Below are 277,803 nucleotides of genomic sequence, written 5' to 3'. Positions count from 1 at the left end.
TTTAGGAAGTCTGTAACCAGCAATATTTTTATGAAAATAGAGAAATCAGGGTACACCTCACCTGCTTTGTAGAACTCCATTAGCAACCCCTGAAATCCAACTCTGTACCGCACCCCACAGCTGAACATGGTTAGCAAAAATCAGGTACCAACCCCCACCAGTCTTAATGTAATTCATTTTCATGGCCTCAGCCGCATCCTCATGTCGCCTGGCCATCATACTTCATTACCCCATCCACTTGCCCCGCCACCCTCCTAGAGATGACTGTCCTCTCTCCTCCACCTCCAGCACCTCCTCTCCCATCCCTCCTCTCAGCTGCTAACCTTGCCTCCTACCTCACTGAGAAAACCAAAGTTCGCAGAAAAGAACTGCCACAGTCGCCCACCTCCACTCCTACCCCCTCGCCAGCATCTGCTCCCATAAACTCTGCCTTCCCCACTTTCCTATGGCTGGACTGTTTTTGCCCCTACAGAAGACCAGCCTCCCCACTTGCATCTTGGATCCCACCCAGGACATGGCTCCAACAGCCCTCTCTTCACTCTCCTATGCTATCAAAAGTTTCCTTCTCTACTGGATTATTTCCACTGGCATGTTATTTCTTTCCTCGTAAAAAATAGATAAATAAAATTTTTTTATTTAAAAAATAAAATGAAAAACCTTCCTCACTCTACTCTCTCTCCAATCAACAAAACTCCTTCTAAGAGTTGTCAGTACAAATCCTCTCTTTCTCTTGCACACTCCTTCCAATCAAATGATGGCCCCGTCACACCACCAAAACTGCCCTTGTCAAAGTCACCAGTGACATCCCAGCGGCTGAATCTGAGCGTCAGTGCTTAGGGCTCGTCCTGGACATCACTGGACTTTGCTCACTTGGTTTTCAGGCCATCACCTTCTTGCAGTCTTCCTCCCACCTCATGGCCATTCCTTCTCATTTTTCTTCATGTCATCCTCTTGATCTCCCCAACCGTCTTGCACTGGAGAGCCGGGGTTCAGCATTTGAGTCACTTTTTTCCTCCACGTACCCCCCTCCCCTGGTGATCTCATTTTGTCCCAGTGGATCTCAGTCGCTCACTGATGATTCCCAGATTTTTATATCTCTAGCTAGAACCTCTCTCTGAACTCTAGACTCATGGATCCAAATGCCTACTCATTCTCCCCGTTAGGATGTCTAACAGACATAACCCACACTGATATCCTGATACTTTCTCACCCCCAAATGTGTTCTTCCGTAAAGTCTGTCCCGCCCAGTGGCTGGGAAATTCAGCCCTTCCAGTTGTTCAGAACAAAAACCTCAAAGGCGTCCTCTCCTCCCTCCCTTTCATGCTGACTCTACCTCCAAAATATACCCAGCATCCAACAGCTTCTCCCCATTGCATCAAGACCCCCATCCTCCAAACCACATCACTTGTTATCTTGATTACTTACTTTACCTTGCTCCCTTACTAGTTACCCCCAGCGTAGCAGAGTGAATCTATTAAAACAGACGTCAGATCACGTCACTCCTCTGCTTAAAACCCCCCAGTGGCTCCCAGCCCACTCACTCCTACATGAGGAAACCACCTTAACAGGATTCTTCAGTCGTGCCTCCTCCTGCACGACGGCTACAGAGATGTCACTTCTTTGAGGCATACTGAATAGAAGTCATTGATATGGACAATCTGTTTATTAGGAACTGTTACAACCAGCTAATCATTTCATTCACAAACAACCAACTAACCCTCCATCCTGGAATCCTTTTGACTAATTCAAATCAGGTGTGATCCCATGCCCTCCAGGGGAGCAGTGGGGTATCCAGTTTGCCAGCCCCGGAGCCATCCATCCCTCTGGCTTTAAACTCCTGATGTTCCAGGATATTCCGTCCCCTGACAAGCCTCCAGTCACCCAACTGCATGCAGGTGCACAGATCTGACTCTGTAGCTGCAGCAGCTCCTGCTGGTATCGGCGCAGCTGTTTCTTTTCATGAGCCTCTTTTGTGCAGTGACATCTCTGGAAAAAAAAAATAGGAGGAGCATATTGAATTTCAGGAGATGAACCAGCTGGCTTAACCCAGAGGAGGAAGAAAAAGATGACATGGTCCATGGGACACTTTTCATGAGAACGTGGTTCCAGAAATCCAGGTCCGACAGGGTGTTGCACAGTGTTAATCTTGCCCCTGAGATATGGATTAAGGAGATTCTGCCTGTACAGATGCATGCTTTGCAAAAATCCCTCCAACTCTGGAATGCAGACAAAGCTCAGGCACTCAAAATCTGAACACTGTCACTATGGTGCACTCTGGTTTCAAATTCTCTTTGCTTTCTTTCTGGCTGTATTTTTTTTCCAGGTGCAGAGACTGGTTAAGTGACCACAGCATACTCTTACTTACCAACACCAGTGCTGACTGCTTGAGGACCCAGCTAGCCAGACTGGCACGGGGGCCAACATGCGACTTTCTGACCTTGTAATTGCCAATATGGAGCTGTTTGTTTTTTCAGAAGTGTCTAAAACATGTGCGACAGGTATAAAGTTTCCACATAAGCCAACCTCTGTGGTTCATTCTGATCTAAACACACTGCTTCCCACAGCTGGGCTGAGAATATTCCTTCCAGTCCTATCTTTTTGAGGAGTCCCCTGCTTGGAGATTTTCAAGATGGAATTTGGCCATGTCTCCTATGTGACAAAATCTTAAACCGACACTTCTTGCTGCCAGAAAAATAGCAACCTAGCCCAGGAAGAAATCAAGGCTGCATTTCCGTTAAACAAGATTATGAACATGGTAGAAAGGAGATCATTTTGTTAATGATCAAATATACAGGCTTCAGCCAATTACAGCGTTGAAGCAAATATCCATAGGTAGAATCCTTCACTGGAGCTAATCATTACAGCAAATGACATTTGAAACTTTTTTCCCCTAACTGCAGGAATTGAAAGTTAAAACAACTTGCCAGCAGAGCATTTGCTCTTCTGAGCTCAAAGCACACTTGCTCCAAATTGCAGAGCCTTGAACTCAAATGGGACAATACCTCCATCTGCCCGAATGAGCTAAACAGAACTTGCAGTGAAATTCTCTAATGTCGGTAGCAACAAAAGCTGAGTCCCGGCCAAGCTACAGAGAAGGGAGTCAGGTGCCAGAATCAAGTAAGCCCCAAGCAACCCACCTCGGTTCTTGTCCTGGTGTCCCCTGTCATTCCTTAGTCCAGGCGGCCCGGATGGTTAACCAGAACTAACCAAGAGAACCAGGCCTCTGAGGGCCAACTAGTTCTGCTCCAGTTTTCAGTCCAAGACTGCACCTCTCACTTGGTCATCCATCTTAAAATGCAAGCCTCTTCTCTCCTCAGAGCAACTGGCCCTTCCAAGTGGAGGGGAAAATCCTCCACCTTTGCTAAAACGGCTCAAATCAAAGTTTACACTGCTGATTGGAGCCCAGCAGCATCAAAGAGTGGAAGAAAAGGCTGCTCCTATGGATTCTAGATTGGTCAATAAAATATGGAGTGACTATCCCATTCAAAAGAGGCCTCCTTTTTCACATTCTAATGCAATAAATATGCACTTCGTGCCTAGCAATTATTCACGTTTAATGTCATAATAATAAGCCCTTGCGTTTTTGTAGGGCTTTACAGTTTATAACACACTTTCCAACATGTTAATATTTTTTAGTCTCATTAGATAACAAGGCAGGCATTATTATTATCCCCCCACCACCACACAGATTAAAAAAGAAGAAGAAATGGAAGCTCAAAGAGATCGAGTAATTTGCCCAAAGTCATGCTATGAAGCCATCAGAGAAACCCCAGCTCCCATCCCAGGTGCTCACCCCTACCCACTATTTCCTAGATGAGTGGATTTTGACACTTGCCCCTGGAGAAATACCAAAAAGCTCAAAGTTGCAACTCTGATCAATCTCATATGTGCAGATAACATGGAAGGAGAAGAAATAGTGATTTTTTCCCCCTCATGCCCCCATCCCCACCCCTACCCAGAACAACTGGGTCCACATGACTATGACCAAAACAATGACAATCCACCGCACTGGTCCTTCTCACCAGCCACTGAGGGATCATGGGCCCAAGGACTAAAGACGTCTCACTGCTCCTCCTCCCTCAGCCCACTGCCACCTAGCATCCTTAGAGTAGAAGCCCCGGAGGGCAGGGACTGGGTCATACTTGCCTTGGGATGGTCTCCCTCGTAGAGTTCATTTCACTTACCAACGATTTACTAAATATCCAGTCCTTATCAATCTGGAAAAGTCAGAGTTTATCCTGGGGTAGAGCAAGGAGCCTGGCGTGGACCACCTTGCTTCCTCACTCATCACCGTCCACCAGACTCCCAGGCTGCTGACTCTCCCCTGAGAGAACATAAGAGACAGGCTCCATGGCCACAAGGACAGGCAGTGGTCTGTATCCAAACACAGCCTCTGAGTTTTGAAACCATCTATTATTTTCTATCTAAAGGATTGTCTACATGCAATATCCTTTGATACTGAACATAATGATGTGTAAAGAGAATATATTTTAGACTACACCCCCTGGGGTGAAACTGAAGGAATTTGCTCATCTCTAAGGCAGTTCTATGGCCTGGACCAGCAGCGCAGCACCTCTGCAGGACACTGGAACAGTAAGAGTGGACAGGGCACATAGGTCCAAGCTGCCGACCAGGATTAGATGGAATAAGGAATATTAAGAGAGTCCACAAGTCAAAGGAAGAACGGAACATATGTGGCACCAGGTGGTCTCTGACCCATCCACAGCAAACACATCAACTGACACAGCACCCTTCAACTCAGCCAGGGAGTCTGACCCTTGTGGGTACCACACTTCAAGTGGCTACCTCCATTCGGTTGGGGTCAGCAAGCAAAATGTCACCTGTTTGCCATCCTTGTGTTCACAAGCATTTCCTCTTGCTAGAGACCACATTTCACATCTGAGGACTAAACCATGGTGCTTCCTCATACTTTCCCTGATGCCAAGATTCCTGATGTCAGAGCAGCAATCCAGCTCTGATCTCCTAGATTCTTGACCTCACCTCTTTGCACCTTCCCCATCACCAGTCCCCAACATCCACCCTCAGACCCTGACCTCTGACCAGGGATTGCCGGTGACCTGCTCCCACTCTTGATTCCTGTTCTGCCTGACAGCCTTCCTGTCATTCCTCCTCTTGACCCAGACTTACCCATCCACTCACAGGGGCTCAGCACAAAGTACCTTGACTAGGTCAAGATTGCCTTCCATGACTGCATAAGCACAGCACAAGTTCCCTGGAGAGCTGAAACGAGACATGGCAGGGCGGGAAAATTCCAGGGTAATAAAGGAGAAAGGGACAAGCTAGCCGATGGTTCCCAGAAACTCCCTCGGGCTATGGGGTTTATCTGAAGGTTGGGCCCCATCTTTATCCCTTCTGGGAAAGTGAAAGATTCCAGTCCTGGCCTTGTCTGCTTGATGGTAAACTTTCTGCCTTCGAGGTAAGGAGCAGATGTTTCCTAAGCTCCTAGGGATTTATCGGCCTTGTTCACACCTTCAGCAGACAGTTCATTGCAGGTTTAATTTATACGGTTCGATTTCACTGGTGGGACAATAACTCTGGCTCCATCTGAAGTCACAAAATGGCGGCATAAGAGCAAGCCGGGCCGAGCTTGTCAGGCCCAGCCTGCGTCTCAGCCTGCCCTCCCCTCTGCGTGCTTCCACTACGGCTCACATATTCTCTGAATCCAGACAATAAAGTCCATCTCAGCTTTGCTGCCAAGGGAGGCTCTGCAGCACAGCGGGGAGAAGTTCCACGGAGAAGCTGCTGGGCTGGGTTCAAAGCCCCGTCCTGCCAGCAACCCCCTTCCCCTCTCTGGGCCTCAGTTTCTTTCTCTGTGACCTGAGGGGGTTGAGCTTAAAGATCTATCAGGTCCCTTCCCGCGCTGGCATTCTGTTGAGCGGCAGGGTTTTGGTGAAGGGAGGCTCCGGACCTCCACTCCCGGGCACCCTCCCAGCTTCCCGCAACGCCCCTCGGCCGAAGCGGCTGCGGGAGAATCACGGCTGCGGGCCGCCCCATCCCGCTGCGTGTGGGGAGCTTTGCTGCGCCTGTTTCACAGCGGGTCACGTCAAGTCAACATGTATTTCCTAAGTGCCTCTGACGAGCCCCGAAAGAGGGTGGAGCCCTGTGGGGCCTCAGCGACTTCATCTGTGAAGTGAAAGGCTTACACTCCCTGGGCTTCTAAGGTGCCTCCCAGCGCTGAAGTCCTGAGGTTCTGGATTCCACGGCGGAGGGGAGGGAGGGGAGGGAGGACCTGCCCTGGGGTGGCCAACTGGCAGCCCCACCCCTGACGTGGCCCAGGTCCTGCTCCCTTCAAGCCTGTGCACCTGGGGCCACACGTGGGCAGAGTAACCCCTAATCCAGCTATAACCCACTGGGAGACTAGGGAGTGTGTGTGGGGGGGGGGCGGTGACAAACACAGTCGTACCTCTAACACTTCTCCAAGGCTGCGTCTCAGCCCTGCCCCATCCCCACCACTCCTCCCCACCCCACCCCCACTCCCTAGTGCGTGGGGGAGGGGCAGGTGCTTGTCTAGATGTTGGCTCCAAAGAAAGTCCCCACACACCCCACAAAGTCTCTCTCACAGACCTGCCTGAAATCCTCATCACAGGCACTCAGTTTCTTTGCATTCTAGCATCTTGCTTCCAGAAGTTTCCTGTTAAAAGCAAACGTGCCCAGAAGGGTAGCGTACACTCAAGGCTTTGAATTTCTCTTCCCAGTGCCAGGAGCATTTGCCTGCTCCCATCACCACTCCCCGGCCCCCAAAACAACCGACAAACGCAAAAAGAACCTCCCCCGCCAAGGGAGAGGCATGAAACCCAAATTTGTGGAGGAAAAACTAAATAGGAATGAGGAGGAAACAGTTAGGCACTGCTATCCAACTCCTACCCTGATTTATTGTATACCCTCGACAACCAGCGAAAGAAACAGGATTGAAGAAGGAGTTAGTTGGAGGAGAAGAGAGGGGTAAGGGGTCATGTAGTCATGATTTTCAAACCCACTGTGTTATTAAGGTTTTTAAGGAATAAAAATTCTCACTTAGAAGAGTCGTGAAGCCCCATCACTGTTTGTTTGACTTGGCTCCGTGTACGTCTCCTTAGATTACTTCACATGTTTATTATTTAAATGTGAATGAAAAAAATTCACTTTGAGTGGATAGATTTTGAGGGATACTTAAGTGTAGAGACACAGATGGAAACCACAGATACAAAGAATTAGGATTCCCTCTCTCCCCTCCCCAGGGATGTCAGAGAAAAAAACGGCCTTGCCCTGCATCTAGCAGGGTTTAGGCCTGTGGAAGACTTTCCTGAAGAGAGAGTTGTTAAATCTGAAAGAGGAAATTGTGGGGGACACTTCTTTTTTCTGTAAATATTCGTAAAGCAGAATCAGTCCCTGTTTGTTATGGACTGAATTGTGTCCCCCTCCAAATTCATATGAGGAAGCCCTAATTCCCAGCGTGACTATATTTGGAGACAGGAGATAACTAAGATTAAATGAGGTTATCAGGGTAGGACCATGGCCTTACAGTGTCCTCATAAGAAGCAGCACCCGAGATTTCTCTTTCTGTGCGTGCAGAGAAGAGGCCACATGCGGACACAGTGTCCATCTACACATCAAGAGGAGCGGTCTCACCAGAAACCAAATTTTCCGGAAGATCTTAGACTTCTAGCCTCCCAGAACTATAAGAAAATATGTGTCAGTTGTTTAAGCCACTTGGTCTGTGGTCCCTCATTAAGGCAGCCTGGCTGATGAATGTGTTTCTGCCTGAGAAAGGCAAAGAATCCAGATCAGTTAACAAATGGGGATCAACTCCTCTTCCAGGCACTGGGTTTGTGGCAGTAAATATGCCAGTGTCCCCAGCAGGGGTGGGGCAGCCTCTTGACAACACCTCCAGTCCCTGGGTTCTAGAATCAGCATCCTTTTCCCTAAAATGCAGGCTGCGGACCAATGTCACGGTACCTTCCTCAGAGCAGGTAGAGGGGTGGGCCCTGTCTGAGTGTGGAAGGCAGGGAGGCAATGGCTGTCCTCTCCCCGACAAATGTTGCCTCAGCAGGTGCAACGCTATCAAGTCCAGATCTGACCTCTCAGGAAACACAAGGCTGATGGCTGTGGAGAAATGAGAAACAGCCACCGTCCCTCACAAACCCGAGGAGCCCAGGCAGCCCAGACGGGCCTGGAGACCTGGAATGGCTTCTTGAGCAAACAAGAACCAGTGAAGAGCCGGGCAGGGATGGTGTTAGCATGGTTACCCTCAGGAAGCCACAGAAGGCAGAAAGAGGAAAATGGGGGATTTTAAAAGGAAATTTGGGCTAGTGTGGGCTTAAAGAAAGGAATCAGGCTGTGCCTGTGCCTGAAAGCTGGGACGATTTGCCTATGTTTTGAACAAGCTGGTTAAAATTAAGAACAGAAATCTGTATTTGATTTAAAAAAAAAAACCACTTTTGTTTCAAAGCTTTTGAAGGAGAAGGAGAAGGCAGTCAGGCTATTTGTCTCTTTTTGTCCAGTAAATATTTGCATCAAAAAATTCCTTAGTGTGTCACTGTCAGAATAAGGTGATGACTGCTTCCCCCGGTACTGAGAGGGGCCTGTCAGCTGTGCAGTACTGGCGAGCTGGCAGACAGTGGGGCTTGGTTTCTATTGTTTGCCAATTTCTATGTTGTAAAGATTTCCCATAAGGCTGATTTCAAGCTACCAATGGTCTAAAAATCAGCTTGCGAAATTCCTGCCTATTTATCCACAGTCTCTGGCAAGTGATGGGAGCAATTCCGACTCCATCACTCACCTACGCCTGACCTTCTGTAGATGATACTTAAGGTTTGCCCCATATTCTGGGCACTCTATTATGAATAATCCACTTAGAATTTCATTCTATAGTCCAGTGTTATCAAACACACGCTTTTGTTTCTAAAACAAAACCAAAAGCAGAAGCCAGGATCGGGGTTTATTCCTCTCCAGTTTACCTTCCAGTCCCTGGCACTGGGCTCCATGCTTGATCAATGTTCAATATATCCTCATCCTGTTTAATTCTTCTTCTTTCCCCAGAAGGAACTCACCAGGGGATTCTCTCTGAGAGTTAATGGCAGTCACCTCCAGGAGGTTATGACAACCTGCTCTTTGGTCCATGAGTCAGAGAACTGGGCAGAATTGGAGTCAGTAAGCATTGAGTAATACTTAACGAAGTGGATTAACAAGAATAGGATTATAAACATAACCTAAAGTTCTTATTGTATGTATGCAAATTATCCATTTAAGAGTACAGGTGGATAATATACCTAAACAGTGCATATGTAAGAAGATACAGCCGGTATGAAAGATGCGTCTGTTTCCACCAGCCCTCTGGCTGTGCTTCCAGCAGAAAACGCCTGCATTTCCTTGGACTAAAGAATCCCAGCAAAGCCATTTCTTGGGAAAGATAAAGGAGAAAGGGTGACCTCTGCTGGTGAAATGAGGTTTTTCATCTGGTTCTTTTCCCCAATTCAACAAAGAAAAAAGTGAGCAGAGTTGGGAGGCGGTAAGAGGGTAACAATGTCCTCCCTGAACAAATGATCTTTTCCCCAACTCTAGTCATTCTTACAATCACTTCAGCAAAAGATCATTGTTTAGTTCACGAACTCTTCAGTGATGCTTAAAAGTAGATTCAACTAGGTTTTCCTTGTGTTTAGTTATTATCCTCTAGAAAAAAATAAACACTTCTATTTGGAAATCCATAATTTGTTTTCTCTTCTTTATTTTTCTTTTTTTTTAATATTTGCTTAATGAAGTGAAGAATTTGCAATCAATTTTGAAAGGTAGGTAGGATAGACGAAAGTGCAATCTCCAAATGTCTCCTTAAGATTTACATTTATTTGTCAGATAAATACACATTTTTAGGAATGAAAAATGAAACATTTTCAAATAGTATCTACCTTTTGCAGTTCAATGTTTCATGAATAGCTTGCGATAAGTTACTTTGCTTCACAGCTCAGCAATGCTCGAAACCAAATCATTTCCATAGTTGGTTCTCTCGTTAGGCTGCTTGATTTTGCCGGTCTGCGTATCTTTCATCATCTTTGACGAGTAAGTCTGTGTTGTGCTCCCGGCTTTCGAATAGTCTTCAAGTCAGACTTTCCCTGATCAGAGACGCCACTTTAGTTTTCAGCTTTGCCAAGTTTAAAGCAAAATACTTCATTTCAAGTTTTCCAGAGAAAAGCTGGGCAGGAGCCTTTAAAACTCCTAATTTTTAAAATTGCCTAATGCTGCTGCACATATCATTCCTATATATGTGTAAGGAGGCTTGTTGGAGGTGGAGAATGAAACGGGGACACACAGGAAAGCAGACTCGGAACCCCGATTCAGAATTGTATCAGCTGGATTATATTTGGGGGGATCATACAGCTTTGGGGAGCCATAACCATAAAAGACATCAGTATCCAATATCATGGAACACATGCGCTATCTTCACCAATAATATTTAATAACCAAATTAAATAAAGTGTTTATTTACATGCACGTTTATATGCCTTATGTGATCAAGACTGGGGCTTTGGTGAGACGCCTTTCTTAAGCCAGCGCGCATTCCCGCCCGCTTCTCGGCCTGATGAGAGGCCAGACTATTTCACCATCAGCACCTGTTTGGAAATCTGGCAGAGAGGACGGAGGAGAAAGAGTAAACTTAATATAGTGGGTTGGGCTGCTGTCCTGGGCCCAAACTGGAGTACAGGAGAGAATAGTCATAGAAACTGTTCTGAGAGGCTTCATTCTCAGCACACGCCATGACCCTGGCACCCTCTTGCTTTTCTAAATCAGGTAATAAATGGATTTGTTCTTTGCTAAGAATAACAAAGAAATCTGAAATTCCTTGAATGCAACGTTTTTGCTTCATTTTATGAAAAAAAAAGTAGATACTGAATTAAGAAATTAGCAGATACTAAATATTAGCATTTCTTCAAATGCCAGTATGCATTCAAGTTTTAAAAAATGACTAAAAAAACCAAATAATTGGATTTAATATTAATGACAAGAAATCATAATAATGGAAGAAATATATTCCCCAAACTATAATTTTTTTCTTAACAAAAGAACCCAAGTGTAATCACTAATGTGGGCAATCAATACAATTAAGGCAACCATCAATTAAGTAGATCTCTACAGGTGTTTGAGTCATCTCTCTCATTTGATACTTATTAAGCACCTGCAGTACGTCACACACTATGCTGGGCATTAGGGAGACAATGGCTAATAAAGTCAGACCTCTTCCTAGCTTTTCTGGAGCTTTACAGTATTATGCAGGAGCCAGAAATCAGTCAGCTACTCACGCCTTTAAATATAAAATCACAACAGTGCTGAGTGCTACAACCTAGAGGTCCATGGTGCTACTAGAGCATTGTTTTTCTTAAATTAAAGAATTCTGTTTAATTGTACAATGGAATAGTACTCAGTGATTAAAAAAGAGAATAAAATAATGCCATTTGCAGCAACATGGATGGACGTGGAGCCTGTCATTCTAAGTGAAGTAAGCCAGAAAGAGAAAGAAAAATACCATATGATATCACTTACATATGGAATCTAAAAAAAAAAGAAAGAAAAAGAAAAAAAGGACACTAATGAACTCATCTACAAAACAGAAAAACACACAGACATAGTAAACAACCCTAACGGTTACTGAGGGAAAGGGGCTGGGAAGGCATAAATTCGGAAGTTTGAGATTTGCAAATGTTAACCCTATATGTAAAAATAGATTAAAAAACAGATTTCTTCTGTATAGCACAGAGAACTATATTCAATATCTTGTAATATCCTTTAATGAAAAAGAATATGAAAATTAATATATATATATGCATGACTGGGACATTATGCTGTACACCAGCTATTGACACATTGTAACTGACTATATTTCAATTTAAAAAAAAGGAATTCTGTTTAAAAATCCATCTGCATAATAGCCAAATCCAACATTGTTGAATTCTGGCCTAGGGCAGAGAAAGCTCAAATCAGAGAACCCAAATCAACATTTTATAGACACAACATGACCAAGCAAACGCTGAAGTACTTGGTCAAAAAGGTGCCTGATTCCATTCAAGTATATTTATTCAGCATCTATGCAGTGTAAAGCAGTGCTTCTCAAACTTTAATATGCACGGGAATTACTGGAGGGAACAGTTCAAACACAGACTCTGAATCCACAGGCTCAGGGTAGGGCCTAAGAGTCTGCATTTCTAACAAGCCAGGTGATGCTGATACTTCCAGTCCATTGAACATACCCTGAATAGCTCCAGTTCCAGCCAAGATGCTGAACTAGCATGATTGCTGGATCCTCACCTGACTGCCCCATCCCCACCAACCCCACAAGAACAGAAAGGTAAAGAAGAGAACATTGTAAAAAGCTTTGAGTTTACCTGGGCTGTTTTAAACTGGTGTCTCTTCCTGGGCCAGGACACAGCCCAGGAAGGTTGTGGGAAGATAATATAGAACTGGTAGAACTCTGCTCCTGCTTCCCCCAACCCTCCCCTCATCGCCTTGGGGCAGACCGGGCCTGCACTCCACCTGCGAAGACACAGAAATCTGGTGCAGAGGTCCTCAGAAGAAATAGAATAACCAGGGATACCAAATGACCCTCAAAAGTTATTTCCATATCCCTTCTCCTTCCAACACCCAGTGCTGGAGAATTACAGTCTAGTCTCAGTGACAGGGCTCAACCTTGGCTGCACATTGAAATCACCTGGGGAGCTTTAAAAGCACTGCTGCTTGGATTCTACCTCCAAGGATCCAGTGAAATCCATCTGGAGCATGACCTGGGCAGCAGAACTTTTAAAAACTTCGCAGGTGATTTCAGTGTACAGCCCAGATTCACGAAATTCTGAGTTTCCTGTGAATGTGCTTCTCCCTGAGGAACAAAGGATGACAACCTAACCAGAGGGTTATTTTGTGGGATAAGGAGCCATTGAATGTAATTTTCTTATGTCAGAGCTCTAGACCCTGAAGCTCAGCTACCCCTAATCCCCTGATTCAATGGGGTTCTGCCTTCCCCCCATATGCACTGCCTGACAGAGGAAAGAGAAGCAGTAGCAATGTAGCAGAGTAGGAAAAAGGTGAGCCCACAAAACAGAGGAACAAGATATTTGAGGAGCACAGCCATTTCAAAACAAAAATAACCTCCTGATTCCAACTGAAGCAGGAATATTAAGATGCAGGAGTTAAGTATTTTTAATCAGTCTGATAAATAATATATCCTATATCCTGTGTCCTAGAAAAGAGACAAGAAATAATTATTAATAATAATAAGCAAGAAAACACAAAAAGAATCAAACAGAAATATTAGTCATAAAAACATAACAGAAAGAAAGAGAGAGCAGATCTGATACTGCCTAAAATTAAATCAGTGAATTGGGAGACCAGAGTGAAGAAATATCCCAAAAGGAAGAAGAAAAAGACAAAGAAATAGATAATAAAAAAGCAAAGCTGAAAGATAAGGAAGATAGACTAACATTTAGATAATAGGAGCTCCACTAAAGGGAGGAAAAACAATGGAGAGGAAGACATATTTGAGGACATAATGGGAACGAATTTCTCTGCATTAAGAAAACTTTTATGTATACATACCTATAACACATACCTATATATAACAAGATTTAAGAATTCTTTTAAAGTTATAAAAGCTTATCATAGAAAGAGCAGATCACACACAAAAGAACAAGAATCAGATTGACATTAGTAATATCAAATGCAAAAAAAGAGTAATGTTTTCATAGAATTGAAAGAAATAGAATATAGAATCTAGTATTTTATATTCAACCAACCCTAATACTTATATTCAAGAATTAGAGCCAAATAAAAATATTCTTAAGCATGCAAGATATGCTGCAGAAAGATGTGCATTATAAATAGTTTGGGTTGAAGTACATGGGAGAGAAAAACCTACGCGATTCTACAACAGATTTGTAGGACAAGGATGGTCAAATGCCTTGATAAACTTTCTTATTGTTTAAAAAAGAAAAAAGCTAAGTCCAGAGGAAAAGAGAAATTACATCTATAACAATCTAGAATTAAAGTTTAGGCTTTATCAACATGATGGGGGAAGATGGAGGAGAGAGCAGGGAATTCTAAATTTTCACCTAAGGCAAAATTAGGGAGATACAGACATATCACGAGAAATAAAAGTAAGGAAGATAAGAAGAAAGTGTTGTAAAAGTGCACAAGCTGAAAAATTAAGATGATAAGAATAGGTCCCAGTGTGTCCTTATGTCATTTATTATAACAAAGGTAGATGGACTGAGCTCACCAGTTAAAGAGAAGGGCTGACAGATTGGAGTTATTTTTTAAATTCTGGTATGTGCTATTTATAAGAGACACACTTCAAACATGAGGATGTGCAAAGATTGAAAGTAAAATTACGGGAAAAGATACACTAGACAAATATTAACCAAAAGAAAGCTGACTTAGCTATATTAATTCCAGAAAAGAGATTCTTTGAGAGCAATATTAGCAATAGAAGGAGTTCCCTAGGATGCAGCAACTCCACTTCTAGGTATGAACCCAAGGGAAAATTGTACACATGTGTAAAGAGTGAGGCAGACAGACTCTAAAGTTGCCCCCACTATCCCGGCTTCTGGTACTTATACTCCCAGGCAATCTCCTCCCCTTGAGTGTGGGCAGGTCCCACACTTGCTTTGATGGGTCCTATATCAGCTAACACTCTAACTGGTGAATGGGAAACAAACCGCAGTACATGCACATGCACAGCAACAACAGATACATGCAACAACATGGGTGAATCTCCAATGTACTACACTCAGTGAAAGAAGCCAGATTCAAGAGATGACTGTACGATTGATTCCATGTACATGATTTTCTGGAAGAGGCAGAACTATGGAGATAAGAAAATGACCAGTAGTTGCCAACGACTGAAGGTTGAAAGAAGAAATTGACAATAAAGAGGCACAAGGGAAACTTTCAGAGTGAAGGAGGTGTTATCCGTGTTGTTTGGGTGGTAGTTATAGAACAGTATTCATTTGTCAAAACTCATAAAATTATACACCATAATGGGTGAATTTTACTCTACGTAAGTTATTTCTCAATTTTGTATGTATGTTGGTGTATAGATGTATCAGTTAAGTGCCCCTTTCGATAATCCCCTGAACCAGATCCTTCACCCTGCTATGTCCTCCAGCCCTTCCTACATCCTATAAGAAGAACAAAATGAGAAGTTGTGTCACAGGAAATATTACGGTTAAAATTATTGTAGAGAATGACCTTGAAAGGGGACTGAGGGAAGAGAAGGGAGAGTCTCAACAAAGTGATGTATATAAAAAGGAGGCAGGACTCCAGAAAAAAGGACGCAGAAGAATGAAGGAGTGAACATTATTTTCTTTGCCTTGTTGATGGGGAGTGTTTCTGATGCTTTTTTTTTTTTTAACAACAGTAAACCTTGTTTTGTCCAAGGCAGAGAGTTACTGTGTCTTGATTCAACCGCCAGCAATATAGGGACTCCTCTCCAAACTGGCAGCTCTGTTTGGTCCAGAGTCTCTTTGCCTTGGAATGCCCAGATAAATGGCCCATTAGCAGCCCACAAAGAGATTAAGAAACAATTCCATTTCAGAGAATGCATAGTTTATGCAAAGAACGATCCTTGAATCAGAACGTTCTGCTTCTACTATCTTTTACGAAGCAGAGGAGCAGGGGTTTTGAGGTCACAGTCAGCCTGACCATATTTTGTTCTTATCTCCCTATTTTCTACTCCATAATGAAACTTAAATAGCTCGCTATCGCTAAGTAAATAACTGGCGCCATAACAGCCTTCTGGAAGCTTTTAATTGTGTCAAACCAGCTCTTCAATTCTAAACATTCCTTATGACCAAATGGTACTTAGAGCTTTGGGTGTCTTCTTAGCAGATGGAGATAGGAACACAAAATGGGATAAGAAAGCCGAAACTCCCCATTAATCGTGGTTGTGCTCCTTTATTCAAAGATCATAAAATGCCTGAAGTAATGTCTTTAATTTGGTGGGGGAGGAGGAAGGGTCTGACCGAGAAGCAGAAAGCCTGGATTTTAGTCCCTTCTGGGCTTCTGCCCAGCTGCGTGATTTGGGATAGTCACTCAATAACTTCTTTGTACCTCATCTCCCTCTTGTGTACACCTGACTCTGTAGTCAGGGTGTTTCCTCCCTACTGTCCCAAGTCAGGTGCTCTAGTGGGCAACAGGTTTACCCCAAAGTTCCAGAATAGGAACTCCCCTTTCACCTCTACAGCTCATTGTCCGGAGATTCCCTTTGGTCTTACCAGTGTTTTAGGAACATTGTAGAGAAGTGCCCCACAACGTGCCCAAATTATGTGGCATTCAAAAAGAACTCCAGGCTACTGCTGCCAGCCCACTGTAACTCAAGATAAAGGATTACCCTAGACAAAGGTTTTCAATGGGCAGGAACAATTGGAAACGCCAGGTGAGACAAATCAAACAGATTTCTTCACTGCAGGACTTCCCAGAGCCTTTGTTTGCGCACGTGCTTTGAGACTTTCCTAGAAGGGGGTGCAGAAGTATTTTGAACAAGGCATCACTTTTTTCAAAGATCGACACTCTGCACGGAAATGCCCAGGTCCAAATTTAGGGTGCTATCTGTTTATATTTTATGGGTACCTCTTATCAGGAGGTACTCAACCCCGGCTGCAGAACAGCATCAGGGTGTCTCATTCCTAGAAATTGGGCTTTAATTGGTCTGAGGGGTGGGGCCTGGGCACAGATGGATGTTGATTTCAGCTCCCTAGTGATTCTAACCAGGGAGCAAGAGAAGTGCCTCCTTTTCATGCCGGTTATCGAGCATTAAAGGGAGAGCACACCCAACTCCTAGATCAATATTGGGGAGCAAACCCAAACAAGGGTTTGTCTCTACCCAGACTCTAACCCACAGGATCCAGAGCCTCTGCCTGCTGGGACATTCTCCTTGGAAAATTACGAATGAGTGATGCAGCACCTCCTAGCAGTTACTTACTCAATTGAGACTCTAGCCCTAATCATCTCTTTAAAAACCCTGTGGATTTTTCCTTTCAAGATGGAAATCATTTCACTGATTTTCTGGTTGTAAATATAATGCCTGCTCATTGTGAGGGTAAAAAACACATAAAAGTGTGAAGCAAAAAATAAACAATTGTTCTTAAACCTCCCCATCCCCCCACTGTGAGCACCATGTGTTTACTTCTAGACTTTTATATGTTTTTAATATTGTTGCATAATCTGGTTTTTTACTTATCAGTATAACTTAATATATCTTTCTATCCCAATATGTGGATTGAATATGTATTTATTTGCTATCTCTTGAAGGTCTTTTTATCCCAATATAAATAAAACTGCACCATCATTTTTAATGGTCCTATCATATTCTGGGCATACCATAAATTACGTATCTGACCGGTTCCTGAGAATAAATTCTTAGAAGCAGAATTGCTCTGTCCAAATCCCCATTCAGCTGAACCTGCTCAGCCAGGCCTCCAATTTCTTTTCCCTGTCCAAGGGAGCTCCCCTCCCCCTCATTTCCCCATCTCTACGCCTTCCAGCCTTCTCCACGCTCTGGCCTTGTTCATAAAATATTTTCTGGCTGCTATCGGTCCAAGTCCCTCTACCTTTTATCAAACGTTTTTCGAGCTTTATCTCTTAAAGCCGATATTTTACTATAGAAAGCCTTGCTTCTGTGCAAATCTCCTCTCCTTGGACCAACTGGTTTAATTCAGGCTGGAGGTCTCATCCCCCAGCAGAGGTCACCAAATCCTCTTTCAAGGAAGTAGCTAGGAGGCAGCAAGCTGAGGTTGACGGTACTGGAAAGCCTCCCCACCACACACACCCGACACCCCACACCCCCACCCCCGCACAGCCCCTCCACCTGCCCAGGAGAACACTTGGACTTCCCTCGGGGGCCTCACTTGTCACTCTGTGTTATAATTGTTTACACGTCAGCTTCCCCTCCAAACAATAAATCTCTGTCCCCTTCTTCCCTGTCCCTCCTGACTCCAGCAGCACACCTGACTGAGAAGGCACCTTCACGGCTCACTGAATGTCTGCTGTTAAAAGGACATGTTTTTCCAGGAAAAACCCTGAGCTGTGTTGCTAATATGAAAAATAGTAACTATGACCCACTTCCCACCTTTTGCCAGAAAAGACACAGCCTCAAGCCTGCGCCGGGCTGACTCACACAACCTCACCGCTGAAATATGGAGAGAGTCCCGAAATCAAAAGCATTCCAATCAAAAGCTCAGTTTTTCTTCTTGTGACTCCACCCCAGCACCCCAGCCCAGCCTCGCTGGCTGTGGGGGCGCAGGACGAAACCCCTCTCCATGCCAGCCTGGCTCCTGGCAGTGGTGGCCCCTTGTGACTTGTTCCTGCCAGCTCCACTTAGGAACCCCGCACGATTTGAAGATCATTTATTCAACAAGTCTTTGCAGCTGGCAACGCTGGTGATGCAGACAGAGAAGTCCAGTCTTCAAAGTGGTTACATTTCAAGGACACCCAAAACCGGTAAACTAACCCATAAAATAATTATACATTTTGATGGATACTTTGAAGGAAATAAACAGGAGGCAAAAATGAAGAATAAGATGTATATTATGATCAGCTTCAGCCAGGGCGACCAGGGAAGGCCTGGCAGAGGAGGTGAGATTTTAGCTGGAGGCACTGGCCCGGTGCCTGCACTGGCGTTGGAGGGGAACATCCTTCCTGGACAGAGAACAGCATCCTTGGGCAACCCTCAGGTGGCAAAGGGCAAAGGGCACAGCATATTTAGGGCCTGGAGCCTGGTGAATGATGGGGAGAGAGACAGAGGTGAGTCGAGGGCACAGACAGGTATGTCACAGTATAGTTAGGTGCCTGCAGTCTAAATTATCTGTGAGAATTCAGAGTCCTGTTGGTTACCATAGTTAAGTCATCTGGATTCAGAATTATTAAATACCTCAGGTTTTTTGGTTGTTTTTTTTTTTTACATCTCTCATAAACAAAATTATTTTCTTTGACTTTTCAAAGTATCTTAAACCGTGGTCAGATCAAGTCCACCACGGTAGAATAAAAGTAGAACAAAACTTTGGAAAATTACATGAAAATTCTCTGAAATGCAAATTTTAATGTGTTTTCAATTTCTTTTAATTAAAGAAATAAAGCATAACTACCCATGCCATTTCAGGATTTTTTTTTCTTTCTAGTTTCAACTTTTTAATTAAAAGTTCTGCACAGATTCCTCAGTCATGGGGGAAGGATACAGAAGGGAGTGAGGCAGGAAAAAGCCATTTTATACAATTTGTGAAATAGGAACGTGGATCCTCCTTTTTGCCCCCAAAATAGTGTTGCTTAAACCTCCCACTGTCAGCTCCCCGCACCTATTTCTGCTCCGATGGGGTTGGGGGGACCCACTTCCGTCGACTTCCACGACTTCTTTCAATGGAGGTATTTTTGCCTCTGTGCTCCAGTTTACTCGTCTGGCCCCAAAGTTAGAACCCAGGCAAGGGTCGAGGCAAACAGGGTCTGATGTGAAAGGAATGCATGAATGGGGAGCTGTTTTCTGCTGGAGGGAAGGGAGGGGTCGCACGGCTAATTCCAGCATGTGTTATTGGGAAGTATGACGTCTTACCACACAAAGTCTTCCTTATTCGTGACTGCTTGTGAATAAAACACACATTGAATCGTTCTGAGTGCTGCTTTTAAAACCCTGCGTCCTGGTCAGAACACCTCCAACCACTGGGCTCCAGGAAGCTGTCTTTGCCGATTCCCAAAAGTAACTCAAATCCAAACACCTGGAGGAGGGGGACAGGCGCCGCGCTGGACAAGGCGCAGTTAGTTCTATCACGACCTGCTGGGATTAGCATCACTCAGCTAGCCTTTTTCATTCTTACCCTGACAAATAATTCCCCGAGTCTTTTTGAAGCAATTCACTTTGCGAACACGCGGTCTTAGAAGGTTTGCAGCATTGCCAGGAACCGTGAGAAAACAAGCAAAGCAAGACATAGTAATTAGCCTTCAAAAAAGTTTACTGATTAAAGGTTTATTAAAAGGTTCTTATCAACAAATGGAGGGGGTGCTGAGGGGGATTTCAGTGGAAGGTTGTCGAGCAGCACTATGCAGCTCACCTGGGAGAGGGTACAAAATGCCATGGGATTAAAGGAGGAAGACATACCCCCTGTCTGTGGAGACCAAGCATATGGCTTCAGAAGGAGTCGTCTCTAAAGTTCTGTTCTGTTTCTTATGCCTCAGTACTGAGGAAGGTTCTGGGAGAGGCTGTGCTTTGCCAGGGTCAACTTTTCTTGCCACTTAAATTACAAGGAAACATCACTGAGTCTGCACAGTACAAGAAATGTCAGAGTTCTGACATCTTAAAAAGAAAAGCTGGCATTCTGAAATCCCCAGATGAGCATGCCAACCAGTTGAACCCAAATAAAAGTCTAGGAGATTTTTAACACTGCCTTTTGCCATACCCTCCACCTAAGGACTCTTTTATGGCATGGGATGCCATCAGTCTGCAGGAGAGACACCTTAAAGCCTCCGTGAGTTTTCTCCAGTTCCTTCCATATCTAATCTGGGGCTCCATAGTCAGGTTTCCTTGTTTAGCAATGTCAGTTGGAAAAAAAAAGAAAAAGCACATAAGAGCTGTGATTTGAGTCTCATTCAGTGTCTTACTGAGAACTATAGCCAGGGAAACAGCCTCTCAGATGGGACTGACAAACTGTTCTGAAGAGGTAGGGGAGGAGCAAGTATACATAAGAATTTTGGGGGCTGAGGAATACATGGTATTTGGTAAAAGATTACTGCTTGGTAAAAGATTACTTGGTAATCACAAGTAAAAGATTGTGCTAATCACAATCTTTTGGTCAAAGATCTTGGTAAAAGATTACTGCTCATCACAAAAAAAAAAAGTTATCTCAAGGTAATGACATTAGTTCTTATCTATGTATGGGAAGATGCAAGAATCTGGGATCACCGAAATTCTTCCTTAGATGTGCATCTTAACTATAGAGGGGCCCACAGATCTAAACCATGAAATGCCTCATCCTGAATTCCTTTCCGGGTGTACTGTAGGTCAGGAACTGCAGAGGCTAATGACTTGATCCTTGTAGGACTGAGATGGCAGGCAATATTTTTTTGTTTATAGAAAGAAAGCACAGCAAATAGACCAGCACTTATGGCCAATGGGGAAATGTGTTCTTTCCAACGAAACGGGGCCCCTGAGAGTTACTTTTAGGCCAGGATCATCACACATGTTGCTTACACCTGGATAACTTCCCCACATGAATACTGTGAAAATGTGATAACTTCATCACAAATGAATCATGATGCTCATTCCTACCAAGTCCAAATGATGCCCCAGATCCCTCTTAACATAGGAGTCCAGGAACTCATTACCAATCAACAGGAATTGTCACAATAGATTAAATCTAAGGGACAGCTCTATGTGGCAGTTCACTTCCTATGAAAAGAACAATGGGACCAGTAACAATCAGAGTCTTGGGCCCTGCAAAAAGCCTTATAGGGACTTGAGACAAATCACTAAGATGGCTACATCTAAAACAAAATGAATTTGTTAGATTCAGTCTTCCAAGGCTTGCTGAATAAATAACAGCCTTAAATTTTTGTTGACTCAGGTTTGAGTTTTAAAGTAGATACAAATACAGTTGACCCCTGAACAATGTGGGCATTAGGGGCGCCGAGTCTGCACAGTTGAAAATTTGAGTATCACTTATGGTCAGTCCTCCCTATAAACAATTCCTCCATATCTGAGTTTCCACATCCAAGGACTTAACTCACAGTGGAGCGTGGGGTACTGTTGTTTTTCCTATTGAAAAAAAGTCCATGTAGAAGTGGACCCACACAGCTCAAACTCATTGTTGTTCAATGGCCAACCATACACCAAGACTCCAACTTTCAGAGCAGTTAACTTGGAGGGTAAGTCACTTTACAAAAAGGTTTGCCAAAGTTGTCTTTAAATGCCAAGTTTCTCTCCACGAAATGTGTTAAAGACTCAATGACCTGAAAGAAAAGGAAAGGAAGAAGATGGTTGGATAAACATAAGCCACATCAGTGAGACACGACAGCCATTTGAAAATGAATCCCGAGCAACCACAAAGCAGCTATGAGAAAATGTGATTCTGCTTATACAAGTCTCATCCATACATGTATCTTCAGAAACAACTTGATCCTTTGAAACAATCTCACACTGGGCTTGACGTACAGCACCTTGTTGCTGAATACCAGTCAAGTGTGAACCACAGGCCAAGGATGGAGTAACCTCAGGGAGAGACAGGAAAGGAGCTGGTCATTTATCCCTGAAGGTGTGCATTAGGACATGTCCAAAAAGAGCACGCCAACTGCTGTGGAGTAGTCTTGAGGTTTTCATCCAATCTCAGAACAGTCAATCTCATTCAGTGGTTATGAAGGTCAGTCAGACCATGCCCGTTTAATTTAGAGCAGCAGTTGTCAAACTCCATACCCTGGAGGTGCCTTGGGGCTGCCCACCAGGGAGTGGGAGGTGAAGCAGACAGGTAGACAGGACTGTAATACTCCCCCAACAAACTCACCCACGCTGCAGTCAGAGCGGCCCCTCTTTCATCTTTTCTTCAGCTTGATGTTCCACATAAGATTTCATTTGCAAAGACACAGCTTCACTACCAAAAAAAAAAAATGGAGGTGGGGAGTGTTTCTTAGTTACTATTCTAACATGTGGTCAGACATCAACATGGTCCCCAGAACCAAAAGTAACAAACAGGATAGTAGGGAGAGAAATGTTCCTGCACCAAAGCAGGATATGCAAGATTCAATTTTTAAACTTTTATTTGGAAATAACTTTAAATTTAGAGAAAAGTTATAAGAATAAACTTGATAAAAGATTGCTTGATTTTCTTTTCCCTAGATTCACCTAGTGCTGACAGCTTACTCATGTGCTTTATTATTTGCTTACTTTATTTCTTCTCTCTCTCCCTTTCATATATATTTTTCTCTTGATTTTTAAGGGAAATTACATATATCTTGGCCACTTACCCCTAAATACATGAATTGTATTCCTTATGAATAGAAACACTCGCTTCCATAATTATAGTATGGTTATCATCTTCAGTAAATTTAACTTCAGAACAATACTTTTATCTAATCTACTGTTCATATCCCATTTTTGTCAATTGATCTAATAATGTTGTTACAGCATTTTCTCTCCAGTAAAGAATCCAGCCTAGGGTCAAGGATTGCATTTAGCTGTCACATCTCTTTATCCTTTTAATCTGAAACACTTCCAGAGTCTCTCTCGGTCATCCACAATGACATTTTTTTTAAAGCAAAGAGCTCCCCTCTCCCCATTTTTAATCAAATGTTTCTCATTTGGAGTTTATCTAATGTTTCTTCATGATTCGGTTTACACAGTCTTGGCCAAAATACTACATAATTGCTGTTGTATCTTTCTCAGTGTATCACATCTAGAGGTACGTGATGGCCATCAGCTCTCACGGTTGATGCAAATTTTGATCAGTCAAGCTGTAGAATTTCTCAACTGTATAATAGCTATTTTTTCCCCCTTGGACCTAGTCATCAGTCTGTGGGAGATCCTTTAAGACCATGCAAATATCCTGCTCCTCATCTAACTTTCCCCCTAAATTTAGTATGTATTGATGATTCTTGCTTGATCTAAACTTTACCATAATGGTTGCAAAATGCTAACTTTCCAACTCTAGTACCTTCTCCCAATTTACCAGTTAGCATTCAGCATTGTATTGTAAGGAACAGCCGTCCCCATATGTTTATTATTAATATATCCATTTGTTATTGGTATGGACTCATGAATTCTTATTTTTAATGGTTTATGATTCATTATTTTATTTAATTATTTTGGCAGATTTAACCAGTAGAAATCCTTTCAAGCTGGCTCCTATGTCCTTATGACCTGCTTTCATCTTTATTTTATCATTTTCTTAATTTCTAGCATAACAAAATTTTCTGGGCTCATCTCATACCTACCCTGCCCCAGCCCTGGAATCAGCTGTTTTTCCCAGGAGCCCTAGTTCCTTTTAGCGGGGAATGGTATTAGAGACCAAGATCTGGGCACTAGGTGTGCTGAGTGTAACTTAGGTGTTATTGCTTCTTGGCCCTTTTTAGCAGGCAAAACTAGGTAATATTTGTGTGCATATATACTCATATATACAAATATATATATATATATATATGCATGTATATACATTTATAAACATATACTATATGTGTTTTAGAAACATGGTAACCACTGATGCCTCCAATTTCAATCCATCCCAAGAGAGTTCTTTTTGCCTTCCTTTACTCCATATTATGTCCTTTCTTCCCCAGCAAGAACCCTGGCTCCCAAGAACAATAATATATTTACAGTTGACCCTTGAACAATACAGGGATCAGAGTGCCAACCCACACACCCCACAGTTGAAAATCCTCATATAATTTTATAGTCGGCCCTCTGTATCCATTGGTCCACATCCATGAATTCAACCAACCTCACAATGTGTAGTATTTCTTAGATAAAAAAAAATCTCTGTATAAGTGGATCCACGCAGTTCAAACACGTGTTGTTCAAGGGTCACCTGTACTTAAAATTGTTCAGTCTTATAATACATACACCATTGGTTCAGAACTGCTTTCCCCTACTCATACAAAACACAAGCCTACTCAAAAGAGCTCAGGATTTGTATGCAATTCCCTCTACCCCATGCTCCCACTTGACAGGCATTCAAAAGTGATTTGAATTAGTCATTTCTTTTTTTTCTCTCCCTCTTCAGTGTTATGTTATTCATTTGAAGTATGACTGGGTGATTTGTTTCAGTTTGCTTTCAGCTTTAGGGATTTTTTCCCCTTCCCATCCTCATTAACTTTATTTTTGACTATATGGAACATTAACATGGCTTCTGAAGGTCAAAACTGTGCAAAAAGACACACTCTGAGAAGCACTGCTCCCTCCATCTCTCTTCTGCCCTACTCCCCCCACCTCTTATAACCAACTTGAATGTTCCCTGATTTATCCATCCTGTGTTTCTCTTGTAAAGATAAGCAAATACATATGTTTTCTGATTTTCCTTCTTTCTTGCACAAAATGTAGCATATTATATATGTTCCTTTGCACTTTGCTTTTTTTTCTCACTTAACAATATCTCCTAGAAATCACTCCATGTCAGTTCATAGAGCTCTTCCTTTTTTTTGTTTATGGCCACATAGCACTCCATTGTGTGTGAGTACCATAGTTTTTTCCATCAGTTTCCTACGTTTGGACATTAAGGTAATGTCCAATGTTTTTGTGATTACAAATAACACTCCCTTGTGATATTTGTATTTTGTATAATATTTGTCATATTTAAATATAAGATTTTGAATGCAATAATCTTGTGTATTTGCATTTTCACATTGATGGAATTTTATCAGGATAAATTCCTAGATGTCGGATTGCTGGGTCAAAGGATAAATACATATACAGTTCTGTTAAATATTAAATTTCCTTCCACAGGAATTGTACCATTTTTTATTCCCATCAACAATGTATAAGACCTGTTTCCCCATAGCCTTGCCAATAAGTATGTTGTCAAGCTTTCATATTTTTGCAAATCTGATGAGGTGAGTTTGGATTTTAAAAAAAGGAACACAGTTATGCACATTAAAAATTTAAAATGGAAAAGTAAAACAACACATAGAAAGGTCACGAGAGAATGGGGGAGGCAGGGACGACCTCATGCACTTTGTATTATAAATACATAGATGGGATTAAGAAGTACTGAGATGAAAGAAGGAAGAGACTGACTAGTAAAAACCCTGAAATTAAAAGGATTGTTAAATTAACATGACACCCAGGCAAGGAGAGTCACTTTTACCGAGTGGTGATTGAATTCTGGAGTTGCATACTTAGACGGGGATAATACCAAGATGCATTTTCCTCCTGTTAACACGCCAAGATGCATTTGTTGAAATGCCACCTCTGTGCCCTGTATATATTTATTTAATGGTATTTGTCTCACCGTATTACAATTATTTATTTTCAAGTTTGCCTTCTCTCCCAGACGGTGAGCTTATTAAGGACGGAACCATGTCTTATTCCTGTCTGCATCTTTAGAACAGGATAATTACAGATGAGTTTGGTCTCTTGCAATTAAATCTTGGTGGAAGGGAAGGAAGGAGGCATGGAATGGGAGATGGACATATTCAGGAACAACCTAGAATGGAGGCTGTATATATCAAAACATCAAAGTTCGTTCCAGTGTGAGATTTTTGTTCAAGAAAAGCGCTTTTCCCACAGTCAACATACTGCAGCTTTTCCACACTATGTTTTTTCAACATACATTTAAATACAAATTCCCATCAGAATAAGAGGAAGGTGTCACATCCTGGGGATGATGGCTAATGCCCAGTGAACAGAAAAAAAACAGAAACTTCATGAATTTTGTCAAGATTAATCTTTTGGTGCCTAAGTAAATCTCCAAGCTTTGATTACAAGAGTCAGCACCTTGGTGAGAAATGGAAGTCAGTGGATTCAACGAAGCATGAAATTTCAGCACAGAATCATCTACTAGCAGGCATTAATGACTAATAAGCCATCGTTACCACTGATGTAATAAATAACTAAACTTGAGGGCTTGCCAACACTTTCACATGTTAATGCTTTGGATCCTCACAGTCTCAGGAAATAAGTTTTTTTGTGATAATCATTTTACAGAAGGGGAAAACAGGTCTTACTTACTTTACCCAAGATGGATGGGCCCTGATTTTCTGAACTCTGTGGCTGCACACTGCAGGCCAAAGGTGCTGAGTTAAAACCTAACAAGTGATTAGAATTGACTGGAGAAATAGGAACCCGACTCTAATTAAGGAATTTGCTAATTGCCCTTCTCTCTGCAGACATTACTCCATTCTTGGTCTTTAGCTCTGGCACAGACTTGACCTTAATCATGCTTTCTGCAAAACAGCAAGGGTCAGAGAATACTGTTTCTGAGTTACATCTGGCCACAAAATGAATCTCTTCTGTACTTTCCAAAGCCACATCACCAAGCCCTTGGAGCACAGAGCTGCCCACTGTCCCTGGAAACCATACAAAGAGCTCCCTGTTTTGAATCTGTCCAGAGCCCACCTTCCTGACTCCCCATCCAGGCTTTCCAAGCCTACGTGCAAACATTAGATGAATGGGTTTTCCTCACCGTCTCCCACTGAGCACTACAGAAGTGAACTCTACTCAAGGGAAAGGGACAATAGTCTGGAGGAAAGAGCAGAGGAACCTGGATACTCCTGCGTCTCCTCTCTCTACTCTTTGCCACCACAAGCGTAGTGGTTAAGGGCACAGGTTCTGGAAGGAGCTGCCTCGGTTCAAACTCTGGTTCTGCCACTAGAAGTATCACTTTGGGCCAAAAACTTACCCTCCCCAGACCCCATTTTATTCATCTGAAAAATACAGATAATCGTGCTAGGACCTATCTCACAGAGTTGTTGCGAGGGATCGATATAAAATCCATGCAAAAGCACTTAGAATAGTGCCTGGCACATAAGAAAAGTGGTTTCCACCACATCACTTTACCCAGGCTCCAAGTCTGTCTGGTTTTCGTGCCATTTCTAAACAGTTGTCAAGCCTGGTCATTGTGTCACTGAATATCTCCCATCTTCTCGCCTTCCTCTCCTTTCTCTTTGCCACTACTTGAATGCAGACCCAGAGGCAGAGTCTACCAAGTCCCCTACACTCCTTCTCCCCTTTCTCCTTAAAAAACTACCCTCAGTTTTAGCCAGACATACGGCCGCCCAGCTAAAAGACTCCATTTCCCAGACTTCCCTTCAGTTAGATGTGGCCACGTGACAAGTTCCAGCCAATGAGAAGTCAGCAAAAGTGCCCTGTGGAGCTTTTGGGAAGTCCCCCTTCAAAGAACACATGGTTTTCTGCACCTTTCCTCTATTTGCTGTGGATCAATATTGATAACAATGGCAGCTCCCTAGGGACGGCAAAGCCAAGAGCCATGCTTGAAGACTAAATACCTGCTAACTCTGGAGCTTACACATCAGTTCCTAACTGCTCACCCCCACTTCAGAAAGCTGAAAGCTGCCAATACAGGCAGAGCAAATTAACCCTGCGTGATACACACCCTATCCTACGTAACACCAAGGGCTTCTGACCCTTCTCCGCATCCAACCTCTCTCTCCACCTTGCTGCCAAACTAATCTCCCTAAAGCATGGCTCTACATCCTCACAGAGACTTCAGTGATCCTGCCCCATTGCCCAGTCTCCTTAGCTGCCATGGTCTGGCCCGTACCCACCTTTCTACACCTACCTCCATTCCTTCTCTTCTGGCCAACCAAACCCAATGACTTCCTGTTTCATACACATATTCTCTTCCTTTAAATTTTATATCCCTGGATCTGGATTGCCCTTCAGGGCTCCAGTGACATTCAGTCTCCTCCATGAAGCCAACCTGCCCTGATCCCCCAAGCCAAGAGTAATTCTCGGTCCTCAGAACCTCCCTGACACTCACTCCTGCTCGTATCAAGGACCCCAGAAGCCTCCCTATGCCGAGACCGGGTCACTTTCCTGCCCACCTGGCCCCAGGACTTGCTTTCTCATCTTCTCTCTCAGTCTTCTTCCAACCCAGCAGACCCCCACTCTTCTCCCTTGCCTGGCCCAGTCTCCTCATGCCCTGCCTTCCTCCCTGCCCCTCGAGACAGGGGCACTGGGTCCACCCACTTAAAGGCTTTACCCTCAATCCTTAAATCCCTCAGAGGTAACGTTAGGGAGGGGGAGGTAACAGACATAATAAACATGAGACAAGTCACTGGCTTAAGGGAGTTCACAAGCCTCTTCGGGCTATGGTCCCTGCTGGCTGGTTCTTACATCTTCTTGAGCTGGAAGCCATACACAGCAAAGGATGCCTGCCCTTCACCTTCATCCCCACAGGTAGGGCTCACCAAACACCCCACCCCATTTTAAATTTGCTGTCAGCATCTTCTGTGAAGGCCCTCTTCCAGCAACTAGGAAACAAATAGAAATAAAAATCCAAAGTAGATTTCTCCTGGCTCAAGTGAACATTGTGTATCTCAAAGAACCTTCAAAATAGAGAGAAGCTTTTCAGAGGTCCTCTGCTTCAAACGGGATGGAGTCCCTCGGGGCATTTCCTCACATATTCTTTCATTGCATTACATCACTTTCTACCTTAATACACCGTACAGTAACTACTTGCTTATTTTTATCCCTCCCCATCCCCAGCTACACTTGACTTCTCTCCAGTTCTAGTGTAAACTCTTCAGGGAAAGATCTAAATCTGGTGCATCTTTGCAGTCCCACAGAGCATACCTAGACAAATACCTTATATGAGTAGCTACTCATTCCAATGTTAGATTAAAATGGATAACGTTAATTAATTAATATTTAATTAATTAAATCAAAGAAGACCAGACCTGGTAGAAAGACTCTCTGGAGAAGATATGGACCTAAACCATCACACGAAGACTGAGTAGGATTTAGACTTTCTAAGGAGAGAGAGAAATGGTGTGAGCAGGGGGTTCCTGGAACCCTAGATCAAAGTTCTAAAATAAGTCTCCCTTGGCCTCTCTCACAAGCACGTATTGTTCCCCTAGACCTCATTTAGAGGGGCCTTCAGCTCTCAGCAGCCTTCTTAGGAACTCAAAAATTTCCAAAGTAAGGCATCTTAGGATGCTTCCATCCCCAGTACATTTGGAATACCTGGCCTTCTGGAAAACCAAAGACAGTTTCAAAGGAAACCTCAGGCTCAGGCCCTGTAGGTTTCCCAGTTTTCCCACCCCCAACAACCTTCATCCAGTTTGGGAATTTAAAAATTATAAAAATAATAATAAAGGCTATGAGGGGCAGGGAGGCTGACAAAACTTGTTGGAAAAATGTGGTATTCCATGTCCTCCGATCTGCAGAAAAATAGGAAGAGCAGTAGAATGAGGTCAGATTCATCTTTGATGGAGCCTTTTAAGTGAAATTGTCTGGACTTGCAACCAAGGCAAGAAATTCTACCTCTGGAAGCAAAACATTTACTTTAAAGACAGGCTATTGATCCCAAAATAATTACTGATGGTGAAGAAAGGAGTCAAACCAATTAGGTTTTCTCTTCAAGTTGATCCCATCCCATTTCTCAGTGCCCCCTGTGAAATCTTTATGTAATCCTGGGTGAGTCCCTCGCAACTGCAGGAGGTCACAGATGAGAGGGACGGTCTGACCCAGGCTTCATGCGGGGCAGATGTCCCCTGCTTCATGCCAGTTGAGAGGCAGGAACTGTGCTCCTAGGCTCCGGTCTCTGATTATCTGTTTATGTGAAGTTATATGTAACTGGAACCTCTTTGAAAGCTGAGCCGTATGGAAGCCATTTAAAATTATTTCACTTCCAATGTTAAACCAGCTAGAGCTGTTTTCATGCAAGAGGAGGACCACTTCAGAGACTGTCAAGGTTCAGAATACGCCACAGGTGACAGGTGTCTGAGTATTTGAAGAACTTCCTGCGTCCAAGATAACCTTGACTGGAGGAGTGGGCAGGGGAATTTTAAAGGAAATATGAACTTTGCCTACAAAGCTGGAGCCCATGAAACATTTACCCAGACCTCATTTTAGAAAACGCATTGACCAGGTGGAACCACTGAGTTTCCTTGGGAGGCCTCACAGTGGCGAGGATGGACTGTGGGCTTTGGTGCTGGACAGAGCTGGGCTAAGTAAACCTGGGAAAGTTACTAAATCTCCCAGAGCCTCGGGTTATTTATCCGTTAGAGGCGGGAAATAATTCCTACTTACAGGGTTGTTATTCTAAAAATTAAGTGAAATAATGTACATGAAACTACTAGCACTTTGGTTTGGCACGAGGCCATCACTCCACTATATGACAGCTATTATCCTACTTATTATTTTAAGTCATAATTATATGTTTGGAGTAGTAGGTCAGGACAAGTCTACAACATACAACTGACTTTGCTTAGACAAGAAGAGTTTGCAAGGGCCTGGGAAAATTGGAACAAGAGAAATGCAATCTCCAATTTCACAGCTATTACATAAATCCCCAAACTTTTTATCTTTTTCCATCTTCTTCCCAATTCTCAGCCCTTCTAAGCAGAGTGATGCATCCCAGAACTTTAGCACAGGGTACAACATTCAGAGCCAAGGACTCCAGGGAAACCAGGAAATCAACTTTCATCCTCTTGAAACCGAGCAGTACCCTCCAGGACTCTCTCTGGTGTAGGAGCCCCATCCCCACCCCCATATCCTCCACCTCTTGAAGTAAAAGCCTTAGCTTCAGGCCTCCCCTGAGTCTTGAAAGGCTGGATCCAGAGTTAATGATTAAGAAAATGTAAACGTGTAGTAACAAAAAATAGCTGTTGGGTCAGGAAACCGGTAAGAGTTTAAGCAATAGATCAGTCTTATAGCAAGTCACAGGACCTTTAGCTCATCCCTGAAGGATATAGATATCAGTGCCTGATGCACATTCCTTAGTTGTTTTTACAGAGGCCAGACTCCCACCAGATGGAAACTGCTGACCACAAGCATGTAGACCCTGGACCGATTGGGACCAGAAGGTTGATGATGTTGACTCCCAACACATCATCCTGTTGTATCTCCACCAACCAATCAGAATAATGTCCATGAGCTGACCAGGCACCCAGTAACACACACCTCTAATGTTGCCTTTAAAAATCTTTCCCTGAAAGCCATCAGGGAGTTTGGGTCTTCAACTTGCTTGGTGCCCTGCAATAAACACTGTACTTTCCTTCACCACAACCCAGTGTCAGTAGATTGGCTTTGCCGTGCATTGGGTGAGTGGACCCAAACCCAGGTTTGATAACACTGTTACATAATGAAAGCACGTATCTACATGAAAGACACAGTAAGCTGACCCATCACAGAGTCATGGAAGCTAGGATATATTTGGATCAGATGAGCATATGCACGACACTGGCCTATGGTCAGAGGTATGACCAACCCTGGTTTGGAAGTCCTCCCATTGGAAGTTTAATTTATAAATTAAACAATCATTTCAATAGTACGCAGTTGCCTCAGCAGACAGAAGAAGCCTGGAGGTAGCTCCTTGAAAACCCATTACACTTCATCAGTTGCCCTTAAATTTCAGATGTGTCAGTTGGCACTTACAGCTGTAATCCAACCAACATGTGAAAAAAGGTAGAGATAAGTGAGAGACAATATTCAACCTTTTTTGACAGCAGGTGTGACATGGATATGAACCAATCAGACATGAGCCCTAGTCAGAAAGGAAACAAACACTTTGTGGTCCTTTTCCACAAACACTGGCCCCAACAGGACAATTGCATGTTGACTGACAAGCTTGAATGGAATTAATTTTTCTTCACACTGGTGGGCAGAATGCACATTACCCAGCTAGCACCAGCTTTACACAAAAAAAACTGAATGCCAAGTTTAATCCTGTGTGATTGAAAAAAGCTGAGCTCCACAACCCCCAAAGTGGGTTTAAATGCAGAACTCAACAGGCTTGTAATTACATGCAATACCACAAGTGAGCATGACTATAATACCATTTTACTACACAAAGGAGAACTATTGAGTTCTATTCACAAGAGAAAGTGCTACAAAATTCCTCTCTCAGTAGGATAAAAAAAGATACATCACAGCATATATTTTCCAGTAATTTATTCTTATGAAACCAAACATAAAGGATAATGCACCTGATTTCCTTATTTTTAATGCACCCTGGAGAATTCAAGCAAACCAGGAGAAGCAAGAACAATGATGGGACCCATCCCAATTTCAGCAGATGAGGAGGCAGATCATCCTACTGTGAGAAGTGAACTTGTTTTGGCCCTTGACTGCCCTTCCTCCTCCATATATCCTCATGCCCCATTCCCCACCAGGCAAGACCACACAAAATCCACCCCAAACAGACAAGATGTTCCTCTGTCAAAGGACCCTGGGAAAGTCCACTTCGCCTTCATCTCAGTGACTAATTCCCCTCATTGTCAGAAAACCCTACCTCACATTGAAGCCTTATGTAAGGGAGATGGCCAGCCTTTCAGACTCACCCATATTTCCCCTGAGGGCGTTCATGCTGCATCCTCCTCCACAGTATGGGCACTTGAGCCACCTGCCTTACTGAGTTAGTGGGTATTCTCACCTGCAGGGACCCCTGGGAGAGCCTTGGGAACACAGCCCAAGCAGGCAGGAGGGACGAGCCAAGAACATGGTGCCAGGTGGCAGGATGCCCGTCATCACAGCACTTCCTCTGCTCCCATCCTCACCCACTTCCTTGACTGAAAGCCAGCCCCAGAACTCAGGAACCAGATGGGCTCAGCTTTCACCACCTCATGGACAAGAGCCCCAGGCACCTTCACTTCACCAAGTCTTCTCCCAGATGCTAGTCCCAAAATGCCTATAGTCACACCCCGTTTTCTGAAAGATGGAACCATCACCGTTCTTAAGTATGTCTGCAGGGGTCCCAGATTTCTTCACGGGAATGGTGTAGGCAGTACTTTCAGAGATTCGAGTATTTATTCTTCTTAAGATAAACAAGGTATCTTTCTCACCCTCTTCAGCTAGAACAGAGGGAAAATACAGATTTAATCTCCAGTAGAGCACACTGTTGTGTATATGGTGTACGTTTTAAAAAAATTCTCTGTATAGTGGATGTAGAGTATAATTGGTGAATCTTCCCCATGCAATCCTTGAATATTATTGTAGAAAACCTCCCCGTTAATCTTTTTTCTCAGAATTACTTCCTCCTTCCCCAAGCAGCAGCCATGGGAAGGCACCTCACAGACCTCCAACTCCAAGATGCACAATTAACCAAGGGCCCCAGGGGCTGCATTCCAGAACTCTAGTGCCACCTTCACACCAAGGCCACACTTTCCACCAGCTGCTCCTGGCCAATGGCTGAGCCCAGCAGGTCCACAACGAGGCTGGCGGCTGGCTTAGCTCTAAGATTCCCCAGTGAGCGTGCTAAACCTTCATTGCCCGCATGGCAGTCTAGGTCATTGCCAGCCAACCTCCCCTCCTCCTTCACGCCACTCAGACTTGGCATCACAGTCCAACAGCTCTCCCCTAGCTTCTCTTGGAGAGGCGTATTCCTAATAAAATCCTTGCATGTTTAATCCTGTCTCCATATCTACTTCCCCCAGGACCCAGAAAAACACAGGTCTCAAGAAAAGAGAGACAACAGTTGTTTATTTGGAATCTGGGACCCTCCAGCCCTCATTTCTTCACCCCTCAAGCATCCACGGAGCGTTTACTGTGCACTTGGCGCTGTTGATGTGGGGGGCACGAGCACAGTGCTCCCAGGAGGGGACAGGTGGGGAAAGGAGATAAGTCAGGTCAGAATCTGCCAGTCTAACCTGGACTCTGGGCACTGCCGAGCACTCAGCACGACTCCCTCCAGTCTCTAACGAGAGGGAAGACACAAACCCATTTCTGATACCACCCCCTCTGCAGAACGTTCTACACCTTTAGTAGAACGGCATATATGTAATGAACATCTAGCCTGTTTGATGGGCGGGACACAAGTACAGGGAAGGCAGACGAGGAGGCTGAAGGGTTAGAAACCACATAGGAAATAGATCCCAGCATGAAGCCAAATGTAAAATGAAACTGAACTTACTTTTAACAGGCCTTTAACATGAAAACCCATAAAGTCATGGTCCATCAGGTGCTCTTGCTGAAAAAAACTTTCTTAAACCAATTTAGAGTCTTAATGAAAATGAACCTGGTGGGATGAGAAAACATTGTTAACCATCAAAACTGTCGCCTAATCATGGCTAACGAGGGCTCTCATGCCTATACTTGACTGAGGATTAAGATGCTGACGGCAAGTTTATTAAATGAACTCATTGTAATAACACACCCAGCTAACCCTGCACAGCTTTGCTCCGTGGTTCACGGTGGGTACCATTTAACTAAGAGCATGGAGCTGATGGGCCTTGATGATCAGGCTAATCCGCCTTTTCATTAGGACCTGGGGGGTGTGACAAAAAGGAATTTCATCATGATCTGAAGACAGGTTGGATCAGATGAGTGACAGCAGATGAGTCTTTCTCCCCCCAAGAAAATCAAGGGGCCTAAAACTTGTTAAATCTCCACATCTGTCACTAGGTGCTTAAACACCCTCAAAGAGCTTTTACCAAGACAGACCAGAAAGAGCAAACAGAGAAAAATGTGGGGCTTAGGCCAACTGCATCAAGCCAACTTTGCGTTGCAGTGCAGTTTGCTTAACCAGACGTTGGAAGTCAAAGGCATTCTGGAAGGTCTTCCTCAAACTGGGGGATGATGGCTAACAGAGCCAGCTCCAGGCAAACTCTGAATAAGCCTGCTTTCCGCCGCTCCCTCCCTCCCTTCCCTTTTCCCATCCTGAAATGCCCTCCCCCATCTCTGTCTCCTGTTTGAATTCCAGGACCCAATTCAGGGAGGGAAGGGAAGGGGAGGAAAGGGTAGTTGTTAAAGGTTCCATTTAGTCATCTTCCTCCTCCCCCCAGCATCACATACTCACCACATGGGGGATCTGCCGATATATTTCTAAGAATAGGGATGTCTGAATTGGAACTTGTCCCCTTCCTGCACCATAATCACCCTCAAAAATCTCCAAACACTTATCGACAATCTACTCCACCTGGGCTTCATCTCTGGTGCCCTGGGATGATGAAGGAAGAGGACTGGTTTCCAGCAGAGGGGACAGCTGGTAAGTAAGACATGGTGGCAGTCCCAGGGGAAGACAAAGGGAACGCCACAGGTCAATGTAAGCACAGGCGAAAAAAACTACATTAGAGGAAGGTGACCTAGGTGTCTAGTATATACAAAGGCAGACACTAGGGTCACATGTGTACACTAGTTTGTATGTGTTGGTTTTTTAATTTAATGCTGTGGCATACATAATCAAAACAAAGGATGCTTTGTGATAATGTAGGCTTATCTGAAGGATGGTATTTACATTTCCTTACAAAAATATCTGACCTTCCAGGAGGTTCCCGATATAGTTTCTAAATAATCTTTGCTAAAAACCCAAAGCATAAAAATTAAGACGACCTGGTGTGAGAGTGAGCCTTCAAAGGATCTTAATCCTAAAAGTGGACAGTTTTACCATGGGGCGGGGGGAGGGGAGTGTAAAGGGCTGAAAGCAAACACAGCCTCAAACAAGTAACCAAGGCTCAGAGAGGTTAAGAGTCTTGTCAAAGGTCACACAGTGCAGAAGTTCCAGGAGCCAGGTCCCCACCCATCAAGTGCTGGATTCTTTCCACTCTAATCTGACCTGAGCATGTGTCCTTGCCTGTTCTCTGAAAAAGAAAAAAACCAAAATGACTCACTTTTCAAGTTCTGAATATTTTGACACTAGAACTTCTGTAAAATAGTAAAGCCTTGTTTCATGTTTTTTTTTTTAACAGAGATGTTTTCCCCCAGGAGTCAGCTCGGGTCCTCTCCTTCGCCCCTCCCACCTCCATACTTAGTTCAAGGCTCTGGATTTATTTCGTCGTGGTTGGAGTAAAGAAAGAAGGGAGGAGATGGTGTCAGGGCGCCTCTAATAAGCATAAACTGGCTGGCTGCTAAATCCTTTTCAAGAATTGAAGCTTTTGCTGTCTCACTGCTTTTCAGTCAAATTACAGGGCATGATGTTTTGGATGATTAGGTCTGTGATGAAACTGGTGACAGAAGCTATTTCAGAACCCACAGTGGTTCTTTTAAATCAGAACACGAAGACCTGCCAAAGATACTCTAACTAAAACGATTTCAGCCCGTTGCAGTCTTCTGCACATGTCAATATTCTCTCCTTTGCAAAGGTAATCAATAACTAAAGAGCAAAAAGCAAATCTTGGTGAAAAAATAGATTTGGCATCCTTAGCTGTATAAACAGCATGTCAGTTCTGCCTTTCAGTTGTACTTTTTGGCCCTCATTAGTTGGGCTTTTTTCTCTGATAAGCTGTCCTCCGAACAATTTTTGTTCTCTAACTGTGTTTACTTTTGAAATTGAATTTTTTTTTCCATTCCCAAGTGTGCCAAGTATGCTCGTGTAGACAATCCAAGCTCACACAGCACACAGTGGAGTTAAGATCTGATAACAATCTGATTTAGTTTGATCATCAAGGAGCATCAAATCAATTCTTTTAGTCCCAAATGCCCATTTTCAGGTCTGAGAGATTCTGAGTAGCTCTGAAGCTCAATCATGTTAACTGAGTAACAGCCAAACTTCCAACACCCTGGGTGCTGCAGGCAGAGATCTCATCTAACTGTTGTTAACAAGCATGAACTATTGCAAATGAGTCGCCACTGGCTTTTGGATTAATTCACAGCTTACTCTATGCAGAATTTTCCAGAGCAAACCTCCCAGGCTATGTTGTTGGTCACAACCACAAAGAACATGGTTGAGTTGGATGGTGTTTTCCTCCATCTTGATGAGCGCTGAAACAGGTACAGTATTTAGAAAATGGTCAGGAACTCCCTCCCTGAGGCAGCTGCTTGTCCCCCTCCCCCTCCTCGGGTGTTCCCAATACCCTTCTCTGCCTGATCGATACCCCCAAGAGAGAAACAGATTCAAAGACAACTACATCATACTTCCTTTTGGCAAGGGGGATCATGCTTTCCTCTAGAACCCCTTAAGGGTGTTTGTTTCCTGCCCTGAATTCACTGCAGATTTGGTATACTACAGAGCGTAGGAAATAGCAAGTAAACGCCTTGCCTTTAATCCCACATCGTGGGGAGGAGCGAGCTGGCTGCAGTCTAACGCCCTGAGCGATATCCCCCTCTCCAGCTGCACTTGAGTTGCTAGAAACAGAGAACTCCATGACGTGGTGAATATCTGTTTCATCAAACTGCGTGTGATATTGTAACAGGGAACATTATAAGTAAATATATGAGTTACTAGAATTTTTCAAAAACAGAAACAAATTTTGAGAAGTATGAAATAAGCTAATAAATGTGGACGTGCTGTGTAAATGATAAAGCAGATAACTGCTTGCTTTGATACATGTAAATACAAAAATTCTAAAGTGCACCTTTGTGACAAATAAGACATTTCGCTTACAAGAGACCCAAGAACTGCTAACTCTGTCTTCTGCCTGCTTCTGTTATGGTTCCTCCCGGGAAAGTCCTCAGATGGTAGGGAAGTCGTTGTCCTTTGGACTTCCTCAGCAGGCTGAACTTAATGGTTCGCAGGGCTCTCTGTGACTGAGTGAGCCGAGGATAAGAAGAAGGGTGGTGTTCTCAAGTGTACAGACTGAAGAGGAAGAGGAAGATCCCCCGACTTCTTACAGGTGACCAGTAAGAGTGACGGGAATATGCCAATAGGGTGATGGGTAATGTTTAACAATTTCTCCCTGGGGGAAAACAAATGTGCATATAAGGCCATACTATGTACATAATTTTTTACTATGTACTTTTACTAATATAAAGGACATATAATGCTCAATTATCAATAATAACAAATTATACAATACCTTTTATTATAAATCCCATGTAACCAATGGAACCACACAACTTTTTTTTTGCCGAATTCCTGTATCCATAGTCCACCTATGGTTACAAATGGCAAACGAATCTTGTTACAGCATGAATGTTGGTGACAGTTTTCTTTACATTTTTTACATCTTTACAAGACAAAAGAAAGTGAAATAATGAAGATGTATGTCTGAATTTCACTTGCTCATCAGCAACGGGAGTCACGTCCTTGCTGAATCAGATCAGATCATAGTTCCAAATGCCAGGAGAATTTCCTCCATTTTTTGGATGATTCTGAACGTAACAGGTACAGACATAACACACTTTTTAAGTTTCACATGCATTATTCACATTTTCTCCATTACTTTCTTAAGTCTAGGCAATCAACAAAGCAATAATTCAAGCCCTAATTTGTAGTATCTGCAGAGAGATTTCTAGGGTGTAGATACCCCCATCATGGCTGATTCCAAGCTACCAACATGATGCCACGGATCGCTGGTATGGGAGAAAGGCTAGAGACTGAGTTAATGATCAATCATTCCTGTATGATGGAGCCTCTATAAACATCCCAATAGCATGGGGTTTGGAGAGCTTTCAGGTAGGTGAACACATCACATGTCACGAGGGTGGCACCCCTTAGCCCCACAAGGACAGAAGCTCCTGCACTTGGGACCCTTCCAGATCTCATCCTATGTACCTCTTCATCTGACTGTTCATCTGTATCAGTCATTATAGAATAAACTGGTAAACATAAGTGTTCTCCTAAGTTCTGTGAGCTTTTCTAGCAAACGATCAAATCTAAGGAGGAAAGTCGTCGGAACCTCTAATTTGTAACCAGGTGGAACAGAAGTTGTGGGTAACCAGGAGACCTATTACTTGTGATTGGCATCTGAAGCAGGGGGCATTCTTATGGGATGGAGCCCTTAAGCTGCAGGGTCCACAATAACTCCAGTTGGTGTTAGTATCAAAGTGAACTGCAGGACACCCAGCTGGTACTACAGAATTGCTCGAGGTGTGGAAAACCCACATGTGTTGGAAGTGTCTTAAGTGTGGTAGTACTGTGAGAGTAAAGTAGAAACACAAGAAGAGTGTGGTTTTTCCTTTATACCTAGTTTTTGCCCAATTCCTTGAAATGGTGGTTAAGGTGTGGACAAACCCCTCTGAGCTCCTAGCCAAGCTTCTGGACATCTTTGAAGGTTCCTCCTAAGTGCCTGTGGAAATCCTCACATATGATCCTTCTAGTCCAACAATTGTATCTAAGCTATTGTTTTGCTTTGTTCTGCACCCCACCCCTTTGAGGGGTGGGATTACTGAGCCTGGCTCTGCCTTCTCCAATGCACACCTTGAGCCCATGTTTCCATCAGCTTGGCTCCCAGGAAGCTACAGTCAGCTGATCAACCACAGGAAGACAGTAGGCAGGGGAAGGCACGAGGATACCTGAATAATTCCATGATAGCGTTTGGGAGATACTCCATCCAGGAAGAGGAGGCAAGAAAATAAAATTCCTGGACCACATTGGCGTGCTTAGGTTGGAGTGACTGTAACACTCCACCTGCCTGAGAAGGGGGTACTGGGTGAGTAGTCACACACAGTGTGCCCAGACCCTTAATTAGGGTTTAACAGAATCCAGCTACTACCCTTTTGCCTCCGTGGTGTAGGAGAAAGGCAGATATCAGAATTACTCGAAGTTGGAAGGAGGCCTATTTGGTGGACTTGGAAGACAGCATGGCTCTTCCGTAAAGCCGAAGTCACCCTTGGGTAAAGAAGGGGTAAGACTCCCACACACAGCTTAGGAAATCCCCCTGATGATGTTTCCTACAACTTCAAAACTTGTGAATTTCTGAATATCCAACAAGAGGGAAACAGTAACCATTATGAAAATTCTGCTAAAAGTAAGACTCTAGAATCAAGGAGATCAGGGCTACAATCTCCTTTTGTACTTACTAGCTGTGTTACCTTGGGTGAGTTGCTTGACATCTCTAAGCCTCCGTTTCTTCATTAGTAACCTAGAGATGATACTTTCACCCACGTTTAAGGTTGTCTGAGGATTCAATGTTTTATGTGTCTAAGGCAATTAGCACATAATAAATATTCAATATATTAGTTTTTTTAAGATGTAACAAAAGGAAACATCTACAGTTAAGGAAAAAAGCATAAAATATAATTTTACTTACATTTCTGTAGCATATTGAAAAATGGCCACAGTATTTGTAGCTCCCCTTATCAAAAGGTAGAATCCATTTCTCCACCTCTCAAATATGGGCTCGGCATGTAACTGACCTTGGTCAAGGGACTATTAGCATATGTGACACAAGCAAAAGCTTGATAGTATTTACACAGAAGTGCCTGATAATCACTTCCCTTCTTGTTGTTGGGAACTCTTCTGCCATCATGGGAACTGCCTACTGGATAATGAGAGACAGGTGGCCATCATCCCAGGGTCATCAGCAAACACCAGACACATGAGTGTCCTAGACTATCCAATCCCAGCTAAGAACAGAAGAACAACCTATCTGACCCTCAGAATCATGAGCAAATAAAATGGTCGTTGTTTTAAGCCACTAAATGTTGGGGTTATTTGTTATGCAGCAAAAGCTAACTGATAGAGTTCTGATTACAACTATGTAAAAATATTTATGCATTTATACAAGATCTAGGGGATACTAAGGTAAAAACACTTGTCCTCAAGGGCTCATAATTTTTTAAGTGAGAGCGACAAGTCACAGAAATAGATATTCTACTTCAGCGTAATAGTTGCCAACATGTCAGGGTGGTGTTAATTATGAGTGATGTTTTTCAATGTTTCCTTGATGCTGTGATGAGTTTATTTGTACAATTTTTAAATTAAATTTAAAAGAAGTGACTTAACACTATTGAGCTGATATCTGCCCAGAAGAGAGGTTCCAAGAGACAGGAAGATGTAAAGTCTTTCAACACATACCCTCCTGAATCTGAAGGAGATGGCCAGCCTAGCCAAATTATTTCCATTACCTTGAACAAACCCATGTTAAAATCAGGATTCGTAGACCTACCCAAAGTTATCTACATTATCACTTCAATTAAACATACGGCTGAGGAATCTACTGAAGAAGGCTTGAGTGATAGCCATGAAATCAATAAGTCTTTCTGGACTTATCGATTTAGCATTCTACATGCAGTAGAATTGATTTATGTCCTCAGATTTATTTTGATAACTCAATGATAACTCCACTATTTCTAAATTAATGTCATCTTTTCTTCAGGCCAAAAATTTTTCCTGGTAAGGAAAAAAAATCTTACTTTAAGCCAAACTGACTTTGCTAAGTAATTCCATGGCTAACAGGATACCGTAAATCAAAGAGAAGCATGTATTACTATAACTGTAAATCATCCTTGGCATGGAAAAGTACCACGGCATTTATTTGTCAGAATTGTGATTGTATCATGCAGGGTCTCTTCCTTGTCAAAATTATTAGTATCTTCCAATATAAACCTTATTGTCTAACTTGCAATTTCTTAAGTGCAATAGATTGTTTTAAAACTACATTAATTTCTATCTCCCATATCTCAAGTTTCTAGAATGTATGAGATGGGTAGCTCCCAATTCCTAATTAGCACAATTTTATTGAACAAGATAAAGCTTCATCCCTGTGTGAAGAATATTCATTCATCTCAGGCATACACAGACAAGGCAATTAGTCAATGCCACGTAGATGGGTATGTCTGCAAATGCTTTTTGAAAAGAACAATATTTTCCAACCAGATATATAAACCTAAGGGAAAAACAGAGAAATTTTTCAATAAAGGGATGTCAGAATGGGATTGTCCAGTCAATCGTCCCGCCAAGTCCACCTCCTCCATATCTCTGATACCCACCGAGTTCTCTCTGTCGGCACAGCCTCCATGTGGTCCAGGAAAGCATCACTGCTCACCTGACTGCTGCAACAGCCTCCTAGCTTCTCTCCCCATCACCATGTGTGCTTTCCCCAATTTTCTACATTGCAGCTAGAGGGGTTATTTTTTTCAAAAATGCAAAGCTAATCATAGCATCACTGCCTACTGCCTTCCCTTGGCTCTCAGAAGAAAGAAAAATAAGTTAGATCAATTATCCAAGTGGTCTGTCTACCTCTCCCACCTTCTCTGCCCCTGCCCATGGTCTCTGCGCCAGCCAGGCTTGGCTTCTCTCCACACCTCCAACATGCCCCTCAAGTCCACATACACATGCTGGTCACTCTGCCACCCTCTCTTTGCCAAGCTAATCCCCACCATCCTAAAGCTCTGGGCTCAAATACCACTTCCTAGGAAGGCTTTCTTGAGCCCCTAGATGGGTTAGACCCCATGACATGCTTCCCTCAGCAACCAGCACTTCTCTTTTCCAGGCCTCTGTGATTGTCTGTTTAGTTCCTGTCTTCCCTGTTGGACTGTAGTTCCTTGAGGATGGGGACAACATCTCCACTCCCCTGTCCCTGCCAGCACTTGGCACATACTGGTGCTCAGCCCAGGTTGACGATCCTTGACTGAGATGGGGCAGCGGGGACAGGGAGCGGAGAGGCAGGATCCTGCACTGGGCAGGGTGGAGGATTCAGTCCAAGAGCACACCAAGGAGCACCATGGGGAAGGCGGGGCCAGGCCAGCCCTCTATAAATGCCTCAGGAGCTGTCATGCCATTGACACATCATCCTAATTAATTAAACCATTCACTTGCAAAAAACTTCAGACCAAATAGAAGTTGCAAAAAGATAACAAATGAACTGCCACATACTCTTCAGGATTTACCCTTCATCACCCTTGGCTCACCTAATTCATCATGAACATTTTGCCATATCTGCTTTATATTCCTACATATATGTGTGTGCTTGTGTAGGCACTATTAGACACATTATGTGTGTATATATAAATGTATTTGTGAACCATTTGAAATGATGTGTCAACATCATGACCTTTTACCCCTAAATCCCTCAGCATGCATCTTCCAAGTACAAGGACGTTCTCTTCTGTAATCACAGTGGCGGTTATCCAATCCAGGAAAATTCAGCATTGATACAACATCACTATCTAATTACAATCCATATTCCAATTTTACCAACTAAATTCGTGAATTTAAACATCTTCAACGATCACTAACTGGGAGCAGCAAAAAATGCAGCCGAGTCAGCCGGTCTCAAAAGTTCTTTAGAGTGGCGAATTATGAAAACCCAATAAAACCCCCAAACCGGGGAAGTTGCAGGGAATGTAAAATCCCTGGGTATTCTCTGAACAGAAGCAAACCAATTCAGAGCACAATTTCAGGATCCATCTGGCCTCTCGAAAATCCTCCACAGACAACCTCCTTGGGCTTAAAACACTTCCAAGCCAATCAAATGCATCACTAATATCTTGCTGGGTGGGTCAGCCGCAGAATACCAGCTCACTCCCACCTGGAAGCTCTCCCTCTCCCGACCAGACCAAAGGAAGACAAGGAAACCGAGTTACCAAGGGCAGCGACAGGGGCTGGTCATGGGACAAGTGCAGCCAGGGGACACCTGATAAATTAAATGGCCCATGGGAGGCAGTTCACACTCAAAAGAGCAATTTAAACTATTTATGATCTCTGATGGGCCTTGAATGAGTGACAACTTCCTAAGGAAAAGGTCGTGAAATGATTACAGAGAGAGTACAGAGGATGGCTACTCCGTGCTCCCCAGAGGTCACAGAGGACAATGGCTATTAGTCGTATTAAGGAGGAACGAACACATGGAAATGGTGCTAGTACATAGTACAACTGCAGGCAGCTTGACCTTGCCATTCGGTCCGGGCACCTCATCCCACAAAGAAATAGAAGAGGCACAGGAGGCCCACGGGATGATTAGCGCACCGCTAAGGAAATGTTTGATTACATAATCAGCTAATTAGGAAGAAGAAAGGAGCAGATGGACAGAGGGGTGGACACAGAAAGAAAAGGACGTGGAGGTGACTGAGGCCCCGAAGGTTCTAAATTAGACTTTTATTAAACATCCATGAGGCTGTTTTTCAAAGAGAACTCCAGTGGATCAACAAATTCTTTTGAGGAAATGAAAGGCCAGCTCGGCCAAGCAGTTCAAAACACCTAAATAAATTTGTGTCTGTTTGGAATTAACAAAAAAATTTAACCACTTCTGAACTATGTTGTTTTATCTAGGAAACTGGATAAAATAGTGTCCTGAACCCAGTTGTTTACAGTGGTCAGGAAAGTTGCGGTCAGCTAGAAAGGGGGGATGAAATGCTCACTCTGACATCAGGGTCAACAAACCAAGGCCCACCGGCCAGTTCCAGCCTGGTGCCTGTTTTTGCAATATTGGCAAGCTAAGAAAGAGTTTCACATCCTAAAATAGTTGGAAAAAATCAAAGGGAGGATAATATTTCATGACCCATAAGAATGGTATGAAATGCAAATTTGTGTGTTCGGGAGGTTTTATTGGAACACAGACACATCCATTCATGTCTGTATCGCCAACGGCTGCTTTGGCCCTGTAACAGCTGAACTCAAAATTTGTAACAGAGACTGGGCCACACATCCAAAATATTTACTCTCTGGACCTTTTCAGGGAGTCTACCCACTCTGGCTCTAGTGTGCCGTGTTAAATACCTTCAGTGTGGCCGAGGCCCTGGACAGCTGTCAGGGTACTGCAATGTCTGGTCTGCAGCTGGATGGTCATTTACATCTGCTGCCAGGGTCCTGGGCCTGGGCCCCTGGGAGGTGGGGGCGGGGGGGTGGAAGGGGAGGTAGCAGGTGGAGATGCTCAAAGGAATCAAGAAAAAGAAACTGAATGGGGAGGGTAGAGCTCAGTGGTAGAGCGCATGCTTAGCATGCACAAGGTTCTGGGTTCAATCCCCAGTACCTCCATTCAAATTTTTTAAAAAAATAAAAAGAAAAACAAATCAAAGGAAGTTGAACAGCAGCTAAGAGGGCCAGACAGCACAGCAGGACCCAATCAGGCTGCCTAGCTGCCTGCTGGAGTCCAGTAGAGGCCTCGTAACAACCTGGAATCAGATACTTAGAGGCCTTGACTCCACAGCAACCCTTGGCGAGCATGCAAAGGCCATGAACCAGGCCTGCAGAAGACCTGATCTGTCAGCGCGTGGACGGCCCATGTGTGTAAGACACATCTCAATTTTACACAAAGCTTTTTCTGAAAAAAATACATAAACTGTAGGGGAAAATATAATTTTGTTCATATAAATATAGTGTACAGTATTGTGCATCCATTTTAAAAAAATACCTTTTTGCTGTGAATAGTCTATATCCCTAAATAGAAGGCTAAGATCACAGAGCTCAAAAGAAACATCTTTTATCTGTGAACACAGGTTGCAGCAGAAATACACCTGAATCTACAACCTAAGGGGAATTATCTGTGTGGTCCCTGGTTTTTTATTTTTGAAAAGAATATAAAACTTTCACCTTTGCCAAGATGTGTGTCACCAGGCTCTGCCACTAGGGGGTAGCATGACCCATTATTTTACCTTTTTTCAGCCTTCCGAATATCCCTAAAACTAATTCATCAGAGTCACAAGGAAACTTATACATGTAATGCTCTCTATTGTATGTATTATATATAATCTATAATGTACTATACATTACATAAAATATAATCAAATGATATATTGCATATATAGTATATACTTGGGGAGAATGTAAAAAATGTATCTTCTGCACAGGTAAAGAAAGTCTCAGTAGAGCAGAGAATTCAGCTGGAATTCACAGGTTCAAAGTAAAAGAAGGTAGCAGAAGGACTGCTTAACGTCAAGAGAGGAATAGATATACAAGAGCCTTTCCACCAGAAAATTCCAGGAAGGGCTTAGACCACCTAAAAGGCTGAGTAGCAAAAGGCTTGTGGAAGGAAAGGCAGGACCAGAGTCATGGGATGTACAGCCAGTATCTAAGGAATCTGAGAGATGCCAAATCTAAATCAGAACCCAAGAGACCGTGACGCACAAAGCCAGAGGCCAGAGAGCCAAGATGACATGAGTGAGCCCCGAGGTCTTCGGGTGAGTTCTGAGCTGTGAGCAAAGCCAGGTCAGGAGCCCAGGTTACAAACAGCAGCAAATGGACACTCCAAATAACTCGGGGGAGGGGGAGGTCACTCATTTGGAATTTCAAAAATGTGACTTGAAGTCCATTTCCAAAACAAGACCAGGAGTGGCAGAAGGGAGATTAAAATTCCAGCCCCTTCAGACTTTCTGAAACATAAAACCCTGAATGTTTGGGTGTAATTTATCCAGAAAACATCTGTCAGTTTCTAACATCCACTTCTGGGGCCAGGTTGGGAAGCACTATAATTGAAGGACTTTCCCAAATCTTGAAGTTGACTATGATGGACAGTTCCTAGGGTACATGTTAGCATCCCTTTACCACTCAGAATTAAAGTTGCCTGCTGCACGGTCCACACACACAAAATGCCTGCATCGTGCTTTTCTCATAAATCACTTCATTTAATCCCCATCAAAGACCCATGGGTAGGTGTTAATATCATACTTGTTGTCCAGATGAAGAAACAGACTCAGAGAGCTTAAGTCACTTGCCCAAGGTCACAGTAATGAGCATCAGTGCCAGCGTTTAACATCTGAATTGCCTGTTCTTTCCATCACATTTGCTGCCTCCAAGTAGAAGTATTTCTCTAAGAGCCAGGAGGTGTATAAGAAGGCAAGCTACAACAAGAGGAAGATATTTGTATATATTAAAAACAAAAGAAAAGAACCATAAACAATGAAATTTTTCGGAAGGCCAATAGGGAGCCAGATGTCATGGAGAGAAACAAAACAGGAATCAGAGGAGAAGGGAGGATTGAATTCAGAAGGCAGGAGAAAGGAGGAAGAGGGGCCCTAGAATGAAAATGTCGCTCCAAAGCAGGGGCAAAGCGTGCCTCCTGCACTTAGTGGCCAAAAGTAGTGAGGGAATCTTTCCTTGGCCAAGTAGGGGAACCAAGAAGGATGTCTGGGACATAATGAGAGCTCAAAAGGATTGTGGAACGAATGCAGGAAGAAGACGGGTTTCTGGACTCTTTTATTGGCAAAGGGCTGCAGTGGGAGTAAGAGGGTTCCGGGGGCGGGACAGAAACAAAGAAATTTAGAGCATCCAAATTAGGTTTCTCTCCTGAGCTGCACAGAGTTCCATTCTTTGCCTAATGACCTAAGCCGGAGAGTCTCTGCCCTGAAAGGTTTCCAGCTGGTCAGAGAGCAGTGATTTTGTTTCTGCCATTGAAGCCTTCTTCCGGGGAGGGGCTACTGGCAATTCCAGGGGCCAGGCCCCCAGGGCAGGATTCCTCGATGCTCCATGGAGATGAGTCACGATGGGGCCTCCGTCTAGTGTGAAAAGGGAGCAGGGTGACAAGGGATGCTGGATGCTGTGCTTCCCAAGTCACGTTTGGTTCTTTTTCAGCCCAGAGATCATGCAACCAGCCTGGGGTTTGCTGCTTCTCTCATCCCTCCTGCGTCTTTCTTTGCTTCCTTGTGAGAAAGAACGAGAGAGAAAGAGATGTGCCCTTAACAGTAAGAAAACAGTCCTGCATCCAACTGGAGGGCAGGTGAAGGAGGAAAAAAGTGACAAATGTGGGAGAGATGTCTGGAGAGGCTGGCTTCATGAGAGACCTTATGGTGTCTCCTGGAGGGCTTGCTTAAATCATATGCTTCGCAATTTCAGTCAAGGAGGGGACGCAGTTGCCTCAGGTCAGGTGATCCCCAGTCAGCTGTACCGGAGCAAAGGGCTCATGGAGACCTACAGTCACCACGGGTTTTGCCTACCCATTGCCTCTGGTTCCTTGAGGAACTCATCCCTCACTCCCTGTGGTCCCCTTGGGGCTGTCCCTCGTGGTGGGCAGTGCAGGTGGGGCCCTGCACAGGGCACCCTTCCAGACAGATCCCTCCCTTCAGATTCCCTGTCTGTGCTGCCTGCATCAGGAACGACCCAAGCAAGGCCAGCAGTGTTCTTGCCAAGGCCTGATACACGAATGGTGACAGTCCAAGCTGTTCTTTCTCCGGAGGTTTCTAAGCAGGGAGAGCGTGAGTCTAACCTGACGCCCCTCATCTTGTCTGCTACTCAAAGACGGCTCTCCAAGAACAAAGCCAGAGAGAGAAATGGCTAGAAAGACAGCAGAGACAAACCTCTGCCCATGTAACCCTCGGGCTTTCCAATCACATGAGTAAACAACTGTCCTTTGTGGGTTCAACCTAGTTTAGATTTGGTGTCTGCAACTTGCAGGAGAAGCGCTGATTCACCACTTTTCCTAGCTTCTGCCTCTGTTCGCCCTGCAGTTTTTCCTCCCACCTCTACATATGGAGCCCTACAGGCTTGTAAGTCTCAACTCAAATGCCATCCCCACCCACTCCACAAAGCCTTTCCTGACCTCCTCTGCCAGCTCACCTCTCCCACCTTAGCCCCTGACACTTCATCTGTAGCTTTCCGTGTCTGTCAGGATGACATTCAGCTGCAGAGAATAAAAAGCTGACTGACTTAAAGTAGCCTAGGGATTTATTTTCTCACATAACAAGCAGCCTCAAGGAAGGCCTCACTATATCAAGGACAACAGCTCTCCAGTGCCCCCACAAAGCCTTTCCTGACCTCCTCCTCTGCCAGCTCACCTCTCCCACCTTAGCCCCTGACACTTCATCTGTAGCTTTCCGTGTCTGTCAGGATGACATTCAGCTGCAGAGAATAAAAAGCTGACTGACTTAAAGTAGCCTAGGGATTTATTTCCTCACATAACAAGCAGCCTCAAGGAAGGCCTCACTATATCAAGGACAACAGCTCTCCAGTGCCCCTTGTCTTAGACCTGTGGCCTCATGGTTGCAAGATGGCTGCCACACATCCAGGCATCATATTTGCTTTCCAGCTTCTTCTGTTTTTTCAGAAAAACAAAAGTTTTCCTAAACCTACCAATAGGCTTCTATGTAACAATTCATGTCCCCAGATTGCATCACCAACCACTCTTAGTTGCAGTGGAGGGTAGGAAATGACACGAAGTCCCGCAGTCTCTCGAGTAAATGAGGAAAAGGAGAAAGAGGTTAATTACAGCTGTTGGCCAGCCTGGGAAGTGTCTGCCCTGCACTCTTAAGGCCCTGGTCACAGTCACATCTTTTCTTATACTTTGTCGCATGCTAAACCCTGAACTCCCTCTGGGAAGGGACTGAGTTCTCAGCCACTGAACCCTTCCCTGGGCCCGGCACATAACGCTTTGATAAATAAGTGCTGGGTGAACGTGTGTGCTGCTGCCTGCTCTGGCTCTTGGGACCTCCCGGCAGGCTGAGCAGACGTGTGGCTGTAGTGGGGTAATGAAATGTATGCCCTTCTTTGATCTCTGAGCTCTCCTGTTTGAAATTCATCTGGTTGGCGTGGAAAGATACCAAGGATGTGTGTTTCTGTGCCTTGTCTAATCATCAGAAAGGGTTAAAACATTTCTATTTCAGGTCTCCTATGATCAAGAAAGGTCGCCTGACAGGAGTGTCTATTTGGTGCCTTAAAGGCTAGCAAGGAATGAAGAATTAGCTCTCTCTCTCTGAGTATCCCCTTGATGTAGTTAGAATAAAAGCAGCAGTGACATTGCCAATGACCCAGATGTTGGAGAAACCTTGGATTAAGCCACAGAGGCCCTTGCCTCCAAATCCTATAAGATTGCATTAACACGGGCTCAACCTGCAGAATTGGATTTAAATCCAGCCCTTGAATGCTCACCCTACCTCGCCCCTTCCTCACACCTAATCTCTTTTTGTCCTTAGAGTGTTGAAAATAATGATAATGCAGCTGCCGTGGAAAGTGGCTGTGTGAGCAATTTTTACATTAGAAAGGCTCTTAATAAAGTAAAAGTGCTTTAAGTGCAGAAGTCTCCCCTTTTACTTTCCTCCTGCCTGGATAATAAATGACATGTGGCGGTTTCAAACCTCCGTGGTCTGCTGTGACAGAGGGGCTGAGACAGCCACCCTGCCTGTCCCCAGCACAACACAGCACAAGGGTGTACGTGTGCGCTGGCTTATTGGATCCAGATTTACACAGACACAGCACAGTAGCAGGTGAAGACAGGGACATCTTTATGGGCCAAATCTTCTCCTCCACCTTCACTCATACCTGTCAGTAAAATAATAATAATAACAACAACAACAACAACCATTTCTGGAGCACTTACTATGTACTAAGAACACTGCATGCATCATCTCATTCAATCCTCCTGGCCTCCCTAGAGGCTGGGTTCTGTCAAGATCCCCCATTTTACAGATGAGGGAATTGAGGCTCAAAGCTCAGAGAATCCTGCACTAAGTCCCACGAAAGCTCCCACACTGTCTGGGGCCCTTCACGTTAGTGCTGGGCAGTGGTTCTCAGGCAGGATTGGTGGGAACTTCGGAGACCCTTCTCAGACGACTGAGATCTTAATCTTTGGGTATAGAGCCAGTGCATCAAGGGTTTCAGCTCCCAGCTGCACTACAGGTGAAGTGAAAAAGGCACCTTTCTTAGAGTCGGATGTCTGGAGACACCGCACCGGACTGGCTGTTTGACTTTATGATGTGATTAATCCGCCCGCAGAGGAGCCGATAATGTAAACACCCTGCGTGAACTGTGTGAAGGGCTCTGGGTTATAGGACACCCCGGACAGACCCGGGCTGGCGATAGCAAAGCCCAAAGCTGGCTGCTCGGAGAAGTGCACCAAGATCCTGGGGCTAGTCCCTTCCCCCACTGATTTGTCTATTCATCCAATAAACATTTATCAAGCACTTACTCAGTACCAGGCTGTCAGCTGCAGAGGGAGGAAGGAAGATTAAAAAGTTCCTTCCAGCCAGAGGAATTATCTTGCAGTTCTCTGCCCTCAGCCCATTTATGACCTAACCAAGGAGAGCAGCTGGAGTAAGAAGAACAGCCACAGCCACGTGTGCACAAAGTGTCAGATGAGTGGCCCAGACTAGGAGGATTTCAAAAGTTCTAACACTGGACTGATCCCCAAGGTCAAGAGGCTTCCTGTAAGGAGAGACTTGGGCTTTGCCATGTCAGTGCAGCCTTCCCAGTGGGCCACGGGACCCAATGTGTACCAGTGGATCCAGGAGAACTCACCCCATCCCAGATCAGCTGCAGCCTGAGCAGGACTAGTAGCTGGTCCTAGAGCCTGTGACCCAGCAGCCACCACCACTGATGGAGCTCCCTCCAAGCGCCAGGTTACTCACTTCCGTTTTTTCATTGAAGTGTAGTTGACCTACAATGTTATATAGGTTACAGGAGTATAATACAGTGACTCAGAATTTTTAAAAATTGTACTCCATTTATACTTATTATAAAATATTGGCTATATTTCCCATGTTGTACCATATATCCTTGTAGCTTATTTTATACATAATAGTTTGTACCTCTTAATCCCCTACCCTGATCTTGCCCCTCCGCCTCCACTCTTCCCACCAATAACCACTGGTCTGTTCTCTATACCTGTGAGTCTGTTTCTTTTTTGTTATATGCACTGGTTTGTTGTATTTTTTAGATTTCACATATAAATGATATCATATGGTATTTGTCTTTATATAACTTATTTTACTTAGCATAATGCCCTCTAAGTCCATCCACATTCCTGCAAGTTGCAAAGTTTCATTCCTTTTAATGGCTGAGTAGTATTCCATTGTGTATGTATGCCACATCTTCTTTATCCATTCATCTGTTGATGGACACTTAGGTTCCTTCCATATCTTGACAATTGTAAATTGTGCCACTATAAACATTGAGGTGCAGTGAATTTTTTCAAATTAGTGTTTTTGTTTTTTTTTGGATACTGGGGAGTGGAATTTCTGGGTCATATGGTAGTTCTATTTTTAGTTTTTTAAGAAGCCTCCACACTGGTTTTCACAGTGGCTACACCAATTTATATTCCTACCAACAACGTACAAACTACTTTACCCTCCTTTTTTTTCTTTTAAAGTTTGTCTACTTTATTTCTGGTGCTAAAATTCATTGGGAATAAAAGATACATTTAATATTCTCAAAATTCAGCTCCAAAGCCTTTAATTATTTATATATGACAAGTGAATATTTGCAGAAAAGAAATTTACATTTAATATCTCTCTGCAATTACTTCACCCACATTTTGACCTCCATGAATCCACCCAACAATGATGGGAAAGGCACTATTATAGTCCATTTTCCAGAGAAATAAACTGATCCTCTAAGAGGTTAAGCAGTTTTCTCAAAGGCACATAACCAATCAACAGCGCAGACTCAGGCCCAGCCCTATCTGATTCCAGGATCCCTTCCCTAAACTAGGACACGACATACAACGGGAGTTTGTAACCCGGAGTCTGAGACTGGCATGAGGGTCTACAAGTAGAATTCAGGGATCTGTGAACTTGGATAGGGAAAAAGGACGCGCTTACTCAGCGGCATACTGAAGTTGAGGATGGGGGGGCAATGGGAATCTTTGTCCCTGCAGGGATGTTTTTATCACTGATATTAAAATGAATGGTGCATGGTGATGATAAAAGCAAGACTGACTTCAATTCTGTTGTTTTTAACTTTGCTGAAGAACATGTACTGTTTTTGCCTGCATGAACCTCTAATTAAAAGTCAGCATCTCCCTCAACTATAAATGTAGGCATGCTGCTCCCCCCATGTGTATATTAACAATACCTGTGATTTTTGTCACCAATAGAAATCACAGATGTTTTGAACCATATTACAGTTGTGGCAGGTACCCCCTGGTTTCCAGTATATCATTTATACTCACTGCCACTTCAAAATTACGGTGTTTATAAGATTGCTGCTAGATCTTATTTAATGGGTAATACAGAAGATTAGCTGTTACTACATTCACAGATTTGTTTTGGTTTTGGTTTTAGTTTTGGCTTTTAGTGTTTGGATAGACGTATTTCAGTATGTTTGGTTTCCTTTGTAAGCTTATATATTATAAAAAATGTCCCTAGGTTCCATCAGACACAAAAAGGTGAACAGTACTGGCTGCCCTCTCTCGTAGGTAACATGCTATTTAAATGCTGGAAATATTATAATCATTGGGTTATTTTACTTTCCATGTATGTGTCTTATTTCCCCAAATAAATTACCAGTTCTCAAGACTGTGGATGAAGTCATATATTTCTTTATTTCTTCCACAGGCCCTTAAAAAAGAGTAATCACTCTACCACCGTTTGTTGATTGACTGGCTAATAGAACTCCTTCAAGCTTCAGCGATCTAAACCCAGTTTCAAATTCAATGACCAGGAGATGAATAATATGACAGGAGGAGGAAAAGTATGGAGATCAAGTCTTCCATGTCAATTGGCAAACTGCGGGGATAAGGTGCTGGATCTTGCTTCTTAGAAACTATAAATAGCTGTAGAAGAAAAAGGTCCACTGGAATTTTCCATCAAGGCTAATAGAGTAAGGCAGAGTGCCCGGATAACATGGGAACCAAAGCAGATTCCAAACTGGGAAAATGCTCCTGGGCAGGATGGCATCATTTTTTTTTTACATACTGGAAGGCTTAGAAAATAATGCCAGTCAGCCTGGGAGTCTAGTATTTGCAAAGAACTCCACTCTGCACAGAGCGCACGTCACTCTCTGGCACTGGAGCTGAAGAGAGTTCTGGGACCCTTTGATACCAAGAGACTCTGACTGTCCCAGTTATCTTTGTTTTTATAATAGTTTTATAATAAACTGCGAAGACTGCATGGCATAAAACAACCACCACTTTCTTTTGCTCACGGATTCTGTGGGTCACCAATTCAGGCACAGCAGGGATGGCTCTTTTCTTCTGCACGATTATCTGGGGCTTCCAGGTTGGGATTCTGCAGGCACATGGCTGGCACCTGGGCTGCAGTGGCTGGAGGATCGGCCAGAACACTTACCTCCATGTGGGCTCTCCATGTGGGTTGGGTTTCTCATAACAGTGCAGGAGGGGGCTTCCCAAGAGAAGGGTCTCTGGAGAGCGAGCATTGTGAGAGGACCAGGTGGAAGCCTCATGGCCTGTTCTAGCCCTTCCGTCGTACTCCATTGCCAAGGCGGTCACAATCTGCCCAGCATCAACAGGAAGGGACATAGACCTCACCCCCTGTAGGAAGAGTACTTGAGAAGTTTGGAGTCACGTTTTACAGCCACCACACTGACCAAGTGAATATGACTGCTCCCAAGCTTAGCGAGAATACCCAGAGCCACAGGTGGGCCAGGCATGGGGTGATCTCTCATCTGGTGAGAGAAGAGGGAGAGAGTGGCCCCAACAACCCCCTCAGGGTTGTCTCTCCAGAATCTTGAGTCCACCCTGCCCCTAGACAGACACCCCCAGAGAAGTCTCAGCCGCCAACAATGCTTTACAAATGAAAAGATCTCTCCTGTCAGCGTCCTAACCCACCACCCCACCCTGATTGCCATTCCTCCTACACATCCTTAAGCCTCCAAATTACCCTCTAGCAAAAAACCTGTTCCCACAAAGTTCGTTCTGCGTGCTGGTGTGTCTCATTGTTCTTCTATTAAGACACATCATTCACAAACACTATGTTTCTTAAAAGAGACCCTCAGCTGTCACTTACATAACAGAACTTGGCAAAACAGATGGAGCACTCCAGTGGTGTCTCTGCCTGGGGCAGTATATGCTAATATCTTGGCACAGACACCTTGAACTACTTCAATTCCCAACTAAGTTCCATCAGCTGGAAAGTTCGAAGGGGTGGTGTGCAAGATCTTAGAATAGTGAGTGGAGGAAGCTTTTCTTTTTCCCCAAGAAAACAGAACTATCTTCTCATCAGTCATATGATTGGAGAAATCTATAGAGCTACTCTCCAAAATCGGCCGGAAGGGAGAAAGCTCTATGCTATCTAAAGAAAGGTACTACCCATAGAAAGAAAGGACATGGTACCCAGGACTTAGAAGCAAAGGGCATTTCAGAGAGGGGGAATAGCATGCACAAAGATGGGGAGGCAGCAATGTTCTTCCCAGAATATCAGGATGGCTGGCCTACCTTGAGTGGAAGGTTTGGGTTTGGGAGCTGGAGAGATGTATTCTTTTGTCTACTCAAACCAGCACCCCCACCTTCTTTGGGAAACAGCTCCTTCCCCATCTGGTTCTCTATAGCCCCAGGATGGGCATGTGACTCAGGCTGGGCTAATCCTAGTAACTGGTCCCTTCAACATCAGTGATTGGCTCAGGAATATGCAAATGACCAAGCCAGGCCAATCAGAGCCCATGCTCCAGAATGTTTCCAACTGGAGCTCATGGGAAGAGCTCACGTTTCTCTCTGATTTTGAAGGAAGAGACAGGAGCGTGTACAGAGCTGAAGAACCAAAACTCTTCCATCGGAATGGCTTCAAATCCCAGGCCCACCTCTTTCTTGCTTCTGTGAGTTTGTGCAAGTTCTTCACCAAGGCTCCACTTCTTCATCTGTAAAACAGGGGTAACCACGCCCCCTCAGAGGGCTGTGCTGAGGATTAAATGAGAATGTATGTCAGGTGCTTAGAATAGTGCCTGGACTTACCAAGAGCTCCATAGATGGTTGTCATTACGTTAAAGACAACATCTCCAGGGCTGCCTACCCCATGGCAACAGCTTTAGGGGTAAGTCAGTCCTCGAAAGAGGAGGGGATTGAGCAACCTACCCTCTGTGCAATTTGGTTATAGGAATCAACAAATTCTTTTTTTTAATTTAAGCTGATTTGATTTTGAATTCTGTCACTGGTGCCCAAAAAGTGGTTGAGTGGTTTAAAAAAAATTTTTTTAAGGACAAAAATACTTAGAAATACAGCCATATGTTTCTCTAATTACACAATTCATTTCAATAATGCTAGTTTTGTGACTATTTCTTTTCTGTGATTCCTTTCCCCTAAGATTATTTGCTAAACTCCTGAAAATACAAATCAAGCTGGAGGAAGTTTCAAAGAGAAGTTGGGATGGGGACAAGAACACATGTTAGAGATGTAGAGAAGATTAAGTGGTCCATCTGCCTTGTGAGTTCCAAGCTCTGAGAACCCCCTGACCGCCTAACACCCTGACTCCCAATTCTCAAACCAGTAACAGCCCAGAGCGCTAGCTCAGAGCTCAGGTTCAGTATCCCAGGTTACAAATGGAATCAGAGAGGCAGCATCCTCCTGAGAAACCAAATTGAAAAGCCAAGGAAACAGGAGAAGTATGCTCGCTCCCACCGCTGTAACTTAACACTGTTGTGAGAGAATAAACCATAAACATAAGAAAAAATACCATTATTTGCAGCTAGTTTCCACTCTATACCTGTAAAGCAAAGAGAATCATGTTTAAAAAAAAAACCTGTTAAAATCAATAGGAAAATTCAATAAGGTGGCTAGCCATAAAAATTTATACAAGAAAATCCATAGTTCGCTACATACACATTTGAACGTATTTGAAAATATAATGAAAGAAAAATCCCACTTAAAAAGGGACAACAACAATAGTCAAAAAGTCAGAACAAACAAAATAAGGATAAACCTAATATGGAATGTGCAGAATCTAAATGAAGAAAAACTTTAAAATGCTAACGAGGGCCTTCCATTAATTTGTAGAAGCTGGACAGATGACAAGATAGAGCTGGAGAATACACATATGGTGCCAGAGAAGAAGGATCAGAGAGCCCAGATAAAAGAGGAAACAAGCAGAGGTGGGAAGGCAGAGCCTGGACTTCTCCTTGGGCCAGTGCAGGTGTGGTTGCAGGTGCTGTCCTGGGGTGCGCGTGGCTCTGGGCACGGCTGGGGAGAAGCTGACCTACCTGCCCATCACCCAGCTCTGAGTCACCGCTCCCTTCCTGGGGACAGGTTGCACTCCAGGCCCCCAAGATTTAGAGGCAGACCTGCGGGCTGAACAAGCCAGCAAAAGTGAACACTGGGCAGCAGAGACACAGCTGTTAACAAAAGCAGCATCCCATCCCAGTGGAATAAAAATCAGACCTTCTGTTTTTAAACATAGATTATACTATTATTTATGTATAATGAGGCCAACAGATCAGGAAATGACTGCCACTGAAAGAACAGTTTGTGTCTTTTCAACAAATGGTGCTGGAGCAATTGGACATTCACATGTTAAAAAAATAATAAATGTAGACACAGACCATATACCTTTCACAAAAATTAACTCAAAATGGATCACAGATCTAAATGTAAAACTCAAACCTATTAAACTCCTAGAAGGCAACGTAAGGAAAAACTCAGACGACCCTGGGTATAGTGATAACTTTTTAGATAAAACACGAAAAGCAGGATCCATGATATAATAATTGATAATTTGGACTTCATTAGAATTTAAACCTTCTGTTCTGGAAAAGGCAATGTCAAGAAAATGTGAAGACAAGCCACAGACTGGGAGAAATTATTTGTAAAAGACATATCTGATTAAGGACACATCTGATAAAGGACTGTTATCCAAAATACACAAAGAACTCAAACTTCAACAATAAGAAAACAACCTAATTAAAAGATAAGCCAAATTTCTCAACAGTCACTTCACCAAAGATATACAGATGGTAAATAAGCATATGAAAAGATGTTCCACATAATATGCCATCAGGGAAATGCAAATAAAAACAAGATACTACTTTCCACCTATTAGAATGGCCAAAATCCAGAACACCGACAACACCAAATGCTGGAGAGGATGTGGGGAAATTGAAACTGTCTCATGCAAAATGGTACAGCCACTGCAGAAGACACTTGAGTGGTTTCTCACAAAACTAAACACACTCTGACCATAGGATCCATCAATCACAATCCTTGGTATTTACCCAAAGGAGTTAAAAACTTATCTTCACACAAAAACCTGCATGTGGATTTTTATAGCAGCTTTACTTATGGAAAGTAAACTTGAAAGAACCAAAATGTCTTTCAGTAGGTGAATGGGTAAATAAACTGTGGCTCATCTAGACAATGGAATATTATTCAGTGTTAAAAACAGATGAGCTATCAAGCCATGAAAAGAAAAGAAGGAACCTTAAATGCATATTACTTAGTGAAAGAAGCCAATCTGAAAATGCTCCATACCATATGATTCCAACTATATGACGTTCTGGAAAAGGCAAAACACAGAGACAACAGACATATCAGTGGCTACAAAGGTGGTGGATGAATAGATTAAGCAACAGAAATTTTAGGGCAGTAAAAACTATACATTTGTCCAAACCCACGGAACGCACAACACCCAGGGTGAACAGTCGTGTAAACCATGGACTTTGGGTGATGGTGATGTGTCAGGGTAGGTTCACCGATTATAACAAATGTGCCACTCTCTAGGGGAAGTTGGTTGAATAGTGTGGGATGCTATAAAGGTGCGGGGGGCGGGGGGCAGGGTACATGGGAAATCTCTGAACCTTCCCATCAATTTTGCTGTGGACTTTGAATTGCTCTTAAAAAATAAAGTCTTAATTTTAAAATGATAATTAATTGATTGATTGATTTTTAAAAGATAAGTTTGTTATACTCATAGGTCCGAAAAGAAGAGGGGCATGCCATGACGCCGAGGGACACACAGGGAAGAACCAGGGCCAGTCAGGAAGCAGAAGGAGCAAGGAGAAAACGGGGGCACAAACCTTTATTGCATTTCCATGTGAAGAAACAGGTGAGGCAGGGCAAGCAGGCATGGCATTGGCTAATCTGAATGATTCACTGGGCCCTGGGGCGGAGGGAGTCCTTACTTGTCTGGTACCTGACCCTCAGGTGATGTGATCAGGGCAGGAGAATAGTGGCCCAGAGTGTAAGAATTTGATAAAGGAGGGGATTGGGGCTAGGGCTCTGGATTGGTGAGTTATTTGCTCTCTAGAAATTAGCTGTCCCTGGGAGAAGATGCCTCTCCAGAGTCAGCAAGGCCCCAAGATGGCAAAGCATCAAAAATACAAAACAAAAAAACATGATGAATACACTCTCACATGACGTTAACCAGTTCACGAAGCATTTCACCTTTATGAGCCTGTATCTTCTTCATTACTTCCCTGAGAAAGAAGAAACCTGGGGCAAAAGTCCACATGCCCAGTTTCCTGCAGCTCATCTTGCATAAACCAACTACCCAGGGCTACATGTGGCTCCTGGGTGGCAGATTTAGGACAAGAATTTGCATCTTCCAACTACCAGACCAACATAGAGTTTCCTGTACAACACTCAATAGCTAACTTCATGCATACATAACTACTCGTTGATATAAAGGATGGGCGAGCGGTGCCTGACAATCCCTGCCTTAGCAATGAGCTACGGGTTAAAGATATTGAAGCTCTCTTTTAAAATGTAAATGTCATCTAGGAAAGTGGACACCTAAACCACTATCTTTTGTTAATCCCACAGCCCAGAGCAGTTAATCACTAACTTTTCTCTGTGCTACCCAGAGAACGCTAACCTGGAACAGGTCTGAACTACACACTTGAATAGGCTGGGGATGGGTCTGGCAGGACACCTGTGTTCTGGCCTCAGTGTTTTCACCTGTAAAACAGGGAAGGCTGGATCTGATTTTCTCTAAAATCCTGAGGTCAATGCCTCCCTTTCATCAGGGGTTAAACTCTGCTTTGTACATGTCTTAGGAATCTTGGCACAAGAGTGCCCTGCCCCGTTTGGCATTTTAATCCAAATCTCTTCATTCTGTTAGGCAGTGGTTTAGAGCTTTTTACTCATTTAACAGGTAGATCTTTTTGAAGTTGTCATTTAAAATAATTTGATATTCAAGCAGCATGTGTGTGGTTAAAAGTCATAAAATTATTCATTTGAAAGACTTCTCCTTTTCTGTCGGATACCAATTTTGAAGTGTGTAGCAGTTCCCTGGAGCAAAGCTCGCTGCCTAGAAAGCCTTTGTTCAGCAATGCTTTGCCACCATCACTAAACTGAGTTATTCTGACAGCCTTTGATGCAGTGGGCTTTTTTTTCCCCTAAGTGTGTGTATGAAAGCTGAACAGCAACGTAATTTAATTCCTCAAGATTTCCTTTTTAATCACCAGGGTGGTTCTTCTGGGGTACAGAGAGTTGACCCCATTTTCTCAAGCTGAAATTCATTTAGGTCAAATAATTCTTGGAATTTGAATTAGGTATTTTTCCTTATCAGTCAGCATGAACTTGGAGCTTCATTTTCCAGCAGCTGGCAACGTCTGTGCTACAGATGATTTAAGGAAACCAAATGTGGACAAGGAAGATATTCACAGCACACTGAATTCTGTTGGCAAAATTCCTCATGACATTCTGAATCGATGTCAAGGTACAATTATGTTAGGTGTCTGAATTCCTTTTACAAAAGGAAAATGAGACAATTATCAAGGGCTAAGAATGTAATCAAAATAACACAACCATTTTACTGTTGAATAAGAAATCTTTCTGTAAACACTGTGGCAAATTATTTCAGAATAAAAAAATATTTACCCCAAGGGGATTCTATTGAAAAATGTGTAATGAAAAGTTAAGGGCCATCTTCCTCTCCACTCTAATGTGCAGCCCCAGCATTAAAGCCTGATTATTTTTTCAACGAGCAAGGGACAAATCTATCTATCTATAATGAATCTATCTATCTATAATAAAACACCAAGCTACAAGGTGTTTCTCCACACAGGGATTGAGTTTAAGTATATAAATACTTCTATGTGGTTTGTCAATTTTCTTTAGTAATTAAAAAAATGCCAATTTAGGGTCTCCCAGTGGAAAAGGATTCTGTGAAAACTAATTAAAAATGAAAGCAGAAGGTGGGTTAACTTAAAGTGACCTAAGGCAGAGCATCTCCTGCATCTCCACCCCTTGGCTGCCTGCAGATTCTTAACTTCATTTATTTGACCATCTGGGCATCCAGTGAATTAAGCTCCATACTCTCAGAATAGAATTTTTAGGAAGACAAGGAGGGGTTGGGGTAGATCCCCAGACCTGGTCCCCAAGAGGATGTCTGTTTAAGCCCTCGGGATTCAGGCTAGACCAGGGTATCATGAGAGCATTTTTCTCCCCACCAAGGCAACAAAAAAACATCCCCAGCAAAAGAGAGACGCCTGAGACACCTTTATGTCAATTCCGTAAATACCTCCTGAGCACCAATATGGCCAGCACTATAATCAAGGATTCAGGCATGAGATGACACAGATCCTGCTCTGGCACACATTAAGCACTGGGTATTTACTGAATGAAGAATCAGCCGAGGGAAATGGCAGTGTGATCGAGAAGAATGAACAGAAAGACACTGAGCTCATAGTAATCGCACAAAAAACATTTGAGGAATTAACGAGTGGTTGGATGGAGAACTAACAGGCGAGGGAAATTGAACTCTGGCCCCAAGGTTTTAAACCTTGCAGCCGATATCACAGGAATATCATGGATGCAGTAGGGGATTTGGAGGGGAAAATTCAAGGCTATCTTAGTTTACGGTAACAGCAGGACGTTCTAGTGTGGATGTGTTGTCCACCTCTCCTCACCTAGGAGCAGCCCAGAGCTGGCACAGACTGCCCTAGGATGGAGCCCCAAGGGGAGGACTCTGAGATCCAAGATATAGTTATAGAAAGAGAAATTCTCGCAGATGGGATTTCATTACAGGCCTATATTTCAACCACCCATATGATGGCTTGTGTTAACTTACGGTTTGTGTTACCCACATTTTCCTTAGACGAGCCCCAGATCTGCTTTTCTATAATAACTCAGTTAGATCTTGTCATTTCCAGAATTTTACATTTCCATCTTTTTAAGTCAATTTGTCCATGGTACCTAAAAACGTATGTTCTTTGGGTCTTTCTACTCCATCCAGTTTTGCCCAGCCTCCTCCCTCAGTGGACAGAGCCAGCATTCATTCCCTTTGCTTTCCTGAGACTTGGTGGATCTGCTCTTTCTTATTTAGGAGGAGTGAGGAGTCTGGTGTCTGGAAGGAGAAGCCATGGGTTCAGGATTAACCAAGCCCTATTCATTATTCTCAGTTGATGAAAATGATCAGTTTTTCAAAATTCCACTTTCCCGTGTAGTGTGACCCCACCACCACCGCCGCCCGGCCCGTGCCCTGCACTGAGAGTCAGGGTCCACTTGCTTCCTCTGGACGCCTCCATCCCAGCAGTCAGAGGGGCCAGGGTCACAGGGAGGCCATGGGCATAGGATTGGCCACACTCAACTAACCCAATGGCATCTCTGTGGCCATTCACAAATGAAAGACAAACAGAAGCCAGGAAGAAGCCAGAGGAAACTTCCTGCTAAGCACCCTGCCCTGAATATAAACATGCCCAAAGATGTCACCAAGTCTCAACACTTGTGCTGGAAGATCTTTTAGACAAGACTGCCTAGTCTGCTACTTCTGCTAGTCATGTCTCGCCATTAGCATTTTTGCCTTCTTCACTGTCCACTTATATCTACCATTTTCTTAATAATTTTGTTTAAATCGACTCAAATTTTTTTAAATAAAGTTACTTTAAAAGAAAGTAGTTAATGTCAGTAGAAAACAAACTTGTGGTTACCAACTTCAGGGAAAGGGAGGGTGGGAGGGATAACTTAGGAGTATGGGACTAACGGATACAAACTACTGTACATAAAATAGATAAGCAATAAGGATTTACTGTACATCACAGAGAACTATATTCAATATCTTGTAATGACTTAGAATGGAAAATAGTCTGAAATACATACACATATATACACGACTGAATCGCCTTTCTGTACACTTAAAACTAACAAATATTGTAAATCAACTATACTTCAATTTAAATTTTTTAATTTTTAAAGTTATATCACTGTTACAAAGAGAAAACTAATTTCATTTGTCATATAAACAGGAGGTAACCATAAAAATAAATATAATGAAAAACACAATCATAACATTCTCACTAACTCTGAAACTAAGCCCTGCTCTCTGTTAGAGAGATTAGCCAGTGCCTAGAGAGGGTGTTAAAGATGTGTTAGCATCAAATTGAGACCTTCTCTTTTTGACCAAAAGCATTGAAAACAAATTCATCGTCGAAACAATAAAAACTTATACAACACTATGTGCCAGGCACAGTTCTCATGTCAACACCAAAAGGTAGTGATCAATCTTCTCCCCTTGAGAAACATGGAAACTGAGACACAGAGAGATTAAGTAAAGGGTGAAGCCAGGATTCAAGCCAGTGTGACTCTAAACAGAATCCCTTTCTCGTGATGTTACTTAGTGTTGTACATCCGTCACCTAAAATCCCCACCCCTTAGCAACCGCTGAGCAAGGGCATCCTGAATTAGAAGGAAGACACGGAGCCCAAGTTCACACATTTAGAGTCAGGACTAGTATTCCACTACACAGAGACCTTGATGAAAACAAATCCTGCTCTCAAGGTCAATCTGCCTTTTGGACTTGTTACCTTCAGCAAGTATTTCTTCTACAACTCACTGGTCCTTTCCATTTCTAGGTGAGCTCTGCCCGTGGTTCTGTTTCTTGTTCAGAAAACGTGGTCCTTCTGAAAAGGACACATTTCAAAACACTTGAACATTTAGTACTTAATTTTCAGCTTTACCATCTTCAGGCTTCAAGTCTTATCACATGATTCCTCTAAGGATGGGGGAAAAAAAAAAGACATCCCATCCTGGTCCCTAAAATTCCTGCAGGAAAACATGAAGGAGGCAGAAAAAAAGGAGCTTCTCAGCCTCCCCCAGGCTGATTAAAGAGGCAGCAGCAATTCCAACCATTTTAGAATTATTGACTGATGGAGGTGCTGCTGGTAATTGCTGACGCCAGGGTTGGCAACTTAATATACCTGTGTTTGGATTAGTTAATAGTTCAATTCCATGAAGTTATGATTGTAAATCCCAGGACTGCTGGCTTAGCTGTCATTTGCAGCTCAGGACTATCTGTGAAGTTGCCATTTACAGTCAATTTCCTCAGAGACAGAAAGAAAGAAGAAAATGAGAAGAGAGATATGTAAATATCAAGTTCACACTTTCAGTGGAGTCCCAGGAGAACCACGGTGAAGGTGATAGCACACACGCTGACCACAAGTCACGCCTTTGGAGTGGTACATTCTTTGATTGGAATCTGCATGATGGGCACGGATGGTGGACAGTGTACCAGCCTACTCCCCGCATCCCCACGCAACTCCCCACTTCACTGCTCATCCTCACCCTCAGGTCCCTACCCTACCCCCTGGCCTGTCTCTCGGCCTCTCCTGGCTTGAATCCTCTCCAAACACCTCATTTAACACTGCTAAAGCCATCTTGATCATGTCCCTCTTCTAAGGACAGGCCAGAACCAGTTTCTGGTATAGCCCTGCAGGCCCAAGCGGAGCCCAGGAAAAGGCTTGTTTATAGAAGCTACTATCTAGCTTTGCTACCTGCTAAATCATCGCTCGCATAAAAAGCCAGGTCCTTCTTGGAGAGTGATGGAAATGTTAGCTATCTTGATTGTGGTGGTGGTTTCGTGGGTGTATTACATCTATCAAAATTCATCAAACTGTACGTCTGAAATATGTGTAGTTTACTGTACAGGAACCATACCACAATAAAGGTGTTTTAAAAAAAAATAAAGCCAGGTCCTCGCTGAAGGTACAGCAGGACAGACCACTCCCAGACTGGACCATGTTTACAAAACATGTGCAGAAACAAGCTAAAATAACTATGAAACCAAAAAAGGGAAGGAATTGGAGTCATTTACTGCAGCCAATGGCAGCCTGTCCCTTAGAGCCCAGCCAGGGGAATGCCAGCTCCTTTCTTGGCCAGCAGTCCCCATGTCCCAGTTTCCAGCAGTGGGGCCCTAACTTTGGACTCAAACAGGCAGAGCCCTCCGCCTACTGCCTTGCCCTTTGATTAAACCCCTGTCCTAAAGGAGGCAAGATGGGGTTTTCTTGCCCTCTCCCAAGCTAGAACGACCAAAGGCCACCCCCAAGGCTTTGGTGAGGTGAGAAAAAGAGATTCCAGGAGTGTATTCATGCTCTTGACTTTTGCTGTAAGAGGAGCTCATCTTAGCAATTGAAAGATGCCAGTCTTTCCGCTCTGGGACATCTGGGAACCAGGCCCAGACCCAGAGGCAGGTTTTCCAAGAAGATAATGAGGTCCCTTCCGAGGCCCTGGGTCGAGGGAGAGGGGTTGCCAAGGACTCATAAGGTCAATGACTTTATAGAATTTGCAAAAGCAAGACATTTTTGTATTTTTTTCTTGAAGAAGACTCCCAAGACAGTATAGACTTCAGGCCCTATAAAATCTGATTCCACCCCTGCCCGCCCAGACCTGGGGCCAAGCCCACAGCCCTTCCTACTACTTGCACCAGCCCACCTGCCTGGCGCTAACTGGCAGACACGCTGACCACAGGAACCTGAGGGCAGAGGAGGGGAGAGTGGGGCCCAACCAGAGGGAGAAGGTGCCAGGAAAGAAGGACCTTCTGAAGCTCCCCACCCCCACCCCACAGAGGGCCTCTGAGGGGACAGGGGAGCTGCAAGGCAGAGCGCTATTTCCCAAGGTCCTTTGGACTTACAGTGTAGTCGAGGCAGCAAAGTGCAGTGGAGCCAGGCTGCCTGGATTCAAGACAGACTCTACCACTTACTGGCTGGGCGACTACGGGTAAGTTACTGACCTCTCTGTGCCACAGTCCCCTCATTGGTCAAATTGAAGAGTAGCTACCTCACTGGATTGTGGGGATTGAATGAGCACACACTGGAAAAATGCTTAGAACAGTGTGTGGCATAAAGAAGATGCTAGACAGTGACAGTACCTTCCCGCGCTTTTCAACATTAACCACAGAGCTAAGGTATTCTATAAGCAATACCAAGACCACTGTAAGTTTTGGCATCTAGTCACCTTGCAAACGGCCACACTACCTTCCTAAGACACCCGGAGGCAGCTCCCCTGACCTCCCGTGTACTCGCTACACCAGCAGGGGACACCTGCCCGTCTTCCAGCATCCTCCCCACTTACTCCCACACAAACTGCCCTTTCCCACTGGTGGCCTCTTTCTCTCTGCCACAATCCAGACTTGCTCCTCTCAGCCTCAAACCTTTGCTTTCCCCAGTCAGAAGTGCCTTTCACCCTCCCCTCTGACTCCAAATCTCTGAATTCCTATGATACCAAGGTATTTTTTTTTTCATTCTTGCACTTACTGATTGCCCTCTGGCTCAGTTAAAGAAAGAATCTCTTTGTATTTCATGTTAATTATCATCTGAGCCTCAGCCAAAGAAGGAGAACATAAAAAGGAACAGGCACTGTGTTGATTGTTACAGGTATCCCCACATCATTCACTCATTCACTGATTCATTCATTTACCCCATGGTTACCGTGTGCCCACCATTGGCTTTGACTCTACAGAGGGGCGCAGTGCTAAAGGGCAGGGAGCAACAGATTCACCTGAGGGGTTTCTGAAATCCAGACTCCCAAGTGTGGGGTTGGCTCTGTGAATCTGCGTTTCTAAAAAGATGCCAGATGATTCAAACACTACTGGTTCAAGATCACACTTCACGTTGCCAAGGAGGTAGCACCCGCTCACTGACTGATTTCTGATGATCACTAACTCACAGTCAGCTCCCGTGCACTAGTCACTTACCTTTGCAGGCATGTGCAATGCCCCCACACCCTTCATTACATAGCTGCCCTGTCCTCCTCAAAAAGTCTCTCCACCCCCTACACACCCCCACACACACATGCACACACACGATATTCTCTATTTCTGCTCCTTATTTGTCTCTCTTATAGAACTCTCCAGAATTTGTTTTTGGTATTTGTTTGTTTACTTGTCTCTCTCACTAGAACAGAAATTCCATGACAGCAGGAACCATGTCTATTTCATTCTTCTATGTATCCTCAGTGCCAGCACAGAGTCCGGGACACAGCAGGTGATCAAAAAATATGTTGATCTGTTAACTAATTCCTTCGACAAATATTTAATGAGTATTTACTCTGCGCTAGGCACCGTTCTGGATGCTGGGGAGACAGCAGCAGACAAAAGTGCCAAAAATCCATATTCTTGGAGCATGTGTTTTCATGGGGGACTAACAATAATAATAAATGAGTATTATTACAAATCACTAAGTTGTATAATATGCTATAAGGTGTTATATATGCTATAGAAAAAATAGAGAAGAGGAGGGGAGCAGGGATGGTTGATGAATGAACCAGGTTAGGGTTGAGATTTTAAATTGGGTGATCAGATGGGCCTTTTGGAAAAGGTGACATTTGAACAAAGACTTGGGATTTGAGGGAGTTTGCCATGTGGATGGATATCTTTGGAAAGAGCTTTCCAGCCAGTGTGAAGTCCCTAGGGCAGCACCATTCAGTAGAACCGTCTGTGATGGCAGAAATGTTTTATGTGTGCCCTGTCTAATATGATAGTCACTAGCCTCAGGTGGCAGGTAGGTGCAGAACTGGGCAATGCAGTCCTCAGTGTGAATTGAGGGCAGGCACGATGGAGAGAGTCGGGGAAGGTAGGAGCAAATGAGCTCAGAAAGGTAAGGTCAGGTCAGGTGGGAGGACCTTGCTGGTCATCACAAGGACTCCAGCTTTTATTCCAAGTGAGATGGGAGTCATTAGAGGGTTCTAAGAAGAAGAGTGATATGATATGATTTATGCTTCAAAGGATTCCTCTGGCTGCTGTGTTGAGAATAAACTGTAGGGGCTGAGAGTAGACACAGGGAGACAAGTCAAGAGGCTGGTGGGGGAGGGCAGGTCAAAGACAATGGCGCATCAGAGCAGGATAGTGACAGTTAAGGAAGTGCTAAGTGTCAGGTTCTAGATATATTTTGAAGATTGAGCCCAAAGGATTTCCTGACAGGTGCTGATTAAAACATACATTAAGCTCCCAATCTATGCCAGGCACTAGCTATGAACTTCTTTTAAGCCAGATTTGCCAAAGAAATGTCACCAAGGTTTTGACTGGTTCCAGCTTTTCCCAAGACAGATTGCATTATGGGGCTGTTTCTCACTTTCAGTCTCCCACAGTTTGGTCTTCAAACATTGCCTTTTCAGATCAGAGCCAATAGAACTTGCTGGCACCGGGAAATTTGTTGTTAGCATTCACCCAGCATCACTCTGTTGTATGCACATTAAGAAAATAGATGATCCAGGTGCTACATAAATCCTTCATTCCCCTGTTTTATTCCCCTGTCCATCACCTCCTCGTCTATTCTTAATATTCAGGTTTTGCATTCAAGGCCAGGTCAGCTCCTTGGAGGACTTCCATCTTCCTCTTCTCACATCAGCCACAGCTGTCCAGTCCTCCTCCTGGGACTCGCACAGCCTGAGGATGGGAAATTGAGTCATCCGTCTTCTGTAACCATATGGATAAGATGTAATCATTACCGTTGTCGGCATTGTTGTGCTTTGGAAGCTAATTAAGACAATTAGTATTAAATACCAAAAACAATTAAGCTAATTGAAATAAAGCATATGCAGTTTACACCCTTGCGTAGACAAAAAAAAAAAAATTAACATGTGGCTTGATGGTGGCACTACAGACATTCTGCTGCCAGAATAAATCAGGAAATATGGGAGCCAAAGACGGAGGTGTCTTAGCGCCCCATCAGTTTACCGCCGCCAAATGTTTCTCAAAAACATTTGATTTGATTCTTGGAGGTTTCTTCTACATTGAAAAAAAGAAGTATATTACTGCCCAAATGTTTCTTTCAGGCTATAAACCAGCAGACTCATGCTGTTACACTGCCTCTGACTCAACTCCGTGGCTGGCTGCTGCATCCAAAAACACTCAGAGGAGAGAAGCAGCCTACTCAGGGGACCTCTGAAGATGACCTGTAAGGTAACCAGATGTCTAGGTGGAAAGAATTTTCCCATGGTTTTAGGTTTGACTGGCAGTTTTAGATCACATATATAAATTCCAGATAGAGAGGAGAGGGATCAAGAGCAGGAAAAAGGATGGGAAACCCTGGAGACCAAGGGAGAGTCTATAAGGAATTTGTGTTTATCTGGAATTTTTTGGCGGCATTTGCCGAAAATCTCAACTAGAATTTGCCTAGCCAAAAATGGAATTTAGCTAAGAAGGATGAGCTGCAAGGAACAGAGCCTCAGGGGCTCCCAGGGACTCGGCTCAAATGGTACTCTGTCCATCTGTCTGTCATCTCCACCTGGCTCTGTGTTGGCCACACCCTGGCTGCAGAGAGGCCCTTTCTGTGCGCCAGGGGGCATGGATGCTGCCAATGCCAATGTAGCAATCCCAGGGGATGAAGAGAACTTATACCAGATGTCCATGTGTCTCCTTGTCTGTGGGTGCCCATCCTTTGGGCCAGTCACCGTGACCAAAATATGGGATAGGATGGTTGATCAGATCATCCACTCACCCACCAGCCCATCACCAACCACTCCCATCTCACTTATGGCCAAATGGAGAAGCATGGGAAGGAAAAGTTTGCTGAAAGAGAAAAACCAGTAGCTACATGGGCCCTAGATTGGGGTGCTAAAGAATCCAGATCTGATGGAGAGAGAGTAGATATTGCTTAGGGAAAAGTACAATAACATCTGAGTCTTCATAAGGCTCCATTTTTTTTTTGCAGTTCCACCATCTTGCCATTTCTGTGCTGAATATTCAAAAACAAGATTATCAACAGTAACGATGTCATTTCTCCAGACCCGGACTCACCGACAGTCCACAACTGCCTTGTATAAAATGAGGTTAGCAAAGAACTAGCTTGGAAATAGCTTTCAGAAGATCCCAGCTTCCTCTTCTTCTCATAACTGATCTGAATCATTATTCATTTTTCATAGATATTTGTTATTTCCTGTGGGAGGTGGACAGCCAGTATCTAAACCTGCATTCTATGTTTGGGAAATTCCTTACTGTATAAGCAGCAGTGTCCTTGTAAAAGTTTAGCAACCTGCTATGAAGGGAGGGGAGATCTAACTTGCAGCGTTTGCCCATTTCTATGCTGTAGCTCCTCCTACTGTGGCTGATTTCAAGCTGGCACTGTGATGTCACTGAATGCAAAATTGGGCAGAGAGGCACCATAGCCAACCATCATAGAGTATTTCCACCATCCAGAAACAAAAGGCATAAATAATTTCAGGAGCACCGATAAGAATACAAGTAAAAAAATAATTAGGAAGTGACAAATTTTGAGTATTTAATACCTTTGTTTTTAATATAATATATTCAATTGAGTTCATATACTTTACTTTTTCTAATAAGTTTTTTATGCTGAGATCAGTATCACAACGAGGTTATTGACCTTGACACAGCCAAGATACAGAACACTGCCATCACCACGAGGACACTTCATGCTACCTTTTTATAACTGTTCGCTTCATTCCTACCCACATCCCCTCCTTAACCCTTGGAAACCACTAACCTGTTTCTATTTCCATAATTTTGTCACTTTAAGAATATTATATAAATGCAATCTTACAGTGTATGACATTTGGGGACTGGCTTTTTTCACTCAACATTATGCTCTGGAGATACACACAGGTTATATGTGTATCAAAAATTCATTCCTTTTCATTGCTGACTAGTATTCCAGTTTGTCTAAACTATCCACCCATTGATTGGTATCTGGGTTGTTTCCAGTTTGAGGCTATTATGAATAAAACTGCTGTAAACATTTTTGTACAAGTTTTTGTATGAACATAAATCTTCATTTCTCTGGGATAAATGCCCAGTAGTATGACTGCTAGGTCATGTAATTCTTGCATGTCTACATTTTTTAGAAACTGCCAAGCTGTTTTCCAGAGTGGCTACCCCATTTCACCTTCCCACGAGTAATGTATGAGTGATGAGTTTCTCCATATCTTCGTTAGCCTTTGGTGTTTTCTCTATTTTTTTATTCTAACCATTCTGATAGGTGTGTAGTGATATCTTGCAGGTTTAATTTGCATTTCCCTAGAGGCCAATAACGCTGAACATCTTTTCATGTGCTTATTTGTCATCTGTATATCTTCTTCAGTAAGGTGTTTCTTCATATGTTTTGCCTATTTTTCAAAATGGATTGTTGGGGTTTTGCTGTTGAGTTTTGAGAATTCTTTATATATTCTAGATACTACTCCTTTGTCAGATATGTGGTTTGCAAATATTTTCTCCTACTCTTTAACTTATCTTTTCATCCTCTTGGAGTCAATTGCAGAGCAAAATTTTAAAATTTTGATAAAGTCCAATTTATCAATTTTTCCTATTATTGATCATGCTTTTGTTCCCAAGTCTAGGAATTCTGCCTCGCCTTAGATCTCAAAGATTTTCTCCCATTTTTTTTCTGAAATTTTTATAGTTTTAAATCTTACAATTAAGTCTGAAGTCTATTTTGAGTTAATTTTTATATAAGGTATAAGTCTTAGGTCAGGATTCATCTTTTTGCCTCTGGATGTCCAATTGCTCCATCCCCATTGGCTGAAAGGCTATCTTGCCTCCATTGGATTACTTCTGTACTCTTTGTCAAAAATCAATTGGGCATATTTGTGTGGGTTTATATCTGAGGTCTCTATTCTGTTCCATTAATCATCAATGTGTTCTTCCTTGGGTCCCAAGGTACCTCCTGGTCTCTCCTTTCAGAGTTTTCTTGTGTTTGTTTTATATATAGTGTCCAGGGATTTAGTTGTACTTTGCAGAAGGAGGAGGGGAAAGTGTACCTACCGTAATTTACTTTTAAATAAAAGTGGTGTTCAACAACCAGCTCACAAGTCCCTAATGCTCTAACAATCAACCCTTGTAAGCTGGCTCCAACACACCACTGCTGTGAGTCTCGGAGGGAATCAGAGCCCATCTCCCACCACAGAAGCTAAAAATGCCACATTCTCTCATTCCTAGCCTCTCCTGCAGCTTGGGCATGGGCACATGATGTAAGCTTGGCCAATGAGACACATCCACCTGAGACCTTAGGTCAGGAGCTAGTCATGCAGAGAAGCAAGATAGTGGAGCATCGTTCTAGTGGCCATTCCAGAGGCATCCATGTCAGCAATACCAAGGATGGCATCCACAACCAGGGGCTCAAACTGTGGCATCTCATGCTCAGCGGTGGCAGCAGTGTTCTCACCAAACTTTTTCTATTGAAGGTGGTTCTGGCCAATCCCGCTACTGAGTTGAATTCTCCTACCTTCCCAGTGGTTCAGTGAGTGGCTTTCAATAGCTCTGTTTCTGCTTAAATTAGCGAAATGTGGCTTCTGTTGGGTACAAATAAGCCTTCTGACTGATGCACATTCCGCTGGCTCTCAGCTGTTTTCCCTCTGGGAAACAAAAACCTCAGCCTCTACCACAAACTCTTACTCAGGGGAGATGATTTGGGGAGCAACTTACAGCAAACAGCAGTGAAACTCAACCTAGAAGGGGCTGCTGAGAGGGACTGGTAGGATCCAAAGTCACCAAAATGTAACCCACTATTTTAGCTGCCAAATACCCTTCTCAGATATTCTGATCACCCTCATAGTGAGCATAGATTTAACTGTAGTCTCTCCCTGTGAGCGAGCAACTGGGCATTGGGTGGAATACACTAACTAGCCTGACCTAGGGAACAAGACAATCCGATGACACTAAAATCTTATTCTCCCGACTATACTTCAATAAAAATACATAAAAACACAATTAAAAAATCTTTTTTCTCTCTTTTCCACTTCCCACTCACCCTCCTCCCTCCTGCACCCCCGAAGACCTGCTCACTGGTTAGAGGGAAGTTTTTACGTCCCCAAGGGTGGCTTTTGTGCACGGAAAAGACCACTCATAGCGTTATTTGGGTCTTGAAAATTAGAATTTGATTTACTAAATGTGTAGATTTAGAAATGTATGGCTCTTCCTTCAGCTTTTAAAATCAGCTTAGGAATCTTATTATCCTATTTATTAAAGTCTAGCAAATATTAACAGTCACTTTGAGAGGGCTTATGATTAATGTTAGCCCATTTACACACTTAGTTAATTAAATCTCTTCAACACTTTAAGCAGCATTTATAAATTTAATATCTTCAATTCCTTTTTAAGCACTTCATCTGACTGAGAAAGCTTCCCAATACTAAAATGATTCTTATAAATTTAATAAATTAAGCATACAAAAAAGCCAAGCTTAAATTCTCTTAAATTTCCAATCTTTATGTAAACTTAGAAAGATTTCAACTTAAAATAAAAAAACCTCAATCAATTATTCAAATAAAAACATAAAAGATGAATGTTAGTGGCCCATTATTCTAATAACCAAATTCTCTTTAAAGTTGCATGAATATAAAGTATCTTTGCTATAGACTGAATGTTTGCGTCCTCCCCAAAATTCATATTTTGACATCCTAGCCCCCAAAGTGATGATATTAGAAGGTAGGGCTTTTGGGAGGTGATTAGGTCATGAGGATGGAGACGCCACGAAAGAAATTAGTGCCCTCATAAAAGAGACCCCAGAGATCTCCCTTGTCCCTTCTGCCCTGTGAAAACACAGCAAGAAGACAGATGGCCAATTTGCAATAACATGGATGGACCCGGCGGTATTATGCTTAGTGAAATAAATCAGACAGAGAAAGACAAATATTGTAAGTTTTCACTTACATGCAGAATTTTAAAAATAAAACAAATGAATGCATATAACAGTGCAGAAACAGACTCACAGATACAGAGGACAAACTAGTGGTTACCAGGGGCAGAGGGGTGGGGGAGAGGCAAGATAGGGGCTAGCAGATTAAGAGGTACAAACTACTAGGTATAAAATAAATAAGACACAAGTATGTAATGTACAGCACAAGGAATACAGCCAATAGATTATAATAACTTTAAATGGAATATAATCTATAAAAATATCAAATCACCATGTTGCATACCTGAAACCAATATAATATTGTAAATCAACTATACTTCAATGTTAAAAAAAAAAAAAAAAGAAGACTGCCATCTATGAACAAGAAATATCACCAGATACCAAATCTGCAGCACCTGGATCTTGGACTTCTCAGCCTCCAGAAATGTGAGAATTAATTTTCTGTTGTTTATAAGCTACCCAGCCTATGGCATTTTGTTATAGCAGCCTGAATGGGTTAAGATAATAACATATGCACAAATTCTTTGAACTTGAAAATATTAAAACTATAGTTTTGATTCCCTTAAACACCTGTGTGCTGAATTTAAAATTTTCTCTGGGCTATTCAAATGTCTATATGTAAGGGAGATAACTTCCTTTTCTCTAACTAACGTTGTTAATCAGTGAGAGTTGGGGTGGGATGCTGACTGCATCCTCATTGGTTACTCTATGGACCAGTCAAGCCCTATCTGCAACTTAACTTAAAGACAGAGGTGGCCGAGATCACAGATCCCTCCCTTAGGTACAAGTGGTTGACTTGGGGTTTCCAAACCAGAGTCCAATCCATAACTCCCATCCAAGGCCCACACTTGATTTTGCATTTATTTGACTCAAAGTAACTATATATTCTTCCATTTAACTCTAAATAATCCTGCATTCTTTTAATATACTTCTTATCCCTTGGGACTGTGCAATTTTTATGGATATTAAACTTTAATTGAATTCTGGTTCTCTCTCAGAGCTTTGTCTGATTATTCAGTCGTGACTCCCAAAGTCATTCTCCAAGGTCAAGCGGCTCAGCCCCCACCTGCTCATGCTACATTACCTGCTATGATCCCTGAGTCCCTAGGAATGGAAAAGGAGGCTTCCCCAAGATGTATCCTCCCTTCTACCCGGCGAGGCTAAGGAAAAAGTTCTTAAGCTTCGTACATTGTCCCAGAGATATTCTGGGGGTAACCATGGCACTACAGCCTCCTACCTCCCACCCTTCTGGAGCAGGCACTGCAGGGACCAAGGTCTGCTGAAGAACATGGTTCACATAATAGACACTGGAACAAACCCCTAACCTCCTAGAAGGATGATAGGACATAACCAAGGTCACCAGCCAGTGCCTGAGCTAAGACTAAAACCCAGGACTCCCAACTGCCAGCCCTGTGCTCTTGCCACTCAACCTCAATGCCTTCAACAATAGCAAAGTAAGCCAAGTCACGAAGAAGCTCACAGATCACAGCCCCAACCAACTAGCCCAGTCATTAGACAGAATGTGCTACGTACAGCCCTTTCGGTTGCTTGGTAAACATCATAGAAATAGGCATGGTTCCTGCCCTTTCTAAAATAAATATGCATACCTTGTATTTGTATTTTCACACTAGGGAGAAGCAATAATAAGAAATGACTTTCAGCTACGGTGGGACTAGGGGGTAGGGCTGGGCCCTAACAAGCAGAGGCTGGAGGAGAGAAAACAAGGCATCGGGTGGCCTCTAGGGGTTCCAGCCTTGGGGGAAGCTCTTACAAAAAAGTCCTGTACACAATGGGCCCTCCAAAAGCCAGAATGAAGATGCTCCGGTTCCTCCATCATCAACATTTGGAAGAACCACTGATGGTGCAGGAACAGGACAGCTAAGATGGAACTCAAAACTTCCTGGTGCCTTGAGCCCCAAGCCATCTCCTAGGTTCCCGTCCATCCTCATATTGTCTCCTGGGGCCCCTGATGACACTTTCTCTTTCCCACATGCCACTGTCTCCTCATCAGCCTGGTATGCAAAATCACCAACATCTTTCCCACCAGCTGGCTCCAAAAGAAACCCACGATGCCTCTTTGGGTATTATGACTATTAGACATGGAGAAAGTGACAGCTGTAATCGAAACCAACAAACGTGAAAACAGAAACATTCTCAGAATTCTTTGAAAGTTCTGCTGCTGTCACACTTGGCTGTCACTGGATCCTCAGTGGGGCAGTGTCCTCGACCTCTTGACTGGGTCTCTGCCTATCTTATGGCCCAGAAGGGAAGACAGGCAAATACAAGCCATGGGGGTGCAGCGGAAGAGGTGCTTGGCAGGCGCCCCTCCCCTTCCCTGTCATTCCAGCAGCATCCAGCCTCCCTCCATCTCCAGCTGTGCCCCACCTCCTCTCTGTCCCTCCCCTCCTAGAGCCCTGGTAGCCCTGTCCCAGGAGCTCCTTGCTTCTCCTCCAGGCTCCCCAGGTCCAAGTGGGACTCACCCACCACCCAGAAAACATCCCAACATCTGTCTGCTTAGTCAGCACTTGATAAAGGATTGTTCAATAAAAAGAAACATTTCCAACTAAATTACAAATAACCTCAGCAGAGGTCTTAAATTTTAAATCCTCCTTCTAGAACATACACCCTACAAATATTAAAGTTTCCTCTTCGCACAAGTGGTGAATCACACAACTGATCAAGTTCTCTCTCAGATAATTATACCATCTATCTATCTGGAACCCAAACTCCTCACCCTGGGTTTCCTATTTGCCACATTGGATTGCATCCCCTGTTCGATGCTTGCCCAGAACCTGTTTGTTATTTTCAGCAATGGCTTAAGCACCAGCTACATGGGCAGTGTTCTGGCGCAAGTGCCCTTGAGTTCTGTTTTGTCTTTCCACTGCTGCTCAGAATTCCCTTTGAGAACTCCAAGTGTCAACAGGCACGATCATTATTTGAGTCACCTGATACGATACAAGAAAAGATGTCACAGCGGCTGCCAAACGGGACACATTATTGCCAGGTTCTGTGCCCTAAAGGAGGGGCACAGGGCAATCCAAGCAGATGGTCTGTGAGCTCTGACAGCCAGAAGCTTTCACGAGGGCAGGAGACTCACAAGTGAGCTGAATCTTCAGCACGGAGCAAGGAAATGCCAACCACCCTCTTTGCTCAAAGTCAAAGAATGAATTAGCACTTCTCTGGGCCTGAAGTGGGCTTGAACTTGTGCAAGGATACTGAAAGCGTGGGGCAGCCTCCCAGGATGTGGCCATAACCCTGCTGGGAAAGCCACAAGGCGGGGACTAAGATGGCAACGGGCCTGCTGTCCTCCCTATCAGAAGGGTCCTGCACCACCTTGGATGTGCCCACTTGCCAAACAGCTTCCTCTGTAAAGCAGACGGCAGCTTGGCCTGTCACTCAAAAGTACCATGGCTTCTACACGCCCCCTCTTAGTTCCCCAGAACTGTGCCACCCAGCCGGATGGGGCTCCTCTCCACTGGCTCTCCCTCTACACTTGGAAGAAGGTGGCCTCAGTCTAGCTGCAGCCCCTCCGGAGGATAGAGTTGGAGGGTCAGTGAAGAGAAAGCCAGAGAAAACACGAGGCTACTAAGGCTTCAGGACAAACTCTGAACGTCCCCAAATGTAACCATCTCTGCCTTGATCTCTGAAAGGTCAGGCCAATTGTCGTCCTGTGGGTTTGTTACTGTTCCATCACCCCTTGCCTTTCCCTGGCCCCCACTGTCACCCTGTCCTCTGCCATCCCCCAAGAGACCCATGCCTGGTAAACGTTTGGGCCGCTGCAACCCCTAAGCACTTCAGAGCCTCCACGGGCCCCCACCCTAGAATCGCCCCGCCCAGGCCCAGCTCCGCGTGCGTGTTGGCCAGCTCTGGTCTTGTACTTCACCAAGCTGCACCTTCCGTCCCTTGAGGGGGCGACGGGAGAGGGGCATAAAGGCGGTGGTTTTGTGGTCTCTAAGGTTCGAGGCTCTTGAGCCTTATTCATATCCTTTTCCATTGAGGGGCATGTTCACAGTCAGAAATGATGTCCAGTTCAAACTTTCACTGAAATTTGTTCACTTACTGTTCTAACTGAAGCCTCAGGGCCTAGTTACTCCGGCGACCACCCTGACCCACCAGCCCAGACCAACACTCATTCCTTATTTCAAAAGGCCCCGCCCTCTTGCTGCTCGTTGCCCTACTGAGCAACGCCCACGCTTATCAGCTATTTGCCAACCAGAGATGATTGACACAATCTGTGTCCAATGAAGAGCCGAGTCTTTAGGTAGCTTCTTTCTCTCAGGGGCTCCGGAAGAAGCGGGTTCCTTTCGGGGAAGTGGGTGGTGGGTCTCAGCATCCTTCAGACCCCCGAGGGAAGCCCGCCCACACCGAGGCCCTGACAGCAGGCAAGGCAACCTGATCCAGAGCTCAGGAAAGGAAGAGTCCCGCGCGCGAAGCTTCCCAGCCAGGCCCACCTGTATGTGTGGCCCCCGCCTTCTTCGCGTTTGCTCTGCTCTACACGTCTCAGTTCTAGTTCTTTTGTGTTTGACCTTCACTTTGCACTTTGGCAAAGTTCCTCTGAAATGCCACCTGGCCTTGGTCAATCTAAGGGAAAGGAATCTTGTCTTCACAGAGGCCAAGGGAATCAGTTTGGAGCCAGAGGCAGCGGGAGGCCACCGTGGTGCCAGAGACCAAAGTGGCCGACCGACCGGGCTGAAATACTTCAGCCTGAATGACAATCCGGGACAGCTGGAGGGGCGCATCTCTTCCTTTCGAACAAAACAGCCTCACAGCGGTGTGTCCCTTCTCTCTTGATCAGCTTCAGGGCTCTACCTGTTGGCCTGAACACCTGTGGGGAAACTGGGGGAAAGGATAAGGAAGAAGCAGGGCCAGCTCCAGAGGAAATGGCTAACCTGGGGTGGAGGCATTCCCGGCTGTAGATGCTCAGAGCTGCCCAGGGCTGTGGAAGTCCATGGAACCTCTCTGCCTCACCCCCTTATCTCCCCAGGTGGAACTAAATGTGTTTGAATGGGATCTTTGACCACAGTGGGTCCACCAGGTGGCAGTGCTACCCATGCCCAGTCCGGTCAGAGCCTGCAGTGTGAGAGAGCAGCCACCAGAGGGCAACACAGGGACAACCGTTCAACCACGCTGCTGGTTGCCTAGCAGCTGTGACGCAATGGGCTCCCAGTTTGCACCCTCCTGGAGGCCTCCCAGGTTATTTCTGGCATGACAGACTGTTGCACAAGGAGTGGCCTCAGAACTGCCTCTCTTTTAAGCCTGGAGACTAAAACGGTCCAGGACCCCAAATCCAGCACCACCCTGGCGTCTAGGGGATTGGGCAGCTCCTGTCCCTGCTCCTAGGAATGCCAAGGATCAGGGAAAGAAAATAAACATTTTCCATTCCCCTCTGTGGCCCCACAGTCAGTGGCACGCTCCGATTTCCCTAGTAGCTAAAGCAGAGCAACCCCCCTCCCCCGCCCTCTCCTTCTAAGCAGGGGCTGGATTAACAGTGTATGACCTTGAGCCAGACCTTGAGCCTCCAGCTCCTCAACTGTACTTCAGAGGGATCGAGAGAGTGATGATAAGGCTCAGCTCTGACCTTCTGTGGTCTTGATTCTGTCCCTTTTCCCCTAAGAAGTCTGTCCTTGCCTCGAAACTCTCCCTGATTTTGATGACCCTGAAAATAGAATTTTTCCAGTTACAGATGGATAAGTATGACCTGAGAAACCAGAGGTGGAACCAAGAAAGTGAGGCAGACACAAGACACGGAGTGTGGTTATAATGAGCTCAAAGCCTGTGCCTGTCTGGTCTGTGAAAGGGCCTGGGTGAGACGAGGTCAGCGCCTCAGGCAGAGTCAGGGGGCCACTCTGGCCGCGGCATCAGTAGTGGTTCCAGGCACGTCTCTGGGTCATGAGGCGCCCACTGGCCCTGGGACTAGGCTCTGACTGGGGCCGGGGTGTCGATCACTAAGGTGTCGGGGTCTCAGGGGCACCGCGGAGAGGTTCACACGGGCATGTGCAGCTCATTGTACTCATCCTGGCCATCCTCGTCAAAGTTTGGTTCAGCATCTTCAGAGTCCAGCTGTGGAATGGAGGAGAAGCTTGGGAGAGACAGGCACGCAGACTCACTGCCTCCCATTCCCCTGCAACTCCTCTGACCAGCAGCCCTCACTGCCCCCAGACCTTCCTAGGCCTGGCTGTCTACAGGGACTGCGGCCCCAGGCTGAAGCACCTTCCTCTGGCCAGAACCTTCAGGTCACCCCCCAGCAATACCTCCTAACAATGAGAATGACAGCAGCTACCACAGAGAAGTGCTTTCCTGGGGCTCCTAGCTCCTGCGGTGCCTTGGGACACCATGTGTGGGTGGGCGATTTTCAAAAAGATGTCCCTTCCCCTAGCTGATAAAAACAGGGCTCGGGATGGATTGTGGTGCCACCTCACCCCTACTTGTCCCTCAGCTGTGTGCTTTGATTCAGGACATGGCCTGCACAGCTCTCTATAGCAGCCCTGTGCTTTCTTCACACCAAACCGTGGTTCTCACTGCTTTACCTGGATTAGCATTGCTTTACCTGGTTTAATCCACACCATGATCCTATAAGGGAGAATCTATTAGTGGCCCCATTATACAGATGAAAATAAAACTTCAGAAGGTTAGTAACGTGCTATCATCACACAAGAGCAGAAACTGGCACCCAGATCTCCCTGAATCAGGGCCCATGCCCCCAAGACTGCACCAGGCACCATCCCTTACCGCCTGCAGCTCCCTGTCCTGGAAGAGCCGGGGCAGAAGGCAGCGCCTCAGTGGCACCGTGAGCAGAAGCAGGAAGGGGAAGGCGAGGGAGGCCGCCGTGGACTTGACCACCCAGAGCAGTGCGATGCAGCCCAGCTGGATGCAGGTAAACAGGTGCATCCGCCAGGTCTTCACCTGGGGAACAGGCGTCAGGTCTCATCACACAGCAACCAACCAGCTCCCAACTTATCTTTGGGGACTTGGCTCCCCAGGTCCCAACTTCTCCTCCATGGTCATCCCAGCCAACTCCAGCCCAGGGATCCCTTGGACTCCCTCACCGTCAGCCCATCTCCCCGCCTCCATGTTTCCTGGCCCTACCTTGGTCACGTAGGGCTGTTCAGGATGGTGTTTTGCTGGCATGAGGATAAGCAACAGACGCTGGGACAGCTGGATACCAGACAGTGATGTGACCCCCATGTACAGGAAAATCCCAAAGAGCACGGCCAGCGGGATCCGGCGCAGCACAGCCCCCATGACGATGGACAGGCCTGGAGGAGGTGACACAGACCTACATGACCCCTGGACAGCCCCCGTGAGGACAGGTGGGCCTGCTGGGGAGGGGACGAGCTGGACCTCATCACTATGACCAAGAGAAGATGGAGAAATGGAGCAGGACTTAGAACCAAGAAAGGGCTCCAGAAAAAAGGCACATGGAGTGTCAAGAAGCAGGTTTGGGGGTCAGAGCAGGGCCAGTCATGACGCATTCGGAAATTCAGAAGGGGCCTGGGTCAAGTCTGGGATGGAGAAAGGATTTAAAGTCCAAGAAGGCCAGTCTGTGGGGCGGGGCCGGGGCCTTGCAAGGATGCTCTCACCCACGAGGCTGGCGATGAGCACTCCAGTGACCCGCTGCTCCCGCACCTCCTGGATCTGGGGCTTGTCGCCGGGCGCAATGGCAGTGCGCATAACGGTCAGTGCATTCACGTGGGTGACTGAGCGGACGGTGGCAGCCGTGAGCCAGGGCAACCCAAACAACCCACAGAGCCCACCCAGGGAGCCGATCAGAAGCAAGTCCAGGTGGAAGCCGGAGCCTTTGAGCAGCCTCCGTGCCTTCTGGCTGACGATGAGCCTGCGGGGAGGGGACAGGCAGCGGGGATGAGAGGCAGGCGGGCCAGCGGCAGGATCAGGCACACACCGCAGGGACAGTGTAGTGGGGCAAGGACACCCAGAGCAGAGCTTTCCCGGGACCTGCCAGCTTCCTCTTTCGAGTTCTCAAATTGAAGTTCTCACATTTAAGCAAATTTGAGCCAAATTCCCATACTGTGGATATTTAAAACACCGCAAAAGCCAGATGCCAGCTCTCACTACATCACTGTGGTTTAACCAAAATGGGATATATGTGAGCATCACTGGGTGAGAGAACACGCTGCCAGGGTGTTCTGAGGACTGTCAAGTGCCACCCTGCAAAGGGTGGTGGCGACTGACAAATGTCACGTCAAAGCACAATGGGGAAATGCCCCAGGCCCATGTCCACCCTACGGCTGCCAATCCCACAGCTCCCCACCCCTCCCCCACCTCCTCCACCCAGGGTGTCCCCAGCCCGCTCACGCAGTGATTTGTGTCTCCATGAAGATCAGGATGAGGACCAGGAGAGCAGGCACGGCGGCTGCCACCATCATCCAGGGTGGGAAAGGACGGGCACTGCCCAGGGGCGGGATGAACCACGTGCGTTTATGGGGGGAGGTCACTGAGAGCCCCGTGGGCACTGTCAGCTTCTGCACGGCCAGAAGAAAGATAAGGTTCAAGGATGCTATCTCCCCAAGCTGGGAACTCCATGTAGCAGCTGCTCCCTGCAAGCACTGTGCCCCTGGTACCAGGGCTCCAGGGAATTTAGGTCTGAACAGTTTGGAGGAAATTAGTTTTGTATCCTCCAAAGTCACTGTCCTTCCAAGGGTCTGGTAGAGGACAGGAAAATGATATACCTTCTCCGTGAGCCCCAAAGCTGTCAGGAGACCTGCTGTGGGGACGCCTGTCATTCTGCTCCCAGTCCCACCTGCTCCTCCAGGAGTCTTGACTGAGGGTCACACACAGCCCCAGACCCCGTAGCTGGCCACTCAGGTGGACCACACGGCTGCTTCTGAAAGCCTCAGCCCAAGCACCCCTGGGAGCCCTAGCACACCAGCATTTCACCAGGAACGCGGGGTTCCAGGACTGACTGGCTGCTGGGAGAATGAGGAGGTGTTGCGGCCTCCCTCTCAAGGCCCTGGGGTGAGAACCAGCAGCGAGAGGTGGTTGGGAGTCACTCACCTGTGTGTAAGTGTCTGTAATGGAGTAGTCCACCAGGACCATCACCAGAATGGAGATGGGGATGCCGAAGTCCCCGATGATGCGGCGAGCCTTGAGAGGGGCCAGTCAGGGTAAAGGAGCAGAAGGTGGACAGAGGTGAGGGTTGGGAGAGGAGCACGGGGGCTTAGTACCCCAACCTTGCTTGCGTCTAAGCAGGAGCCAGGAGTCCCCTGGCCTGTCCCTTTAGACCCCATGGGTGTCGGCCCAGCCCAGGAGGGCATTCCCCTCCTGATTACACTTCTCTGAGGCTTCAGACAGGGAGGAGGGCTGCAGGGACTCGGTTCAGGTCCCCGGGCTGACTGGGAGAAGGCACAGCCCCACTCTGGAGCGGAGCCTGGCGGTGACAGCAGGAACTGAGGGAGACTCACGGAGCCTCCCAGGCCCCAACCCTGCCAGCCACACACCTTGCCACCCAGGAAGCGGCTGTTCCTGAACTTGCGTAGGAAGAAGGCGATGAGAAAGGTCCCAAGCATGAGGATGAGGGACAGCAGAGCCGTGTTGGGCTGGTTCCTCGGGCCCGGCAGCCCCTCAGTGGGAGACGGGACACTCCCATTCAGGTCCTGCCCAGCCTCCAAGGCTCCCCCAGGGGGGTAGAATGGCAGCAACGGGTGCTCCATGAACACCTGTGTGGGTTACATGGCCGCCTTGGCGCTCACCTGGGTAGGTGGCCCTGATTTTCTACCATCAGCACACCTGTGAGGGAGAGACCTGACCAGGCAATGTAACACAGGACATCCAGCTATATCTCACACACACCCCGCCTCTGCAAATGGTGACGCGAGGACCCCCAGCCCTGCAGCACTGACAGTGCCCTCCTCCTGCCACATACCTTTGCGGGTGAATCCTGGAGTTCAAATATCTGGGTTGACTCCCTGACCTTCAACTCAGACCTAGCCTAGGGTGTCCTCAACCCCCCACGCTCACACCCAACATAGCCTTCCTCTTTGTCCCCTCTGCCCACGCCACTCCCTCCCATGGTCTCCTCCCAAGGGCACTGCCCAGCCCCCTCTACACCCACCCCCAAGACCTCTCGGGGTCTCCACCTTGTAGAGCTTGTGGAAGGTCTCATAGATGAAAATGAGCGAGATGAGGAAGGCAAAGATCTCCTGGGTGAAAGGCGAGATGTAGCGGACCAGGAAGCTGCCTTCTGCGGCTACCAGGGCAAGGACGAAGACCACCAGCCAGAGGCCCACCCACACCCGGCCCGTGAGGTACTCCAGGTCCTGGGCTCGGCAGAACTAGAGGTCAGGAGGGAGAGAGGGTTACCCACAGCCGTCTGCCCTGGACGTCAGGGACCCATGGCACAGGCAAGAGGTGACCCCCGAGGGAGAGGGGGAGAGACCGCTGGGGCCCCTCACCTGGGCTGGGGCATAGGATGGGGCAGGTGACCCCGGGGGAGGGGTGGGGCAGGCTGTCACCTTGAAGAAGGCTTCTTCGAAGACAAGCAGTGGCCCAGAGAAGCCGACCACGAGCAGCGGCTGGGCCCCCAGCAGAGAGAAGAGGACGCCAAGCACAGCCGTGGACACAATCAGCTCAGACACACCCATCAGCCCCTCCGTCTTCTCCCCTGGGGCAGGCAAGGGTCGGTGGGATGGGCCAGGCCCAGCTCCTTCCACCTGGCCCCTCTTCCTCATCTAGTTTCCCTAACCCTGGGACCCAAGAAGAACAGAGCAGCCCCCTAGGGTGATATCTAGGGCCTCTCACCACTCCCATCCCTCCTGCCCCTCACCACCAGCCTCCAAGGTGATCATCGGGTCCCCAATCCCCTCCCATTTGTAGTCCCCCAAAAGTGACTGCTGGGACCCCCTGAGCCAGCAGCTCCTTAAGATGGTCACAACAGGGGTGATCTCCTCTCAGCCACCGGCCCCCCTAATGTGATCGCTGGGATGCCCTGACCCAGAAACCCAGCAGGTAACATTGAGCCCCCTCACCTCTTCTCCCACCCCCTCACCTCTTCTACCACCCCCTCACCTAGCAGCCCCCCGAAGGTGATGGCAGGGCTGAGGGCAGCGAAGTAGATGAAAAGCACAGCGGCCACGCACTGGGAGTGCAGGGCGTCCCGCAGGTCGCTGGGGTAGTGTGGGTACCGGCGCTTCACGTCCCGGACAAGCCCCCCGAACACCGAGCCCGTCCGCAGCAGGGGGTCATCTTCGGGGGCCGCCTCGGAGCCCCCCAACTCTATTGACAGCTCTGGGGGCACAAGGGGCTGCTGGAACACAGACCATGCCCCTCGTGCTGGGAGCAGGCCCTGGGCTCCATCCTTCCCAGCTGGGGACGCGTCGCAGAGACCAGGGTCAGGGGTTGGAAGCCATAAACAGGGCTCAGGAGTCAGGATGGGACTGGGGTCAGGGCCTCGGGAGCTGGGGTGGGAGCATGTATGCTGGGAAGGGGGGCTCCAGGCCCCCAAGGGTCTGACCTTTCCCGGGGGCCACGTAGCCACCCTGAGTGGTCATCTCAGCTTTGGTCTGCTCGCGCTCCCGCCGCTTCTTGAGCAGCTCGCGCTGGAAGGCAGCCACAGAGCGCAGCAGGTCCCGGCCCTCCACCTCGGATGGGGGGATCACGATGCTGCCATCCAGGAACTCGCTGATGGCACTCAAGAGGTCCTGCCGGTCGTCTGCCTGGTAGGCAGCCTCGTGAAACAGCTGGGGGCAGGAGAGGCAGGGGCTGAGCTGGTGGCCCAGGGAACCCCTGGGATGGGGGTTTTGGGGACCAGGTGTTGGGCCATCACAGAGCAAGAGGCAAGGTGAACGTTCAGCCACATATACAGGTCTCGTCCAGTTGTAAAAAGTCTGTGCTGTCCAGCAGGCAGCCCCAGCCCAGAACATCACCTGCACCCCCAAGAGTGCCCTCTACTCCCCTCAGAGCCTCCAGACTTTGCCACAATGCAACACCTAAGGGGCTAAAGCCTGGCAAAGCAGGGGCCATTCTGATTGGAAAAGGCCCCACCGTGAAGGTTGGTAAATCTTTTGAACATCACCCGTGGCCAGAGGACCCTCCTATCCGAGCCCACAAGAATCCAGCCTCCCATTCAAGTCTCATGTCATATCCAAAACTTCAGAGTCTGGGCTTCCTCTTCTCTGCTGAATCCACCCCGCCATTCCCACGGCCCCAGCCCCAGGCTCGCTTTTCTCTCTCAACCAACAGTTCCCTCTACCACTCTGAAGCAAGGCCGGCACCTGGGAGGGCCTCTAGTACCCCTGCATCCATGGGCCCCACTAGGGGCAGTGAGAGGGACAGGAAACAAGTAGGGCTCAGGTGAACAGAAGAGCACCCTGCCCCAGGACTGCAGGACCCACCTTGTCAGACATGAGGGTTGCAATGGAACGCCCAAGCTCGTGATAGTCAGTGCTGGTGTGGTTGGGCCCCAGCATCACAAAGAGAAAGCGAACCGGCACGGGGACCTCAAGCACAGATTCCAAGAGTACAGCCTCGTTCAGGCGCACAAAGGCTGCTGCTGGCTGCTCCAGGAAAGGCACACATCCTGGGGGCAGAGTAAGGCACAGGGTGCTGGGCAAAGGGGAGCAGTCAAGGCAGGCCCTAGAGTGGGTATCTGGGGCCATCACATACAGCTGTGCAGGCTGTGCACTGCGTAAGGAAACCCCAATCTAAAGAACCCGTATTTGTTTGCGTGTTTGAATATTTATTACAACTTACCAACAGATGGAAATCGAGGGTATTAAGGAAAGCGTACTATTTTCTAATCGTCACAAAGGTGCTACATGGACTAGAAACAGTCCATGATAGCGGAAAACCGGATGGGGAACAGGCAGAGGATTGGGGAAAAAAGGGCTGGGGGGCAAGATGGGTTGAGAAGAAGAGCAGGGGCAGAGTTGGGGGGGGGGCAGGCCTGGCTGGGGATGGAAGGAGCAGCCTGCAGGCCAGAGGTCATGACACACAGGCCCCGGTAGAGGCATCCATGCCCCACAGCCCCTACCCCCAGAGCCGAGCCCTCCTTACCCACGAGCACGACAGTAGCCTCAGCATCTTCAGGGATCTTCTCCAGCAGCTTCAGGCTTTTCCCCCGGTGACCATCTCCCCCAGGCATGTGGAGGGGCTTCTGAGGACGCAGAACTGGAATAGGGCTGGGACCCAGACCGGAGGCCATGGCAGGCCCTCCCATCCCTTGCTCTAGGCCTGGACTCTGCCCTCCCATCCCTGGATCTGGGCCCTGCTTTCTCCCTCCCCAACCAATGTAGGGACTGTTGGTGATGTGCCCCATATCAGGAGGAGACCAGCCCAGGACCCAGGTCCCTCCTCCAAGCCCCCCACTACCACCTCAGCCTTATCTTGTTTAAGTGGCTCCCTGGGGTCTGCCCCATCATCCCATTTAAACATCCTGTTTCTCCAGGGCAGGTCCCTTGTGCTGGTCACATAGGTCCCCCACATGCCGAGTATGGGGCCAGGCACCCAATCTTCCTGATCCACTCAGTGAAGCCATCCATAGCCTCCACTGAAACTGGAAGCCTTCTCCACCCCACGAGCCCAGGTCAGAAGAAGGCGACTGACCTCCTTGGCCTCAGGGTCATGAGGCCAGAGTGGGGCTGGCTCCCCCAGGTCATCGACCATGGTAGGCACTGCACCATCAGGGCCATGGCTGGGGGTTGGGTGATGATTCCCCAGGACCGAGTTCACACTAGAGCTGGATGCATTTCGGGGAAAGAAGCCACTGTCCTTGTCATCATTGGGATGGCTGAGGAGAGGCCAAAGGGGGCAAGGCAGATGAGGAAAAGAGACCCTTGGTAGACTGAGGTCATGAGGAAATGAGAATGGAGGGTCAGGGCCTCTAACCCTTCTGCCTCAGTGTAGGAAGGAACTTTCTAACAGTTGATACTTTATAAAGAGCTCCCTGTCACTTGGGGTATTCAAGCAGAGGCTGGAGAGCCACTCAGGAGGGTCTGTGCTCCTGGAAGGGCAGCTGAACCTGAAGGCCCCCTCTCAGGCACCCCACCCTGGCACCTGTGTTTCAGTAGCAGGGTGCGAAGGACACTGGCCCTGTCCTCTGGCCGGATCTGATCAGACACGATCATGGTCTCCACCACGAGATGTGCGATGCCTGGGAGAGTGGTCTGCTCCAGGTCCAGGAGGGCAGCTCCTGGGGGCACAGTCAGAGGAGGAAACACGGTCCCATCAGATAGAAAAAAACACCCCCCTGTGGCCTTGCTCCCCAAGGGGGCAGGCAAACATGCTGGGTGAGCCCAGCCCCCAGGGCACCCAGGCAGACACACAGTTCCATATGGTCACAGCCCGACCCAAGAGGGATGAAGAAAGAAAGCACAAGGGTGAGGGCACGGCCCCTGCCTCACCCAGAGAGGGTGTTATCTGCTGACTTACTGCACGTGGACGGACACCTACTATGCCCAGGTATGGTACCAGGTACCAAGGCACAGCCCTGCCCCTCAGAGCTTATGGTTGTGCAGGCAGCTGGACCCCACGACCCCAGAAGGGCACCCAGACCTCGCCTGGCCCCAGGGCTCCAGGGATGAGTCCCCCGGGCCAGGCAGCCTGGCACAGGCTGAGCTCTACGGTCTGTGAAGAGGGTGTGCAGCACCAGGGCCAGGCCTGCAGGGCCCCTACCGTGGGCGATGGTCCTCCTGAGCTCTAGCAGGCTGCGGAAGGAGAGCGAGGCCACGTGGGGTTTCCCCCAGCGCTCCGTCTCTTCCTCCACGTCCTCCTCAAACTTGATCCAGCGGGCCGTCTCCCGCCAGTGGGGCTCCTGGCTGCGGTCCAGCATCAGCTCGTTCAGCTCCACAAACACCTGGGGTGGGCGCCGAGGGTGAGGGCCTGGGGGCCACCAGGTGGGACCAGCTGTCTTATGGACATTGTGATGGGGCCAGGCGAGGAGGGAGGGAAAGGGAAAGGGAAAGGAGAGGCGAGAGGAAGCCAAAAGTCCACCCCCTCAGGGTCCTGTACCTCATGAGGCCTCCGGTCCAGCTGCTTCTTCTTCTTCTTCCTGCGCAGGATGGGGGCCAGGCCACCGGGGCTGCCCCTCCCACCCTGCGTCCGAGATGGCTTCTTCACCAGGTGCCGCCGCACACCAGGGTTGTCCTCCAGCCGGTGACCTGCAGAGAAGGTGGGCTTGGCGGTCCCAGGACTCCAGCTCAGGGCCTCAGGGCCAGCCCCTCCAGCTCTGCCCAGCCAGCCTACTTGGGGGGTGGCCCACAGTCACCCAGGGGCCATGCCAACAAAACTACATCATCCAGCGTGGCCATTTCCTAGATAAGGAGACTGAGGCCCAGAGAGGGGAAAGGACTAGTCCACAGTCACATGGGGAACCACTGGCTAAGCCACAATAAAAATACAACCCCCAACTCAGTCCACAGCCCCTGCCACAACCACTGCTTCTCACTCTGCACTGCAGGGAGCCACGTTAAGTGGCCGGGCCCCGAGCCCGCGGCACTCTCCCTGCACCCCCTCAGCACCCATGTCTCCCCCATGGGTACACCTCCAGGCAGACTCAGGCTGAGTTTCCCTCCCTTCTTCCCCATCTGCCCCTTTCAGGCTAGCAGCTGTGGGGAGGCCAGCAGCCAAGTTACTCACAAGGCAGTCCCCCTGCCATGGGGCTCAGCTCGCCCCTGATGGATTCCCATAGGTCATAGTCCTCGAGGTCCAGCACAAACATCTCTAAGTCCTCTGAGGCCAGCGAGTCTCGAGGGCTAGGAGAGCTCCAGCCCTCAGCGTCCCCAGGCCCAGGGCTCAGTGCCCCATTGGCCTCTGTGACCTCCTCCAGCAGGCTTGTCATTCCTGGATGGCTGTGGCCTTGGCCCCTGCTCCCTCCCAGAGCCCTGGCTCTCTTGAGAGGTGGGAGCCTGGACAGGAGTGGTCTCTGTCCAACCAGAGCTGAAAGTGGCTGGGCCTCCCGATCCAGACTCCCCAGGTCCCCAAATCTGCTCCCTGCTGCTTCCAGCCCTGACCTGGGTCTGTAAACACACCCTCCCTCTGACCCCACCACCATCCCACTGCCACCGCTGCTGCTGCTGCTGTCATCGGATTGTTCCTGTCCCTGTCCTCAGGCCCTGGCAACTTTCCATGACGTACTGAGCTCAAAGCCCTCCCCTGCACCCCCCACGCACAAAGTGGTTCCAAGGGGGAGGAGGGCGGGGTCAGTGATGCCCCTGGCCTGGGCACAGAGCCCCATGGGTGATGACAGGTGGCACAGAAACCAGGGCACTGATAAGATGGAAGGAATGTGCCGAGATCACAGCCAGGCGTGGCCAAGGGTGGTGTGGTGGGAGTGGGGGACCCTGACATAGGGAGATGCAGAGCCTAGAAGAGTGGTTTCAGACTCAGGGAGCTGGTTTGAAGTGGGTAAGCATTTGCCCCGAGAAGAAGAGCCTCAGGGGAGGGGGACACGATGATATCTCCAAACGTCACGTGGAAGAAGGGCTGCTGTATTCCGGGGGTGACTCAGAGGACACGATCAGGATGGAAGGGCAGAGGTGCAGTGTGGGGAACTCTCAGCTCTGGCACCCGAGGCGTGGCTTGGTGAAGTAGTGAGCTCCCTGTCACTGGCCACATTCCAGCAGAGAGGGATACTACAGAGGGGCTCAGCCCTGGGCTGGGGAGAGCACGGGGCCTCTCCAAGGTCTCTCACAGGCTGGGCACCCGTGGGAGTGGGCCGTGGGGGCTGCCACAGGATGTCACTCACTCTTCATGTCATCCAGATCGGCGGAGCCCAGCATCTGGGCCTCCGCCTCGTCAGTGGGCACCTGCTGCTCTGGGCCACCCAGGCTGCCCAGGGCACTGCCTGGGCACAGCCGCTCCCGCAGGTCATAGCTGGCCGATGGGCTCCAGGGCCGGCTCTTCTCTCCAGTGACTCGGGAGACACGGGCCCGGGGACTTGGGGAGCTGAGGAGGCAACATGGCAACCTTGGACTTGGCAGAGAACCTCCACAGACACGGGCCAGGTTAGGGGTTCTTCTGCCCTCTGTCAGAGACTAAACACAGGCTCCTCCTGGGCAGGAAAAAGCTCACTTTCACCTTCCCACCCCTGTCACACTGGTCCCCAGTTCCTCTCTGTCCCCTCTTCACCCAGACACCCTCACTCTCCTGGAAGACTCTTTCCCTGTCAGCCCTCTGGTTGTCTCCTTGTCAACTACCAGCACACCTCTTCCCACCTCCTCTACATCCTCTCCTCTCCTCCTCGCTTCTCTGGGGTTGGAACTGGGGACAGTCCTCAGGGTCAGGAAGGAGCCCGGGACCTGCTCCAGGCTGGGCCAGAGGCCAGTACCTGACCGAGTGCTGGGGGCTCTTGTCGGAACTCAGGCCCACTGACGGCAGCGAGGGCTTGGTGAAGGCAGCCCTCCCTGAGAGGCCGGGACTGTCATCCTCGTCACTTCCAATGGAAAACTGTGGATAAACCACACGTGCCCTGGGTCCCTGCCCCAACCCCCCAGGCAACCCCGCCTTGCCTGCCCCGCTCCCCCACTCCCCGCTGCTGTGGCCTCCCCCCCTCTCCGCACCCCTCCTTGAACAGCCAGCCCTCCTTCGGGTCAGATCCTACCTTTGCTTTTGGTGGGGACCCTGAGGGTGGGGGCTCCATGGGTTCTGCCTCAGATTCCCCTTCCTCTTCCTCCTCCTCTTCCTCCTCCTCATCCACTCCGGCTCCCCCCTCCTCCTGGATGGGAGGGGTCCCCTCAGAGGGAGGAGCAGAGGTTTTTTCCTTCTTTCTCTTCCTCCTGGTTTGCCGGGCAGAGGTGGGGGGCAGTCGCCGCAGCTTGTGGGGTGGAGGCAGGCGCGCCGAGAGCGGGTGGTGGGTATGGTGGGATGTGTGCCGGTGAACTGAGGGTGCAGGAGAGCCTGTTGGGACCCCTACAGCAGAAGAGGGCCCCTTGCCACCCTAGTGGCACACACCTTATTCTAGCTCAAGGCCTCAAACAAGTGCACCCTAGTCCTTCCTCTAGAGCCAGGCTCCCCCCAACACCTGTGTCTGTGTCCTGTCATTGATAAGGCCTGGGAGAGTAGGGGGATGGAGCGATGGAGAGGGGAGGTCATGGTGGGGATGGGGGGACATGATACAGCGAAGAAAGGGAAGGTAAAGTCAGCAGAGCTCAGAAAGGGAGGGGAGGTGGCAGACAGAAGAAAGCAAGGCCAGAGGTATGACAGAGCCTTAGAGAAGATGAAGGTCACCAAGGGAGGCCTCAGGCCCATCTCTCTACATCTCCCCTATGTCTGGGGCCCAGCGCCCCTGGCAGGCAGACAGGTGATGGGTGAGTGAGGCAGGATGACTTAACATGGCATGGTGGCCCAGCACAGCGTCCAGCACAGCATCCAGCATAAGATGGCACCGGGTGACCAAGCCAGTGGAGAGCACGGTGATGGTGGCAATGAAGGTGATGGTGGTGAGGGCGGCCACACTAGGGGTCCCCAGGCTACCCACACTCAAAGTCCCGCTCGCTGTAGCTGCGGCTGGGCTTCTCGGGGTCCCAGGCCGGGGGCTTGCTGATGAGGTCCCCAAACCTGCTCACAGCCAAGGTCTTGCCCAAGTCATCGTCCTCCTCCTCCATGTCTGGGCTCAGAGGGGGCTCCTCCAAGGGCACCCGGACCTGTAGACTCAGACAGACTCTCCTAAGGACACTTGACCCATGTACGCCCCACACCCACCCCAACTCCAAGCCGTGGGTGGGGATAGGGGAGCCAAACTCCATCTTCTACTCCCTGTGCCCCAAGCTGATGTCAACCTCCCAGGCCCCCAGGGCTTGGAAGGAGTGGGGGCAACAGATCCAAAAAATACCAAAAGACCCCTTCTTTCTCCATATTCCCCGCCTAGTTCCAACTCTGGATGGGGGGGTGGGGGGGGCGGCCAGGGTCGACCAGAAGACGCCCCTCTCCTCCATGAAGTCCCCTCCCCCTCCTCTTCTCCCACCCCCGCGAGCGTCAGTCACCTGGGGGAGGGGGGAGGCGCCCCCGGGCGGCGGGATCACTCCGTTGGCCATGTCCGGAGAGGCGGTTTGGGAGGCTCTGACTCACTGAGGGATCCGTGACCCGGGTGAGAAGAAGGGGGCGCTGACGGGACCTAGTGGGGAGCTCTGGGGGAGGAGGGCGGGGTCAAGAATCTCGCGCGGCCGCCCCCTCCCCTCCCCCTCCCCGGAGCCGGATCTCCCGCCCTCTCGTGCGCCCATCGAGGTCCCGCCACGCCCGGGACATCCCCGGGCCCGGCCCGCCGCGCCCTGCACCGCCCTGCGGTACCTCGGGGGCCCGGAGCGTGCAGGACCCGAGCCGGCCGCCGCGCCTCATCTCCCTCCCGCACTCGCTCCGGGGCCTGTCACTGCGCAGGGCCGGACGGCCGGGGGCCGCCCGCGGCCGCGGCGAGCCAGGGGCGCCAGGCGGACGCAGGCGCCGGAGCCCGCACCCCGCGGCTCCACCTCCTCGCGCTCGGCTCCGCAGCTCCGCCGCCGCCGCCGCCGCCGCCGCCGCCGCAGCCGCCGGGCCGCACAATGGGAGCGGGCGGGCGTTGACTCACCCCGCCCCGGCCGGCCCGGCCCCCACGCGCGGGCCCCCGCAGGACCCCACCTGTCCCGCAGCCCCTTTTCCGGCGCTCCACGCGTTGCCGGGGGCGGGTGCGCCGCCCTCCACTCCCACAATCCCCAGATTCACGCACCACCTTGCTTTTAGCTTCCCCTCCCCGCAAGAGCCCTGGAGGCGACCCCTCCACAGACGCCAGCCCCGCCAGCCTTGGGAACTGAGCTCACAGACCCGGGGAAGCACCCACCACCTGTCCCTTCAGTCCGAATACAGCCCCAGATGTCCAGCTTCTACCACCAGGCACCACCCAACGTTTGACCTTGGCACGTTACCTCCCCTCCCTGGGCCTGGGTTTCCCCATCGTAGCCAGCGGGGTCTGGGGAAAAAGTGTTCCAGAGTTCTATCCAGCACTAAGCTTCTGTGGCTCAGTTTTCACACGCCTTCTCCACCTCTCCGGACCCTGAGGTCATGTCCTCTTTTCCAAGGGCAAAGGTCTTTGGAATGAAAGACCAGAGCCCTATTTGACCCTTTGGGGTCTCGCTGAAACTGGGCACCTAGCATAATGCCATGTCTATAACAGGCCCTCGATAATACCTGTTGAAGCCACAACCCTAAATCCTCAGAACATAGGAGGGTGTCTGGGGAGAACCCAGGATGGAGCTGAGGGCAGGGGAGGGTGAAAGCGGCCAGGCCAGGCTCAGGAGAGAGAAATCAACTCCTGGGGAGGGGGACAGGGTGATGGGCACCAGGGGTTCCGTCTGGGGAAGAGGCTTAACCCTATGACCTTGGGCATGTAATTTACCCTCTCCCAGCCCTGCCCTTACCTGGGTCTCAGCTCAACCCATCCTGGGTGGAGTGGGCTCCTTTCCCAGAATGAATGGTGTCCTTATAAAAAGGGGAAATATGGGCACAGACGTACTCGGGGAAAACAACATGTGAAGATTGGAGTGATGCTGCCCCAAGCCCAGAAGCTACCAGAACGTGGGAGCAAGGCCTGGAACAGATCCTTCCCTAATGCCTTTGGAGGGAACACGGCCTTACTGGCATCTTGATCTCCGACTTCCAGTCTCCAGACCTGGGAGACAATAAATTTGTGTTGTCTAAGCCACTCTGTTCGTGGAATTTTGTTATGGTGGCCCCAGCACATGAATGCACGTCCCAGTCCCTTATCACTCTGAGCCAGGTAACTCAGTTCCGAGTTGAGCCTTGAATTCCCCAGTTGGAAACATTTCTGAGGGCTCTGGCCTTCAGTTTACCTTTGATACCTTGGTCTTGCTCATGGCCCTAGTCCCTTTCTTTTAGCCAGTAAAATCAGACAGGCGGTCCTTTCATACCAAGACAGCCTGGGGAGAGTCGTGCCAACCTGGGCCCTGGACACTGATGCCCAAGGGCATCACACAACTCATCCCTCTGAGGCCCCACCTTCCCCAGGGAACACAATGAGCACATGTTTCCCACTCAGATCTCCTGGCATCCGAGAGGCTTTTCCTCACTGTCCCACTGCCTCCAGTGCACCTGTAATTGTCAGTCTCCTGTAGAGTGTTCCCAATGGGGTCTTCATTCCCGTGACAAAAGAGTGCTCCTTGAATGCACAAAGAATGACCACTCTTTGTGTGTGTGCGCGCGCGCGCGCGTGTGCGTGTGCGCGCGCGCACATGCGCATGCGTGGTGGAGGTTTTGGTGCCCAGTTATAGAAGATAGACACTCTGGCAGTGTGACTGATCATTATTCTCAGCTCTCTCTTCCTCCCCAAAGTACCACCTAATATTCATTATTCCCTTTAATAAATTCCTTTCCAGCTTAGAGTAGCTGTTGTTTGCAGCTCGGCATCCTGACTGATACAATCAGAGAGATGGGCTCTGAGTCCAGGGCACAGGCTGAGTGGGCACCAGGCATTAGTGGTACCAATATCAGGGAGCTGGGAGAGAGCAAGTGAATGAGCATCCTATTAGCAGGCCCGGGTAGCCCCTACCTCTCTTATTCTTACATCATTCCTCACCATCTCCATCTTTTAGTCCTAAAGATAACAATCATGATCATGCCACTACCTTAAATTAGGTAGAAACCATTTTGATATTCATGAGCACACAACAACCCCCTGAGACAGAGCATCTTAATCCCATTTGACAGGTGAGAAAAATGAGGCTCAGAAAGTTTGTGACTTGCCCAAGGTCCAAGGCTGGTAGGCAGCATAGTGGAGAATTGAACCCAAGGGCTTCTGGCTTCATGTCTAATGTTTAGCCTCATATACTACAGTGCTCCCTGTCCCCTCAACCATGCCTTGATGCCCTCCCGCAAGTGTTAAACTTTCCATGCCATGAGCATAAACTGAAACATACCACTCACTTCCCGAATTTCTAAGGAGGCTCCTAGAAGCCAAAGGGGGAGTGATTAAGAAGCACAAGTTCATAGCCCAGCTCTGTCATTGATAATTGCATGACCATGAGCAAGTTGTTTACCCTCTATGGGCCTCAGATTCCCTATCTGCAAAATGGCAATAAAAACAGGGTTGTTGAGAGGCTGACATGATTTCATCCACGTGAGACACTTAGAACAGCGCCTGGCACGTAGGAAGTGCTCAGCAAATGTCAGCTGGTATCAATACTACTACAAATGGAAGAGCCGCAGAAGCCCTCGGGTAACTTGCAATTTGAAAAATGATAAAATGTACACACACGAAATAAGTGGAAGCTGGCTTACATCTCAAAGGGCAGTAAGTCTTCCTGCCAAATTGAAGATCCCAGCCATGCCAATTCAAAGACAGAAAGATCCAGGACAGCTTTACCTCCACCAGGGTAGATTCTGACGGTACTTGGCCAATGGACCAATCTTTGCATTTGTAATCCTAACTTGGCAAGCTGAAGAGTTTCTGGAAGACAGTAGGGTGTGGGTTCAGGTAACCCCAGGTTGTCACTTAGACTGGCCTGGAATTCCCTCTTGCCATCTTCTCCCTGCTCCCCAGAACAGAGCACCCAGTGGCATATGCTGTTGTTGACTGGACTTGTGGTGAGTAAGACCTTATTTTACGAGAGAAGTAACATGGCTTTGAGAAAGAGACCAGATTCTGGAGTCAGAGATGCTATATATAAATACCAGCTCGATGCTTGGCACAGAATAGGTGCTCAATAAATGTCATTCTTCTTATTTGCTATTGTTGTTACTCTGCCGTGGTTTATGTCGTCATAATCTATGTGTCCCTCGGTAAACCTGGACTCAGCTTTGAAACAGACCCAATCCCAGGACAGCATGGCCTACATCTGAAGGTTCTCTCACCCCTCTGGGGAGCCTACCTTTAAGCTCCAGAGATTCAGTTCATTTGTGCTAGGATGACATTTTGACATGAGTCTGGGTCCTTTCACTCTCCTCCTCCAACCCCACCGGAGCAGGTAGCCTGCTTTGGCTTTTGTTGTTTGAGGGGAATGGGTGGGATAGAAAGCTAGCAAGCCTTTCTGCTTTTCTTCATGCAGAGCCAAAGTCTCAGGAAATCTAGGAAGGTTTGCAGAGGAGGAAAAAGAAAGTGTTTGCAAGACCCGCACTGTCTTGACCAGAAGCTAGGGAGAAGGTGGAAGAGTCACCCCTTGCCCTCCCCAATCAGCAAAGAAGAAGGAGTTTCCCTCCAAGATGGGAGGGAAGGGTGAGATGAGGGAAGGGTGAGATCAGGGGAGCCCTACCAACCCCTTGGGATGGGGGCTTGAAATAAAAGGTGTTTTGAAAATCTAACAGTTTAGGCACTCGCAAGTGTGTAACCAAGATCCACACATTCACTCTACACTCTACCAGTGCCAGGTGTTGGATATACATCAGTGAAAAAAACTTGACATGGTCCCTACCCTTGGGCAGCTTACAGACTACAAACAAGCAAAGACATAAATTTATAATTATGAAATCTGGCAAGCGCCATAGGGGGAGAGCACGTTTACAGGGAACATTCAGGTTGCATAGTTAAAGATGTGAGCTGTAAGGAGGGGACAATTAAGCAAGGACCTGAAGGGTACAAAAGAATTAGCCATGCACTGAGGGGTGGGTTGGGGAAGCAGGAGAGGGGCCAGCATTCCGGGCAGAAGGAAGAGCTCAGGAAAGGCCCCCTGCAGGAAAGAACGGGACCTGCATGGGTATTTGGGGGCTGAGGATCTCAATGGTGTTTTTCGGGTAGGATGTGGTATCCCTGGAACCTGGTACCACAAAGGGACAGATTTAAAAAACTAGAGGCTGAACCAGGGTGGGCATTTTAGAAGATCTAAGAGGCAATACGGCTTCAGGGAAAGAGAAACAGGGCCCCAGCCTCCCCTTGGTGAGAATCCCCTTTCTTAAGAGCCTCAGCTTTCTCACCTGTGAAGTAGAGATCACATTTTCCCTTTAGAGTTGTACCGAGTGCAGTCATGTCAATGAAATGATTGGTACAAAGTAGATGCTCCAAAATGGCCATTACGATGCTCACCTCCTACTGAAATCTTTCCCATCCTCCTGACCCAGCTCCAAGGTGCCTTTTCCCACCACCTCCCTGGGCAGTAAGCTCCCCAAGAGCCAGAGCATATCTGGTTTATCCCTACCTCCCACCCGTCTTCTCACAGAGAGCCTGGCACACTTTAAGAGCTCAATAATGTCTGTGGCATTGAAGGCGAGTGCACAAGTAATTATAGTAACTAATAAACTGAGAAATGTTTTTGTGGAGGGCATAGAAGTCACTGAGTCCGAGATGATCAAGTGACCGAGGATAGGCCAAGAAAACACATGCCATGGCCTGTTCGCACCCCCGGAAGTGTCTGGGGTTGCCTCGGAAGCACCCTGGAGAAACAGCCACTCATAAACACACGGGCAGTGAGATGCACGCTATCCCTCTCTGGTTACAGAGGGCATCTCTAGGCAACAAAGCAGGTTGTAATAACTAACAGGCAGAGGGTTTTTTTTTAAACCAGCATTTATTTAACACTTTCTGGTTCACACGGTGCTTCCGTGTACATCACTGCGCTCAACAATTTTGTGAGCTGGATATGTCATTGATTGGTCTCATCCCTCACTGGAGACGAAGGAGCCACAGAGCAGCAAGGGCATGTTCTTGCCTGTGGTTAAAGAGCGAGATGCAAAACTAAGACATAATCTTTGGAATCTAAATCTCCTGTGCCTCTTCCTCTATGACCGTCACACACACTGACTCTTGAATAGGTAAACGCGAAATACTGCATGCCCCCAGAGATAGGCGAAGCAGCCACACAGAACTGTGGCTGAATTTCAGCCACAGCTAACCAATCTGGGCCAGGTCTTCTTAGAAGCTACCGCAGCATCCTGGTAAAGGAGGAGGAAGGATGTCACCCCTCACTCCACGTGAAATGACCCATCAGAGACACACTTCCTGCTGAGAAAGAGGGATGGGTCTTCAAGCTCACCTGCTCCCCTTCTTTCTAAGTCTTAGGAATCAAGACTTATACCACTCAGTTTGGCCAATAACCCCCACCCAGGACCTTATATAAATTTTTAATATAATTTTTGAATCATAATACATTGAGAGTTTTAATATCTTTTTCATCTAAAAAGTAAAAATACAACCCTCAATACCACCCCCTCCCTCTTCTGCCTTGTTCTCATCTTCATCCCTCACCACCAATATCTGTTTATTCCCTCCAGAATCTGTTCACAGAAAGAGAAGCAAATGTGAATATATATTTTGCCCCCTCCCACCTTGTTTCTACAGAAAATGTAGCATAATGCTGTTAAGTACAGTTTCAGGGAGTGAATCCTGTCCCTCCACTGCCTCAGGCCTCCACTGCCAGCAAGCCCAAGGCCAGACAGGCGATCGATAAGCACTCGTTCGAGGGGAAAGGCCAGAATGAGCGGACAGATTGATCTCTGGGGTCAGTCCAGGGTATGGAAGGCAAGTCCTGCTGACGGACATCTGTGCACAAGTGTCAGAGGCAGAGCAGCCCCAGTAGCTCAGAGGGTCTGAGAAGGAGGTGCGCCCTGGCACCTCCCCTGGGTGAGGTGCAGAGCTGAAGGTCAGACACTCCCAGGAGTGGTAATGACCTGGGCAGGCAACACCAGCATCTCTGTCTTCTGGCTCACCAAACAAAGAGCACCTGCAGGACAAAGGGTGCAGCGGACTTCGTTGAATTGTTACAGAAAACAGATTTGTGCCCAGAGATTTCAAGCACAAGGAAATAGCAGAAGCTCCTCTCCAACTGCCCCAGCCTCACACCACTTTCTAGATCATCCTAAAATGACTGGAGATTATTCTATCCGACCAGGCTGACTGTGACCTGGTGGGGCTTCTGGGAATGTGGTTGTAAACGGGCTCAGCCTCCATGAAAGGGACCTCTGGGCCAGAGGTTGGGGAAGGCCATCTCAGGACCAGCTCTGGCTCTTGTTTGCAGATGGTGCAAGATCATTGATCGGGGAGCGGGTTGGGGTGGGGGTGGAGGGTTGCACACTGCCAAGAAAGTGGACTAATATTTTTGGGAAGTTTTAATTTGCTTCAATTAAAAATTCAGGCCAGCTCCAAGCAAAACAGAAGTAGGTGAACTTATTTCCTGAACCTCTACACCATCCTTTCTGGGCCTCTCCACCCTTCTGCAGGCCTGTCACTGAGGGACCTCCACCCTGGCCAGAACTTCCCAACTGGCCAGTTCCAAGATTCACCCCGTTTCCTCCCTACTCTCCCACTAGACCAGACCAAGGCCTTGCTAGGGAGGAGACAGAGAAACCATCTGGCTCCAAGAGACAGGAGAAACACTATTTCTGGGGCCTCAGCGCCAGCCTTCCAGGGATGGGTCACATTTATGCACTAAGGGCTCTTTTCTTGAGCTTACTGGCTCTGTATCTTATGATCAAAGGAACATGAGAAACATTTGGGAAGATAAGACGCTTTATAAACAATGCATGGAACATAGTAAGGACGCACTGAGCCATAGATGTTAGATTATGACCTTCACCATTATTTAGGGGTGTTCCTCTATAAATCTTCAATGGAGACTTAAATACTGGCCTCACCACTCCCTCCCCCTCAGTCCTGGCTCAGAGAGAGTAGCTGTTTCGTGGGAGTAGTAGTTTATGAGCCACTGGGGAACCTCTCCCGCCTTGACATATGGTCTAATGGGCTCTGCGGCAGGACCTGCGTCCTATCAATCTCTGTCAGGTGAAGGAATAAATACATTCATCCATTCAGGGAATTTATTAATGAGTACATAATGCACGTGCTTCAGGATAGGAACAATGCTGCCTTACATGGAGGTCAGAAAGGGCAGAGTTGCCAAGAGTGCGCCCTAACCACCTAGCACCTTCTCCCACCGGGAACCCATCAGTTCTTTTCCCTCCTTAAATCCAGGGACCTTGATGTGGTACTTTGAGTCCTTCATGAGGGCCTGACCTCCAGTGGCACTGATTCTTTCCCACATGGTTCCATCCTCTCAGGGCCCAGAGTTTGCAGAGGGCTGGCTGGGTCAAGGTTAGACAGGACTCCAGGAGAATTTAGGTCTTCTCCAGCCTCCTACAACCACCCTCCCTGCAGGAGGCCCCACGTTGGACTTCCCCAGAACGAAGCTTTACAGTGAGACCTGACCAAGTTATCAGAACATACCCCTCTCCCAGGAACCCTGAGTCGAAGGACTTCTAATAGGGGGAAGGAGTCACCCCCCAGACCACCATGAAAGAACTACTTCCCTTCCCCTCTAGAGCCACACCTTCCAAACCCTCAATGTTGACCATCCCAATGGTAAGAAATAGGAATTCCAGAAACACAGTGGTCCCTGAAGTTCAAGTATGCAAAAATAAAACTTTTTTCTGTATAACTCAACTTTCTCCTTGTAATAGGTGCCCATTTCTAACCAACAGAAGAGTTAGCCTGGTAACATTCAAGTAAACTCTTCCCAATCAGTGACTGAAACTCAATGAATTTAAGTCTAATTCGATCACATCCGCATTTAGGGGCTGGGCCTCTCCCACTCCCCTGCAGTGGACCTTCACACTCTCCAGCAGCCTCTCAAGTGGCCTCCAGGCCCCACCGTGGGCCCACAGGCTCTTCTGGGCCACCTCCCTTCTCCCTGCAAGAGAGATATGGGCAAGTGTCACCAATCATATCCTGCCAGGTCCTTCTGAACTGCCATAGCTCCAGTTGCCCTGGTGGCATGCGGCACATCTGACAGGTCACTGTCCTCCCTAATCCCACACAGGGAGCAAGGCACAGGGCCCTCCACCTTGAGAGCCCCTCAGCATCAAAGGGTTGCACCTACACTACCTCTACTACCTTTCTCTGAAAACCCTCCCCCTCCCACTCCAGACTCTTAACCAGTTATGGTCCCTTCCAAATCTCTTCTTGCAGCTTAGCTCTCTCACTCAGAACTAAGAGATCCAGCATCTTTGTTCACTGCAGTTCAGCTAGGAGGGGTAGAAACCACCCACGAATCAATACTTCTCCTAACATCTCACTACACTCTGAAGAAAAGAGAAAATTCAAAAATAGCACATCCGGGCCTGCCTGTGCTGGACAAGTACAGGATTATTCAGAGACCCCCAGCCCAAGGCAGGGTTGGCAATGAGCCTGCTCTAAGTGGGGCTGGCACAGAGGTCCATGCGCTGCAGGGAAGGGGGAGGCAGTGCGGCCCAGTGGTTTGCTGACAGCCTAGGTTTGAAGTCCTATGAGCCTGGACTCATCAGCTCTCCTCCATTTACTGATGGGAACTTGGACAAGTCATTCACCTCCTCTAAGCCTCAGTTTCCTCACCTGTAACAAGATGCCACCCACCTCCCATGACCCCTGCGAGAAGACTGTTAGTACTGAGCTCAGTGCCTGGCAGGTACGTGCTCCCAAAATGAGACCCATCTGTTAGTTCTCAAAATCACACACACTCAGCCAAGCCAGGCTCTGGGGCTCAAAAGCAGCTTAGCTTGAGTCCTCAGCAGTCCCTCCCCAAGCCCTCTTACCAAGGCCTCTCTACTCAATATGGAGGTCCCACTACTCCCACTGTGTTCATTCTTCAGTGCAAGAAACAGATCCCCACTCAGGCCCACAGGTCAAGTCAGAATAGGGATGTGTGCAATTAGGACCCTTTCAGTGGCTCATGTTTGACTTAAATCAACTTAAGCCAAAAAAGAGAAAAGGAAGGGGTCCTCTTTAGATCACATACCCTAAAATTCCTCTCAGTTCTGTCTCCTTCTCTCTCTCTGCATGGTTGCACTTTCAGGAAGGCTCTCCCTGCAGGGCCAGCAGCTGCAGGCTCCTCCCCTCAGCAGCCCTCATGGGGGAAATTTGCCTCTTTCTTGGTTGCTCCAGCAAAAGGCCAGGACCGGGCTTGTTAGCCCAATCCTAAACCGATCATGGTGGCCACGGAGTCAACCCAACCAGGCCCCGGCACTGAGTGAGGCAGTGCTGAGAAGGCAGGGACGGAAATCACCAGATGCCCACCCCGCAGCCCAGCTCCACACACCCTCTTCTCAGTCACACTGTATTCAGTTCCCCAAGGCCTGAGATTCTCTTTAGTTCCCAACTGAAATCTGAAAGTGAGACTAACTGGCTCCGCTGTTTGTTAGGCGGTGATTTCCACGCCAGGCCACACGACAGGCGCTGCTGGCTGAGGACGGGTGGAGGTGCGGGAGTACTACTTGATCCCATCAGCAAGGGCACAGCAGGGTCAGAGACGGGGTCTCACAGTTCAAACAAGGCTGCTTGGCCTGTCCATCAGGGAAGAGCTACGGGTGGGACAGTTTCTGTTAAAAAGAGGCAGCAGACCAGCAGGCCTCAGGAGTGATACCTCCAAGTACACCCCTAACATCTGGAGTGGAAACAACTTTATTGATACCTGAGAAAAAGTGCAGGACAAACATTCCTACTGATCACTTAGCCCGTCCCCTCGGGCCAGGTCATCCAGAGGCCGACCAGTCCTTCCGCCCTGCCCTTGAGCTGTGGGTCATTTGGGGCCTCCCTGGCCAGCGCCCAAAGGCGGAAGAAATCCACAGCCAGAGTCTGGAGAGAGAGCATCTGCAGCCATGGCTCCCGAGGCCGGGGGCGGGGCCTGCACAGCAGCCTCACTGGTCAAGGTCTAGACCCTCTTGAGTCACGGTCCTGAGTCCAATGGAAAACAATTCCTCCCAGGGCTCCCGGATCCAGGCCAGCAGGGCTGTCAGCTGCTCCGGACACACAACACGGAGTGCCCAAAAGCTCTCCAGCCGGGACACCTGGCAGACAAGCAGTAGTGAGGTGAGACCCACAGAGGGCCATAGCAGAGCAGGGGGCCAGGGAGGCCTCGGGGACGACCCGCTGCCCTTCCTTGGCTCATGGCCTCTTCCCTTTCCCAAGCCTGTATCACTCCCTGTGAAAGATCCTGACTCTGAGTTTTTTAAACAGAACCCAATCGACACTGACTGAAGAGCCCCAAAGGGCTTTCACATTCACCATCTTCTTTGATCCTGTTTCCAGAATGTCAATTCTGGAGTCAATTCCAAGGAATTGCTTGGGGTTCAGTTCCCAGCTCTACAACTTGTGACTTGGGCACGTCAGTTGACATCCTCAAGCCTCAGTTTCCTCACCTATGATTGGTCTAGTAACTACCTCCTCACGTGGGGGCTGTAAAGATCAAATGGCTGGCACACAGGCCCAACCAATCACAAACTCAAAGAAGTCAGGTGCTTCACTAGGGCCTCCCAGCTAACCCAAGGCTGGGCAACGAGTCCAGGGTGTTCCACTGCCTCCCTTCCTGCTGTCCAAACCCCGTGACAGCCCCCCAGCGCCCCACACCCTAATTTTCTGTGTTCCAAATACCACGACTGCCCACGGCAAGTTCCATCCAGCCCCAGTTCCTAGACCCGCTTCCCACACCGCCCACCACCTCCAGCCCCACCACACACACACACACTCCCACACCTCGTCATAGAAGACCAGCCGCAGGTCCTCCGGGGCCACGCGGTAGAGCAGCACGGAGCTCAGGCTGCTGAGCGGCTGCTGCTCCCTGACACGCACTGAAGGGCCTGGCCTGGAGGGCGGCGCCTTCACAGAGACCTCACCAGACGCTGCTGGAGGAGGGTGCTCTGCCTGGGACCCCGTGGGGTCCTCATCTAACAGGTACAGGGTGCACAGAGTCAGCAACAAGGACACAGGGCAGGCAGCGGGGCCTGGAGGGAAAGAGGCAGGGTGAGGCCCAAGTGGAAGGCCACAGAGGAGCCCAGATCCCCCAGGGCGGCATCCCGGGGCTGCCTGGGAGAATGACCAACTGAGGTGGCCACAACGCGGCTTATGCCTCTGGGGGCCGAGGCCCACCCTTTCCCAAACCCCAGGGATCTCTAGCCTCCAAAGCCTCTGAGGCCCAAGACAAAGGGAATCTGCCCCACCACCCATCCGTCAGAAAAAGGACCTGCTCTCGCCTTCGCCAAAAGGATGAGGCAGAGCAGACCCAGATGATAAGCTTCACATCACAGAAAACCTGGGCCCAAAAGCAAAGGTCTCTGGGCAACAGAGGCCCCAGGGCACCTCCTAGCCCCTCTCAGAGAGACTGGGAACAAGGAGACTGTTATTCGGGTAGGAAGTCCACATCCCAGCACTGAGAATTGCTACAAGGGCACGGAGAAGTGCTGGGGGACCGGGACAGTGACCTCACCTTCAACCAGGAACACCCGTAGGTAAAAGAACCGGGGAGGCTCCGAGGAAGAGTCTCTCTCCAGCAATGGCCTAGGGGGAAGGCGGCAGGCCCAGGAAGAAGAGATCAGCCGGGGGGTGGGAAGTACGCAAGGGGGGAAGAGCAGAAGGCCAGGCCTGGGTCAGGAGGCATGGGCGGGAGGACAGGTGGCAGGCCCGGGTGCTCAGGGCGTGCTCAGGGCCTGCCGAGGGCCAGGGCTTGCGGAGAGAGGGCCTGTGCTCCAAGAGCCGCCGCCTGGGCCTCAGCCCGGCCTCCACCTCCTAGCCACTCACCAGAGCCGGTGCTTCGGGGTCACCTCCTCTTCCGTGGTGCTGACGCTGCTCCTCCGAGTGGGGGGCAGAGACTGCAAGACATCTGGACAGAGCCAGCCAGGGACAGGGAGCCCTCAAAGACTCCATCTCTTCCATCCCAACCTCTCAACACCTTCCCAATCTCCGCACTGCTAGATTTCAGGAACTTCCAAGAGGGACGAGTCCTGTTACCTGGCTGTCTCCATCGTGGGCGCCGCACTTGGGCACTGTGGCCCTCGGCCCCCACCCCACCCTCCCTCCTCCCCCTTCCCTCTCTCACCAGCGAGCTCCTCCAGGAAGGCCCGGCAGTGCTTGGCATCTCGGGGCAGCAGGACACAGCTGCCCGCCCCAGCCGCCCACTCCAGCCACAGGCTCTGTCCTGCCAGGCCCAGCTCTATGCTACTCAGATCCTGCAGGGGGACGGCCAGGGTCAGCTGCAGCCAGCTAGCCGGAGGCCCGCTGGGGAGACAGTGAGGGCAGAGTGGCAGAAAAGAGTGAGAGCAGAGTGAGACCACGGAGGCCCAGACCCTTCCCTGACCGCGGCCCTGCTCACTCACCAGATCTCCCCTGTCACCTTCAACACATAGAGCCTGTGATCAGACACGACCACAAGACACAGAAACTCCCCAGGGTGGCCTGTCAATGCCACTGGCACCTAAGGGGAAGAGGATGTTGATGAGAAACAGGACTAGGGAGGCAGCTGCCAACCTGAGAGCTGGCTACTCGTGACAGGGCCTGGGCCCAAGTCCTCACGGGTCACCCACCCCAGCCATGCTCTCCACCCCACAGCCCCGCCTGCACTCAGACCTGCGTCAGGCTCTTGGCAGGTTTCCCTGCCTGTTATTTTGCCCCCTCCAACCCATCCTCCACCCCCTGACAGAACGACTGTCCCCAAACACAAAATCAATCAACACCTCCCTGCTTCCAAGCCTTCAGTGGCTCCTGCAGGCCACAGATCAAGTCCACACTCCTTGGCAGTCACAAGACAATGCTCTGAAACCACCCTTGCCTGCCTGTTCATACTCCTCCGGGACACTTGCCCCCACACCACCCCCAGCTGCCCCAATCACGGCCAGTTCTCCCCACTAGCTAATCTCTCAGACCTCCGTGATTTGCTGCTTCCTTTTCCCAGAACATTCTTTTCCTCCCTCCTCTGTAACTCATCCTTCAAGACCTGGATTAGCCATCATCTGCAGGAAGGAGAGGCTTCCTGGCCCACTCAGCCTGGACTGACTGCCCCTCCAGGGCCTGAGCCCGACTCCGGCACTTTCACACAGCATCACAGCTGTCTGCTCCTCATGCCAGGATAGAAGATGGAGGGCCAGACTGATGTACGCTATCTCCCTAGTGTCATGCCAGTGCTAGGAGTGCCACGAGAGGGTCCGATAGCCGTGTGTATTCACAGTAACAGAGGAGGCCCCGTTTACTGAGCCCCAGGGGCCTCGCTAGGCAGCCCTCAGACATCAGCTCTCACATGTGTTCCATACTCCTTTACTGTAGCTATTATCATCCCCGTGGCAGACAGGAAACAACAGAGACTCAAGTACCAAGGAGCATGTCCACAGCCACACTGAGAGCAACTGCCAGGGTTCAAGCTGGAAGCCAGACTGGGTGGCTCCAGAGTGACTGCTCAGACATAGTTGGCTGCAGTGGAAACAGACAGACACCCTGTCATTTGGGGGCACAGAGCAGAGCCAGGCTGGCACAGACCTTGAGGCAACACTGGAACTCCTCCTGGGCATCGGTGAACACCTCGACGTCCAGGAAGAGCCGGAGTCGGTGGTCCACAGAGCGAAGGCCACAGCGCTCAGAGGCTGGGGGCAAGTGGTGGGCCGTCAGTCTGTCCCCACTGCCCCGGTCCCAGCTCCCTCCCCCAAACAGCACCCCTGTCTCTCTTGGCCTATACTCACGGGGGCTGAGGCTCCAACTGTGGTGGTCATGGGAGACTGGAGCCTGAGATGGGGCACTGCTGGTGTGGTCGCTGTGGCCAGGAGGGTCATGGACAGCACTGGGGGACTGTGAGGGGGCTGGAAATTGCTCTCCCGGTCTCTGCTCCCCACTGGGGGTTCCCCGGGACACAGCCAGGAGAACCACGTGATCACTACCACAGTTTGGACACACAGCAGGCGATTCTGGAGGGGAAATGGGCATGGTCCCCATGAACCCCGCTGTGTGTCACCACACCCCCTACCATGCTCATAACACACACACACACACCCCCACCCCACTCTTAGGCCCACCTGGGCCCACATTTTCAGCTTCATATACCACCCACCTTCCTAAACCACCTGATGACCTCCACAGGCCCAGCTGTTGACCAGTCGCTCCCCAGCCCAGTGAGGGATGAGCAACCCAAAACCACAGCCCACAGCCTCCTTAAAATACACTCATCCTTCTCATTTCAGGCCCTCTAAGGAGTGGGTCAAACACAGACAAGCCCTGCTCTAGGCCCCTCCCTCAGCCTTGGGCTGGGCGTGTACTTGATGTCTGAAAGCCCCAAATCAACAGGTGGGGAAGGCAGGGGGCCAGATAAGGGTCCAATTCCAAGCTCCGTCTCTTGAATGCTGTCATCTAAGCAACTGTGACAAGTCACCTAAGCACTCTGTGCCTGGCTTCTCATCTGTGAGATGGGGATGATGACAGTGTCTATCCTGGACGGTGGTCAGGATGAGCAAATGGAATCAGGTAATGGAATCCAGGACACGGATCAGCGACAAGACAGGAAATATTCTTTGAGAAGCTACGACAAGCTGGGGACAGGCTAGACCTTTTGACAAAAACTCCCCCAATTCCACATTGCACATGAGGAAGATAGATGACATCACTAACGCACCCACCCAAGACCACAGGTCTAGGGGTCGTGGTGGCAGCTGCCATCTGCGGAGGACCTTGGTTCTGCGCCAGGCACTGTGCCTGGTGCCGTTTAGTCACATTTAAACCTCCTAACATCACAGGGCACATTCATTCTCTTTCTTGCTCAGACAGAGTAACGAAGGATCAAATCAAAGGAGAATGGAGCACACAAGAATGTTCACAACTAATGCCACCATCAAAGGGACCCCGGGGCCACATGACGCATGGAGTACAGACAGGGTCCGGGACGAGGTGGGGCTATTTCTGTTGCACACTCTGTGCCACCGGGCCTCAGGAGCCTGTGGCCACCCGGGTAGGTTCAGGGTCAGGAAGGGAGAGGGCTGTTTTCTGGGTAAAATTTAAACCCTTGCTCTATTGGCTGCCAAGAAGAGAAAAGTGAATAACAAAAATCATACATTTCAACATAGGTGTTATCAAGAATACTTCTTTCTTCCTCAGTGTCTTCTGAGGACGGTTTTTTGACTGGTCTACAATGGAAAATCTCTCATCTTGAAGAATAGAACAAGAGATGCCCCGAGGTGCTCCTCGGTATCAAGTAGCTCACAAGGTCAGTCAGGGAGGACAACCTAAGCCGACTCCCAGAGCATCCTACTCAATGGCCAGACAGCCCAGCACTGCAGGGAGGGCTCACTGGGCTTTATGCAGTTTCTGAAATATTAGCCAGAAAAGGGGGGAAAAGCCTCCAAGTTATGAAAAAATAATGAGTACACTTGAACAGCTACAGAGATTGTATTTCCTGACTTTTAGTGGGGAGAAGATGTAATTTTTTCTTTTTTTTGTTTTTTTGTAAATGTGGCAGGCAGATGGTTTTAATTTTTCCTCCAGGCAGAAAAGTTGGTCTCCGTCCTTTTCTTCCCTAGGGCTCCCCCTCCACACTCCCTCCCTCGAAGCCATTTTCCCAGAAGCAGCAGGAGGCGTGCGTGGGGAGGGAGGTCAAGGGCAGGGCCTGTACCTGTCTTCTGGAACAGAGGTCGCCAGCCTTCTTCACTGTTCAGGCCCTGCCTGGGCTCCTCTGCCTTGAACTCACGGCCACAACGTAGACATTGGAGTCTGCCCTCCGGTGGATCCCTTGTTCCCCCGAGCTGCTGCTGAGCTGAGGTGGCTGCTGGGGTCAACACAGCAAGCAGCTCCTGAAAAAGGGTGGGCCAGACCCAGCTGTGAGCAGGACCCCAGCCCTCAGACTTTCAATCTCCCCCCGGCCACCTGGGCCCCTGCGCTAGGCCCCGTCACCTGGATGGCTGCCTGGGCATCTGGCTCCAGCACCACATAGCGACGCAGCTGCCGATCGGGGCAAATGTAGGAGAAGCGCAGAACAAGGATGGGGCCCCCCGGGCGTGGGTCTGAGCCCTGCTCAGGAAGAGGGGGTCAGAAGGACTCAAGTTCTACTGAGAGCATGGAGGAAAACAACCGCTCCGGACTCTGTTCAGATGCTTTTGCTGACAGCCACGCTCTGGCCCAGAAGCTTGCTCCTCAGCCCAGCCTCCCCAGCCACCTGGGGACCTGCCTTTGCCCCGCAGCTCCTCTCCCCGGCACCAAGCTCAGCAAGAGACCGTGGGAGACGCCCAGCCCGCACCTGGCACCCGACGCCATGCTGTCGGAGTCGGCTCCTGAAAGAAGCCCAGCACCTCTTCTGGAACCCTCGCTTCCCCTGCTCACCTCGGGCGCTGCTTCTCTCTGGGTCTGGGTCTCCGCCTCTATGTCAGCTGCCTCCAGACTCTGGAGCTCAAGCCGTTCCAGGGTCCGAGCCGCTTGGAGTTCCACCTCAAACAGGTGGCCAGAAGTGACCCAGAGAAAGCATTCCCTCCCCCGCACGCCCCCGGGTCCCTCCAGGGGACACACCAACATGGGGCGGCAGAGCTCCACTGAAGAGAGACCAAGAGGGGAGCCCCGTAAGAAGGGTGACATACCCAAGACTGCCCTCCTGTAGGGTGGCCATCCATCCAAAAGGGGTCAGGTGCCCGCACCTGGGTTCTCCTAACCCTCCCAGACACGCCACCAGCACCTGGTCCCAGCCTCCCCCGTGGTCACCGAGCACTCACCCTCCACTTCGTTGTGCTCCTGCTCCTCCTCCTCTTCCTCTTCCTCCTTTCCTCCCTCCTCTTTTCCCTGCTCCTCCACCACCTCCTCCTCCTCCTCCTCCAGTGGCTCCGGCTCCACCCTGACTTCCTCTGCCACTTCCTCTGGAGACTCCCTCTCCAGGGGCAGAGAGCCTGGCACAATCTCAGGGCTCGGGACATCCAGGGGCAGGGTGCTGAGGGCAGAGGTCTCAGAGGTCACCAGAACAGGGGTCCCAGAGGCCTCCAGGTGATTCCTATACTGCAGCCAGTCACAGCCAAATCGTTCTCGGAAACTGTTCATGAGTTCAAGTTCCCGATGTTGCTGCACAAACCATCCTGGGCAGGTAGGGAAGCGCACAGGTAAGCAAGCCCAGCCCCACCACAACCCTGACAACCCAGCCTCTTCAGAGCGTGCTCCTCAGAGTGAAGTAAAGGGGGTGTAATGGCAGGGGGAGAGGGAGGTCAGAGAAAGGCCAGAGGCCTCCCCTCGGCAGCATGTCCCAAAGTCTGTTTTACAGAACCCTGCGGTCACGTGCAACCCTGGAGTGGGCAGCACCTGCTGCTTGGGAGAGTTGAGATACACAGTAGCACGTTTAATGTCCTGAGATGTCCTGGAGGGAGGACACCTACATAACCCTGTTTACCCTAGCTTTTCCCAAGCTGATCGAGTCACGGAATCCTCTCATTATATTACCTTCTGACATCCCACAAAATTAACATTCCATGGAAAACCCTTTGGAAAATGCTGCTTGGGGACAGTCTCTGCTCCTTTCCCCAGACTAAAAGAAAAGAAGAAGGACTAGGAGAGCCGCCACAACGCCCCACTCCACCAAAAAGAGAAGTCCTCCTGACTACAAGACTGGAGAGTGCTGGACTGGGGCAGGGGGCAGGACTGACTCACCAGCCGGGGAGGGGTCCAGAGTCCGGGGCTCCGGGTCTGTATCACTGGGTTCCGAGATACTCGCCCGCCTCACACGGACTCGGCTCTGAGGTTGGGTAGAGGGACCACATTCTATGAAACCCAGGGCCTCCCACCCTGCCATCTGGGGCCACCTACCTAACTACCCAAAAAATTCACCCACAAGCAAAGATAAGCCCTTACCATTTCCAGCACAGCAGCAACCCAGAGCCCTCGTAAAGGCAACCAACCCCTAGCACGAGGCAGCCTAGGACACCAGTTACCTTAACCTTACGAACAGGAGGCTGGGCCACAACGCCTCCCGATGAGGGGCTGTCACTCAGGTCGGGGCCGCCAGAGGTTTCGGTGGTACTCCCCACTGGCCAAGGCAGAGGCAGGGCTGGGGGCCCAAGCCCTGAGGATGTGGAGGCCTGGCGTGGGGTGACAGGAAGGAGAAGGAGGTTGGAGCCAGGAGAGCACCTCTGCCCTGCCCAAGCTCGGCCTACTTTCCAGCTGACCAAGAAGACCCTGACCTGGACAACCGTCTGTTTCCCTCAACTAGCGCCCTCCCTTCATGTCCTCCCAAATCGACTCCACCCCCTTCACTCCCACCACACGAACCTGAAAATCAGTCAGTGACAAGGCCTTTCCATCAAGAAGGAACTGAGCAAAGATAAAAGGGGAGAGGCGTTGTCAGTGGGGGAGCGCATGCCCTAGAGAGCCTCAAGCTGGGGCTGGGAGCCCTCCTAGTCCTATAAGGACCACCAGGCTTGGTGGGTGTAATGGCTTAATAAGCAGCGGGATCAAGGCTTTGGCCCTTCACCTAAGGGTGGGGTGGGGTGGGGAGGGGCAAGAGGGCGCAGGGGTGGGGAGAGGCCTGGGCAGGGAAGGGAAAGCAGAATGGACTCAGAAAGACCACTCACCCCGGCGGCGGCATCCCTGGCCCGGGGTGACAAGTACTGGGCAGTGGCTGCTCGGTGTGCTGGGTGGAACCACAAAGGATTCCCCTCCAGGTAGAGCTGAGGGGCAGTAAGAGACTGAGGTGGGCCATGGGCCTCCCTGGGTGAGGAAGGGTGCTGAGCAACTCAGCATGGGAGAGAGGGAAGGAGGGGCATGAAGCCCACCCCCAGGTCCTCACCTTTCGAAGCTCAGCCAGCAGCCATAGCGGCGACAGCTCCCTGTGTCTTTCCAGCAAGTTGTAGGCCACATCCAGGTGCCGCAGGTTCCGCAGCTGCTCCAGGCCTGGGACAGAAGTGAGAAAGGACGGACAAGTGGGCGAGCGAGGCTGGAGGGGGTGTGGGACAGGGTGGGGGCGTGCTGCAGGAGAGCGCAGCAGAAAGGCCAACCTGGGCATCTCAGACCTGCCCAAAAGCCTGCATGAGGCTCTGGGGGACACACGGGTCCCAGGCCACCCTGAGTCACACAACACTCCCATCTCCACCCATATCTGCCCCGCTCCCCCACCCCTTGGCCTCCCCTCTCCCCCACCACATGGCCTCACTCACCATGCAGGCTCTGGAGCTCATTGCCTCGCAGTATCAGGGTCCCCAGAGCAGCCCCCGAGGGGCCCATTTTCGGCACCAAACGCAGGTGATTATAGGAGATGTCCAGATGGCAGAGCTCAGACAGTTCCTGGGAGTGGTGGGGGTGATGAAGATTCTCTCCTTGACCAAACTCTAGCCAGGCTCCTCTGAACCCTCTTCTCGACTAGGCCTCAACCTTGACCTATCAAGACTGCAGACTCTCAACACAAATGATTTCAACCACTCTTCTACCCACTACCTTCACACTAAAAGACTTAAACAAATCTACCACAGTTTCTAATGGCTCCAGAATGACAACTCCAGCCCCCTGACATTGCTGCCCAGAAAAACTCGAGGCTGCCAGAATTTCATTTGTTTCAGCCAACACCTGAAGAGAGGGCCCCTGTCTCCCAGCCTCCATGGGAGGGTAAGAGTCTAACTTTGGCAAGTAGCAGCAGGCAAACCCAGACAGGTTTCACGTGGACTGATGCCCCCTTCCTGCTTTTTGTAAATTTCCACTTCCCTGACTTCAGAGGAACCTGGCTAGAGTTTGGTCACAGAGAGAATCTGCTCAAGGCCCTGCCGTCCACCTCCCCACTCCCTCACTCTCCCTTGAGAACAGCGGGTTACCTCTGCACAAATCAAACTTGAGTTCAACTCATGCTGAACAGTTTATTACAGATTAGAATAGTTTTACCACTAGTTAAATATCATGACAGTTTATTAACATTTTAACTAGTATCCGCTTTTAGCCCTGACAGGGAGACATGGGAGAAGGGTTTTTCATCTTCACCACAAAAGCTACTCTTTTCTGAGCTAGGTGCTGGGCTAAACAACATCAGATACTCTTCACAGTCATCTTAACACCATAAAAGTAGATACTACTATGATTTACTTTACAGATGAAAGAACTGAGAGATTAACTAATTTGTCCCAAGTCAAACAGGGATTAGGAGTTGAGATTTAAATGCTGGTTTGTCTTATGTTAGAGTCTGTGCCTCCAAACAGTACTGCCTCCCCAGATGTGGCTCTATGTGGGGCGGAGTAGTGGGGAGATAGGCAAGAGCAAGTTTAGAGTAAAACCAAGTCCAAGAGAGAGGGTCAGAGGAGAACAATCAGAGGCCCGTGTGGCACCAGCTCAGCCAGGCTGCTCATACCCACCATCAGGAAGCCCTCGCAGTCCTGGACTTGATTGTGGCTCAGGTTCAAGAAGCGCAGAGCCGACAAGAGACGCTTGGGGGATGGGAAGAAAAATCAGGAAATTAAACGTCCCTGGGCAGCCAGCTGGCCCTCCCCACTAAAGGCCCATCCCTGTTGTTCCCCAAAGCCCCTTCTGAGGCTCACTCACCAGCGAGCTGTCTAAGGCAGTCAGTGCGTTGTAGCTAAAGTCAGCGGAGAGCAGAGCCAGCCAGGGCAGGGCAGAGCAAAGGTCACCACCGCAGGCTGAGAGGAGCTCCTGAGCAGACAGACGGGGGCTCTTACCTCCACTCTCCCCTCCCCCGATGCCAAGGCCATGGTCTGTCACCTGCCCAATCATTCACTCTTTAAATACTAAGCTCAGTTGGGAGATGCAGGTTTAAAGAAAGCCCAGGGCCCCAGCCCCAAGGAGTTCACTGTGGGGAGAGTGGGGAGGCAGACATGAGAATATGGACTACAATATGCTAGGTGGGACTGTAAATATACGGACAGGCACAGAGAGCAGTGGGGGCACAGCAGAGGGGGCAAGGACACTGTCCAGAGGGAGGCAGGAGGCAGGGAAGGTTGCAGAGAAGGGAGAACGTCGGAACTTGGTCCTCAGTGTCCCTCAGGACAAGGCATCTGGGCCCATCCCTCACCCTCCTCACCTCTAATGCCTGGAGGCTCCTGCTGCAAGTCAGGGTCTCCAGCTGGGAATAGATACCACGGAGGCCACGGAGGCAGTGGAGGGGGACACCTCGGAGCTAGGGCAAGGCAAGGGAGGGAGGAAGACTAAAGCTCACAGAAGACAGAATTTTCATCCCCACTTCCCCTGACAGGGAGGATGGAAAAGATGACAGAGCCACCAATGGTTCAGGGCAGCATTAAATGGAAAAGGGCATGGGTGCCCCATCACTGCAAATCAACGAGCACACTCAGATCTGCCCGCCTAGTCCCCAAACAAAAGAGGCCATCTCTCTTTCCCCTCTCTAAAAGGCTGATGGAGTTTTGTGCACCAACATCCCCCATCACCCCATACCTCCAGCCGCCGAAGGGACTTGAAGGGGAAAATCTTGATGGGCCCTGGGAGGCCAAGATCTGGGACATGGACCAGCTGAAAGAAAAAACCCTCAGGTCACAGAGGCTGGGCACATGTCCCCTTCCTTGGCCTCTCTTCCTTAGCACAGCCAGTCACACACACATAGTCTGGATCTGGGCCCTGCAGGCTTCGTGCATTCATGCCGTACCCCCAGCCCTACCTCCACTACTCTCTTGGGCTTTTTGTACATTCCCACCCCAGAACCTTGAGTGAAAGCGTTTTCTGCAGCACATCGAAGAGGAACTGAAGCTGGAGGATGACGGGGGAGTCGGCAGGGTGGGAGGGCAAAGCCACAAAGCCTGTCTGGCCAGGGCCCCATGGCCCCAGGTGCAGCTCAAATACTTGATTCAGCTGCTGCAGTGTGGCAGTGAACAGGCTCAGTGTGCTACAGCCAGACAGGATCACATCCCCTGCAGGGAGAGGGGCAGACAGGAGAGAGACATATATTTATTCTAAGACTTGTGACAACAGGATACACCCACTCCAATTCATACTGTAGATCCTCCACTGCAGGATCAAACTTTCCATCTTTTCCTCACTCAAAAGTCTTCAACGGCTCTCCTCTATCTTCAAAGAAGTCCTAGCTTTTCAGCCTCATATATCAGATTGCTTCACTACAAGACCCTGACTTTTCTAAATTTTCCTTCCCCTTCTGCTCAAAACAGCCTGGTCTACTCACAGTGCTAGAAATACAGCTGACTTGGTTGCAGTCCTCTCATTTTCTGACACAACTCCTTCTACTCTGCCCAGCTCAAGACCTACCTTCTCCAGGAAGCTTTCTCAACACGTAACACTGCTGGACTTTTTGCTATAATCACTCACTTTACATAAAAGTTGACTGGGTGTTTCATCTGTATTTCTTTTTCTGATTGCAAAAGTAGCACGTACACTTATAGAAACTTTCAAACAACACTAAAATGCATGCCATAGAAAGAATAACCACTCATTATAGCACTAAGGTATTGGTATTACTGTCACCACTGAGACTGTCATCCTTGAGAGCATCTTTTGGTATTCATTACTGCATCTAAAAAGAGTACAACTATAAGGTAGGCATGCAGAAATTTTTTTTAATTTTTTTGAAAACACAAGCACAGACTAAAAGGATGCTGCAGAAATAGTACAGAGAGATCCCCTTATACCCTTTTGCACCCTTAAAATGACCCCCCAATGGTTATATTTTATATGGAGTACAATATCAAAACCAGGAAAACTTAGTTCTATGCCATTTTGTCCCATGTAGATTCCTGTAACCACCATCACAATCACAAAACTATTTCACCACTGTAACACTCTCCCTCCTGCTACCTCTTTGGTCACTTGCACCAGTGCACCCACACACTCACACGCAAACACCCATGCACACACACACGCACGCACACAATCATCCCTAATCCCTGGAACCAAGTCAGATTTTTGCTGAATAAATTATCAAATCTTAAAACCTTGTATTAAGGTTTTTCTATGTACTAGACACAGGATAGATACAGACATGATTCAAGGACTCTACCCACCCTCAAAGAGCCTCCCAGTCTAGAAAAGGAGATAGTACACGTGCACAGTTAATATTACAAGCCAGAAAGTAAAACTGCTATAAAGAGAGATTCCACAGATACCATCAATAGGGGTACAGAGTGATGGAAGGCAGTTGACATTAACTAAGCAATATGGGCTAGACATATGTTACTTCATTTAAATTTTATCAGAATCTTCTATAAAGCACTGTTAAACACCTCTTACAAATACGGAAACTGGAGCTCAGAGAACTTAAAAATCTCAGCTGAGATCATATAGCTGGTAAGAAGTTGCTACTTCTGTCTGATCTCAAAGTGAGGACTTGTTCTGCCACAACTAATGCCAACCACTACTGAACAACTACTATGGCTCCACTCTGCCCAGGATCTGAAGGAAGAAATTATGATTACTACCAATTTTGAGCACTCACTACGTATGTAAACACTGTACTAAATGCTTTATATGAATTAAAATTAACCCCCATAACAACCTTTGAGTTAAGTACAATCATTATGCCATTTTGCTGGAGAGGAAAACTGAGTCTCAGAAAACTTAAACAACTTGGTCAAGTTTGAAAGAGTTGGGATTCCAGGTGGGGTCTGACTTCAAATCTTGTGCTTTTAGTTATACTTAACGCTATGCCACAGAACAATGATTATAACCACTTCTTGGTCTCGAAGGGTTAACAGCAGAGTAACGACCATTTTCCTCTGAGAGAATCAGGGAACGCTGGAAGGAAGTGGCCCTCGAATTTGGCCTGGAAAGATGGCTATGGTTTAGACTGTCAAAAGACACAGGACACAAGACCGAACAAACCCCGGAGGAGTGAAGAAATGAACTGTTTGACACCCAAACCCTCGTGACCTTAAACAGCTGCAACTCCATGACTTCTAAAGGGAAGTGACTCTGGAAGGTAGGAAGCACCCCATCTTGCCCTAGCATCAGCCCACCCGGAAGTCCACTCACCGGACTCCCGCAGCAGCCACGCGAGCTTCCACACCAGGGAGTCCCGGGGGGCGGTCGTCATGGCCACAGGACGCTGGGGGCGGAGCCTAAGAAAAAGAGGAAGCGGAAGAGCTTCAGGTGGGTGGTAGTGCCAAAAGGCCAGGACGTTCGCACAAAAAGACACGGGGAGAAAAGAGCATGAAAGAGCAAGAAAGAGCACCTCCATGGTGCCCTTCCAAGGAGTAAAAGGCCCGGTTCCAGCCGACTCACCCTCGTATGTGATCCTCCCACCAGCTCTGCAGCCCGACGCCTATCAATAATGGAGAGGAAGTCCCGCCCCGGAAGGGAGGCGCTCCGGAGGGGCGGCCGGAAAGCAGGACACCGCTGCCGGAAACCACGCCCTAAGTCGTGCGAAAGTGTCGGTTGGGGGCGGTGCCCGCTGATTCGCGCGGGGGCGGCCCTTCGGCTTTTGCAGCTGCTGGGGCCCCGACCCCCGCCCAAAGCTGGGCCCCTGTGGCTGCCGCCCCTTTGTGGGCCCCGCGCGGCCTGGGACGCTCTCTGCGCTCGCCTGGGGCCCCTCCCGGCTAGTGAGGAAAACTTGACTCGTTGTTTGCAGACTGGGCGGGGAAGCAAAGTTTGGAGAAAAGGAATTTTCTGTTAGGAAAAGACCAGTCCAAAGCAACATTCGTTTTCCAATTAAAGGAGAGCGTGTCCACCATAGGAAGGAGTTTTTCGACATCTGTGTGAAAGAGCTGGGGCTGGTGGAGGTGCCACTTTTGAAGTTCCTTTGACGATTTTTCCTTAATCTCCCTCCAGACTCGCTTTTCTTTTTCCTTCAGCAATGTTGGGCTCTCATATTAGCGATTGGTAACTCTCCACATGCAGCTCGTCCTTTATTTTTACTGTGTTTAATCTCGTAACACCCGGTTTTAAAAGTTGTTACTGTTTCGGGTTTGAAAATGAGAAAACAGACTAACAAAGCCTGAGTTACTTGCGAAGGTCGTTCAATTAGTAACAAATAGCGTCAAGATTGCCAAAATTTTTTTATTCTAAGATCCCATTGCAGCTTTCACCTGGCTCTGGGTCAAAAAGGACATCTATTACAGAACTAGACTAAGTAAATAATAATGTCTCCTACCAGAATTTCTGGTTTTCAGGGAGGTGTTGGTTAGTTGCTTCTTTTTTTTTAATGTAGTGCCCAACTTTCTGATTTATTTTCAAAATGAATCGTAAGCCAGTTGAGAGTAGAATTAAGATCAGAGTCATCTTTATCCCAAGTTGCAAAATTTGAAGGATCTTATTTTCTAAAGACAAAATATTTGAAATGGCAATATATATGCCACTAAAGCACAAAGTTTGGCGATTATGTCATACTATGTGTGAACTGAGCAGAAAGCCCAAAAGGGAGTGAACCGGACTAAGAGGAAACACATCAAGAACAGGAAAGCAGTATACAAATGTAAAGTAAAAGTAGGACCTTAAAATACTTTTGTAGAATTATTAATCCCAGAAGAGTGATGATTGTCAGTCCCTGTTTATCAGTCACTCAGAAGTAGGGAGGGCAGTTCTCCCAAACTCTTACTGCTAATTCTAACCTTTGTAGACAAGAAGAGACAGATTCTTTTAAAGTTTCTGACACTGCAATGCTTTGAAATCAGTGTCGGGGTGCCTCCAGAGCCCACAGTTTGTCACCATATGGGTAGCCCCTGTAGCCAGATTTGTTCTGCAGCCCCTTGAATGTGAAAGGGGGACAAAGAGCAGCAAAGAAAACTGAACTGCAGAGAGAGAAAACATCTACTGAGAGAAGCAGCAACAAGAGACTATACAGTTCTTTTTTCCAGCCCTCTGGGAGGCCCACTCCCCTTTCTGCTCTTGGCCTGCAGAGGAGGCCTTGGCCACCTTCCAAAGAATTCTCCCCACCCCATCCCCTTTTTTCCCCTAAGTTAGTTTCCATGTATTTCTGTAAAGTGCTACCATAAGAACCTGGACTAAGACAAAACCTTTTCAAAAACTTAGAGAGTGAAAGGAAAAAAAGTTATTCCGTTCACCATAACAGAAACAAGAAAGAGAGAGTATATACCTAGAACATTTTGAGAAATAAGCCATATCGATACTAAGAAAATCAGAAAACTTTAAGGACATTAGAAATGGCCTAAGTAAATGAAAAGATAACATGTTCCTGATGAGAAGATTCAATATTATATTAATGTCAAATTAATGCAATTTCCATCAAAATCTCAATGGGAAGATTTTGGAACTTGACAAGTTGATTCTAAAATTCCTCTGGAAGACTAAACACACAAGCACTGCCAAGAAACTTTGTGGAGGAAAAAAGCACAAGAGGCACTTCTTGCCCTGTCAGATAGCAAACTGTCCTATAAGGCCACAATAACCAAAGCAGCATGATACTGACAAAGAAATAGACAAATATTGACAGAAACAACTAAGATTACATGGCAATTTTTTTGTTTGTTTTTACTATCCACAATAAAATTGACTTTAATAGTTTAAATGAGTGTTCAGTAGTTTTGGAACAACTAGCTATGCATCAGGAAAAAAACTAAGCTCCTTCCCTTATATACACCACACACATTAAATTCCAGGAGGATTAAAGAGATAAACATTGTTTTAAAAATTAAATCTAAGGACTCTTTGAAGTTTGAAGTTCAAATTCACCTCTTAAAGAATTATTATCTTTAAAAGGCATGCAATGCTATTTTAAAGAAATTGTCCTTAAAAAGTAATATGTGTATGCCCTACTACTGCACAATTTCATATTACCATGAATGAAATTGTGTTTCTCAAATAAATGCCATGATATCTTGCTCTTACACTCTTTTGAGTTTTATTCCCAAAGAATAACACTCCACCTAAAATCAGAAATGCGCATCAGGCTTCACCCCCACGTTATTGTGTGAGGAGAGAAGTGAGTTGTAAGCAGCTGCTACTGGTAGCTTCCCTGCCACCCCTAAGTTTCCTGGGGTAACATCTGCAAAATGCTTGTTACCAAAGGGGTAAGGGAAGGTGTGCTGGTTACTAGCTTAGGCAACAGGGATGGAGGGAAAGGAAGAAAGAGTGTCTTGACACAAGAGCAACTACCAGAGAATATAAACTTCAGCATCCTGGTCCAAATCTTGCTTGTTCCTGCTACCATAGAACATGCAATCCCCTGGACTGTTGCCCACAGGGGAACAGAAGTAATAATTCATTTCTAGGACATGAGCCATTGTCTTGGATCTGGACCTCACCACTCTGGAGCAGATCGAATGACTGAGATCTAAGGATTTCTCCAAAATGAAAAATTCACACTTGAAATTTCTTTGTAGGAAGGGAGGATGAAATTAGATCATTTACTTGTTCAGTCAACTAGGTATCTTCATGGAGCAGGAAGGAGGGGGCACATGGAAGAGAATGAAGAGGTGTCGGTATTACCTCCAAAATTAGATTTGATAAAACAGTTTGTACTAGAGAGGAGGCCATGTGCCTGGCCCCAACAGCCCCAGGATTGAGTGATCAGAGGCAGTTCTGTCTACGTAAGTAACCACACATCATGTCTCTCGGTTCTGCTGCCAGACCTAGCCACAAAAGATTGGCCCAGGAATTGGCTGAATCACCAAAAGCAAATCAGCAGCATTGCAGGAGATCTAGCATGAGAGCTCTGCACTGGACCGTGACCAAGCAAGCCCATCCAGCCTGGTTCCGGGAGAGACTGAACATGAGGTGCACAGAGGGAAAGCTGGAGAGGCAGAAGCCAAGTTCAGTGTGAAATCAGAGAAGCTGGAGCCTGAGAGTGGCTGACTGAAAAGCCACAAAATAACAATATTTCAGTGACCCAGAGGCAGATGTGGTCACCTAGCCCAAGAGGAATTTGCAGTTCTGCACAAAATACACTGAGGGATTCCCTGAGTGGCTTCATAGTAAACCTGAGGTCACCAGAGAGTGCCTTTAATTGTCTACCCTGGAAACCCATGAAATCATCTGAGAAAGGGGTTAAGAAGGGCTATAAGAACGATCGGCCATGTTCTTAATTCAGAACACAGAAAGAAAAGGATGAGATGAAAAATACATTCCCCATTCAAGCTGATAGGAAAAGAGCAAAAATCTGATAGGAAATGTGAGTGGAGGCACCTATGGAGAAGAGAAGAAAGCAGGCAGAATCTCGGGGAGGAGGAGAAAGTCACTGTTCCAGGCATAACCCAGGGAAGGCCAGTTGGCAAAATCAGGTACCTATGTGACAAGTGTCTTCATCTCAATTCTGCCTACACACAGGGCTGGAGAGAGGAGAGAAACGGTCCATGACAAGAGAAACTGCAAGTGAAATAGCAATAAAACCTGCAAAGTGAAACAGGATACGAGAGAGATCAGAGGGCTTAGGGTCTCCAGGACCAGGAGAAGGGGAAAGGCAGAGGCTGCTTTAGAATCTCAGTCTTTGTAGAACCTCAAAGTTAGAGCAGCCTTTCATTCTTTCATTCTTCAACAAATATTTACTGAGCCCTGAATATGTGCTAGATTCTGTGCTGATTCCGGGTAAATACAGGCAATGACAGTATGCCTCTTGTTCTCAACGAGCTGGCAGTGTGGTGGAAGAGATGGCAGCGATCACATCCCAACATTGTATCTGCTTCCTATTACTGCTGTAACAAATTACACCAAACTTAGTTACTTAAGGCAACACACATTTATTATCTTATAATTCTAAAGATCAGAAATCCAAAATTGATCTCACTGGGCTAAAATTAAAGTGTCAGAGTGGCTTTGTTCCTTTCTAGGGGTTCCAAGGCAAAATCTGTTTTCTTGTCTTTTCCAGCTTCTCGAAGCTGCCTGCTTCCCTAGCTTGTGGCCCCTTTCCATCTTCACAGCCAGCAATGACTGAGTGATTCTTTCTCACATCGCATCATTTTGACACTGACTCTTCTGCCTCCCTCTTCCACATTTAAGGATTCTTGTGATTACATTGGGCCCACCTGGAAAATCCAAGATAATCTTCCTATTTTCAGGTCAGTAGATTAACAATTTGTAGATTCCATCTGCAGTATTAATTCTCCCTCCCCATATAGCATAACATATTTACTTGAATAAATTTGACATGTAACATTGTGTCAATTTAAAATGTACATATAACATTTGCACAGGTTCTGGGGATTAGGATGTAGACATCTTTAAGGGAAGTGGACATTATGCTGCCTATCACAAATGTGATGCATGGTAGAGACAGTGCGATGGGAGATGGTTCTGGTCCAAAACTGAATACATGCTGCAGCCTCTCCCTCCCATCCCAAAAGGTTAGAAATAACAGAAGAGATGTAAAAATGAGTAGATAAATTCATAATCATCCTGGACAACAATGAGAACCCTTGGTGGACCAGAAACCATGAGGTATCCCTAAAAGAACGATGGCAGGTGGAAACTGATCAGAGAAGAAAACCACAGCCCAAAATGTGCACAGCAGTAGAATGCCACAGGAGTTGAAAACAGCATCAAGGGCCCTCCATGCCCAAAGAGGGTGGGTCCTGGAAGCTCCTGGGCTCAGGAGCCACCAACAGGGCACTGATTATTCAGCATGCCACAGCATGTCAACCACTCAACATACACTCCCCCTTCTTGTCCAATTCCAGCAGGATTATTTGCCTTCAGGTGGGAGCAGTAGATATAAGATCTTTAGATGGAGAGAAAGGACAGTGTTCCTGGTGACTAGATACATAGGAGGAAAAGGAATCACCCACTTGCAGAAGATGAGGTAACAAAACAGCCCCCCATAGCAGTTACTGACAGAAGAGTATGATATACATCATGACATGCTCTCATTACCCTTTTGCTAAGAAATGTACAACGGAGAGAACAAACGGTCAAACAGAAATCTGAAATAAAGGATAAGCTTCCAGCCAATAATTACCAAACGTTGGGAGAAAGTCAACATCTTTGTTTTTGTTTTTTTGGGGGGAGGTAATTAGGTTTATTTACTTTTTTATTTGACTGGAGGAGCTGGGGATTGTACCCATGACCTCATGCTTGCTAAGCATGCACTCTACCACTGAGCTATAACCTCCCCACAAGAAAGTCAACATCTTAAAGGACATATCAAATCCAATGCATAGAAGAACTTTCATGCAGTGAAATAAATCATAGAGCAAGAATAGGACTTCAGTATAATTATTACATTCTTGGATAGAAAAGGATATCACAATGATTTTTTTAAAAAATCAACTGAAAAATTGAACATGAATATGAAATAACAAGAACCCCTCAAAAGAATGATCAGAATGAGCACAGCTAAAGGGGTACATGCCTGACTGGGAGGGTTGAGCAAGTATATTTTTCTATCACATAACACAAGACAAAATATGCAAAGTATTTTATTTTTGAAAAAGCTAAGATACACAGAGGGTTGATCTAACACTTTCAGTATCAGTTAATATAAAGTTCTGAAGGAGAATAAAGAAAGAATATGAAAGGAAGTTATCCTCAAATAAGTAAAAGAACAAAATATCCCAAAATTGAAGAAAAAACATGAATCTTCAGTTCAAAAGGGCCCACCAAATGCCAATTAGAATCCCTTTTTCAAGCTAACAATGTGGCTCTATTATGGTGCAATTTCAGATGCCATGGTAAGGAGGAAATCTTGAAAGCTTCCACTTAGGAGATGGGGGCAGGGGGAGCAGATGAACTATAAAGGTATGAGAATCGTATACACATTAAGTCTCATTGAAAAACAGGATACAAGAAGCAAATGGAGAGAATTTTTCAAAATTCAGGGGAAAAATATCTTTGAATCTAGAATTGTATACACAGCCCAACCGCCATTCAAGTGTGAAAATAAAAAGACTTTTTTCAGTTACAGGGGACTCAGAAAGTTTATCACCTGCAGACTTACTCTGAAATAAGCAGTAAAGGAGGAAAACGATACTAAGAAAAATGAGCCCAAGAAAAGGGAGAGGCCAAAAGCAATGGTGAGCAAAGACTTTAGTAAATTTGTTCAAGCTCAGGGTAGGACAAAACAGGAAGGAAAAAAAGGGGGTGAGGTGGGTGGGGAGAAACATTGAAGGCATAAGAAGGCAGGGAGCTGGCAGAGATGGTGAAGGCAGCACCTAGTCCACAGAGTAGAAAAGGAGATCTTCAGGGCTGTGACCCTCAAAAGCACAGGATTTGCAGAATTTGATAAGAATGTGAAGACCTTGCAAAGAAATCTGAAAATAACCAGAGTGATGATGTATTGAGAAATAAATTGACCTTGGCAGAAATGTATGAAGATGAATGGAAATGCAAATCTTCTAAATATGATAGACCTAGAATTACGGTCTTTAAAAGCACATGAATACCACCTCAAACATTTTCCCACTATTGGGGAGATGTTCATTTATTTGCTTGATGTGCTGACTACCACATCACTCCATTGTAAGGTCTGGTCAAGTGAACATGGATACAGTGGATTACATATAATTTGACCTTCCACTGGGCAAATTGTGAATGAACTTTGCAAAGAGGCAAGGGAACATGGGACTGTTCCTCTGCATTTAGCCTCAAGAGCTTCAGGTGGTAACAAATCTAACTCATCTACAGGTGGAGGGTACAGATTGGATTATTCCTTTTGTAAGCGGTCTGAATACAACAATGAGAAAAAAAATTAGCTGCGAGATGTTCAGATTCTGCTTAAACTGTGACGTAACAGTTTTAGTTTAGATAATGGAGAACTGAGACCTTACAGTCACCCAATAAATGTTCAGTATCTTGAATTTGTTAAGAGAAGGGTGGCTCTCTTTGCACACATGCCTGAAACTCAGCAACTTATATTAGAAATTTTTTAAAGTGGCATTATTGATGGCAGAAGATTTCAAAAGAAATTCTCCTGGAGCTTCTGCAACTGGTTCAGGGTGACCAAGTGAATTTGGATATGCAGGGTCATCAAAATCAAGAATACATACAACCTAGAACAAAGCTCAAGGCTTTTTAGTAGAGAAAGCAAAAACTTGGAAGCCTTACACCTGAAATTGTCAGTACGTCTTCCTCCCCAGAAGCGAAGAAGAACTCAGTACTTAATGCAGTTGTTCCTGCGGACGCTACAGTGCCCGTGACAAAAATTCATATCAGGTTAGCAGCTGAGAGTCACTTGATACAAAGATTCAACAGTACACACAGAATCCTAGATGTTCCCGGCTTTATTGTACATTCCCATCCTGAATTTGCAACTCTTGACTTCGTTCTTGTGTCTTTGTTTCCAGAGAGCCCACAGATGAAAGCCTGATACGAGAAGCAGGTATTCCTAATGCTGTGATACTCCAGCAACTAAAATAGCATTGTTCCGAGCCATGCAGTAGCAGATAGGAAAGGTGATGTGCCACGTTAATAAGGAAAATACTTCCAGCATGAACACAATCAAATTATTTTTATTACTTTTCCAGATACATTTTTGGTTTATTCTATCTTCCAGCCTTAGTATAGATACATTTGGACTAGGAATAGCTCTTGAGATAAGTATGTTTTGAATTTTTAGTTGCAAGTCTGGCTTAAGTTGATAACTTTTGTACATCCAGCCAAACCACTTTGTTACATGCTCAGTGTTAATGTAACAACATTCTTGGGCAGAAACAAAAATGAGCAAAACCCCTTTTTGATAAATCATTTGGTAAAATTTGCATTTCAGTTTCTTGATGCTGCATTGACCAATAGCCATTAAGAAATCTTTTTGTCAAATAAGTTGAAAGGTTTTTGTCATATACACTGAAAAGTATTTACATTCTGATTTTGAAATAGTTTGATCATATAATACTTATTTCTCCTATTAAGATTTTATGCATCTTTTAAATTATTGATTTAGCTATATTACTAGTATCAAAAAATACAGCTTGGCATTTTGGAGGAGGGTTGCTGAAAAGGTTTTTATTATTAAGATAGCATTATTTAAGGTAGGTTTCTGACTTTTTTATACATACACATACTTGTTTTTGTATTCTTTTTCATTATAGGTTAATACAAGATATTGAATAGTTTCCTGTGCTATACAGTATAAACTTGTTATTTATCTATTTAAAATATAGTGGTTAGTATTTGCAAATCTCGAACTCTCAATTTATCCCTTCCCACCTTCCTCCCCACCAGTAACCATGAGTTTGTTTTCTATACCTGTGAGTCTGTTTCTGTTTTGTAAATAAGTTCATTTGTCTTTTTTTAGATTCCACATATAAGTGATGTCAATTTTTCTTTCTCTTTCTAGCTTACTTATCTTGGAAGACAGTTTCCAGGTCCATCCATGTTGCTGCAAATAGCATTATTTTATTCTTTTTTATGGCTGAGTAGTATCCCATTGTATAAATATACCACAACTTCTTTATCCAGTCATCTGTCGATGGACATTCAGGTTGTTTCCATGTCTTGGCTATTGTATATAGTGCTGCTATGAGCATTGGGGTGCATGTATCTTTTCGAATTAAAGTTCCCTCTGAATAGATGCTCAGGAGTGGCATTGCTGGATCATATGGTAAGTCTGTTTTTAGTTTTTTGAGGAATCTCCATACTGTTTTCCATAACGGCTGCACCAAACTACATTCCCCCCAGCAGTGTAGGAGGATTCCCTTTTCTCCACACCCTCTCCAGCATTTATTGTTTGTGGACTTTTTAATGATAGCCATTCTGACTGGTGTGAGGTAATACCTCATTGTAGTTTTGATTTGCATCTCTCTAATAATTAGCAATATTGAGCAGTTTTTCATGTGTCCATTGTCCATTTGTATTTCTTCATTGGAGAATTGCTTGTTTAGTTTTCTGCTCATTTTTGGACTGGGTTGTTTGTTTTTTTTCTTATTAAGTTGTATGAGCTATTTATATATTCTGGAAATTAAGCCCTTGTCAAATATTTTCTCCCATTCCATAGGTTGTCTTTTTGTTTTCTTTATGGTCTCCTTTGCTGTGCAAAAGTATATAAATTTAATTAGGTCCCTTTTGTTTATTTTTGCTTTTATTTCTATTTCCTGGGTAGACTGCCCTAGGAGAACATTGCTTAGATTTATGTCAGATAATGTTTTACCTATGTTTTCTTCTCAGAGGTTTATAGTGTCTTGTCATATGTTTAAGTCTTTAAGCAGCTTGGCATCCTTATTTATAGAGTTGTGACCATCATAAACTAGAAACAAAAAGACGTTAAGATCAGCAGTCCTTAGGAAGATGTGTTAAGTAGCACTTTAAAATCAAGTAGTACTGTCCCCTTTAGAGCCTGTCTTGATCACATTAATTTATTCATTCAGCACATTTTTCTAGGAGATCCACTATATATATTTAACACTATTCTAACTGCTCAACCCAGAGTATATTCTACTCTGAGACAAAACTAGTACATAAATCCAGGAATGTATTTTTTGTCAGACACGTGGGATCTAAAGAATGACCACATAAATATTTGAAATTCTACTGAATTTCATATTTCCTGGATGAGGTAGGATATATCAGGAATGATAGAGAAGCTTTTTCTTCTTCCCAGATACCACTTCATCTTTGGTCACTATTCCTGGTAGTTTTCTATTGTTGCCATAACAGATTACTACAAATTTAGTGGCATTAAATAACACAGATTTATGATCTTACAATTCTGTAGGTTAGAAATCCAACTCACTGAAATAAAATCAAGGTGACAGCAGGGCTACATTCCTTTCAGGTGGCTCTAAGGGAGAATCGTTTCCTTGACTTTCCAGCTTCTATAGGCTGCCTATATTCCTTGGCTTTTGGTCCCCTTCTCCCATCTTCAAAGCCAGCAACATTACCTCTCTGTGACTCTTCTCTGTCATCACATCTCTCAGACAACAGCCAGGAAAGATTCTCTGTTTTTAAGGACTCGTGTGATTAGATTGAGCTCACCAAATAATCCACAATTACCTATCCCCATCTTAAAGTCTATAGTAACCTTAATCATATTTGCCAAGCCCCCTTTGCCATGTAAAGTAACATATCACAGGCTCCTTCTGGAGGCTCCAGGAGAAAATCTGTTCTTTGCTTCTTCCAACCTGTAGAAGCTGCTGGCATCCCTTGGCTCATGGCTCTACCTACCACTCTAATCTCTGCTTCTGATCTAACATCTTTCACGACCAGCTTTGGTTCTCCTGCCTCCCTCTTAAAAGGAACCTTGTTATTACTCTTGGCCTACCTAGATAATCCAGGATAATCTCCCTATCATCTCAAGGTGCTTAATTTAATCACATCTGCAAAGTCCCTTTTACCATGTAAGGTAACATGTTCACAGATTTGGGGACTAGGAAACAAACATTTTTGGAAGGCCATTATTCTGCATGCTGCAGTCCATCTCTGCCCCACACATTCACTCCATACCAAATAAATTCACCCCCTTCCAAATGTGTTTAAAAATTTCAGTCCATTATAGCCTCAACTCAAAATCCAAAACCTTATCTGAATCTCACTAGGTTAAAAGTCCCAAATCTCATGATTTAAATTATCTAAATCAAGTATAGGTGAGGATTTGGGTATGATTCCTGGGGCACAATACCTCTCCATCTGTGCACCTGTGAAACAAATTACCTGCTCCCAAATACATTGGTATGATAGGCATAGGCTAAAAGTTATAGATATTCCCATTCAAAAACCAGAAAATGGAATGAAAAAAGGAACTACCAGTTCCAAGAAATTTAGAAATCCAGCCAGGCAGACTCCATTAGGTTTCAAGCCCTGGAAATAATCTCTGGCTTGCAGCTTCATCCTTTGGGCTTTGACTCCCTCCCAGAACATCTTTCCTTTTTCATGAGAGGTGACACATGCATGTAGATGATTAGTTTTATCAGCTTGTTTCTGGCCTGTAGAACTGGTGGGGCAGGGAGTGGGGTGGAGATGGGTCCAACCACCTTCTTTCATTTCATACTCTCTCTGTCCCTTTCCATTTAAGAGGTGGCGTTTCTGCTGGTATAACATTCTCAAGAAAATTGTGGGTCTCCTATGTGTGTCATGGGAGACAGAAGGCTCCTCCGTGGATCTTTCCTGGATAATATTTTTATTTTTGGCTTTTAATGAGATGGCCAAGGGGATCTATGAGTCACACCCTCAAACTCTTCAAGGAGCTTTTTGTGTGACCGAATACTCAGACCTTCTGATTTTTTTTTTTTTTTGAGAAATTTGGAAAAGGTTGTACAGCTGTACCCATACCTCTTTCTACAGAGCAGGCTTTCCTGACAGTGAGTCTCTTATTTTAGTCCCTTTTGCCATTTGGGTAGGCTGAGAATTTCCCAAATCATCAAGTCCTGGTTCCTTTACATATTTTAATTGAATGTTTTATTGAGGTATAGCTGATATGCAACATTATATATGTTTCAGGTATACAACATAGTGATTCACAAGTTTTAAACATTGTATTTCATTTATACTTACTGTAAAATATTAGCTATATTCCCTATGTTGTACAATATCTCCTTGTGGCTTACTTACGTTATACATAGTTTATTTAGCAGGTTTTTTTCTCCATTTATCTATCTCCTCCAACATTTTACTGTAATCAGCAAGAAGAAAGCAGGCGGCATTTTCCACATTTCTCTTAGAAATCTCCTTAGCTAAATATCTAAGTTTGTCACTTACAACTTCTGTTTTCCACGTAACTGCAGGGCACAATTCAGCTAAGTTTTTTGCCACTGTATAACAAGTTTCCATGGCATGTTCCTCATGTCCTTCTGCACCCTCACTGGCAGTGCCTTTAATGTTCTTATTTCTACTAACAGTCTGTTCACAATGATTTAGATAGTCCCTGTGGTGATTGGGTAGGTTCCTTACTTCCTTTGAGCTCTCACTGGCATTAGCTTTCATATATCTGCTAAGGTCTATTCAAAGCAATCTTGGCTCTTTCTGTGATGCTCCTCAAAATTCTTCCAGCCTTGAGTCTAGTTCAGAAGCCACTGCCACAGGTTTGGTATTGGTTACAGTAAGTAGCACCGCACTTCCAGGTATCTAGAAAAGCCTGTTATACTCACTGCCAGCTGACTTGAATGTGCTGATAGGAGATTTGGAATTCATCTTTCTCCAGGGGCCTCATTATTTCAAGGTGAATATACCTGTTCTGGGTGTTTAAATACTGGGAGTGCTCCCAACACAGGACAGAAGTGTTGATCCCATGACTACAGAGAAAACTTTTTTCTCAGTGTCGTAATATAGAGTAAGAAGATGATTCTTCTGTTCCCCTCAGTATAGGAAACCTTGATCCTTTCCACTTATTGAAAACAATTTTGATAATATATAAACAACAGTCAGTCCGAGTTCCAAAAGATTGCCTGAAATAAATTATATTTTCACAAAAGCAAAATCATCTTCCTAAGGGAACGATTTATGGAAAGAAATTAATACTTGAAATAAAAGGGGATTGACCTGTTTTGGATTAACAAAACAGGGTGAGGGGATCAACACACACATATATATAACTGAATCACTATTCTCTACATCAGAAATAAACACAACATTGTAAATCAACTATATTTCAATTAAAAAAAAATAATAATTTCCCTTTAGTGTGTAAATTGGTGCAGCCAGCTAGGGAAAACAGGATGGATGTTCTTTAAAAAACTAAAAATAGAGCTACCATATGATTCAGCAATCCCACTCTTGGGCATATATGCAGAAAAGATAAAAAATCTCATTTGAAAAGATACACACACCCCAATGTTCATAGGAGCACTATTCACAGTAGCTGATACATGGAAACATCCCAAGTGTCCATCAACAGATGACTGGTTTAAGAAGTGGTGATTAGAATGACCAAATTTTTATTTTGTTAACTAAAAACTGAAAAATATACCAACCCCCCCACAAACCACTACTTTCTACCATCACCATAATATCATAAAAAGAATAACACTTTCACACACAGAAAGAGACAAAGAGAGAGGAAGGGTAACTTTAGAATAAAGAGCAGCCCTTTAGAAAGAATACCTTTGGCTTTGGGAAAATTGCTATGCTGTACTCACTTCTCCCACTCTGTCTCAGATAGGGGAAGACATTTCCCTAGCAACACCAGTCTGCTAACTGGCTTAGTGGAGAACACTGTGCCCCTCAGTAGAGTGTCCCCAGCCCTCAGGTCTTATCCACATCCCCAGGACAGGGAAAAGTCTGGACCTCACAGGGTCATAGGCAGCCCCAGCAGGAAGATGGAGCACCCTAGCCTAGTAGGAGGATTGAAGATCTTGGGGACAGGCCTCGCTCAAGGGAGGGGGTATCTGGTGAAGGAAGCCAGACAGGCAGAGAGTGGTGCTCAGTTGAGCTTGGGGATAATCTCTCATTCCCAACCAGCCCTCTCCCCAGTCCCCTGCCTGAGTTGGGAGCCCAGGGGCCTGAGCAGACTGGTTGTAATGCTGGGTCTAGGTGAAGGTGCTGGGAGAGACTTAAGCTCATGAACAGGCATATTCCCCCCTCCAGAACAGTGGCAGAGCCTCCTGGGGAATTCAGCATCAGCAGAGACTGGGGGAGCACCAGAGTGTGGAATGGGCTGCTCTGGGGGCTCTAGTGCTGTAAGGAACAATAGCTCATTCAGCTCAGCTCACACAGGGAGAAGGTGTTAGCCTAGGGGTGACAGGGTGGGTTCTCTCCCCTCCACACCACTTTCCTAGGGCAGGCACTTACCAGCACACCTCATACCCCATACATCTATCTAGGTTAATTGAGGGGAGTCTTGCATTAGCATATAAATACACACTTCAGTATCAGAAAGTGCTTAGAGTTTCAGTCTGAGGGACCTGAACATCCCAACCCTTCCCCTCTACACACACACACACACACACACACACACACACTCCTTAGAAGGAGCCTGGATGAAACTTACTGGCTGAAAGCCAGGACCCTGGGGCAGGGTAGGAGGATAATAAAACCAAGGGGAGAAGGAGGAGAGTGAAGAAAGCAGACAGGAATGCCAGGGAAGCGGGGGACCAATCAAGGCGGGACTGGAAGAAAAGGACTCTTTGCATCCGGCTGTGGACTCTCAGTGCGGGCATAAGTTCACACAAGAGCAAATGTTTTTCTGACAGTAGGTTCTGCCTTTCCACCCTCTGACATTAAGGTCTGAGTTAAGGGGTTACACATGGCACACTGAGAGAGCCAAAGATTTCAAGAACCCGAATCCCAGTACAGCCTGTCCTCTTGGAATCTACATCAAGAGCTAATGAGAGATTTGAAGGTGTCCCAGGATCCTCAGCAAATTGAAATCCTCACATCTTCATTCTTTTGTCTCTCTCCCTTTGTCGACTTTCAGAGGCTGACAACTCATACATCTTTCCCTTACTCCCCACTCAAATTCCTGACCAGCTCTGAACATCTGTTTCAGTGGGACCCTCAAAGCCATGATCTCTGGCCAGTCTATGAATCACCTGACCTGGAGCTAGGTGTCCATCAGCTAGGGCAGATTGTGGCAGGGGAGGGGGTTATGCCCACTTAGATGTAGGCACTGTGAGGTGTGGCAGGACAGGCAACCCAATTGACATATCAGGTCCGGCTTGTATGAGAGCCAATTCAGTCTCCAGAGAGGCAGCCCGGAGCTTCGAGCACATTTTCATCATCCCCAGCTGTTGTAGCTTCCCAGCAGATACACATCCAGTTACAGCTCGTGAACCCCAGATTTCCGAGGTCAAGTGAGGCTGAGTGACCTGAGATCCCACTACCCCATGTTCCCCAGGGCCCAGATCTCCCACATACACACCATATAAGAGAAGCCTGAGGATGCACACCAAGTTGTATGCACCATGTTGTTTATTGTCATGTCACCTGTGGGATGGGGTGGGGAGGGGAGCCTCCAGGCAGAAGGAGAGGGGAGGTGGGAACCATCTATTTTCTGAACTCTGCCCTTCTTCCAGGCTGGTGATGGTGGGGGCTTGGCCACCCTCTGGACTCCCTTAGATGCAAGCACAGTGCTGCGTGAGAAGGTTGGGCACCGTCTCATACTTGAAAGAGTAACCTCCATCTGAGGTGGTGCGGACACTTAGGGGCCTCATGGTCCCCGGGAGAGCAGCACAACAGGGCTGGGCTCCTGGCACCAAAGAGAGGGGCTGGACAGGGGTAGGAGGAGTCCCGGGGACTGGCAGGGGCAGGTCTGGCAGGGTGGGCAGCCCACAGCCCCCGTGACAATAGTGGAAGATGAAACTGGGAGGGTGCACGATCCACCGGTCCCAGCCCAGCTCCTGGAAGGAGATGTTGAGGGCCGCTCTGTGGCAGTCGGCAAGGGCGGCGGGTTCCTCTGGAGGCCTCTGTAGCAGGCGCAGTGCAGCAGGAGACCAAGGCCAAGGCAGCGGGGAAGTGGAGCGTCGGGCTCTCTCCCCTCCACTGGGTGGCCTGGCCCGTGTGTGTGCCACCAGGAAGGGGGTGGCCTCAGGCCGGGCCGAGCAGGAACAGAGAGGACAATGAAGCAGTAGCACCAGGACAGGGTGGGTCAGCAGAGGGAAGGCAGAGGCGGCCAGGTGCAGCACAGCCCAGCGAGAAGGTGCCTGGCCCAGCGACATGGGCACAGCCACAGGGCCCCCGGATGACAGTGCCAGCAGACCTAGCAGGGGCCCAGAGCTATTGGCAGCTGCTGTCTCCTGCCTGTCCAGTCCTGTGTGGAACCACAGCTGGGCCGAAGTCACCTGGCGGTTGCGTGTGTGCTGAGATGGCCGGAACACATATGTGAAGAGGCCCTCCTCGGCCTCCTGGGCCAGCTTTCCAGCAGCTGGCTCATCCCCACAGCTGGCACCTGCAGGAGGTAGAGGGAAGGCAGAGGACAGCCCTGACTGGCAGAACCCAGGACCCCTCCTCCTCAGCAGGAAGGATACAGCTGCTCTCCACGAGCCTGCCACTCTACTGAGACTCCTCCCATCTAGGGAGAATTGACAGAGGCTCCCCTTTTGTTACTTCTTCATTAAAGGACTTTAAAAATACCAGACATTGCCAACTTCTCCCTGAAGTGGCTTTGCCAATTAATATTCCCATCAGCGGTGTGTAAGAGGCCTTGCACTCTCTTCCTTCACCAACACCTAGAATTGTTAGTTAGATTTAATTTCTGTTCATCTGATACTGTGAAATGGTACCCTGAATGGTGTATACACAGGCATTTGTTATATTACTCTTTATAGCTTTTTAGATGCCAGAAAAATTGCGTAAGAAATTCCTTAAAATAATTCCACTTTAAAAAGACAGGTTAACACCAAGAAAGAGGAAAAGGAGGAGAAAGGATGTAGCTCAGAAAAAAGGAGTGTGCATTCTAAGAAAGTGCAGGTGGCATCCTTACCCTGACAGTTACATAGATGGCACCAGACAATCATGAAGCAGTACAAGTTGAGCAATTAGGGCTGTACCATTACATGGATTATCTCATTATAAACCTCACCAAAGATGATCCATTTTGCAGATAAGAAAACTGAGGGTTAGAAAGATGAAGTGCCATTTAACTATTAAGTGGCCAGGCTGGGATTCTGCCTGATCCCGAAGCCACACTTTTACTCACTATACTGCATAGGGACAAAGCACAGGGGGGTGAGGGATCCTTTGAGAGAAAAGGGGGCCAGATTACAAGAAAGTCCAGCCAGAGGAGGGCTTTACTCATTAAGTCAATGGAACATGGGGAGGTGAGAAGGGAACTCATGAGAAGACAGACTAGTTTTGAAGTTTCCCAACTAATCTTTCTCCTGCATCCCTGATATCTTCCCAAGTCTCAACTACTTTGGGCTAAAGAAACAATGTTTGGAGCAGGAAGTAAAAGCAAAGACAGGAGGAAAGGTGGCAGGAAAGAGCCCATGCCCAGATACCTCTGTCCCTAGAGACCCCTGGGCCCCTAGACCACTATCTCCCAAATGCCTCCTATGAGCCATACACTCTAGATACACCATCTCACTTAATTCTGAGAAGCAGGCATTATGTCCATTTTACAGATGAGGAGACAGAGGCTCAGGGAGGTTTAGTAACTGGCCCATTGCTGCAAAGCCAGTTAAGTGACAGGTCTGGGATTCAAATCCTGACCTGCCCGGTTCCCAAGCCCAAGCTATACCACACTGTTTCTCAAAGTTGAGATGCCAGTTCCCCACCCCCATTACCTGTAGCCGGGAAAAGGATGGCCTGGGAGACATCCTCCTCCTCGGGCTCAGAGCCCCTGTGCTTGAAGCCCCCCACAGCGTGTCTTCGGGGCAGGCGCCTGACTCCAGAATCCCCACCTTCCCCAGTCACCGCTGGGGGTCCCAAGGCATCGAGGAACAGGGCCCTCACCTTGGCCAGGACAATTTCCCTGTCCAGCTCTGGCCCTTGGCAGCCATGCCCACCCCGTGGGGCCAGCAGTAAGAGGAGCAGCTGAGGCCACATAGCTTGCCTGGCCCTGCCAGCGGTGAAACCACACTCTGCCCTGTTTCCCTTCTGTCAGGGTCTGCCCTGGGCCTCCCCACTCTCCCCTCCCCATCCCACCACCTGCCCTCTTCTACCCTTCTCACCCCAGTCTTCCCCAGTCCTTCCCACGCCCTGCAGTCCAAGTTGCCCCTGCCCATGGCATTGAGACCTCCTATCTCTGACGCAGATGTCTGTGGCCCTGAGCCTTATCTCCCACTCCCGCCAGGAATGTGGGGGAGAGGGCTAGCGAGGGTTTCACCCCAAGTGACCCGACCCACACATACAACCCCTTCCCCCTACACACACACACACACACACACAGTCACAACCCAGCACCCAGCACAGAGGTGACACCAGGTGGGACAGGAGCCTGGAGGCTGGGGTCTGCCAGCTCCTAAAAGTGTTATTTGTCAGAGAGAATGCGGCAACCCCTCAGACCTTCTGGGGCCCCTTTCAGCCAAGCAGCTGCTGGGCCAGTCATGGAGGGGAATGGCTGGGGAGGGGGCTAGAACTGGGGCTAGGGGTTGGGGGCAGGTGGTCCCGCCTGCTCTATACTTAGACTGGGGAGCCAGTCTGGGCTCTTGTCCTCCAGCTGTGTCATCAGAGAATATTTTGGGGATTGGCAGCTGCAGGCGCCTCTGCCACTCAGGCCCAAGCCTGGCGGGCGGTTGGGGACCTGGCGGCTGGAGGTGGGAGGGAGGAGGGGAAAGAGGCCCTGGCTGTGGGAGGGGGCTGGGAAGACTGGCTCTCCGGAGCAGGAAGCCAGGCCGCAGGCAGGGGAGGCTGCGGGGCCCCTCGCTGTGCAGGCAAACAGGAAAGACTGCCCTCTGAGCTCCGGGCCCCGGGCCCGGGAATTACCGCCGCCTCAGAGTCGCAGCTCCGGGCCGAGGGTAAGGAGGCGAGCCGGGAGCGGGCGGCCAGGGGAGAGCCCCGCGGGTCCCAGCACCCGGTCCTCAGACGCGCCCCGCCTCCTGGCCTCCCGCCGCTGCTCCGGGCCTTCGCCCGCGCCGCCGCGATGAAGGCAGGCTCGGGGGATCAGGGGAGCCCCCCGTGCTTCCTGCGCTTCCCGCGGCCCGTGCGGGTGGTAAGTGGCGGCGAGGCCGAGCTCAAGTGCGTGGTGCTCGGGGAGCCGCCGCCCATTGTCGTGTGGGAGAAGGGCGGGCAGCCGCTGGCGGCCTCCGAGCGCCTGAGCTTCCCGGCGGACGGCGCCGAGCACGGCCTGCTGCTGAGCGACGCGCTGCCCACCGACGCGGGGGTCTATGTGTGCCGTGCCCGCAACGCGGCCGGAGAGGCCTACGCGGCGGCCGCCGTCACCGTGCTGGAGCCTCCGGCCCCCGAGCCCGAGCCCCAGCCTGCTGAGCGCCCGCTGCCGCCGCCTGGGGCCGGGGAGGGAGCCCCGGTGTTCCTGACGGGGCCCCAGTCTCAGTGGGTGCTACGGGGGGCGGAGGTGGTGCTGGAGTGCCAGGTTGGGGGCCTCCCTGCACCCACGCTGTACTGGGAGAAGGATGGGATGGCGCTGGACGAAGTGTGGGACAGCAGCCACTTTGCGCTCGAGCCGGGCCTCGCCGAGGGCCGCCCGGGCGCGAGCCTGGCGCTGCGCATCCTGGCGGTTCGGCTGCCCGACTCGGGCGTCTACGTTTGCCACGCCCGCAACGCGCACGGCCACGCGCGGGCCGGCGCGCTGCTGCAGGTGCACCAGCCCCCCGAGAGCCCGCCCGAGGACCCCGACGAAGCCCCCAGGCCCGTGGTGGAGCCGCTCAAGTGCGCGCCCAAGACCTTCTGGGTGAATGAGGGCAAGCACGCCAAGTTCCGCTGCTACGTGATGGGCAAGCCCGAGCCCGAGATCGAATGGCACTGGGAGGGCCGCCCGCTTCTCCCCGACCGCCGCCGCCTCATGTACCGCGATCGCGACGGCGGCTTCGTGCTCAAGGTGCTTTACTGCCAGGCCAAGGACCGCGGGCTCTACGTGTGCGCGGCACGCAACTCCGCGGGCCAGACGCTCAGTGCGGTGCAGCTGCACGTCAAAGGTACCGCGGCGCCCCCGGGCGGCCGGGGCTCTGGAGAGGGGCCTCCAGCGCCCTCCTAGGCCCTCCTAACTCCAGCCCCACTCAATGCCCAGAAGATGGTGGGCGTAAGGGAGGCTGAATATTGAAATGCCATTTCCCACCCACCTCCCAGACTCCCCAGGGATTCGGATTTAGTAGGTCTCCAGGGTACCTACTCTGGGAAATTCTTGGCAAACTCCCCAAATGATTCTGAGGCAGATGGTGTAAAACCACCCTTTGATAAAGGGCTTTAATGAATGATTGATGTACAGATCAAGAGGGGCCCAGAATTCTTGTACTCCTGTGGTTTTCAACTTCTTTGTTAGTTTACCACCTGCCCCCCCCCCCCCCCGCCAATGGAAATCCCATCTAGGGCCCCGATATATAAAAGACAGATAAAAGGATCATTTTATGGATGTAAAATTCCAAGTCCTTATTTACAACTTACAAAGTCAATCAGTGAAAACAAGGGGTCTATTTTATTTACACACATTTTAGGTGGAGGCTGCATTCATAACCAAGTCTAGTTTGTGAGCCTCCTGGAGAAGGCCTCGTTGCAGGCCTCACACTGAGAAATTCCTGACTCACACCAAAGGTCAACTTGAGGGAAAGAAAAAAAAAATGCCCCACAGTTTTTACTATCCTTTCATTAGACTGCTCTCCAGGTTTGCAAGAAGAGGAAGGTGAAGGAGAGGAAATTTGTTTCCAAGTTGAGTCCCCAACAGTATCTGATAAATGCTTACTTTGCTCATAAATAGAAATTCATGGGTGAGGGGGGAGGAACACCCCAAACTCACACTGGAAGTGAAAGTCCCCCAAAATAGGAGTTTATCACAACTCACAACATTGTACCTTCCCTAGTTATCACCCAACTTTTTCCCTCAGAGGAAAAAATGTTGGCAAATCTCCTGATCCCTGCCTGGCATGCAGTCAAGCATGTGGCACCTGCGCTGTGGTGGTGGCCTCCTGGGTACAGTTTGATGTGCACAAACTGGCCAGGCAGGGCTAAACTCTATCCTCCTGAGACGAGAAAAGCCCAGCGGGAAGGCAAAGCTTCCCAGAGGTGCTGGACAAGACAGGTGTGCTTCCCTAGCAGCCCAAGTGAACCCACTGGCCCTTTCCATTGTCAGGCTTTCTTTTTGTAAAATGCAGTTTTGAAAATGGTTAAAGTACTTTCAAAATGAAATTCAGCTCAAACCCTTATAGAATTTTGTGGGCTACCTGTGAGGGGCTCCAGAGAACAATTTGAAAATCATGAATGTGGTCCAAGCCCTTCCATCCCTTTAGGCCCAGGGTCATGAAAACGGCTTTGGTCAAGGTGATGTGAGGGCTTGTGAGTGTCAGGGTCAGATGAGAATTTGGGCCATCTGACTTCTCTCCCTGTGCTTTCTCTGATTCCACAATGCCTGCTGGCTCTGGGAGAAGAGCAAACGGCCTGAGCAAAGTGGGTTTAGGCAGTTGATGATGGGAGGAGAGTCTCCTGGGCCGGCCCTCTCCAGAGCCCTCTCTGGTCTCTCCCTTCTCCACAGAGCCCCGCCTCCGCTTCACGAGGCCCCTGCAGGACGTGGAGGGCCGGGAGCATGGGATCGCGGTGCTGGAGTGTAAAGTCCCCAACTCCCGCATTCCCACGGCCTGGTTCCGCGAGGACCAGCGGCTGCTGCCCTGCCGCAAGTACGAGCAGATTGAGGAGGGCACGGTCCGGCGCCTCATCATCCACAGGCTGAAGGCGGATGACGATGGCGTCTACCTGTGCGAGATGCGAGGCCGCGTGCGCACCGTGGCCAACGTGACAGTCAAAGGTCAGCTGGCCGGTGGGAAGAGGCCGAGACCGAGGCTGGTAGATGCCCAGACCCTGGGCTGATGGACTACCGTCCGTATCTCAGGGCCCATCCTGAAGCGGCTACCCCGGAAGCTCGACGTTTTTGAGGGAGAGAACGCAGTGCTGCTGGTGGAGACACGCGAGGCTGGGGTTGAAGGGCACTGGAGCCGAGATGGGGAGGACCTGCCGGCCACCTGCCAGAGCAGCTCCGGCCACATGCATGCCCTGGTCCTTCCAGGGGTCACCAGAGAAGATGCTGGCGAGGTCACCTTTAGCTTGGGCAACTCCTGTACCACCACTCTGCTCAGAGTCAAATGTGAGGGCATGAAAGCCCCTAGCAGACTTCTCAAGGGCTGGACAGGAGAATCAGGCAGGAGGGTGACCAGATGCCCAGAATCTGGGTTGGCAAAGTGGACTTAAGGTCTGAGGGCTGTGGGAGGCTGGAGCAGGGCTCGGATGCAAACCCTGCCTCTGTCTTAGGCGTCAAGCACAATCCCCCGGGACCCCCAGTGTTGGTAGAGATGTTCAAGGGCCACAAGAACACAGTCCTGCTGACCTGGAAGCCTCCCGAGCCAGCCCCCGAGACGCCCTTCATCTACCGGCTGGAGCGGCAGGAGGTGGGCTCGGAAGACTGGATCCAGTGCTTTAGCATTGAGAAGGCTGGGGCCGTGGAGGTGCCTGGAGACTGTGTGCCCTCCGAGGGTGACTACCGCTTCCGCGTCTGCACGGTCAGTGAACACGGCCGCAGTCCCCACGTTGTGTTCCATGGATCTGCTCACCTAGGTGAGTTGGTCCTTCCTGGCTGGCCAGCAGTGGTACTCCAAGTAGCACCCTCCCCTCCGCCTTCCTCCCTTCCCCAGCCCTTGGTCCCTGTCCTGTAATATGCCTTCTACCTGCCAATCTCTGCCCTTTGCCCCGCCCTCCCCCCTGGTTCTCACGGCTGTGCTTTGTCCCCATCTCAGTGCCCACAGCTCGCCTGGTGGCAGGTCTGGAGGACGTGCAGGTATATGATGGGGAAGATGCTGTCTTCTCCCTCGATCTCTCCACCATCATTCAGGGCACCTGGTTCCTTAATGGGGAAGAGCTCAAGAGTAATGAGCCAGAGGGCCAGGTGGGGCCTGGGGCCCTGCGGTACCGTATAGAGCAGAAGGGCCTGCAGCACAGACTCATCCTGCAAGCTGTCAAGCACCAGGACAGCGGGGCTCTGGTTGGCTTCAACTGCCCAGGTGTGCAGGACTCGGCCGCCCTCACCATCCAAGGTTCGTGCTGGTGGGGACCAAGGTGGGCAGATAGGTTCAAGACACAGAATTCCTGTTGGGAAAATGAGGCAGATGCTGTCTTGCTTCTCACATCTGGGCCAGGAGAGTAAGGAGCATCCGTGGTGAGCTCAGATAGAGGGCTTAGTGATCCAGAAGTCTGATTTCAACCCATGCACAGCAGATAAGGGACCCTTTATTATCTTTTGTCAGCATCATATCCAAATTCTCCGGAGTACTTTGTAGTTTGCAGAATTCTGTCATGTTTGTCATCTCAGACAAACGGCCCCTGGCCCCCTAGTGCCTGACTGCTCCTGCCCTGTCATGTAATCGCTAACACTCTCAGAGCAAACTTTCTGGGTGCCGGGCCCAACCCTAATCACTTTACATACATTGATTAACACAATCCTCTTAACATCCCTATGTGATGGGTTCTTTTGTCACCCCAGTTTATAGATGGGCAAACTGAGGCCCAGAGAGGTTCAGTGACTTGCCCAAAGTCACAAAACTAATGAGTGGTGCTGCTGGATTAGGAACCCAGGCAGTCTGTGTCCAGAATCACACTCTGCCACCTGGAGAGACAGGGGAGGAGAGGGAATGAGGCTTCCTGAGGAGGACAGTTCTTGGTAGGGATCTGAAAATTCAGGGACCATGGTAACATTTGCCATTGCACTGTTGCTGGAGTTTATAAGGCCAGTCAAGGAATTCCTTGGTGCCCAGGCATGAGGCCTTGAGGCAGTTAGCTGCAGCATCCCAAGAGGAGGACAAAGTAAGCAATAGCCAGAGCAGTGTTCCTAAAATACAACCTGGTTCACCAACATCGGAGTCATCTTTTGGGGGCTGGTTGACAATGCAGATTCCTTGGCCCTTGCAGGGAGGGACATTTTTAGCAGGCTCCCTAGGAATTCTTATGCACACTAAGAGTTGGTGTGTGAGCCCAAAACTATTTTTTAAAACTCCAACGAATGTGTCAACAGCCATCATCTGACCTGACGTGCTCACCCTCCCTACATTGGGCACGTGCACCAGAGAGGGGTGCTTACTGGGGTTAGACTAGGATGCCGCCCGTGACTGTGCTTCTCACTGTGCAGAGAGCCCAGTGCACATCCTGAGTCCCCAGGACAAGCTGTCGTTGACCTTCACGACCTCGGAGAGGGTGGTGCTGACCTGTGAGCTCTCTCGGGTGGACTTCCCAGCGAGCTGGTACAAGGATGGGCAGAAGGTGGAGGAGAGTGAGTCGCTGGTGGTGAAGATGGATGGGCGCAAACACCGCCTGATCCTGCCCGAGGCCGGCGTCCAGGACAGTGGCGAGTTTGAGTGCAGAACGGAAGGGGTCTCAGCCTTCTTCAGTGTCACCGTTCGAGGTCAGGGACCACAGCAATCTGGGCTCATTCCAGCTGAGGCTGACCCTGAGGGCTGTGTGAGCCCTGCCCCCTGGTCTGCCTGCCTGGGGGTCCCTTCCTGGGAGGGCCTAGTGGGCCAGGGGTCACATGTTTTGAGATCCCGCTGCCTGTGCACCACCCTCCAGTACATTTGGCCCCCACATACCCGCTGCTGGGGGAGTGTGGGGGGAACTCAGTGCAGGTAAGGGAAGAAGAGGCAGGAGCTAACATTTGTTTGGCACCTGCTGGCCAGGTCTTGTGCTGAGTACTTCACTTTCATTTAATCTCCATGACTATATGAGGACCAGTACCTCCATTCACAGATGAAGAAACTGAAGCTCAGAGAGGTTATGCATCTTGCCCATTATCACACAGCCAGCAAACACCCTAGCTGGGTTCACACCCAGGAGTGCTTATCCCACCGCCCCAGGAGGCCAGGGTCAAAGGGAAGCTTTAGGTGCAGTGGTCCAAAGGCTCTCAGAAGTCAGCCCACATTCTGGCTGCTTCAGAACCACCCTGGAAACCTGTCATTAGTGCATAGCCCCAGGCTCCTGTGGCCTCCAGAGCCAGAATATCCAGGACAGAGACTGGGGATCCACTCTGGGAGGACAGCTCAGGAACCAGTGATCCAGCTCAATCAATCTTCTCACTTTGAGCGCAAATCCTGTTTCAGCCCCATTGCCAGGAGGTCCTCTGGCCCCTGCCTGAATGCACCCAGGGATGAGGAACTCACTACCTTTAGGGAACACTGCCCCATGGTGGCACCACTAAGTCATTACCACCTCCTGCCCATCCTGGGGCCATGCAGCAGGGGCTTTCTCGTGAAAACAGCAGCAAGCACCACCCTGATGTGTCCTGTGATAGTGACCTCCTCTCTGCCTAGACAAAGGCCCTCTGTGTCCCCACCCAGTCCCCTCTGATCCTCTGGAGACTCACAGCACTCAGGTGCCACATGATCTCCTGTCATGCCTCACCTGCCACGCCCTCAGTGTTCCACGTCATCACCCCAGAGCCCCCAGCACAGCTGGCCTCCCTCCCAATGTCCTCCTGGGAGGAGACTCTCCTAGCCAAGTGGCCAGTACAGACTCACGTCTCCCATGAGTGGGTGTCTGTGTGACCCCATCTCTGCTGCCCTCCAGACCCCCCAGTGCACATCCTGGACCCCCGTGAGCATGTGTTCGTGCATGCCATAACTTCGGAGTGCGTCATGCTGACCTGTGAGGTGGACCGGGAGGACGCCCCTGTGCACTGGTACAAGGACGGGGAGGAGGTGGAGGAGAGCGACTTTGTGGTGCTGGAGAATGAAGGGCCCCATCACCGCCTGGTGCTGCCTGCCGCCCAGCCTCTGGACGGGGGCGAGTTCCAGTGTGTCGCCGGGGATGAGCGGGCCAGCTTCACCGTCACCATCACAGGTGGGGCTCTAGGTGGGCTGTGGGACATGGAAGGTGTCCCCTAACCCCACCTGGGCAGTCGTCACATTCCTGGACCATGGTTCCCAGCCCTTGCTTCCCTCCCCCAAGTTGATCACACACCCCACCCCCTTTCTCCTCTACCCATGGTCTGCACCCTGAAGTTCAGTTACCAGCTGGAAACGTGTGGTCACAAGCACACCAGTCACAGCTGCACAAGTGACAGGGAAGCCCTGCCTTCTCCATTCTCCTGAAGGCCCCTGCCAAGAGGGAACTTTAGAGCTGGCAACACTACCACAGGGCAGGGTCTAGTGGGGGTGGGCCCAGGCACTAGGGAGTCAGAAGGTCTGAGGCCAGCAGGAGACCCCAGCTCCATCTGGGCACCCAACCCTCCTCTCCCTAATCTTACCCTTCATCCTGTCCCTGTCCCAACCCAGAGAATGTAGTGTTTCTACAGCTGAGGCTGACACCACAGTTCCCACTGTGCTGCTGTGCCTCTGATGTGCTTTGGTGACTGTGGTCATGCCTCCACCTGTGGGTGACTGTCCGAGCAACTGTGAGTCACAGTCCGAGGGAAAGCCTTCTTCTTCACCATGCAGCCCACTTTCCAGGAGCCGGGAACAGGCATGGATCAGTCAGGGCAGCCAGGCACCTCAGCCCCAGCTGACATCCAGCCATGGCTGTCCCTGTCCTGTAGATGTCTCCTCGTGGATCGTGTACCCCAGTGGCAAGGTATACGTGGCAGCCGTGCGCCTGGAGCGTGTGGTGCTGACCTGCGAGCTGTGCCGGCCCTGGGCTGAGGTGCGCTGGACCAAGGATGGCGAAGAGGTGGTGGAGAGTCCGGCGCTGCTCCTGCAGAAAGAAGACACTATCCGCCGGCTGGTGCTGCCTGCCGTCCAGCTGGAGGACTCCGGCGAGTACTTGTGTGAAATCGACGATGAGTCTGCGTCTTTCACCGTCACTGTCACAGGTGTGGGTCCACCCCAGCTGCCCAGGGTTACCAGAGTACGGTCCTGAGCCCTTGGGGGAGTTGGCCACAGAGTCCTTAGCTAGCATGTTGGGGAGGAGAAAGGTGGGACTGTGGGTGCATGTACTGGGGGTCCCTGCCTGAAAGAGCCCAGGGTCCTTGTTCGAGTAAGCAAGCTCCTCTCTGGCACCCAAGGCCGGAAATAGCTGTGCTCCACCAGCTCATTTACTGAGCACTTCCTATGTGCCAGGCCCCGGGACAGTTGCTGTGGGTCACTGGTGTGTAATGCAGACACAGTCCCTGTTGTCAGAAAGCTGCCAGTCTAGTTGGGGAGGCAACTGTTAACCAGGGGTCGCAAACGGGCAGTCCCTAAGGTCCCATACAGCCCACAGATGTGTTTTGTTTGGCCTGCAGAGTCTTACCAAAGTCAGGACAGTTCAAATAACAACCCGGAGTTATGCGTCCTCTTGAAAAAGCCGAAGACCCGGCGGCTCTGGTCCCGCTTCCCCCCATGGCGACGGACAGCTGGCGCTGAGTAGTAGCTGACCCCATAAGACGGGGCCCACATTCTTCTGTCCCACCCTCCCCACCGTTTCTGCCTCCCCACAGACCACTTCAGCCACTGACCTTACCTTACCTGGCCCCCGTGGGCATCTGAGTTTGCGACCCCTGTGTTTAACCAATAAACACACAAATAAATGTACAGTGACACCTTGTGACAAGTGCTGTGAGGGGTGAGGGCTCAAGAGAGCAGAGCAGAAGGTTCAGGGAGAGCCTCGGGGAAAGTTGCCATGCCACCCACAGGAGCCAGCCGGGCTGGACTCTGAACACTGAGTAGCACTTAGACACACATGCTTGTCTCCCCCCTGAAATACACAGCCTGGCAGGAAAGCCGGACACATTAGAGAACTGTAGAGTGTGGGTGGCCGAGTATTGCAATAGCGTGCAGTGGGAGCCCAAGGCTGGGGGCTGCTAACCTGGTTGGCAGGCAGGAAGTGCATTCAAAACAGATATTTGAAGCAGGGACTGTGTTAGCTAAGTGGGGGTCGGGGTTTGGGCTAAAGGTGGGGGGAGAATGTTCAAAGCAGGAAAGCACAGGACAGCTGTGGAAGTGATGTTGGTTCAGTGCCGGAAACTTTGGGGGTGCAGCTCACAGCGCCAATCCCAGTGTGTCTGTGATGTGGGGCAGGGGGTGTAGGACCAAAACAATACTAGGTGGCACAAAAGAACCCCACTGGCTGCACTTGAGAGACCATCCTGCTGCTGGCACCATCTGGTTGCCTCTCCCCTGCCCTGCCCTAGAATAGTGCCTCAGCCTAGGCCCCCCGACTCCATGCACCCCAGTTAGTGCAGCCTGGTGCACACAAGCCACAGAGAGGCCTTTCTGTACACCTTCTGTCCTGTAGTGACTCCCTTCAACCTCTCCAGCCCCAAGCTCTGGCCAGACATAATGGCTGTGGCCACACACACTCCAGCCCACACTTGGCCTCCCCACAAAACACCGGATTCTCCACGGGGAAGCTCACACAACACACCACCTTGGCCATGGACCAGGAGAATCAAGTCTGATGCCAAACTGAGGTCCCGCAGCTCTGCAGACACCCCAGCCCCATTGCTGCACCCTGTGCTCATTCCACTGCCTCCATCACCACCCCTCATCCCGCAAGGCCCCAGAAAACCAGCCTACATTTTCTAGACTCTTGGAACAAGTCCATTTAGGGAGGCAGAGGCAAGGGCTGAATGTTCACGGGTGGCCACATCTGCCACGCACACCTCTTCAGAGACCTAGACCAAAAAGCTAGCAGTTCCCCAGTCCAGCCACAAGGGGGCCAAATGCTAAAGGAGCACTAAAGGGGCCTGGAGACTTGATTTTGGGAGACCTCCCAGGTGCATGGAAGCATGGGCAGGCCCAGGCTCAGTGCTCTGGTCACCTCCAATATTGACATGTCTCCTTTCTGTGAAAGACCGACCACTTCAGAGCAATTGGAGATGAACTCCTGGAACCAATGTTTAACATCCCCAGGGAACTTAGTCATGTGCAAAACTCATTACTGAGTTTCCTGCAAACTTTGATTTGGAATCCCTACCACTGCTTCCAGAGTTTGTTCCCTTTAACAGATGGTAGTTCTTCCTCCTGCCCTCAAGTAGGTATGAGGTATGACCTTAAGAAAGTTGCTCAACCACTCTGTGCCTCAGTCCCCTCATCAGAAAAATAAGGATAAATCAATACGTATGTCCTAGGATTGCTATGAGGGTGTAAAATGCTTATGACAGTTCCTGGAGCTTTAGGAAGAGTTATGTAAGTACTTGCTATTACAGATCCACCATCCCTTATCTACAATTCTGATTTTTTTTAACAAAAGCTCAAAATCAAAAGGCTTTTTGTAAGTTAGGTGTTAAAAGTCAATTCAGTGAAACCTGAGCTTAACTCTGTGAAACTATTTCTACTTTTTAATTACCCTGCTTAGAGTGAATATATCTATATGTTACACTGCAGAAACGTTAATGTGACTGATTATGGAGGTACCACCGTGGGGGCTGAGGGGGGTATGTAATATATGATAAGTGTACCATTTCAGGAATCAGAAGCATTCTGGATTCTTTGACACCTCTGGCCCCAGGGATTTCAGAGAACAGATTGGGGACCTCTTATTCCTTGTTATTATTATCTTTATTACTCTTGTGATTGTGGGCAACAGGGACTTCATGATGCCAGATGGCTCCAGTGAGTTTGTGACAGCCTGTGGTTGTCCCTGCTCTGCAGAACCCCCCGTGCGCATCTTATACCCCCGGGACGAGGTCACCTTGGTCGCTGTGAGCTTGGAGAGTGTGGTGCTGATGTGTGAGCTGTCACGGGAGGACGCCCCCGTGCGCTGGTACAAGGATGGGCTGGAGGTGGAGGAGAGCGAGGCCCTAGTGCTGGAGAGTGATGGGCCCCACCGCCGCCTGGTGCTGCCCGCTGCCCAGCCAGAGGACGGGGGCGAGTTCGTGTGCGACGCTGGAGACGACTCAGCCTTTTTCACTGTCACCATCACAGGTGGGCAGTCTCTGGGACATCCTGGGCAGGTAGAGAGGCAGGAGGCTGAGGGACCCTCCCACTTCCTGCACGTTCAGGGACCCTGCCTGCTGCACACAGCTTTCTCTCGTCCCCCAGCCTTCTCATTCTCAGCTGTCTGAGAGGCCTGGCTTGCCCGGATCAGGTCAGAACAGTGACCAGAGGTCTGGTGGGGACAGCCCAGCAATCAGGAGCACTAATTCATTTACTCAACAAATACGTGCTCAGCTCCATTCTGGATGCTGAGGGTACAGTAATGAACCAATGAGAAAAACCTGTCTTCACGAAACTTGCATTCTCGCTAGAGCGAGGCAGAACAAATATGTAAAATAGATGGTTTTTCAGGTTGTGATCAGTGCATCAGAGGCAAAACAGGGAAGGAGGGTAGGAAGTGGGGGCGGGGTAGGGGAGGCCACGCACTCGGGTCAGATAGATCTGACTGTTAGTATGGGTCTACCTCCCTCTGTCCATGTGACCTTGGGCAAGTCAGTTCCCTGTAAAGAAGCTTCAGGTCCTCATCTATAAAGTGAAGCCAAAAATAGGGAGTGTCAGGAGAAGCTGGGAAAAGAGCTGCAGTGTGCTTATCATGGCACCCAGCACACAGTAAGTGCCCATGGATTGTAGGTGGCACCATTCCCAAGAGCTGTACTGCAAATGGAGAGGGCTGAGAATCTAGTGGTGAGGCAGGTGGAGGCCTACTGGCTGAGCCCGCTCACCTCCCCCTCTCTGTCCACCCTCCAGCTCCACCAGAGAGGATCGTGCATCCAGCCGCCCGTTCCCTGGACCTGCAGTTTGGGGCTCCAGGGCGTGTGGAGCTGCGCTGTGAGGTGGCCCCTGCTGGGTCCCAGGTGCGCTGGTACAAGGATGGGCTGGAGGTGGAAGCATCGGAGGCCCTGCAGCTGGGTGCCGAGGGGCCAGCTCGCACCCTGACCCTGCCCCACGCTCAGCCGGAGGATGCTGGGGAGTATGTGTGCGAGACTCGTGACGATGCCGTCACCTTCAATGTCAGCCTGGCTGGTGGGTGTTCCCGGCCAGCATGGGTACGGGAGGCAGAGGCAGGCCCCAGCTGACATCTCCTCTCTCTGTCTAGAGCCCCCAGTGCAGTTCCTTGCCCCAGAGGCAGCCCCTAGCCCACTTTGCGTGGCCCCCGGGGAGCCAGTGGTGCTGAGCTGTGAACTGTCCCGGGCCGGAGCCCTTGTCTTCTGGAGCCACAATGGGAGGCCAGTGCAGGAGGGTGAGGGCCTGGAGCTCCGCGCCGAGGGCCCCCGCCGGATTCTCTGCATCCGGGCTGCAGACCTGGTCCATGCAGGCCTCTACACCTGCCAATCCGGGGCAGCCCCGGGGGCCCCCAGCCTCAGCTTCACCGTCCAAGTGGCTGGTGAGTATAGCCTGGGCTGGCCGCCTGAGAGTTGTGCCCCTAAACCCACGAGTCTCCCCTTTCTCTAGTACCCCTTGCCCAACCCTTGGCCCACTGCTCTCAGTCCCTTTCCCCATCTTACCTCCCACCGCCCTCCTCCTAGCCCTTCACCCCAGTGACCCCCAGCTCTGACTCCACAGAGCCCCCCGTGCGGGTGGTGGCCCCCGAGGCGGCCCAGACGAGGGTTCGCAGCACCCCAGGTGGGGACCTAGAGCTGGTGGTGCACCTCTCCGGGCCTGGGGGCCCTGTGCGCTGGTACAAGGACGGGGAGCGCCTGGCAAGCCAGGGGCGGGTGCAGCTGGAACAGGACGGGGCAAGGCAGGTGCTGCGGGTGCGGGGGGCACGGAGCAGGGACGCTGGGGAGTACCTGTGCGACACGCCCCAGGACAGCCGCATCTTCCTCGTCAGCGTGGAAGGTAACAGTGCACCCCTCACACCCTTGGGGCCCTGGCCCCCTAAGGACCACACACCCACACCGTTCTGGGCCCCATTGCCCCCACCCCCACCTCACTGCCTCTGGCTCCAACCAGTGCATGCACAGCTATTTCTTGGATAAGGTGTCAGGGATCCCTTTTCCAGGAACCCTCAGATAGGAGGAGGCACAGCCCAGCGCTTAAAAGCAGGGCTCTAGAGTCAACCGTCCCTCCCCTAGGTTCCAATCTGAATTCAGCTTCCCAATAGCTGTGTAATACTGGCAAGTTGCTCAAACTCTCTGGGCCCCAGCTCCAAAGTGGGGGGTAGTGCTTGTCCTATAGGGCTGTTGTGACATTTAAATAAGATAAATAGGGACCATAGTGAATGATGTTATTATTAGGGAGTCATAGAGGTAGGTGCCAGGCCCGCATTGAGAGGAGTTGGCTAGGAGTGTCAGGGAGTTGACATCTTGTCCTTTGAGACACCCCATGGCTGACGCATGAAAGTTCTGTTCAGTAACTGGGAGATGAGGACCCGTATCCGGAGGAGGGGATGAGGAGGAGGGAAGGGGAAAGACCCAGCCCACCTCACTGCCTAACCTTGCCCCCCAGAACCACCGGTGGTGAAGCTGGTCTCGGCGCTTACACCGCTAACTGTCCATGAGGGTGACGATGCCACATTCCGGTGTGAAGTCTCCCCTCCAGACGCCGAGGTCACCTGGCTGCGCAATGGGGCCATTATCACTCCAGGGCCCCAGCTGGAGATGACCCAGAATGGGTCAAACCGCACGTTGACCGTGCGAGGCTGCCAGCTCGAGGATGCGGGGACCGTGACTGCCCGAGCAGGGGGCACAGCCACAAGTGCCCGGCTCCATGTTCGAGGTTTGGTCCTAATGGAGAGAAAGTAGTCTTGGCCCGGAACCTATTCTCCAGGCCCCAGCCCTAGCAGGGGGAAAGATCCCTGAGAGGGAGCAGGGGGTCAGCCTCCAGCCCCTACCAGGCTCCATGGCCCCCTCTCCCTTTCTCCCCAGAAACGGAGCTGCTGTTTCTGCGGCGGCTGCAGGATGTGCGGGCAGAGGAAGGCCAAGATGTGTGCCTTGAAGTGGAGACAGGCCGAGTGGGTGCAGCGGGGGCTGTGCGCTGGATTCGGGGTGGAGCACCTCTACCCCCTGACTCCCGCCTGTCCATGGCCCAGGACGGCCATATCTACCGCCTCTTCATCCACGGCGTTGTGCTGGCCGACCAGGGCACCTACGGCTGTGAGAGCCACCACGATCGCACCCTGGCCAGGCTCAGTGTAAGGCGTGAGTGCCCTGTCCTCTCCTAATGCATCGCCCACCCCATGGCACAGCCTCTCCTGGCTGGTCCAGGGCCCTTCAGACCCCCACCAAAGTGCCCCTTGCCGCAAGGCAAGTCAGCTCTGGCCGACCCCCAGGAGTGTGACCTGAAGCAGCCTGCCCAAAGCAAAACTTTTCTTTTTCTAATATTTTCTATTTACCTTAGAAGTCCATGTGGATTTTGCATTCCATTTCATATGTCCAAGTTGGCTTTGCTATAAACGTAAATGTTATACTCCAGAAAGATGTGCTGGGTTTATCTTTTCAGTTACCTGCCCCAGGATGCATGGGCCCATCTGACAAGCAGGAAGCAGATAGCACCCCTACCCTCAAGCCCTCTATGAACTGTGTGACTTCATACAAATTACTTAACCTCTCTGAGCCAAATCTTCCTAAAAATGGAGCAGATGCCTATTTCAAGGGTCTTTGGGAACATTTGAGAAATAGCCACACAGAGCTTGGTAAATGGTTGTTGGTGGTGATATATATTCTCTTCTAATTTTATTTCATTTATTTAATCACAATAAACCTGCGTCTCAATGCTATTAGCCTTGTACAGTTGGAGAAACTAAGGCCCAGAGAGGTCAAGCCATTTGCCAAAGGTCACACAGCACACAAACTGTGTGGCAGAGCTAGGATCAAGTCCAGATGGTCTGATTCCAAATTCTGTGCTCCTTCCAGTGTCACAGCACCCCTCACCCAACCTCTTCACCCCCTAACCACACATCACCCCCTTTATGTGTCCCCTCCTCCAACTCCAGTAAGCTCCTCTCTCACCCGGTAAGGCCAGCTCTGCTCCCTTCTTTCTGCACCCTGGTCCTGTACTTTGTTCAACAGAACCTTACTAGATTGGGTGTTAGGGTGGTGCAGGCAGAGCCAAGGGGTGTGCAGGTCCCCCAAACCCCTGGCCAGATTTGGAGCCCTCATCCTTCCTCTTTCCTCATTTCCCCCCACCAGCAAGGCAGCTTAGGGTACTGCGGCCTCTGGAGGATGTGACCATCATCGAGGGGGGCAGCGCCACCTTCCAGCTGGAGCTGTCCCAGGAGGGTGTGACTGGGGAGTGGGCCCGAGGTGGAGTCCAGCTGCAGCCAGGGTCCAAGTGCCAAATTCATGCAGAGGGCCACACTCACCACCTGGTACTCAGTGGCCTGGGCCTGGCAGACTCAGGCTGCATCTCCTTCACTGCGGATGCCCTGCGCTGTGCAGCCAGACTGACTGTGAGAGGTGCGGCCTCTGGAACCATCGCCTGCCTGCTAACTGCTCTGGGTGTGACCATACTGACACCACTACCTGTGTGTCTCCCACTCACCTTGCCTGTCCCAGTGTGGCCCTTATTGACCTCCCTGCCAGAGTGTGACTCCCTTGACCCTTTGGCCACGTGTGGCATCAGTGACTGCCCTGCCTGAGTGTGGCTCCACTGAGCCTCCAGTCCCTGTGGACCACTGGCTGTGCCGCTGTAAGATGCCTGTGCTAGGGTGGTCCCTGTTGCCTGCCTGCCTGACCGTGGCCCTGCCAACCACTCTGAAGGTGAGCTCACTGATTATGCCTGCTGCAGCCCCCTCTGCCTGCCTGAGTGTGCCCTTGTGACTACCCAAGTCCCAGTGATCCACTGACCATGCAGGAGGGTGACTCCACACCAGCAACTCTGCTTCAGGGTCCCCCAGTTTTGCTTTCAGCCCCAGTGTGTTTCCCAATGACCACATCAGCTCTAGGGTCCCACCATTGTTCCTCTAAGCCCATGGTGTCCCCACTGGCCAGTTTTTCCTGTCCATTCCAGCTAGTGTGGCCCCCACTAACCATGCCTGCCTATGGGTAACTCCACTGACATCTCTACTCCAGTTTCCACCATTCCCCTGTACCCTCAGTATGTCCCCCACTGACCCCCTTAAATGTGACCCCTATCTGGCCATTCCTGTCACACTGACTGCTCTGTTCCTGCTGTGTCCCCTCACTGACCAGCATCCCCTTTGGACCACTTATCCCAGCATGCCCCTCACTCACTGGTGCCCTCTGTTAATCACTTTGTCTAACTATGCCCACTAGTGACCCCTTGTGCCTAAGTGTATCCTACTTCTGCTCCCAGAAGCCCCAGTGACCATTGTTCGGGGACCACAGAACCTAGAAGTGACTGAGGGTGACACAGCTACGTTCGAGTGTGAGCTTTCCCAGGCCTTGGCTGACATCACCTGGGAGAAGGTCAGAGCTCAGTCCCAGCCCAGCCCATTTCAGCTTCATAACAGCAATAACAAGGCCCCAACAGAAATAACTAAAACTCAGTGAGTGATATGCCTGGCACTGTGCTAAAATTTATTTGCATTTAATCCTCTAACCCGTCCAGCAACCCTGTGAGGTAGGTCTTATTATCTATAAGGAGACTGATGCTCAGTGGGGTGAAGCATTGCCCAGGGGCAGACATAGAGCCCATATTTTAATCCAGGATTCCTGATTCCAGAATCCACGCTCATGGCTGGTATGATCAGTAAATGACTCTAGGCTTCTCGCGCCTGTGACGCCCCTTCTTACACCTAAGGTTCCCAAAGGGTGCCACCTTCCCATGAGATTCCTGCCGCGGTCCCGAAGGCGCGGGATGGCCCTACCCCATAGCGTAAACCTGCCTTGAAACCGCTTGGCATCAACAGAGGGCGCCGCCGCCTACTGGGGCTGCGGCTGCCGATGCCTAACCGAGTTCACACCGACACTGTGCGACTCCCGCCCTTAGGACGGGCGCCCGCTCACTCCCAGCCCTCGGCTCAGGATCCAGTCCCTTGGCACTCGCCGCCTTCTTCAGCTGCGGCGCTGCGGCTCCTCAGACGCTGGGACCTACAGCTGCGCGGTGGGGATGGCCCGCGGCGGGCCCGTCCACCTGGTGGTGCACGGTGGGTACGGGGTGCTGCCCAGGCCGGGCACTGCCATGGGTGCGGGGCCTGCGGACCAGGCTTGCTTCCGGGACTCTCTCGGGTGCTTCTAAAGCGAGGACGAGATGTGGGCGTGGTCCGGTACCGCCACTCCCTCCTCACGCCCCTGACTCCGCCCCAGAGCGCAAGGTGTCGGTGCTCTCCGACCTCCAGTCGGTGCGCGCGCGGGAAGGCGATGGAGCCACATTCGAGTGCACCGTGTCGGAGGTCGAGACCACCGGGAGCTGGGAGCTCGGAGGCCGCCCGCTTAGGCCCGGAGTCCGCGTCCGCATACGACAAGAAGGTCTGGCCGACTTTCTACCCACTCTGGCCTCTCACTGCTCCGCCCCCGGCTCAGACAGACCCCGCCCTACTAGGACAAGTCCCACCTCCAGCTCGAGTAGGCCCCGCCCCACAGCCCAAGGAGCAGTCTCCTGGTCCTTCCCAGGCCCCCAGCTTGAGCCCTCGGTCCTGGACCGCCCCTCTTTCCCCTCGGCATCCCAATTCCGCCCAGCCCCACTCACATTTACCGCCACTGAACTGACCCGGGGACCTACTGCGGCCCCATTCACATCCCCGACCCCTCTCCAGAGGCGGCTCCGGCCTCTCTAGCGGCCCCCTTCACCCCCAGGGAAGAAACATATCCTGGTGCTGAGCGACCTGCGCGCGGAGGACGCTGGAGAGGTCCTCTTCCAGGTGGGACCCGCCCAGTCCGTGGCTCAGCTGGAGGTTGAGGGTAAGAAACGGATGAGGACGGCCTGAAGTGGGCACTGTCTCCCCTTGGGACTGGCAGGCTGACAGCTGGTCCGGTGAACCCTGCTTCCCCGCCTCCTTCCTCGCGGGGCTCTCCTGGAGCGGGTCACAGAGGGCAGTGCGTTTCCTGGGGAGGAGGAGACTTTGAGTTTGAGGGTAGAGAGGAACTGACTGGTGGCATAGAGATCTAAGACCAGGAGTGGATGCTGCAGAGGGAGGGAAGATGCTTCTCTCCTCCTGGGGGCCCTGCGTGTCCTTATTAACTTAAGCCCTCGTCCTCCATCCCCAGCACTGCCTCTCCAGATGTGCCGCCGCCCCCCTCTTGAGAAGACGGTTCTGGTCGGGCGCCGGGCGGTGCTGGAGGTGACTGTGTCCCGCTCGGGGGGTCAAGTGTGCTGGTTGAGGGAGGGAGTCGAGCTGTGCGCGGGAGACAAGTACGAGCTGCGCAGCCATGGCCCCACCCACAGCCTGGTCATCCATGACGTGCGACCTGAGGACCAGGGCACCTACTGCTGCCAGGCTGGCCAGGACAGCGCCCACACACGGCTGCTGGTGGAGGGTAAGTAAATCCGATTGAGCAGAGGTCAGAGAGGCAGGTCAGCTGGCCAGCGGTCGCCTAGGAACCCGTGGGCTGAGACACATCTCCTGCAGGTTTTCCTGAACTTGGGATGGCAAGATGGTTCTGAGATGTGTTGGAGATGGGGAGTGAGGAGGCAGGCGGGACATCACAGCCAGGGCTGAGGAGAGAAGGGAGTCCTGTGTTCTCAACGGGAAACACTAGATTTAGGGCAGCTACTCCCACCTTTCTACACTCCTTCCTCTCTGAGCTTCTCATTCCCTCCTGCCTCTGGACCACGTTTGTCTCTCCTGAATGACCCATTTGTACTCAAGTTCCTCTCCTTCCCACCTACCCTAGTCTGTGCCCCTCACCTGTCCCTCACCCCTCCTGCTCTCTGCCCAGCTGGCTTCTCAGCCCATCTCAGTGAGCTCCACATCAGCCTGGGCAGAGGGCTCCTGAGCTAGTCCCATTTCTTTCCTCGTCCACATAAGGGATGCCCTACCCTCCACCTGAATTCCTGCATTCCCTTCAGATGCTTTGCCTTGCCCCACCTCTAACTGGCCACCTGCCCTTTCCTGCCCCTACAGACAGCCCTGACAGGAGTCCAGAAAGGGTGGAGCAGAGGGTGAGGGCCCAGTTCTTCCTGTGTAGGTGCCCAGGCTCTGCCAGGAGAGAGGAAGGTGGTACCCACTCTCTCCCCAGGCCCACTTGCTCTCATTCCTTTGCAGGTAGCTAGGAGGACCCAAAGAGGCCAGGCAGGTGCCCTCGGACAGCTTGGAAGGCGTGTGCCCTTACCCCTGGAAGCGGTGGGGAGGGAGGGGAACCAGAGGTGTTGGGAGACAATAAAAGTGGTACAGCCCTTTTCCTGGCTCTCTGTGTGACATGGGAGGGCAGAACTTGCCTGGAGCCCCCGTGTAGTGAGTGACACAGGGAACCAAGGGCCACAGTGTTTCCAACTTGGCCCATGGAAGTGACAGCCACCAAAGACCACCACTCCTGGCAGAAGCTGCACAGTTTGGCACATTTATAAAAGATGTAAAACAGGGTGGGATGGGGGGAGACAGAAGCATGAGGTGTCCAGAGTGGCATGACAGACACCAGACATGCACCGTGCATTTAAGCCCCTCCCCCTAACCCCCTTCCCTAGCCCAGCCCAGAGCAGTACCCCCCACCCCCCTCCCCGGCCACTGCCCTCAGGCTGGTGGCTTGCAGAGAACAGGGGACCAAGGTGAGGGCTGCTGAAGTTTGCCCCATGGTCAAGGACAAGAAGCCTTAGATGAGCCTGGCTGAGAGGTGGAGGCAATGTGGGAGGAAGGCAGATCTCCTCCACTTCAACATGCAGGAGAGTGACCCATGGGACTCCAGCAGTGGGAGAAGAGGTGGGGCCACCCTTGGAGAAGCCCTACCAATCAGAAATCTAAGGCAAGGGTCCCAGTGTCCCCTCCAAGCCCATCCCTCCAAACACACGCACACACAAGTGACACACTCACAACCCTGAGCACACCCCAATGGGGCTCACACTCGCGTCCCTCAGGAGCCCCTCGGGAGCTTGGGAGGGGGCTCTCCCCTTAGGCCAGGCTAAGACTGTGAGAGGTCCTCCCTTCTGGCAGCCAGGCCATCCCTCTCCCGGATAGGGAAAGGGACAGCCCAAGGCCACGGGCCAGGTGGGCTGAGTTGTGGCCCAGCAGGCCTCCTCAGGCTGGCAGAGCTGGTGACCGATGAGTCCAGGCAGGCAGGAGCAGCTTGACTGCTATACCCGCACTGGGGGCCCCGAGCAGGCTGTCAGCGGCCCCCGAGACCCATACTCATAGTCCGCATCTGTGGGCGAGGCCATGAAGGAGCTCAGTGAGCTCCCTGTCTGCCGGTCCCGGAAGCTCTGGATGTAGCTCTGTGGGAGAGTAAACATGGGTGTGAGAGTGCCATCATGGACCCCCTGCCCTAAAAGCCACCCCAGGCAGACATCCCCTCCCTGCACCATCACATCCTGGTCTGCTTTTGGCCTAGGACCCCATTACACCCAGAGTCCACAGCCCTGAGACCCTACCCCCATACCACACCTCATTAAACTTCACGCTTAGGACACCTCACCCCCACCCAGCAGTTTCCCACGGGAGGGGTTATGATGGGTGGGTGTACATGCGCTAGGCCTTTTAGCCCCTAGGAAAAGCCCAGTCCTGCCTGGACAGTCTACAACCCTCCCTTCTCCACCCGGGCTGGAGTGGCTCGGGATGCTCACCGGGGAGAGGATGTCTCCATTGAAGCGTTTGATGGGCACTGGCCTGCGCCGATAAGCAGGGTCGGGGGGCCCAGGCCTTGGAGGAGCCCGGGGGCCTCTGGGAGGAGCCCTCGGGGGTCTCTTCTTGCGCCGCTTCTCCTTGCGATCTTCCTGCTGCCGAATCCGCATCAGCTGTACGCGTCGACGCTGCCGGCTGATAACCACTGTGAAGGGTTGGGCAAAGAAAGGTCTCAGAGGCCCACATGCCTCTTCTCCCCAAAGCGTGCCTGCTCTTTCCTACCCAAGGACTCCAGGCCCCCAGATTCTCCTTGTCCATAATTGCCCCCTCCTTACTTTCCTGGTCTCCCACCTCCCAGATGGGACTTCCTGCAGTTCCTTTCTTCCAAAGGTCTTTATGGAAAATTTCTAGACTCTAGGTACCTACTCCCCAGCTATTACCCTTCTCCCAATCCAGAGCCATAGGTGACTCACCTAGACTAGCTGTCATCTCTCAACTAGATAACTAAGCTGCTTCCTCACTGGTTCTCCTTCTATACTTCCCTTTTCCTTTGCTTTCTATACTTAGTAACCAGAATGAGCATCCCAAATGCTAAATTACATTATATTCTCCCTGTTTTATACCTCCAATGGCAGCTCATCACCCTTCTAATAAAGCCCAGAGTCTGCATCAATGGCCCAGGGTCCCCATGCAATCAGCATCCCTCACCCAGCACTCCAGCCCCACTTCCTCAACAGGCCAGGAATCTTCACGGGCCTTCACCCTTGGCTATTCCCTCTTCTCTAGCTCTTTGCCTGGCTTATCTTTCAGGTCTCTGCTTAAATGTCACCTCTTCCAAGTAACCTTCCTTGGCCACTCTGTCTATATTTCACATTACCCTGCATATCACTCCACAGAACTGAAACTATCTTTTTGTTTGCATGTCTATTTTCTCTCTCCCCCAACCCCAAATGTAACCCCATCAGGGCAGGGGCCTTTTCTGTTTTGTCTCTGCTGCATCCCCAGTGCCTGGAAATGGGCTTGGTACAGAACCAGTGCTCTATCCATTGTTGTGGAATGAATGGTGGCACGGAGGGTGTCTCCCCAGAGAGACAGTCAGCTCTCTAACCTGACTAAGGCCTTCTGCTGCTAGTGTGTACAGCTCATTTCCCCACTCCCCAATCACTCAGCGCCTCCACCCAGCCCTAGCCTCCCAGTTCTCTTATGCCCACCCTGGCCTGGGCCCTCTCACCTTCTGTATGGGAGTCCCTCTCGGCTGTCACCCGCCACTGCACCAGAACGCCCATCAGGCTGAGCAGAGGCCAGAGTGCCAGCAGGGCCCAGCTCCGCCAGCAGAGCGGGGGAATGGGGGCAGCCCGTAGACGCTCCACCGCGTAGCGCCCCAGCAGCAGCAACTCGGCAAAGTAGTCAGCAGCGGTAGCGATGAGCGCAGCACCAGTCACAGCAGTGGCCAGGGTGGTGAGTGGGCGAGGCCAGCGCAGTGTGAGCAGGGCACAGAGAAGGCCGCCTCCCAGCAGCAGCCCCAGGGGGCCCCAAACAGAGCCAGGCTGGTAGTAGGGAGCGGAGCCCAGCAGGGCGGCAGCGGCGAGCAGCAGGCCGAGCAGCAGCCCCACCAGGAAGAGGCCCACGCTGCGCACCAGCATGGCCACTAGCCCACAGAGCAGCCCGATGCCCAGTGCGATGCCCGCACTTGCCCCAGCACTCAGCTGAGTCTCCAGCACCCGCTCTCGGTAGCACAGCAGGAAGATGACCACTGAGCCAAACAGCAACCCAGTGAGGAAGAGTACTGCCTTGAAGCAGCGGTAACCTGGAGGGGAACAGGGGCTAGTGAGAGGCCAAAGCAAGGTTACTGGGCTGAAGGCAGGAAGTCAGAGGGGTCAGGGACATGGAATCACAAGGGAAACCATAGGCAGGACACTAATATCAGAGAACTGGGAGGGGGGGGTCACTGGGGTCCTGAGATTAGTAGTGAAGGGACCACTGAGGTCAAGGGAGGTCAGAGAGATAGGTCATTGGGAGTCACTGGGAAAAGAGAGAGACAGTCATTGAGATAAGCGTTGGGTCTTTAGGGGTCAGAGGAGTCAGAGATAGATCATTGGAGTCAAGAATGAATCAGTGATAGGGTCATTGGGATCTTTAAGGAGGGATTGCTCAGGGAAATGAGGTGTTCTGAAGTCAGAAAAACTTAAGAGGTGAGGTCACACAGATCAGAAAGATGAGGCCGCTGAGGGGTCTCAGGGCTTCAGAGATATGATGTTATTACAAAGAGAAGCAGAGTTATTGGGTAGGTGTCCATGGGTTGAGGTCTTTGCAGGTCAGGAGAGATTGACATCTGTAGGATCATTGATAGTATTAGAGGGTTTCTCAGGGAGAGTAATACTGAAGCCAGAGAAATGGTACATTGAGATCATGGTAGGAGCAATCAGACAATGGGGTCATAGGGATCTCTCTATGTTAGAAGTAATAGAGAGAGTCACAGGGATAGAAGGTAATGAGATAGCTAGGGTGGTTGGGGGTCACTGGGGTTTACAAGGGGTTGTAGGGAGTCAAAGAGGATTATAGGGGAAAATAGTGGTTATGGAGTTTCAGAAAAATGGAAATGATAGGGCCATTAGGCCCATTAAGCCCATTAAGGGTATCTGGAAGTGTGAGGGACTTGTAGATCCTGAAAAGCTGGGAAGATGGAAGTCAGAAATGAAGATCAAGGGGTCAGGGAGAGCCAAAGAGGAAGGTCATAAAGAGGAGAGTCAGTTATGGGAATGAGAAGAAGCATTTGAGTCCTGGAGGTTCTGGGGTCAGAAAGAGGAGCAGGGCATGCACTAGGGCTCAGAGAGTCCAAGAGCCTGGGAGTCAGAGCCTCCAAGAGGGGTAGGGTGGCAGGGAAGCCCAGGAGAGTGAAGGTCAGGCTGCACTGAGCAATTGTAGAGGGAGGGGTAAGAATAGTGGAGGGGGTGAGGTGACACAGACTCCTTGGAGACCCAGCATGTGTCCTGAACCCTTAGAGGAGCTCCTCCTCCTGCCCACTCTACAATTGTTCAGCCCAGAGTTCGGGGGTGGAAGGAGGGGAGGGACCATCTGGCTCACATCCCTGCCTACTACCCAGCCATTCTAGGGGGAGATGTAGAGGTCCCAGAGCACAAGTCACACCCCACCCCTTCCCAGACTGGAACCCAGACCTCTAAGCTTCCTTTGGACTTTATCCAACCACTTATAATGCTCTGCCTGGAGGCTTTCCTTGGAAACCTAGCCCATAATGCTCACTCCCCTATCTGAAGTTCTGTACCTTTTCTGTAGAGTCACTGGGCACTTACTCCACTAGACCATCTGGCACCTTTGTGCAAATCAGAAAAAGTTGTGCCTTCTTCTAGGCAAAGCAGCCTTGTGCCAAGGAATTAATAAGGTGCAGAGCCAGGTTCAAATTCAAGAATATCTAATTCAAAACCCTGTGTTCTCTAGGGTCTGGAGTCTAAATTATCTACAAACGTGTGCGATGGAAAAAAGGGGAGAGAAAAGAAAAGTAGCTATCATGGTGGTAGTAAAGTTCTAAAGAAGATTTAGGGTGCCTCAGAAAAATAACTTGGGGAAACAGTGGAGAACCCAATTGAGGGATGAGATAAGGTCTCACCGAAGAAGCAGTAGACGACTCCAAACAGACAGCACATGATGCAGACGAGGGCCGGCAGTGCCTGGTACCTGCGCTCCAGGGGCTGTTCACAGGGTGCACCCCAGAAGGCATCATCTGGCTCAGGGGGCAGCAGCTGGAACCGCAGCGTCGCCACAGTGCCCGGCATATTGCTGGGAACAGAAGGGAGTCACCCTCCCAGGTCAGCCTAACAGAGAAGAAGTAGGGGTCAAGGAGGAGGCCTGGGTCCCTACCGGGATGGGGGTGAGAATGAGAGTGGGAAAACTAAACAAGGACACAGTGGACAAAGGAGTGGTGCCCACATCATACAGCTCTGAAAGCATCCCTGAAGTAAGGAACAAAAGACAAAGGGAAACAAAAGTGCTTGGCTAGAGGGAGTCGGGATGAAGAAGTTAAAAGGGGGACTGGGCTGGGGGAAGATGAGGGCAGTGTGCTGCCGGTGAGAAGGAGGCAGCCAGGAGACTGGTCCGTGGGAGGCTCAATCTGGGATTGTCCACGATCTACCTGGGCTGGAGGCGACCTGAGCTTCTGAGCGAAAGAGGCTGTGCAGGGGCCGGCGGGGCTGGGGTTGCGGGGCTCCAGAGGTTCCAGCTGACCGGGGTCCGGTAAAAGTCCCCTGTGAGGGGAACGGGGCTGCTGGGCCGGAGGGACCAGTCCCGGCGCGGCGGCGTCGCCGCTCCGCCTCCAACACCGGCTGACACTCCAGTCCCGCGGCGTCCGGGGACTCGGACTCGGGCTGGGCCTGGGGAAGGGAAAGGAGCAGGAGCAGGGGCTCGGGCTGCCCCAGAGCCGCGGCCCCATGCCCTGAGCCCGCCCGCGGCCCTTGGTGCTGATGGACAGCTCCGGCCTCAGCTCCTGACGTCACTCAGGGCGCACCATCCAGGCAGGGGCGGGCTACTTCTGACGTCACCCGGGACGCACCAACCACGCCGTGGGGAGGTAAGTGACTCCGCCCCCGGCGTCTGCCTCTCCCGCACTGAGGAGGGGGCACTTCCGGGGGTCCTTCCCCTTTAACCTCCCCCTTCTCCTCCCTCTCCGGTAGCTGGAGCCCGAGACCCCACCCCAGGGGCGGGGCCCTCCCAGTGACACGTCGGACAGCGGCGGCCCCAGCGGAGGCTCCCGCGCCCAGCGCTGGGACCCTGAGCCGTACCAAGCGGCGTCTGGAGAGAGATCGGAACGCGGCGCAGGGGATTCGGCTCGGGCCGGGGACTCTACTCGGCGGGGAGGGAGGGGGCCCTCCCGCTTGGCCTAAGCCCTCCGGATCCGCCCCCTCCCCGGTCCCGCCCCCCTTGGAGCCTCCTCTGGCTGCTCTGGGGCTGCTCCACGGCCGGGGGCCCGCGGTCCGGGCGCCATGCGGGCATCACTGCTGTTGTCGGTGCTGCGGCCCGCAGGGCCCGTGGCCGTGGGCATCTCCCTGGGCTTCACTCTGAGCCTACTCAGCGTCACCTGGGTGGAGGAGCCATGCGGCCCAGGGCCACCGCAACCCGGAGATTCTGAGTTACCGCCGCGCGGCAACACCAACGCGGCGCGCCGGCCCAACTCGGTGCAGCCCGGAGCGGAGCGCGAGAGGCCCGGGGCTGGCGCAGGAGCCGGGGAGAACTGGGAGCCGCGTGTCTTGCCCTACCATCCCGCACAGCCTGGCCAGGCCGCCAAAAAGGCCGTCAGGTAGGGATTAGACCCACCAGCCCCACCCCCTGGGAACCGGCCGGGACGGACGGGCCGTGGAGGCCGCTAGGGCTGGGTCAGGGTCCGGAAGGAAGGGGCTGGCCTGCCAGGAAGTCTTTGCGCCCCAATAATTTCCTATGGCCCTGCTTCCCCGGGAGGTGTGGAGCCCATCTGAGGCCTTTCTCGGCCCCATCCAGGCCTGGATAGAACTTGCCCGCCTCTTTCCTAAACCTGCTTGAACCCATGGTTCCCCAAAGATCCTCTTAGCCCTCTGGGTGGGTGCTGGGTTTAGAAAAATGACTGGTATATAGAGTGGGTTCATAGAGGGAAAGAGAAAAGCGATAACTAGGATTTACTTGTATCTCTTGTTCCTGTGTGGGCATTTGAGGGGGTGAGGTTTGTGGGGGAAGAGTGAGGTACCCATCCCATTCATGCCTCTGCATATGAGTTGAAACAATTCCTCCTAAGTAACACTGAGTTCATTTCATTTCTGTGTTACGGAAGGTAAGTTGCTGAAACCCGAGCCCTAGTTTGCCCTTCCCCCAAACACATTCACTACATCTCTATGCCATTTATTCCTTTACATCATTTATGTGATATATTCGTGTAATGGCATAATATTTAGAAATAAGTATATACCTGATGTGTGGAGTTACCTGTGTGCCAAGCATTTGGCTAAGTGCTTTAAAGAGATAAAATCAGCCCCATTTTACAGATGAGGCTACCCAAGGCTCAGATAGGTAAATAACTTGCTCAAGGACCCAACTACTAAGTAATGAAACAGGGAATCAGACCCACAATATATCTCTCATATCTGCATGGATAGTGCCATCTCCTAAAAGGCCAATCAGTATTTCACTTAAATCCTCATGACCCCGGGAGAGACTTATTCTTATCCTACCATAAGTGAGGAAACAAGCCCAGAAAGGATGTGACCTGCCAGAGCCTATGTACGCTGCCCTCTGCCTACCTTGTTGTCTTTTTAATAACCCTATCTTCTCACCCCTCCCCCACCCAGGACCCGCTACATCAGCACGGAGCTGGGCATCAGGCAGAGGCTGCTTGTGGCGGTGTTGACCTCACAGGCCACATTGCCCACGCTGGGTGTGGCCGTGAACCGCACTCTGGGGCACCGGCTAGAGCGTGTGGTGTTCCTGACAGGCTCGCGGGGCCGCCGCGTACCACCTGGCATGGCCGTGGTGACACTGGGCGAGGAGCGGCCCATCGGGCACCTGCACCTGGCACTGCGCCACCTGCTGGAGCAGCACGGCGACGACTTTGACTGGTTCTTCCTGGTGCCCGATGCCACCTACACCGAGGCGCACGGACTGGCGCGCCTAGCTGGCCGCCTCAGCCTGGCAGCCGCTGCCCACCTCTATCTGGGCCGACCCCAAGAGTTCATCGGTGGAGAGCCCGCTCCAGGCCGCTACTGCCACGGTGGCTTTGGGGTGCTGCTGTCGCGCACACTGCTGCAGCAGCTGCGCCCCCATCTGGAAAGCTGCCGCAACGACATCGTCAGTGCACACCCGGATGAGTGGCTGGGCCGCTGCATTCTGGATGCCACTGGGATGGGCTGCACTGGCGACCACGAGGTAGGAAGATAAGTCAGTTCACCGGTGCCTCCTGTCGGGGCTTGTACACTTCCCCCTGAGAGGCAAAGGGGGTGGTTGGAGATCTAGGCCTGGTTTTCCGTGCCAGTTCTGTCATTTTGTATCCCTGTGACCTTGGGTAAATTCCTGAATCCCCTGAGCCTCCGTATCCCCATCCATACCAATGGAAATAATTATTCCTCAAGGTTGTTATGAGGATTAAGAAAAAAATAAGGAAGACTTGCACATAGTAGGTGTTCGATGTTGGCGATTATTATCTTACTTGAGCTCCTGGATGGCTCTGAAATAAGATGCATGCCCATTTCACAGATGAGCTAGCAGAGGCTTGCCCAAGGTCACAACTGGTCAAGGTAGACCTAAACCCACAGAATTCTGACCCCAAGTCCACAACAGGCCATAGAATGGGAAGATGATACACATACTATTAGGTGTGGTGGGGCAACTATCACCTCATGTTTCCCATTATGCACCCCTTTCTCCTCCCCAGGGGGTACACTATAGCTACCTGGAGCTAAGCCCTAGGGAGCCCGTGCAGGAGGGGGACCCTCGTTTCCGCAGTGCCCTGACGGCTCACCCTGTACGTGACCCTGTGCACATGTACCAGCTGCACAAGGCTTTTGCCCGAGCTGAGCTGGAACGCACATACCAGGAGATTCAGGAGTTACAGGTATGATCTGGGCTGGAGGACAGGTCAGAGGCAGGGGTGAGGGGTGGCTGAGAGGTCTCAGACATCTCAGAGTAATAAAAAATTAGCACTAGTATCACAGCACAAACCTGCTTCCCAGTCCCTATCTGTTTCTCCTTTTCTGAGAAGCCTTTCCAGAAACCCCCATTTGACTCTCAGGCTTCCTCCATATGGGGAAAGGACAGGTGGGGGCCCTGGGTGGGCAGAGGTTGGCAAGGGTAGGGGAACCCATCCTGAGTGGCATCTAATACCTGCCCAGTCCCCCAGCTGTGTGCTGGCCCCCGTGATCTAGGCCTCACTCATGGCCTGTTTCTTCAATCCAGTGGGAGATCCAGAACACCAGCCGTCTGGCAGCCGATGGGGAGCGGGCAGCCGCCTGGCCCGTGGGCATTCCAGCACCATCCCGCCCGGCCTCTCGCTTTGAGGTACTGCGCTGGGACTATTTCACAGAGCAGCACGCTTTCTCCTGCGCTGATGGCTCGCCCCGCTGCCCACTGCGCGGGGCTGACAGGGCTGATGTGGCTGACATTCTGGGGGCAGCTCTGGAGGAGCTTAACCGCCGATACCACCCAGCCCTGCGGCTCCAGAAGCAGCAGCTGGTTAATGGCTACCGACGCTTCGATCCTGTCCGGGGTATGGAGTACACGCTGGACTTGCAGCTGGAGGCGCTGACCCCCCAGGGAGGCCGCCGGCCCCTCACTCGCAGGGTGCAGCTACTACGGCCACTGAGTCGCGTGGAGATCTTGCCTGTGCCCTACGTCACCGAGGCCTCACGTCTCACTGTGTTACTGCCACTGGCTGCAGCCGAGCGTGACCTGGCCCCTGGCTTCCTGGAGGCCTTTGCCGCGGCTGCACTGGAGCCCGGCGATGCTGCAGCAGCCCTGACCCTGCTGCTACTGTACGAGCCACGACAGGCCCAGCGGGCGGCCCATGCAGATGTCTTTGCACCTGTCAAGACCCATGTGGCAGAGCTGGAGCGGCGTTTTCCCGGTGCCCGGGTGCCCTGGCTCAGCGTGCAGACAGCCGCACCCTCGCCACTGCGCCTCATGGATCTGCTCTCCAAGAAGCACCCATTGGACACGCTGTTCCTGCTGGCCGGGCCAGACACAGTGCTCACTCCAGACTTCCTGAACCGCTGCCGCATGCACGCCATCTCTGGCTGGCAGGCCTTCTTTCCCATGCACTTCCAGGCCTTTCACCCCGCCGTGGCTCCACCCCAGGGCCCGGGACCCCCGGAGCTGGGCCGAGACACGGGCCGCTTCGATCGCCAGGCAGCCAGTGAGGCCTGCTTCTACAACTCCGACTACGTGGCGGCCCGGGCGCGGCTGGCGGCAGCCTCGGAGCAGGAGGAGGAGCTGCTGGAGAGCTTGGATGTGTACGAGCTGTTCTTGCGCTTCTCCAGCCTGCACGTGCTGAGGGCCGTGGAGCCTGCGCTGCTGCAGCGCTATCGGGCCCAGACGTGCAGCGCGCGGCTCAGCGAGGACCTGTACCACCGCTGCCGCCAGAGCGCGCTCGAGAGCCTCGGCTCCCGCACCCAGCTGGCCATGCTGCTTTTTGAGCAGGAGCAGGGCAATAGCACCTGACCCCGCCCTGTGCCCCGGAACCCTGGCCAGGCGGCGCCCCGCCCCGCTCCTCTCCCTGCCAGCCTCGCGGGACAGGGCTGGCCACAGCCTCAGACCCCAGGGCAGCCCACAGGCCCCCTCTCTCTGGCTTGGGGGGTCCTCGGGCTCAGGGCAAGCCCTGGAAGAGGTACCCTTGGAGCCACCCTTTTCTGCCCCAAACCAGGTCTCCCTGCCCCCTTGACGCTGCTGATTCAGGCTGTGGCCTCCGAATATTTATGTAGTGCAGTCTGCCTGACGCCAGCCCTGCTTCCTAGGGTCACCCCTGGGTGCTGGGCTGTAGATGAGTTGTTGGAGAACTGGGGAGCTGAGAGAGGAGGGTAGGGTGTCTCTCAGCTTCTCTCTGCACTCCTGATAAAGCTCCTTGCCTTTAATAAACTGTCTGAGTGTGGACTAGTAGTTCTGAATTTTTGAAAGGTAGACTTGGGGGCAGGGAGGGCTTTGAGGATGGATGGTTCCCTTGTCCTGGCTGGGGCCTGGATTTCCTTTTCCCAGGTACCAAGTCATGCATATGCCCAGCCCCACCCCAGCTCCCAGCTTAGTCACATATACACACAGAGAATTCTTTATGCCTCTTTATTCCCAATTTTGTTCAGCACTTTATAAAACCAGACTGGAGGCAGAGAGGCCTGAGACGCCCCCTTCCCCACCCCCAAACTCAGACAAGGTCTGAAAGATCTACCTCTCCCTGTGGAGGGGACTCTGGAAGTGGGGTTGGAGCAGGGGGAACTGGGAACTGGGCCAGGCCTGCTGGGCCACCCACTCCCCCTGCCAAAAGGGGAGCTGGGACTGGAGAGGGGCAGGAAGTAGGACCAGCCCAGCAGTCCTGAGTCCTGGGGGCCTGCCCTCTCCTGCTGACACTCGAGGGCTGGGACCCTGGCTGTCCCTAAATTATCCACCCCATAGCCCCACTTACCTTCTACATCTTTACCCCCACCCCCACCCTGTCCTCCCTAAATATATACAAATGTACAGAGGATTCCACTCTGGTTGGGATGGGCCCCCTTTTCCACCTCCCTCTCTCCTTCCCTACACTCCCCTCCACAGGGGCCCATGGCCTGGTCTCCAGCCCTCCCTGGGCACAGCCTAGGGGTGGATGGTGTGGACAAGAGGGACCTTTGTGCAAAGCAGCTGGCGCCAGGGTAGGCAAGAGCAGGAACTGAGTCCCCACCCTCCCAATGAGCACCGCCCTCTCACTGCCCCCAGATATTCTGTCCCAGGAGCAGGAGGAGACTATGGTGGGGATCCAGGGAGGGGACCCAGACTCCTGGGTCCTTTTGGACACAGCACCATCCTAGCAAGCGAAGTCTTCAAAGAGGCCCCCTGGGGGGCCATGTGGGTGATGGTGGTTGGGGAGCAGGCTGCTGGCACCCCCACCTTCCGCATGGCCCCGGCTTGGGCACGGACTCTGCAGGGTGAAGAGTGAGTGGGACAAGGAGATTTCAAGCAGTACCCCCAAGCCTCACACAGCCATCCCTTCCTTGTCCCTGAACTCCTTCCCACAGGCTAGTTGAGACGTTATGGGGGATTCAGTCCCAGGAGGGAATGCTGGCTGCACACTAGACAGCACCCATCCTCACCTGCTCCTTCAGCTCCTGCAGCCCCAAAGTGGAGATGCCTCCAGTGGAGGTCCGGAGGGGGGTCTTGGGACGACGCCACACCCGCTTCAGTCGGTCCCAGGACACCTTGGGGTTCAGGGTTGGGGAAGAGGGACGAGCTCAGGAAACTTGCTAGAGGAGCAGAACAGGCCTCACCAGGCCCACCCTACAGACCAGCTGCCCCAGCAAACCCCCACTAGGACGCCCCAGTCCTCCTCACCCATCCCCTTCTCCTGACTCCTCAGTGCCCTCAGGCCTTCCTGCCAGTAAGGGGGCCCCAGCAAAGAACCCAGAGCTTGACTTCCCAGCCAGTCAAGCTCCACCAGGAAGCCTGCACCACCCCTCTGCTTTCCCCCAGCCCCTCCTCCCACCCTCCATTCTCCATCTGCATGGCCCCCACCAGGCCCCCATGCCTTGCCTCATAGATGTAGTCGAGGATCTCCAGCAGTGTGAGGATGCTGGCCCCAATGAATAGGCCCATCTGTCCCCCGAGGTCTCCTGGGGAGCACGAGAGAACAGTCAGAGGGATCAGGCTTGGCTGGTCCACCCCTGAGGAATCAGGGCCAGGGCTCACCCAGCAGGGCTGACAGGCCATAGGCTGCTTGCTGCTCCATGGCCTCAGAGGTCAGGGCTTCAAAGAAGACGTCTAGGACCAGGAAGTTCTCCCTGCAGAGACAGGAAGCAAGGTATCCCTGTGGGGCCATCTTCTTGAGGCGGCTGGTAGGGACATCCCAGGCCCAGCAGATCCAGATCTGAGGGCCCCTGTGTGTAGAAGCTCTGAGGGGAGGCTGTCCCAGATGCATGTCAGTTCATATTTTGAGGGTTAGCAAAGGGCCTGGGAAAACAAAACTCTTGAGCCTGCGAGAGTCCCTCCTGCTTTCTCTAGAGGAACAAATAACGTTCCCTATACCTCTCTAGAACCTTCAGTGGCTCCCTACTGCCTGACAGTCCACTCCAAAATTCCTGTTCCAGACTTTCAAGACTGCCCATGATCAGACTGCACCAAGACAGCCCAGACCAAGATTGCACTGTACCATCTTATCCAAACTGCTTTCTTATCTGCTTCTCTCCACACAGCCTGCCTACTGCTCAGGCTGGCCTTGGCATCATCTCACAGATCTCTAACTGGGATGCCTCCCTTCTCTCCTGTTCTCACGGACCCAAACCCGGGATCCTCAGATGCCCCACTCACACCTCCCCTGTTTCCCCTACCCTACCCACATTAATCTCTCCCGGGGCCTAAGAATCAATAGTACACCATCAAACACGGCCTCATCTACAATTTGTGGCATGAGTTTTGTGTTGTAATCATCTCTGTCTCCATAGGATCCAGCGCTGGGCCTGGCTCAGAGGATGCTCAGCATTTGTGGATTGGTTGCAGGGTACCAGACCCAAGGTTCAGTATGGCCCTTTCCTGCAGGCCACCTGGTTCCTCCCCCATCCCTTCCAGTTCTCCCCGCCTCCCCACACAGCATTCACTCCATGTGCACTTAATGGCTGCCAGGTTGCTGGGGGAGAAAGACACACAAACAGAGGATTCTAAAACAGTGGGTAAGTCCAGTGACAGAGGTATGTACAGGATGCTGTGGGAGATGAAAGGCATTTGGGCTCAGAAGGGCCTCCATGGAGGCGGAGACACAGGATGTGACTTGGAGGATAGGTAGGGGTTGGTTAGAAGAAAAGGATCTGTGAAGGGCCTTCCTGGCAGAATACTCATTATTAATAAAGATGGGTCCCACTCCCAGCCTCCACCACAAATCAGGCCTATTGAGGGTGGCCTACACACACACACACACACACACATACCGTATGTAGGTTTCGTTGCGGTTGTACTTTCTTGCCAGGTACCGGGCCGAGCCCCTGTTGGGGATCCTGACCATGGAGATTTCTTTCCCGTAGCGGGTCAGGTTGCAGGGGGTAGGGCAGAAACATGGGCCTTGGGAGCCCCCGCCCAGGGAGTCTGCAATATAGAGGCACCAACTACAGTAGGGGCCGGGGGCAGCCCAGAGGCCCTCTAACTGCAAGGAGGAATCTTAGGGGTGTCCTGAGGCAGGCATGGCCACATTGAGGGCCTGTTCTGGCCAGTGCAGGCACTGTCTAGAGGAGACTGGATGGGAGTCCCTTCCTGGATCAGCTTCAGAGCACCAGAGAAAGTGGGTGGAGGCAGAACCCCCAACACACTCCTGTATCCCTCTGCCTCCCAGCCCCCTGGGGCAGAGAGGTCCTCCTGGCTCAGAGGGAGGGCACAGCCCATTCACCAGAGCTAATTAGTCAATGAGGCCTTGGACACACAAGGGGCTTGGAGAGGATGCTAGGATGAATGGGATTTATGCATGTTTTCACATATGCATGAGTGGAGTGATGGATGAATGAACGGACAGAAGAACAAATGGACAGGATTGGTATTCTCAGGATGCTGGGTTTCCTCTGTTCACCGCTTCAGATCCACTTTCCACTCTCCCTACCTTATTCTGTCCCAGAGGTCTGATCTCTGCCAAATGCATCACCTAGACTCCCTGTCCACTGGCTTTGGGTTAGGTTTAACCAATGGGAGGCCCCGGCAGGATCACAGGGCAAGGAGAGGAGAGATGCTGGGGTATTTAGGTGGCAGAGGCTGCATTCCTCCTCTTGTGGCCCTCGCTCTTGGCTCCCATCCATCTCAGGCAGCCCCGGATTCCTTTCTGGGCCCAGGAGCGTTCCTTTCCTTTGTCCCTTCAGGCCCAGGTAGGAAAGACTCCCTGGTGTTGTGAGTTCTGTGGAGTCTCACCACCCCTTGTGGTTCCCCTAGCCCCACTCACACATCTGTTCCTTCATTAATCACCTTCCATCACCCCTTTGGCAGATGTAGTTGGTGTGTGGGACAGAGAAAGTCTTAATGTGATTCTACTGCCCCAGCATCTCAAATCCATCCCCATGGCTCCAGCATCTGGATTCCCACAATGCTCTCCTGACCAGTCACCCTGCTTCTGGTCTTCCTCCCCCAATCCATCCTCACATCTAATCAGAGTCACCTTCTTAAAATCAGATAGCATTCTTGCCTCACCTTAAGCTGTTGTTGGCTTCCTAGTGCCTCCTCCACTCTTTCCACCCGCTCCTTTGTTCTCTGCCCTCCAGCCACACTGACTTTGCCCTTTCATGGCCCCAGACACACATGCTCTCTGGTCTTTAGCACGTGCTGTTCCTACTGCCTAGAACATGTCCCCCTTTTCACCTGGCTGACTCTTCCACAGCCTTCAAGTCTCAGCTCATGTGTCACTTCCTCTAAGAATCCTCTCTGCCTTCCCAGGCAGGGTTGCATACCTTTCCTGGGGCCCTGTAGGAACCCTGAGGTTCCCCTTCCCAAGAACTAACACCCTGCATTGTAATGCCTGTCCACAGCCCTGCCGGGCTCTTGTTCCCACTCTTACCTCCAGCACCAGCGCAGGCTGTAAACATCTGTAGAATGAAGGAAGAAATGAAGGAAGGAAGGAAGGAAGGAAGGAAGGAAGGAAGGAAGGAAGGAAGGAAGGAAGGAAGGAAGGAAGGAAGGAAGGAAGAATCAGATGACACCTATGGACAGATCGGGTTGCCTTACTTAAACCAATAGCCAGCAATGCAACGTTCCTCACACCAAGGGAAAAGTCATCTCACTTTCCCAGAGAGGCAAGCTCATCTGCAGAACCAAGGTGAGAAGTCCAGCCCTCACTCTCAGTCCCAGGTTCTCTGCAACACCCCCCACCCCACTGCCTGCACTTACCCAAGGAACACACCTGCAAAGGTCCTCAGACCCCTGGAAGTATGGGGATATGGCTCAACCCCCCAGGAAGAAGCCCCCTAGGAAGAGACTGGGAGGAGGGGAACCAAGACAGTGAGGAGAAGGGTGGACAGAGAGATGAAGAAGAGGGTGACGAAAGGCAGGGAGGGGAGAAGGCAGCACGGACCCAGTGTGTGGTCAGCACACTCGATGTAGATATTTGGCGGGCAGATGGTCTCATTGCCTGAAAGGAAAGAAGATTATTCCTGGAGTCTACGGTTCCATCCGTGCTCCCCCACCACATTCCCAAATGTGGGCACACACATGCATGCCCATACATGTGTGTGTTTGCACATACACGTGCATATGTGAGTTTATACATGCTGGTGCATATCAGCATGAAAATATACACATGCATATATGCACACAAACCAATGTGTGCTTGGGGGCACATAGATGCACACACATTTGCATGCATGTGTTCAAGCACATGCACGCAATCCCTACAAGTACACAAGCAGAGATGAACACAAGTACATGTATGCATAAATACATATTAACATGCACACAAACAGACATGTGCACACTCCCATGTGCATATGTGAAAACATGCAGAAAATTCAAACGCATACCGTGTACACTCACGTGGGTAGAGACATATGCACACGTTGTACACATGCACCAGCCCCCATGCACAGGAGCAGTGTTCTGCCCCTGGAGGGCTGGCGGGGGGTGGGGCGCCCACCTGGCATGTGCACCATCCGGCAGTGGCAGCGCTGAAGCACAGCCTCCTTTTCACAGCGCAGCCGGCAGGCAGACACGCTGTAGGCTGAGTAGCCCTGAAGCTCAGGCTCCCTGAGCCCACTCTCCGCCCGGCAGTTGCCCCAGGGCTGGGGCAGATAGGTCAGCTGTGGAGGCGGGGCATGATGGGGTTACACCCAGAAGTCCCACCCAGCCCTCCAGTGCTGGAGGGTTGGGAGTTTCTGGAGGGCAGATCTGGACAGCATTCCCTCAGAGCCCAAAGGCCTGGTGCCGGGCCCAACCCAGGACCCAGCTTGCGGGGCTCACCCGCTGTTCCTGGCAGGACACAAAGGTCTGGAAGCCTGGGGACACACCGAAGCCCAGCTGGTGGATGTAGGGTGGCTCCTCCTGGCTGTGGATCTGTACTCGGATGCCGGCCTCAAACGATGTCTCGTCTGCACAGTGGAGATGGAGACCTTTGGAAACCCATCCCAGGCAGAGAGGACCCAGGCTGGAGCCCTTGTCCTTTTCCTGCCTGCATACTTGTCTCTCTCCAGATGGGCAGGTACTCCTCTTGCTGGATGTCCAACATGATCTCCAGGCCACTGCCCATGCCCCCTGCCCGGCTGGGCAGTGAGCTCTGTGGATCCGCATTGAAGGTATAACACTTCCCATAGCGAGTATAGACCTGGGGGTAAGAGAGAGGAGGAGGGGAGACGGAAGACAATGCCTTAGGCTCAGGCTTCCCTGTCCCCTGTGAGGAGCACCAGACCTGCCTAGAGCCCCCTGTCCCATATGCCAGCAACCAACCTACAGCCCAGCCTCCCCCGAGCTCCATCTTTTCTACTGACACCCTCAGTAAAAGGCAGCTCCAGCTTAACATATCAACAGCAGAACTCTTGACATCTTCCCAAATCCTGTTCCCCACCATTTTCCACCACCAAGTAAAGGGCCCCACTATCTACCTAATTTCTCAAGTCAGGATCCCTGAAATCTCTCCCCCACCCTGCATCCAATCCAGCAGCAGTCCTGGGCAATTAGACTTCTGAAATCTACTTAGAATCTATCCACTTTCCTTCCATCCTCGTGTCCCCCTTTCACCATCCTCTCCCCTGACTTATGGCAGCGGGTCCTAACTGGTGTCCCTTCATCCCTCCTTGCCTTTCCTTCCAAGCCATTCATGACGCAGTAGCCATAGTGCTCGGTCTACACTGCATGGATCCAGTCAAGCCACTCACCAGCTTAAAGCCCAACAATGACTTCCCATTTTACAGAGAATAAAACCAAATTACTTCCCTTGCCTGAAAGTCTCCAACGTGAGGAAACCTTTGCCTCTCTCTGCTGCCTCTCCACTCCCAGATCTCTGTGACAATTTCAAACTTATGGAACAACTTCCCTCCCTGGGGCCTTTGTTTATTCAGTTCCCTCTCCTGGAATGCCCCTCACCTACAACTGGCATGGCTAGCTGCTCATCCTTTAAGCCTCAGCTTAAATGTCCCTTCTTCAGATGCAGACTCATACCACACAGCATCGTCTTCCCCCCACAATGTGATTGTTGATTTGCTCAAAGTACTCATCAAGACCTGAGATGATGCTGTATGCCAGAAACTGACACATTGTAATTGACTGTACTTCAATAAAAAAGACCTGAGATGATTGTCTATTTGCCCCTGTGTTCAATATCCAGCTTCTCCTCACTTGAGTTTATGCTGCACACGGGCAATGAGCCCGTCTGCTGTCCCCAGCACCTGGCCCAGAGCAGGGCACAGGGATGCTTTAATAAGCATCCTTTGCAAAAAGTTCTCCAGCATGGACACCAGATGGAGCCGGCGCCCCGGAGATACAAACAGGCTCCGGCTGGGAACACAGCTGCAGTTGGGAGTTGAGAGCAGCTGGGGTGGGGAGGAGATTGAGAGAGAGGCGGATGGAAGTTCCCCTCTGCCAGGCTCGCCCCATAGGGACCAGCCCCAGGGTCAAACCCATCACAGGCAGCACCTTCCCTGGGGGTAAGGGGTGGATGCACTCAATCACTCTCTCTCTCTCCCTCCCCTCTACTTGGAAACATTTTCACTTTGGTAAAAGCTGGGAGAAAAGGCACAAGGCAGGGTTAGGGAAAGATTCTGAAATGCCTAGCTCCACAGGGAGGGTGTGGAAGGGAAAGGGCTGAGTTGAGGGCTGTGGGAGTGAGGAGTTCTAAGAACTGGGGGCCTGGGGCCGCCCTTGTGGCGGGGCAGGGTTGTCTTCCATCCCCGCTAGATTAATCGCCCTGGCTACGCTCTCCTCTTGTACAGTTCTTCATTCACACCAACACCCTGCCTCAGATTCTCAAAACAAAAGCACACACATAACAAGCACTGTGCAGTTAACAAAACATGGCAACATCTACTGCTGCCCCACTTCATCGCCTTAGTCACTCTGGTATCGGGTGGGTTTAATTAGCCCGGTGATTACAGATGAAGCAACCACAGCTCAGAGGGGTGCTGTGATTTGCCTAACGTCACACAGCTAGTCAGTGGGAGAGGTGGAACCCCTCCAGATGCAAGACTCAAGATGTTTCCACAATCCATTGCTGGCAACTCCCCCAACCCAAGCCTACCCTACCCCAAGCCCCAGCTCCTGTCAACCCATCTACCTGAAATGAGACAGGAGTGTCACCCAACACCTGTCCCCTTTTCTCTTACCCCTCCTTCCCTTCCACTCCACTCCTCTACACCCTTCTCACTCTCTTCTCCAGATCTGCTACCGTTCAATTCAGTTCCTCACCTGTCCCTCCCCTCCTCCTTCTGCACCCTTGCCAGCTTCTGGGTTCCAGTCCTTGACACTGTCTACTCCAGCTCCCTACTGTGTGTCCATCTGTGGGGCAGGAGTGGGCATTGCTGACAGTCCCAGAACATCCGCTCCACCCCAGGCACTGCACTAAATGCTTAATGCACTCTTTCCAATTGAATCTTCAGAAACATGTTACATCCTACAGATGAGGAAGCTTGACACTCCTCAGTTTAGCCTCAGTTGGAGAAGCTGGCTGATTTGCCAAGGTCTCCAAGATCAGTGCTTCTCAAACTTTAATGTGTGCACAGAATACCTGTTGTTAAAATGCAGATTCTGATTCAGTAAACGTGTGCTGGGGGCAGGATTGAGATTCTACATTTCTAACAACCTATTCGTCCAAGGACCGCACTTGGAATAGAAAGGCCCTAGATGAAGGGCAAGAGTCCATCAAGACAGCCCGACTCTCGACGTGTCACTGGAGGGAGAAGAACCCTAAAGGGGTCTGAGGCAAGATCCCTGGGTTCTCAGTGCTGTGGGAAAGGCAGATGGGGGGCATACATAAGTATTTGCCCAAAATCTCAAAGCACTCCCCCCTTCCTATTTCAGGCAAAGAAGATGCTGGAATCGGCTCTTGCTGATGTGGCCAGTTGGAAGGCTAAACAAGGCCTGGGCTGCGCTGGGGACAGCAGTGAGCTGCTCACTCGTGCCCCGCAGTGTACAGCACCACCTTGGTTGAACCTAACCCCAGGCATTGTCATGGTCTCCCTTGAGACTGTGGACTCCCTGAGGCCAGCAACCCTGGTTCACCATTTTGACATCCCCAGAGCCCAGGGCAATTTGCAGAAAGAGGCATGAGATGGGGGAAGGAAAGCAAAGTGAACATTATCAAACATTCCCATTTTGTACCAGGTCCTATGCTGGTACTTTTGATCTATTTTCTTCTTTGAGTCTCCAAGAAAACCACATAAGGTAACCATTGGTGCCCCCGTTTCATTATGAGGAAGTTCAGAGAGGGAAAGTAATTTGACAAAGGGCACACAGCAAGTAAACAATAGTAGAGATTCAAGTAGAACTGAACCTGATGTCAAAGTAGAGTTAGTGCTTATAAATCACCTGGTGGATGTAAGTGAATGACTGGTAGGATCCTGAACCTGGGTGGGGCTGGGGCAGCCTCCCTATGTGGTACCTCCAACCTAGACACATAGCCACAGGCTATGTGATGCTGAGCCCAGCCCTGTGCTGGGAAGAGCCAACCTGGAAGGCTTTGGCTCTAAAGGTTTTGGATGGGGATGGCCACATGGTACCCCTGCCCTTGAGGCGACTGTGCAGAGTTGGGGTGACAAAGGGAGATGGGTGAAAGGACTCTGGGTCTGATGGACAATACTCTGCAGGGAATGGATAGGCCAGACTGGCAGGGCCAGGCCACCTGCACAGCCCGGGTCAGGCCTGACTGCTGGGCAGAGCAGAGCGTTGCCCTGGAGACGGTCCCTGGGCCAGGCAGGCAGCGGCAAGTGGAGACGCCAGCTCCTAAGTGGCAGAACTCTGGTGGCGGCACAGCCCACAGTCTCTTCCATGGAGACGGCACGGCTGCTCAGCCACAAGGTCCCACTGGCTGTCCACTGCTCTCTCCCCACGGACTGGCCCTGAAGGAGGGTGGGTGAACAGGAGTTGAGGGTCCAGAGTCTTGCCATGGAAAGGGGCATGTCCTGGGCCAGAATGTGCCCTAATGGGCCAAGAGGCTATTTCCAGGTCCTCTCACCCTAACCCAGCCCTCAGCCTCTGGGGCTTGTCCCCATCTCAGAGCCCACCTACTCCTCCCGTCTGGCTCTCCTTCTTCTCTGCCCTCCCTTGCTCTCTGCCTTTGCTCCCAGGTCCACCCTCCTGACCCTAGGCTGAGCCCCTCTGTCCGTAGGTTGGACAGCTTCTAGACAGGACTATGTCTGCACTGAAGGCAGCCCCTGGGACCCCTCCACCACCCTTCTTCCAGCCAGCCCTCTACCCATCCCTCTTGGACCATCTCTGTTTTAGCGTTGGTCTGGACCCTGCCCTGGATCTGTCCATCTTCCTAGTCTCTGTCTCCTGATCTTAGAATGTCCTCAAGTCCCTCTCTATCCTCCTGGCCTGACTGATCAATTATCCATCTTATCTCTGCCTCTGTCCCTTGCCCTCTGTCAGCCTGCCATCCCCCTGACCTCTGTCATCCCTCTCACTGGCCTGGCTGCCCCCAGCCTCTCTTTTCCTTTGCCCACTGCATCTCTATCCTGTTTGCTCTCCCCTCGGTCTATCCCCTAGTCTAGGTGTCTAGTCTCTGACTCTTGTTTTCCTCTTAGATTTTCCCCTGGGCCTGAAGCTGCCTCCCCAAGCCAAGAACCCTTCCCCAGGAGACTTTCCCTCCTTTCCCTGCCCCATCTTCTAGGTCTGCCCCAGATAACGATCAGGGGCTGGGGAAGATCTGTCCAGAGTTTGTGAGTGGTGGCTTCTCTCTCAGTCCCTTGAGTTCCATCTGTCCACAGCCCCCATTTCCTTGAAAAGCTCTCCCTGGCCGGCTGGCTCACATTCTCCCCCATCCCTCCCCACCCCCTCATCCTCCCTGCAGTTACAGAGCTCACGGGGTTAACAAGCAATTAGCAGGGCCAGGGCTCAGAGCTGCGGGGGAGAAGGCTCTGGGCCTCCATGAGATAAGAAGCAGCCAGGAGCAGCCGAGGCCGGGCTAATCCCAGGGCTAATCTGCGGCCTGGGCTTTATCTCCAGGGCCTTCTGGGCACCCTGTGTCTGCCAAGGCCCTGGCACCTCCCCCTACCCCACTTTTCCATGGCAGCTTTATCCCTTCAAATTCCATCAGCCCTCCCCTGATGTGGTCCAGCTTCATGCCTCTAACTTAGACCCCTGGAACTTACGCTGCAGTGCCCTGGGGTCCAGGGTGGGCCAATGGAAAGGGTCCTTCATCTTCATCTACCCTGGACTGTGACTAGCACCCCAAGTTAGATGGCTCTCAGGCCCCAGCTTCACTTGGGGGTGGCCCAAGTGTCCAGGTTCAAAGCCTCCTCATTTGCTATCTCTGCCAGGGAAGATGGTACCAACTCAAAGTGCTGGGGGCAGGGGGTGGAGGGTCAGGTCTGCACTGATCAGAACTGGGAGGTGACTCAGTCCAAACCCTTACTGTACAAAGGCCAAAACAAAAGCCTAGAGATGGCAAGGGACATATCCAAGGGCATATAGAAAAAAGGGCAAATTCAGATCTAGAACCCAGTTCCCCCCCATCCACTGGCCCCAGCATTCTCCGCTAACCTCGGGTGTCAGTAGACCCTGGTCCCAGCTCCCACTCCACCAGTGATAGCCTGTGTAATCTTGGTTAGTAAAGTGATTTATTGACTTCTTTGGTCCTCAGTTTCCTCATCCGTCAAGTGGGGATAGAAATTCCTGCCCCACTTAATTCACAGATTGGTTATAAGTCTCAAAAGAGAAAGAATGTCAAAGGCATTTGCAGAGTGAAATCATATACACAAGGCCTCATTAGTAATGAGTATTGCAAAGACCAGTAAAACCCAAACTGGGGCAGAGATCGACCACTGGATGTGGTGCTGGAAACAGATCCACAGAAGCTTCATAACATGCAAAATGGGTGCACATTATGGAGCCTAACAGAAAAGGGTTCAAATCCTGGCTTTGACACCAGCCTTGGACAGGCCACCTAGGGTGGTCATTTAACCTCTCTGAGCCTCAGAGTGCTCACCTGTGAAAAGGGAATGGTAATTCCTCCTCCTAAAGCCAGTGTGAGGATCGGAGACAAGTTCAGAGTGATGCAAGGCAGGTGCTCAAGAAAGTCGGGGAGCCCATGTGGGGCGTGGAACTCCTTGCCAAGATGGTGCAGCCATTTGATCTTGGATCTCCACTGGGCCCACTCTCACAGGGTATCATGCACCTTGGTAAAGGGTCTCTCAGCAATTTTGGAGGGGACAGCAATTTTGCTTCTTAGAGGATGGAATTCTGCTAGGGCAAACCCCCAAGCTCTGAGCTATGGCTCTCCTATCAGTGGAGGGTACAGGGTTGCAGCTCTGCCTTTACTGACTGTGGGATTTGGGTTCAGCCATTTAACCTAGCTGATCCAACCCTTTTCATCTGTAAAATGTGAATAATAATAGGCACCTTTCAGAGGTATTATAAGGAAACAGATGATGTACCTAAATAATCGAACAACGGCTAACATTTACTTAGTGCTTACTCTGCGCCCAGCACAGTCCTAAGCACTTTATATAAATTAACTCCTTAATTCTCACAAAATCCCTCTTCTGAAGGTTTCTTAACAACTCTATTTTACAGAAAAGACAATGTAAGTTCACATGACGTGGCAGAGCAGGGGACCAGGCGACCTGGCACCAGAGTCTGTGCTCAGAGCCTCTGGGTGCTGACATACACCTGGCACAGCCCCAACAAACAGTAAGTGCTCAAGAAATGCTGGGTGTTCAAATCCCCCTCACCCATCCAACACTATTCCTTCGTATGATGAGTTGGGCACTGTGCTTGGTGCTGGGGACGATTCAGAGAACAAAATTGCTGGTCTTTGCCCTGAAGGAGTTTGCTGTTTGGCCACTGGGGCATTCATTCATTCCAGAAATGTTTACTGAGCACCTAGGCACTGAGCCAGGTGGACAGCAGCGGAGAACAAAGCACACAAAACCAGCGATCCCAGGTCCAGGTAAATCATGACTAGTTGTGATAAGTGCTACCAAAGGGGAACCAATCCAAGTCCTCTGCCAGGGAGTTCGATTTGGGTGGGAGAGTAAAACTTCCCAAAGAAGTGCACTCATCCACCCAAGAAGGGCATCAGATCACACACCAGTCAGACACAGGGAGAATGACCACCCTTCAAGAAGGCCTGACCCCTTCCCTACCACAGGGTCAACGCAGCGAACCCAGCCCTCCACCCCTCACCCCAGCCACCCAAGTGCTTTCCAAGGAACTTCCTCTCCAAGGTAGAAGTGCTTGTGGGTCTAGGAGGAAATGGGCACGATGTTTGTTCAAATGCACATGCGTTAGCGTTGGCGAAAAAGTAGGAGATGGTGAGATGGTCAAGTCTGTGTGACCACAGGCTGAGGCCGAGCTGAAGCTGGGAGCCGAGGAGCGCTTGGGGCCGTGGAAGAATACGGTAATTTCAGGGAGCGCTGCGCTTCCACCGGAGAGAGGAGAGCAGGGCCTCCAGGACGCAGGTAAATAGTCAAACCTGTTCCCAGGTAGCGACCACTTTGGCCTTAAACCTTAGAAAGTCAATTTTCCAGGCGGGAATATTTTTAATTTGTAACGAAGTCTTTCCCTGGCATTCCAGCCCTCGACACAAAGTTACTCGTTAAGAGTTTGCTTACACAGTGAGTCACACCCGTGGCCCGGCGGGCGTTCAGGGGCCGAGATTGAGAAGGTGGCGATGGTGGCGGTGGCGGCGGCGGCGGCGGCGGCGGCGGTGGTGGTGGTGGCGGTGGCGGTGGCGGTGGGTGAGTGAGTGTGCCAGTGACCCCCAACCCCGCGCGTACACTCGAGCATGCAGGCCGGGCCCACCCGCACCCAGAAGGGCCGCACCCACCGCCTCTCGCTCTTCGCCGCGCCCCCTCCTCCCTCCCGCGGGGCAGGCATCCATCACGGCGCCCGGGCGCCCTCCCTCCCGTCTCCTCCGGGCTCCTCCGCTCTCCTCCCTGGGTTTGCCTCATTTGCATTCCCTCGGCTCCCGGCTCCTCGGCAAAGTGACCTCCGCACACAGCCGCGCCAGAGGCTTCCACCGCGGAGGGAGACACCGCCTCCCGCCGCCCTCCGCGGCCGGGGAGGGGCGAGGGGGCGCGAGCCGGGACGGCGGGACTGGGGCCCCCAGCAGATGGCTGCAGAGGGAAAGGCCAACGGTGCCGAGGGGTGCAGAGGGATTCCAATGGGATTTGAACCCGCGGCTTCAGATCCTCAGCGGGGCGGATGTGAGACGTGGAGGTCAGCACTGGCCAGTGAAGCTGCGCCCCAGAGATGGGATCCCTGCTTGGAACCCAGGGCTCCCCAACACCCCGTTTGCTCCCTCTCGCACCTCCACTGGAGAGGAGCCAACCCTACTGCGCAGTGGCCCAAGGGTCCCCAATCCCCCAGGGGCCTGACCAGCCCCCCCCCCCATCCCCGCTCCCCTGGCCCGCCGAGCCGCCTCCCCTCCCCCCGTTTGGTATTTACACCTTTCACACATTTGTAAGCTATTATCCTGTCCACGCTTAGTCACCGCTGAGCCAAGCGCCACGGATTTAGCTCCTTTAATCTTTCCTCCTAAATCAATCCTCCATTTCCCCTTAATCATCCCGTGGCTCCTCTCTGAACTCTCTCGCTGCTGCCTCGGCTGCTGCAGCCTATGCCTGTATCTCTGGAACTGCTCCCCCATCCAACCCAAAACTGGTGTCCCAAGGGCATGGTGAACGTTTAGGGGTGTGGGTTGGATTTTCAGCGCTGCCATCCCCAGCCTGGGGACCTGGGAAGAATTGCAGACACCCCTTCCCTCTTCTGGAAAACACACAGCACTGTGAACCCTCTTATCTCCACCTCCAGGGTCTCTGTCCTTCTGCCTTCCCACCCCCAGTCATCTGGGATGGTTCCAAGACCCTAAACCTCCACCATGATTTACAAACACACACACACACACACACACACACACACACACACACACACACACACACACACACACACAAACCCTCAGGCCTCCTGTCCCTCCTGTCCATGGTTCCGTTCTGGGTGTCCCCACCCCCTCTTCCCAGCTGCTCCAAGGAGGTGGCATTGCTAGTAGAGCCTGGAAGGACAGGGAAACACTGATAACTCACCGTCCTGGGGCTGCCCTCTCATCCCCTCCTCCAGGGAGACTGTCCATCTCTCTGACCACACTTAGACTCCACCTCACATTCACTCCCTCTCCTCTGCCCAGTGGGACCCACTGACTCGGGGCCTCAACCTGAGTAGCCCTGAGGCTCTGCACTGCTGATGCTCCCAGGGGTGCTCCTCCTGCCTCCCCGCCCCCCATTCCAGATGCTTTCTGCCCCTCGCCTGGGCCCGGCAGAGGCAGCCATGCCGCCAGCCACAAGAGGGAGCAGGTTCCTCCTGGGAAGCAGAAGGGCAGGGGTGGGGGTCCAGGAAGGAGAATGGGCAGGGGAGAAAGAGGGAGGACGGGAGGGAAATGTGGGGGCCATTTCTTCAAATGCTAATCAGCATCTTCCGGCAGTGCCACGAGAAGCTGAGCTGATAATGAGCCCAGCTCGGTGTTGATTCCTGATTAATGAAGAGGCCACAGGACTGCTGAGTGGGGCCGGGTGGGGCATGTTCCTCTTGGCCCTCCCCATTGCCCTTGCAGGCCAGCCCTCCGCAACAGTAACAGTGCCTGCCCTTGGCTGCTGGGATACATCACTCAAATCCCCCTCCACCAACTCCACTGGCCAATGGGAAGCAGCCAGGCTAAGAGCGCCACCTCCAGGAAGCCTGAGGGGCAGCAGCCAGTGGTGGGGCAGGAGGTGGGGAAGCCAGCACACCGTGTTCCGCTGTCTGAGTTGTAGGTAGCCCTCAGAGTATTGTTTTTTCAAATCAGGTAATTTTTAATTAAAATAATCAGGACTTGGAGCTTCTCTGCACAAAGTGGAAGACCCCCTAACACTGGGCATCCCTGACCATAGGGCAACAGTTAGCTGGGGCTGAGAGGTAGCTGCTCCCTTTAAAAATAACTGACCTTCACTTCTCCTCAGACCCCACCCTTCCCTACTGTGTGCCCTCTCCGACCTGACCTGCCCAGCTCCTGAAGGCAGCACCAACTCTGAACTAGATGTTGAACAAAACGTTTTCAAGGTTCATGCCCCGGGTGAAGATGGGACTGGAGGGCACAGAGAACCGGCCTGGGAGTGAGGGTCAGACGTAAACTCATCTGGTAGACAAGAAGCCCAGACCAACCTTGGAGGGAACCTTCTCCCTTCCTGAGTCAAGGGGCAAGGGACAGCCCTGAGGCCCTTGGAGCCAGTGGCAAAGGTATAGAGTTGGAATATTTGTAGAGTAGCCCCTCCCAAAATCAAGGAGGGGCCGCAGAGACTATCATTATGGGCCTGGCCACACCAGGGCAGGGACTGGCTCAGGAAGAAGCTTGGATGGAAGGCAGAGGATAGCGGAGGAGCCTTGAACTGGGGGCCAGCGGAGCCAGAGAGTGACAAAGCGCTTGCCGGCTGCTCCCTTTGCCTCTGAGCTGTCCTGATGGCAGCTGGGGTGGGGCTGGGAGGGGAGGGAAGAGGGCAGGGAGGGGGGACTGCCCAGCTGGAAGAGGCCTTGTCTAATTGTGCCTGATTAGTAGAGAGGAAGAGAACAGGGTGAGTGATTAATAGTCACGGCAGTCACCAGCGTGTGGGAGGGAGGGTTGGGAGGGGGAGAAAAGTCTGAGAGCCGAGAGGGGATGGAGACAGGGAAGCACCTACAGGTCCCTGGTCACCTGCCCCTCCAGGGGCTGCTGGGACCCCTGATGACCTCATGGAGACGGGCTGGCCCTACCCCTGCCTCCTCAAGGATTTTCCACCTTCCCCATGCCTCAGTTTTCTAGACAATAGGATGGAAAAGACCAAGGTCATGTCCCGCACCTGGGAAGAAGTTGTATCTGCTCACATGTGTTTCCAGACACCTTGATATCCCCAGAAACTGGCCCCCTCCTCAGCTCAACCTGGGACCTCAGCCCACAGAGTAGATGGCCGGACTTCCAATCACAGACCACCGCCATCTCCTTATATCATTTGATGCCAGTTGGAATGCCTAGCCCTGCCCAACGTGGCAGCCTGAACCTCGTTCCCAGGACCACCTGGAGCTGCACTGTCCAATAGACAGCCACTGACCCCAGCTATTTGAATTGATCTTTCATTCTCTCTGTCACACTAGTCACATTGCAGATGCTTAATAGCCAGTGTGGCTAGTGACTACCATGTTGGACAGCACAGTTGCAGAACATTAACATCACCACAGGAACGAAGCTCGAGTGTGTGTGTGTGCACTCCTGCATGTACGCATGTGTGCCCCTGGATAGCATGGGGAGGGGGTAGGAGGGAGTTGGGGCCTGAGGGTGAAGAGAGGAGGAAGGCTAGGTGATGGAGAGTAGCGAAGATGCCAGCACGTGGGTCAGAAAATAGCAGGTGGTGCTGGGAACAGGCAGGTGAAAGGAAGCCAGGAACCGGGGTGGTTGCACTTATACCAGCTGACACGCTCAGAGTGCACAATTCACGCGTGCCAGCCAGTGTGCTCAGCCCTTTACGGCCATCTCTTTTAATCCTCACAACCACTCACATTATTTTAGGTTCTAGTATCCTATTTAACGAATATAGAAACTGATGCTCATGGAAGCTTTTTGACTTCTCAAAGACCACACAGTTTAAAGGCCACACAGCCAAAGCTCGAATTCAGGTGGTCTGGCTCTGGAACCCAAACACTTGACCACTCCACTGTACAGTCCCCAGCTGAGAGGAGACACTGAGTTTTAGAGCCACATTTTGCAGCTGAAGAAACGAAGCCTAGGGAGAAAGAGTGATTTCTGCCTTCTAGTAAGTGGGCAGGCTGAGAGCAAGCCGCATTGGGGAAAGTACAGATGAGGCTTGGCGCACTTGTGTGGAGGGAGCGGATGGTGGTAGGACTCTAGGAGGAAGGAGGAGAACATTATAGGTGGTGGTGAAAGGAGGAGGTGGAGTGGGCTGGCATGAGACTGTGAGGAGCGGAGAGAGGGAAGAGAAGAGATGGGGGAGATAGGTGGAGGGGAGCACGAACAGAGAGGTGGGAGCATCCCCCACCACCCAGGAGCCATCTCCACTCTCCCACCCCCTCCCCTCCCTTCCTCTCCAAACCCTGCCCAGCCTGCCTCACCCCTTAAGCCTTCCCAGCCCTCTTCAGTCCAGAGTGGCCTCTCTCTCTGAACTCAGGCTCTTACTATCCATGTACCTCGTTTGGCAATTAATCCTGCCACCTCCTGACACTGTCTGCATGGTTGGTTAACTCTTGCATGGTTGGTTAAGCTTTTAAGTGTCCCTATCCTCGCTCCACCAGGAGACTGGAGGCTGCCTGAGGACAGGGACTGGGGACCAGGGCTCCCCTTCTTTGTTCTCCCCCACAGACCTGGCAGGGAGCCTGGCACATAGTAGGTGCTCAGAACTCCATGTTGATTGATTGAATGACTGATGGGGAGTCAGTGAGGGGACATTAGGGAGCATGGGGATGAGAGCAATTGCAGTGGTAACAGAAGCAAGAGCAGCAGCTGAGGGGACTGGGGGAGGGTGCATTACCCAGAGTAAAAATAGGCTGGAAAATGTGACATTTATTAACTTGGATTCCAGAGGAAAGGTCATAGCAGAGTGGGGAGTGGGAAGGAGGAAACGGAAAAAGCAACAGAAAACACATAAGAGCCCCTGACCCAAAGCCTGTCGCTATCACTGACCATCTCACCACCCATGCCCTGGCAGCTTCCCACCACTCATCCCCGTACCCGTCTCCCCACCATAGGTGCCAAATCCCCATCGCACCTTCCGTGTTCTCACCACAGAGTCTATTAGGGACCTCATATCCTCATCAGAGACCCTGTGTCTTTGTGTCCACGTCCTTCTCAGTCTTGCTGCCACAATACACCCCATCTTTCCCAATGCCACGGATCATGGACTCCCATCCCAACCTATAATCCGAGACTCTGGTAAACTGTCAGAAGACTCAACCCTAGAATGCCAGGTCCAAGGGAGAGTTACACTCAGAAGGATGGGGTTTGGGGTTTGAGCAGAATGTAGGAGGACTAGGCTGGGTGGGGACAGGGGAGTCGGGTCCAAGGGGAATTCCTGTTCCCCAGTATTTGCTTTTCTTGACCACCCCTCACCATGCCACCGCAGCCCCAGAGCAGAGACCCACAAACTTCTATCCTTTTCTCTCTAATCTCAGGGTAGGAGAAGTCCTGTGGGAGAGCCACCCTCACCCCTGCCCAGCCATCTCCAGATTCAGAGGGACTTGCCAGCCTTGAGCAGGGGACCCCTGTTCCCATATCCTCCAGGTATCTCCTTTCCTAGAGGCCAGGCAGGAACCCCCTGCCTCCTTCACCTTGCTTCCTTGCCCCTCCATCTCTTCCTCCCCCACCTCCCCTCCCACTGAGGCTTCACCACTCTTCCTCTTTCCCTTCCACCCCCAGCCGGGGCCTGGGACACAAACTCCCACTCAGGGACACAAAGCCCCCATTGATTCCTGCCCCAATAACACCTGCTGAGACTGGGCTCTGTCTGTGCCCCCCCCAACCCAGAGGGGTGAGGATGTCGCACAGAGGAGCCCCACGGACCGGAAAGGCCACATTCACACACTCCTCCTTGGGGACAATCGCAGCCCTGGCTTTGAGAGCAGTGATTTTTCCTAGAAGGCAGGGTGTGTAGCAGGGTGTGTACAACAGGCTAGTACCCCCTTGACTCCTCTCCCAGCACAATCTTCCTTCCCATCCCTCCCTCCACTTCTACCCAATTCCCCCCAACCCAACGGCAGGAGGACCCAGAGGCTGCAGGGATGGTGGGGGCAGGAACACGCGTGGGACATGTTTCCTGGTGCTACTGAGGCAGTGAGTGAGTGAGAACCTGGGTGGGGGCCATGAGAAGGGGAAGTCTCCCATTTCGGGCTGGCGCTGGAGGCTAGGCTGGATGGGCACCATGTTGACGCCATGTATTTGCATATGTGCTGGGCAGTGGTCACAAGAATGAAAACACACCCCCCCACACACACGTACACAATGCTGGAAGTAAACTGTGGACTGGGGACAGCATCTCAAGCAGCAGGAATAATAGACATCCTGTGACTGTGGGTGAATGGAGCACCGACAAACAGACAGACAGCGTACAAGACACACCCCTACACACACTTCACACACCTGATTGTGGATGGTGTGCATGGGAGGGCAGCCCAAGCTGACACTCCACTCCCCGTGAGAGTGTGTGTGTGTGTGTGTGTGTGTGTGTGTGTGTGTGTGTGCATTCACACACGTGAGAGACGGGGAGCAGTGGTTGAGATAGATGGGAGGGTCACAAGAGGGGACAACATTCACAGTGCGACCCTGCCCTCGGCAGCTAAGTCAGAGCAGGGATGTGGGCTCAGAGATGAGTAGCTCTCTCGGTGCGTGGGCGTGCAGGTGTGCACATGAGTGTAGTGACAGGGATATCGAGTGTGTGAAAGAGAGTGTGCAGGAAACTATGTCCCCACGCAGTGGGTGTGTGTATGTGTGTTCTGGGCAGCAGTGAGGGTGAGCTGTGCACAGAAGAGTGAATGAGTGATTCTCAGTTTAAGAGCCCGAGCCCAGCAAGGGAGCAGCAAGAACCAGGAAACGGAGGGAGGGCCTGGAAAGCGGGAGAAGCTGGAGGGGCCGCATGAAAGAGGGATGTGTGAGGGAGACAGTGAAAGGGGGTGTGTGCGAGACAGAGACAGACAAGAGACACTGGCACCCAGTGTGTGCAAAGATCAGCTCTATCCAGCCTCCCCCAGAGGCAGCCCCAAGTCCCTCCCTTGCTGGAGCCCCCCAGACATCCTTCCCCCATTGCCCTTGTTTGGTGGGGAGAAGAATCTAGCCACAGAAGAAAAAGGTAGCAAGAGATAAATAAGGGTCAGTGGGTCTGGTCGCGTCATGGTGCATCCCTTCCCCACAAGCTGACCGGCTTCGGGCCCCCAGGCCCACTCCAGGACCCCCGGCCCCCAGACCTGGGCACTGCAGCAGCAGCAGGGCCACGAAGAGGAGCGGCAGCAGCAGGGTAAGCCCCAACAAGCGTCCACTGCTCCATGGCTGGGGAGCCAGAGGGAAACACCAGGCTTCGGGGAGACACGAGGCCAGCCCCTGGTGGCGGAAGGAAGGGAAGCCCTGTTGAGGATGCCCTGCGCACCCCCACCCCCCCTGCCAGCCTCTGGCCTCCCCAGGCCTGGCGGGCCAGCTGGCAAGACTCACCACAGAGAAGTTGCTGGCGGAGCAGTGGTGCCCACTGAAGTTGCAGCTCTTGAGCATGTCGGCAAGCTGGTGGCCAGTGCGATTGAGGATGTCTACCATGTCGGGCTCCGGGTAGCGCAGGCCGGCAGCACGGTGGCCGTCCCGGTCTTTGGGGGGCAGCCCGGTCAGGTTGGCCAGGTGAAAGATGTCGGCGTCGCTGAGTGCCGAATGCCGGAAACGGTTGATATTGCAGAGGGTGACAGCTGGGAAGCCCGCCACTGGGGCTGGGGCAGCAGGGTCCATTACCACCAGGTGAGGCCGGGTCAGGTAGCCCCGGGCCAGACCAGCCGCCTGGTACAGGAAGGCAGCCAGCGAGGTGAGTAGGGCCAGTGCCCACAGGGTTCTGCGCAGTCCATGGGGGCCTGGGCCACAGGCCCGGCCCAGCCCGTGCAGAGTGCTGGTGCTGGCAAAGGTGGCCAGGTCCCGGGGGGCTGCTGCCCTCCGCGCAGCCCCCAGGAGGCTCTGCTCATCCCCTGCCTCCTTCTCCTTAGGTTTCGCATCCTCCTCTGCAAATTTGATTTTGCACACAATCTCGATCGGCATCTGTCCCCGGCTGCTGGGACTGGCCGGAGCCTCCCTGCCCCTGTCCCTCCCTGGCCAGCAGCCCCCGGTGCCCTCCGGAGTGGTGGCGGTGGCAGCGGCTGCTCTTCTAAACTCAGGGCAATGGGAGGAGGACGGGGACAGGGTGGGGGCCTGAGGTGGGGGAGTCACTCCCACTCCCAGCAGCTCCGCAGCCCTGGTGCTGCCTCTGCCGCTGCTGCCTCTGCTGCCGCTTGTCTCTCTCCTCGATCGTCTCCTTGTGGCTTCCCTTATCAGCACCAGCACAGCTGTCAGCCCCTGCGTGTGTCCCTGCGAGCGAGCGAGTGAGCGAGGGAGCGAGAGCGCTGCTCCGCCACGCCGCGCAGCCCCAGCCGCTCCGCTCAGCATGTGCTCCGGAGCCCACCCCGTGCTTAATAATTCAGGACATGTCAACAGCATTTCACCGGCGGCACGGGCGGCAGGAGCCAGGCCAGGGAAGGGGGCAGCCCCCAGCCCAGGACAGGGATCCCCTGTCCCTGTCTGAGACCTCCTTGGGCTTCCCCCCAAACTCTTGCTACACTCCAGCCACTTGTGGGGTCCCCACATGGCCCCACTCCCAGGCCACCCAGGGAAGAGTGTCGCACCCAGAATCTTCAGCTCGTTTTGCCACTTTCTTGGACCACGCCCCAGGAAGGGTCAGTCAACTCTATCCCCCACTTCCTGGCCTCCCTGACTCTTGACTCCAGCACCCAGCCACTACTGACCCCAATACCCGACTCACAGCGGCTTCCAGAAACTCCTTGGGAGAGCCACTTGTTTGAATGAGGGAGGGGAGGGGAGGGCAGAGGAGGGGAGGCAAGACAGACAAGAGGACAATGGTGGTTCCACTAATATTCTTGGCTCCCCTAGAGCTTTGCTTCTGACTTAACACTGACCTTACCTTCTCTGGGACTCTGGCCACTCTCTCCCCAACTTCACCCCTACCTCCAAACTCAGTCTCTCATGTGTCTGGGACAGAGGTCACGCTGGCTGACTTGCACATCTGTGGCCACTTTACCTTCCAAATGTTTCCCAAATCCCTTGCCACAGCCAGGCTAGGGGTGGGGGGAGCGTATATTGGGTAGACAGGCCAGGGAGCAGAGAGGTGTGATGTTGTGGGGAGGGTGTCTGAAAAGCCCAAATGGGGATATTGGAGGGAGTAGAGATGTGCTGGGTTTGAATGGGAGGGGGTGCAATCCTAAAGAAACAGATGCAGGGAGTGCCTGGCAGAGAGGGGCAGGGGAGCCCTGGGGTGGCTGCCATCTTGCGGAGGGCAAGCAGGCACATGGGCTGTTATCACGGACAGGGACGGGGCCCCTGGTGGCCAGCTGGTGGGAGGAAATGATGCCTTGGCGCCCCCAGGGTGGGGTTGGTCACAGTGAGCAGCTTCTGCTCTGGGCCCGTGTGAGAGCTTGAGACCTCACAGGAGAGGAAGCACTTGTCCCCCAGAAGAAAGGGGGAGCTGATTAATCGGGGCGCTAATGAGCAGCAGTGAGCGGAAGCTCAGAGGGGCGGGGGAGGCGGCTCCATCGATCCGAGCCGCGGAACCAGCAGCTGAAAAAAAAGTGAGAAGGGAATCGATCCGAGGGAAACGGCAGCTGCTGGGGATTAGAGCCTGAGGTCCACCCGCTGCCCAGCGGCCACCCCTCCCCTGCGGCAGGCCTGCCCTGCCAGTCGCAGCCCCTGCCTGGTCTGGGAAAGGGGCCCAAGGATGGCTCCCCTGGGGAGCAGGGAGCTGCTCTGCTCGCTGCAAGGCCAGGTCAAGCCCCGTCCATCACGGATTACCCCAGCATGGAGGCCACCCATACAAGCTGCACCCCCCCAACCCCAGCCCTGTGTGGCACCCTGCGGGGGTTGTCCCCAGGCTCTCAACAAAGAAGCCCTTTAGCTGGGCTTCCCACAAGCCAGCTCCCCCAGGCTGAGGAGATAGGACCTCTGGGGTCAGGGGCTGCATCTGGCAGCATCCCAGAGGGGAAGGGGGTTGGCACCGAAAGCAGCTGCTGAGTTAGCACTCAGAGTCTCCAAGTGACCACAGACAGTCCCCATCTCTCTGCCCCCCTGCCCAGGCAGCCCGCTCCCATGCTCCCCCCTCCCTGCTGGACTACCAGACCCTTTCAGAGCTTCCTCCTCCACCTCCTTACCCTTCCCAGCGCTTCTCTTCCCCTTTCTCCTGGTATTGATTTTTCTTTACTGGGTTTTTTTTTTCAAAGGTGATTTAATTGCTTTTTTAAGGTTACTTCAGTCTGGGGCTCTGCCAAGAAAGCGGGGAGCTGCCCCCCAAGCTCTCCCCAGCACTGGTTGCTGCCTAGGACTCAGTGCCTACCCCTAAATTGTCCTGCCATCCAGTGAAATCACAGGGTCATACTTCCCGACATAAGACATAACTGGCCTCTATGGGCCCAAAGCCCACCCTCTTTCCTCCTGAGGGGATGTCAGGAAGCCTTCAACCGCCAGAAGGAATGAAGTTGGGTGATAACCTGGTATAGAGGGGCAGGGTGGAGGAGGGTGGAGAGGGGAGTTCCAGGCCACTGGGAAGTGGAACAGCAGTTAGCTGCATGCACCACCCCCTCCCACCAGCTGTCTCCAATTGTCCCCAGGTCCCCATCATCCAGTCTCCTAGACCCCCAGGAATCTGGTTATGCTCAGTGGGAGTAATCTCCACATCCTTTCAGCCCATCCCTTGGCCTTTTACCCCCACTCCTCCAGTCTCTCTGTCACCCCTCTGCCCCCCTGTCCCCTTACACCCCTTTCCCCTCTGGCCCCCATCCTTTCTCCCTTCCCTCTCCCTGCTTCCCTGCCTGCCTCCCTCTCTGCCCGGCTGCAGTTGGGTGATAATCTCCCTCATTTAGCCTCCCGGCTGCTTCCCCGGCTCATTGCCCAGCTGGTCCCTGGGGCCGGGCCCAGCTTCTTCCCCACCCCCACCCCCAGCCCTGTGCCCAAGCTCCCCCATCCCTTCCAGGCTTCCCCCACCCGCTCTCAGGGGACCAGCTGCCCCCTGCAGTGAGCATCAGGGCCAAGTGTGGCTGGCCAGGACCCTAGCAGAGTGCAAGCAAGGGGGGAGGGTCCGCATAGGACTCTGGGGGTGGGAGTGTGGGTGCAGGGTGCCGGGGGCGGGGGGCGGTATTGGAGAGGTACAGGGTCAGGATGTGAAGCCTCAGCCAGGTGTCCTCCACCCTCCAGTTGTCCCCATTCCCCAGATTTGTTCCCAGTTCAATTCTCCACCAACCCACCCCCCACCCAAGGGCTGAACTAGGCTTTCCGACTGAAAGAGAACGGTGGATGGACTGAGACGCAGAGATTAGAGTGTCCCTTGTTACAACCTCACAAGGCTGGGGATGGGAATGGAGGCTGAGAGCTGACAGAGGGCAGGTGGGTTCTGACTCAGAACACCTGGCAGGGGGCATGGAGGTTTTTATTTGGGCAAAATGTTCCAAAAGGTAGGTCTGGAGACCTCCCAGGATCCAGCTTGGGGGTTCCAAGGAGCCTCCAAGGCTCATCCTGCACCCTGGCTCTTGGGGTTGCCTCTTCTCCCAGCATAGGATCCCCCAAGCTGAGCTGCTTTGGCCCCTTCCCACCATTTGTGGGCCTCAGACTCCCTGCCTGGGTGGCCTCGTTCATAAAAGACATGACCCCCAGTCTCCCAGATGGCATTCTCCTGGGGAGAGTCCTCGGCCTCTCTCTGCTCCTAGAGTACACCCCCTTGCTACCCTCCCCAGCCCAGACACCTGTCCCAGGCCTGGCTCTGGTGTGGACCAAGGCATAAGCCAGTGTGGGACAGACGTGGGCGGGAAGGGACAGGGATGGGGGGGTGGAGGCCGGGACTGGGCCAGGCCTGGCTGGTGAGCGAGCAGCGGTGACAAACGGGCTGTGCGGGGGCCGAGGGGCGGGGGGCGGATGGCGGCTGATTTATCTGGGTTATTTATGCCGCGGACGAGGCAGGAGAAGCGGTTAATGAGAGTCCCAGTGAAGGGGGTGGGGAGGCCTGGACGTGATCTGAGGCAACTGAAGAGGGTTAGCGTCCTGCCGCCAGGCCCTGCCCCCACTGCCCGCCAGCATTCTGCACCTCCAACCCTGTCCTAGGGTCAGCCCAGCCCAGCCCAGCCCAGCCCTGACCCGTCTCCTGTGGCTGGTACCAACAATTCATATCACTGCATCCCATTTTGGGGATGCCGAAGCCGAGACAGCTGGTCACTGGGATTGGAGAGGACCAGGTCCAAGATCAAGGGGTGGCTGGAGGAACTGGGAGGGGGGCCAGGAAAGGGAGGACAGGGAAGAAAGAAAGATGAAAAATCTTGGCTGGACAGAAACTGACCAAGTCTGTGGGGCCTGTGGGGTAGGGGAGGGGAGGGAAGAAGCCAGTGTGGGTAGTGGGTGGGCAGCTGGCAACCTTGGAGCTGAGGCTGGAGAGGGGAAAGGGCACCGGGGTGCAGATCTGGTGTGAGCCAGGAGTCATCATGGGGGCGTGAGGCAGAGACAGGCGAGTGGTGGGTGCTGGTCAGAGAGGAGAGAAAATGGGAAGGAGGGGGAAGAAGATCCAGGGAAGGCGGGGGAGAGGGCTTTGCAGCAGTGAAAGCTGCTAGGAGCAGATAAGGCGGCACAGCAGCAGGAGGGATTAAAGCTCTGAGGGGCAGCGGTGGGGGGTGCTCGGCGTGGGACTCAAGGATGAGGGGATGCAGGGATGGGAGGGTTGAGGGCAAGACATCAGGGCCAAGGAGATGACTGTGAGAAACAAGGGCTGCAAGAGGATTTAATCAGAGGCCAAAGGTGGTTATTGCCTGTTGGGGGAGGCAGTGGCAGGAAGAAGGGAATTCTGATCATCTCTGATGGTGAGGGGTTCTTTTCCACTACTGACGGAGCCCTCACACCCTGCACCTGTCAGGGTAGCAGAGCTAAATGGAGGGGTGCATTGCTGAGAGGAGGGAACTGGCAGACTATTGGGTAGAGGGGAAGAGGCAGGTGCCAGCCCAGGGAGCCGCTGAGCTCTGGCTAAAACTTGGACGTGCAGCACATGCAGCGCCTCCTTGAGGTGCCCAATGGAACACAGTGTTAAGGGGAACTCGACAACAGTCAAGAGTGCCCAGCCAGCCCACCCTGGCATGGAGACCCATCACATCCAGAGAAGCAAGGACCAGCATTTCAGAGGGGGTTTCTTTGTGGGGAGGGGCATCAGCATGGGGGGAGGACAGTGGCTTCCCCAGGCTCCAGCCTCAGATCAGTACGCCCCTTACCACCCTCTGCCCTCTGGTTCTCCAAGCCTCCCAGAAGGGTGTGCTTGGGAAGGGTGAAGCTCCGGCTCCCTCCAGACGAGAGATGAGGGCAGTTCAGAGGTGGCCGGGGTGGTGGAGGGGAGCCTGGAGGGAAGGAAAGGGAGGAGGAAGGGGTGGGGGTGGCGGGCGGGGCAGAGTAATTGCATGTTTGTCAGTTCTCCCGTCTCTGCACATGAGGGAGCGTGTGTGGTGGTTGGTGTAGCTTCGCCTCGAGGAGTCTGTGTCTGTTGGCAGAGGTGTCAGTGTGTCTGTCTCAGGGGTCTGGGCTCTCCTTGGCCCCCACCCCCACTTTGTGTTTTGGGGAGCGCAGCTCTGGGCACACCCAGCTGTGCTCTGTGCTGATGCGGCAGATGTGGCGGGGCCCCAGCTGTGCCTGCTTCCCGGAGAGGGGGAGGGGGCTGCAATCTGCTCCCCCATAATGGCTGCTAAGTGCCAGGGGGAGGGGATGGAGATGAGGGTGGGAATGAGGCCCGGGCAGGAGGGAGATGAGGGCCCTGCCCCCGCTCCACCCCATCCTGGCCAGCCTCCCCCGAATCTGTGTTCTTGGCTTGGCCTCTCCCCCTGGCTGGCTCCTGAAGTCCATCCAAATTTCTCTCCATGCTCGGTCCCATCCCCAGCTCTCCTCTGTCACCCCATCCAGCTTGGTGCCAGGGACCCGCCCCCTCCCCGGCCCCCAGCTCGCTCCCCCTCACTGATTTTACAGAATAATCTTTTTATGGAAACCGAAAAAAGCACTAATGGCAGGAACGCACCCCTCCCCCGCATCCCTCCCCCCTCATCCCCTACTTCCCACCCCAGTTCCCTCCGTTCTCCGGGCCAGCACCCTCCTACCCCTCCAGAGCCCATGAGGTCCCAGAGGTGGTGAAGGGGTCTCCCTGCTCTTCCCTCCAGAGGCAAGGATGCTCCCACATCCTGGGCTCTGGTCTGTACCGCCAGAGGTGGAGGGGTGCTAGGCCCCTCCCAGGGCAGACGAGGCTGGAGAGGAGCGGGAACCATTGCAGCCTCTCTCCTTAGACTCCCTCCACCTGAGCACACACATACAACTGTGACTCCATCCGCCTGGGGGGGCCACTGCAGAGACCTCCACTTCCTAGCCCCCCTCCACTTCAAACACTGACCCTTTCCCCTTCCAGTGCCTGTCCCCACCCTCACTGGGCCAGGAGGGGGCTCCTGGGGGCCAGGGCCTGACACAGACTTATTGGATTTCACGGTGTTTTGCTGAGAAAATAATTAAATTATCATATTTATGATGAAGCTGCCATGGCCTCTGCCAACCACATCGAACAGAAGGGTCAGGGCTCGGGGGAGGAGAGGAAGGGACCTAGCCCCTGGCCCTGTGGCTCACCCTTTCCCAGCCCTCCCCTCAGAGGGTTGACCCCAGGCCCACAGTTGGCATCTGCAGCCCCCTCCAGACCCCACACAGAGATGACAGAAGGTCTGGGCTGGAGGCAGAGACCAGAGGAACCAGGAACCAACTGGGAAAGGGGCTGAGTCACGGCAGGCTGTAGGTCAGGACTGCTATAGTCCCTGGTGGATTCATCACGTGCTGACACAGCCTGAAGGGCCTACAACGGCTGGGAGGTCACACCTAGCCCCAGTCCCCAGGTCACCCTCAGCCCAGCTCCTGAGAAAGTCTATTTTCTAACTGCCCAGCTAAGAAGCTCTGAAATCCTGGGCTCGTCCCAGAACCTGGTGCTGACAACCAGGCCCCAGCACCCTGCCGCCTGCCACCCATGCCTGCTGCCAGGACCCCCTCCTTCCTCCCACCCACGCCCTGCCCCCCATTCTCTTCGGGTAATTAGATTCCTCTCAATTAGCAGATTTCGATCATTACCAGCTCATCTGGCAACTAAGCTCCGCACCCACAGCTGGGGAAAGCGGGGCTCCAGGAGGGGCACAAGGGGGTCATGGGCAAACACGAGAGAAGGCTGGGTTTCTCTGGGGCTTAAGGAATGTAGAAGGAAGACTGAGACCCCACCTCCCACACCAAAGGCCAGAACCAGGGTGGGGAGAGGTGGCCAGGGGCCCCCCTTCCCAAAACAGTAGCTCCCACTTCGCTTCTTTCTGGAGAGAAAGATACCAGCTTGGACCCACCCGCCTGCCATGAGAGTAGGAGACAGACATCAGGACTCCGGGCCGGGGGTGGGGGTGGGGGGTTCGGAGAAACCCCAACCCCGCTAAGAGCCAGGCTGGGAGCAGATGGAGCTGGCAAAGCGGAAAACGGGCCGAGGCCGGGGCTCGGCAGGAACCAAGAAAAACGTGTGCCTGGTAATCCAACCACGGGCCCACAGCTCCCAGCCCCTGTGCCTGCTGCCCGCACCTCACCGCCCAACCAAAATCCTTCCCCCAGCCCTTCGGAATCTTACACTCCCGGAGCCTGAGCCAGGCCCAGTGAAGAGGAACAGGGAGGCAGCGTCGGGGTAGGGGTGAAGGCGGGGGCCAGCGGGCTGGGAGCCTTGAGGGCCTTCCTCCAGAGCAGCGCAAGAGGCTGAGGCAGTGGGAGGGGGACATTTACCAGGGCTCCAGATTCATTATTCATGAGCCTGCAGCAACGACTCCAATTTAAATGCTAATGTGGGGGGGCCTGACTCAGCTGCCCCGCTTCCGCCCTCACCCCCAGCCCAGGCACAAGCGGAGTCCGTGCTGGCTCCAAGGTTCACCCGGGTTTATTAGGGAGTGGAGACGGAGGCCAGGAGTCCCCCAGCCAGCCACGTTGCCCGCCTTGAGTGTGGAGTGCCTGCCTGGTTTCCTCCAGTCCCTCCTGGACAGAGGCTGGCCAAGCAGGCTGCAGCCTCAGGGGAGCAGATAGGAGTTGGGGGGGCCCTCTGGCAGCCCCACTCAGAGGATGATCTGGTTGGTGAAGCTGCGGCTCAGCTCCTTGTGTGGCAGAACAATCGAGTTCAGGATGAGCACCTCGGCAGGGATCCGGACGCGGCAGCCTGCAGTGTGGTTGAGGGCACGAGGGGGAGCCGTGGGGAGGGGAGGCCAGGAGTAAAGAGCTGAGGGCCATCCCAGAGGGACCCTTCCCTGCCCACCTGTGTCCTGGCCTCATGCCCTCTGTGACTCACACAGGACCTGGCACACAGCAGACATTTGGTAAATGTTTGCTAAAGGAATACATACACGCACACGCACACGCACACGCACACGCACACGCACACGCTGATGAACAAATGCTCCCGCAGGGCATGGCCATCACCTGTGTAGGTTTCTCACAGCCTCGGGCCCTGGGACGCCGTACCTAGGATGGTGATGGCAGGCAGCAGCTTCCCATCTTTGAAGAGGCTCTCACTGTCCATGTGGGCTCGGGGGTCATTGGGATTGGGATCGTTGGGGGTACCCTCCACGCGGGCCCAGCGCCCCACAGTGCTCCCCCAGCCCACAATGCTGTGTAGCACACACGTGTGTTCCTGCCAAACAGGATGACATGAGGGGAGAGGGTGATGAGGGCCAGATGCAGAGCCCACAGGGTTCACCCCCACCCTCAGCCTCCTGGGGCCCTATGCCCTGCTATATGTGCCAGGTGCCTACCTGCAGTGTGGCTCCATGGAGGACAATGCTCTCTCGGAGCCTCACACCCTCACCCACAGTCACCCCTTCCCCGATGGAGACGTTTGGGCCCAGCTGTGGAAAAGAGCACACATAATAAGCCTTGGCAGGCCTTGGAGGGCCCCAAATCCAGTCCCAAGGGGGAAGGGACTGCTTGAGGCTGTGACAAAGTGGGGACGGAGGCCAGCCCTCTGGGCTCAGGAGGCATCTGTACCACCCCACCCAACCTGACAGCCACCTTCCTTTCCCAGGGCTGGCCCACTACTTACCACAGCCGATGGGGCCACCTTAGCTGTTGGGTGGATGTAAACGTTTCCTAGAAGCAGAAGAGAGGACCTGGGGCAAATACCCTAAACCGTATCTGGTTCAGGGAGGGCAGGGATTGAGACTTCACCTCTGGATCTGAGGTCAGGAGTCACGGCTCAGAGGGTAGATAGGGGGCTGGAGTGGTGGGCAAAGGTTAGGACTTGGGGTGGGTACCTCGAATTCGTGGACCCCCTGGAGTGTGCTTGGCCAGGCGTTCTGGGTGAGTGATCTGATACTGGCTCAGATAGAGGCGGGAGGCATAAAGGGCTGAGCTGGGGGCCACAGAGTGAAGCAGGGGCTCAGGAGGCTGTGACCACCACCTCAAAGTCTCAACCCCCAGGCAACCGAACCACCACATCAGGGGCCCCTCCAATACCCTGCAGATTTGATCTGGCTCCAGATACCATCAGTGAGGTGCACGTAGATCTGGCCCTGCCCAGCCAGGGCTGAGAACACATCCTGCTCCAGGCGGATGGTACCTGCCCCGGGCCACAAGCCTGAACAGTCCTCCCTGGCAGAGAGGAAGGGATGCTGACATCAATTCCCCAGCTGAGCCCGACTGGGGGCCAACTCAGTCTCTTGGGTATAGGACTCAGAGGGAATCCACCACCTTTCCAGGTCTGGTCCGATCCACTCCAAAGGAATGCTCACATCCCAGGAAACTCCCATACCACCCTCATACTCCTCAGCCCTCTCCTCCCCAAGTTAGCACAGACCTGCAGCCCAACCCGCCCCACATCCAGGAGTTTGACCAGAGCTGGCTTCCCACCATTGCCATTCTCCTCCCCATCCACTCCTCTGAACCCTGCCTCCAGGCACCCTCCCTCTCACTGGATGGAATGAAACACAGACAGACTCACCCCAGAGGAAGGCAGCTGGTGAGGTCACAGACAGTCACAGAAAGAAAGGGAGAAAGAGATGGTAGAGATGCCAGCTCAGCAGAAACAGACAGAGAGGCCAGGAGAGATGGAGAGAGAAGCAGAGAGATGGGTGGGAGTGAGATGAGTGAATGAAGCATGAGATGGGGAGATGGGCGGGGGAGGAGGGAGCAAAGGCAGGGATCCACAGAAGGGACATGGCCCAGGCCTAGGAGGATGACCTCTGGACTGTGGCTTGTGGTGAGCAGGGGCACTATGCTCCAAGGGGAGCCTCAGCCTGAGTGTATGTGTGTGTGTGTATGTGTATGTGTGTCTGCACCCAAGCCTGTGTGCACCCAAGTGTGTGTGTTGCCGTCTGTTCTGAAAGACATCTCTGGGACACTCAGGGCTTGAGAGAAATGGACCAGAAGGGGAGTGGGCAGGCAGTGACAGAAGAGGAACTGGGATGGATAAGGAAGAGGGACAGAATGAGGTTAGGCAGGGAGGGGCTGGGAGGCTCGGATGGAGATGACAAGTGGAGAGAAGGGAGAAGGAAGGTGAGCGGGTGGAGCTGCAGCCTGCAGAGACTTGGCGGGAGGGGTTTGCAACTGGGGACCAGGGGTTACAAGGTCATGGGGTCTGCCTCACAGTTGCCCATCCTGCTGATTACGCTGGAAGACATCCCCGAGGGGCTTCAGGGCTTCTGGGGAAAAGAGGTAGATGCCGCAGTTGATGATGTCACTGACAAACGTGCTGGGTTTCTCTACATAGTGCAGGACCTGAGGACAGAGTGGGCTGGGTTCAGTGGAGGAGACGCCACTGCCACCGCCTCCTAAGAGCCTCTGATCTCCAGGTCCTCCCAGCTGCCAGAGTGGTCTTCCTAAAATGCAGGCTGCATGCTACTGGTCTTCACCTTCAAGATAAGTCCGAACGACATGCCTTTCCCCTCCCTACCTCCTCGTGCTCCCAGAACCCAGCTCCATGCTATTGCACGCCTATGCCTGGAATGCCTGTTCCCATCTCTTCATCTGGAAACCTCAGCCTTCAAAACCAAGCTGGCATTGTCACTTCCTGCGTGAGTCCACTCTGATCTGCCCTAGAGTTGGCTTCTCAAGTCTGGGCACCCCTGGCCTCTGACCATACCCCACTGTTAGCACTGGTGTCATTTGTAATGGTTGTTTTTTGATTGTCTCTCCCAGTAGTCCAAGGGTTCCTGAGAAGCAAGGATTGTCCTTTGGCTCTGTTTCTTCTACACCTAGCCAGTGCCTAGCACAAAACTTAAAAATAAAATCCATATGCCTGTGTGTTCTTACATGTTTTTTAATACTAAAGCTTGAACAAATATAAGGGGGGCATGAAAGTCAGCCAGGCTCAGGAGCAGGGAGTGTCACAAACAGGGACAGAGACCCTCTGCCTTGCTGATTATGTACTGACCGCCATAATTCTGGAGAGGCTATGCCGTTTCCTGCCTCCAGGCCTCTGCACATGCCGTTCCCTCTACCTGCAATGCCTTTCTGTCTTCTTCTTCATCTACATAAATTTAATTCTGCTCAGACCTCACTTTCTCCAGGGAGCCCTCCCCACCCCTACCCAGGCAAAGCTTGGTTAGGCCTCCTTTTATGTTCCCAAAGCACCCTGATCATACATCTACTGAAGCACCACACCCATGGAAATTAACTGTTACCCCTTCATTCTCATCAATCTCTCCAGAAGGGATACAAGGAACAACCGAGGGTATACCCCACCTATCTGACAAGACTGGGGCCCACGCCACAGCATTCCAGCTTCCTCTCCAGGAGGAAGAGCTGGGGAATGGTGATGAACAGAGCAAGTGCTGGGCCAGCCCTGTCTCTGCTCTCACCTCATGCGTCTGTGGATTCTCTACAATGCAGCCATAGTTGAGGGATTGTGTCCTGTTAGCCTGAAAGACAGACATACCAAGACAGTGACCCGCCAGCTCCAGGGCAGCAAGGTCGGTTTTCTCTCTCTTTATTTCCCTCCCCTATAGCACCTGGCACCCAGCTCCACCAAGGACAGGTCTTCAGCAAGGGCGAGAACTGACAACTGCCCCCACCCCTCCCTTGCTCCTGACTGCTAAGCAACCACAGGGCTCAGGGTCTCCACTGCCACCGCCATCACCACTGGGGTTTCTGGAATATCTCCCTCCTGATGCCTGACCCCACTCCAACCTCCTGGGCTGCCCCTGCCTCCCCAATACCCTGCATTCCAGAAACCTCTCTGGATCCCCCACTCTGCACCCTCACCGTGGTGCCAAGGAGCAAGAAAGGGTGAGGCTGGTGTCTGTGGGCATCCAGCATAGCGCTCAAGGGGAAGTTGGAGCAGACGTCAGCGTTGAGCACGAAGAAGGCCTCGGGGCCTCCAGCCAGAATCTGGTCCCGGAAATGGTAGAGACCACCACCTGTGCCCAGAGGGGCAAATTCCTGCAAGTATCTGTCCCCAGGGACCCCAGGGCCAGCTCAGTGAGATCAGAGAAGACAGATTCCACGAGCCTGGGCACCCTACTCTTTCTACTTCCAGGTGTACACCTGCCCAAGGCCCACAGAGAAAACCAATAAACTCGGGGATTCAGAGATGCCCAAATAAGAATCCTCATAGCGTGCGAGTCCAGCAAATGCTGACTCAACCCACTCTTGAGAACTCAGAGGCTTAGGGCACTTCCCCCCAACCCCCATATAGTACATGTGCACAAACACCTGATGGGAAGGTGAAAGTCCTGCTGGGCAGCTTCCAGGAACCGGGTAAGAGGCTCATCAGGTTGGTAGAAGCCAATGAGCAGAATCTCCTGCATCCCAGGGACCTGAGGGCAAGAGAAGAGATTGGGAGAAAAAAAATTTGATTGGAAGGAATGACAGGAGGGAGAGATCCCTGCTACCAGCCCAAAAGTCCAGAGACCACAGTTACAGTCTCAGCTGTGGGGCCCTTGGGCACTCACTTGACCACTTTGGCCTGTTTTCTCCTCTGGACAATGAGGAAACTGGAAAGTCTCAGTCCCTGATCTTTTAATCTTTTATCATACTATTATTCCCCTGCCCCCTCACAACTGAATTGGTTCTCACCCTAGGAAAGATTCTGTGTACCAAGCTGCATTAAAGGATAATCCCATTCATTCCCCCCACCATATTTACTGTCTGTCAATCTGAGCTTGAAGTGAGGACACCATATACCAAGTGCCTACATCCTACGAGACACTTTATAAACATCATTGCAAGCTTAGCCACCCCAAAAAGCAGGTCCAATCACCCCCGTTTTACAAATAAGGAAACTAAGATTCAGGGAGGGTGAGATATTTGCTCAAGTCCTTGCAGCAGGCAGAGACTGGATTCAAATAAAACTTTGCCTGTCCCAATACCAAAAGCAATAAAAGAAATTAGCTCCACAGTGAGCAAGGGTTTAAGTTCTGCACTTTGCTATTAAGGTTCCCCTGCTACAGCATTAAATTGTCTCTAAGATTCTTGCCTGATCCCACATTCCACACTTTAAAAAAAGGAGGGAAATCTGAGCCTGAGGCCAGATGAGAGACTAGATTAAGGGAAGACAGCAGAGCGGCTGCACTACACAACTCTAGGGGGCGCCACTCACGGTGTCATTTGTAAATGGTGGTCTCTGAAGTTATGCCTCCTGGGAAGGTCATGGTTGGGAAAGGGAAAACACAACATGAAGGAGATGAGCAGGAGGTGAGGTGGGAGAGGGGAGTCCATGGGGTTACCTGGGCACAAGCTTCAATGTGGTGCTGAATCATAGGGACCCCTGCCACAGGGAATAGGGGTTTGGGCACCTCAAAAGACAAAGGCCTGAAGCGAGTCCCTGGGAGAGGAGAGAGAAGCACATTTCAGCTTCCTGCCTCCCACTGCCCCCACCCTACCAACCACCATAGCCCAACCTCCTCCCCCCATTCTCCTGGCTCCTCACCCTTTTGAGGGCCTCCAATCAGGATCACAGCTTTGAGCATGATGGCGATACTACCTAAACCTCAAATCCCAACAGAGAAATCAGGCTCAGATCTCACACCCCAACCAAACCCCAAACCGCGAATAGCAACCTTTAGTCCTCTCTGAAGATGTAAATGCGAAGTCAATATAGATCCACCCTGGACACAACACCTCACAAATCCCAAACATCTCAAATCCCAGCTCAGATTCCAGACGGCCTTCAAATCCCACAGTGACTCCACCCCAGTTCTGAAATTCATATCCCACAATCTGACCCCTAACCGACTTCCCTCTGGCCACAAATTCAGCAAATTCAGAAACTCAGCAATAGACGCCTACCTCAGACCCGAAACCTCAAAAAACCAAAACCCTAAAGCCACGTATTCCCAATTGTTGTATCCTTACTCTCAATGTTAAGCCCTTAAACCTAACAGTGAACCCTGAATACTGAACCTCAAATTCTGAGTGAGCCCCAAATACTTAACTACAATCCCAAGAATGGATCCCAAGTACGGAACTAACACTGATCCGCTTCTAATGCATCCCAAATCTTAGCAAAAACCCTAATAGGCTGAAACTGAGTCCTAAAACTAACCTCTGGCTGATGAACCCTGAATCAAAAGATAGACTCCTTTGGCATCCCAAATACGGAACCTACCAACCCCCTGAGTATGGATACTGACAAGGCACTGAATCTCTGGATTCGGAGGATTGATTGTTGATCCTCTGAACCCCACAACTGACTGTCTAATAAACCCTAGCCTCACGTAGCCAGGGGTTGTGGGACCAACACAAGAGCGGAAGTGCGAAAAACCAGCCGGGACCTCCAAGTCACACCTCTGTCTACCGGCCGTCCCCTGCCCTCTACCCCTTCCGCCACCCCTCCATCAGCTCCCTTTACCACTAGTTCTCTTTTGCCAGATCTGTCGCCCGCTGCTGCTTGCTACTTCCGCGCACGTGTCTTCTCGCAAATCGCGAGACCTCCTTCGCGGAGTCTGCCGGGAACTGTAGTTCTTAATACCTCCCAGCTTTCTAACCAAGAGCGAGGAGGTGGGACTTACGGGAGAGCACGGGGGCGTGGCCAAGGGGTCGAGGGGGCGACTCTAAGTGAGAAGGGTAGGGCCTGAGAAGCAGAGGTTGGAATTTAAGATTAGGACCTTGAGCTGTATGGGAAAGGGCTCAGGGGTAGCAGCCAAAGTAGAGAACCAGGTCACAGGGAAGAGCGAAGCTTGAGACCTGAGGAGGTGTGGCCAGCCTTGAGGTGGGCGGGGCCAGAGTGCAAAGCCCCAGGAGAGGGTGGGGCTTAAAGTATACAAAAGAAGAGGAGTCAAAGGCTCTGCTATCCCGTTTGAGAAGTGAAGAAACTTCTGATCGTGAGAGAAATCCTATCTCAGATTTAACTATCTGTAAAATGAAGCATTGGATTAGGCATTCTCCAAACATTCTGACCCCAACAGTCTGTGACCTTGGCGTGTTGATCTGGAATAAGTGTGGGTGCGAGAGCATGGGGAAATGGCGTCTCAAAAGAATAGATGAGACGCGGAGTGTCAGAGAGAGCAGCTTTATTAAGCAAGATGAAGCAGGGTTGTCGGTCCCAACAACCCCAGAGCTTGAAGCCAGGGCGAAGTGTATGAGGGCCACTTTCTGGCCACATCCACGAGACCGAAGCTCGGTTCCATGCTCAGGCTGTTCTCCACATACACTTCGTACTTGCCGCTGTCTTCGGGCGTGGCCCGGCGGCTGGTCAGCGTCGTGGTGGTGCTGCTGATTACCGAAGAAAACTCTAGCGGGGAAGAGGGGGATGGCAGGACCTCGAATCAGTTTACGCGCGACCTGGGCAGGACTAATTAGCCAGCTCTGTTCTTCGCCTCCCATTTTCCCGCCCCCGTCCCACTCCTGCGTTTCTGGGCCCTGCGCCGCCCAAGCTCTGGCTCCAGGCGCTATCCTTGCAGCAGGTCCCCACCCTCCCCTGGCGTCCTCCTCGATGTCTTCGCCGTCCTTGGTCCAGCCCACGTCCGGCGCAGGCTCGCCCAAGATCTCTGCAGTCAGCGTAACCGTGGTGACTTTGCATGCCTTTGTGTCATTCGGTCCCTTCTGAATCTTCGCCGGGACTAGAGGAATGGAAAGGGAATGCGACCCATTGAGGCACCTAGAGATAAGATGAGCAGGAGCATCACTCCCCGGCTAATAGCCGGCTCTAAATACAAAATGGATTTAGGCTGGCTGTGTGACGTTGGACAAGTCTTTAGCCTCTTTGGGGCTTCAGCTCCTCAACTGTCAAACAGGACTAATCCTGCCCCTCAAGTTGAATGGAGGAGCAAAAGAGATACTACAGGGTGAAAGCCCAAGAATATTCACACATCTCGCGGTGATTTGGAAATCGCCCTGGGCAGGGAGCCAGAAGACTAAAACTCTAAACCTGGCTCTGCCTCTGACTCGCTGTGACCCTGGGGCCCTGGGGTCTAGTGACTGAAGCCCATAGCGGACTTCTTAACCTGGATGGAACAGGATCCTAGGGTAGGAAAGGGCCACGGGCGGCCTACGCTGCACCCTGGTCTGTGTCTCGAGCTGTGCTGGGTCTGGGCCACATCCGCGTCCGAACTGGGTGAGGCCCGACGGTAAACGCGGCTGGACCCGGCTACGCGCCTGCTGGGTGGTGCTGTTCTGCGCGGTGGCACTGCACTCCGGGCGCGCGTACCTTCCACGAGGATGCGCGCCAAGTCGGAGCACTGGCCAAAGTGGTTGGTTACGTTAATGCTGTACTGCCCCAGGTCTGCCAGCACGCCATCGCTCACCACCAGTGCGACTACGTTCGGGTCTCTGAAGACATAGCGATACTTGGGCCCGTCGCGCAGCTCCTTGCCATCCTTGCTCCAGTGGATGAACGGGTCCGGGAAAGCCGAAGCGGTAAGTCAGCTTGGCCGCGCTGCCCTCAATCAGCACCACATCCTTCAGCGGCTCCAGCAAACGCGGCGGCCTCTTCCCGCGCAGTGCCTTCCGGGACCTAGCCAGAGCTCCCATGACTCAGTTCTGACCCCTCGCAGTTCTATACATCCATACATGGTCCCCTGCCGATCCCCTCGGCCACTAGACCTTTAAACATGGGGGAGGGGCAGCCACTCCTAAATTGTTACCCTGATAAAAGTATCTACTCTGTGGGCCACCCTTTCACACCTCAGTAATTGCTCTTTCCTAAGTCCAGTGACCCTAGCGGTACATGACACTATGCTCGGCCCTCCTCCATCCCCTAAATGCAAGGATGAGCGTTCTGCAGCTCCAGTTCCCTTTCTCCGGAAGCGGGTTCTTCAGGCCTCCCCCTCACCTGTGGCCGCGGTAAGAGGCCTGATGCTAGTGGCCACGCTCTGGACCTGGGGGATCGTTGATATCCACGGGACATCCCGGAGGCAGGGCTGCAGCCGCTGGTTTTTTGGCAGGAGCTGCTTTGGACATCTGGGGAGCAGAAAACAAAGAAGGGGGTCTAGGCTAACACAGGACTCTGACCTTCAGCCTTTTCCCTGCAGGTTCAGAACATCCCCTGAAATGGGTGTGTCTAGACTCACCGTGAAGGGACTTGGGTCGACTAACTGGGTAGCAGGTGGCACGGAGCCCTTCCAGATGGCACAGCAGGATCATGGACAGGTATTTAGCTCCAGGCCCAGGTTTTATACATCACTCCCCTCCTTGCCTTGTTTGATGTGGTTGCCCCAAGCCCCTGGGGGCCCCTGCCCCCAACCCAAGCAGTCTCTTTATTTAGACTGAGGATGCCTGAGATGCTGGCTCAGCCACTGAGGCAAATCCCAGGGTGGGGGTAATCCAAGAAGCTCTGGGGTGTACCACGTGTCAGTGCCAGGACAGCTGGGCAGCTGAAAGTGGCCCCATCCCTTCCTAGAGCAAGCAGTATCCATCCTGCTGCCAGGAGGATCAGACAAGGCCTCAAGTCGACAAGAGATTCCTGCTGGGACAGTTTACACTGAGGTCAGTCCCTGGACACTGGGACAACATGCCCTTCCTGAGACACAGTTGGTTAAGGCGTGTGAGTGTTTGTGGAGGTGTCCTTGAATGAAGCCAGTGTAGCAATGGGCTTCACTGTCCATCCAGACTAATTATGAGAAGGCCATGTGGCAATCTGAAAGTGCCTTTATTCTCCCCCACCTCAGGAGTCAAAGGTTGTCATTTCCAGACTGTGCCTCCTGATGGTAAACTGAGAAAAACCTAGAGAGGACCTTAAAGATTTTTGAGAACAGCATCCCCTGCTGCCACCCCATTCCCACTCACTCCCCTTCATGTGACATGGTAGGGTCTGGCTGGGCCACACTGTCCCTGGAGATTGGCACTAACACTGACTCCAATACTCTAGATCTGCCCAAGCTCCCTCTCCAGGCATAAACTGGTGCATAGGGGCATCAGACCACCTGGGGTAAAGGGGTTAAGTTAACCCTTCTGGGACTCACCTGGAGTCCAGTCTGCCCAAGCTAGGGCACCAGGTAATACTTGCTTCCATTCACTGTAACTGCCCGCCAAGGTGCAGAGCGCTGTCACCTTTTGATCAGAGCAATTTTGACATGGCTCTGCTGACATAAATTACCTTTGCTCCTCCGGGTTTGGAACAAGCAGTTCACATGCCATTTCCAATGGAGATGAGAAGGAGGCTCAAGATCAGAGGTGGGACAGGAGAGGAATTTTACCATTTATCAAGATATGAGTTCAGGCACCTCATTTTTATATGAAAACATTTGCAGTGTGTAGGGGATTAGAGATTCTCACAGGCAAACTGTATATCTTCATCGCTAAAATGGCAGGTGGGAAAGATGTCTCTCTGGTCCCTTCCAACTGGCTTTAATATCCTGTTATTTTTTGATGATGGGGCTTGCCTCTTCTCTGGGGCCTTGAGAAGCCAGAGAGGCTGGGCTGGGCTGGGCTGGGCAAGAGGTTGTTTGGGCTACAACCAAGCAGCCCTCAACCTTGATCAGCAATACACCAGCACCAGCTCCCTCTGCTCATGGGGTAAAGCTTTATTCCTTTTACTTTGCCAGGAACAGTTTTCAAGGTGGAGACGGGCAGGGGGAACAGTCCTTCTGGACACAAGAACTGACTCCCTTTCCCCACACCTCCAGGCAGGGCAGCTCAGTTTTAGGACCCAGTGACCATTCTGTGGCACTGCAGGAGGGCAGGTAGAGTCAAGGTCCCTTAGCACCCACTGCCCCCTCCCCGCTCCCGGCTTGCTATGGGAATTAGAAGGTCCAGACTGAGTGTCCCTGGGACCTAGGAAAACACTTGTCTACAGCTTCATCACAGCAGACACGCGGACCAGAGCACTCACAACTGCCCTGTGTTGCTGGTGCCCTGGGTGTCCTGATTGGTGCTCTAACACAGAACGTGGACACATGGGCCAATCCTGGTTTTCTTTACAGCTCTTCACACCACCTGCTCTTGCCTACTATCATGATGAAACTCCCTCTGCTCCAGGGCTTAGGACCAGAGCTGGCCTGCCTCCCAAGCAGAATGAAGAAGGCTGAGCCAGGATTGGGGTGTGGGCTGGTCCATTCCAGACCCCAGCATCCTCCCAGTTGTGATGATGGAACATGTGAGAAGAGGTGGGGGCCACCAGAGTCTGGTTAGAGGGTGATGGTGGGGATTCAGTGGTCCTGCCAGGATTCCAGAAACTTCAGAGGGAGAAACAGACCAGTGTCTCTCTTCCCTCTAGGAATGAAGGAGAGGTGAGGGACCAGGAGGATCGGGGACAGGGGAGGAAGGTCCCAAGGGGCTAGCTGGTATACCTTGGCTCTCACTGGCTCAGATAAGGCTGGAATGACCCTATCCCAACACTCCCTGTACCCCCAGCCACCCCTCCCCATAGACTACACACATAGGTCCTGCTGCTTGCCGTTTTTATTTTCCTTGTGACAGACAGACAGACAGCTGCACAGACAGCTGGATGGCTGGGGGGATGGTCAGGACAACATGGGCATTAGGGATTGGATGGTAGGGAGACTTCATAAAAGTCAATAAATAAATAAATATGAATGGGAAGAAGGGTGAAGGCCACAGAGGAGCGGTGGGGACATCTTTGGGCCAGTAGAGTGCCCAGACCTGCATCCACTGGGATAGGAGGAGAGTGCCACGTGAGTGACCACTACCTCCAGCCTCTAGCCCTCCATCCTTCTCCTTCTGGGGATGCTGGCAGCTGGCCCACCCCACCCTGGCCTGTGTCCTCTCTCCTCTCCCTCCCCCACCTTGCTGCCCTCTCTCACACAATGGCTATGGCTCCTTGGCCTGTCTCCTTGCCCTGTCCCTGCTTCACTGACACTCCCAGCCCATGGCCTGTTGACACCCTGGGCTCCTCCCTTCTCCTCTCCAGCAACTCACACCTTCCTGGGTTGGTTCTCCCCCAGATTCATTGTCTCCCTCCCCCAGAACCTTCCTCGAGTCTCCCCCTCCCTATCTCTCAGCTTCTCCTCATCACTCTCCCATTTCCCCTTCTTGCCCCTCTTCCTGCTCCTGACCCCACCCAGCCTGGCCAGTGGGTCTCTCGCTCTGGCTCTGGCCCGGTGGCATTGGCCACAGCCCAGAGTCTCTGTCCCCGCAGGTCCATGAGGTAATAGCCCGGCCGGATGTTGCTGCTGGTGGTGTCCGAAGCCCCGGGCCCACCCGGCTCAGCATGGGCCCTGGAATGTCCCGCAGCATCAGCGGGAACCCCGAGTCAAAGCCCGAGGCCCGGCTGTGGTCCGAGCCGCTAGGGGTTGCCTGGGTAGGAGCGCAGCAGCACCTTGTGACGGGTGGCAGCCTCAGCCCGGCGGCGCCGCTGCTCGCCCAGGAACTCCTTGAGCCGGTTGGTGGTGAAGGTGAGCGTCTGGCGGCGCAGCTTCATCAGGTAGGCGTCCTGCAGCCACGGATGGGCCAGACAGTCCTGCAGGGAGGGCCGGCTCCTGCCAGGCCAAGCCGGGGACCGTAAGCCAGGACAGATGGGCCCCAGACCAGGGCGGGGCCCCACCTGGGCGGGGCCCCACCCTCCCAGAGATGGGGGCTCCAATCCTGGATTCATCCCTGGTAAGTGATCTTGGGCAACTCTGGGGCTCAGTTTCCCAATCTCTGGAATGAGGACAGTGATTCTGCCTATGTCCAGGAGTGTTATGGGCTTTAAATGGTAGTAGTACAACCACTTAGTAGTAGTGGTAATAGTAATAGTAATAGTATTAGCAACAGCAGCCACAGTGTATTATTAGGCATGGGCTAGGCAGGGGCAGGTCATGCTGGGAGGTTGGCAGGTGTGGGACCCACTCACCAGGGATGTACTGAGAGGACCTTTCGCAAGAAGAGGGTGGCGCTCTGGGACGTGTTGGGGTACAGCTGGAAGGCATCAAATCGACCCCCCACAATGCGAGCCTCTGTTTCCTGGGGGTCTGTCTCGTAGAACGGGGAGCGTCCACTGAGCCTGCGGTGGAGACAGTTCAACTGACATATGCAAATTGAGGGTTACAGGGCCAGGGGGACATTAGTGTGGGGGTTCTTAGGGACACAGAGCTCAGAGACAAGGCTACTCGCACCTGGGCACTCGTGTGTGTGTGTGTGTGTGTGTGTGCACCAGTGTGCACATGCATGTGTGGCTAGGGAGGTGGGTGGGGGAGAGGGTGCAGGTAGAAGGTGGTCCCAAGGGCACTCACATGATGTACGTCAGCACACCCACTCCCCATATGTCCGTAGCAGAGCCGATGGGGTCTCCCTTCACCATCTCAGGAGCTGACAGGAGACAAGAGGCCAAATTGAACCAGCTTCCTGGTGGCAAGGGAGCAGGGAGGGGCAGAAGAGGTCCCTAGGGGCTTGAGGACCAGGATGCCCAGGTCACCAGACCATGGGTAGGACCAGAATAGCAATCCCTGGATGCCAGTGGGCAGAGTGGCCCCTGGGGAGACATAGGGCACTGAATGGTGCGAGGGGAGTTGGGGGTCACCAGAACTGCAGAGGAGCTGAGAACCAGGGTCACTAGGTCCCTCAGATCAGCTCCAAAGTAGGGTTCCCAAACAGCGTGGCTAACACTTGAGATTAAGACCCTTTGAAATCAGCTTGGCTGGCTCTAATCCCAGGCCTGCCCCTTCTAGCTCCAGGACCCTGGGCAATGTACTAGACCTGCCTGGCTCTCCATCCCCTCATCTGTAAAGTGTGGCTTGCAGAGTAACTCTAAGGAATGGAGATAATAAACAGAAAGTATTTAGCAGGTAGCTAAATGGTAGATGGTTTCCCTGATTTATAGAAATTAATAATTGACTCTCCTGTTTTTCCAGCTTTATCAAATACCTGGCTCTACCATTTATAACTGTCTGATGTTAGACAAATACTTAACCTCAATGCACCTCTGTTCCCTTATCTGTAAAATGGGGGTGATATGCCAGTTTCAAGGGTTACTGTAAAGAGAAATTTTTTTTAAATCCATGGAAAGGACTTAATTCAGTGCTTGCATATAAATGGCACGTGTGTGAGCGAAGTGGGGTAAGCCCTGGTTGCTGCCCCTTTGGCAGTGACCCAACCCCAACCCTGGCTGGCACGGTGCCCTCACCCATGAACTCCAGTGTGCCCGTGCGGTGGCCAAGGGGCCGCAGGGCCTGGGGGTTGTAGGGCTGGGCGCTGCCAAAGTCCACGATCTTGAGGGCGTTGTCAGGGGCCAGCAGCAGGTTGTCTGGCTTGATGTCCAGGTGCAGCACATGGCGGCCATGGAGGTAGTCCAGGCCTTGTAGCAGCTGCACCACGTAGGTGGCCACGTCATCCTCTGAATACCGGAACCTGGAGAGGTGGGGGAGGGAACAGGTGATATCTGAGCTCAGCTCTCCCCACCCTCCCTCCCTGCTCCCCTAGAAGGCCCAGTACCTGTCACTGAGCCCACAGAGGAGTTCCCGGTTGCCGCAACTCTCAGCGATGAGCACGAGGTAGCGTGGGGTGATGTAGGCCTCGTGCAGCGACATGAGCCGCTCGTGGTGCAGCGTCCGCAGCACCTCATACTCCTGCAGGACCCGCCGCTTGCCCTCGGCCGCATAGGGGACGATCTTGGCCACGAACGTTCGCCCAGTGGCATTCTCCCGGCAGGCGCGCACTACTCCAAAGCGGCCCCTGGGTGTTGGGTGGAGATAGCACAGGCTCAGAGGAGAGAGGGAGACACCTCCATGGTGAGGGCTAAGCAAGGGGGAGCAGGTATCCCCTGGGGGCAAGAATGCAGTGTGGGGTCTGGAGTTCAATCCTAGGAACCTGGGTTTGAGTCCCAGCTCTGCCACTTACTGACTTAGTCCCTGAGGCAAATCCCATAACCTCTCCTCTCTAACCTCAGTTTTCCCATCTGTGAAATGGAATAATGCAGTGTCTCCCTCTCAGTTGTGAAAATTAAATGAGATCAAATAGCTAAGAGCTTAGCATGGTGCCTGGCACAAAGAAAATCTGAACTTAATGGTGCTAAGGACCCAGATCTCCGTGCTTCCTGCCTTTGCCCCACCCCTTCTCCCACTCCCCGACACCAGGCCCAGGCAGGCTGGTCTTCCCTCTGAATCCCTGTGTCGCCAAAGTTCCACCCACTCCCCACTTCTGTCCTCCTTCCCTTTCCCAGCCCTGGCCCCACTTGCCTGGCCTTCTCCTCCAGGAAGGTGTAGGGTTTCTGAGGGAGGCCCTGTCGCAGAGTGGTACCCTCTGGCCTGGAAGAGCTAGGAGGACCACCTCCAGGAGAGCTGACCACCTCCTTGGCTGGACTGAGGCTCTGCACAGTCACCTTGGTGGGCTCAGGAGGGGGCTCAGGGGCTGGGGGCTCGGGGGCTGGTGGTGCAGACACAAAGGAGGTCACCACATACAAGGGAGTTGAGGAAGATGTTGCTTTTACCCCTTGAGGGGTGGAGGCTGGGGTCGGGGTCCCAGTGTCAGGGACGGAAGACTTGGGCTCACTTGGAGAGACCTGGGCACTGGGTGGGGTAGGCTCTACTTGCTGGGCAGCCTGCAGACCCCTGTGCTTTCGTGGGGGGGTTTGGGGTGGTGGACCCATAGCCTTGAGTGAGGACAAGGCTTGGTTGGGGGGTGATGGGGAAGATGAGGGGCCAAGAGGGACTGATTGGGGGCCTGGGGGAGCAGGAGCTGGGGAGGGGCTCGGTGAAGGGGCCAGTGAGGTAGGAGAGTCAGGAGGCGGGGCCCTGGCTGGCCCTGAGGTAACAGGGGCATCTCGGTGAGCAGCAGATGGCAGAGCTGAGGAATCTGAGCGGAGATAGAGAAAATCATCACCATGGTGCTCTGGGGGCAAAACTAGGTGCTCTGAGGAGGGGGTGTGCCCTGGGCTCAGTGTTCTCTGCCCTCTTTGTCCACCACCCTACCCTGTCCCACTGACCTGGCATGCCCCTGACGAGGACCTTCTCAGAAGGGTTGCTGAAAGGCCCTTGCCCAGCACGGTTGGCACAGGCCACACGGAACCTCACAGTCATGCCGACTGGTAGGTGGGTCACATTGTAGTAACAGTCAGGGATGCCCGAGCTCACGGGGTGCCAGGAAGACTCCCCTGTAGGCAGCATGGAGGAGGAGCTGAGGCCACAAGAGGGGTGGCCCAAGCTCCCAGTGCTGTCTGTGAGGTCTCCCCGGCTTCTCCACCCTCCACCTGCCTCTGCTCCCCCCACCAGCCTGCTGGCCCCTCACCATCCACCCGCCGCTCCAGCGTGTACGTGCATGGTGCCCTACTGTCTCCTGGCTTCCAGAGCACCAGTGCCGTGTCTTGGTAGGTCTGGGGCACCTCGGGAGGAGCTAGCTTTCCTGGGACACCTGGCAAGAGATGCAAAGCCCTAGTGAAACCCTGGGCCCCAGCTCAGGGCCCATCAAGCCCTGCCCCACTGTTCCCCATCACTGCCCGCCTTGGTCCCTGCCCCAGGCTCACGGGCCACAGAGATGGTACAGGAGCTGGTGATGCTGCCTAGGACATTGGTGGCTGAGCACTCATAGAGCCCAGCATGCCGCTTGCTGGCCCGGGGGATGCTCAGCAGCTGCCGGCCGTCTTTGCAGGACACGATGATCACTGAGGGCTCTGACCGCAGGGACTGCTTGTCTAGGAGCAAAGGAGGAACAGGAGGGGCTGCTGAGTGAGGGAGAACACACGTCCTCCAGGCCCCCTTGGTTGCTACTTCCCACTGAACATCCCCGGGCCTTGGGGCCAAACTTGTCTACCCATCTCTCTTGGGGAGAAATGGCCTTACCTTTCATCCACGAGATGTGGGGTGCAGGGCAGGCCGCTGGCAGGCAGAGCAGGGTGGCTGCCTCTCCCTCCAGCAGCACCTGGTCCTTGAGTTTGATGTGAAAGACCGGGGGAAAGTCTGGAGGGAGAGCAAAGACAGCCATAGGTCTGCGGGATCCTGGCTCACTCCCCACTGAGGGAGGGGAGGATGTGTATGCGCGTGAGGGGCGAGCTGGTGCTGCCTGCAGGGGGCCGAGTGAAAGGCCATCTCTTCCCAGATGTGGGGATTTTGAGAATTTTCTTTGGGGTGAGCACTTTCGCCAGGCACTCACTGTGTGCAGAACTATCTTTTTCTTTCACTGATTATTGAAGATGCTTGGTGGCTACCTTGTATGTTTATAAATCACTTCGAGCAGGGCTTGGCACTAAGTAAGTGCTCTATAAGCATTTGTTAAATAAAATAAAAACAAATATTGAAAAACTACAATGGTTAAGCTCCTGCAATCCCCATTCCTTCTGGGGCACCATGGGGCAAGTGACAGGAGTGGGCGACCTGAGCTGAGACGCTCGGGAATGAACATATGTTCAATCACAAGTGCAATCTCAAAAGATCTGAAGTCGAGGCAAACCTGGGGCAGACCCCCAACGTGTGTCAGCCTCTCCCACCCCTCTTCCCCACTGGGGGCCAGGGAGCTGGTCTCAGACCCTCTACATACTCCTTCACGTCAGCTAAGTAGTGAGAGTTTTTGAAGGGACAAGAGACAATATCTGCATGACCTTGGACCACGTCTGTAAACTGAGGAAAATAACACCAAGCTCATAGGGCTGTGGTGAGAATTCAAAGAGGCCCACAAAGCACTTAGCAGGTGCCTAACATATAATAAGCGCTCAAAGATGTTAGCTTGTATTGTGATGATTATCTCGTTAGTATGCCCAGTAGAGAAGCTGGGCACAAACCCCCAGAGAAAGAGGCGGTTTCAGCAAAGCTGGTTTCACAGCTGTCCGGTGAATGAGCCTACAGCAGGGCTGTGGATGGCCAACGTCTTTGTTCCAGGTCTTTGCTGGCCTGTGGCTCCTAAATGCCATGAAGATTTGCATTCCTGTCCCCTGAGAGTGTCTCTAGAAAAATCCCAGTCTGGTCCAGGGATAGTGGTGGTGGTGGTGGTGATGGTAGATTTTTTTTTCACATGGGCAGAAAGAGCTGAGAGGCAGATACCTCTGAAGAACCAGGAGGGAGTGGGGTGGGAATGAGCTGGGCAGGATGATCAGGACAGCAGTGTGTCCCCTTTCCCACTTTACCCCAGTGTTCCCCAGGGAGGGGTCCCAAACTGAGGCTCCAGCAACATAAAGTGAATATAGTTTCGTCAATGGCTGCCTTCAGACCAAGTGAGGGTACTGGGTAGGGGGAGAGAGAGGGAGCCGAGGAGGAGAGGTGAAAGGTGACCCTGGCCCAGCTCTGCCAGTCCCACCCCCACCCTCAGGGGGCCCTAGCTGGTAAAATGGACCTGGGACAGCCTTCTTCCTGCAAGGAGGGGGCGATAGGATGAAGTAAAGGGACACTGCCTCGGCAAGAAATCAGCTGCACAAGCAAAATGGAGCTGGAGGGGAGGCCCCAGGTGGGAAGGGATCAGCTGTCCCCAGGCCTCAGGGCTGGCTTTGCTCTCTCTCTTCCCACTCCTTCTCTACCCCTGCCCCCACCAGCTGGCCTCCCTCCCTTCTCTTCTCTCACTACACCCTCCACCACCAACTTCCTCAGGTGAGATGCCCCAGCTTCCCCTTCCCTGGTCAAGATGGGACACAGTCATCTCAAGCCCGGCTGAGGCATGTCTGGGGCAGTTCTGAGGAGTTTTATCAGGAAACTGGAGGAGAAGATTGGTAACCAATAAAGATTCTGCATGCAGGCCAGTTTGGTGGGCCTGCTTCTTTCTGCAGGCTTATCTGGAAACCGTGGCCTCCTGAAGCCTTTGCTTGTCATCCTTGAGTAACACCCCCCTTTCAGGTGGGGGACTGGGGTGACCAGGTAGAGAATACCTCCCTCCCTGCAGCCCCAGCACATGTGGGCAGAGAAACAGACCAGGGTATATCCCAAGTGCTCCTCCCCCCAGCAAAGAGTCCTGAAGGCTGCTTATCTGTGCAAAGTGCCTTCTGTAGGGGCAGAGGGGACAGGAAGGGGCACTTGTGTGTTCAGGGCGACAGAGAAATGGAGGATTGGAAGCACAATCCAGATTGTGGGCCTCTAGGTGGGAGAGAAAGGGTATCTTTGGGAGCACGTTCATGCATACACACATCTGCAGGGGGCCTCGTCCTGACCTCCTTCAGAACTACACCCAGTGACAGAGACCTAGGGAGGAGACTAGCCAAAGAAAGGCATTAGCACAGTGTCCTGAAGCCACTGCTGGGATCTGGCTGCAGAGGGTCTTACAGCCCAACACTCTGGCTGCTCCTCTAACTACCAGCTCTGTGACTTGGGCAAGCATGGCTAAGCCTCTGTCCCCTCACCTGTAAAACAGGGAGATGGTAAGAATCATTCCTAAACAATGTGGGAAGATTGAGGCAATGCTTGTGAAGTGCTTAATAGGACACTTGGCATTGCTAATTAATGGCAGCTGCTATTATTATTGTTATTGTTTCCCTGACTCCAAACCCCTTCCACTACTGCCAAGGCTCCCCAAGGTGGGCCATCTCCCCAACCAGCAATGACCATCCCCTGGGGCGGGAAGGGGCTTACTCACCCAGCAGGCCTCTATTACCTGACTCACTGCGCACATACTGGTGACCCAAATCCTCCTGGATGCTGGCAGAGAGGTTTGGCTGGGACAAACCCTTGTCCTTCCGAAGCCTAGAGAGGCCCCAACGCAGTCGGCTTCGTCTTTCCCCGGGAGCTGGGAAGACCCAGGCCCATGAGCACCTGCCAGCCAGTACCAGAAAGCTCCCGCCTCCCGGCAGCTCCACACTCCCCCCACCCCGCGCCCAGAGAACTAGAGAACTTGTAGCCCCCACCCTGGTCTGCTCCACCAGCCTCTGCCCTTCAGCCTCCCGCTGCTCCAGCCCTGCCAGTTCCATCCTCAGGGCCTCCAGAAAGCCTTCCGCCTCTTCGCGGTCGGTGTCCCCGGCCCTCTCCTCGTCCTAGGGCGTCTCTCCAGCCTACCTATCATCCCAGTCCCACACGCCATCCCCACCCGAGTTGTTCGCACATTCAGACTCCACTCTGTCCCGGCCCCTTCTCACCTGAGGAGCCCGATGTACCGCTGGCCTCGGAGCCCAGGGACTCCGCGGAAGGTGCGGTGGCGCCGGCCTGGGCGGCCAGCTGGTTGTGCGCGAGGCCAAGGCGCCTCAGACTCTCGCCCTCGGACGTGGCCCTGCGCAGCCGTCCGAATAGCGGCGTGCTGCGGCCCGACGCGCCCCCCGAGTCCTCGCTGCTGCCGCTGCGCTGCAACCGGCTCGACAGTCGCTCCAGCGTGGAGCTGAGCCTCCTGCGCACCGCCAGCACCGGGGAGCCGCGCGCCGAGCTGCCGCCCTCCGAGCTCTCCCCGTCTGCGCCGCGGGCCTCCCAGGCCGGGTGGCGCTGGGCGGGCGGGGTCCGCCGCAGACGCTGGGACAGCGACAGCGAGAGGCGGCGGACGAGGCCCGGCTCCCCGACCGCCCTGAGGTCCTGCACAGAGCGGGAGCGCTCGGGCCGTCGCACCAGCTCCAGCGGCGTTCCCGCGGGGCTCGGCCGGTACATGCCGTCCTCCTCCTCCGCCCCGCGGAAGGGGCCGCGCTCCTCGGAGCGCGAGCGGCTCAGCAGCCGCAGCCCCCGAGACAGGGGCGACTCACGGCTGCGCTTGAACTTGGCCTCGAACACGGCTTCCGACTCCAGGTTCTCGATGCTGCTGCTGAGACTGCTCCCTGGCCTGCGGGGCACCGTGGGGACACGGGCTTTCTCGGCTGGCACTGCGGGAGCCCCAGCTGAAGGCACACGCTTCTTGGAGGCTCCCGGAGGTGGGGAGGCCACCCTGGCGAACACAGCCGGGTGGGGCTTAGGCTCCGATGGAGGTGCGACAGGGCCCTGCGGGGGCCCTTGCGCGTGGCCCGACAGCTGGAGCGACTGCATGATCTGGGCATAAGGTGTGAGGGGGGGCACTGGGGTTTGTAGAGCTATGGGGGGCTGTGTAGGTTTGGGGGCTGGGACTGGTGCTGACATGGATTCTGGGGCCTTCTCTCGGGCAGGCTGGGGTGCTGAGGGCTGGGCATCACTGGGTGTGGTGGCAGGAGGCTCTGAAGACTTGGGGGCACTGGGTTTGGGGGCGCTGGGCCGCACAGGGCTAGGTGGCTGGGCCTCACTGAGGGCAGACAAGGAGGGAGACTCCTGCAGCCTGCGGGCCCCAAGCCTGGCCACGGGGATCTCAAGGGGCGCCCCAGCTCGGCGATGCCGGCCCCGGGGCTCCGCCTCACCCTGCGAGAAGCTGCTGCTCTTCTGCAGGCCTCGTGTCTCAGGTGGATGCTGGTGGCGGGGTGCCGCCTCGCTAGAGGCTGCCCGCGCCAGCCGGGGATCCCGGGCACGGCCCCCAAGGCTCTCCAGCAGGGGGCCTCTGAGGCCGCTAACCTTACCATCCTCAGGGCCGCCCCGCAGCAACCGCTGGCGCAAGGCCTGCAGCCTCTGGGCATACTCGCCCTCGCTCAGGCCTCCTCGGGTCAGGCGGGTGGCCCCCGGGCTGGGGCTTCGGCGCTGCGGCAGCTCAACAGACGCTGCCTTGTGCAGGCCCCGGCCCGGCTCCCTCAACCCGGCCCGGGGCAGGGCGCTCTCAGCTGAGCTGCCCCTCCGGAGCTCTCCCCGCCGGGGGCTGGGCCCAGACGGGGGCTCCTGGCCTGAGGAGGGGAGGGCCTGAGGGCTGGGGGTCTCCTGATCCTGAGACGGGGCCTTTCCTTGCTCCTGCCAGTCCATGGGGGTGGCAGCTCCAGCCTCTGGGGTCCCCAGGGCCTCATCCTCAGTGGGAATGTCAGTGAGGGACACCCGGGAACCCGAGAACTCAGGCTGCAGTGGCCGGGGCACTGAGGGCAGCTCCTCCAGCTCTTCCTCTTCAGAATCGGAGGAGGATGACAGCCCTCCACTGGGGGGTGGTCTTCTGGGCACAGCCACCCACACCCGCTCTGGGGGTGCCCGCAGCAGTTCAGGAATGGGGCGCAGCACCAGGTGGCACTTGTAGCTGATCTGGGAGCGCTGGAGACAGGGTACTAGAGTCAGACCTGAGGGACCCCTGGAGCCGAACTGACCCACTCAGGCCCACCTCAGCCCCAGGGGAGATAGCCCGAGGCAGGCAGAGTCAGGGGACAGGAGGGACGTGGGAGTTGAGAGAGTAAAACGTGCATGAAGATGGATGAGCAGGAGTGAGGGCACCTGATAGAAAAAGCAGTGTTAGAGAGAGAAGGCTGCAGGGGGAGAAGATGAAGGCACAGAGGCAGGGCCCTGCCAAACTCACCTGCCACCTCCGCCGGGAGAGGAATAGCTTTAGGTGATCCGTGCTCACCTCTGCGCCCTTTGCCTGTGTCTGCAAACCAGGAAAGAGTGCCTGAGGGAAAGTCCTCTGTCCACCCTAACCCTCCAAGTTTGGCAATGGAGAGACAATGCCCACGGGAGGGGACAGTAGACCAAGCAGCATTGAGTCTGGGTTCCTGGGGCTCCCTTTCCCCTCGGATCTGTCATAGCAACTCCCACGATCAAGGTACCCATGTATGGACAAATGCCCTGAACCTAAGTGGAGAAATAGGAAACCAGTGGCTCCAGGGGTGGGCTCTAGAGCTTATACCAGAGCTCAAGGCCCTGTCCTGGTCTACTGGCTGCCCTGGGAGACCCCTGGCTTGAACCCTGCTCCCCAAGTCACCATTTGTCTCCATCTAGAGCCAGCATCCCAGACATATGGAGTCTGGTGGGCCAGCCTTTGGAGGTGCTGCTCAGCGCCCACCCAGGTTACTCTTTTCAGAACTTATTTCTGAGCTGAGAGATCAGGCTCCTCCTCCAGGGACAGATACCAGAATGACCTCAGCCTTCTGTTGACCCAGCACCATGCTCATTGGATGATTTATTCAGTTACTCTTTCTGGCTCATTTGCTGAACCCCTCCCTCTGCCTGGCACTGTGCCCTGTGGTGCTGGGGTTTGAAGATGAATAAGTGAGAGCTCTGCCCACACAGAGCTCAAAACCAAGAGGACAAGCCAGCCAGGCCACCCACCAACCACAGTATGTGGGACCAGGGCAGGATGGAGGAAGGCCACAGGAGTGCGGAGGACTGGGGCTGGTCTCAAGAGACAGGGAGAACCCTGATGAGGATCCCTAGGATGGGGAGGTCCAGACCTGTGCCTTGGAGTCCATGATAACCCAAGCTGAACCTCAGTTTCCTTATCAGCAAAATGGAAGTAATAATACCTTCCTTTACAGAGCCATTGTGAGACTAACAGATCATATGTAAATAAAATGCATTATCATGGTTACTGTACACAGTAGGGACTCAATAATTGGAGCTGTTGATAAAGTTCTCTCTCCTTCCACCTCTTCTACCACCACATTGTGAGACAAGACTCACTTTAATCTTTTTTTTAATGGAGGTACTGGGGATTGAACCCAGACCTTGTGCATGTTAAGCAGGTGCTCTACCACTGAGCTATTACCCTCCGCAAGACTCACTTTAAACCACGGATGTTCTAGGGTCTCCTCTGCGGTAGGTCTCCTGTAAAGGAATGAGGATTAAGAAGGGATTTTTCATTCATTCATTCATTCATTCATTCATTCAATAAATGTTTGGGAAAACAGGGCCTCTAAGGAGTTGGGCGGTTAACTCCCTATGGACAGAGGCTTGGGCAGGATTTGAGGGGTGGCATGAGGGGACCCTGCAAGGGGGAGGCTCCTTGGGGCCTCGTACTCACAGGCGGTCCTGTACCAGCACTTTGATGAGGAAGCCTCGGGCCTCCCTGCTCAGGCTCAGGAATGTGGTCTCCTCGAAGGCCACGTTGTAGTTTCGGATGTTCATCAGCGTCGTCCGATCGTTTTCCCCAACAAATGGGGAGATTCCCGTCAGACTGTAGGGGTGGAGAGGGCTGGGTGAGAGGGGGCAGGGTCCTGGGGCTGGGGCAGAGACAAAGGTGGATGCCAGGGGAGCATAGGGCCAGGGACAGATGGAGGCACCAGAGCTGTGGGGCAGGCAGAGGCGGGGTGAACCTGGGCAGAATCTTGCAGATTCTTGCCTGCCCTGCCCCTATCCAAACCCAGGAATGGGCGGGGAGGCAGTAATGCCTTGAATCCTGGGCAACCAGGTCCTTCTCCTAAGCCCATACTCTAGAGGACCTGTTCCATCCCTCCTCCAGCCATGCCCTTTCCCTGAGGTGAGGAGTCTGTGCCAATGGGATATGCCCCAGGAGCCAGGGCCTCCCCCTCCTAGTCTGTGTTCTGGACTAGTTCCCTGCCTAAATGGCACTGAGCCTGCACTGGCCTCTCCCTGTCCTGCCTCCCAAGCACGCTGCCAGTGTGCCCGCTCTTATGGAGGGGCGTGGTGGTGGACAGAGCTTGGACACACAGTCTGGATGTCCACATTCATGCACATGAGGCCCCTTCCAGTGCAGGAAGGAGCCACAGTATGGAGGAGAAAGGGGTGGGCTGCAGGCCCCCAGCTGCTCTCTTGCCCCAGGTTCTGCAAATGTTAGCAGTGGACCTGCTTGGAGACTGTTAGAAGACAGGGGTCCTGAGTGCAGAGGGGTCCTTACCAGAGGAAGGCAACAACACCCACGGGCCTGGTAGAAAAGAAAGGAGAGTAGATGGGTAAGAGGACAGCCCACCTCCCACCGGAAGTGAGCAGTTCTCTTGCTACTGCTGATCTACTAAGGAAGCATCCTCCTTGTGAACACTGCCATGCACAAATGGGCACAGGGATGCCTCCTTTGGGGAGGATCCTGAACCCAGAGGTCCCAACATGCCTGGAGGACTCAAGGGTCATGGCAGGGCCAGCCTAGGGAGCCCAGAGGAGTCTAGGGACCAAAAGGCCATGTCTGCCTCACTGGGGGAGGCAAGGTGGCTTCAGGCAGGGAGGCCTAGCACCTGGGGGTGGGGGGGAAGAGGAGCCAAGGACTATCAGGGCTGAGGCCTTGAGTGATCGGGTCAGCCCTGACAGATGAGGGGCAGGTAGTAACAAGGGCAGGAGGCCCCCGTGAGCAATGCCACCAGCCAACTGTCTGAGAAGGAATCAGAGTAAAGCTGTTCTCTGCCACCAAACGAGTCCTCAGCATGGCACTGAGGGAAGCTGCTCTGGCCCACCCCAGCAGTCCCAGATGTCCATAATACCAGATGTCAGTGACTCCGGATACAGGGGTCTGGTTGACAATCTCAGGTGCCACAAATTCAGGTGTGCCGTACTGGCAGTACTGCGGCTCTCCTGGAATCAGCTCCTGAGCATTCCCGAAGTCACAGATCCTCACCTGCTCTTCACCCTCAACACCATCCCATACCAGCAGGTTCTCAGGCTGTGGGGCACAAGGCAAGACGTGGGGACTGAGTGAAGAGGGGAGGACACCCCGCTGCCTGGCTCCCACAGGTTCTGCCTGCTCCCCACTTCCCACCTGCATCTCACCTTGACATCGAGGTGCAGCACATGGTTCTCGTGCAAGTAACATATTCCGTCTAGCACCTGCCGCATGTAGGCCCGGATCTGTGGAAACAGGAGGCCCAGAATCGGGGGGTATTATGTTTGATCACCAGCAGGATTATGGTAAAAAGTCAGGCCACGCCTGGGAAGTGGCCTTCAGGTGGCTGGTGGAGCGGGCTGAAACATAGGTTTGGGGTTGCTGAGATTCAGGGCTTCCACGTACAGCTGCACAGGTTGCGTGCAGCAGAATTATAAGAGGGAGTCATTTACATGATAATCAGTAGAATTGTGCAGTATACAACTTGTGCAGCCCTACAATGCAGGACAGCACTGAGACTGAACAGAGTCTAGGTGGAGCTCCTTCTGGAGAAATGTGTGAGGAATACTTACGTAAGGAAGATTGGGAAACAACAGAGTTAGAGGCCAGGGTAGGTCTGCTGAGATTTACCGAGTACAAGTCCCAGGGTGCGGGTCTGCTCTGATGGGGGAAGGGGACTCTGCCGCCTGCCTAACAGTACTCCTCTCCACCACAACCCCCGCCTATTTGTGGGCACAGACGGCATGCCCAGGAGGCACCCCTTGGGTCTCGGAGCTCAGGTGGGTGAATGCTGGTGCGCAATCAGGCCCCTGCCACCCACTGCCCTCACCTCAGACTCACACACGGTGGCTTTCCTGGCCATTCGCTCGAGCAGCTCCTCCGTGCAGCTATGTCCCAGATCAAGGAGAACAGTGACCAGTGCCAACAGCTGGGCCCGCCTTAGGCAGCACCCTCTACCCACAGAGCTCAGGTTGGGTCCTAGCTCAGCACAGGCTTCTCCTTCCCCTTAAAGCACATCTGATACCAGTTAGCAACTGCATCTTCCTTCTTCCCCCTGACATCTGGGACAGCCCTGCTTGGACTCTCACTTGCTGTGGGATCTCAGGCAAGTCATATAACCTCTCTGAATCTAGGTTCCCTGTGGTGTCAAATAGGGATAACACTCCTCTCGCCCACCCTGTGAAGTATCTAGAAGGATCAAGGTGGAGCAGTGTTTTGTTGACTGTTTATAGAACTTCTTGCCCCTATTTGAGAATGACCCAGAAGGTCTATGACACATAATAATTTGTCATTTTGCTGAGGTTTGGGTCCTAACAGTGCAGACTGGGAGGCTGGTATATATAGGACATGGTCACCCTGCTAGGGGCAGTGACAAAGCCAACCACCCAGCCCCCTTACCTCGATATTTTTGAAACTCCTAGAACACTGCCAGGCACACATTAAGTGCTATGTAAATTTAAGATAAAAAAATGTTGGTTTTCACACATATGCCTCCAGACTCCATTCTAAAGAATTTATAAGACATCTTCAGAACTCCCAATTGTCAATGGGACCACTTTGTAAAGTGTAAGTCATGTTGCTAATTGGCTGTTACAATGATCAGTCATTCAGGCCGTGTGTCCCCCACCCGCCCAGCCTGCCCTAGGATACAGCTCAGTGACAATGACCAGTCCCCGGCGCCTCTCGAAGGCCTCGTGGAAGTAGAGGACGCAGTCATGCTGGAGTCGGGCCAGCAGCCGGGCCTCCCGCCACGCTGATGCCTTTGGCTTGGCCTGACTGGGGATGAACTTGGCTGCAAACTCCAGGCCAGAGCTACGCTCCACCACACGCCGCAGGTAGGAGAAAGCACCCCTGGGTGAGGACACAGGGAGAGGATGGGGATCAGACACTGCTGAGACTTAGATGCAGCCTCTCTCAGCCCCCGGACACAGCACCTGCCCCAGCCCCACACCTGCCAATCTCCTGGTGGATGTCATAGAAGTCGCTGAGCCTCCTTCCTCGCTGCTCCTCGTCTTCCCCGACCCCCTCCACCTCCATAGCTGTCTGAGCTGAGAAAGAGATGCCTGGTGTTAGGTGGGGAGGGCAGGAAGGAACGAAAGCATAGACTGGCCCAGGCAGGGCAGACAGAAGACACAGAAGAGAAGCAAGAATGTTGGGGGCCCGAGGCAGCGGTGCTGGGGCTGGAGGATGTGGTGGTCAGGAGTGAAGGGCCAGGTTGGGAGCTCACATCAGATTCCTGGGTGAGCACTTTGCCTTGAACTCCAGCCCACCTGAGTGCACAGCCAACTCTGCTTTGCAGGAGACTTCACCAGCCAGGTTTCGGGCAGTGCAGGTGTAGACACCTCCGTCCTGGGCCCCCGCGCTGAGCACCACCAGGGAGCACTCATTCTCCTCATACACGAAGCTCACGTGGTTGCTCTCTGTCAGCAGCACCTCATCCTGCAGAGGTGGCTGTCACCTCCAGTCCAGGCCTGGCTTCACCTCCACCTGGGACTCAGCTGGAGCTCCATGCCAGAGACCCAGTCTCACCCCTACCGCAGGTCCCAGTTATCTCCACCCTAGGGGCCTTGCTCAGACCCAGAATAGGTTCCACCCTTATTTCTCATGAATAGTTCTGCAACCCCTCTTCCCACCCTGCCATGGTCCTCTGGTTCCTCAAACCCTTGCCAGTGTCACCAGCACCTCTGGGTGCCACTTCCTCCTCCTAACCACACCTCTGGTAGCTCCTTTGCTATTCTCTGTCCTGGCTCCCCTGATCCCTCCCACAGCCCCAGGAAATCCCTCCTCCCTTCCCCCTAGGCTCTTGGCCAGCCCCAAGCTAGGACTCCATCAGCCTCTGACCTTGTACCACATGATGTCCGGCAGTGGTTTCCCCTCAACCACCACAGCAAAGCGAGCAGTTTCTCCAGCCCCTACCTCCACGTCCTCCATGATGGACTCAAATCGAGGGGCCTCTGAAACACACAGGATTTAGGGTGGGGAAGGGAGGGGGACAGAACGTTGGGGTCACAAGGGCCTGCCTCCTCAGTCCTTCTCTAAACCCTCCCTAAGCAACTGGCTCAGCCATAACACCAGACAACCCCCCACCTCCCAGAGCCCCAGCATCCCACCCTGGGACTCTCAGACTCGGCCCCGGGAACATGAGAGTTCCTTGCCTGGACCAAGTGCTCTCTCTACAAATCCAAATGTGATGTTCTCCAAATCTCAGAAAACCCAAGCCAGGGAATGCAGGCTTGCTTTGTTTGGATCTCAGTATTTTTGCCAGCTTCGAAATTAGGAGATTTTTACACACAAAAGAAATCTGGATTTCCTGCCTCTCTTGGAAAATCAGGACTGGCTGTCCTGAGCTGCCTCCCTCACTGCATTAATGCGCTGGTGAGGAGTGGCCGGACACTGCCCCCTGTGGGTGGCTGCCCTTCTGCACAGTCCGACTGCGGGCTTCTCTGACTTTACCTGTCCTGGGCCTTGCAGGTGGCTCAGTCTGTGACCCTGAATCAAGTTCACGGATGGCATTGCCTCTATCTTGAAGTTTTCTCCCTGAATCTTATTTAAATATTTAAGGGGACTTCTACGATCTGGGAGCTGGCAAGATGAATAACCGGGTACCGATTCTCGGTTTAGTTCTCCCACATGCGACTGATTTTATTCTCTACACATATCATGCATTTGTGGTATTTCCTGGTAAGGCAGTTTCTAATTCTCATGATGGAATTAAATACATATTCCAACGTGCTTGTGCTTTTCGGAGAAGCCTGTGACGTTCTGGTGCCCTCCCCCAGCATGTTTGAGGATCCTGGCTTTAAGGGGAGTGAGAGAGATAGGCACTCAGGGAAAAGCTGGGCAGGGAGCACCTCATGTCCAAGCACATAGCTCAACTTTTATGCAGATAAAGGGGGAGGTCATCCTGGGAGCAGGGAAGATGCATCAGTGGGGCAGGTGTGGAGGAAAGAGGCCATTCTACCTGCCTGTGGGAGAGGGGGTGGGGCACAGCAGGAGGGGGTGCAGATCCAAGCCCCAGGCCTGCTCTAGCCCTGGCCAGCTGGGTCAGGGTTTCCCTCAGTTACTGTCCCAGCCAGGCCCGCTGCAGGGCTCTTGGTGGCCAGGGCCTCCCCAAACCTTGAGTCTCCTCCTATATCTGGGAAGAAAGATGAGTCCTGGAGGTGGTACTGTCAAGGAGCAAAGTGATGGCTGAGTAGGAAGTGCTGGGGTGGGGTAGGGGGAAGCTAGGCAAAGGGGAAGACACATAAAAGGGAAACCAGAGGCCCAGATCACCTGCAGCCCCTCCCTACCCACCCTCCACAGAGGGGCCAGTAGGGTCCCCGTTATCTCCTCCTCACACACTCTACTGCCACCTCTCTTCTAGTTTAAAGCTGCCTGCCCTGCTCTCTAGGAATCTGGTCCTAGTCTGCTGGGGGTGGGGAGTGGGTGTGGGTGGGGGCAGTGGCAGGGGTCAGTCTATGAAGGTCAAAGGATCAGAAGGTTTTAAGCCAACTTCAATGACTTTTTTTAAAGCACCAGAAAATGTACATTTACCCCATGATACGATGGCCTGTGTTAACTAAAATGTCACTTCCTTTGCATTTGGTTGGAACCTTATCTACTCAGCAGGTAACACTGTTTAGCTCATGCTGATCCGAAGTTCTGAGTGGCAGTTACATATGTCTAGAGTTAATTAACAAACCAGAAAACAAGACAATTACTACTTAATGCATGCTACGGCCTGAGAGACTGTATCTTGAAAGGAGAAATTATTAAAAGGTCCTCACTGCAAAGATGGGGAGGCTCGCCAAAGAGGCTTATGCAAAAAGGCAACAGCCAGGATCCCTAGAGCTGAGAGTCTGGTGATAAGATGAGCTCACTTGGGCCTTTTTCTTTTTTAAGTTGACTTGGACCCTCTCCCGGCTTGTTATACTTGAGGTTCTACTTTCTGTTGTGTTTAACACAGGAGCTAACAGCATAGTCTGGCTTTGGAGTAGGGCACCTAGCCTTGAATCCCAGCTCCTGACTGATTAGGTTATGTGACCTTAGGCCTATTACTTAGCACAATCTCTGAGCCTCGGTTTCCCCATCTGTAAAATGGGGATAATAACCGACTCCATCTTCCAGGGTTGACAGAAATGTTAAATGAGGTGATAAATGTAAGCTAATTAGCACTGAGCCTGGCACATACTAGGTGTTCAATAAATATCTTTATTAGTACTATTACTGTTATTGTGGCTAGGACTGGTATTATTGTGGCCATTAAATGGCCCCTGAGAGGGGAGACCTAGGCCTGGCAGGTGGGTGTGTATCCCTCGGGGTATGAGGAGAAGGCTGTGGGCCTCAGAGGGAGGAGAGGGAAGGAGGCCGGCTGTCACCCACCTGCCAGCTCCAGTGTGACTGAGCAGGCCTGTGTGCCGTGGCGGTTGCGGGCAGTGCAGGTAAGGGCCCCCATATCCCGGCGGCTCACCCGGCAGATCCGAAGACAGTACTGGTCGTCATCTGGCTGGCTCAGTTCGTACACACCAGCCCGGGCCTCTAGGAGGGCCCCTCGGCAGCTAAGGGACACACGACAGGGAGGTCACGCAGGATCCAGACCTGGTCACCTGGAGCTGGGCTGCCTCATGTGAGGCACAGGGCATGCAAGGCAGAGCCCCACCTCCTCCAGACGACCTGGGCCTCCACATGGTTGAAGGTGACGGTGACACTGGCAGGCTGTCCCTCCACCACATACACGATGTCTGGCTTGTCCAGCACGGCGGGTGCCTCCTCCAGGGGCGGGCCTGGGAGGAGGAGGGCTGGCTTTATGCTGGGTTTGACGCCAGATCTTCAGCACCCACTGCTCTTTGAACCCTCCCAATCACCATGCAAACTCCATTTTTCAGATGATGAAGCTGAGGTTCAGAGGTGTTTAGCAACTTGTCTAGGGGAACACAGCCAGTAGGCAGCAGAGCTGGGATTGGACCTCCAGCTGGTCTGACTTAGAGCTTCAGCCTTGTCCACTGCATGCGCTATTTCCGGAGTGGGAAGGAAGCACTCTGACGAGTAGGGGTCACAGCCAGCCATCCCATTCCCACCGTAGTTTTCATGTCCAAATCAGCCCTGGAATCTCCTCCATGGACACCCAGTTCCCTGGCCTAGCAGCTCTTGCCCCCACCTCCACCCCACAGGAACCCCCCGACTCACCGTGTTCCAGCAGCTGCACTGGCTCAGAGGGGGGCGAGGGCTTGCTGCTGCTCTTGATGGTGGTGCTGAGGACCCGGAAGATGTGCTGGATCCCTTTACGCAGACCCATGGCCGCCCACCCGGGTTCCCGCAGGCCCGAGGCCAGCGCTGTCCACTGGTCCGAGCCCAGCACCTGGTGCTGCACAGTGTAGGTCAGGGCATCTGGGTCTGGGGGGAAGGCAGCTGCTAGAGATGGGCCTTGCTGGGGTGCCCTCTGTCCCTATTCAGCTGACTTGGGAACCAGGAACTCATCATCATTCTGCTCTGAGGACCTGCCTCAGCTTCTCCTGTTGCTTCTGCCTGTCCCCCATCTGCTCCTGCCCAACCACAGGCCTGGCCAGGCTCAGAGCCAATGAGGTGTAAGGTGTGGGGTCCAGTTACAGGCATGGGGGGAGCTTGACTTAATCCCAATTCCTTGCTGCTACCTGAGGTAGGGAGAAGCACAGAGCAGGAAGAGATGCCCAGGGAAGGAGAGGGGTTTCCCAGGATCACAACCCAAGCACCCACTCCCTTTGAGAAGAGAAGGGAATGTGGCAGCCTCCACTTTGTCTCCTCTCCTGACCTGGAGCCGGAGCTTCACCCACCATGGAGAAGGGACCAGCAAAGCCCCTCCTGGCCATGCTCCCAGTGCTCCATCTATTCCCACCCCTCACCTGTATGCCCCTATGCCCCTGTGCCCTGCTGGGCCTTGCTCTCCCTTCCTGCCCACCCTCGGTTCCCTTGGCTAAGACTGCCCTGTCCACGCCCCCATCCCTACCCACATCCCTGTGTGGTCCAGACCCACCAATGGCCATGTCCAGACTCCTGGGGGGGTTCCACATGAGTTTGATCATCCTCCCAGTCACAGCCACCACTTGCGGGGCACCATCTGGGGGGCCTGGAACCACATCTGAAAGCCACACATAGAATGTCTGCTGGGTTTTAGGGCCCCATGGCCCCGCAGGACCACCAAGCTTTGGGGCAATGGGCTGGGGGCTGGGGACATGGTCATAGGGGCAGAGGCAAGGCCAGATGGCTCCCCAGGGGACCAAGGGGAAGGGAGCTGGTGTGGAAGCCACTCCCTTGCCCAGCGTGTGGGCAGGCCAGAGGCTGGGCTGTGGATGCACCTGACCAGGAGGGTACCTGCCTCACCTGTGACATAGAGGTGGGCATAGCAGGCAGCTTTGCCCAGCTTGTTGGCGATGACGCTCTTGTAGACACCGGCATGCTGAGGTCCCACAGCAGGAAACACTAAGCGATGGACATCCCTGTCTGGGGGGGAGGGACAATGACATTGTCCTGAGCTAGGGGCATACTCTGGGGGATGGGTCCATGCCACCCAGGCCTGGCCATCCACCCCCACTTGCTACAAGGAGCAGAGCAGACACAAGAAGGGTGTCCATCATGCAGCAAACTCTAGGTCCGGGCTGCCAAGTCCACACCTACAGCCCTGGCCCCTCTTGCCTGTCCCTCTAGCACTTCAGACTCAGTGACTTCTCATCTTCCTCCCATACCAATTCACCCTCTGCAGGTTCCTACCCCATTGACTGCCCCTCATCTCCGCATCTCTCAGGGTTCATGACCTCCATGTCCAAGTTCTGACAAGACTTTGTGCCCAAGTGCCTTCTTCTCCATCCCCAAGGCCACTGGCCATGAAAGCTTCCACCAGTGTGGTCTGCATTGCATGTTACCTCTTGATCTGGAAACCTCAATGGCACCTACTGCCAATCAGGTGGCATCCAAAGCCTTCGGCCCAAACTCCCACCGAGCCACGTCTCCTGCTATTCCTCCACATTCTGACCCTGACCTGCCATCAGGTCCCTGAACAAGCCACATGAGTTCCCACTCCAGGTCTTTGCTCACAAAATTCTTCCCTTCTGGAATGTTCTTCTCTTATCTAAGGCTTCCTTTTCCTTCAAGTTGCAGTTCAAGTGAGTGGCAGTCCTGGGAAGCTTCCTGTCTGTGCCCCTGGTCCCCTCTATACCTCCATCTCTGACTCCCTCCCCAGGACATCCAGCACCCAGCCCAGACTGCTTTGGGTGGTCCTTCCTTTTTTCTTGCACGTATCATGCCTTCTGCAAGCTCCTTAAAGACAGCTGATTTGTCCTGCCAAGCCCAGAACCTGACGCCTTGCATACAGTTAAGTGCCAAGTACATTAGATTATAAATTACAAGAAGAGTTGTCTGCACTATGGCTAGACCATGCCAGATACTTCACATGCATTTTTTTCTCCATAAGCCTTTCAACAACCCTGCAAAATTATCCTCATTTTACCAGTGAGGTCAGAGACATTAACAGACTTGTCCAAGGTCATACCACTAATAAATGATGATGCTACAGCCTGAACTTGCTTCCCTCTGACTCTGAAGCTGTCTCCCTACCCTGTGCTCCCTGCATGATGGTAAGGAGGCCATCCCCGGGGGGATGTGAAGGGGAAGAGACCTGCACTGTCCTCCTTCCTTGACATCAGGGCCATCCCCAAACACCCCTCCCTCCTCTTAGCGATTATCTCTGCATGGAACAATCACTGGTTCATTTATCTCTGCTGACACTATTTATACGGGAAGAGAAGCCCAGGGCTGCCACTGACCCCAGATACAGACAGAAGCAGAGACGCCAGCTCAGATCCTGAGACAGACACCCACCCGGGGCCTCAGGGCAGAATGATAGACAGGAAGCCTGTGGGCTGAGCAAAGACAGCCATGGAAGGGGTTGAGGGGAGGGTCACAGCCACGGTGGTGACACAGGAGATGGGAGGGGAGAGTGAGGCATGGGCAAAAGGGGACGTCCTGGTCAGGAGGTGGACACCAGAGTCACGCCATTCCTGTCTGCCTTTGGGCAAGTCACTGACCCTCTATAAGCCTCAGTTCCCCAATCTGGAAACAGGGATAATAGCACCTGCCTCACAGGTCTGTGGTGAGGAAGGTGAGATCATCCCTGTCAGGCCTCAAGCACCCAGGGCCTGGCACTCAGGAAGGGCTTAGTAAAGGTGAGTTTTGTCACACTGCAGCCAGAAGAGGAGCCCATCACAGGTCACGGGGTGGCACTGCTGGTGGGGAGGAGGTAGACCTTCTCACAGGAGACTCAGATTCCCTCAAGGGTGGAACTAAGATACTCCGTGAGAAAACATCCTAGGCTGAGAGGACATGGTCCCAAATACGTTCCTAGGTATTTTCCCCACTCTTTCTTCTTTATTTGCCTTTTACCAACCCCGGACCAAGCATCCATTTGATACCAGACACTGCCCACACTGGGCTTTTCACTAGAATTTCTCCAGGAGGGTGTGAGCAGCAGCGCTTTATCAACAAGGATGCTGATGGTGGCAACAACCGCGGTACCCGTAAGAGTAACACTTATTGACCCCTTGTTATTGGCCAGGCCCTGCCCTAAGTGCTTTCCATGCATTCACTGATTCAATTCTCACCACAAGCCTACCACAGATGAGGGAACTGAGGCACAGAGGGGTCCTGTAACTTGCCCGCAGTCAGTAGCAGGCTGTACTGCCCATCCAGTAAATGCTAACAGGCCACCAAGGCCCAGACTGGTGACCCAGCTGACGGGTGCTGTGTGAGCTCAAGGGCTCAAGGAAGGAGGCAGTGGCCTCATAGCCTCTCTGTGCTCCCCTCTCCCAGGCACAATGAAGACTGCAAAGCAAGACCCAAAGGTGGGAGAGGGAACTGCAAGCAAAAAGGGTGCTGGAGGGGACACCCCTAGGGTCCCCTCCTGGACACGTACACTGTGTCATGCGCCGGTCATCGCTGCTCTGGATGCGGTGGCCATTGTGGAACCAGGTGATGGTGGGGTAGGGCAGGCCGGTCACTTGGCACTCCAGCATGGCCTCCTTGGCCAGTCCCACATCCAGGTCCTGCAGTGGCCGCAGGAAGTCAGGCATGGACAGCCGCTCCAGCTCGCCCTGCTCGGGTTCCTCGGGGATGGATGGCATCTTCTCCAGCTTCGAGCTGGAAGAAGTACACAGCTGCCCAGAGGCCCAGAGCCGCACCTCCCACCACAGGGCCGGGGCACCACAGAAGCACCCCTGGCAGCCCCAGGGACCCCAGGCAGTACCTAGGGCCAGTGGCCGCCGTCCGCGGCTCCTCCACATAGAGCTGGGCTGAGCAGTGGGCCTGGCCGTGGCTGTTGGTGGCGCTGACCTCATAGAGCCCTTCGTCCTCGCTGCCCACGTGGGCAATGTGCAGTGAGTGCAGGCCCCCGTCCTGCCGAAGCCGCAAGTTCTCACTCTCCTCCACGGGGCGGCCTGGGCAGGGAGGGGCAGGAGGACAGAGCAGCCTCAGCTGGGGACCCCGCCCTCTGGCCCTTGGGGGGATCCCCAAACATCTACAGGGTGGAGAGCCATACCAAAATGAGCCCAGGTCACAGAGGGGGGCGGGGTGCCGCTGATCTTGCAGTCGAAGCGGGCTGCGCGGCCCTCCAGCACCTCCATGTCCTCCAGGAGCCGTGTGAACAGGGGCGCCAGTGAGGGCCGCACCGTCAGCCGGGCACTGCAGGTCAGCTCATCTGGTGGGGAGGGGTCAGCAATGGGGTGGGGAACACCATGCCCCAGGCACCCCAACTCAAGGGTCCTGCTCTCATACTGGGCAGGAAAAAGAAGCTGGGCCAGAAGCCGGAGCCTGGGCAGAGCCCAGCAACATTCCAGGGCACCAGAGCAGGGCGAGATCTAAAGACTGGACCATCTCAGGAGGGTGAGGGTTATCAAGGGTGGGTGGAAGGCTGCCACGGGGCCTGGGGATATGACATGAGTCCAGGGCCCGGCCTGACTCTCCTCTCCTCATCTCATCCTGCCAAGCTCAGCTCTAAGGCTGAGCTTAGGGCCCACTCCCTCCCCCACACCCCTTTCCCTGACCCTTAGAACTCTCCTCTGCCCACCCTGGTCATGCCCACACTCCCTCACCCCGACTCCAGACCCAGAGTAAATGCCCCTTTGCCCCACTCGACCACCCTACAAAGAATCTTCTGGGGGAAATAATGGCCCCTTATGCTGACCTGACTGTTCCTGCTTACAGGGATCACCTTTAGGTGCCCATCACCACAACTGGGTGAGGCACTATCCCAGCTCTTCAAATGAGGACGGGGCCAGGTCAGAGACGTCATTAATAATGACAATGGCGGAGATTTATTAGCTGCCACCCTTTGCCAGGTCTGTGCTTTGTTCTGTACATACATTAGTCCTCATTAGTCCCACCCATCCCCCTAGGAGGTAGGTATTATCATGATCCCTTTTTATAGATGAATAGTCTGAAGCTCAGAGAGATGAAGTGACTTGTCCAAAGTCACATGCTGGTATGTGGCAGGACAAGAACTGGAACCCAAGTCCAGGTGTGGCTGGTATACTTCAGTAACTGGCTCCGACAGGAAAAACAGCGAACATTCATACAGAACATGCTGAGTCAGGTGCTACTTCAAACGCTGGTGTTATCCAAGCAAGTGTGCTGCACTATCTCCCACCCCACTGCTCTTCTCCCAGGAGGCAGAGCCCCGTTTTCTCGGCGTCTTATTCTGCACCCAGCTCCTCCACCTCCACTCCCCTCCCTCCAGTACCTGGGCGCCATGGCAGCCCTCGGGCCCCAGTGGGCAGTTACCTTTGGCCGTGCTGAGCTTGCAGGTGTAGACGCCACTGTCGTCCTCATGCACAGAGGTGAGGAGCAGCTTGCATTTCCGGCCATCGAAATGCATCTTGCATTTGAGTAGCGCAGGCTGCAGCAGGCGGCCTCGGCACAGCCAGTCTACCTCCACGTCGGCAGGACCCGCCACCAGGCACTCAAACAGCGCCATCTCCCCGGCCCCCACGTCCACGTCCTGCAGGGGGGCCAGCACGGCCAGGGACCGGCTTTCAGGGTGTGCTGGGGGTGGGGAAGCGGCCACAGAGGGCACGCATGGAGCAGAGAAACATGGGGCAAGGGAAACACACACACACACACACAGAGAGACAGACAGACACAGAGAAGAGAGATGCATTTTGTTCCTTTGGAGACAGGGAAAGCCCGCCCACCCAGCAGGCCAAGACAGCAAGGAGCTCCCAGGCCTGGCTTCAGGATGGCAATCCCACATGGGCCAAAAGGGTGAACTCAGAGGAAGCGGGAGGGAATCAAGGGCATGAATACTGAGAAGGCCACATAAGGGCAGAGACGGCGGCGGAAAAAAAAACACAGCACACCAGCTGGGTACAAACTGGACTTTATTTGAACTAAGAAACAGGTATTTCCGAGTATTTCCACACCCACTGCAGCCGGCCCCTACTCCTGTACCAAGCCTGGCTAACACCCTCATTCCCAGACAGAGCATCCCCAACTCTGACAGTGAACAAGGGAGCCCCAAACGGGCCCTAAGCCTGCCCAGGGCCAGGATTCAGCCAGGCCTCCTCAGCACAGGGCCCAGAGGCCTCTGGCTTTTGGTCTCTTGTGAAATAAAGTGTTGTGCCACTTGAAACCCGTTTCTGGAATGATCAGTGATCTGCCCCCACCAGGAGCCCCCTGTCTACAGCCCCCTGTCCCTCTGGGCCCCTCTGTCCTACAGATGCCATGCCCTGTCCTCTCCCCCTCTGCCTCACCCCACATCAGCTCAGAGGCATCCTTCCCTGACTGTCACAGACACACAGACAGACAAACGGAAAGACAGACAGGGCCTGTAGAAGCAGTAGCACATGCACTCGCTGGGTGCTCCCCTTTGGGGAGAGACTGGGGGTTGGTTTTGATACCCCTCATGGCTGCCCCTTTCTGGCACTCAGTCCGTGTGGGGGCTCCCAGCCTGCCCAGCCATATGTCCACTTGGGGAGTGAGGGGTCCATGGGGTCTCATAGGCTATCCCAGGACGCTGAATGGGTAGGGAGGGGAGGGGAGGCTGGGACAGGGTCCGGGCCGGCAGGGTCTGTGGGCAGGAGGCAGTGAAACACAGCGAGGTCCGAGAGGTGCCTGAGACAGGGGCGCGGCTCGGAGGGTAGCGGCGGGGAGCGCAGGCGGCCCCCTGAGCTCACTCGCCTGTGTACAGACAAAAACCTCAGTCAGCAAGCGGCAGGTTAGTGCAGCACACACACACGCACACGCACACGCACACACACAGGCACGCACAGGCACGCACGGGCACGCAGACCTGGCTAGGGCCCCTCTAAAATGGCCAGGGCGGCACTGCCACTTTCAGCTCCCCTGAGGTCAGCCCTGGGGTGGATGGGGAGGGACTGCAGCCAGCCAGAGACTAGGTCTCCAGGGTTCCTGGGCAGCTAGAGGCCCTGGATAACCAAGCGAGAGGCATTCCCAGGAGTCAGGAGCACCCCAAAGCCTGGGGGATGTTGGGAGAAATCCCAAAAAGAGAGAAGCACTGAGACGTGGGTTAATACAGAGAAGCAAGGCAGAGCCAGACCCTGAGGGGAAGGAGCAGGCCAGGGAATGGGGCTGCGTTGGGGGGCTGAGAGCTGAAGAATTCAGAGACGGAGGAAGTAGCAACTCCAGGAACTGGAGGCACAGGACAGGGGAACTGAGGCAGGTGGGGCCCTGGTAGGTGACCATGACTCTCAGGGTCTGGGCTCCAACAGGGGGCTGAGAGTATCCTCATAGCTGGCCTCTTCCAGGAAGGAAGGGGTGGTGGCTGAGTGCAGAGCTGAGGAGGGGTTCCTGACTCTGACCTGCCCATGAGAAGAGTGAGTGGAAGGTCAGGCAAATGGCCTGCCCTCAAGAGGAAAATCACTAGCCCCTGGGGACAGCCTGGCTAGGGCCTGTCATCCCCGCTGCCTGGAAGGTTGCCCCGACTCTGAGGGCCCGGCCCTCTCCACACTTCCCAGCTCTGTTTACCCTGGCACCCCTGGGGTCCCTGCGATGCTCCATGCTCAAGTCACTCCAAGGGCCCCTCCGGACGGGTCCAGCTATCAGACTCTCCCCACTGCCACCCCCAACCATAATACCTTCTGCACAGCAATGGGATGGGTAGAGGAGACAAGAGAAGAGCGGAAGTGGGTGTAAGTAAGGGTCCTGTCAAGGACAAGGTGACAAAAGCTCAGAAGAGTGTGGGGAGAGGATGGCCGGCGACGGGAAGCAGGGTCTCTGGCTGGCACTGAGGCAGGTGTGACTCAGCATAGGGAAAGCAGTACCAAATAGCAAGCCGAGCACTGAACAATATGCTGTGTGGCCTTGGGCAAATCACCTCCCCTCTCTGGGCCTTAGTTTATTCAACTACAGCGTAAGCAGCTAAACCTGGGGACCTCAAAGGTCCCTTTGGTTCTGGCATCCTAGAACTAAGGTTGTGTGAAAGTTGGCAAGTGGGCAGGGATGAGGTCGGGGCCAGGATGCGGGGGAGTTCGTGGAGAGTGTGAGGTGCTCACCTCTGACCTCCAGGCGCGCCTCGCACTGCCGAGCGCCATACTCGTTAACTGCTTTGCAAGTGTAGAAGCCAGCGTCGCCCCGCTCAGCAGCCAGAATCCGAAGCCGGCACAGCCCACCCTCTGCCTCCTCGGCGAAGCGCCGCTGGTCTGGGCGCACGGGCTGACGGTTTCTCAGCCTGTCAGAGAAGCAAGAACTCAGTTCCAGGCCCAGGGGCCTGACCTGCATGCACTGGGGAGTGGGGCTGCAGCGCCAATCAGGCCTTCCCTCTCCCCACATCGTCTGTCCACTTTCCAGATCTGTCCCGCTGACCCTGGGCACCTGGGTTAGGGCTAAGTTTTCCCCCTGACTCTGTCATATCATCCCCTCCAGGAACTTCCAGACTACCTCTGCCCACCTGGGTCTCTCCTTTCTTGGAATTTAACCACACTTAGAGTAGCACCAAGCTATTCAGCTCTTACTAATTTTTAGATTCTGTGTCATGTTATTTATTTTAATGGACAGATAGCTCTCCCACTTCCCGAAAGAAATATGAAATAATTTACAATATCAAAAAGAATCAGTTAAAAGTGAAAAATAGAACCCAAACCAATAGAAAGCTAAGCAAACTGAATAATCGAAGTTCAGGCATTTGGAATGAAACACTACAGCTGAGGCCTGAGTTTAACTCTGGGCTCTGGCAGCTCAGAAACAAATTATGTGTGGGCCTAGCACAGGGCTGGGCAAAGAGCAGGCCTCAAAAATCACCCTATTGTCAACTGATGGTGGTGGGGACAGGGGGTAGGGGGCCAGGCTTCTCCAGGAGTAAGATGACTCCTAGCCATTCATCCCAAGTGGACAGGCAGGAAACCATTAGTTCCCCAAACCCCTCCCTAGAGGGGAAGCCCTGAAACAGCCTGGACCTCAGGCAAGGGGCGGGGCATGTTGGGGGAAGCAGCACCACCATACCTAGGATGAGGCCCCCCGGGCAGATCACGGGTTGGTCCGCAAAGGGTCCACTGCCCTCCACCCAAAGCCAGGCTTCGCAAGGTGCAGCCTGGAGTGAGTGACACTGGCAGATGGTGGTCAGTGGCTGCTACTCACCAGGAGACCACCGGCTTGGGCTCGCCCTGCACACGGATGCTCATGGTGACATCTTGGCCTTCTCTTACTGACTGGTCCATAAGTGATACCTGAAGGGGGACCCCAAAGTGTCAGGGGAGACAGGGCCTAGCTTTGGCTCCTGTGGGCAGGGGGTTCTGGGAGAGGGGCCACTTCCACACCAGTCTGACTGAGACCCGGGATGGCCCCAAGAACAAGAGGCCACACAAAAGAATAGGGGCACCCAAGAGGCTAGGGGCTGGCCTCAGGGATCTGACCTTGAAGGTTGGGGGTGCCTTGGAGCCAGTGTCAGAGGAACGGCGGTTCTGGCCGGGACTGAGCTTCATGGTGGGGGCTCGGGGCCAGGTCTCCCCGGGCTCCGGGAACTCCTCTGGGGGGCTCAGGTACTCCTCATCAGAGGTGATGGGGCTGCTGAAAGGGGATGTGGATCCACCTGGAGGAGAAACAGAGGAGAGGCAGTGGCATAGAGAGAGATGCCAGGGGCAGAAGGGGGCAGAGAGACTGAGAGAGCTTGATCGATCAGCCCAGGATCAAGGTCCTGATAAGGTCTGAAATGTCACAGAGCCCACGAGCTGAGGCAGCCCCCCTCACCAGCCCTGCTCTGACTTCACTTCCTGCTTGCTGTGTGACGTTCCCCAGGTGTTTCTTGTCCCTCAGCCCCTGAGTTCTGCTCTGCCAGACTCTCCCAACCCTGACTCTGCTGGTCCTCCTGAGTGGGGGAACTACAGGGAATGGCCCGGGGCAAAGGATTCAGGAAGCAGGGGAGCGGATCTGGGCCTTATAGGAGTGTTGGAATTCCACTGGAGCAGGGCACCCACATTCCTGGCATGGAAGTGTAGGCTCCTAATGCAGGTGGTTCATGTCTCTGGACCCCAGAGTGACACAACCAGGACACCCGTTTCTTGGGTGAGCCGGGCCTGGTGCAGAGGAACACACACACCTCAGACAAGCCCCATCCTGATCTCAGTGCCAGGGCCAGTGAGACGGCACTGTCCAACCAGCCCTTCCCCCACTCCCTTCTCAGCTTCCTGCGTCAGATACCCCAGGGGCACCTGTTGGCCTCAACCCTAGAGCATGGACCCCAAAACTCTCAGGGGCTGGGAAAGCAGAGTTACAGTCATCCACAGAGAAGGCGGCTCAGCCTGGGAACGGGAGGGGGCACCAGTCTTGCTTTGGGGGAGAGGTGTCCCCAGGGCCCTGATGCCCTCCCCTGCAACTGGCCAGGGGCCCAGCCTCACTGAGCTGGCTCCCATCCGACTGCCAAATACAGACATGAATCTGCCACAGCCCCCTGGCCCCTCCTCCTGGTCCCCCACCTCAAGCCCCTTTGGCCCTGCCTCCCCCATGGGGCTGCACCCCAACTCACCCCAAGACTCTGACCACGGACCCCAGGCTGCGCTTGTCGCGAAGTCTCTGTCCTGGCACCAGGCCCTCCTGCTGCCTGCCCACTGCCCACCCCCCACCCCTGCCCAGCTCCCCAGGGAGCAGGAGCCCAGCCTGCCCAGCCCCACTCACTCTGCTGACCCTGCCCAGGCTCTGCACGCGGTCCTGGGGGAGGGGAAGGAGCCTGAGGAGGGGGAAGGAGGAGGTGGGGACTGGCCAGACCGGGACAGGCTGGGTGGCAGGCAGGCAGCTGGCTGGGAAGGTGGTGCCTGCTGAGACCACAAGCAGCCCAGGCCCTGGAGTGGAGGGGGAGGAGCAGGGAGGGGCCGAGCGCAGCGGCTGTATTTAGCCACCCTGCTCATTCCCAAGCAGCGGGATCTGCCTTTTCTCTCCTTACAACTTCTGGACCCTGACAAATGCAAAGCCCCCTCAGCGGCGCCTCGACTCAAAGGGTGGGGGCCTCAGTCTCCAGAGGAAGATGGAGGGCGCAGTGCCCTGCAGCAGCCAAGACGCTTGCACTGACCCATTTGTTTTGACGTGTCCACCAGAGGAAGTACTGATGGCAAATGGCCCCTAGGATGCCCCTTTTCCTGACCAAACTGCCAAGATTCCTGACACTGGAATCCACCAACAAGCCTCAAACACTACAGAGCCAGGGCATACCCAGTCTTCCTTGGTGCTGAGAATCAGAGAGCTATCAGGATCTTCAGTCTTCTTCCCAGAGGTGCCCCTCTAAACTTCAGGGGCCCAGAATCCCACCTCTGCCTCCCCAAACCTGCCATGGTAGGTTTGCCCCAAGTCACCCTGGGGTACTGGGCCTGCACCCAACCCTCCTCCTACAGGCTCTCCCAGGGCACCTGTTGGCAACGATCCCTCAGCCTGTCAGCCCCACCAGGGCCAACGGTCAGGAAGACGGAGGCTGCTTCCCGCAGTGATCCCTCACAACTAGCACCCATCTGGACTAGTGTGGGGAAGGGGCTTGGAGACAGAGCAGCAGAGTAGGGGAGCCACTGAGGAGAGGTCACATGGCTTCCTCCCGCCTCCCATCACCCCTGCTCAGGGCCACATTCCCAAGCTATGACCTGTGTTTCCCAGCATTGCCAGTGAAGAAGGAGGGGGGCCCACCATTCAGGTTGGCTGTCCTGAGGTGGGGGTGGAGAGAAAAGTCAGGACGGTACCTGGCGAGAAACTGCTCGGGGTTCAGTCACTAGCTAATGCTGAGATCACAAGCATGGCCCCTGGAGGCAGGTGCCCCCTTCCCTCCATGGAGTCTAGTGACCCTCTGGGGTCACCTCCAGGTTGGACAGCACTGAGGCAGCTCAAGGGCCCAGGCAGGGACTGCAGAGATTTAATGGGCTGGGTTTGCAGGGAGCCTGAGACCCCTGGTGGTGGCTAGGGAAATAGCATGCTGGGGGCACGCAGTGACCAAGTGATTCTGAGGGCCCTCAAGTCCCTTAGAAAGGGGGGATGTTGGAGCAACCTAGGCAGGACACTTAGGCTCCAGAGGGGACAGAACGAGGCCTCTTCAAGACAATGCAGTGGCCCCCCACCCCTCTGTACCTCCAGAATGCATGGCCAAGGAGGGTACTCTAGGATCTCTGTTATCAGCTCCCAGAGCCTCTGGGGCTCCACACCAGGCTCGGGTGACACCTAACTTTTCACTGGCCCCACTGCCAAAACCATCTTTGTAGTCAGTCCCTATACCCCAGCCCTGCTCTACCCACACACCTGGCTCTCACTGTAAGAAACACAGTTACACCAGGCAGGGAGAGGGCAGCCAAATCTAGGATGCACATATGGAAGTATTGCCCCTACACTCTGTGCCTTTGTCTGGCCTTTCAACACTGCTTCTAGGTCAGACTCATTCAATGAAAAGAATGGCATGGGGGAGCTCATAAGTCAGGAAGCCCTCACCCTTCAGACCAGTGTGTTCCCCTGAGCTGTTTCCAGGATAGATACAGTCACAGCCACCTACATGAAAGGCGTCACACAGGGCCCTCTATATCAGGGCTTCTCAGAGTGATCCTTGAACCACTCACATCAGGGAACTATTTAAACTATAAATTCCTGGGCCTTACTCTGACCTGAAAAATTAGATTTCCTGAAACAGGGGTTGGGAAACTGCATTAAAAAAAAAAAAAGCCCCTCAGGTAATTCTTATGTACACGAAAGTCTACAGACCGCCATGACCCTCGCGGGAGAAGGACAACCCAAAGAGGTGGTATCACTAAGTCCCATCTCACTCAGCCACTAAATCTCAAGGCCAGGCTCTGAGCCTTGGAGGTCTGGCCCACGTGCTTCCCACTGCACCACCTGGCCTTCCACCAGGTGCAAGGTCCCTGACTCAAGGCAGTGGTGCTCAGAGTCCACCTTGCATGAGAATCACATGAAGGGCTCCTTAAACCACAGCTTACTGGGCCCCACCCACAGTTTCTGATCCAGTAGGTCTGGCTGGGGTCAATAATACACATCTTTAACACATTTCTAAGGTGACGCTGGCACTCCTGGTCTGGAGAACACACTTGGAGGACCACTACTCTGTAGCCTCCTCTGCCACCCCAACCTCCACTCTCAGGCAAATCCTCATCACCTTTTGCAGATGCAGGTACCACCCAGCCTCTGCAAGTGCCTCAGGTTGTTTCAGGGGCTTGGAAATTCACAGGAATCTCTACCCACAACTGCCACCTTGCACATAGCCCCTGTGGTCCACACAGCCCCTGACTGTCCAGGAGGGCCTCCAGGTATGGCTGGGAGGGCTGAGAGTAGTGAAGGCATGGTGCTGTCCTCAGGAACCTTCTGGCTGGTTGGAGCATCAAGCCAGATACACGATTATAACAGCAAGCAGGAATAAGGTGGCAAGGGAGGGGCAGATAAAAGTCACCGGAGCAGAGAGAGCAGGATGTTGCTTTTGGCTCAGGGAAGAAGGGAGAACTGAGGGCAGGGATATTAGAATTAAGAGTTTGGTTTAAGCAGGAAAAAGCATTCCTGGCAGAGGAAACCGCTTGAGCAAATGCTCTAAGGCAGAAAGCGTGTGCAGAGAACTGCAGCTTAACCGTCTGTCTGGGTAGGACTGGGTAAAGAAGGATTAGAGCAGGTCAACCCTTGGGTCATCTGCAGGTCCAGATGGTGGAGACCAGCTTCAGGAGCGCGGCCTTCACTCCAAAGGCAAAGTGGCGCTCCTGGAGGTTTCTGAGGAAGGAGGAACGTGCTGGAGGTTAACAGCACAGCTACACGGCTGGGCCAGTCACAGCCCTCTTCCCACATGCACTGTCTCAGAAGGTCCTCTAAAGAGATTTCTTTACTCATTTGCTGTGTAGTCCCGCCACAGAAGTAAGGGAAAAGAGGGCATAGGCTGGCCTATAGCTGGGAATTTCCGCAGGTGCAGTTATGAGTATCTCCCTTTGGAAACGGAGCAGGATTGTGTTGAGAAAGTTTCCGTCTTGGTTTAAAATGGACATAGAAGCAGAAGGACTTTCACACAGTCGGCCTGGCCTAGCCATGGAAGTGTTATTTGGGGTTGCTCCATGTTTAGGTAAATTGGGACCTACAGTAGATTAGGTCCCCATTCTTCTGACAGCTGTGCATGACGACCCCCATTCTGAGGTAGCAGCCTGGGGAGGGCACCCATCGGGGCTGACCTGCTTCTGGTAGACAGGAAGGGGGAGGGAGGGCTGAGTTACCTCAAGGGACCGTGCTGCTTTCTTAGATGCTGTCCAAACCCCAATCAAAGATGGACAACAGGGACGTGTGGCATTCTGAGATCCTTTCCATGGGCAGTCACTGCCTTCCCAAGGGAAAACCTGTAATTCTGCAGCAGTCAGCCAAGACCAGGGCGAGGAGAAGTGGGGGATGCTGATGCTGTAATTTTTTTCCCTCCATTCCTTTTATATTCATGACCTTCAATAAACCACCTCTCTTCTGTTATGATGGTGTTGGTCCTATGGGTGGGCTTTGATAAGCTATATCCTCCGGCCCAAATGTCCTTAGCTAAATCACCAGCCGCATAGAGCCTCACAAATCTTACTAAGGAAGTAGCCTAGGAGTTACAACAATCCTTGCTTTGTAGATGAGGATGCAGCAGCCAGCTAAGGGGAAGTACAAAGGCCAAGGTCTTGGCTGGAAAATGCTAGAACCCTGGGCTCAAATATATGAGATCTGCGCTTGAGGGGAGGACTGAAGGCAGCAGGACGGAGGCCCGGGTACGTGAAGCCCCCATCCCCCTTCCTCCTGACCAGAGCCTGTGGGGGTGAGCTGAGTGTGCACGCACCAGGCACGCAGGGAAACAAAGCAGGACCACAGCCATGGTGGGGGTGGGGTGTCAAGAGAGGAAGGAGAGAAAATGCCCAGACTGACCTACCCACAGAGGGCATCGCCAGTCTGCCCCCACCTCCCCACGCTGGGAGTTCATGAGCACAATTCCACCCTAACCCTGATCCTCTTCAGAGCAGAAGGAAAGGGGTCAGGACAGTGCAGTGGTTAGAACTATAGGCTTGGGAGACCCAGGGACAGGGCTTCAAATCATGAAGTCTCCCAGTGGCCTCTGCTCCTAGAGCTGAGCACCCAACAGGGTAGCCACTAGCTGCCTGAGACTATTTCAATGCACGTTAACTAAAATGAAATAAAATGAAAAATTCAGCCACTCAGTCATACTAGCTGCATTTCACATGCATCTGTAGCCAGTGGTTACCCTGTTAGACAGTGTATAAGAATTCTATCATCACAGAACGTTCTACTGATCAGTGATGCTCTAGAGCAATTTGCCAAAGCTTTCCAAGTCTCGGTTTCCTCATCTGTAACGTGGGCATGATAATAGAAGCTACCTCCCTGGGGGCGGGGGTTCAATGTGATAACACAAACAATACAGGGCCTGGTACACACAAAGCCTGCAGTAAATGCTAACTAGTCATGTTATTTTTACCTGCCATCAGAACTAAGTTTATTTGCTTCATGGGTGAGTATTTCCATCATCTGAAATCACCTGTTGCTTCTAACATTCTTAGGTAGATTATGGATGCTCACTAAAGGCTGCTGGCCTTGTGTGAGCTCTGTCACTCTACTTGCCGCATATTCATCTTTCCATCTGTAAAATGGAAATACTACTACCTGAGATGTTCCTCTGCAAGGAGTGTATATGGTGCGATGTAGCTCAAGTAAGGGAAGAGATGTGAAAGGGTTTGGGAAAAAAAGTTATCTGGCACTCTCCAAACACAAGAAACTGTTTAGAGAGATGTAGCACTTGGCAACCAGGTGCTACTCAAATGCTTGTGTGATGGATGTGGGCAGCATCAAGAATGCTTAACTTCGGTTAAGCACACTTCTCACACTCCCCAGCCACCTGCCCCAAAACATACACACCTTCCGGGAGTGTAACTGTGGTCTCTGGAGTCATTCAGTGGAGTAGGGTGGAATGGGAGGGACCCAGAGCTGGGGTGGGGCTGCCAGGGGGAGTGAGGACAGACCCTGCTCTGCCAAACCTGGGAAACTACATCCCTAGTTGCCCCAGGCTTCCCAACCAGAAATTGAGATCTGTGGGCTCTCAAAAGCATGCTCTGTTGGCAGGGCATCCCAAAAGGGCATGGGGCAGCCAGCCCTGGTTACCAAGGGGGTCATGAGGAGCGAAAAAGGCGGGTGGTTCCACGAGGCCTCTTCCCACAAGACGCTACACACTCCCTCCCTCAACCCGCTCCCCCTCTACTCACACCACACTGCCAGACACCCTTCTGTTGCCCCACCCACTCACTCCCTACAGACTCCAGCCCTGGGACCCCTCCCTTGCCAAATGTCTGTACCACCCACTGGTTCTGTCCACTCCTACTGCTCTCTGGGTCCATTGGCCCCTGTCCAGCTGCTCTGGACCAAACAGTGCCTTCTAGGGTAAGAAAATCTGCTTCCTCCATGCCGGCTGAGTCTAGACTCACGTGCCTGCCCCTCAAGCCCTGGGGCCCTCCAGCCAGCTTGACTTACAGGAGCTGTCCTCTGGCTGCAATGCCTGCTGAAACTGACTCATGGGATGAAGCTTTCTGGCTCCCCAGGGTGGAGGAGGCACAGAGATGATGTGATGGGCTGAGGACCCAGGGGCTGGGAAATATGGAGGGGCTGAGGGCCTGGCAAGGGCAGGGGAGGAGTTCCCAAGGCACAGACAGTCTGAAGAAAGGGTAGAAAAGGAAAAAGCAGCTTCCCTGGAGCCCCGTGGAAGCCTACACTCCTGTGCACAACATCACCCCTTAATAACGCTAACAACTAACATTTGTTTACAGCTTTACAGTTCATAAAGCTCGTTCACACATTTGCTTTCATCGTGAGGATGGTATAATTATCTCTGGTTTACAAATGAGGAAACTGAAGTGCAGGGAGGTTCAGCATGGTGAACATAGAACTCCCAGTCAAATGCTGACAACTGCCTTGCCCCAAGCCTCCTTCCCAACCTTAAAAGGCTCCCAAATGGCCCTGAGCCAGTACTGGGGCAATCCCCTCCCCGGCAACTCCCCTGCGAAATCTTAGACCAAGCCAGGTATTGACTCAAGTCCTGGGGTCAGATCTGGGCCCCCTAAGGGGAGCTGGGAGCTGAGTCAGAAGCCAGATCCCAGAGGTGATGGAAGGACGGAAGCATGCAGCGGAGGGACGGGTATGATTCAGTATGGCGGGAGGGGCAAAGAGAAGGAGAAACCCTAATACCCGGGCTCCTGGGAGGGATACGTAAGCTAAAGAAGATGACGACTTGTAGGTCTGCAAAGTCAGACAAGTGCAACTGAAAGGATCTAATGCAGGATGGGAACTCAGGTCAGATACCACCAAGAACTCCCTAATCATGAAGGTACCGAGGCCCCAGGACCACAGCAAAAAGAGCTCTGTTATCTTGTCTCCTGCAGCACTGAGTGAAAGAAAGGGACAGAACACTGTGTGCTGTTCCCCTCCAGGCATGCCCAGCCCCTCCCTCTGCCGGTCTAATTCCCAGGCTCCTTTGGGGCTCTGAGGGCTCTCAGTCCAGCATCCCACAACACTGGCTGATCACTTGGCTGTTCTAGGCACCAGGTTCATCTGCCTTGCATCCAACCCAGGTCGTTTGATCTAGGCTGCTTACCCAATGGTGATATCCTTGAGGTTTGAGTCTGCGACTTTGCCTTCTGTTAACACCCCCTTACCCAGCCTCACCTCCCCATACCACCATTGGCTCAGCATCTGTACTTTGTCCAGCCCAGCAACCTGAATGACTTAAACTGGCCATGGACACTGACACCAGCCCAGTCCAGCCCTGAATCAGAAAGAAACTGGGCTTAAACCCAAAGAGAGTAGTATGACACCAAGAGAGGATTTTCATAAAAATAGAAAACAAGGCAGCCTTGGCCACTGCCATCTCCTGAGAGGTGCTCTCAGCTGCACCTTCTTTAGGGCTCTGGGTACAGCAGAAGGAGCAAGGAAGCAGAGGAGAGTTGTGGCCCTTAAAATCATCTTTTTACTGGGTTTAAGAGGGTGCTGTTCTAGAGAAGAAATGACCTCAGAAGACTCCTAAAGGCTTTTAAGCCCTTTGAGCTGGGAGATTCTTCTTCTCTAAGACTGCAGGATAATTTGTTTTCCCCACAGGATCCTGTTGAGGGAAATGTCACAGAAGGATGGATATCTAAAGAGAAATTTCAATGACTTCATGAGTTGGCCAGCCTCATGTGTCCCTTGGGAATTTGGCCCCTGCCCTGAGGCCAGGGACATTTAAAATGCTTCGCCCAGAGCAGCCAACACACCAGAACACACTGTGCACACTGGTTGAGAGCCCAAGCTCCAGGCTGGGAGCGGGAAGGGTCGCTGCTCACCTCACCCAGCCCTGGGGCCCACGGGGTCCCTACCGGGTTTCACAGCCAGCGTGGCAGCACAGCTGGCCTGGCCCAGCTCGTTGGTGGCAGTAGCTGTATAGCTCCCGGCGTCAGCCGCCCGGGCCTCCCGGAGCAGCAGGGTGTGACGCTCGCCTTCAGCCCGGATAAGAAGGCGGCCATCACTGCGCAACGAGGACCCATCCTTCTGCCAGGACACTGTGGGGAAGCAGCGGGGTGACCAGGTTGCCATGGCCCACAGGGCTCACTGGGGCAAATCTCCCCCTACCTGGCACAGAGCTTGTAGCACTCCTCTCCCCACCCTAGGGAATCCCGAGGACTCCCCCTCAATCACAAAAGCCCAGTCTGCCCTCTCCTCTCGCAAGGAATTCTGGGAAAGCTCCCTAACACACACAAAGGAGTCCAGACAGCCTCTGGAAGCAAATGATCTCCCTTCTTTCCCTACCCTCTCCTCCAAGGACTGGGGTGGGGGCAGGGAGGGAGGAACCTCCCCCTCTCTGTCTCAATCTTCTCCAGGCCTGGAGCTTACCTTGGGGTGGGGGGTTGGCAGTGATGATACACTTGAGCAGCACGTCCACCCCTGGGGCCACCACCGCATTCTGCAGGGGGATCTCAAACACGGGGGCCTCTAGGGGCTCTTCTCCAGCAGACACATAGGAGTCATCCGAAGACTCTGTTGGAGACACAGGTGACAGGGTAAGGGAAATGGTCCCTGTGGGCATGAAGCACGGGGAGAGGGGGCAAACCCAAGAGAGGGGCTTCTAAAAGGCAAGGCTTGGGGAGTGAAGGGTGTCTCCCCTGAATATCCTGAGACAGGGAAAAAAGGAAGACAGAAGAGTGTTCTTAGGCAGGACAGAGTGGCTGGGAATCTATGATAGTTTGGCTGCTCCTCAGTTTCAGCCACAGTTAGAGTGTTGGTTTCTGGAGGAAGACAGGGACTGTGCTGTGTATGTCTCTACACAGTGGTCATGAGGGGTGGTAGATCACGCCCCATGCAAGGTGCTTTCAGGGGGCACGTTACAAGCTTCCAAACAGAGGACAAGCCAATGGTATGCAAGCTTTAAACAATAATAGTGTCAAAGGGCAATACATGATGCACTGTCAAATTAGTGATGCCACTGGATTCAAAAGAGGGAGCGGCAGGTGCTTCTGGCAGCCATCTGAGAGGCCTCATGAAGATCAGCTTTGACTGTGTCCATTCACCAAGCAGTAATACTGCACTTACTGCTTACTCTGTACGGATACCAGGCATACAACAGGAAAAAGATACAGTCTCTGCTTACAGGAAGCTTGTACACACAAGGAGATCAGAAAACTCCACTGTCATGGCTCTCTCTGGGTATTTTCTAAGTCTGACATTTTATAAGCTAGATAAAGCACAGTCTGGAAGCCAAAAGAGCAGTGAGGATCTCAATTATGCTATTTTCTAGCTACAGAACCTTGGGCAAATTGGATAATCTCTCTGCGCCCCAGTTTTATCTGTTAGATGGAGCTGATAAATAACACCCAATGTCTTGCAGAGCTGGCATACAGATTAAAATAAAGTAACATCTCTAAATGCCTAGTTAATGCAATGCCTGAGACATGGCTGTGGGTATGCAAAAAATGTGACTAGCAGGATGATGAACAGGTGCTCAATCATCTCTAAAGATTTTGAGGCAGTAATACTAAAATGAAAAATAATGTGATGAAAATAAAAATACTGGGTGGTAAGTGCAATAAATGGGACACTGACAGGGCGTCCTGGGAGCAGTGGGTAGAGGTATTTGGCCTGGGGGAGCCAGCAGGGGTGGGAGTGAGTCAAAAATGGCTTCCTCTGTCTTACTCCAGGAGTGGCCCCAAGTTGATGTTCAGGATAAGAAGAGTTAGGGGCAGGGGCATTCGGCCTATCGGTCACCACCCACAGGAAGACTGAGAGACACAGGCTAACATGTGACCAGTCAGCTCAGCCATGCAGGGACTCAAGGATGGGAGAGGGGAGGCTAGAAGGGAGGCTGGGTCAGCTCTTAGTAGCCATAAGGGGTCACAGGATGGTGCCGGGATGGGAAGGTCAGTGTTGAGAGTTGGCTGGCCCAAAGCTTGCCTGTAACAGGTACCTGACCAATTATTTATTGAGATGGACTTCGGTCTCTTCCCCCACAGATGGGTGGGGTGTAGAGGGGCTCCTTAGGTTTCCATCAGTACCTCTCCCCAGCGTCAGGTCATAGACCCAACAGCCCAGTAGGCCACTAGACCCAGGGGGCTTATGGTAGGCACTGGGCACTGGGTCTCTGCTCACACCTCTGCTCCATCCAGCCTCCATCAAAGCACACTCACACTGTGCCTTACTAGCAGGCAGGTTCTAGAACAAGGGACCTTCACAATCCTTCACTCAAATTCAACCTGCTTCCACACCTCCCCGGGGGAAGCCACACCCTCACTACTGCCTAGCCTCTTCCCAGACCAGGTCTCAGCACCTTCTCTACTCTTCCTGAGGCCTTACCGAGCTCAGGTGAGGTGGGCCGGGCCCGGCGACCTCTGCCCTGGCTGCGGGCCCCACGGCGGTCCCAGGGCCCCCAAGGACCGTCCTCCTCTGGCCCTCTGCGCAGCCTCTTCTCGGCTTCAGGCCCCACCCTGTTCTTTTCCAAGGTCTGGGGCACAGCAGCGCCCTCCTGGCCCGGCGTGGCCCAGGGCAGGAAGCGCACGGCCTGCGGCGGGGGCTCCCGCTTCCGACCTGGCGGGGCTCTCGTCCTGGTCTCGGGGGGATCGGCGCCGGGGGGCGGCACGGGGCTCCGGCACTCCTGGATGGCTCTGCTCCGGGTCAGCGGGAACTGGTCCCGGCGCCTAACCTCTTGCTGTGGACCTTCCCCGGGCTCCGTCCTGCCTGCTGGCCCGCGGCTCCGAGGCCTCCCTGGCTCATCCCCGGGCTTCCCCGCGACGCTCGGAGGGGGCGGCTGGGCGGCTTCGGGGCTCAAGGCCCGCGGGGTCTTGGGGCTGGAGGGCTGAGAGAAGAGCGGGGGCTCGCCGGGCTCTCGAGGGGATGGGGCGCGCTGCAATGTGGCGCGCAGGGACTCGTGCGAGCGCACCAGCTCCTCCCGCGACGTGGAGCGGCGGATGCGGCCCAGCTCCTGGGCGAAGCGCAACTCAAGGTCGGAGGCTGGGCTGCGCTGCCGCGTGCGCTCGTCTAGCGAGGCCGCCTTCTGCTGGAACAGGCGGCGCCGCTCGGCCACGCTGCCCGCCGGCGCCCGCAGCTCCTCCTGCGAGGCCCCCGGCGTGCCCCACTGCCCGCCGCCCTCGGACTTGGGCTGTTCCAGCGAGCGGGCCTTGCGCAGGGGCACCCAGGGCCGCAGGGGCGCCGGCGGCGAGTCGCTGCGCTCCAGGCTGCGCCGGCGCTCCTCGAAGAACTGCAGCTTGTCCAGGATGCGGGAGCCGGCGCGCACCAGCCTCGGCGAGCGGCCCAGCGCCGACTGGCGGCCCGAGGCCTCGCTCAGGGGCGTCTGGGGCCGGGACTCCGCCGTGCCCGTTAGCGAGGGCCCCGACGACTTAGACTTTTTCCCTCGCTTGTCTTCGGCGGTGACGTCCTCGGGCGGCACCGGCTCGCGAGTGCGCCGGTGGGGCGGCGTGGGGATGGCCGTGGGCTGGGCGCTAGGTCCCGGCGGAGGCCGCTTACCCACCCGAGGGGACGGTGGGGGCAACAGCGCGGATTTGGAGGGAGGCGGCAGGGCCGGGCGACGAGGGGCTTCGCTGGCCGGCTGAGGCTGAAGGTCAAGCTCCTCCCTATGCAGTCCACTCTGAGGGACGCTGCTGCAGAACCGAGACGAAGAGGGGTAGAAGATTCAGGGGGGCTCCCTCCTAGACCTTCAGCTCGCGACAGGCATCGGCGGTGGGCATGCTGGGAAGGCTTGAGTGTGACATGGGCCAGACCCTTCTCCCCCTCCCCCCTAAGAGGAAGGCACAGCCAGAGCAGGTGCTGGGGAGAGGCTGGCGACTCTGGCACCGGAAGATTGGGCTGGTGGCTGGGTCCAGGTACAGACTCAGTCCCAGGGGCTCAGGCCAGCCCCCTCCCCCCAGCCCCGGAAGCTGGGAAACAGCAGGAACAGAACTGAGTGGTGGGAGAGAAAAGAATGAGGCTTAGGACCTGAAGGATGAAGTGGTGAGGGAAGGCGGGAGGATTCGATGGGGAGGGGCCCTCTCAGGAATGCAGCCTCCCACTCATTCCTGCCCCCAGCTGGCCCCTACAGCCCTGCCCATCCTCAGCAGGACATGCCCTGTTCACTGTGGCCCCCAGAAGAACAGGCACATGCCTTCCAGGAGCAATGCCCTTATCCCTGGGCTTGCCTAGCACCTCCTCAGACCTGAGCCCCTCACCAGTGCTGCCAGGATGAAGCAGGTGGCAGCCAGGGTCCCTGGGGTGGGAAACGAAGACACCCAGTTTCCTGTTCCCTTTGATTAGTCTGCCCCTAGTACAGGCCTTTGAATTTGTCTCACCCCTGGGAAAGTTACCTTGAGTCCTTGGAAACCCCCCTGAGAAACACAGAGCTCCTCAAAGGAGTAGGCTCAGAAATAACTCAGCTCAGAAATAACTGCTGCGTGGGCCTGGACGGCGGGTACGGGAAAGAAGGAGGAAGGTGCTGGTCAGCCCAGAGTGCCCTCTCGCCTCCAAAGCTTTGATGCCTACGACCTGGGCCTCACCTTCCCCCATCCAGGCCCTTGGTGGTGGGGGGTTCACATCAAATATAGAGGTTAGCAAGAAAAGGAATCTGAGACGTTAGCATCATACCTGACACATTAGAGGGAGCTTAATAAAAGCTTATGAAATGGCTCGTTGAGTACTTATTGTGTGCCAGGCATGTGCTGAAAGCTTATTGAGTCATTTAATCCTTACGACAATCCTCTGAGGTAGGAACTGTTATTCTCTCCATTTCCAGATGAAGAAACTGAGGCTTAAAGAGGTGAAGTGCCTTACCAAGGTAACACAGCTAGGAAATGGTTGGTGCTAGGACTGAAACCCAGGTAGTCTGGCTTGTGAGCCTTTGTTCCCTCCAAAATGTCTGGGATTCTGGAGGTACAAAAGGGAAGAGAAATGGTAGGGTACCAGCCACAAGCAGAAGTTCTAGGGGTGCCTAAGTCTCAGGATATTTTAGACTACCTGGGTCAGCCACCCACACTGCAAACCTCACCTCTGACTAGGGGGTAGAGGAGGAGGGAAGATGCAATCCAGAGTGCCCTGAGGGAGCAGAACCTCGGGCAGCCACCTGCAGGGAGGCAGAGTCTACTCTAGGGGAGGGACAACAGTCCCCTAGGAATGGCCTCTGGGAACTGGGTGAGGCATGGAGAGAAATTGGAGACAGCAGAGGAGGCCTCTTGCCGGCAGTTTCAAGCTCCAGGCCAGCCTCTGTACCACAGACATTACTGAGGAAATGGGTTCCTCGGAAGTTGCCATAGCAACTCCAGGCTCCGGCTGGGGCTTGGCAAAGAAAGGCAGGGAAGGAAAAGGCAAGTCCAGGGCACGGGAGCGCCTGGCTAATGCCAACCAGATAAGACAAGGGAGCCTCCCCTGCGTCTGCCTTGGACCTCTCCCCTGTCTACCACTAGCCACCTCAGCCAACATCAAAAAGGCTTCCCTACACCAGGCCCCTTTTTTCTCTTCCGTGATGGTACCTCCCCCACACACCCATACCTATCCCCAATCAGGCCCCCCTCAGCTCCCCAAATGCCCCCCAATACCTCTTTCATCAGCCACTCCCCTCTTCTACTATAGCACTCCCTCTTGTATCCGCCAGCCCCAAACCTCCAAAAATGGCTCCAATGGCTCACTCCAACACCTCCGCTCCTCACCACCCCCTACCAGGACAACCTTCAACCCCACCCTCGGGCGTTTCCCCCCAAATCCTCACGTGCCCCCACCTCCATCACTCCAAGCCCTCTGCCTCCACCCGAGCCCCCTGTCCCCATCCCACCTGGCCCCAGTCCCCTGATACTTCACATCCCCCTGCTTTCCCAGGCCCCTGGCCCCATCTACCCCCTGACCACCTTGCTCTCTTCTGTCTCCTGGTTGTGCTCTTGCTCCCTCCTGCTCTCCCGGGAGCTGCCGTGCGGAACGGTTCCGTTCCTCCCAGAAAAAGGCCCACATGGGAACAGGAATGTGCAGAGAGATGAAAAGGCAGCAGCTGCTGAGACAGCAGGCACGGAGGGGGCCCCCGAGGGGGGGGGATCCTGGGGACAACTGGAGCCTGAATGGGTGAGGCAGTAGAGGGCCCCCGGGAGAGTGGAGATCTTGGAGGAAACAGGAAGGGAGAGGGGGTCCACGAGACCATGGAGATGGCACAGTAAGCCAGGACAGGTGGGAGCAGGAGGATGTAGGTGGTGATGGCACAGGAGGAGGATGGAGCCATGTGGGAGATAAAGTGGGTAACTGGGGCCAGGAGTGGAAGCAGTTGGGGGTGGAGAAGTGCACAGAGAGATGGATGATGCTGGGGACGTGGAGGGTAGAGGCTGATGAGCGGTGAGGGGCAGTGCAGGACAGCATGGTGAGGTAGGACAGAGTGGGCCCAGGTGAGGCCATTACTTACACGTGGATTGAGAGCGCCCGTCCTCTGTACAGGCTGAATGCGCTGCCGTACAGGTCACTGGCCACCGAAAGGCTATCCTCTGACCCCCAGCTTGCGCCCACCAGATTAGCTCGAGACGCCCGCACCAGCGGCTCCACCCCCAGGTGCCGTGGCCCGGCCCCGGTTGCCTGTGCTTGCCTTGGGCTGCCCGGGAGGCGGCAGGTGCCACCCCTGCTGCCCGCTTCCTGCTCCAGGACCGTCTGCCCGCTGCCCCACCAGCTCACTTGCTCCTCTGAGGTGCCTGTCACGGAGGTCGGGGGTGTGTCCAAGGAGGTGCCCACCAGGGTGTCAGAGCCCCCTAGAGAAAGGAGCACAGTGAAGCTCGGCAGCTCTTGGGGACAGCTCGCCTGCTGGCTTTGTGAGCGCCCCAGAGAGCTCACCCGTGGGGGTGCTGAAGGCCCCGTCATCCCGAAGCTCCAGGCGCTGGGTCCCCTGCACATCGCTGATGTCATCCTCACCCGTCTCCGAGTCTGAAGAAGAAGGGGTCTGTGTGGGCAGGACTCTCCTCCCTCTGACTCCAACGCTTCCCTCTGTCACCTTCTGCCTCCCCCACAGCAGGCTCCATATCGTCACCGGGAAAGCTTCCAGAACCTAGCTTCTCCCCCTCTTTTGCTCCCCACATCCCTCTGCCTATCCTGGGAGGCTCAGGGTAACCCCTCCCATGCTGGTCCCCTGGCTCCATCTCTGGGCCCTTGGCTCCTCACCCCTGCCTCCTTGGTAGTGCCCCCAAAGCTACCTAGAGTACACCCTCCCAGCCACTTAATGGATGGCAGGGCCGCAGCCCCTCTCCATCCTCCCCTGTTGGTGACAGCTTGTGTTCCTGAGCAGCCCCCAAAATCACAAGGTCCTAGGTGCCAAGGCTCTAAGTGCTGGGTTCCAGTACCCCAGGAACAAAGGGGAGTCACCTCAGAGTCGTACTGTCAGGGCACTCGACCAACCGCAGGACCAGCCTGTCCTCCACCCCAAATCAGCTGGAACACATCCGGGTGCAGCTGAGGCAGGGTGAGGAGAGGCCAGGTCGGGCAGGGAAGTGGGGGAGTGGAGGGCTAGGGCGGGAGCCAGTTTCCTACCGTAACTTTGCTTTCTGCAGGAGCGGAAAACTTCGCTTCCATAGGAGCAGCAGGAGAGAGACATGGACAGACTGTTATCAGAGCGTTTGTGGGGTAGGGCATTGTGGGCAGGCAGGACGGAGGGGCCATGAGGCTACCCAGTGCCCAGAGATGCCCTGTGGGGATGGGAGCAAGGGGAGGGAGACACCTGGGATGGGCAAAGCATCTCATTCTCTGCCTGCCTGCAGGCTCGGCTGGGCCCACCTTTGGGCAGTCCATGTGCTTTGGCAGATTATTCCAACTACCCCAGTGATTCTGGGCCCTTGGCAATTTCACTGGTGCTCCCACTGGCCACACACACACATACACACACACACACACACACACACACACACACACCCCTACGTGTACTCAGCCCAGCCATAGACCCATTAGGGGCCAGGCCCACCCTATAACAACATTTGCAACCTCTCCTTACAACAAACCTCCCTATCTGTTCTGCACCATGATGTGACAAGCACCCTATTTCTGATCCCTTTCTTCTACTGCTGAATGGTCCTCAAAAATGCCCAGTGGTCAGGCTAGGAGCAGTTTTCTAGGCCTATTTTTTAACTTTCCCAGATTCTACCAGGTTCTGTGCCTCAGTTTCTCTTAATGCCATGACAAGCAGGAGCCATGTACGGGTTGCTGAAGCATGCACTGAACTCATCCCCACCTGGCCCCACAGATGGAGAACAGTAAGCCCAGGCCCACGATGGGGTGTGCCAGTTGCCCCCCACCCCCATTGCTAGGTCCTCCCTCAACTGCACGACACAAGGAGCCTTCTTGGGTGGGTAGGTGGGTGGGTGGGCGAATTTGGACATGGGGGGGGGGTCCTGCATCTCATGGGCTGTCTTCAAGGCCTGGTGCCTCACAAAGGGACATGGACTAAGAGGAGTGCACGTGGGCTAGAGCACGGAGCCCACGCTCCACGCACCATGGGTGAGACGGCCAAGGGCCCGGCGGGAGTGGCCAGTTTTCTGAAAGAGAAAAGCCAGAATGAGTTGTTGAGAGGAAGGCTTGCTCTTGATGCTCTAACGTCCTTATATCTTTGTCCAAACCTCTATATCAAACAGAAAGTCATTCCAGGGGCCAGTGAGGGTGGGGAGAGTAAAAGAGACCCCGGGCAGCTAGCTTCTCCTACAGGGAATGTCTCCATTCTTCCTTTCCTGTCAGCCCTCCCAGCTGGAGCTCCAGCTTGGCTCTGGCAAGGAGCAGGGAAAGAGAGAGGAGCAAGGGTCAAATACTGAGACTTGTGACAGACAGAGGACTGGGGACCTGAGCGACACTCCCAGAGATAGAGACTGACTGATGTGAAGGAAGAGATGGGGGGGTGCTTGGATGGCTGGGAGATGGAGGGATAAGGACATAGATTTCTGCTGGGGGAAGGACAGGTACTTGGGATAGGTGTCAACAGGGCGGGGAGCGTGATGAGGGGGCGGAGGGCAAAGTCCCCCAAAGGGCCGTAGCCTCGTGAAGGCAGGAAGGAGGCCCGGGTCCGCGGAGGACGGGGCTTGCGGAATGCATTGAGCCCTGCGCGGATCCCTGCGCGGTGCTTTCAGGAGCTCCGGAAGATGGAAGGCTCCAGAGTGGGGGGCTGGGGAGAGCCGGGCGGGGGCCCGGGGCTGGACAGAGGCGAGGGGTAGCACGGAAGCCTCCACGCCGAAGGCCACCACAGGGGCTTCCCAGGTGGTCGCGGGGATCGCGGGAGCTGGGGGGGTTCTGCCCTTGGGCGCGGGGAGGTGCCTGACGCAGGCCGGGAGCCCCCCGGAGCACGCCCGGCCCGCGGCCTCGGCGGCCAGGGTGGGGCAGGCGCGGCTCCGGCGCCCCCTCCCCGGGCCCAGCTGCGGCGACCCGCCCTCCCTCCGGGGCGCCCAGCCAGTCCTGCCCCCTCCCGGCGCCGCCCGCCCCCGGAGCCCTCACCTGGAAACGCTTCTTCACCCACAGCTTCTTCATGGCGGGGGAGGGGGCCGGGCCGGCGGCCGGGCGAGGAGGGGACAGGCGGGGGCGGGGCGGAGTCGGAGGCGGGGCCGGGGGCGAGGCGGGGAGCGGGCGGGGGCCGGCGCCGGTGGCGGAAGGAGCCTTCGGGCTGCGGGAACCCGGGCGGCGGGAAGGCGGCGGCGGCGGCGGCAGCCGAGGCGGCCGGAGCCTACCCCTCCCCCGCCAGCCCTCGCCCCCTACCCCAACCCTGGCGCCCCTTCCCTCGCTTGCCCGCCTGCTTCCCCTGGGGCAGCGATCGTCGGCCTCGCAGCACCCCCACCCCGCATCTGCCTCCCGGGCCCTAGGCACTTGGGGAAACTGAGGCACAGAAAGGGTTGCAGTGGCCCCTAGGAGAGTTCGGGCCACTCTCATTGGCTGCCCAACGCGGCATCCACGCCACCCCCACCCGCCTCCCGTGGGGCTGCTCTGGAAGGTCAGCTGCATCTCCACTTGCTCACTCCACAAACATGCACACTCGTCCGCCGTGCCAGGCCACAGGGCCATGGTGCTGGGTGGGGGACCCAGGTCATACACAGGGCAAAGGTCCTTGTAGTGACATGAACCTAGAATACGAAACCCCAGGCTACTCAGGAAAGCCAGAGAGGGTCCTCCAGTTGCCTGATGGTAGGTATTCTGTCTCTGCACTCTGGCGCGAGCGCGCGCGCGCGCGCGCACACACACACACACACACATACACATACACACAGCTAAGGTGCCCAGAGGTACCTCTGATATTCACAGATACAACCCACCTCACTCACAGGTAAGCACACTCGCCAAACTTTCTTTGTCCTCCTCCCATTCAGTACCAGCCACACTTTGCCTACACAAAACTCAACCCCTCCTCAACAATCATTATAACTAAGTTTCCTAACATTTATAAGTGCCAGGCACTTTATAAATGTTGCCTCATTGACAACAACACCATGAGCTTGAAATCCTTATGAACATGTAACTGACTCCATTTAACTGACAAATGACTGAGGCTCAGAGAAGTCCTATCACGTAGCTGAAGCCATACAGGTTCTGTATCCTTGTGTCCCCAGATCCAAATTCCCACCCCAATATGCACAAGTAGTGCCAATCCTAGTTTCTGAGATGTGACTTCTAAGTCATTATCATCAACACTGACAGCATGCTTAGCACGGACAGAGCAATGTGCTAAGTACCTTATATGAATAAACTCATTTAACCTGTGCACAAAGGCACAGAGAGGTTACCTGCCCAAGGTCACAGAGTCAATAATTGGGAGAGCCGGGATTCTAACCCAGGCACTGTTATTTTGTTACTGATCACTATGCCGTAAAGCCTCATGTGCAGTGGTTCCCCTAACTTTATTTCTTTAAAGCATAGGTCCAAAATAAATACAGAACCCACTGATGAGTTTTGTTCAGCCCGTGTAATATTTTAAGTGGGGCAAGTACACTCAAATTCAGCTGCTGACAACAGCACTTCACTCATTTTCAGTTTCTACTTGGCCGTTGAAGTTATTTGAGTTTGTGGTCATGTTTTAGGTCATGTCTTATACATTCTGGGTGCCTACAGGCAGTCTTGTTACCCACATCCCCAGAGGCAGAGGTTGCACCTACAGACACATGCAGACATGGGGATGTGCAACGAGAGGGTACACGTGTGTGTCCATATCAGTGGCAGCTAGAGGACCCTGGGATGGGTGCTTTCCCTGCCCACCCCCAAACACACCCACTCACAGATGAGGGAGCTGAGTGAGGAGAGTGGGTAACCTGAGCGCCTGTTCTGCAGGAGAATCCGAGGGGCTGGCACATTCCGTTGCAAAAATAACCAATGGGCAGCGGGCGTGAGTGACGGGACAGCTGGGCCAAGGAGGGGCCCATGAGATTCTGTGTTCCTGCTCTGGGCCTGCACTGCTCACCCACACAGGGCTGGCCTAGAGCATGCTGTCAGGGTGGGCCTCCCCTAGCTGGTCCCAGAATGCCCCATTTTTCCTCCAAGGCTAGGCAGCTGGGCTCCCCTGCCATTTCCCCAAACTCAGACTTTCAATTTCTACACCACCAGCATCTCCCCTTGACTAGAGGAAACCCAGGTCATCATGCCATGCCTCATCTCACACGGAGACCTTCCTCTGAGCCAGACACCCACACCCCTCTTTTTCCTGCCTTGCTTCAGTTTTCTCTCTTCCTTCCTCTGCTTACTCTGCTCTGTATTTCTGACATACTATATAATTTTCACATATTTATTGTTTAATGCATATAATCTGTTTCCCTTCACTAGAATGTCATCTCTAGCAGGACAGGAATTTCAGTCCCCCACCCCAACTTATAAATCCCAAGCCCCTAGCACAGTGACAGCACACAGTGGGCGTTCGGTACATATGGGAGGAGGTGACAGAGCTGCCGGTAGAGAGGATGAAGGGTGGTGGGGATGGGGACTGTAAATCTTCCTGGAGCAGCTCATTTTCCAGCCTCCCTCCCTTCTCTGTCTTGACCCAGGCCCTTATCCAGAAACAGCTGGAGAAGTGACCATCTCGCCTTCCACTCAGGATGTTCCTGGGAGGGCCTGCCTTGGCTTCTGGAGATTCTCCTGCATGGACCTTGGCTGACTTCGTGGCCTCTGTTCTCCCCTCCCAGGGCTCCTCGCTGTTCCAGCTCTGGCCCCTCCTCCTCTCCCTGATTAGCACTTGGCATGAATGGATGGGGCCACTTTCCATATCCATTCCCAACTCCATACTCTTTTCCTCCTGGTTTTTCATGCAGACATTCCCCATGCCAGGTGAAAAAGACGGTAAGTATAAAATGCACACAGTTCCTGGTGTATTGCCCATATTTCCATCGCTAAATTGGCCTTCTCTCCTCTCTAATCTCTCCTCTCCATGCCTTCAAGCCCCTTGCATGGTTCACTACCATCTGCTGACCTTTGGCTCTTCAAGTTGGCACCAGGGTCTTCCAGACCCTGGCTATGAAACTTCCAACTGCCAAACACAGTAAGCATCGTCAGTCTGAACCTTCTCTTGACTGTGCCCCCGCCTCCCTACACCCTGCCTTTCAGTACAGGCCTCCCCCTGCAGCCACACCATGCCCCAAACTATGAGGGTGGCCCTTGCTCTGGTCACTTGATTGGCACATGGCTCCTTAGCCCATGCAAGTGGGAGCCTGATGTTTTGAGAGAGAAGAATGCCTGCCTATCTTGGAGACTGGGCCTGAAGATGACTTTGGGGATACTGATAGAAGGATGATTATGATGACAGATCCTTGCCTCAGTGTCCCCACACTTCTCTTTCTGAGGACAAGCACTGTGAACTTAGACCCAGAGACCAGGCTTTGAAATCTGCTTCTGCCACCTCACTAGTCATGTGACCTTAGGTAAATTCCCTCTTTGAATCCCAGTTTTTTTATACATATGATGGTCAGTAACCTGGGGCTTAAAAGATTAAATACAAAAATGAGACAGGTTGCTTTCCATTTTAAAAGTATCCTGCATCTCTGCCGTCTTCACTATTCCTGTTCTTTCCTCATTTCTACACCCCAAATCCTACCCTCCTATTTCCCATCCTCCAAACTCTCCAGCCTGCGGCCCACTTGCCTTTTCAAGGCCCCAGCCCCCTCTAGCCATGCCAGTATCCCTCTATCCTGAGTTAACATCCCAGGCTTCAGGAGTGCCAGGAACCTTAGCATTACCCGTCTTGCTGAGCCAGAGAGCAGTCCCAGCCAGGAAACTGCCTCCTTTCCTCTGCAGCCAGATCCTGCATAGGCTTCCTCGAGAACCCTGAAGTCCTCTTGCTGTTGATCCCAATCAAGAAATTTTTCCATGAATTAGTCTGATACTGAGCTGCTTGCCTAGCTGCCCCGGACCAGGACCTGTCACTGGGCAGGGACTGGTGGGGGGTGGGCAAAAGGAGGAGGAGGAAGCCACACTCACCCAGTCCTCCCACATCACCAAAGCAGAGCCCCTCCCTTGCCAATCATGTAGGAGGGGTGTAGTAGTTAAGCATGTGGTTCTTTGCAGTGGGACAGACTCAGGCTTCCATTGTGCCTTGTCACTTCCTATCAGTACAATCAAGATGCTTCATTTAATCCCTCTGGGTCTCAGTTTCCCAAGGGTTGCTGCAGGCCTTAAATGATATATCAAAGGATATGATAGCATATTGCCTGCCACATAGCAGCATAGTTCACACTATTATAAATTACAACTAAGAATGATTACCAATTAATTATAAAGCTGCTCTTGGGGCAAAGAGCTTACCAGTATGAAAAGCTCTCAAATGTGACTTGCAGCAGCCCAACCTTCTTCCTGTTTTAACATGACTGGCCCCCAATCCAGTCCCCCAGCACCCAGGGTCCTTCCCTTACCCCAGCCTTTCAAACATGCTGTTCCACCAGAGCAGCCTGGAGACTGTCCTCTTGGCCTCTGTCTAGGTATGTCCAGCCAGGGCTCAGCTCTGCTGACCACACCATCCATATTACAGAGGGGCTAGGGGGCTCTGGCATCCTGTCACTCCACACTTTGGGGGACCAGGGCAGGCTAGGAGTTTCTCATCTTCAGAAAGGCCAGGGCTGGGCTACTCTCCATACAATGGACAGCTCCCCCTCCCTTTTTGCTCTCCTCTGTCTAGAACTTAAGTGGTAAAATGCCCCCAGAGTCCAAACCAAGGGAATGGGTGCTTAGTTTTAGGATGGCCATAACTAGTTGTTTGTCTTTTGGTGGATCTCCCTCTGCTCTGGACCACGGTGTCCTGACCTGTCAAAGACAGTGTGTGGACCTGCACTTCTCCGTGGTCCTTTCCAGCTCTAAACAGACATGATGACACCATACTCCTTCTCATGGCTTCCTCCCCCTGCCCTAAAATCTCTTTCCTCCAAGTTGTATTCTCATCAATTTATCTATTGTGTCCTTTGATTTATGTTCTGTTTCCAGTCCCCTTTGCTTCTGAGGGCACCAGAGCGAAGATTCCCCAAGAAGTCCAGTCCTTCCCCAGCTCAGAGCTCAGCCCCATGCCCTGACCCAAGGCCGGGAAATTCTGTACCTGGTTAGGTATGAGGCCAACTAAGAGAAGCCAGCCTTGGCCCTCTCTATCACTGAAGAGGAAGGTGAGCGGGGCAGGGCTAGGGAGAAAGTGGAGATGCTGACATAGGGAGGCTGAGCTCCTGCTCCATCTTCTGATATGGCTGCACCTGGGGCTTTCTTAGCCCTCCAGCAGCTGAGTTCCTTCATGCCTGCGTCTCCTCCTCAGCCTTCAGGGGTGTACCCCCTACATGAGTCTACCTGGCTGTAGTGAGAATCCCCTCTTGAAAATGCCCAGGAAAGACTCAGTGACCTCCTGCTCTTTGCCATCTACCCCAGCTGCAGCCTGCTTCCTTGGAATTCTATTTTTTAAGACTCAGTCTGCTGAGGTTCTGTCTTGAGCCTAGAGAAGAACTGGCTTAGGGGCTGAGGGAGTCAAAAAGGAAGCCCAAACACTGACCCAGGGAGACTCAGCCCTGGCCTGCACCCATAGCAGCCTCAGCAGGACCTTGAGCCCCACGCCCAGTCTCATGCCCAACCCCTTCTGCCTCAGACCATCATTTACCCTTTCACATGCAAACTTGGTACTCTACTCTGTAGGCAGGGGCCCATGCACCGGCCTGAGCATCCCCCTTCCATGCCTTCTGAACCTTCAGGTAGGCATGGCCCAGGCACTTTCCATGCAAACTCCACAAACCCCGTCCCTCATCTGCTGTTACCACCAGACCCCTGCCCAGCCTGTACGTGCACACACACATGCACACATGCACACGCATGCTTGTGTGTGGATTCTCAACCTCTCACCTCCATACACGCCTGGGAGCCCACAGTCCTAGCTCTATTCCTGATGCTCTGCACCCTGTTCATATTTATCCACTGACTGGCCTCTTCCAACCAGCCTGCTGCTGACCACACCAACCTACCCCAGCAATGGATTGCAAGGACTTCTGACTCATCCCCTCAGCATTGCCACCAGACCAGAGGAGCCAGCCCCCTCCTTCAGACATGCACTCACCTGTAAGGGACTAATCAGGAATCTTAAGTCTGAATTATTGGAGCAGATGAATACAATTTCCCCAAGAGGCCTCTCTTGATAGGGAAACTAGGAGGGCTCACACTACCCAATAACCAGAGAGGCCTGAATGGCCTGCTTATCAAATGCTGACCCTTGACTTCTGACATTCCTATAGGGAGCCTCTCTACCTTGACACCCCTTTCCCTGCACTTTCCTCTTGAAGGGCACTTCTGAGTCAGCACAGCTGAGAAGCCAGAGCATCTGGGAAGAAGGCTGGATGAACAGGTACCTCCCCAGTGTGGCCCAGGCCACTCTTCTCTACCTCTGAGCCCCCTCCCCGCCAGGCTTGGCCTCCACCTCCCCATTACCTCCGACTTCCAGCACTGTGAGAACAGCCTCGCAGGAGGCCTGGCCCCGATCATTCTGGGCCCTGCAGCTGTACATGCCGGCATCCTGCGCCCCGCAGCTCCGCAGCCACAGGCAGCTGGGCTCAGGGGCCGGCGGGGGCAGGAGCTGCCCATCCCGGAACCAGCTGAGACGGGGCTGGGGCGTCCCGCTCACCACCACCCGCAGTCGCACGTCGCTGCCCGCAGACACCGCCGCGTCCTTCAGGGGCCGCAGGAAGACCGGCGCCCCGGCCACCGCCCCTCCGCCGGCCCCCACTTTGGCCCTCTTCGGGGGCACCCCGGGGCTTGGGGGTGCCCTCGTGCCCGTGTCCTCTCCTCGCGTGCCCCGGGCTTTCTGCATGGCCTCTTCGAGTTGGGCTGGGGGGACGCTGGAACTGGACGGCCACGGGGGCACCCGGGGGATGTTGCCCTGGGAGATGAGTCCTGGGGGGCCGGCGCCCTGCCTTCCTGCTGCCCGCCCGCCTTCGGCCTGTGCTACCCAGAAGGTCACCAGGGCGGCCGGTGGTTGCGCCTCGGGGGCTATTTTTAGGCCCCCCGGCTCGGGTTGCGAGGGAGCTGCGGAGGGAGGGGGCAGCAGAGGAGGGGACTTGGACACCACTCGGCTCCTTGTCCCCCCTCTAAGAGCCCCCATCGCCCTCCTTGGCCTGAATGGGTCCCTAAGGACTTGTTCCAAGCCCCCTACCCTGCGGTGTGCCCCGCCTCTAAGCCACCCACTTGGGGAGTCAGGTTACCCTTGGGCTCAATCCCACTTCCCTTCCTCCCTCCTCTCAGGCCCTGATTCCCAGCCCCACGTGGCTCTGGGAGAGGGAAAGGAGGTCCTGGGTGAGATATCAGAGAGGCAGATGAGCAGGCAGGCTCAAGTGAAGATGAGCAGACCCTGGGGAAGAGGGACCAGTGGCCTCCCACAGCCTCCATGGCAGCCGTGGTCAACAGTAAGACCAGGAGCAGGGAGTCAGATGGATTTGGCTCCCAGCAAGTCCTGCCCTTCCTTGAGTGACATCAAATCTCTCTCAACCTTCAAATCCTCGTTTGTCTAAATGAGTTGTTGTATAGAATTGCAACAGGGAGAGGAAAGTAGGAAGGACGTTCCAGGCAGAGGGAACAGCAAAATCAGTAGGTGATGTTTTCTGAGAATCAGAGGAATTTGGAGGGACTGAACCACAGTGGGGTGAGGTGGGTGGAGGTGAGAAGTGGGGCCTGAAAAGAGGGCTTTGCTTGCTAAGGTCCCTATCCTGATGGCCATCGGGGCCACTGCAGGGCGTTCAGCAGTAGAATAACATGGTTAGACCTGTGTTTTAGAAGGATCGTTCTAGCAGCCACAGTGTGGAGGGTGGGTTGGAGATAGGAGAGTTGCAGGCCAGTTAGACCTGCAGTTCTCAAAGTATAGCCTCTGTTAAAAGTACAGATTCCCAAGCTCTACTCTGAGGTGCAGATTCAGTATAGGGGCTAGGAGGGTTTAGGAATCTGCACATAAATAGCCCAGTGACTCCAATGCGTTTAAGAGCTGTACTTTGAGAAACATCAGGATAGGACATTACTGCTTTTAAAAGTCCAAGTAAGACTTTTGTGATGGGACAGTTCTGTATCTTGAGTCTGGTGGTCACATGAATCTACACATGTAATAAAATTGTATTGAACTAAATACACACACGCAAACAAGCATTAATGAATGCATGCAAACTGGTAAAATCTAAAGAAGGTGGTGGACTATGTCAATGGCAATTTCCTAGTTGTGATATGGTATTATGGTTATGTAAGATGTTACTACTGGGGGAAACCAGGTAAAAGATACACAGTATCTCTCTGTGTTGTTTCTTATAACTGCATGTGAACCTAAAGTTATCTCAAAATAAAAGGTTTTTTTTTAAAAAAGTCCAGGTGAGAGACCTAGACCTGATGTTGAACCCTAGGGGATGAAGCCTGGGAAGAGCAGAGAGGAGCCAAAGGAGGAGCCAGCAGTCATTAGGAGATGGAGAAAGTTACCCTTATCCCCCATCATCATTCTGAAAGGCCCAAGTCAAAGTGTTTGTGTGTGCATGGAGAGGGCAGCGTTATACACTGAATTATATCTATAGTGTCCAAGAGCCTTAACGAATGACATCTTTGGTTTTAGTTTGCATACATTAAAGCTTACTCTTTGTGATGTGCTGTTCTCCTGGTTTTGACAAATGCAGAGAACTGCATCTGCTACTCCAGGATCATACAGGACAATCTCATCACCCTGAAGATTGCCTGAGCATCCCCTTTGTTGTCAGACATACCCCACCCGCCAACCCCTGACAACCACTGATGCTGAACTGAACTCTTAAATGTAAACTGAATTCTAGGGGGGAGGGTGTAGCTCAAGTGGTAGAGTGTATGCTTAGCATGCACAGGGTCTTGGGTTCAATCCCCGTACCTCCTCTAAAAATAAATAAATAGACCTACTAATTACCTACCCCCCACCAAAAAATAAAATAAAATAAAAATGTAAATTGAATTCTAAAAGGTAAAAATGTGGGGGAAGACATTGTAAGCAGATGGAACATCAAGACCAAAGGAGGAGGATTCCTGTCCCCATGTTGCTTATATTCGAGGAAGGAGACAAATGTAAAGAGATAAAGAAATGATAAAGATCATCAGGCGATGCATATTGTGGGGAGAATGGAGCAGGGTAAGGGAGATGGAAGTGTGGTGGGTAACTTACACTTTCAAACAGGAGGATAGGAGTTGGCCTCACTGGGAACAGTTGAGTCAATCTTGAAGGAGGCAAATGGTGCAGAAGTCTGGGCAGGACTGCTTCAGGCAGAGGTGGAAATGTGCCCTGTGGGCTCCAAAAGAACCAGGAGGCCGTCGGGCAGGAGAGTGGAGGGACAGGAGGTCAGACAGGCAATGGGGAACAGATGGCCTAGCATCTTGTAGGCCATGGTTTTTTTACTCCTAGTGAAGTGGGAAGTCATCTCACAAGATTTTGAGCCAAGGAATTACATGATCTGACTTAGGTTGTTGTGATGGCTTTAACTTATTATATTAAATTTTAAAATGAATATTAACTATTTAAAAGGGCCTGGCACAGAGCCTGGAACATGGCTTGTGGGTCTCCTGTTTGAATGTCCATAATGGCTTTCACTGTTGGGCGCACAGGAGTGTGTGGGCCTGGGTAAGGAGGGCATAGCCCCTTGCAAGTCGCGGGCGCCCTCTCCTGGAGGAGCCCACACTAGCCGTGACGCCGGAAGCCATTAGGCCCTGGCCAGGGCCCTTACCCAGAGCAGCTGGCTGGCTGCAAGGAGCTCATCTGTCCCTCAGAATGGCCCCACAGTGCCCCACGGCTTGGCGCCAGGATGGGTGTGTGCTGCCAGTCTGCCCTGCCTTGCAATCACAAGCCTGTGGTGTCATGGAAAGATATCTGGGCTCCGGAGGCCAAGGAGCAGGGGGCCTGGTCCTCCTCTGCCACAGATATGCTGTGTGACCTTGGCAGTTCACCCCACCTCTCTGGGCCGTGGGGTGTTTCCTCCAAGTCATAATGATGCACCGTGTGCCTGGCACATGGTAAAAGCTCAGTAAGTGTTCATTGAATCAGTGAATGAAGTTGGGGGAGGGGCATCAACCTCTCTGGTAAATATTTAATTTAGAGAAAAGTACATTTAAAGTGCCCAGTTCATATTCATTCAACAAGTATTTAAATATTTTATTGGCACCTTCTATGGACCAAGCACTCTTCCAGGTACTGGGAATACAGTAGTGAATAAAATGAATAAAAACCTTGCCCTTGGGTAGCTGACATTTTAGGTGTTGAATCAAAAGTCAGTGATGTACTTGCATATGTGTCCTGGGCAGGGTTGTGGTCAGAGGAGGAATAAGGGAGGTGGTGAATGGGTGGGATGCTTGTCTTCAGGGGCAGGGAGGGTAGCCAGAGTGGACAGTGCCTGCTGAGACCTCAGTTCTTGGCTTAAGGACTTTGCCCCACAATCCTTCCTACTCCATTGCCTTAGGTAGGGTCTGAGTCGGTCAGGAACTGGTCCCACAGGAATCAGTGAAAAGCTGGTTAGCCCTCTATGAGCCCTCTTATTTCTTGGTGTTGGGTCTTAAAGGAGAAGACATCAGAGTTTCCCAATGAGCAGGGAGAGTTTTTGCCATGGAGATGATGGGGTGTGTGTCTGTGTGGATGATAGTATGTTGAAGGTCTGCTTGTGTGTGTGTGATCCCATGAGACTCAGATCTCTTTGGGTTTATTTTTGTCCATTCTCTGGAGCACTACATTCACCAGGGGCCACAGGGGGTGGGGCAGAGGGATGGGGTGTAGTCCCAGGTACTCCCAGGGCAAGGTGAAGAACAGTATTCCGTGGAGAAGTGGTCCTTCCTGGAGGGAGGGACCCCACAAACAAGAGGGGAAGAGGCAAACTTGTGAGCAAAGGCAGCATCCAAGGAGAGGGGGAAGACAGAGACACCAGAAAGTCTTTCAGTAGCTTCTGGAAAAAGCCAGTTAGGAACGGCACACTAGAGACTTTAAGACTAAAACCCCATTAGATTTATTTCACCTACAGGCTGTCCGAATTTATCATGTTTGTGATCTCTGCCCTCTTCCCGTCTCTAAAGGGTAATCCCTGAAATCTAAGGAGCGGCTGGAAGGCTGGGACCTACATGGATTTACCAAGCTTCCTAAATCTCCTATCCACCTGGAATTTAGTTTTTAGAAGAAGTGGAAAAAGAGACAGCTTTTCCTTGTGCCCTACCCCACCCTCCACGGCCACCTAAATGCCCCCACATCCTATATTGAATAATTAAGGTTTCTTGACAGAAACTTTGAACATATCTGTGTCAATGTTTTATTCCATGATTGCCTACTTATTTTCGTGTGTTCTACGTTCCTCTCATCTTCCTAAATTCTTCCTAAATTTCCTTTTGGTATTTTAATTGAGATTGTATTGCACCAAAATTAAAAATTAACATAGGATGAATTGACATCTTTAAAGTATTGAGTCCTTTTCTCCAAGAACAAGGTAGAGTTTCTGTTTTTCTTCACATGGTTATTTTTCCTGAATCGGCCTTTGTAGGTAAAAGGTGCAGGTTTAGTGGGAAGAGGGTGTAAGCTTCTCTAGGCAAGGGACTGGGGGAGCCCGACTTCACAGTCAGGCTGTGGGGGCAGCCTGGCACTGGGGCCTAACAAGAGGTATTTGATTCCTCAACAAAAGCCCACGCCCAGCCCCCCTCCCCCAGATGTTACTACCCATGTACAGCAAGACTGAGAGGCTCTGGGAGGAAAAGGGGTGACAGGCCCTGGGGGACAGCCTGGCTGGGCAGGAGGACAGCACACAGTCCAACTCGAGGTGGTGGGCCAGGGCCTGGGAGGGTCCCCAGCGGAGGCCTAGCAGTCAAGGCAGCACAGGACGACGTGTGAGGCTTGTGCTTATCTTTTTATTATTTCTGTCCAGAGCCCCTGCAGTGGGGGAGGGGTGGGCACGGGGAGGTGGCACCCCTGCCAACCGCCTGAGACCGCTCTCTGCCTCTCTCCTCTCCTCTCTGCTCCCCTCTGGCATCACACCCACCCTCTTTCCTTCGGAATCTCCTGCTCCCACATCTGGCACCTTCGGGGGTTCCCTCTTGCAGCCCCTACTTTCTAAGCCCACCCTGGGAAAGAAAGGGACCATGGGGTCAGTATCTAGCCTCCCAGTCTCCACAGGGGGCTGGATCCCCAGTTACCTGCCGGGCTTGCTGAGGATGCTGCCCCTTCTCTCTGACTCAGGCTGGGCAGTGGGGAGTGGGGAGGTCACGGGGCTGGATCCTGACCCTGCGGGGTCCCTACACCCTGCTCTGGGGCCCTCTCCAGAGCCAGAGGCTAGAGCCTGAGGTCACAGAGGTGGGAGGGGCAGGGTCACTGCTGCCTTGGCTCCATCCTGCCCCTACCCAGCACACCCTTGCGTCGCCAAGAGCCAGGCTCACTCACTTCCAACATCCAGACCTCACACAGCGGGGGGCTCCCTGTGCGGGGAGGGGGATGGGCTATGTCCCCTGTGGGGACCTTGAGCGGTGGTGGTCGGTGAGCAGGGGTCAGAGGCTGTGAGGGGAGCATTGTGGCCGGGTACAGTGCCCTGGGATGGAAGGAGGCTGGCTCTGGGAGGCAGTGAGGACAGGGGTGAGGACGGTCTCTGGTGGCAGAGGGGTCTCTGGCTTTAGAGCACCTCGTGTTGCTGCTGTGTGGCCTCACTGACGACCTAGAGAGGAAGAGAAACCCAGTCTAATCCTGCGCTGGCCAGCGAGTGGGGCCATGGCCCTGGACCACCCCCGCCCCAACACAGGAGGACCCCCCTCTACCCCCGGGGCAAAAGCATGAACCAGCGTAGCTGGTGAAAGTCACCTGGCTGACAGTGCCCCAGACACACTACAGCCCCTCCAAGGGTAAAGGGACCGGCAGATTACTCACCTCCCCATCCCGGGTCTCAATAGTCTTGATCATCACTGTCTTCTTGGTATGGACCTCAGAACCCCTTTGCTCAGGGCTTGTTTCTGTAATAGATTCAACCACATGCTCAGCCTGAACAAGACCAGGCCTGGGCTGCTCCTGCGGCTAGGAGTCCATCCCTGGTCCCACAGGGGAGAGCCCGGAAGATGTCCACCCCCTCAAGATGGGCCTGTTACTGTTTCAGCAAGACTTCATCACCTGTCCTTGAGCCCAGCATCCAACAGGTGGCTTTGCAAACCCAGGGGCCTGTCTCACAGCTGAGATAAGATCAGGAGCCAACAGATGTGCTCCAGCCGTGGGTTCAGGAGGGCAGGGGATCCTCGAGGCCCAGGCCGCCCAGCATTCTCATCCCCCACACATCTCCTCACTCCCTCTCCACCCTGGGCTGCAGGAGAGCCCTGCATGAATTTGTACCCTGACAGTTAGGACCCCAAAGCCCAGAACCAAGATACTATTTTGGAGGACCTCATGGTTCCCAGCCCAGCTTAAGACTCTGGATGAGCAGCTTGATGTCTTAATGAAAGAGAGATGGACAGAAGTCACTCACTAATTCACTGTGCTGGCGCCCTCTGTGCCTCAGTTTCCCCACTGTAAAATGGTAACAATGGTACTTGCCATATCATGGTCCAAAACTATTGATTTGAAAAAGCACTAAGCGATTTTAAATGCAAAGCTCACATTTGGTGCCTGCATAAACTATTAACTGAAAAGAGGGGTTCTGAATTTTATAGGAAGGGTCAAATTTAGGTCCTTGGCATTATGAGTTTGGTGTTCATGAATCTCCTTAGCAGGCAACCAGCCTGTGACGAACGTTGTAACTCGGTGGAGCACAGCGTGTATTTTTTCCTAATGGAAATGAACATCGAATATATAAAAAGGCTTGATCTAGGAAAGGCAAAGCTGCCAAAGACTCCAGCTTGCTTTCCTAATGGATCATTACAGCGTGTTTTTCTGCTCTCTGGGGTTGGAAAGCCACTTGATCTGCATATTACTAATGTCAGAATGGCAGAATGCCCTAGGAGTTCATTCTTTAAATTGTTTGGCTTTGCTAAGGTTTGGCTTTATTTTTTAAAACATGGGTCCAACATCTTGCTCTAGCAAACTGGAGGTGTGCTACAAGCAGCTGGGGGCAGCGGGGAATGCTTGGCAACTTGCCAAACAGACAATGGGTGGTGGGTGCCTTGTAGACCAGTATGTATAGTTCTAGATGCTCCAGCTGTCAGGCCCCCAAGGACACCCCTGGTAACCTTGGAGTTTGAGTATATTAGAAACAGAAACTGTCGGCCACTCAATATGCCCAGGGGACATGGTCAATAAAATACCATGAAATAAAATAACATAAAAAGCTGTCAGAAGGTGCCTCTACCTAAATTCCTCCAGCTACAGGGCAGCAGCCTCCGTTCTCTTTACCAGGCCCCAGCCTTGTCCCTATGATTCCATCCTCCCCTACTGGCTGGCCTTGGGCAGTGCCCACGCTGGTCTCCTGCCCCCTGCCACCCCAGCCAACACGTACTCACCTCGGAAGTTGAGGGCAGAGAAGGTCTGGATAGGGAGGTTGATCCTAAAAGGGAAGAGACCAAGCCCCCTAAGGGTTAGGACCCTCCATCTCTCTCTGTGACCACCCTTCAAAGCTTGCCCTGGTCCTCTATAAACACCATCCTCAGCTGTCCCAGTCCCACTGGCTTCAACACTCCCACTGCCAAACTGCTCAGGGCATGGGGCCAAAGGTCAACCCCAGCTGTCCAAGGAACTGTCCCTTCTGGAAGGACCACCCATTCCATCTCTGACCTGCTGGCATGACAGCAGGACCCCAAACCCCACTGCACCCTACACTGCACCAGGATTTCCTTCTTGCTCTTGGCACTGCAGGGTGTATCAACAACGTCTGTGGGTTACATCCGTTGTGTGTGCCCACCCTCCAGCCAGGATGGGAACATCTGGCTCACTCACGTGAGCCCAAGTTCCAGGAGCTGCCACCCCCATTTATGCCTGGTGCTGGGGAAAGGCAATGTGACTTTGGCTATTACCTTTATAGAGGTCATTATTTGCAGATATTATTCTACAATATCTGAAATCTTTTTCTGTGTAAATCTGTATCTAAATATGTCTGCTGATCTTTTTAAACATCAGATAGTATCACTTTTGTATCAATGGGCATCATTCTGTTGAGTAATCAACCTGTCTTTAATTGATGTTAAGTTTACATAGTGAAATGCACAGATCTTTAGTGTGCAATCCAGTGAGTTTTGATCAGCGCCTACATCCACATAGCCACCAGTCTAAATCAAGATATAGAACATTTCCATCGATCAAGAAGGTTCTCTCAGGTTCCCCTGCAGTTGTTTGTTGTTTTCTGTGTCTAGAGATGAGTTGCTCTGAGCATGTCATTGTGTTTTTTCTTATGAGCACATGTGTGTATACCTGTGCACACTTAGAGCACAAGTCTCTGCACCTTCTCTATTAGCCTATTGTGTCAAAAACTCTGTCTCTATTTGTCTCTATCTGGCCCCTCCCATTCCTTCCTCATCGTTCCCTGCTCTGCTCCCATCTCTCCCTTGACTGGCAGTAATATTTTATTACTGGTTGCTGAATATGGTTTTATGCTGCTGGTTCTTAATTCTGAAGGTGGATGTGGGAATACTTGTATTTCTCTTTTTATAAAAGCTATTAATTGAATCACTTTTTACCCAGGTGGCCTTGGTTAATTCTCTGCAACTAATAGAGTGGTGGCCTCTTGTATAATGCTGTTTTCAGATCTTGTGGAGGTGATCCTGAGCTCCCCTGGGGCAGGGATGGGCCCCCAGGCCACCCTGGACCCCACATCCAGCCCCTGCCTTGCCCCTCACCGGCTTTCCTCGCCCTCCAGCAGCTTCCGGTAGGTGGCAATCTCCACATCCAGGGCCATCTTGACGTTGAGCAGGTCCTGGTACTCACGCAGGTGGCGGGCCATCTCATCTTTGAGGTGTCGGATCTCCTCCTCCAGGCGTGCGATGTTGTCCTGATAGCCACTCGCCTCACTAGCAAAGCGGTCCTCCAGCTCCCGCATCTGCCTCATCAGGGAATCGTTCTGCAGGGGAGGGGCGCCTGGGTCAAGGACAGGCTGTAGTGATGGTCAAGGGGACACTCGGGGCCCAGGATGCAGAGAGGCACAGTCTAGGGCTGGGAGGAAACCTCAGATAGCCTCGCCTAGGAGTTGTCAAACTCTTCTGAGCCAAGGAACTCTGAACTCAAATGAAGTCTTACGTGGCAACTCAGAGGATAGAACTGATACAAGGGAGCATGGCCGTCTGGCCTCCTCGCCTCTACCTGAGAGCCCCACTGGGTATCTATCTGTTTTTACCCCTGTGGTAGATGTGAGGAGACAGAGGTCCAGAGAGGACATGTGATAGACCCAAGGTCACAGAGTGAGGGTATGAGCGACAGACAGAAAGGACTGGACCAGGCCGGGTGGGCAGGGACTCACGGTGCCCTTGAGGGCATCAATCTCGCAGGTATAGGACTGGATCTGGTGGCGGTACTCCATCATCTCCTGCTTGGCCTGGCGCAGAGCGTCATTGTTCTTGTTGGCTGCCTGGGTCAGGTCAGACACCTAAGGACAGAGAGGGGGCCCTGAGATGAGGAGGATGCAGGACACAGGTAGGGGTGGGCAAGGGAGCATGGAGACCCCAGGCTCACTCTCTTCCCCACAGATGGAGCCATAGGGCGTATCTCCAAAATGAAATGGAGGGAGCCAGAGGGAACAGAGTCCCACCTTTGACTTGTACCACTCCTCAGCTTCCGAGATGTTCTTAGCTGCGATGGTCTCGTACTGAGCCCGGATGTCCCTGAGGGCGGCGGTGAGGTCTGGCTTGGACATGTCCATTTCCACCTGGACCTGCTGTTCCTGAAGCTGGGCCTGCAGTTCTCTGATCTCCTGCAGGGTATGACTTTGGCTTCAGTCCCCGACCAGGCCCCGCATGCACCCTCACACCCCTATTCCCAGAGCCCAGCCCCACCATCCCCTTTCCAACTGCTTTCACCAAGGCACACCTCTTCGTGCACTTTCTTAAGGAACGCGATTTCCTCGTTGAGAGATTCGATCCTGCGCTCCAGGTCAATTCGAGCTAGAGTGGCTGCATCCACATCCTGGGAGAGGTCAAGTGAGAGGGCAAGTGTCACTGATCAACCCAGCAGGGCAAAAGGAGACCAGGGGCTACACGGGGGGAACAGAAGAGGTAAGGCTGCTTCTGGGAGATCAAAGAAGGCTCACCGCTCGGAAGGCAGCCAAATTGCTCTCCGCTTCTTCTTTCAGTTGAATTTCTTCTTGCAGCCTGGCCGAGACAGACAGAAGGATAGACAGTTGGTGGGGATAAAACCGGCAGTAGAGACGTCTGGCTGAGGGCTGCCCAGGGAGTGGGCTCAGGACAGAGAAAGGAGGCCAGGGTAGAGGCAGGAGGTCCCACCCACACAGGGAGGGGACAGGAAGTGGCCCAGTCTCTGCCCTGGAGCCACACCCTGGAAGTCTATGTCCCCACCAGACTGTGACCTCTCTGGGATTAAGAATCATGTCCATTTTAACCACCTCTGTGTTCCTGGGCCCCAGCCTTAGCCTGGCCCATGTAAGTGCTCACTTAATATTTGTGACCTGGGTGGCAGAACAGTGACTCTGCTCACTCAGACTGTCAGAAGCAGGACCCATGACTATTTGCTGCCCTGCTGCCTTATGTACTGGGAGCATGGTGGAGTCCACCATCTTGTTCTCTAAGCTTTCTGAGGGCCACAGCTCCTCCACCCGCTCTCCGCTTCCCTCTAGCTTGTCCATTCTCCCAGTAAAGCTTCAGCCAGGTGGAGGGACCAAGATCTGCTCTCTGCCCCCATTCCCAGGACCTCATCACAGGTAAGCTGAGAGCTACTGCTTGCCCCAGATTTTCTTGTCTCCTATCTACCTCCTCCTCCTTCTAACTGTACTGGGGCCTACTTTCTCTATCTACCTGCTTGACCCTTATCAACATCACCCCAGCATCTTAAGATGCTTTTTAAAGTTTGTTCTCCCATTTCCACCCCATGATGTCCCCAAGAAAATTCCTCCTTTGCAGACTGGGAGCACAAGGGAGAGCCCTGGCGTCCCTCTCCCCTTCTTGGGGGATACATGTAGACGACCCTCTCCCAGGGTACCGCAGGGTGCTGACAGAGGAACCCAGCCCCAGGCCTAGCCTCCCGCGCCCAGCCCAAGGAGAGGGGGTTCTGGGAGCGCTGGGTCCTCACTTGGCCTTGAGCCTCTGCAGGTCGTCCAGTAGGTTGTCCCGCTCGACGTCGACGCGGGCGCGCTGGTTGGTGAGCACCTCCACCTGACGCCGCAACTCGCGCAGCTCCTCCTCATAGATCTCGGCCACCCGAGTCGGTTCGCGGCCCTTGAGACGGTTCACCTCGGCGGCGAGCGCCGCATTCTGCTGCTCCAGGAAGCGCACCTTCTCGATGTAGTTGGCGAAGCGGTCGTTGAGCTCCTGCAGCTCCACCTTCTCATTGGTGCGCGTGGTCAGGAACTCCTGGTTCACAGCGTCGGCCAGCGAGAAGTCCAGCAGCTCGCCCGCGCCGTAGGAGGAGGGCGCGCGAGTCGCCCCCAGCCGGCTGGGCCGCAGCGCCCCCAGGCCCCCGGCCCCGCCCGACGTGCGCGACACCTGGTACACGCGGGATGTCACGGAGCTCGAGGAGCCCTTGGTGCCGAAGCCCGGGCGTGGGAAGACGGGAGAGCTCAGCGGGGAGCCGAGCGGGAAGCCCGAGGCCCCACCGAAGGTGCGGCGGTAGGAGGACACGCGCTGGCTGGACGAGTAGGCCTGGCTCATGGTGACGGAGCGGGCGAGGCTGGGCGGCGCGGAGGAGGAGGCTGCGGCGGGCGGCCGGCTGGAGAGTGGATGTGGCGAGGGGAGACACGGCCCCTAGGCCGTCGGCACTATTTGTATCCGCCTGACATCAGCCCCCGCCGCCCCTCCCCTGACAGCTGCAGGATCCCGCTGCCTTGCCAAGAAAGGGCGGCCTCTGGCGTGGGGGCGGGGAGGCCAGCTCCCCCGCGAGAGGACTGTGCCCCTCAGCCGGCGAGTGGGAGGCCCCTGAGGGGTGCGGGAGAGGCTGGTGAACCCAGGAGGGCAGAAGATGGGCAGGCCTGCCAACTGCTTCACCGGGGCGGGCGCAAGCATTTCTGGAGCCCCCAGGCAGGCCCCTTTCAGCCTCCTCCTGGGGGTGGTCAGGGGGAGAGCTGGGGAGAGGCTTCCAGTTAGTTTGAGGCTCCAGGGAGAGATTTTGGGTCATTGCCTGAACAGACAAGACCTGTTTCCAAGAAAGCTCCAAATCACCTTCTTTCTTAAGATTCTCTGAAAGTGGCAGAGGTTTAGGAGGGAGTCCACTAGCCAGGCCTAGAGGAGTTGACAAGCAAGGAGGACAGGAGGGCCTCCTGGGGGCAAGCAGGAATCCGAGCCAGGGCCCGCCTACTTAAGGATGCCCACCAGCACCTAGGGTCCGGCTCCCAGCCTCAGTTTCCCTCTGGACTAGTGAAGGCCCTTTTCCTCCCCTCTACCGGTGAGGGCGGGCCCTTAAGTTGATAAAGAACCAGAAAGGGTCTGGTAGGCTTTCAGTTTCCAATTATAACCATCATAACATAGCTGTACACTCTCACCCCCACCCCACCAACTTTGCCTGGCTTCTGCCCCCTTGAGCCTACCCCTACCCCTTCTCTGATTCATCCCCCTCCTCACACCACCCACGCCCCCACACACCAGGGGTTTGTGTTTTGTCAGGAGCCTCATGTCAACTCAGCCATCTCCCTGGCAGCAACAGCTGCCAACCCAAAATACCAGAGCTGGTATTTATAGAGGAGAATGCATCCGGGAAACAAGAGCATAGGAGAGGACCTCTGAGGGGTGGGGGCTGGGTACCTGAGGGGACACGGGTGTCAGAGGGCCGAGGGAGGCTTGGGGGGTGATGAGCCGCAATCACTTCCCACCCCCCATAATGCCCCAAGCCCCCGGCAGGAATGGAACCCAGCAGAGCGCTTGTCCATCCCTTTCACAGGCCCCCCTCCTTAGTACAAGGCACTGGCTGACCGCTAAGCACATCCCTACTTCTCCATGAATACTAGCTGTCTCTCTGCACCTCCACCAAGCCTCTCAGCCCTGACCTTTTTGAAGCGCAAAGCTTGGAAAGAGAAGGCTGCTCTTATCCTATCTCTGCCATGACCAGCAGACGTAATTACAAGCCACCAAGTATTTACTTCTCTGTGTCCTCAACTATAAAGTGAGAATGTTCAGCCTGCCAATGTCTACTCTGTAGGGGTTTTAAGAAGCTCAGGTAACAATAGGCAAATAATAACACCTTACCTATGCTGAGCACCCCCCACCCATGACCCCGCATACTCTGCCACTCCTGTGAGGTAGGAACTAGTATCATTCCCACTTTAAAGCTCAGGAAGCTGAGGCAGCCTGACTCCAGAGCCATGCTTTGCCTCCAGGGTGGGTGTGAATGTGCCAGGTGAACTGTAAAGGGCTTTGTTGCTGCTGTCTTTGCAAAAAAAAGCCCTTTCACATTCAGTATCTCATTTTTATCCAAGAGACAAGCTTATGAGGTGGGTGGGGAGTTCCAGATATTCTTATCCAACCTTCGAGTCAGTGCAAGCTGTTGTGTTCTGGTTATTTTTGTGTCTCTTCTCCCAAACTAGATTGTAGGCTCTTGGAGAATTTTGGAGACTGTGTGGATCCTTAGCACATCCTAGGCAGCAGTGTCCTTGTTTTAGCTCAAAGTAGCCTGCAGGCTTTCTTTCCTATCCTTTTATTTTGTTAACAAATGCTACCTACACACACACACACACACACACACACACACACACACACACACACACACACACACACGAGTGGACAGGTGACTCAGCTCCCAGCCAGTCTTATAACTGCATTGCTTTGACTGCAGTGATTGGCTCAAGGGGTGGGCCTGGACCTGAGCAGGGCCAATCAGAGAACTACCCTGTAATTTATAGATGGAACTGGGACTACTAAACTGGAGCCTATGGCAACCATGTCTCCTGCCCACTGGGGAGATCTTTCTGGAGTAGGAAGAGAGGTCAGCACGCCAAGAGAAGCACAGAAACCTAGAGAGGAGGAGAATGTGGTGCCAGAAGTCCTAAATTCCATCCCCTAGGGCCCTGGTTCTGCAGCTCTTCCCTCATTTTGTGAGCTCCCCCAGTGTCCCTCCTAGTTTTGAGGCCAATAAACTTTTCCTTTTTTTTTTTTCCACTTAAGACACTTGGGATTACTGTCACCTGTAACCCAAACAATCCTAATTAATCTACTATAGGAAACTGTGCACCCATTTCCATGACAGAACATTTCTGAGACTGCTCTCTGTGAACACTCTCCACAAGTCA

General features: G+C 52.1%; 11 protein-coding genes, 2 long non-coding RNA genes and 1 pseudogene across 29 annotated transcripts; 4 read left to right on the top strand and 10 right to left on the bottom strand.

Annotated features, from left to right (window-relative positions):
* Positions 1-68,237: 68,237 nt before the first annotated feature.
* Positions 68,238-70,013, bottom strand: LOC140696667 (uncharacterized). The gene is made up of 2 exons (XR_012073177.1): positions 69,752-70,013; positions 68,238-68,428 (listed from the first exon to the last, which is right to left on the bottom strand). It is a non-coding gene; the product is annotated as an uncharacterized lncRNA (long non-coding RNA).
* Positions 70,014-77,928: 7,915 nt separating this feature from the next.
* LOC140696666 (uncharacterized) lies at positions 77,929-79,015 on the top strand. The gene is made up of 3 exons (XR_012073176.1): positions 77,929-78,057; positions 78,214-78,375; positions 78,589-79,015. It is a non-coding gene; the product is annotated as an uncharacterized lncRNA (long non-coding RNA).
* A 332-nt stretch (positions 79,016-79,347) lies between these two features.
* Positions 79,348-93,155, bottom strand: SLC4A3 (solute carrier family 4 member 3). Its single transcript, XM_072961730.1, has 23 exons — positions 92,841-93,155; positions 92,537-92,680; positions 92,032-92,197; positions 91,156-91,433; positions 90,883-91,001; positions 90,301-90,500; positions 88,566-88,714; positions 88,230-88,410; positions 87,612-87,747; positions 87,162-87,345; positions 86,613-86,712; positions 85,952-86,136; positions 85,072-85,297; positions 84,627-84,845; positions 84,074-84,222; positions 83,699-83,893; positions 83,060-83,278; positions 82,617-82,706; positions 81,918-82,084; positions 81,185-81,438; positions 80,691-80,860; positions 80,334-80,507; positions 79,348-79,664 (listed from the first exon to the last, which is right to left on the bottom strand). The coding sequence occupies exons 2-23, from the start codon at positions 92,585-92,587 to the stop codon at positions 79,587-79,589; spliced, it is 3,690 nt and encodes a 1,229-aa protein (XP_072817831.1). The 5' UTR covers positions 92,588-92,680; positions 92,841-93,155; the 3' UTR covers positions 79,348-79,586.
* Positions 93,156-100,263: 7,108 nt separating this feature from the next.
* STK11IP (serine/threonine kinase 11 interacting protein) lies at positions 100,264-117,443 on the bottom strand. 9 transcript variants are annotated; one of them, XR_012072893.1, is made up of 27 exons: positions 117,379-117,443; positions 117,130-117,215; positions 114,853-115,058; positions 114,589-114,663; positions 114,218-114,313; positions 113,722-113,898; positions 113,535-113,606; positions 112,356-112,482; positions 111,989-112,092; positions 111,774-111,869; positions 111,472-111,513; positions 111,135-111,281; positions 110,854-110,938; positions 109,935-110,288; positions 109,552-109,757; positions 109,126-109,242; positions 108,848-109,025; positions 106,932-107,153; positions 106,732-106,835; positions 105,579-105,676; positions 105,302-105,480; positions 105,004-105,085; positions 104,693-104,763; positions 103,963-104,210; positions 102,902-103,277; positions 102,230-102,809; positions 100,264-101,146 (listed from the first exon to the last, which is right to left on the bottom strand). XR_012072893.1 is itself a non-coding variant. In XM_072961727.1 (25 exons), the coding sequence occupies exons 2-25, from the start codon at positions 117,188-117,190 to the stop codon at positions 103,128-103,130; spliced, it is 3,297 nt and encodes a 1,098-aa protein (XP_072817828.1). In that variant the 5' UTR covers positions 117,191-117,215; positions 117,379-117,443; the 3' UTR covers positions 102,874-103,127. The 9 variants fall into 9 exon arrangements, 4 of the variants coding, with proteins under 4 accessions (XP_072817828.1, XP_006207274.2, XP_072817829.1 ...); XR_012072892.1 differs by having other exon boundaries at positions 102,614-102,809; XR_012072891.1 differs by having other exon boundaries at positions 100,264-102,809.
* Positions 117,444-124,177: 6,734 nt separating this feature from the next.
* Positions 124,178-124,910, top strand: LOC102525199 (UBX domain-containing protein 2B pseudogene; annotated as a pseudogene).
* A 7,888-nt stretch (positions 124,911-132,798) lies between these two features.
* On the bottom strand, positions 132,799-135,590 carry INHA (inhibin subunit alpha). The gene is made up of 2 exons (XM_006207213.4): positions 135,129-135,590; positions 132,799-133,792 (listed from the first exon to the last, which is right to left on the bottom strand). The coding sequence occupies exons 1-2, from the start codon at positions 135,388-135,390 to the stop codon at positions 132,960-132,962; spliced, it is 1,095 nt and encodes a 364-aa protein (XP_006207275.1). The 5' UTR covers positions 135,391-135,590; the 3' UTR covers positions 132,799-132,959.
* Positions 135,591-136,115: 525 nt separating this feature from the next.
* Positions 136,116-154,725, top strand: OBSL1 (obscurin like cytoskeletal adaptor 1). 2 transcript variants are annotated; one of them, XM_031677964.2, is made up of 20 exons: positions 136,293-137,438; positions 138,986-139,255; positions 139,340-139,591; positions 139,756-140,058; positions 140,238-140,534; positions 141,623-141,895; positions 143,053-143,325; positions 144,020-144,292; positions 147,054-147,326; positions 148,086-148,361; positions 148,435-148,722; positions 148,902-149,177; positions 149,787-150,056; positions 150,206-150,478; positions 151,469-151,735; positions 152,595-152,707; positions 153,231-153,387; positions 153,548-153,709; positions 154,037-154,141; positions 154,448-154,725. In XM_031677964.2, the coding sequence occupies exons 1-20, from the start codon at positions 136,427-136,429 to the stop codon at positions 154,723-154,725; spliced, it is 5,691 nt and encodes a 1,896-aa protein (XP_031533824.2). In that variant the 5' UTR covers positions 136,293-136,426. The 2 variants fall into 2 exon arrangements, with proteins under 2 accessions (XP_072817827.1, XP_031533824.2); XM_072961726.1 differs by lacking the exons at positions 147,054-147,326; positions 148,086-148,361; positions 148,435-148,722; ... (7 more) ...; positions 154,037-154,141; positions 154,448-154,725 and adding an exon at positions 144,704-144,992 and having other exon boundaries at positions 136,116-137,438.
* A 1,001-nt stretch (positions 154,726-155,726) lies between these two features.
* On the bottom strand, positions 155,727-161,454 carry TMEM198 (transmembrane protein 198). 2 transcript variants are annotated; one of them, XM_015241702.3, is made up of 5 exons: positions 161,099-161,454; positions 160,577-160,781; positions 158,183-158,758; positions 156,954-157,156; positions 155,727-156,605 (listed from the first exon to the last, which is right to left on the bottom strand). In XM_015241702.3, exons 2-5 carry the CDS (start codon positions 160,740-160,742, stop codon positions 156,468-156,470), a joined length of 1,083 nt encoding a protein of 360 aa, XP_015097188.1. In that variant the 5' UTR covers positions 160,743-160,781; positions 161,099-161,454; the 3' UTR covers positions 155,727-156,467. The 2 variants fall into 2 exon arrangements, with proteins under 2 accessions (XP_015097188.1, XP_015097189.1); XM_015241703.3 differs by having other exon boundaries at positions 160,577-160,746; positions 161,099-161,442.
* A 140-nt stretch (positions 161,455-161,594) lies between these two features.
* Positions 161,595-166,566, top strand: CHPF (chondroitin polymerizing factor). The gene is made up of 4 exons (XM_006207215.3): positions 161,595-162,259; positions 163,278-163,851; positions 164,357-164,536; positions 164,878-166,566. Exons 1-4 carry the CDS (start codon positions 161,946-161,948, stop codon positions 166,135-166,137), a joined length of 2,328 nt encoding a protein of 775 aa, XP_006207277.2. The 5' UTR covers positions 161,595-161,945; the 3' UTR covers positions 166,138-166,566.
* Positions 166,567-166,750: 184 nt separating this feature from the next.
* ASIC4 (acid sensing ion channel subunit family member 4) lies at positions 166,751-188,613 on the bottom strand. Its single transcript, XM_072962122.1, has 10 exons — positions 187,973-188,613; positions 172,789-172,933; positions 172,573-172,700; positions 172,250-172,412; positions 171,692-171,748; positions 169,578-169,731; positions 168,346-168,437; positions 168,190-168,269; positions 167,754-167,858; positions 166,751-167,581 (listed from the first exon to the last, which is right to left on the bottom strand). Exons 1-10 carry the CDS (start codon positions 188,552-188,554, stop codon positions 167,468-167,470), a joined length of 1,620 nt encoding a protein of 539 aa, XP_072818223.1. The 5' UTR covers positions 188,555-188,613; the 3' UTR covers positions 166,751-167,467.
* Positions 188,614-196,484: 7,871 nt separating this feature from the next.
* Positions 196,485-203,460, bottom strand: GMPPA (GDP-mannose pyrophosphorylase A). 5 transcript variants are annotated; one of them, XM_072961721.1, is made up of 13 exons: positions 203,400-203,460; positions 202,479-202,538; positions 202,276-202,373; positions 201,263-201,366; positions 200,813-200,999; positions 200,410-200,469; positions 199,197-199,327; positions 198,068-198,202; positions 197,866-197,963; positions 197,655-197,701; positions 197,368-197,460; positions 197,078-197,246; positions 196,485-196,775 (listed from the first exon to the last, which is right to left on the bottom strand). In XM_072961721.1, the coding sequence occupies exons 2-13, from the start codon at positions 202,516-202,518 to the stop codon at positions 196,675-196,677; spliced, it is 1,263 nt and encodes a 420-aa protein (XP_072817822.1). In that variant the 5' UTR covers positions 202,519-202,538; positions 203,400-203,460; the 3' UTR covers positions 196,485-196,674. The 5 variants fall into 5 exon arrangements, with proteins under 5 accessions (XP_072817822.1, XP_072817824.1, XP_072817823.1 ...); XM_072961723.1 differs by having other exon boundaries at positions 202,479-202,532; positions 203,400-203,454; XM_072961722.1 differs by having other exon boundaries at positions 203,094-203,451.
* Positions 203,461-204,041: 581 nt separating this feature from the next.
* SPEGNB (SPEG neighbor) lies at positions 204,042-205,948 on the bottom strand. The gene is given in 5 exon segments (XM_072961720.1): positions 204,042-204,262; positions 204,462-204,609; positions 205,197-205,402; positions 205,404-205,502; positions 205,821-205,948. Coding segments are annotated over 5 exon segments (780 nt in total). The 3' UTR covers positions 204,042-204,063.
* A 2,421-nt stretch (positions 205,949-208,369) lies between these two features.
* Positions 208,370-256,596, bottom strand: SPEG (striated muscle enriched protein kinase). 3 transcript variants are annotated; one of them, XM_072961717.1, is made up of 43 exons: positions 256,520-256,596; positions 255,534-255,576; positions 254,579-254,608; positions 253,889-253,978; positions 253,470-253,806; positions 249,401-250,701; positions 247,448-247,591; positions 246,934-247,116; positions 237,970-238,145; positions 237,695-237,783; positions 236,614-236,789; positions 233,885-234,145; positions 232,644-232,802; positions 232,353-232,542; positions 232,023-232,246; positions 229,439-229,558; positions 229,092-229,196; positions 228,269-228,475; positions 227,742-227,865; positions 227,465-227,640; positions 224,945-225,057; positions 224,374-224,542; positions 224,055-224,151; positions 223,754-223,954; positions 222,933-222,990; positions 222,271-222,348; positions 221,985-222,163; positions 221,411-221,437; positions 220,577-220,729; positions 220,338-220,380; positions 219,137-219,205; positions 216,906-218,877; positions 216,428-216,559; positions 213,700-213,816; positions 213,384-213,551; positions 213,149-213,271; positions 212,847-213,014; positions 212,101-212,716; positions 211,358-211,597; positions 211,050-211,273; positions 210,160-210,235; positions 209,781-209,930; positions 208,370-209,424 (listed from the first exon to the last, which is right to left on the bottom strand). In XM_072961717.1, the coding sequence occupies exons 1-43, from the start codon at positions 256,550-256,552 to the stop codon at positions 209,232-209,234; spliced, it is 9,534 nt and encodes a 3,177-aa protein (XP_072817818.1). In that variant the 5' UTR covers positions 256,553-256,596; the 3' UTR covers positions 208,370-209,231. The 3 variants fall into 3 exon arrangements, with proteins under 3 accessions (XP_072817818.1, XP_072817819.1, XP_072817820.1); XM_072961718.1 differs by lacking the exons at positions 208,370-209,424; positions 209,781-209,930; positions 210,160-210,235; ... (27 more) ...; positions 232,644-232,802; positions 233,885-234,145 and adding an exon at positions 234,464-235,279 and having other exon boundaries at positions 256,520-256,593; XM_072961719.1 differs by lacking the exons at positions 208,370-209,424; positions 209,781-209,930; positions 210,160-210,235; ... (35 more) ...; positions 255,534-255,576; positions 256,520-256,596 and adding exons at positions 234,464-235,279; positions 239,079-239,255.
* Positions 256,597-268,349: 11,753 nt separating this feature from the next.
* On the bottom strand, positions 268,350-275,338 carry DES (desmin). Its single transcript, XM_031677972.2, has 9 exons — positions 274,659-275,338; positions 273,664-273,724; positions 273,444-273,539; positions 273,166-273,327; positions 272,878-273,003; positions 272,261-272,481; positions 270,932-270,975; positions 269,376-269,458; positions 268,350-269,166 (listed from the first exon to the last, which is right to left on the bottom strand). The coding sequence occupies exons 1-9, from the start codon at positions 275,234-275,236 to the stop codon at positions 269,125-269,127; spliced, it is 1,413 nt and encodes a 470-aa protein (XP_031533832.1). The 5' UTR covers positions 275,237-275,338; the 3' UTR covers positions 268,350-269,124.
* Positions 275,339-277,803: the final 2,465 nt, after the last annotated feature.

This window comes from Vicugna pacos, chromosome 5, assembly GCF_048564905.1.
Source record: "Vicugna pacos chromosome 5, VicPac4, whole genome shotgun sequence".
NCBI classification, from domain to species: domain Eukaryota; kingdom Metazoa; phylum Chordata; class Mammalia; order Artiodactyla; family Camelidae; genus Vicugna; species Vicugna pacos.
This window is presented reverse-complemented; position numbering and strand designations above follow the sequence as displayed.

What these genes read in the sequence shown, in the direction of transcription:
- SLC4A3 (XM_072961730.1), bottom strand. Translation starts at nt 92,587, where the DNA reads ATGGCCAACGGAGTGATCCCGCCGCCCGGGGGCGCCTCCCCCCTCCCC. An exon ending in GCGCCTCCCCCCTCCCCCAG is followed by an intron (nt 92,198 to 92,536) that starts GTGACTGACGCT and finishes CTGAGTCTACAG; the next exon opens with GTCCGGGTGCCCTTGGAGGA. An exon ending in CTACGTGGCCCCCGGGAAAG is followed by an intron (nt 84,846 to 85,071) that starts GTCAGACCCTTG and finishes TTGTGCCCCCAG; the next exon opens with AGCTGTCAATAGAGTTGGGG.
- STK11IP (XM_072961727.1), bottom strand. Translation starts at nt 117,190, where the DNA reads ATGACGACCGCCCCCCGGGACTCCCTGGTGTGGAAGCTCGCGTGGCTG. An exon ending in ATGCCCAGGCAGCCATCCAG is followed by an intron (nt 109,026 to 109,125) that starts GTGACGGGGCCT and finishes ACCCTTTTTCAG; the next exon opens with GAGCTGCTTGCTGTGTTGAC. An exon ending in AGTTCCAGTGTTGCCTCAAG is followed by an intron (nt 105,677 to 106,731) that starts GTCTGTGCCAGC and finishes TCTTCCCCTTAG; the next exon opens with GTGCCAGTGGCATTGACAGG.
- INHA (XM_006207213.4), bottom strand. Translation starts at nt 135,390, where the DNA reads ATGTGGCCTCAGCTGCTCCTCTTACTGCTGGCCCCACGGGGTGGGCAT. An exon ending in CATCCTTTTCCCGGCTACAG is followed by an intron (nt 133,793 to 135,128) that starts GTAATGGGGGTG and finishes TACCTCCTGCAG; the next exon opens with GTGCCAGCTGTGGGGATGAG.
- OBSL1 (XM_031677964.2), top strand. Translation starts at nt 136,427, where the DNA reads ATGAAGGCAGGCTCGGGGGATCAGGGGAGCCCCCCGTGCTTCCTGCGC. An exon ending in GGCCGCCCTCACCATCCAAG is followed by an intron (nt 140,535 to 141,622) that starts GTTCGTGCTGGT and finishes CTCACTGTGCAG; the next exon opens with AGAGCCCAGTGCACATCCTG. An exon ending in CTTCAATGTCAGCCTGGCTG is followed by an intron (nt 148,362 to 148,434) that starts GTGGGTGTTCCC and finishes CTCTCTGTCTAG; the next exon opens with AGCCCCCAGTGCAGTTCCTT.
- TMEM198 (XM_015241702.3), bottom strand. Translation starts at nt 160,742, where the DNA reads ATGCCGGGCACTGTGGCGACGCTGCGGTTCCAGCTGCTGCCCCCTGAG. An exon ending in AGTCGTCTACTGCTTCTTCG is followed by an intron (nt 158,759 to 160,576) that starts GTGAGACCTTAT and finishes GTTCCCCTCCAG; the next exon opens with GTTACCGCTGCTTCAAGGCA. An exon ending in ATGGAGACATCCTCTCCCCG is followed by an intron (nt 156,606 to 156,953) that starts GTGAGCATCCCG and finishes ACTCTCCCACAG; the next exon opens with AGCTACATCCAGAGCTTCCG.
- CHPF (XM_006207215.3), top strand. Translation starts at nt 161,946, where the DNA reads ATGCGGGCATCACTGCTGTTGTCGGTGCTGCGGCCCGCAGGGCCCGTG. An exon ending in GCCGCCAAAAAGGCCGTCAG is followed by an intron (nt 162,260 to 163,277) that starts GTAGGGATTAGA and finishes TCCCCCACCCAG; the next exon opens with GACCCGCTACATCAGCACGG. An exon ending in AGGAGATTCAGGAGTTACAG is followed by an intron (nt 164,537 to 164,877) that starts GTATGATCTGGG and finishes TCTTCAATCCAG; the next exon opens with TGGGAGATCCAGAACACCAG.
- ASIC4 (XM_072962122.1), bottom strand. Translation starts at nt 188,554, where the DNA reads ATGCCGATCGAGATTGTGTGCAAAATCAAATTTGCAGAGGAGGATGCG. An exon ending in GCCCATCTGGAGAGAGACAA is followed by an intron (nt 172,701 to 172,788) that starts GTATGCAGGCAG and finishes TCCACTGTGCAG; the next exon opens with ACGAGACATCGTTTGAGGCC. An exon ending in TCCTCGACTACATCTATGAG is followed by an intron (nt 167,859 to 168,189) that starts GCAAGGCATGGG and finishes CTGAACCCCAAG; the next exon opens with GTGTCCTGGGACCGACTGAA.
- GMPPA (XM_072961721.1), bottom strand. Translation starts at nt 202,518, where the DNA reads ATGCTCAAAGCTGTGATCCTGATTGGAGGCCCTCAAAAGG. An exon ending in TCCATGGAGCCACACTGCAG is followed by an intron (nt 197,247 to 197,367) that starts GTAGGCACCTGG and finishes CCTGTTTGGCAG; the next exon opens with GAACACACGTGTGTGCTACA. An exon ending in GCCTGCCATCACCATCCTAG is followed by an intron (nt 196,776 to 197,077) that starts GTACGGCGTCCC and finishes ACCACACTGCAG; the next exon opens with GCTGCCGCGTCCGGATCCCT.
- SPEG (XM_072961717.1), bottom strand. Translation starts at nt 256,552, where the DNA reads ATGAAGAAGCTGTGGGTGAAGAAGCGTTTCCAG. An exon ending in TCCGGAGTCACTGACATCTG is followed by an intron (nt 221,438 to 221,984) that starts GTATTATGGACA and finishes CTTTTCTACCAG; the next exon opens with GCCCGTGGGTGTTGTTGCCT. An exon ending in GGGCACACTGGAGTTCATGG is followed by an intron (nt 210,236 to 211,049) that starts GTGAGGGCACCG and finishes GTCTCCTGTCAG; the next exon opens with CTCCTGAGATGGTGAAGGGA.
- DES (XM_031677972.2), bottom strand. Translation starts at nt 275,236, where the DNA reads ATGAGCCAGGCCTACTCGTCCAGCCAGCGCGTGTCCTCCTACCGCCGC. An exon ending in CTCTGCCCTCAACTTCCGAG is followed by an intron (nt 269,459 to 270,931) that starts GTGAGTACGTGT and finishes AATCTATTACAG; the next exon opens with AAACAAGCCCTGAGCAAAGG. An exon ending in TTGAGACCCGGGATGGGGAG is followed by an intron (nt 269,167 to 269,375) that starts GTGAGTAATCTG and finishes CTTCCTCTCTAG; the next exon opens with GTCGTCAGTGAGGCCACACA.